The sequence below is a fragment of the Rousettus aegyptiacus genome, unplaced genomic scaffold (assembly GCF_014176215.1).
Source record: "Rousettus aegyptiacus isolate mRouAeg1 unplaced genomic scaffold, mRouAeg1.p scaffold_m13_p_3, whole genome shotgun sequence".
Lineage (NCBI taxonomy): Eukaryota > Metazoa > Chordata > Mammalia > Chiroptera > Pteropodidae > Rousettus > Rousettus aegyptiacus.
Genome location: NW_023416306.1, coordinates 134,312,114 through 134,600,471, shown reverse-complemented (window position 1 = coordinate 134,600,471; position 288,358 = coordinate 134,312,114). Strand labels below are relative to the sequence as shown.

Here is a 288,358-nt window from a genome sequence, read left to right as displayed (position 1 = left end):
TACATATGTAATGGAATATTACTCAGCCATAAAAATGAATGAAATCTTAACATTTGTGACAACATGGACAGACCCAGAGGATGTTATGCTAAGTGAAATAAGTCAGAAAGACAAATGTCATATGCTTTCACTTGTACATGGAATCTAAAAAACGAAATAAACTAAGCAAAAAAAACAAACTCGTAGGCACAGAGAACAAATCGATGTTTGCTAGGTGGGAGGGGGTTTGGGGAGCTGCGTGAAAAAGGGAAAGGGATTAATATCTACAAATTGGCAGTTACAAAATAATCATAAGGATGTAAAGTACAGTTTAGGAAATACAGTCAACAATAACTATTTGTGGTGTCAGGGGGCTATTGGACTTTTGGGGGGTTCACTTTATAGCTTATATAAATGTCTAACCACTACGCTGTGCACCTGAAACTAATGTAATATTGAATGTCGACAGTAATTGAAAACTAAAAAATTTTTAAATAAATAAAGAGTTATACATTAAAATTTAGTTGGTTGTACTTATTTACTTTCCTTATAAAATGACAAGATTTTGAAAAGCCCTTTAAGGGCTGATTTTATCATTCATAGGTTTACAAAATACTTTATAGATATGACAAAAAAAAGTATGAGTGACTATTTATTTTACTTCTTTATAAAATGTTTAATATTCCTCAAAGACAGGTTATGTACATGAGAATGTGGTGTTGTTGGGGTAAAAAAAAAGGTTGAGAAACAAGAAAAATTACCATGTTATCAATAAATTCTAATAAAACTAATAGTAAAATCAGCTGCAATTCAAGGGGTCTCTGAAGGAGAAGGCAGCTGGACTTCTGAGTGACAAATAGTATGTGTGATAAATTTCATATTTTGCATCAAGTCCAAAATCTTTACCACTCTACCCCTGAGCCAAAAAAGGTGGGGATCTGTATCATTTAGAGATGACTTTTTAAAGCACAGATACAAAGAAATATATTTCTTACAAGAACACTGATATTTTGTTAAGCTTTGAATAAGCTTGATAATAAAGATGTGTGGGTCTTTTTGAAATAAATATTTTTAAACATTTAAAATAACCTAGTAAAATTAAAAAATAGAATATCTATCTTCTAAATCACAGCAAGATAAAAGAAAACCAAATACAATCTGCACAATGAAAGACAGGAAAAAGTAATTAGACTCATAAACCAGCATGAATCATAAGCAATATTATCAAATACATAAATTAAATAATACATGTAAATGAGTTAAATCCCCTACTTGAAGACAAAGACTCACAGTTTCTGTTTTTAAAATACCCCAATCATTTGCCTCTTATAAGAGAAATACCAAAACAAAATGAGGTAAAAACGTTCAAAAGAACACATGCTGCAAAAATTGTACCCTAAGTTCATGTGAGTTATGAATGTCACTGTGGTACTTACTTTTCAGTTTTGGGGTGGTAATGGTGGTGAATAACTTCCAGTAGAATGCCAGAATAAAGCGATTCAATATGGACTTGCCTATATTAGCAAACTGTTCATGCTAATTCTCTCACTCCTTCATGGCTGCTTTCTTCTCCTGTATGTGCCCAGGAATTCGATGTGTGTATTTTACATGGATGTGCTGGTAGAGGGGGTGAGTAGGAACCTGCTGCTCACATTTATCTTTTGCATTACAACCAGACCTTGAATATGTACCCTTTGAGGTCAGAGAAGGCCACAAATGCTAATGCAGACTGCTCCAGAATAGATTGGTGGGTGTCCAGGACACCACACCAGGCCAAGAATTATCATAGCCATTAAGAGTGAAGACCATGGGAGGATTGGGTGAGAAAGGTTTTCCAGGAAGGAACAATTCTTGATTTCACTCAGCCCCATTTTATCCTCACTTTGGCAGTTCGCACAGGTCTGATGCAGTCTCACCTTTCAGGAAGGGTGATCTGATCTCCTTAGTGTTATGCTCTGCTCTTCAGAGTCGTGACCATTTCTGATGAGCAGGAAGGCAGAGGAGTGTAGAGTACAGAGCAAGTATTTTTAAGAATATGAAATTGGAAATCGCAAAAAAAAAAAAAAAAAAGAAAAAAGAAATTGCACAGCCACTTCTACTCACCCCCCATTGGTGAGAACTTAATCACATGTAGCAAGTAGCAAGGGCAGGAGCTGAGGGGTCAGTGGAAGGAGGTAGTATTGAGAAACGTAGTTTCTAGCCGAGTTGCCTGGGGCCAAGAAAGAAGGAGAGAAGAGTTTAGTAGTAACCATCAATCTGTCGAAATTATCATCAATCATCTGTGTGAGTCCCCTTTCTTGTTTCCATTTATTCATTCACCTCATCTCTCTTATAGCCTTTCCACATGCCCTCCCATGTATCTTGGCCATCAGTCCTTTGTATTTAAAGTATATATTTTTGTTTATACTTTTAAAAAATAGGTATTTTTAGTTTTTGTGGGCATGTAGGGTTTTTTTTTTTTGAGTCATTTTTATTGAAGTAAAGTATACATTCAGTAACAGTCAATGATCTTTGACAAAGGAGCAAAGTCGATTTAAAAAGATAGTCTTTTCAATAACTGGTGCTGGAATAAACGGATGTTCATAGCAACAACAACAACAAATCTAGACATAAAATGTCCACCTGTCACAAAAATTAACTCAAAATTGGTCTTAGACCTACATGTAAAATGCAAAACCATAAAACTTGTAGCGGAAGACAGGAGAAGTTTTAGGAAAGTTTACATTTAGCAATGAATTTTTAGGCACAACACCGAAAGCCATGATTCATAAAAGAAAAAAATTAGTGGACTTTTTTAAAATTAAAAACTTCTGCTCTGAGAAAGGCACTGTTAAGAGAATGAAAACGTCATAGACTAAGATATTTACAAAACACATATCTGACGAAGGACTTGTATCCAAAATATACAAAGAACTCTTAAAAGTCTACAGTAAAAAACCAAACCACCCAGTTTAAAATTTAAAAAAGGGCAAAAATTTAAGCAGACAGTTCGCCATGAAGATAAACAGATAGCAATAAGCAAACAAAAAGATGCTCAACCTCATTTGTCATTAAGAAACTGCAAATTAAAACAATGAGATGTATTCATAAGCGTATATTTAATTCTGTACAAAATTGCCAAACTGTACTCTAAAGTAATGAACCACTTTGCATTGCATTCCCACCAGCAATGCATAAGAGTGCCTGTTGCTTTGCATCCTTAATGGTAGTTGGTATTAACAGATTTTTTTAACTTGAGACATTTTGTGATGTAGTAGTATCTTATTGTAGTTTTAATTTGCAGTTCCTAATCATATTGAGAATCTTTTTATGTGTTTATCTGCCATCCATATATTTTATTTGGTGAAATGTTTGTTTAAATCTTTTGTTCGTTTTTTAAGTGGGTTCTTTGTTTCATTTATTATTGAGTGTGAGGTTTCTTCAGATATTCTGGAGATAAGTTGGTATCAGTTAGAGTCCCATAAGCAGAATTATTAACAGGAGTTTGGAGTAATGAGGAATTGACTGGTAAGAGTTAAAGACAACTCTGACAAATACAGGAAGAGCAAAGACAGGGACAGCCTCTATTGATAGGGCTGAGATAGAGTGTCTGAGGAGGCACTACAAACCTGATAGGAAGAGCACAATATGACTCACTGGACGGTTAAGACAATGAACCTGCTCACCAGAGGATACTGGAAATCTGCCCTCTGTGGAACTGAAAGTGTTGTCCAGAGGGAGGTGCCATATCATGGAACTCGTTGCACAGTCACCTGAGAGGTGCTGGGAGAAACAGTTCACAGTCAGGTGCTTTGCCAGTGGCACAACACTTTGACAAGGTGCTGAGGGAATCTTCTAGCAGCTGGGGACTGCTGGTTGCTCTGTGCTTCCAGAACTGGGAGCTGGGTGAACTGCCTTCTGCAGGAGCCAGACAATGGAGAAAGCTGCACTTGCAAGAGCCCGGCGCAGTACAACCCATAGTTTGCAGATCACAGGAAACAGGAAAAGAAAATGTCTCTCCAGCACCCTCGACTAATAAAACATCACACCAAATGTCAGAGGTAAAATATTTATCCAGCCCACCTTCATTACCACAGAGCAGGCAAAGAAGGGTGAATTTAGAGATGAGAAGCAAAAAATTGATGACTGGCACAAAATTCTTTGTCATATGTGTGTTTTGCAAATATTTCCTTAGGCTGTGGCTTGCCTTTTCATTTTCTTAAATGTGTCTTTTGAAAAGCAGATGTTTTTAATTTTGATGAGTCTCACTGTATCCATTTTTTCTTTTGCCAGTCATGCTTTTTATATCCTGAAAAGTCTTTGCCTAATCTAAATTCAAAGATTTTCTATTTCTTTTCCTAGAAACTCAATAATTTTAGCTCTTAGATTTAGGTTTAAAATCCATTTCAAGTTGTGTGTATATGCATTCTTTAGATTTTATTTAATTTTTTTTATTTTTGCCTAATTCAAAAATTTTGTTTTTTTCCTAGAAATTCAATAATTTCAGCTCCTAGATTAATGTTTATGATTCATTTCAAGGTCCTGCTGTACTCTGTCATGTGCATCATCCACATTTTATCCAGCTACTCATCTGCAGATGGACAACTGATTGCCTATGATCAGAATTGACACGGCCATGAACAATCTAATCTATAGCCCCTGATGGGCTTGTGTGATCGTTTATGTGATATATCCACACAGGAGTGCATTCTCTGGGTCCCAGGCTATTCATATATCTACTCAGTGTAGTGCCACACTGCTCTTCAGAAAGGCTGACTGTTCTGCATCCCCACCACCAGCACACAAAGAAGCCTATATCTCCACATACCTGCCAGAACTTGGCATTTTCTAGCTTTCCGACTTTTGCCAGTCTAACAGGTGTAAAGTGATTTCATTGTTGTCTTTATTTGAAACTCTCTGATTACCGATGATTTTAATTCTTAATAATTCTCTTCCTATGCCTGATCGGGTTACCATTTTATAAACTGGCAACTAATAACTTTGCTCAATTTTTTTTAGGGCTTGCTACTTTTTGCTTACTTTGGGTTTAATTTGCTCTTCTTTCCTTAGTTTCCTAAGATGGAAGCTTAGATCACTGAATTTAGATCTTTCTTCTTTTCTCACATGTGCATCAATGCTAGAAATTTCTCTCTAAGCATTGTTTTTGCTGCATCACGCAATTTTTCATTAGCTGTATTTTCATTTTCATGTAGTTCTAAATATTTTTAAATTATCTTAAGACTTTTTCTTTGACTCATGTGTCATTTATGAGTGTGCTATTTGATCTCCAAGTGTTTGGGGATTTTCCAGCTATATTTATTATTCATTTCTATTTTAAATCCATTGCCCTCTAAGAGCAGACGCTGTATCAATTCTATTTTTTTTTAAGTTTAATAAGGTGTGTTTTATAACCCAGAATGTGGTCTATCTTGGCAAATATTTTGGATGAGTTTGAGAAAATGTATATTCTTCAGTTGATGGATAAAGTAGACATCAATCATACCCACTTAATTGATGTTGTTGCATTCAACTATGTCCTTATTGATTTTCTGCCTGGTGGATTTGTCCATTTCTGATAGAAGGCTGTTGAAGTTCCCAATTCTCTGACAGGTACAAAAAGAGTCATTTATTTTCAATTTGTTCAGCTTTTTATTTGTGAGGACAGAGTGCAGACTCTCAAGCTCTTTACTTGCTGGACTGAAAAGTGGAAGTCTCTTCTTTACTTATTGGTTTTTCATGAGTCACTTGTATGTTCTATAGATTAATCCCTAATCATTTTTAGCTTTACAAATAACTTGTCCGAGCCTATCACTTATTGTCTGTCCATGGTATTCTTTTGAACAAAACTTCTTAATTTTGACATCATCAAATTAATCTGTTTTTTCCTTCTGGTTTGTGTTTTTGAAGTTTTATATAAGGAGTCCCCCTCCCAACCCAGGGCCCAAAGAAACTTTCTTATATTTTCTTCTATTAACTTTAGAGGTTGTTTTTCACATTGAATTCCTTCATCATGTAGTGTGTATCTTTTTATTTGGTGTCCGGCAGGGATCTTCTTTTATTTTCTTTTTATGGTAAACTGGTTTAATCTGCCCCTTCTGCATTGATCTGTGATCCCTCCTACCCATATAATTATGGTCTGATTTGAGTTTTCTGTTCTCTTCCATAGTCTATTGGTCTTTTTTTGTCCCAGAACAATGTTATTGTTTTGCTTTGTTCAGCTTTTTATGTGTCTTTGTAGTGCGCTGTTCCTTATTCTTCTTTTACCTAAGGTTGACTTAGTCCTGTTCATAAATATTAGAATGAATTTGTCAAGTTCTTGGAACTTTTATTAGGATTTTATTGCCCATATAGATTAATTCATAAAGAATGGACTCCTGTATAATATTAAGTCATTCCATCCAAGAGCTAAAACTTTCCTCCATTTATTCAAGTTAGTTTTTACATCTTTTCTTAGTTTTAAAGTTTTCTCCAAAGATTTGAGTAGGCAATTGAATGAAATAGGTAATTCATTCTTAGACATTATATGTATTTTTTTGTTATTGTGAACAGAAGGTAGTTACTGCTGGTGAAGAAGAATGTTATGGATTTATTTTCTTAGGTTACTCTTCTATATAGTGATTTTACTGAATTCTCATCATAATTTTTAACAGTCTGTTGATTTTTTGTTTTTCAAGGCAAATGAAAATATTATCTTTATATAGTGATAGCTTTATCTCTTCTTTTCTAATCCTATATTTCTTATTCTTTCTTCCCTAATAACTTTGTTTAGAACTTCCGTTATTATATACTGAATGGTAGCAGTGTTGTTGGATTCCTTATTTTTGTTCTAGACTTTAAAGAGAATGCACTTAAAATTTCTTCATTAAGTACAATGCTTGTTTTACGTTTTTGCTATGTAATCTTTACCAAGTTACCATAAATAGCAAAGGATTTTTTTGATAAACTTTAGCAAAGGATTTCTCTTCATCAATTGATATAATAATATGACTTTTGTCCTTTATTAATGAAGTGATTTCTGATGTTGCACCAAGTTGGAATTCTTAGGATAAACCCAAAGTGATCAAAATGTATTTTAAAAAATATATTACTGAGTTAGTTAACTGACATTTTATTTAGGTGGAATGAACATATTCTTTTTATTTGTTACTTTGTCCTTATTGATTTTGTTTTTTTTTTAAATTTTTTGGAAAAACTTACATAAAATGGAAACTAACTGTTCCTTAAAAGTTTGATACAACTCCAGAAATTCATAAACTTTTCACTACTCTGACTCTCCCAGCCCATTATTTTCTGTTTACCACATGTTTTGAAAGATTTGGTTTAAATTAATATGCTCACCTTTTTCTTGCCCCAGGTGGCTACCCACTGTCTAGTAAGTACACACAGCCCTTAAGAATGGTGCCACCACAATGTCAACCACTTCGACCAATTCTCAACCCCCCCTTTTTTTTAGTTTGACCATTTTTATTGTAGTACATATAGTCTGAATATACCATAATTTGTTTATCCATTCCATTATCGATAGATATTTGGGTTGTTTCTGTTTGGACTCTTACAGATAGTGTCGCTGTGAATAAATAGTAAACAGACAAATACATGGTCACTTGAATTATGACAAAGGTCACACTGTAAAAAGTGGGGAACGGGTGGAGTCTGCTCAATAGTGTTGGGTCAGTTAGACCTCCCTTCCCTTCCCCTTCCTTTCCCTCTCCTCCCCTACCTTCTCTTATGTTGATGAGAAAAATAGGCCTATATGATTCCATTCTTATGTCACATTTTAAAAATTTTAATAGACTTTTTTTAAAGCCATTTTATATTTACAGAAAATTGAGCTGAACGTACAGAGTTCTCATAGACCCATTCTCCATGAATACAGTTTTCCCCATTATCATCTCGCATTAGCATGGTATATTTTTACTCTCCTTAAGTAAAGGGTTACATCCCTCTCCACAAATTCTCTCCTTCCATGGCCCTCGCCTTTTACCCTCGAATAGATGACTCAGCCTCCTACTTTCCTGAGAAAAGGGGACCTCTAGGGACTGACCCTCTTAAATCTCGCCTACCCACTTACACTGACTGTATATCCACATCTGATCACATCTCCTTCCACCAGTCCCAGGAAATGAAGTGTCTATTCTCAAGCCCAAGGCAAGCCCTACAAATGGACTCTAAATCCTACTCTCTTTCTCCCAGGCAGCTCACTCCTTTAGACATTCCCCCACTCTCCTGAAATTTCAACTCTCTTTCCCTACAGGATTCCTTCTCCTCAGTCCAACGACACAATCAAATCTCACTCATCCCCCCAAAATCCCTCCTTTGTGTGCTGTGGGACAGGCATTCTCACACACTGCGGGTGGGAGTGCAAATTGGCAAGATCTTTCTGGGAAGCAATTTGGTAACCTGAATCAAAAGCCTGAAAAATATCTGCACTCTTTGTCCCAGTAATCCTACCTCTAGAAATCCATCCAAAGAAGTAATCAGAAATGCTGACAAGGAGAGATGTTGAAGGATGTTAATCTCATTGTTATTTTAACAGCAAAAATTGGAAACAAACTAAAAGTTCAATAGTAAGGAATAGGTTAAATAAGTTGTACTTAAATATGATGAAATTTTGTGCAATCACTAAAAATATAATTTTTAAAGAACAGATGACATGGTCTAAGTGAAAACAGCAGCATATAAATAATATGTACGGTATGGTGCTGATTTTGCTCTATATGAAAATAGCCAACACTTCTGGAATGTTAGCTATTATATACATTCTCTCATCCTTCACAACATTCCTGTACGGTTAATACTGTTATTTACATTTTGTGGGGAAGGAAACCAACTAGAAATAAATAAGGCGATCCCAATGGGGGAAAAACATCGATGATGGATTTTACTTTTTTCATTCTCTTTTGTATTTTCTAATTCTTTAACAGGGTGACATTACTTTTTGTCAAACAGAAATATCAATCATTCTTCTGTCTGGTTTGTGTATGCTAGTAATGCATAATGTGAACAATAAAGAGAAAATGAAAATCCTCTTCCTACTACTACTATTCCAACCACTGGACACAGCCACGTGGACAGTTGGCTTTTCTATTTATATTTTCTTTTGAGATGTGTATATAGACATAAACACTTTAAAAGGCAAACGTATTCATCTTACCATATCAATACATAAAACTCTGCAATCTGAATCCTTTAAGCGGTGCATTTTGGTCTTTGTCCTGAGACATGTCCGGGGTACCTTTCTGCTGGAGTGGCCTCAGGTTAATTTTGCCAAGTAGTGAACCATCTCTGGCTGAGTCATTGACTACCTCAAGGGCTCAGGGTTTGGGGACTGGTGAACTGAGCTCCAGTCCTAATTTTACCATTTACTAGCTGTGTGACCAGAGGCTAATCACTTTTTCTCTAGGAGCCTGTTTTCCCTGTAACAGTTCTCGCCTTGCCCACTTTAAGGGGACATCGTGATGCTCCAAGGGGCTGATGGGTGTGACTGGTTAAGTGCTGTGCGCAAAGCAGTCCTCTTGGGGCTCCTCCCTTCTGCCTCTCCTTTCCATTTCCTGGTTGCCTCAGGAATTCTTCTTGTCTGGAGAAGGAGGCCCGAGGGCCGCAAGAGGGGAAGGGACCTTGTCACCAGATAAGCGCTGGAGGCCCCACCTCGTACACAAGAGTCTTGTGAAGAACATCGGCAGAGGAGGACTATCTGAATGCGGGAGTATGACGGCGGTGCCTGGGGTGCAGCAGAGGGAGCACGGGAAAACAATAGAGGAAGCTAGGAAAAGCCCTGCTGAAAATCCTGCAGGGTGTCCACTTCCAAAGCATATTTTAAAGGCTATGGCAGGAGAGAGCCGGTGCGGAGGCGAAGGCCTTCTTCCGTGGAGCCGCCGCCCTCTGGTGGCAGCGTGCAAAAGCTGCAGCTCCTTGCACCGCCCCGCCTTCCCGCACAGGGGTTGAGCGGCTGTGTTGCCGCTCACACACCCTGTAAGCAAGGGGCTGTTATAGAGCTCTTAAACTACACAAAACCTGCCAGGAAGTGGAAACCAGGCTTGGGTGAGCCAAGAGTGGAACCTGGGACTCTGGATAACTCACCCAATCGATACTTAACAACAAATGATACTTGTGAATGCAAGAGGCACTAGCCAATGAAGAGACGATTTCATTCAGGCTTTGCAATGTGGAGAATGTTAATGAGGAAAGTCTCAAAGAAAAGGAAGAGGACCCAAGGTTTATAGAGACAGGTAAACAAGGGAGTCATCAGCGAGTCTTATGGGAATGGTAAGAAAGAATGGAGAGGGTTTATTTTCTTAGACTATGCAAGAGCAAGGTGGTTTTTTCAGCACTTAAAAATGGAGGAATTTCTTAATCATCTCTGGCTTTTGGGAGCACAGGACTCAGATGAAGTTTAACGTTGTTATAATAAATAGAGAGTGCTGAAGGATGCCCATTTAAGAGATGAGGACAGTGAGGCCTACTTCACCCAATCCTGAGTATCAGTGGCTAAGGCCAGACTCCAATCCGCAGATACCAAGACAGCAAAGAGGCCCCAAGCTGAAGTTTAAAGTTCCCTCTATGAGTAAAATCAGGAAGTCACAGCGCGATGGATTTAGCAATGGAGTGATTTTTCAGAAACAAGTCTTAGGGTTGTTGTGAGGGTTAAATTAGGTACTGCTTAGCACAATTCCTGGGACATTGTATGTGCTCATTATTTCATTATTATTTATATTACTATTATTATATGTCCCCTGTCCCCTTCACTCCCCAGCAGAACTCGCCACTGACCCTAGGGCCTGTGCAGAGGACATGATGTCCCTCTCCGGCCCTTCAAGATCCATAAAATCATCATTATTCTATTAATAAAACAAAGGCTGAGACTTTAGCCTCACTGGACTTCTGTAATAAGTACAATAATTTTAAAATTTTGGGAAAATATAATAAAGAAAAATACCAAGCAGTCTAAACACTTGGGTTTATTTTTCCCAGTCTTCTTTTACATAAGAATGTTACATGTAGTTCTAATCATACTGTACATACATATTTGAATTCTATTATCCATAAGTAGCATTATATCATACCTGCTACATTGTTATAGATAGTGCTGAATACACTGTTTTTCAACTTTTCAAGAAAGAACTGTTAAAGGATAATTTTTTTAAAAAAAGGTAAAATCATGACTCTTACACAGACACAAAAAGAATACATATTAAAGATTTTATTTAACTGAGTATTAACCAGGGACCCAGTAAGATGCTACAACCAGTCCAAAGATGAATGCAAACAGGCACATTTATAAATCAAGAATATCTAAATGAATATGCAAATGGAGACAAAACCAACCTCTTCCATGGTGGGAGTCAATTGAATGTGCACTGTATTGAATTTTTGCAGGTCCCTAAAACATTTCTGCTGTTAGTTGGACTCATCCATTGTATTATGAAAGACTCAAGAATATCCTACACAACTGGTTTGCTATTCAAGGATAAAGGCATCATACAATCTCTGAACAGATCCAGCTGTTCATGCTACTCAAGATTGCCAGGAGGACACACTCATTGATTACTTACAAAAGTGGGTAGAAAGGGAATCACCTCCCCCAACTCTGTTTAAAAACAATATGGATAGTATGATCCCATTTTAGAGTAATATTAGTATATGCTAGGTGGAGCTATGAAGGGCTTTCATTACCTTTGAGGGTTTTGGGGTTTTTTTTGCAATGTTTGAATTATTTTAGATGAACCTATATTATTTTTATGTTTTTTAAAATAAAAAAGACTTTATGGGTGTTTTCAAATATTCACCAATGCAATCTTCCTGAAAGAATTACCTAAATACATACTCCAGCTGCCTGAAATATAAATCAAAACGAAGACTTTATTTAAGGAAATACAATGTGGCAGACTGTATTTTTTAAACATATATGTGTTCATAAACATATACATATATGTGTTTATATATGTTTACATATAAACATACATGTGTATATATATATTATTAAAAATACATAATAAATGGAGTCACTTAAAAATGGAGTTGGAGCTTCCATGCCGGAGGAACTGCCTTGTATGTCTTATGCCTCAAACATTTGGAATGTTAAAACAGGGCGAAATAACCTTTGGACTGGGCCTAAAGCAACCTTGAGTTCTGAAGAACTGTTTGCAGGGCTGACAAGAAAGCAGATATTATGACTACTGGGCTGAACATTAAAAACTTTCTTTAGAATTAGCATCACTATGTTATATTATCTGCACTAATAGAAATGCCTTCCTTCTATTGATGTGATTGTTCCCCTTCCCTTTCTCATAAACACCTATTGCCTTTGTCTCCTAATTGGAATGTTATTTGGGCTTCTGCCTGAATCAATGCTTCTCAAATAGCTATTCTTTTTGATATTAAATAAATGCTTGTTGCCTCCCATTTCGAAAGGCCTTTTATTTTTAGGTTAACAATGTGTACATGTGTGTATTTGGGAGCATCACACCTTTTGATCTTACAGAGTGAAGCTGACATACTTCCACTGAATCTGGGCGGGACTTTGGGTAACTGCCCTACTCAATAGGATGCAACAGAAGTGACACTGAATGGTTTCTGAAGTTAGGACATAAAAGGCAACATGGCTTCTACCTGGCTCTCTCTCTCTCTCTTGGGGGACACTTGCCCTTGGAACTCAGCCTCTACATTGTGAGGCTAGGCTACACAAGAGGTCATATGTGGGAGTTGCAGTTAATAGCCCCAACCAGGCCCCCAATTGGGTGACAGCCAGCACCAACCATAGGTGAACAAACCTTCATATGATTGAAGCCAAGCTAGAGACTCAAGCTTTTGAGTCTTCCCGTTGAGGCCTGAAGACGATGTGGAGGAGAAACAAGCCATCCCTGCTGCACTCTGTCCAAATTCCTGATGCACAGAAACCACGAGAGATAATAAATTATAATTGTTTTAAGCCATTACATTTTGGGTAACTTATGCTATGCAGCCATAGTAACCGGAACATACCATATACATGGAAACCACTTAAACATAGAGAATTCAATGTAAATAATCATAAACATGGTGAAAACTTGAATGTCAAATTCAAAACCAATTTTTGAGAAAAGAAGATCTACATAGTTTTTAAAAAGAGATATGATAACCTAAGCCTTTAATGGAGAGGCATGGAAGTAGAGAGCTGGAAAACTCCTCACCTTACCTTGTAAGGGAGGCAAAAATTATAAATTTATCTGGAATCTGATAGAGAAACATGAGTTCAAAAAAGTATTTTACAATCTTGAAGGTGTCGACAGAATTAAAATAGATTGTACTACTTCCAAATCACATAAGATTTTTTTAAAAACCCTCGTACATATCAAAGAAAGTAAAAAAAACAACAGAAACATAAAAAAGAAAAACCATAGATCAAAACATGAAAATAAACCCCAAACATGAAAATAAGACCAAACATGCCAGAAAAAAATATAAATGTATTGCACTCCCCTACTAAAAGCCAAAGACCCTTTATCTTGGTAAACACAATTTAATTACTATAATGTATCCATGTTACTGTAGTGGATAAGATATAGCTAAATAAAATTCAACTCTTTGCATCTGTAGTATTTGCACATTAAGTGAACACGCCTTCCAGACAGCCCCCTTGCCAGTCCCACTCTGCTCCCTGCTCTGTAAATGTCAAGGACCAGTATTAGTCCATGAAAGTGGACAAACTCAGTCTGATGAAAGGGCTGAGGCCAACAGAAGTGACCACGTCAGATAGCCATCCTTTGGGGTAGGAGGTGCTGCCCCATTTCCTGGCTGAGCAACCCCGAATAGTGAGTGAGAGTGAAATTTTGCTACTATATGCTTCTCGTCTGGAGGTTCTGGGCCAGTTTAGAGGGCAAGGCATGTAGAAGACACCTACTCTGTGACTTTGCCCAGTCCCACAGGCACATCATCAGGGAAAATTTCTCCCAGACTCCTGACAACAATTTATCACTTTTTATGAAAGGTTCTGAGTTTTTGTTTTTTTCTATGTCTTAATTAGCCTTTAAACTGGGAAGCTGGGAAACGGTATATGTCAAGGAAGATTGTTCTAATGTCATCTTAACTCTAAAATCCTGTTATTTGTCATTTTTAATAGGAGATGCTTTTTTTAAATGTGCGTATTAAACATCAGACGCTGTGCTACATGCTAGGAGTATAATAAAGTCTGGCCCCTTGCCCTGGGGAGGTGCTTAGGGTCTGAGCAGGGGGCAGGGGAGGAAAGAAAATAAACAATTTTAATATCAGACAGAAGCAAATAAACACTAAATATAGGTACCAGGTGGCAAGAACAGGGAGGAGGGGGCGATAAATGCTGATGGAGGAATGAGCTTTATGGGCCTCGCCCTGAGCCCAAGGTGTGTGCTGTCAGCATCCAGCGTCTGGGTCATCCCGGGGCAGCTCAGTCACTCTGAGAAGGCCCCTCCTTTGGGGCAGCAAGGTGGTGACTCTTGGTAGGAGTGTGGGGAGGAAGTAGATGACATGCGTCACATTGGGTCCAGGGGAAAGAACAGTGGCCCAGGAAGAGGCGGCATCATGCAGGAGACATCATGAGGACATCAAGGCTTCTGATGTTACCTAAGATGAAATGGTGCTAACGAACAGAGGGGAGAGTGTGGGCATTTTCTCAATGCCAGGTAGGGCAGGTGCTGGTTGGGTCTAGCCCCAGGAAACGTGGGTGGGAGTTTCAGTTACAAGGAGAGGGAAAAACTAGCATTTACTGAGGGCCTTCTCCATGCCAGGCACTCCAGAGAATTCTAATCTTCATAACGCTGAGAATATTTATTGAGCATCTACTATATGCTGAACAGTTTTAGGCACTGGGGATACAGTGGTAAACAAAGCAAAAACCCTGCTTCTTGTGCACAAATAAACAAATATTTGACATAATTTCAATGACAAATACTACCAGTATTAAGTACTATGAAGAAAAACAAAGGGAAAAGGAATGAAAGAAAGTGCTACTGTCAAGAAGTGGTTAGGGAAAGCCTCCTGGAGAAGGTGACATCTGAGCAGAGAAACCTGAATTAGCAAGAGAGAGAACCTTGAAGCATTTTGTGAGGCTTTCCTAGTCTAAAGATAAGAAACAAGCCTCAGAGAAGGGCAGTGGATTTCCCTCAATTCCAAAGTTCCTAAAATGTCTCTAGGAGTCTTCCTCATGAGAGTCTGGGTGCAGGTCGTGTACTCAGAGGCAGCGTCTGCCCCTCAGGCCCTCTGTTTAGACAGTTGTGGTCTCGCAGACCCTTAGACCAACCCACTTGGTACCAGGTCAATGTATTGGTTCCTCCCCTTTCTCTCCCTTTCTTCTCGCCCTCTTCCTCCCTCCTCTCCTTCTCTTTCCTCCCCCACTGCTTTCTCCTTGTTTTTACAACTCTTTATTATAAACAAACATTGGAAAGTTTATTATACATAAATACATAAAGGTTGTTTAATAAATAATTATATGGAGAACACCCGAGTAACCAGTGTGCATGTGAAGAAATGGCATTTTGTGGCCACCCCAGAAGCCTTCACGTGTTCCTTCCCATTTTCTTGTCATTTGTGGCAAACTCTTCCTTGTCTGTCATTTAACTATATATGTGTCCCTAAACAATGTAGTTTAGTTTCGTCTGATATTGAACTTCATATAATTGATATAATTCTGTATATGTTCTTTGTGTCTTTCACTCAACATCATGTTTACAAGATTCATCCATGTTTCTGGTTATATTAGTTTGCACAAGCTGCTATAACAAAGACTGGCTGGCTTAAACAACAGAAATTTATTTTCTCAAAGATCTGGAGGCAGAAAGTCTGAGATCAAGGTGCCAGGAGGGTCAGTTCCTTCTGAAGACCATGAGGAAAGGATCTGTTCCAGGCCTCTCTCCTTGGCTTGTACAGGGCCATCTTCTCCCTGTGTCTTCACATCATCTTTACTCTGTACCTCGCCCAGTACAAATTCCCTCTTTCTGTAAGAATGTCAGTCCTCCTGGATTAAGGCTCACCTGTTTGACCTCATTTTAACTTAATTATCTGTATAAAAACCCTATCTCCAAAAGTGGTCAGACTCCGAAGTATGTAGGGGGTTAGGACTTTAACATTTGGACTGGAGCGGGGTGGGGAGGGGACAGGGGTGGGGGAGGATGAGATACAATTCAACATGTAATACTGGATGTAACTGCAGTTCACTCGTTTTCAGTGCTGCACAGTATTCAGTTGCATGAATACACCACCATGTATTTATCCATTCTCCTGATGGGCACTTGCGTTGTTTCCAGTTTGGGGCCATTACAAATAATGCTGCTTTGAACGTTCTTTTACCTGTAACTCGGCGTACATGTGCATGAGTTTCTCTAGGGTTTGTAACTACAAATGGAACAAATGAGTCGTAGGGTAAGCTTATCTTTGATTTTAAGATATGCAAAGTTTTCCAAAGTGGCTATACCAATTTCTTTTCCCTCCAGCCATACACTCTCATAGCTCCATCACTCTATTTCCTCACCAGCACTTGGAATTATAGACTTCTCAGTGTTAAGTGTGAGGTAGTTTATTTTGCTTTCTCTAATGACTAATGAGGTTGAGCATATTGGCTATCTGGAGCTCCCATTTTGTAAATGCCTGTTCATGTCTTCTGCCCATTTTTCTAATTAGTTATCTTTTTAATTTTTAAATCCCTTCCCTTTCTGCACTCATAGCATTTTTATTTTATTTTATTTTATTTATTTTATTTTATTTTATTTTATTTTATTTTAAGAGCATAGTGTTAACTTTGCCAATGGAATTTGGTCAGTACTGTGTGATCCACCTTGAAAATTTTTAGTAACTTGAATCTCAAAGAACAAGTGTTAGAGGTTTCATTCCTTCATTCCCAAAAGCCCCTGGGCTTCTCATGCAAACATCCCAACTTCCCCTCTCCAACTTCCTACCTCCACATGTGGATAAAGCCTTACCCCCAAGTTACAGCATCCCCTCTTACCTGACCTGCCACTATGCTGCCCACACAGGATTATGACGAATTGAATGAAATAACGTGTAGATGTCCAACTAGTCTCTGGAACCTTGTACGCTATTAGTAAATATTACTTCCCTTCCCCCTTCTTGATGCTCTCCAGAAAAGAAGAGCAATGGCTAAGAGTAACACTGGCCGATTGTTACCTGAGTGCCAGGTGGTATGCCAAGGACCACTCATTCCCCATTTGTTGCCATTTTCTTCTTAGTTACAAATTTTATTCAGCGCAATCATGTGTGCCCTTTGCCTTTGCCACTTCCCTCCGTCCTGATGCCTGGGACTTGGGAGCTCTAACAGCCATCTTGGACCATGAATTATTGCCCTAAAGGATAAAGGAGCCTGGCCCTTTGCCATAGTGAAGCCATCAGATGAGACCTCGAAAGACAACTTGTTTCATGAGAGAAATTAACCTCTGTCATCTTAAAGCCACTGTTATTTAGCTTTCTATTTTATGAGACAGAACCTAATCCTGAAACTTATGGAAAATATATGTTTTCAGTTAAATATAAACAGGTGTTTGCTTTGAAGTAAGTTTTCCTGCTTCCATTAAAATCATTTTTGCAGGTCAGTACATAATAATATATTAAAATCTCCACACTCAAATTTATTTTTTCAAACAGCCCAGTATCAGTATTTTCAAGCTGAGTAATTATGACATGGCATCTTAAATAGCTAAAAAATTAGGATTTCCTATTATAGAAAGTGTTTCTTACCTTTATAAGTTATCTTATTTATGATAGCTACACATAGGTATATGTCAGGATACTCAGTTGGTAATGAATTCATTCTGTTTGAATTCAATTAGCAGCAAATACAAAGAGAATCCCACATAACTCAGCCAGGCTGTGTTCTGTTTAAAGTGAGACTCTCAAGTCATGGTCCCGACTCTCCATGACTAGAATGATTAAAATATAGGTCGTAAGTCACTTGTTAGATAGCAGGTTAATGTGTTTGGTCACTGAATCATTAAAATAGGAAGTGGCGTATATGTACTCACACATTACTGGGGGAGGCCACATGTAAGGGTGAACACTATGGATTCTGATTGTAAAGCCTTGGATGACTCATTTAACCTTTCTGAGCCTCAGTTTCCTCATCTGAAAATGGTGACTTATAACATGGATCTCTTGTGAGGATGAAATAAGAAAATGCATATGAAATGCTTGACGTAAAGGGAGCGCTCAATAAATGTTAAATAAGGTGAGTTTGTTTTTATTTTTAACTTGTCGATAATTTGGGGCAAAGAAGACCAATCTGTCACCAGTAGAAGGCCTTACTCCTTACTCGAGCCATTCGACCCATCCCTTAGCTAGGCCCCAGGGAATAGCAGCTGAAGCCCTAACCCTGACATCTTGTCCTGGGGTGGGTCCCTGGGCCCCCACCTCCCCAAGGCAACAACAGTCCACACCACCAAAACCCTGAAGAACTGTGTGTAAGTACAGATTAAGTTTTGGGTTTTATTTAAAGGTCCTAATTTCTGGATGTTTATTTTGGGGATTACAGTGGTGGCCTGAGCTACTTTAAGACATCATAAGTTGAAGTCTTTCCTTTACTTGCTGCTAAAGTTTAATTCAGTCTAATTATTTCATATGGCATCGACAATAATAGTTTCATAATTTCTAGTATATTAAGCACTTAATATGTTGTGTCATTTGAAATCACATATTAAATTCAGCAAAGTACATTTTAATGAGAGTTAAGTGGTGTGAAAATATTAATACGATGTGATGGTTCATCTTGGTACGCATATTTCATAGGTCTGTTCCTGATGCAAAAATGCCTTGCTCGCCAGGTAAGGGCAGCATTTAACCACCTGAGGCTAAAATGGGTGTTTAACAAGCCAACACTCCTACCCTCTGCCATACGGCACTTCACAGTGGGATTCATCATTGGGTCTCAAGACCCTATAAAGCATGTAGGGAAATTACTTCCATTTTAGAGATGAGGAAACTGAGGCTCATCACTGGGACACAAATATGGCCCTTCTTGGCTCAAAGCCGTTTCAGTATTTCCCTGTACCACAGCTGCTGTCAGTATAACCTGGGGGTGACTGATGACTGGACTCCAGGGCAGTGAGGATTTGGAGGTGTCACACTTCTCCCACACTGTAACCCCATACAGAGAAACTGACAGAGCCACAGAGACCTTGTACTTGTACTTGGACTTGGACTTGGACCCTCTTTCAGACCGTATCTTCCACACCTTAAACCTAAGCATCTTGTGTTCTTAGGCCATCCTGAGATTGTCAGAGTAAAGGGCCTCGAACTAAAATTAGTGAACCCTTAAGATGGCAACAGCTCAAAATAATCATGCAGCACTGGCAGGATTTATGGCAACAGAGAGATTTTAGAGCCTCCCAGAACCCCCAAACTGTACTCTCATATTCCATCTAGGCGCAAAGTTAGCCTTTGGTGTCAGAGAGATCCCAGAGCAAACTCCAGTGTGACTGACTAGCTGTGTCACTTTCTCTCTCTAGATCTAGGTTTTCCCTACCAGTAAAATAGGAATCATACACTCCTCTGTGCTTATCTCTGAAATATTGAAATGAAGAAGAAAAAAAAAATTGTTTTCACTTTTTAAAAAGTTTGTTTCATCCAGGTACTTGAAAAATTAAGATGAAGAGAGTACATTGTTATGTAGTGAGTATTTTTATCCCTACCATGTACTTCCCACATGGCCAGGCCTACTCTAAACATTTCACATGTATCAGATCATCTAATGTACTAGGGCCTTTCACATCCAGTCCTGCATCTAATCTTCAAACAGCCCTGCTTGGCAGGCAGCGGAGTTGCCATCCTACAGGTGGGGAATTGGCCAGATACTTAGGAAGTTCCAGGCACAAAGAAGAGATTTGGGGAATAGTGAAAGGCGTGGCCTGGGCTGTGCACCGCCTCCAAACGCAAGCTGGGGAAGAGGGAGGATTAGCAGGTGCCAGTTTGGTTGGGCACCTGGGATGGATTCAAATTGATGTAACCACAGCAGGGGCCAAGCAGAAGAGCAAGAGCTCCAGGCACGTAGGGGTTAGGACACTGGGAAGGAGGAACTCCAAGAAGTCTGCAGACTACAGCTGACCCTGCCTCTTCCCTGAGGCCACCCTCTGAGCTATGGGCATACAGACCGTGTTTTGCCTGTCCTACCCTCTCTCCCAGCTTTCTTTACAGAGAGGCCAAGGAGGAAACTTTGGAAAGAGTCATTCATACTGAGATGACTGCGGTGAGAAAGTACACTTGAAATGAGATGTTACAAAAACAAGGCTTTAAGACAGTGCATGAGCTGCTCAAAGGGACTTTTGGCAGCCTGAAGTGTCCTCTGTCACACCCAGGTCCCCTCCAGCTATGGTCTATGTCTGGGGCATTTGGAGCTTCTGGGTCAGGCCTGTGAACTCAGCATGTCCCTGTCCCATAATCTAGAGCAACACCTCCTGAAGTCACAAATGCCATTTACTCCCAGAGTGCCCAGAACACAGGTGGCCAAGGCTGCATCTCTCCATATCCTTGCTTCTTCCTCCCTCTGATGAGCTGATAGGAGTCCCTGGACCTTCTCACTTCAAATAAAATGATATATAAAAACCATTCGCTGCTCTCTGGCTGTAGGGGAAATACTACCACTTTAGAGAATCCTAAGATCTCATGTTTCCAATGACATTTTTTCACTATGAAACAGCCCAGTTTTCCATTTTTAGAAATCAAATTTAAGCTGGCTCTGTCCTCTCTCACTCATAGTAGTGGGAAATACTACTTCAGACAAGATTAGGAGAACCACTTCTCATCTCTTGGGGTTCTGCAGCCCAAGACTTTTGGGACTCAGGCCACCTGAGGTCTGTAGAGTGGAGTGAAGCCACAGCCCTGAGGGCTGGCGGGAACGTGGTTTCCACCACAGATCTGAGACTGCTGACCAGTGTCAGTCCTCTCTGGCACCCACACACTCCTTTAGCATCTGTCTCGTCAAGGACTATGAGGGCCTGGACTTCCCCAGAAGTCATGAGCCCCTTAGTTCTCCCTTCCTGAGTCCCTCCATGTGTCTCCTCTGCTTCAACTTCATGCCACATAAGACTCATTTCCTCCCCGCTCCCTTCCTCCACACTGGGCCTTCACTTCAGACTCATGGGCCAAGTGTTACATGGTTAAGCAGGTTCCAGACCCTAGGTCCACAACAGCCACCTTGGACTGTTCCTGGGGTCTTCATGCCCCAAGATAAACAGCATGCCCCGTCTTTCTAAACCTTAAAACAAAAACAGTGTTGAATTTTTTGAGACTAATTACAGTCTCAAAAAAAGTCCTTCAGTTACCCAGTTACGAAAATCACAGCATGTCAAAGCTCAAAGAGATGTTAAAGATCATCTCTGGAGCAGTTTCCTCACTTTGCAGAAAGTGAAATAAAACTAGAGGGGGTAAGGGAGTTTACCAAGGTCACAAAGACAGGTGCAGGGAGGGACAGGAACTACAACTCAGCTCTCTCTCCTGTACCACAAATGCTCAAAAAGAAACAACAACGACAACAAAATCACTTCTGGCTCAAAATAACACACGCTCATGTCCTAGAAATGGTGAACATTCTGGTCCATCTCCTGCTGATTTCCACAATAAAGCAGTTATGAACCCATGAGATGTACCTGTCGCCGTGACACATGTGAGCATCAACTGTGTCGAAAAGGCTCTCCTTCTAAATAAATGAATAAAAATGTGGATGCTAATTGAAGATTAGCATCATCTCCCATCAATGCTAATACACTTTTTCGTTATTTGCAATTCCCTTTTGTAAATCTGAGGGAAAGATCATTGCCCAAATTAGCTCTTTTCGCTCAATAAAGGCCATATTAGCATTTTGAGGTTTGCGTTTGCTTACTGATTATTTAGAAAGAGGTCAGATGAGAAGTTGGGCATCCTGCGCCTGATTTCCATTTCACTCTAGACAAGTTCAGGAATGGGGCTCCAAAGCCCCCAGAAGCCAGACCCACTGCACTCCCTGGCTGTGGCTGAGTAGGTCCCTCCACTCTCACAGTGGCCTCCCCTGAAAAACTGGCCCAAATGGGTAAAATTGACTCAGGTGGCTCCAAAGTCTTCCTCTGCCTAAACTCTCTGATCCTGGCTCCCTATCACCAAGTGACAGCTCAAATACCCCTTCTTCTCCTGTCCAGCCACACAAGTGGCCTTCATGCCCCACTCACTCTCTGTTCCCCATGTTCTTTCTTTCTAGCTGGGCTCAGCACTGACAATGCTCTTCCTGGCTCCATTGCTGGAATGGAAGCCCCATCTCCACGGCCTAGTGCTGATGTCACAGGTGCTGTATTTTTGGTGAAGGAATGAAGGCAGGAAGGAAAGTCTAAGCCGGTAAGACCTTGGGAGTATTGTCTAAGAGGTAAAGGGGAGGAGGTAGTCCTGGTCCCAAATCTTATCACAGTTCCACTGTGAAAAGATCAATCTTTGAAACCAGACTTGCATCCAAATCCCAACCTTCTTCACCAGTGGCAGGATAATTCTGGCCATGATAGTTTAACTTCCCAGAACCTCAATTTTCTAAGCTACAAATTGGGAAATAGGGGGTAGGGGGTACGTGGTTCTGATTGGTTAAGTGCCGAGCCCAGTGCTGGCTCAAAGGGTGGCAATCTTTCCTACACAGCCCCCACCTCTGAGTCACACTATGGAAAGCTTAGGCACCAAAGTGGACACCCACCCTCTTGCCCTTGGCTTCAAGTGCTTGAGAAACCCAGCGGCCCCGGCGACACGCCTTGGCCCATCCACAGGTGGCGTCCAGCCCCGAGCCGCAATTTTCAGCCGCCCATACCCAGGCTCTTCCGAAGGCTCCAGCACTCCCAAGGGTCGTAGGGACCCGCCCGACAAGGGGCTCGCAATCGTTTCGGGGTCCCGGACTGCACTTCTGCGAGGACCTCATAGGCATCACGACCCCTCGCCCCAAATACACATTTGCACCGTGTACAGGCTGCCCCGCGCAGTTTCGAGGTCCACAGCAATGCCACGTTCCAGGTGGAGGCAAAGGACCTACCGCTCCGCACCGGCCTCCCCAGCGCGAGAAAGGAACGCGGCAGCGTGCATCACGTGACGGAGCGCGGCTCCATCCGCTAGCTGCGTGGAGTTTGGGCGGGCAGAGAGCCAATTTCCCATGGTTCCTTCATTTGCATATACGCTGTAAGGGGGGGTCAGAGATGCAATTAAAACTAATGCGGACACGATCGTAAAGATATAATTACGGTATGTGTATTACATAAGGTCATATTTTCTTGAATATTTTGGAATTTAAAGTGGTCGATTTCGTCACCATAACTGTAAAAGTTTTCGTTTTCTTTGCTTTATATACTTTCTGAGACAAGCGTTACACCGTGCTCGCTTCGGCAGCACATATACTAAAATTGGAACGATACAGAGAAGATTAGCATGGCCCCTGCGCAAGGATGACACGCAAATTCGTGAAGCGTTCCATATTTTTGCAAAGGAAGTTTACTCTGGTGCACGGTTTGCATCTCGATGCAAACACTCTTCAGGTACAGGTTCTCTCCTTTTATTGACACAAAGAAAACATACTAGAAGACGGAATAAAAGAAGGTGAGGACAGTAGTCAGATTTATCTGTTGGCTGTGCTTTTTCCATCTGGCCTTTGGGTCCCCAGACTACCATCTTTTCCATCGTACCTCTGCTTCTCTCCGCAGTATCCTGAGTTATATGATACCTTTCACTTAAGGAAATGGCTTTGCCTAACTTAGTCCATTTCGAGTCCAAAACGACAAGAGCTTAGTGCTCTAATAAACATGAAATGATCTATAACATGAATGTGCAACAAGACTGACTCCTCCTGCTGCCTCCGAATCTTAAATAAATTAGCAAATCATGCCCACTCTTTATTGAGTATCTACCACGTCCTAGGGGCTTCACCAATATCTCATTTTAATATTCCTGACAGCCCTGCCCTGTGGGTGTTACTGTCACCATTTTACAAAAGACGCTGAGAAGTAACCTGGGCAAGATTATGTAATTTAGTAAGTGACTGAGGCAAGGCCTGATAAGACGTTTAAAGGCACAGTCCCTGTAAAGATCGAGGCCCTGTTCCCAGGCAATTCAAAAAAAAGAAGAAGAAGAAGAAACACTCCTAACTAGTAAGATAAGAAGCGGGACGGAGGGGTGGAAGTCCAACACAGTTCAGATTTCCTGTGATGACTTTGTCAATGTGTTTTGAAATATCAATTTCTTTCCAGGAGATAATCTGGGTGCGTATGCTTTACTGGTGCCTGAGCATACAGTAGTCCGCCCTGCTGTCCTTGCAGCCTCTGGAAGGCCAGTCCAGTGGTAGCACCGCTCGCAGGCTCTGTGCTGCGGAAGTCGCGGGAGAGAGTCAGAGACTGAGAGCCCCAGCACCGCCCCAGGGCAGCGACTGTTACGCTCCCCGCGGGCGCTGGGAGCTGCAGTGCAGCGTTCCATCAGGGACCCATTTATGTTCTCTTCAGTAGAGGTGAAATGATCCTTTTCAGGTAACAGCCGAGAATAGGAGTCTGTGGGACCACTCGTTGTGCCTTCTCCTTGGCTCACGGTTTCCAATGCATGGAGTTAGAGGACAATATTTGGTTTTCCTTTCTTCTCCCAACGATGCCTGGTTCTTCTTTGGAGGCCACTTCGGCAATTGGGCGAATGGTTTTTTAAATACCTCCTTCTGAGATGCCAAACAAGGAAACTACCAATGCTGGTGTGTCTCCCTCTCCTTCTAAAGAAACTCTTGGCATGACCTTTTATTGCACACCGGAAATTAGGAAAGATAAACAATTCCTACTCTTGGAAAACCCAGAGATCTGGCTGGCTCTCCTGGCTCTGCACATTTCTGTGAATTAGGTACACTTTCCCCACTCATGTTATGGAAGAGGAAGCTGAGGCACAGAGAGATTTAACTATTCGACCAATGTCACACAACTAGTCAGCAGCAGAGAAGAGACTCAGACCTAAGAAATCTGGCTACAGAATTTGTACAGGTAATCAAACACTACGCAAACTTTGAGGGTGAAGAGTAAGAGATAAAGCTGTTTAGAATTAATGGAAAGAGCATTCAGGTCCACTTCTGCCTTTACTGGTGTTCTGACTTCAAGAACAGAGTCTCATTTTTGCAAAGGATCGAGGCTATACTTTAGATCAGGGTGGACAGGTATGTGTTCCAAGACTTGGCAAAATGCAAAGAAGGGGCACCCTCTTTTGCATGAAAGTGGAAGAGGGATAAAGTTTTCCTATTCTAGGCTGGCAATCACTTACCTGACACCTGTCCCCAAAACTAATCTTATTGATGAAGGATTGATTATCTGAGCAGTAACCTTGTGCTTAATTAATGTTAGGAAAATGAGCTGTTGTCCATATAAGCACCTAAGGATTCCTTCCCTCAGACATTTCCAGCACACAGATGAACCACAAAGTTAGAACTCATTCCTCTAGACGACTCTTGAGCACCTGCGATGCACTGGACCTGTGTTGGAGGTCATAAGGGAGAGCAAGATGCTGCCCCTGTTGCCAGTGTACTTAACAGTCCTATGGGAAACAAGACACACACAACCAAGGATAACTCAGAGAGGTGAGTGTCCTACTAACTTCATTGACCAACTGACCAAGTGCTGTGGGGACATAGATATCACTCCCAAGAATCCAGGGGTCTTTCAGGTGTTTTGTTTTGTTTTGTTTTGCCAACAGATTACCCTTATTTACAGAGTAAATGAAGGTTGGGAGCAACCTCCTGGTTTCTCCCAGGGGAGTGAAAAATCTAGCAACCTGATGCTGTCTCCACTAGAACCTGTTTCTCACCCTGGATTTGCTGAGACAGGTGAAGATGGAGACCACCTGTCCCACTGCGGCACCCTATGAGGAAACCAGAGTTCCTCTGTTGAAAAAAGGAGTGGGAGGCTGAAAGCTCATGGTTCACCAGGTTCTTTACCCCAGAGGTTGGACTCCAGAGTCAGACCTCCTGTGGGAACCGCCGGGGGTCAAGGATGCGGAACCAAACACCCGGAAAGAACAGCCGGGAGGACATTCTGTGCCCCACAGCCAGCTCCAGATTCCCCAAGCCTCACTTTTTGTTCTTAAGACAAGGCGACCAAGTTTGGAGCCTTCGGACGCTGGCTGTAATGCCTAAAATGCATCGCAAGGTGGCAACGTTGTGGCGAGAAATTGACTTAAAAAAATCCTGTTTTTCTTTTTTTTCAAAGCATATTTTCCCTATTAATGTTTCATTTAACTTAATTAGAATCTGGTAAACTAATTAAAGTAGCTACGAGCCCTGCAATCAGCAATAATTCGTATAATTATTGATAATTACATCCATACCAATCGTTTGGTTATTAACATTTGGGGGAGAACAAACCACTTCTGAAGGATCGCGGTGCCCAAGAGGGTTTTTGCGACAGAGCTTTCTGGGTCGGATCCGCCTACATCTCCAATCCTCAGAGATTCTGGCCCAGATGGGGCGCCCTTTTCCGCAGGCCCCAGCTGCCTACAGCTTTTTTCTCCACTTGGGGGAATTAGGAAAGGAAAGGTGAAAAGGAATATTCGTGTGGGCCGCAGCCACGGAAATTCCTGTCTGGGTAATAACTATTGCCACATTTTACTAAGAAGGAAAGTGCGGCTTCCAAAGATGCGGTTGTACAAGGGAAGAAAGGCGCGTACACTCTCCAACACCCACGCTGCCCTGCCGGGGCCCAGCTCCGCTCGGCCCCCGCACGCCCTGGGGAGGCAAGTCACTTCTCTCTGGACATCAATTTCACCTTTGGTACAGCCTGCTCGGCCCATAGAAAATATTCCCGCTCCCAGGAGTGTCCCTGCGGAAAGATCTTGCATCTCGAGGTCCCTTCATTCCTCCGCGACCTCGCGGTTCCCCCGGCGCCCTCGGAGCCATTCTCACTCATGTCCCTTCTGTGTCTAGCTTGAGAACTCCGAGGCCCCCGTGCAGGGTGCGCTGGAGACTGGCTTCCGGCCTTGACCGCGTGGTCGGGTCCCGAGCCTGCCCCGCCCTGCTCGCCAGCTCCGTCCCGGTCCCTCTGAACGACCAGCCACCAAACTTCCCGGCCTAAGCTGCTCTTCGGACACCGCGGGACCGCACGCCCGCCTCCACGGTCTATGTGCGTGGGACCCCGCGCAGTCCCGAGACCAACACTTGGGGAAAGCCCAGGTGTATCCGGAGGGCGGGGTCCTCTGGGAGCTGGTTCTAGGCGCGCACTGCTGCTGCCCTGCGCTCTGCTTTCCTCCCAGAGCGCTTCCACACGGCGCGAGGAGAGGGGCCTACAGAGGCCAACGCGGAAGCCTAGGAAGCACAAATGGCGCGACACGGCACTCGGCTACTCAGCCGAGAAGGTGAAACTGGAGACCAGAGCTGCGTGGTTCCGAATATTGTGCACTCTCCCGTTCCATCCACACTTTCCCGCCCCCCAATGCGGGGCAGTTTCTATTCTTTATCTGTAGCTTCCCTAGCAGATGCGTTGTGGAAACTAAGGCTGACCAGAGGCCGGCGGCCAGGTGGGGCCTCAGCAACCGCGGCTCCCGCGCCCCGCCACGCGCTATCTGGGCCTGGCGAGCGCGGCGACTCCGACACCTGCGGCCGGTGGACTTCACCGTCCACCTTGGACTCCTCCATGTCTGCAAACACACTCCAACTAAAATGGACGGAACGTTAAACTTTGCCAGAGCTCCTTCGTGTCGCGGCTGGGCAGGCGAAAGGGCGACAGTGCCCCAGAGTGGAGCCTGGCTCTGCCTTTCCAGGTCTGCCCCGTCCAGGCTCATCCTCTGCACCTTGGCCTGCACCCCGCCCTAGCGCTCCAGGGCCAGGCCCGCGCCGTCTGCGCCTCCTGGCGATTCTGGTTGAACCTGGGATTCTGGGTAGCGCCCCGTCTCTAAGCGCCCTGGAGGTGACTTCTCAGGTGAGATAGGTGTGAAAAATGTCACGAATAAACTTGTCCCCTGCGAGCGCTCGAAGGAAGAGTCAGATACCAGGGTGCCAGGAACCATGCCATCGTAGACCTCTTTACCTGGGTTGCGGTACTAAACGCGGTGGACACGGGGGGTGGCCTGTGGGGCAAGCTGGGTGTGTCTGAAGGACTGGTGGAAAGGTCGGGCGCTCGCTGCTGCACACCTGAGGGGCGCGATTCTCAGCCTTGGCGCCCCGGAACCGTGCTGGGGTCCCTCACACTCCACCTGTTGAGCAGCTCTCAGCCTCCCTCCGTTCCCCTCCCCCTCCAACTCCCGCCTCCACAGCCTCAGGAAGTGACAGATTTTTTTTTTATTATTAAAAACAAAAGTCACGTATACAGGGTGGTCTCCCCAAACAGGCTCAAGGTGGTCTCCATCTCGTGAGTCAATTGTTGCCCTTTTTAAAGTGCTGTTACATCAAGAGGTTACAACAAAAAACAGACAAAGCAAAACCCAAAGGGGACCGCAAAACGGGAAGGGAAGTAGGTTCAGGAAAAGGAAGCAAAATTAACTTATAGCTTAAATAAATTAAAGTGAACCTAATACTGAACCGAGACTCACAGTACACTTATATCCATTGCACATAGCCACTTTGTCATTAGGAACAAGTTTCAGAAGTGGACAGGACAGGGAGCGCAGGGCCAGAGCCAGCGAAGTTGCTACATTTTAATCACAACTAGGGGTCCGAGGCTGAACGGGTTGGGGGAGAGGCCTCCCCCTTCTTATTCCCTCCTGTTCAGTTAACCCCATGAAGTCCCAATGCCCTGGAGTTCAACCGTGGGGCGAAGTGGTATTTACACTTGGAAACGGAGATGGGGCCCCGGACTGGGACGCCCGAAAAGGAACGAGCAAGGCCGAGGCACCCGGGAGGAGGGCGGGCGGGAGGCTGTATTTACATCGGTCCGGTCCAAATGGCTTGTTCCTCGCTCTCGGCCGCCGCGGCCGCGATTATTTACAAGAAGAGAGCAGCATGGCTTGAGGGCGCGTGGGCGCGGACGGGCCGACCCTAGGGCAACAGCGGGGGCTTGAAGGAGCAGTTGCCAGTGCAGTGGCGGGGCGTCAGCATCTTGCAGGAGAAGTGGTGCAGGGCGTCGTGGGCTTCTAGAGAGACAGTCGAGCGGGCCACGTTGGGTGCCTAGCCTGCCTGGCTTCACCGGCGTGGTCCACCCGTTCCCCTCCCCTTCACTTCCAAGTCTCACCCATCCCCTCTGGCTCAGTGGTTCTGAAGCCAGTGAATCAGAAGATGGTAGGAGAGTAGGAGAGAGATCCTGGGGATTCAGAACCACTGCTCTGGTTCAATAGCCCCATTTTACAGAAGAGGAAACTGAGGCACAGAAAGAGGTAGGTCCATCTGCACAAGGCCAGATTTGGACCTTTGGACCCGATGGCAGATTTTCCAATGCCCAGAGCTCAAGGGGCTCTTTCTCCCTAACCCACTCTTCTAGGATCATTTCCCCCATTAAATAATAATAAATAATAAAAATAATAATAAATCCTATTTCCCTCCTCTCAGCTTCTGATCCATGTAGACCTGGCTTTCCTCTCTCACTACCTCTCCCCCATTCATTTATTTATTCAGTCGATCGTTCATTCATTCGCGGACACAGCCCTCGCCTGGAACCCCTCCTATCTTTGTTCCCCGGCTTGCTCACCTTTTAACTTCTGCTGGATGGCATAGCGCGCCTTCCGCTCTTGGTCAAGTTCATTACACAGAGTGTCTGGAAGACATAAGGAGGGGCTGGTGAGGAAATGAGACCACCCCCAGGCTGGCCGGGGTCACATTCCGGGCCTCACCCTCTCCCCAGCTCTCATCATCTAGCAAAAACAAGTTCGGGAACTGAGGGAGGGGGTATCTATGCTCCCAACTGCAGCCTGGTGGAGGGAGGAAATGGCCTGGGATGGCGCTTAAAGGCAGACGGATCTAACCAAAATTAAAGCAAACTTGGGCATTACTTCCCAGGTAATTTTACGCCTCGATTTTTAATTTAGAAACCATGGAAATTGCCGCGATAAGAAGTTCAATCACTCCATGTAATGATGCCTGCAAGCCGTTTGCTGGGCTCGCTTGCCATTCTGAGGCTAATCAGAGTATACAAAGGATATTAAATAAAAAAATAATTGTTAAATTACCTTCAATTTAAATCCAAATGACTGAGCCAACATTGCGGCTCCTGCCAGACGAGAGGCAGTTACGGCCCGTGCACGCGCTCACCTGACTCCCGTCTTACCTCTGACAATTTGCAGCTGTTGCACCATTTCTTCTCGATAAGCCAATTCTCTCTTCATTTGATCCTGAAAATTATCTGTGCAAATTGATTAAGTGAGAGCTGTTATGCACAGCCCCCTCCTCGGCCCCATTTCCCCACTCCTCACCCTCTCCCCACCCTCTCAGTTTTTGGCGTGGCAGGAACCCCCTGGCATGGAGAGTTCAGTGGCTTCGGCAGGGCGCACAGGGCACCTGCCTGACATGGGGTTCTGGAAGGAGGCCGGGAGCGCGGGAAGAAGGTTCAGGCCACGAGGTGGGGAGAGGAGGGGAGAAGTGTGTGAAATGAGGTGGGTCGGGATGGGGGTACCTTTAAGACTCTGAAATTCTCTCTCCAGCTTCTTGCGCAGCTCCATTTGCTCCAGGAGCAGCTTTTGCAATTCGTCTGTGAGAGGGGTGAGAGTGGGAGGTAAAGGAGAGGGGTGTGCAGGAACCAGACAGCCCAGAGTCACCCAGGTTCTGCCCCCGCCAATTACCCTGAGATAAGAATTGGGGCCAGTGGGGTTGGTAGGTAGAAGCTCTTAGCACTCAGTTTTCCCATTTCCTCCCAAAGTATTTGGGTAAGAAAAGGGGTCTGGGAGATAGACTGCCCAAGATAATCAAATTTGGGATGGTAGAATGCATATTGTACTTCTAGGTCCTGGCTCAAGGCATTAAACCAGTGTGACAACTGCTTTAAGTTGTTCCTACTCCCTAACCTTAGAGGTTGGCCCAGGAGGACTGGATTTCCGTTTCAAAAGACAGTCCTAGTCTCTCCTTTCAATGATACAGGACAAGGAGAATCTGGTCAAAGCCTTGGACCCTGATCGTGGAAAAATACATATACTCACAACAATGTGCTTGCAATTTCAGGAGGTACCCAGACCTCAAATTCATGCTAAGAACACTCATATAAAGCACCAGTGATTTTGAAGGTAGTTGCATATCCTGTAAAATCTGTAACTAGGCAGATTAAAAGACTGCCAATGCTTTTCTCTCTCCACATTCCAATTCCCAAGCCCATCCAAGGGCTGGTTTGGGAAGAGGGGAGCAGGAAGGTTTGTAAATCCTGTCAGTGCCCCAGAGACCAGTTCCAGAGAAGTGGGAGGGGGCTGCCCTGACTATGGAGCTATTGGTATCTGGGTCCTCCCTATGGGGAGGCTCTCTGAAAAATCTTTCCCTCGCAGAACACACACACACATACACACACACACACACACAATGGGAGATAGAGGTCAAAAAGTGGGGTTTCCAGCTCCTTTCCTCTGTGCCTCAAGCCCTACTCTCCCCTGTGCAGGCTGAGCAACAACCCCAGGATTCTACTCAGCCAAAAAGTTCCATCCTCACCCCATTTAGGGTAGAGCGAGTGGTTATGCATTAATTCTAGGAAAAATTAACCTCTCAAATATTCCTTAAGTAAATGTCTCTTACAAATCTTGCTATTCAGAAAGTCATGTTTTCCAGTGAGTTTGGGAGACCCAGATTGTCCTGTCTGATTGTCTACATGCATTAAGTTCTGAGGATCATTACCCATTTCTCTTTCTCACTTGGCTGTTCAGACAGGCATGGACTTGGGAACTCAAACTTTCAAGAATGTCTGGGGCTTTAGTTCTCTCTAGCCACCCTCTACCCACATACACACCTGTATCAGGATAATGCAACCTTTTCATTCAGTGAAAACTGATTCTTCAAGAGCTCTGCTTTCTCACTCTTAGACCTACACGAATAACACCCCATCTACAAGAAGGGCCCATCTCCCCCAGGCACATTGTAGTCCCATTTCACAGATTTAACCTCACCTCTGGCCAGGTTCTCGATATCTTTCTCCACTAGCTGAGTTCCCGTGACATCAAGGGTGAGCCCATCTTCGCCTGGGATACAAGGGCAGGTAAGAGGGGTTCTGTCCTGGGAGAGGTCTTGGGAGGGGAGGAGTGAGCTTCCCGGGCACTGCACTAAGTCAGGGACCTACTCCAGGCCCTCTGCCTTTAGAGGAGACAATTGCAGGCATCCAGTACTATCCACCTTCCAAGGCACCATTTTAGGGGTGTGGCCATCATTTTAAAGAGGGACACCTTGTAGGAGAGTGGACCCAAGGAAGACGAGCTATCGTTAGGGCAGGAAGTGTCCTTCGACTTGTTCCATGTTGGTTATGGTGTCCCTCATTTCCTTCTAATATGCCCTCTTCTCTTACCCCAAAGAGCACCAAACTGACCAAGGAGATAAGCAACTCAAAAGTTGGCCTGCATCTTGCCCGCGTTGTTTAAATATTTATCTACCAGTCTCAGGAGGAGACCGGCGGCCGCTTACGCTTGATTGAAAGCCTTCCTCGCAAACCAAAGCCAGTGGGAACCTGGGCAGCCTAGGCCCTAGCCCACGACTGGGGGAGTGCGCGAGGGTCCTACGACTCACCTCGGTCTGTATTTGCAGGACTTGGCTGGGAGATACTCCTTTGGTCTGGATAGGATTTCCTCGTTTCCAAATCGTCGGCGGTCGAGTGATTGTCTTCCTTATCTGGCTCTTAAAGGCAATAAACCGAGTTTCAAGGAGAGGCAAAGAAACCGTGACCCGGATACGGCCAGAGCTGCCGCGGTCGGGGCGCCGGAGCCCTAATTAAAAGCGTCGTGGCTGCGGCTGTTCCCGGCTGTGCGCCTGGGCTCGCACCCTCAGGCTTTGGGCCGGGCACCCCCTCCCCCGCGCACGGTCTGATCTCCTCCGGCTCCATGCCCCCTCCCCAGCCCCTTGAAAAATAGCAATACGAGCAACTGAGCCCACCAGGGACAAGCGACCTACATCGCGCGCTGATACTAGGGCACCACGAGTGCGCGTGGCCGCCGAGTCCGCCTGAGCCGCTCCTGTCGAGAACGCGGCCCAGGCGGTGCCCGTGGGGGTGGTGGCGGCGGGGCAGACGTCTCCTGGACTCTGCCTGCCCGCATTCCCGAGGCTCGAGGCCCCTCCTCTGCGAGCCACTGGGTCCCTCGCGCACCTGTAGGGCTCCCCCACCCTAATGGGGCTGCAGCTACCAAGAAGCATCAGGAGCACCCAAGTGCACAGCCAAGCGCCCCCACCATCCGCTGGACCCGGCCTGAGCACCGGGGACCTTGGGCCAAAATCACTTGCCGAATAAATGAGAGGACTTTAAAGGGGTGCCGGGAGCGATTTTTAAAACATTTTAATCCAGTGTATGAGGTGTACGTGAGCGTGTGTTTGTGTGCTGGCGAGGGAGGCTTGTTGTTGTTAACTAAATGATGGAAGTTGTTGAGAGTTCTCACTTAGCTTCCTCCCCGCCCCCCCCCCCGATTGTTTTTCTTTCCCTCTCCCTCTTTCTCTCCCTTCCTCTGCCTCTTGGCTCCTCTCGTCTTCCCTCGCAGTCTTCCCCTGGCCCCGGCCCTCTGCCTGCTGTCCCCGTGTCACATTGGCCAGCGATCTCCGCAGGGGGGCCTGGGGGCGTTACCATGGGCCTCCGGGGTGCAGAGGTAGGAGGCCGCGGGCCCCAGCGCCGCCGCCGCGCTCTTCACATGCTCGTCCCGCTCTGGCGCGTACACCTGTGCCAGCCAAGAAATGACAGGCGGTTAGAGGGACGCTTGGCGGCGGATGGGAACGGCCTATCCTTGCGCTGCAGCCGGGAGGGAGTGCTGGGGGGTGGCGGAGGTGGCGGAGGTCGGCTCGCGGGTGGGACTGAAGCGCCCCGGGCGGCGGCGACGCACAAGGAGCAGTCTTGCGCCCTCTGAGGCTGCATCACTGTTGTAGACTCGGGGTAATTATTAGCGCCCTAGAGAAAATTATACAACACACAAAGCGGCTCCCAAGCCAAGGGCGGGTCAAAGCAGCCCCTCACCCGCTTCACCCGCCTTCTTTTCCGCATCTTCCCTCTTGCCCGCTCCGGGTTCCCGGCATAAATGACGCCTTTCGCATCTGGCTAACGATTCGTGTTTTAATGGACTGAATGGAAATGTACAAGTGTGCGCACCCACTTTCAAATAGCCAACGATTCGGGCTTAGCTGCACCCCCCCCCCCACCACACACACACACACCCGAACCCGCGACCCCGACAACCCGAGAGCCCCTCTCACGCCTTGCACACGGTCTCGACAGCTTCTCGCCACGAACCCTGTGGTTCTCAAGGTGGGAATTGGAAGAGGCTCGGACAACTACTAGTTGGCGTGGAAGAAGATTCCGGGGCCCGCGTATGGCAGTGGCCCTGCTCGGGGAAGAGGTCGCCCTCTCTTTACCCGTTACTCTTCCCGGAGGCTTTGATCCCTATCCAGGCGATTGTGCTACGGGCCTGGCCTCACGAGCACTTTTCTCTGGTTTTGGGTCCCTTTCTCTCTTCCTCTTTCTCCCTCCAGAACCCTTTTATTTCTCTTTCTGTCTCTGCCTCTCTCCTCATTACTCCCATCACTGAAAAAACCACACGCGTTTCTCAGACCTGCCCCCAGGATCTTCTAAAACCCTCAGCTGGGGGTCCCAGAGAGTACAGCTCCACAGTGCTCCTAAAGCTGGGTCTATCCAGAGAACAGTCGGGGCCTGCTGCTCCAACGCTCGCTCAGATTAAAATTCCCAACCCTCACCCGGCCAGCGCCGGGCTTGCAACCCCGTGGTGCCGAGGGGTAAGCAGGAAGGAGCCACCAACCCGGCGGGCGCGGGGCTCACCTTGGCCGGCGCCGGGCCCCCCAGCGGCCCGCAAGGCTCTCGCAGCTCATAGCCGCCGCTCGGCGGGCTCCTCTCGGGTCTCCGCACCACGTCGTCGGCCGCCAGGTCCCCAAATGCGGACCGGCTGGCTGGGGGCAACACGGGGCGACGCCGGAGGTGAGGACTACCGCCCTCGGGAGAGTCTGTGGGACCGTCGACACCCGAGGAGGTAGTAGACGGGGGCCCGGCGGGCTGCTCGCCATCCGGGCCGCATCCTGCGCTGGGTGCACCCGTCGCGCTGGGCTCGTCCTCGTCCGGGGCGCCCTCGTCGTCGGGGAAGCGGTTGGACTCCACGTCCACCTCGGGCTCATCGGCAGTGTCCACGTCAGGTGAGGCAGAGTGGTAACTGGAGCTGCCTTCGCTCAGAAAGTCCGGACTCACGTAGCCGCCGCTGGCCCCTGCTCCCGGCCCCGGCCCCCGAGCAGGCCCAGAGCCGTATGCGTCACGGGTGCTACCGTAGAGCTTGGCAATGCTCTCTGCGTCCTTGACCACAGGTCGGAAGGCTGACACATAGGAGCCTTTTCGTGCCGCCGGCGGCGGTGGCGGCAGTGGGGCCAGGGGGGGCGGCAGTGCCTCGTCTGCACCTTCCTCGTCCAGCGGCCCGCGGGACAGCACGCTCGGGCAGCGCTCCTCTCCGCCCAGGCCGCCCTCCTTGGCCGGCTCGGCACTGTCCAGGGGTTCCGGGCCGCCGCCTCCTGCAGCCGCCGCCGCCGCCGCCGCTGCCGCTGCTACGGCGGCCGCCACGGCCTTCGCTTGGCTTTGTGCAGCTGGATAGGGCGGCACTGGGAGGCTCCCTGCCGCCGGCCAGAACATGGGAAACGTCGGGTACACGGTGGCTGCGGCGGCCGCTGCAGCCACGGCCGCAGCGTCCTTGGCTGCCCCTGAGGGCTGGTGACCCCAGAACATGGCGCCACCGCCCGGGCCAGCTCCGGCCCCCGGGGGCAGGTGGCCTGTTCCTGGGCCGCCCGCACCTCCTCCAGTGCCCGCGCCCCCGCCGCTCCCGCCTGGGCCGCCTTTGGGTTCGCCTGCGCCTAGCACCGGGTCGTCCTTTTTGGGACAGAGGCCGAAGGCCGTGGGGAAGCCGTAGGGATGAGGGAAAAGAGGCGGGGGTAGCTTCTGCAAGAGACCAAAGCCCTTGCTGGGCACTGGGATCACCGGGTAGCTACGTACGCCGGCGCCGCCACCAGGCCCTCCAGGGCCCGCGGGGCCGCCAGCTCCCGCTGCCAAACCAAGTCCCCGCTGCGGGTGGGGAGGAGGCGGCCCAGGAGGCCCGGCAGCCTCATCTTCGCCACAGCGCAGGCTTTTGTGGGGCGGCGGGCCTGGGGCCATCTCGGCACCGCACCCCGGGCCTCCCCCGCCGCCGCTGCCAGCACCACCTTTCCCTTGCCCACCCGCCCCTCCATTAACGCCACCGCCACCGCCTCCTTGTAGCGAGAAGGTCCGCTTGCGCGTGCCGCCATTGAACATGGCCTTGACGTCCTCCCAAGCGTGGCTCAGTTCGTCTGTGGCCGACTTGTCACTGAGTTTAAGGTGACGGCGCCACGAGTTGAAGTTGGCAGCGTCGGGCTGCGTATACTTGGCGTCAGGTGTGCGGTGCGAGTGGAAAATGAACTTGTTAGGCGAAAAGTACATGCTGCAGTAGCCGCACTTGATGCACTTGGCACGAGAGCTATTGTAACGCGCGGGGATGAAGCTGCCACGCGAGCCCCACGCACACTCATGCACCACATCGAAGGCGAAGTTCTCAGGCAGCTTAGGTGGCTTGTGCTCTCCCAGGAACGACTTGCACAGGCGTTCGGCCTCACGCTTGGTGATCATGCCGCAGCGGCGCGACGAGATGGGCATGGCCCCGGCCCGACGCAGTATCTCCAGCTGCACTGGCGTGCACTGCACACACGTGATGCCCAGGGCCACACGGCGGTTGTGGATCTCATTGTAGCTGTAGTTCTTGAGGAGGGTGTTGGAGATCTGCGCCAGGCACAGGCGCTCCTGGCCGTCGATGACCAGAGACACGATAGGCACTCCGTACAGCGACGTCTCGCCCACCTGATTTGGTTTGAGAGCGCTGGAGCCCGAGTAGGGCTGCAGCTCCTGCTTAGAATTGGGCGAAGAGTTGCCCTCGCGCCCCGGCCCCAGCTGAGTGGTGAGAGCCTCCATGCCGCCGCTCCTGCGAAACAGAGAAATCAGAGAGCAGATGAGCCATTTTCAGCGCCGCCGCGGCTCGGGCCCGCCCAGCGGGGCGCGCCGAGTCGGGCGCGCGGGGGAATCTTGGCAATGGGGAGTCCAAGCTCATTCGCCCCCTGGACGGGCGCCTTTTGTTATTCAGACGCGTGCTGGCGCCGGAACAAAAGCCCCCGGGGTTTGGGGGAGGAGAAGGGGTAATTGAGACCTCAGGAATGCCCCGGCAGCTAGGAACGCAATCCTATTTTCGGAATGGGGTGGAAGTGGAGCCCAGAGACAGAGAGTGACTTGCCCAAGGCCACACAGCAAAGACATTGCTAAAACCAGCCTTCTCGGCGAGGAGATTCCTGCTCCTTCGGCCACCCTCGCAGCCTGCCCTATCCGCCCCGGTCCTGAAGCCCGGACTTTGGGGACCGGCCGCCCCTCTGCTCAGTCGCGCATGCACGCGGGCGGGGGTAGAACTTGAAGGTGTTGGGAGGAGGGGCAGTCACTGCCCAACTCCAGACAGCAGGGGGCGGGGGGGGGGGCGGGAGGGAAAGAGGAGGGTCTCCAGGCTGTGAGGGAGGGTGGAGAGACTGAGGCGACTGCTGTTCGCGGTGCTGAACCCGGCTCTCTCCAAGCAAGCCGTGCGCGCCCAGCTCATCCAGCTTGGTGCAGGGCCGGCTTCCCGGGATAACCGCACTGGTTTCCGCAACCCGAGCTTCTCCTCTCACGCCTGGAGCCCCGCGTTCTTTGAGCAGAGGGATTCCGGCTGGAAATAGAAACCATTTTCTTTCCAGCCATCAGTGAGACCAGGGTCACGCAAGTCCTAAGCACATTTTCCGCATTTTTAGTGGCGTTCCAGACCAAAGCTGGTTTCTATCCAGGTCAGCACGTGAGACGGAGAGGTTATCAAGGAAGTTTCTTAGGAGCCACTTCTCCTTCACTTCTAACTGTCCACTCTCTAAGTTTTCCTCCTTCAGATATTCTGTTTTCGTTCAAGCCAAATGCAGTCTCTCTGGACTTCCTCTTTTTTTGGAGGGGTCTCTTCTCTGAGTACCCGTCATGCCAGGGTGTCCTGCTCATATACTGGCCCGTCTCCGAAGCCACTATAAGGCTCCAGTTCAAAAGTAGCTGCCCGTATCATGCTTTGTTTGCTCGCCGAGGGAGAGAAGTAGCTGGGCCCGTGGACCTCAGCAATGGAAGGACGGGGAGACTGATGCTTGGGGCTCTCTAGGTGGCGGGGCCCAGCCACGTGTCCTCAGACACCGAAGGCTTCCACCAGGCTCATTGCTGCAGGTGCTCCTACGGCCCAGGCAGCCCAAACCTGAGGTCCCCTCCCCTAAACTCGGCAGGAAAAAAAAAAAACAAACCTATTTTCCAGAGGGGATCCAAGTTGAAAAGCCTTCATCAAGAAGACCAGAATCTTCTGTCTGTCTCCCGCTCTCTCTGTCTAGCTGCCCCTCATCTGTCGATCTTATCATCCCTGAGCTGTCTGTCTCTCCCAGCTCTCTCCTCTAGGTTCTTGCATCTGTCTTCATACCTTCTTTAAATATCAAGCTATTTATCTGTTATCTGTCTGTTTCATCTTTATTTCTGCTGATCGAATGGAAACGAGTTGACCCTTCTTTCGCGTTGAAGTCCCTTGTAACAATTTAGGAGCCAAAAACACTGTCCTAACTCCCTGGCGGAAGGGTTAGCAAAACAAGTCCAGCAAACCCCTCAAGGGCTCTCAGGAGGGCTGAAGAGGTGGCTATGGCGGGCGGGAGGGGGGGAGTCGGGGAGGCGGTTGGCTCTGGGGAATAATGTCTTATCGGTTTCCCCAAATCGGCAAGTATGCCCTGCCCGCATACAGTGAAGGGACCACCTCGAACTGAGGGCATTCTCCCCAAGCTAAGAGTCTGCCGTCCCCACAGGGTTTTTCCGAGTGGGAAGAGAGGGCTCCGGGCCCAGGAGCCAGGACAAGGGAGACCCTAGAAAAGGAACCTAATTACGAGGGCCAGAGCGGAAGCCAGGGCAAAGGACTGTACGCAGCGACAAGGACCAGCGGCTAGGACGGCTTGGGGAGCTCTCGCCAGCTCCTGGGGATTGAGGGGTGAGCTTAGAGAGGGCAACGAGGTGGGAGGAGGGCAGCGGTGGGAGTGAGGCGATGGAGTCTTTAATAAGGTATAATAATAAAAACAACAGGCACAAGAACCCACATCCAAACTAAACGAAAGAAGCTGTAGGGGCAGGGCGAAGGGACTGTGGGTGACCGGACGCGGGTACTCACCGTGCGACGGTGGCGGCTGGAGCCGGGCGAGCAGTGAGCGGAGGTGCGCGGCGGGCGGGAGTCCGGGATCCGCCGGGCTCTCCCGGTGACGGCGCGGCCCCTCCCCGCGCGCGCGCACAGCCGCGCTCCCGGGCTCCTGGCGCTCACACCCGCGGCCCCGCCGGCCCCTCCCGCTTGGCGCCCGCTCTTAGCAGGTGCGGGGCGCCAGGGCCCGGGGCGCGGAGACCTGTGCCTTGGGCCGCTGCCCTTGAGGCCCCGGAAGGGCCCGGAGCGGAGGCCGAAGCTTAGAGCGCATGGCGCGGCAACGGGCACGGCGCGGTCACAGCCGGAGTGCGAGGCCCGCGCGGGGCGGGCACGCCTGACAGCTGCGAGCCGGGGCGCCACACCCACCGCCCGCGCAATCGCTTGCACCCTCCCGGGGCCTGCTAGCCCGCGGGCCACACTCCGCGCCCGCTGTCTTCCCACAGCCCCAGGCCTGCGCGCCCCAGGTAAGCGGCCGCACACCTGCGCCCTGTGCCAGGCACCTGCGGCCCGCGCTCGCCAAAGGGGCTAGGAGGGAAGAAGGGCCCAGGGCTGCAAAGTTTGCCCCCAAGAACGAAATGGGGATGTGCTCCCCTCCTAGAGGCCAGGAGTGGTCCAGGCCAAGGCCGGATGGTGAGGCTAAGGACAGATCAGGAGGAAGGGGCGCGGGGAGTGAGTGGTGCCACAGTTTCGGGCCAGAAAGACGGAGCCTGAGAGTGGCCCTAGGGAGCCAGTAAGGTTAGCAGGGCTGGGGCAGAGACCATGCTGGCGGCGAGGTGGGGGTGGGGTGGGGTAGCGGGGCGGGGTGGCAGCTGGGAAGGGGCAGAACCAATTCCCCCACCGCTTCTGACTTGGATGGGAGATGTCAGGACAGCTCCAGCTTGGAAGGAAGCAACCTCCTGCCTCCTCCTCTTAGCAGTGGACTCGGAAACTGGGTTTGGGTCCCCTAAGCCCTCGACCTTGCGCAGGGGCTAAGGCCTCGCTGGGAGATGGCTGGGGGTCAAATGCTTTCTAGTTGACTGCTAGACCACTCTCTAGCTTTCTTGCGAGTTCAGTTTCCTTGCGGTGGGGGTCTAGCCCCTGACGCTGCAGACGCCCCTTGGCATCCTCTTTCTTCCCAAAGCTCCATTTCTCTCCACCCCCGTCCCCTCTCTCTGTCGGTTTCAGTCTTCATCATTCTTTCCCCCCACTTCTCCATTGGGTCCCCGTGTTCTCCCTCTCTCTTAATCTCGGTCTCTACTTCGTTTGCAGTTACCAGTCGCACATCCCTCTTTGCCCGCACCCAGCGCCCCGTCGCAACCCCCCCCCCAAGTGGTATTAAGTGTCCTTAATGGACACGTTAATTAAACTGTAATTAATCATACTGTCCAGCTCAAGTTTGAACAATTACCCTAATCAAACAGAAGTTAATAATGGCAGGGATGGCCCGGGGCGCGGCGGGCGACCCGGGCAGGGGGCGCAGCGGCCACTGCTGCTACTGACGTTGGCAGCAGCAGAGAGCGCAGCCCGTCCTTGGAACCCGGGCGGCGCTATAAATCTTCCGCGGCCAGCGGCGCTAGGTCGCCTTCGCCCCCGCCCCCTCGTTTTCCCTCTTGCTCCAGGTTACAGGCCTTCTTCTCTCCTGCATTCCAGTTCTTCTGGGGTTCGTCTCCCCTTCTCCACCACTTCTCCCTCCTCGCTTTTCTTTTTTCCTCTTGCTCTCAGGGACTTTGGGAAAAGCCTCTAAGGATGCGAGCGGATCACCCGGGCCAACCCCTCAGAGAGAGAGGTGGACAGGACAGGCCCCAGGAATCGTTTGCTACTTCCTTCTCCGCTTGGTTAACGGATTTCTGAGGCCTCGAAAACTACCCCCAAGTTTGAGGGCTCTATCTCTTCTGCAGAGACTCTTCTAGAGTGGGTTCTTGCTTTCGCCTACCTCGGTTTCCGTCCTACTCTCTATTGGGTCTTTCTTCCTATCTCTCTTCTCCCAGAGCCTGCTCAGCTCTTTTCTCTCTCTACCCCTGGCCGCTCGGTCTTCCCCAGGCTCTGACTCTGTCCTGCTCTTACTCTGCCGTTCTCTCTCCCCTGCCACCTTCCCTCTGAGAGAAACAGAAACCTATTTTCCCTCCCAGTCCGAGAGCCGCCCCCAGCCTCCACCTGCTCATCCCCGGCTCCCTCTGCCGGCCTCCCCCACCCCATAATTACAATCCCGTTCGGTAATTATTCTTAGCCTCCTAATGATTTTTTAAAAGGCATCTCAGAATTCGGTGTGGTGGTTGACAACGATCCCGGAGCCAGGACGCCCCTGGGAGTGGTGGGGGGTGGGAGTAGAAAGAGGATGGGAAGGGTTCTGGGAGCAGGGCCTGTCTGTCCTGCTTCTATTTTACTATGAAGGCCAACAACGCCTCCAGGGTCAGTTTCTAGGGCGATCCCAGTAGTTTGGCTGTGGGGCCCCGGAGACTTCCTGAACAAAAGTTCCCTTTCCTGGTTACTGCACCAGGGGCATGCCGGGGCCCCTGAATCTCCGTTCAGCACCAAGCCATGGACAGCTCCCCGCACCCGCCTGCGGCTTCGCGGACCCACTCAACTCTCCGACCCTGGTCTGAGTTGGCTAAGGACTGAAGGCGCGTGGAGAGAGGCGCGGGGCGGGGAGGGGGCGGAGAGCGGATCTTGGGGGTCGGGCCTGGGCTCTGTTCTGGGCCGGCGACTAGTTGATTAGTATCAGCGCGAATGTCGTTTTACAGTTTGCAGAGACGGTTCTCACAATGGCCCTGGCAATAAGTAGGGATCGTTTATTCCCATTTTACAGACAGGAAACTGAAGGTAGTGGAAGCCAACTCAGGTTCCTTGGTCAGTAAAGGACGCAGGCTGGTCTCCCAGACCCCAAATATTGTGCCTTGCACGCTGTCGGGAGGGCTTCGCTTAGTGAAGGAGGGAGAATAAGGAGAAGCTTTTATTACCGCCCTCACAACGCTCCGTGCGGAAGAAACAGGCCTAGCGAAGCCAGACCACTTGCTCAGATTCAGGCAGCCAGCGCCGGGCAGCGCTGGGAATTGAACTCAGGCTCAGACGCGGCAGGGTGGGACCCTTCTTCCTCAGAGGGGACTTTGAGTCTTGCCACTCTGTCCAGCGCCTGGGAAGCCCGTGGACGTCGGTGCCCTTAGCCTTTTCGACCCCTGTTAGCGCGGTTTCTCTTCTATCCACTGCTGGTGGCACTAAGGTCGGAGGGCTGTACTCCGGGTGAGGTGCACCCCCCACCACAGCGGGGTCTGCGGTACCTCCGAGTACCCGGCGCCGCGTCCACACTGTCCCGAGTACCGCGCCCATTCTGGCTCTGGCTTGGGCTGGGGCTGGGCGGCCGCGCCTCCTCCGCAAGCACATATCTTTTACCAGTTGAATTAACGGCAGTTTTCGTCAGTTAATTAGGTTTAATTTACATAATTAGTACAGTATAAAGAGGATTGGGGATAATCATGGGGTACGTAGCACTTACTGTGTAAACACGTATTCTGAATTAAAAATCAGATGTAATTAAGGCGCGCAGGCCCTGTTTAGGCAGGGTTTTAATTGTAATGAATTTCTAATTAACACTCAATGATTGCCAAATGCAAAGGGCTGTAAAATTTTCTTGTAGTTTTGCTAATTTATTGTTTACTTAATATCTGGATATTAATTCAAAGGCCAGATAGACCCGAGGCCCGCGCGGTGGCCGGGCCCAGGAAAGCGAAGACGGCTGGGCGGGGCCTTCTGGGCCGCCCTGAGTAGAGGCGAGTCCTCCACCAAAGGCTCGGAGCTCCTGGCTCACCTCACATCCAGGCCGAGAGGCAGACCAAGGCCCGGAAAGGCTGGAGAGACTCGCCAGGGGCCGCGCACTCCGGTTTCCTGCCAACCAGATGTGCTCTTTGGGATCGGATGTCAAGGCCATGCTCCTCCCAGCGGAGGACTCTCGGTTCCTGGGGACATCAAAAGGAGCAAGTAGAGTCTCGGCCCTGCTCCAGTTCTTCCTTCTACTGACCACCTAAGTGACCATAAACCTTGACTTGGCCTCAGTATCTACATCTGTGGGATGGACACACTGACTGGCATTTTGTGGAGTGAAGAACTGACCTACCCCAAGGCCCAGGAGCACTGCGGATCAACATCTTTCTTCTGGAACACTGAGGGGTGGGGCCTGGTGGGCTCTGGTTGAATGTAGGTCCCTTAAGTTTGGGGAGAGGGGCAGAGTCAGGAGGACTTGGGAGTGGTTTGAAGGCTGTGGGAATTGGCTCTGCCCATTCTAGGGCTCTCTCTCCACTTGGATCTGCAAGTTAGACTGGAAGAGACTGAGGAGGGAGCCCGGGACCATATTTCTCTGCTCCAACCAGACACAGATGCCCCTAAGGCCTGAGCAGAGGTATTTGGGTAAGAGGGTGGGCAAGTAGTTCAGCTGGCCCCAAGACTCCTCCTCCCAGACCTCTAGTTTGGGTCCTTGCCCTATGCCAGATCCACACACTCCACCCTCCCACCCAAAAGCTCCCTTCCTGTTGGGCTCCAGCTTAGCCACAGTCTCTTCTCAAGGTCCTCAGCACAGAGAAGACTTTATGGGCACCTTGAAATTTCCCACCAACTCAAGGAAACACATCAAGAAGATTCAATGCCACCTAGAGGCTTCTGCCCCACAGAGTAAACTGCCTTGACTTCTCTTTCCAGTGCCTGCCTTTCAGAAGCCTCAAAGGCCACTCCTGGACACTACACAGGGCCTCCTCTGGGTCTGCTATTGGCCTGGGCCCCCCATCTCTCTCTGTCTCATGCTGTTTTATTTTCATTATTGGATTGCTCACTGTTTAATGTTTTCTGATTAGTTTTTGTTTTGGAGTGTTCTCTGTCTCTCTCACTGGGATGTGTGGTTTGCTAATGCACAGTAAGTGCTCAACATGTTTGCTGAATGAAGGAGTGAACAACCATTTGAGTGTAAGGGCTGTGAGCTTCAGCCCAGGTCCCAGCTGACTTGCTGGCCATAGTTGTCTTGATATCTAGCATCCAATCTGGTTCTTCAAGAGTAGAAGGTTCTGTCCTTCCCAGCGATGTGTAGGAGGTCTTGGGATTCCTATCTTCCACACAGATTCTGACAAGGCTATTCAGGCAGAGGAACAAAGGCTTATTCTCTTAGGAGCTGGGGATGGGCCCTGGCAGGCTTGCTGAGGTCTCCTTGGTTGCAAGAGCTTCCTTCACAGGGCCTTCTCCCCTCATGGAGAAGGGAAGGGCTGGAAAGAGAACCCACTCTGGAGCCAGCAAGATTTGGGTTAAAATCCCAGTTCAGTTCTGTTTTAGTCTCTAAACCTGCATCGGTAAACTAGTCATATGGGTCTTATCAGGATGTCATAATGAATAAAAAAATGCTGGGTGTACGGCACATAGCCAGGTCTGGGACTAGAGTGAGGTGCCTAGGGTGCAAAACTTAAGGAAATTTTCACTCTCAGGGTCTTGAAAAATTTCCCGCTAGTCAGTCTTGCACAAAGCAGATGGCACGAAGTAGATGCTCAGCATGCGTGAGGTCCCCCTTCCTTGCCAGCCTCAGATCACTTCTGCACAGCTGCCTGAAGATTGGTGGAGTCCAGTCTGCTTGCTGAGAAAGGCTGAGCTTTATTGGGATATAATTCACATACCTCATAATTCATCTATTTAAAGTGTACATTCAGTGGTTTTTTAAAAATTCAAAGAGGTGTACAGCCATCATCACATCACTTTTAGAACATTTTCATTGCCCCAAAGAGACATGCAATACCCATTAGCTATCATCCCCATCTCCCCACCTTCCCCAGAGCTAAGCAACTGCTACCTCTATAGATTCTGCCTCAATAGATTCGCCTATTTTGGACATTTCATATAAATGAAATCATAAAATATGTGGTCTTTTGTGACTGGCTTCTTTCATTCAGCATGTTTTTGAGGTTCATCTATGTTATAGCCTATATTAGTGCCTCATCCCTTTTTTATTGCCACATAATATTCCATTGCATGGGTATCCCACATTTTGCTCATTTGTTCATCCATTGATGTATATTTGGGTTGTATTTACTTTTGGCTATTATGCTGCTATGAACATTTATGTGTAAGTTTTTGTTTGGTTGTATGTTTTAAATTCTCTTGGGTATACAGCTAGGTGTAGAATTGCTGAGTCATATGGGTTATACTTTTAAGGAACTACCAGACTGTTTTCACAAAGCATTGCACCATTTTACATTTTTGCAAGCAATGTATGAGGGTTCCAATTTCTCCATACCCTCAACAACACTTGTTATTATCTGTCTTTTTGATTATAGCCATCATAACGGGTGTGAAATAGTATCTCATTGTGATTTTGTCTTGCATTCTCTGATGACCAATTATTTTGAGCATATTTTCATCTGCTTATTAACAATTTGTACATCTTCTTTGGAGAAGTGGGGTTTTTTTTTTTTTTTTGAAACTCTGCCCACTTTTTCAATTGGGTTATTTGTAGTGTTATTATTGAGTTGAAAGAGTTCTTTACATATTCTAGATAAAAGTTCCTTATCAGATATAGGTTTTGCAAATATGTTCTGTTCTGCAAGTGGTATTTTAATTTTCTTAATAATGTCCTTTGAAGCACAAAAGTTCTTAATTTTGATGACATCCAATTTATCTATTTTTTTGCTGCTTGTGCTTTTGGTGTCATATCAAAGAAGGTTTTGCTGACCCCAAGTCTGTAAGATTTACTCCTATATTTTTTTCTAAGACTTTTATCACTTTAGCTCTTACTTTTAGGTCTGTGATCCATTCTGAGTTAATTTTTGTGCATGATGTGAGATAGGGATTCAGATTCACTCTTCTGTACATGGACATCCAGTTGTCTCAGCAGCATTTGTTGAAAAGATTACTCTCCCAATTAAATTGTCTGGCACCTCACTGTCTTTTCTGGTCTGAATAAATGACCAGCCTCCTTTCCCCAGGAGAGATGGGGATCTCCCTAGAGTAGGGGCACATCTAGCCTCTCCCTCTGCAGATGCAAATGGAAGTTTTCTGTAAGCGCTCGGGAATCTGGAACCAGTCATTCTCTGGCAGATATCATTGAGACTTTTCCCCTTTCATCCTCCCTCAGTGAAAATTCACTTCTCTCTTCTTCCTTTCCAAGTACATGGCACATGCCTCTATTACTATACTAGCCTGGGATGGAGTAACTATGGGATGTTCTGTCTTTCTTACTGGAGTGAGAATCCTAAGAGAACATGGCCTGCATCTTACATGGAGACAGCGGTTGCTAAGGAAACCTTCACTTCAGACAGGTCTGCGTTTGAATCTTAGAGCTACTATTTCCTAGCTGCATGGCTTTGGGTGAATCACTTCACCTCTCTGAACCTCAGCTTCCTTGACCATGAAATGAGAATGCTGGTGTCATAGGACTATTGGGAGAACTAAGATGAGAGATGCCAAGGGCCCAGCACAGCACCTGGCACGTAATGGAGGCTCAAGTTTCCTTAGCTGGTATCAATGGAAATAGGAAAGTGACCCCTCCTCCCAATACCACTGCTGCCACCCCCAGCCCTAATCCTGTTCCTCTCTATCCTTCTACTCTGTTTTATTTTTCACAGCAATTGTCCCCATCTGAAATTACAGTATTCTTTCTTGTCTGTCTCCCCTGCTGGAATATCAGCTCCAGAGCATGGGGACTAGCTTGCCTCAATTGCCACCGTGTCCCCAGCTCCCAGCACATAGGCAGCGCTGAGGAAGTATTTGATGAATAAACAGTGTCTCCAGTGCCTTTGTGGGGCACTGCTGAGGATTTGGAGAGGCTCTGGAAGCATCCCCAGCCCTGGTTGGTATCCAGGGCTGGAGAGGCCCTGTAAGGGCCCAGCCTCCAGGGTTCAAGGAGGCTGAGCTCTGGGGAGGGAGTGGGGAGAGAAGAGAAGCTGGAAGCCAGAGGGAGCCTGACTTTTGAAGAATAGAAATTGTGGTGCTGGGTGCATGGTGCTGGGAGAGAGTGCGTGTGGGTGTGCAGGCTGGTGAGTACGGAGGGCACCTGAGGATGGGGGTCTGGAACATGGGCTTTATAAACTGTAAAGGGATGGACACATGGACGTGTTTGTTCCAAAGGCATTTGAGTAGCCTGGGCTGGGAAATGAAGAGAAAATATTGTTTTAATTGGTTATTGCTACTAAAACAAATTAACACAGTGTTTTAAAACAGCACAAATTTATTATTTGACAATTCTGGAGTCGGAAGTTGGAAACGGGTGTCACTGGGCTAAAATCACGGTGTTAGCAGAGCTGTATTCCTCTTAGAGGCTTTAGGGAGAATGCACTTTATTGTCTTCCAGCTTCTAGAGACTGTCTGCATTCCTTGGCTTCTTCCTTCATCTTCAAAGACGGCAGAGCAGCATCTTCAAATCTCAGACTCTGCCTCTCTTCTCCTGTTTCTCTTTCCCACTTTATGATCCATCTTTGTGATTACACTGGACTGATTTGGGATATCCAGGATAATCTTAAGGTCAGCTGATTAGCAACCTTAATTCCATCTGCAACTATAATTCCCCTTTGCCATGTAACATAATATATTCATACTTTCCGGGTATTAGGATGTGGACATCTTTTTGTCATATTCTGTCTACTACAGCTATCTCTAACAAAAGAGGCCCTTAAAAGCTGGAGTATGTTTGGGGAACTTGATTAAAAGTTTATGGATGAGAGAAGGTGACAGTATCTGCACCCAAATGGAGGGACACTTCGGTCTTGGCCTCCTAAGTCACAGGTGAGTCAGGTGGGGTGTTGAAAAGTCTTCTCCAGAGGGACTGCATTTTAGCTGAGCCTTGGAGGATGAGTAGGAGTTGGGCAGGAGACAAAAGGCTGGTAGGGAAAGGTGTCCCGGGCTAAGGGAACAGCTGGCGCAATGGCTCAGAGGCAGAGAGGACTTGATTTATTCAGGGAGCAGAGCGTCACCCCTGCGATGGGAACGCGGGGTGGGGGACAGAGGTGGGGTAAGCATACCCGCCTTTCGCAGGGGCCTGAGAGGACCAGATGAGACGAGTGTGAAGGGAGTTCTCCATGCCCGGGTACATGATATTGCAAGACAGTGGTATTTCTTTTCTTTCTCAGGTTTAAAGTGGCCTGGACACTGGGACTCTGGGAACCCCCTCTGCTCTTTTTCCATTCTGCTGCCTCACTGCTTTTCCCAGGGTGTGCCCCCATTACTCCTTTCTTCCCCCAAAGAAGGGGGATATAAAAAGCAAATTCTCAGAAAGGACCATAGCAGCATAGCCTGATCTCCTCCAACTCGATGCTTTTAACTAAGTCTGTGAGCAGGAGAGACTTTTTATCCCTTGCAAGTTAATGCAAACTGTTAGGGAGATAAATAAATGACAGAACTGCCGATGGACTGTTGGGCTCAAAGGAGAGAGATTTGTCTCACTTTAGAAGAAGGACCTGGAGGGCTCGGGCCCATCGACTCGTTCATTGTGCTGTTGTCTGCCAGAGAGGTGGCGACACCACAGCAATTAAGACAAACTTTGGTCTCTAAGTTCGCGCCCGCAATCTCGTGGCTTCTGAACGAGACAAATGATACCGCCACGGGAGGAAACAAAGTCTTTTTCAGACTGCCCAAAGTCACAGTGAATATTTGTAGTTGCTCAGCAGAAAATTTGTCATTACAAGGCCTGGGCTCTGCTCCACATTATAATCCATCTCAGTGGCCTGTGCTAGTAGTCCAAGCTGTCTGCAGGGACTCCACCTGGCCTCCCACTGAGGGGTGCCACCCACTGCCAGCCCCACCCGTCTGTGCTCTTGTGGATCAGGGACGCAGTTACTGTCCACCTGAAAGGAGTTAAGACAAGGCTAAGAAGTGCCATTGAAGCCCAGCCCTGCCCTACTGCTCCCCTCACTCACTGCTGGCAGCCGGTGCTCACAAAGGATCAGGCTTGGGGACTTTGTCCTGAGCCATTTAGTGCTTACACCTACCTGGGGGCTCCCTCCACCTCCTCCCCACGTTACCACACCTGCTGGCCTTCGCCACATACCCTTGGGAGCAGATCCGATGCTGGCCTCAGCCTCCCTCATGCCCTTGGATTGAGCTATTTCTGGCTGCTTGAAGTGAAAACACCCTGTCCTCTTGATGCGGAAGTTGGGATCTGGTCAGGTACAGTCTTGGGAGTCCACCTGGCCCCAGTGGAGTCAGAACACTGCCGGCTGCCTGGGCCGTTGTGAGCTGCCAGCACTGCCTCCCTTCTTGCCCCTCTGAAGGCTTGGCCGACCGACACTGCCTCCCTCCCCAACAGCAGGACTCCAGGTCCTGTATTCTCCCTCCCCACCCTCCTTCCACACTGACAGGGAACAGAGGCTCCCATCCTTAGCCAAAAGACGAAGCCTCAGTGGGGAACCTGGGCAGCAGTCAGCTGGGATGGAAGACGTGTTTGAGGCAGAATGGCGGTGTCTCCGGGCTGCCCTGCCCCAGGTGAGGGCAGCTGTCCATCCCCTTCTGACCAAGCGTGTGATGGAGGGGCATGGCCAGCACCAGACTGGGATATCTGAGGTTATACTCTGGCCTTCAGCTCTGAGTGTGCAGGGACCATGAAGCACATGCCTTCCCCAAAAGATGTAGGTCTCTTTGGCTTGAAGCAAGGCCCCAGGTCCTTGGCCTCCAGGCAAGGTACCTGCAGCTTCCCTCAGTCAGGTTACAGCGTTCAGCCCACCCTGCAGACCTGACCACCTCCCCTGACCTGAGCTGGGCCACAAGGACTGTGCTTCTCACCAAGCCTGGGGGAAAGGGGCCCACCTGCCCTCCCTCTGTTCCCATTGCCTTTTAGAAGATCTCCAAAGCTCTGGGATTCTGGAAACTTTTATTTCCCACATGGGAAAACCAAAAGACAGAACCAGGAAGAGACAGTGGCTGAGTGCTGAGGTCCTTCCATACCTCTAAGCCAGGGTGACATCTGATTCTCAATGTGAGCTGGGGGCCCTGTGAGGACACTCCTGTCCCCTCAAAATGCTCCCTTCTAGGCTCCCCTGCAGGTCTGAGACGCCCAAGGCTGTGTGCCATGGGGGTCTGGCCCAGAAGATACATGGGTGTCATTGAGGCTTGGAGTTAGAGATGAGAGCAAGACAGTGACAAGCTCTGGGGAGCGGGGTTTGCCCCAAGAACCTCGGGCCTGAGCGCTCCCTCCTTCCGTCCTGCCAGTGCTTCCATACGTTGGAGCACCTTCCACGTGCCAGTCCAGGCCAGGTCCTGGGGAGAGGAGTGAAACTCTCCCTTGCCTTGGAGTGGCTCACAGTCTGCAGCCAGAGGAGGGAATAAAGCAGTTTTCAAGAGAAAGTGCTGGGAAAGGGGCCTGAAAGGAGGAGTGGGAGTTGGCTGTGTGGATGGGGTGAGGATGGGTGGGGCGGCATTCTGGGCCGAGGGGAGAGCTCATTCCTGCCCCTCGTGTTTCAGGTCTCAGCCTTCCAAAGATGGCTTGGCCTCTGGGCTGCCAAAGGTGATCAAAGGGATGCCCAAGCCTAAACAGGCCAAAGAGGGCCTTGGGCCTACGGCCGGAGGGGGCTTTGCAGACTCTCTGAGGGGTCTCCTAGCTGGCCATCTTCCAAACACTTCAAACAGAAGGAAACGTAGGCTTTGGGGGAGGGCTATCCCAAAGCAGGGGCTCTCAACTTGGGGTCCATGAGTGGGCAGGCTCCATGAACCCTAGTTGAGAACAAACTGTGTGTGCGCATTTGGGTGCACGTCATTCTGGGGCAAGGCTGTTACTTTTGTGGGATGCTAATGGGGGTCCGAGGCCTCCAGGGGTGAGAACTGCTGGGAACATCAGGGCTAAGAGGAGCTCCGGCACTCAGGGAGATCAACCTAGGCTCTGATGGAGACATGCTCTGAGGCCAACCTGGAAGCTAGTCTCTGGGTCCAGGGCTTTGATGCGCTTTCTAGAGCAGTGTTTCACAGTGCTGTTGGAGGGTGCTCACTCTAGGTGTCCCCGGGGGGCTGGTCACAGAGCAGCTCCCTGGGCCCCATTCCCAAAGGTGTATCTTTGCACACCAGGGTTTGTATGCAAACTCCGTGCTAAGTATAGAGGGTGGGACACATGTATGTATGCTTGCATGCACATATGTAGCGTTTGGGGAACTGACTTACGGAGCTGTGGTTAAGGGTGGGCTTCTGAGTTCCAAACCATGCTTTGCTACTGGCTTGCTGGGTGACGTTGGGCAAGTTTCTTGGCCTCTCTGTGCTTCAGTTTGTCCATCTACAAAATGGACAGAATGATATCCCCTTCCTCATGGGATCATTGGGAAGATTAAACAAGTTGATAGCAAGCCCTCAGCACAGTGCTGGCATGGGGTACACGCTTGTTTCCCCGCCTGCCCTGGCTCGCGGTGGGGGGATGACAGGCTTGCTGCATGTCTCTTCTCAAAGCAAGGACGAGCATTAAGTCTGGTTGCTGGCTGGTTCACATTCTGGGGTGGCCAGCCCCTCGGGGGAGCCCCTGAGCATTCCCCACTCACTGGGCGTCTCCTTCAAAAAGCCCACATCTGGGCCCCTCGCAGCTTTCCCCGCCAGAGCGCTGACCCAGGGAGCGGCTGCCTGGATGGCCTGGGCTAAATCCAATTCTGTGGCCTTCCTAGCCCCAGGGGACAGCAGCACTCTGTAAGATGAATGCTCTGTCCAAGGCCCAGGGGCAGCAGGACGCCTTGTACCACCTTGAAAAGTGTTACTGAAATGACTCTGACCCTGCCTGGGGAAACAAAACGATGCCTCACATAGGGTGGCCCCTTCATGGAGGACTGAGCCTGGGCTGGGAATCACAGCTCTGCCACTTCTGGCCACTCAGCCAGCAAAACGTTTATTGGGTGCCTGCTAGGTCAGGCCCTCGGTTCTTGGCACTGGGAATACTGTGTGAAGAAAACAGCAGAATCTCTGCCCTCGTGGGGGTCGGGGTGGAAGCAAGGAAGCTTGGAGACAGAAGATAAAATGTAAAATCAGTGGGTTTGTCACATGGTAACAAATACAATGGAGGAAATGATGCCAAAAAAGGGAGCATGAGTTCCAGGGAGCAGATGTGGGAGGGTTGCCATTTTAAATAGAGTGGTCAGGTCAGAACTCACTGAGGTGCCATCTGAACAAAGATCCGAAGGGTGTAGAAGTGAGCCAGGTAGCTATATGGGGAAGAGTTCTCTCATTCCAGGTTCAAAGGTCTATATTAGTTGGCATAATACAGTTGCCAGTAACACATCAACAAAATGGTTTAGGGTGCGTCATTTACCAGTCCAGTGCAGGTGTTCTCTGGGTGGCCTGTTTCTCCACGTGGTGATTCAAGGACTCAGGCTCCTTCCATTTGCAGCTCGGCCTTTCCACACCTCCTACCACAGGCATTTTATTTAGCAGGAAAATGGAGAAAGGAGTAGTGAAGGAGGCACATCTGCATCTTAAGCTTCTTGGCCAGGAAGCAAGATACCATCTGCTCTCATTTCATTGACAAGCGCTCGTCACATGGCCCCTGTTAAATGCAAGGGGGACTGGGAGATGTCCTGGGCTGGGTCATCCAGGGTTAGGCAGCAGCGTCCCAGTAACAGCCCTGCACTGTGGAGGGAGCACGAACCTTCTGGGGCTGGCTAGCTGCCGCTGCCATGGCCTGACAACAGCGTGCCTGGATTTTCCAGGATGTGAGGAGGCCAGGCGGCTGGATTAGAGTGAGCCAGGGTGATGGGAGTTGCGGTTAGAAATAATGAGGGGAGATTGTCACATAGGCCATTGTTGCGTCTTTGGCTTGTCCTCTGAGTGAGCTGGGAGAACCTAGAGGTTCTGAGGCGGGCAGGGCCATGACCCACCTTGTTTTAACTGGCTTCCTCTAACAGCCCTGTGGAAAACAGGCCTTGTGGAGAAGGGTGGGAGTAGGGCCTGGGGAGCAGTTCCACCGGCCCAGGTGTGGACCCTTTGATGAAGATGGGAAGTGGTGGAATCAATACATTTTGAAGGTAAAGACAAGAGGACTTCCAGGTGGGCTACATGTGTGGGGTGTAAAAGAGAAAAGAATCATGGCTAAATCCCAGTGTGAAGCTCGGGCCCTGGGAGGAAGGAAATGGAAAAGTGGTGGAAATGGTTCTGGTCGTGTTGGGATGACCTCCAAGGGGAAACCTGAGCCTCTCTGAGCTTCAGTTTCTCGCCTGTAAAAGGCAGGTAACCCTGTGGGCAGCTGTTACTTAAGAGGATGGCTGTGAATGGCCAGAGGTGAATGAGGTTTGCTGCATGTGGGGTCAAGGGCAGTGGGGGGCAGCTTGCTGTAAGGAGGAACTGATGGTGGGGAGTGGGGATGCAGGGCAGAAGAAGGACCTCTCAGAACTTCCCAGGCCTTTTTCCAACTCTTGGGCTCCAGCTTCCTCCTCACCCCACTGCCCAGGGACAAATCACTGTATTGGAACTGGTGTTGTATCGAGACAGTCCAACCTTTGCTGTGGGACAAACCCCAGCCCAGCAAGGAGCACAAGACAGGGGGTCTGAAACAGTGCTAGTGCTGGCTCAGCTAACTCCTCACTAAGGAGGAACTTGGTTCGGGGACCTCCTTGCCTTGGTTTCGGGTCTGTCAATGTGCCAGGCTGTTGGCCTCAGGCCAGAATGTCGGGAAGCACTCAGGTGCTTGCGGGCACCTGGGGAAGGGCAGCTCCGGGCCTCGGGGGCTGGTGCCGCCACACACCCCGGCTTAAGCGGGAGCCCCCGCCCCGCCCCAAACCCTGGGTGGGTAACAGGTGCCCTGCACAGCACATCCCTCACGGGGGAGGCAGTCACAAGGCAATAATACTTTTATTCCCATCAGTGATGCTGATGGCGCCTGACCCTTTACAAATGAAAATGTCAGGAAAAAGGAAGAGGGATAGGGGCACAGGAGCCTCCATTCTTGATGCCCCCACGCCTCTCCTCTTCTCCCAGTCGATGCCCCCAGACCGGAGGGGGAGACGACTTGCCCTGGCCGGCGCTGGCCGTCCCTGACGGCTCCCTGGTAAGGCCGTCTGCTAGGAGAGCTGAAGGTGAGGGCAGGGAAGCCCAGGCCAGCAAAGCTCTTGTGGTGCACACAGCAAATGGAAAGGGGGTGCGACAGGTGGGGTCTCCCCTTGGTGACCAGTCTTGGGCTTTCGGCGCCCCACGGAGGCCTCAGGGGGGGCCCTTCTGGCTCCGCCTCTCCTCCAGCGCCCTGCACACCCACATGGACACCACGGCAGCGTTTCCATCGTTGAACTGCATGATGAACGGGTGGCCCTGCGGAGAAGAGGCGCAGGTTGAGACAGGCGCTCCCCGGACTCTGCGCTTCATTACACCTGTGGAGGCCCGTTCTCAGCCCAGATCTTATTTCTTCTCCCCAATAAGCCTGTGAGATAAGGAGGGCGGCGATCAACCCCATTTCACAGCTGGATGACTGAGGCCCACGGCAGGGCAGTGGCAGGCCCGCCTGGAGCACTCACGGCACAACTCAGACTGCCCGGTGCTGGCTACCTTCTCCGGAAAGTCCACCCAGCCTGAACGCTCCCCAAGGCGGAGGGCCTGTCTCAGCTCCACGCTGCCTGCCCCTTCCCCGGCCCTGCATCATTCCAACGCCGGCCGGCCACGGCCCGGCTCTGGGCTGCCAGCGTTCCAGTTCAGTTGCTGCGCAGAAACCAGAGAATCATCTTGTCAGTGGCCACATCAATCCCTTCTAGTTTTCTTTGTCTAAAGCTCACAATCTACGAGTGGAGGGAAGGGAGGAGGGACGTGCTTGTGTGTTCAGGTCTGCTCTGGTTCCTAGTGAGAAGTTGGCGGCTGAATTTTAGAGGGGCTGGGACTGTCTCCGTGGGCCTGTCTCAGGCTCTAACCTACTTAGCTTACAGGCAGGCTGGATTATATTTAGCTAGTCCCCTCCCTCGCTGCCCCGAAGAATCGAGATTCACATTCACAATCTTAGGGCCTCCTGGGAATTCTCCAGGAAGGCTAGAAAAAAGCAGAGGCGGCCATAGGGTCACCCCGGCCATAGGTCAAAGGTGAAAGGAAAATGGAAAAATATTCTCTTGTCATCAAATGGCTTGTCTGCTAAGAAATGAACACCTGCCAGCTCCCTCCCTACCAAAAGGGACAGCCTGAGACTTAGCCACAGTGGGTGAACAGAGAGAAGGGTGCTCCCTCCTGCCTTCCCTTTCCCCAGCTCCTTCTCCCCTCTTCCCAGCCTTCTGGCTCCACTTACCCTGCGCTCTCCTGCTTTCTGCACCCTTCTTGGGCCCCCTCCCTACTCCCAAGCTGGGCTCTCAGGACTGCTTTCTTATACACGCCAGTTGGGGACTACCAACCCCTGGCCACATGCTCAAAGCTCCAAGCTGCCTCCAAATGAGCTTATCATGTGTCTGGGAGGCATGTGGGCCCAGGGCTCAGGTGACCTGGGTACCCAGACCCTAGTGTCTGTGGGAAAAGTTGAGAACTAGGCCAGGAAAGGAAAGGGGCTGCTTGGTCAGACCTGAAATGTCTCTAGCGACAGCAAGGAAGACTGTCCAGGCTTCCTCACCCTAAGCTGATGCTGTGTCCCTTTATCTAGCTTTCCCAATTCAGGCCAGGAAAACTATCCCATGCACATCCTGGATGGTCTAGCTCAGAGGCACACAGAACACATCAGAGGTGCAGAGGGGAGGAAAACCAGCCGAGCAGGTGCTACTAGTCCATGGCAGGGACTCGCGGAGGCCATCATGGAGCTAGTCCTGGAGCCCGGCTGGGCACCTCCTGTGATCTGCATGCAGCACTCTATGGGGGCTCCCAACACACCTGCAGGACCCCAAGGGTGTAGGCTCCTGGTGCAGGCTGCTGCTGAAGAAAGGGAGGTGGAGGCCAGGTTGGGTGGGTGCCCCACGGGCAGCACAGGCCTAGCGGGGGAGCTGAGGCAGGAGAGGCCTAGAAGGAACTCTTACCTTTGCTCCTGTATGTTCTCCCCTCGAATATAAGCCTACCATACACCTGCCTTCCTTACACTGCTGCCTACATAGAGGGAACACTTCCCGAAGTCAGAGAGTGTGCATTTCTTTTTCAGAAGGCTCAGGAGAGGCGACCTTGTGCCCTTGTGAAGAACAAAGGGAGAAGCTGTGCTCAGGAGCTGACAGGCCCCTCCCGCCAAGCCTGGGGTGGCACAGTGTCACTTTCCCAGAATGCCCGATGACTTTGGGGCCCATATGCTCCATCTCTGTTATCATCTGTTCAGGAACAAGCAGAGCAGAACTGCAGGAGGGGAGAGTGGAGGCATTCCTCCAGTTGGGAAGGCTGATGGCCGCACTGCAGGGAAGCATTTTGCCCAAGTGTCCTGGGAGGAGGGAGGAGAGGGTCGGCATCCACTGCTCTGATGGGAGACTTTGCCCTTTTCCTGCTCTCCTCCTCTGGGAGGTGACTCCCATCTCCTGTGTATCCCCGATGCTTTATATCACCTTGCAAGGGAGTGACCTGGACGAGCAGTTCTGTCTTCAGCTAATACTGACTGGTTTGGGAGAGATGGGAAGGGGAATCACATAAGGAGACAGGGAAGAAAGACATGGAGGGGAGGTCCCAGGCTCTCCAGGCATCGGGGGCTGTAACATGCGAATTTCAGAGCTGTTGGCAGTGTGGACCACCACCGAACACACCGAGGAAGCTGGTGTGTGGGGACTGAGGGCACACGGAGCTGCTCAGAGGGAAGCACAGCAGGGCAGAAGGGTGTCAGGACAGCAATCAGACCCCAGGGGCCGTGATACCTGGGCCTGGCAGCATATCTGCCTGCAGGGTCCATGAGCATCTCACAGTCTGGGGTAGGGGCACCAAATTATATAGTCGGGAACTATAATATCCACTTTCCGGATGAGGATGTGGAGGCTGCAGGCTCATGGTTGACCTGACTGGGCTCCCTGAGCTGGGACTGGATCACAAGTTTCTGTAACCCAAACCCACTGCCCGGGGCTCTCCTTGGACTGACCTGGGGTAGACAGACGTGGAAGAATCAACACCCGGATTGCAATCCCTAACCCCCCACCTTGTTTCTATCATGTGATTCAGGCCCGCCTGGTCAGAGGTGGGACTGAGGCTACATACAGGCTTCGAGCCTGACCCATCCCAGGTCCTGACTTCTGTCAGTGAAGTCCCTTGGACGACTAGAAGGGTGCTCTGTCACAGTGGCAGGTCACTTTGACTTAAATCTTGCTCTCCCATCAGCCCATGTGGAAGCAGGGAAAGTATACCATAACCCCACTTTACAGAAGAGGGAAGAGAGGCCTGAGGGGGGGAAGGGACTGGTTAAGTGCTGGGGCTGAACTCAGACCTTCTGGTTTCTACTCTGGTGCATTTCGGACTGGACTGTGTCCCCTGTGACCCTGGCATACGGCTGACACTCCTCCAGCCTTGTCACATGAGATACGGGGATTCCTCATGAGTTTAATGAGCAAATAAAATCTGATGGACAGTTTTGGGGAAAGCATAAAATCCCTCGGCCACCCTGAGAGGCCAGAATTCCGGGTGGCTCCGGAGACGCCTGTGCTGACGCTCGTTCAGCCAGATGCTCTAGGAGTCCTGGCAAGGCCAGATGCCTGGGGATGGAGGAAAATGGCACGGTGAGTAACACACACACTGAGAGCAGCACCACAGGTCGAGTACTGTGGGCCAGGCATTTGCCAGGGGCTTCGTCCTGATTCTTCCACTGAATCCCTATGCTCACTCTGGAAGTGCACATGGCTATGCATCTCCACCCACCAGATGAGGAAACAGACACTCAGGGACCCGTGTGAGGTCAGTGAAGCAAATGGCTGGGCTGGACCCACATCATTGGTCTCCTGACTTGAAATGCTATGCCATGTGTTTTCCTGTACCTGTGACCAGACAGCTGACCTCACAGGCCCCTCTTCAGTGCCTCTGAGGCCCCAGGAGAGCTCTAGCCCCCTGGAGAGCTTGGGTGAAATGCATATCCCTCCAAGAGAGAGGAATCCAGGTGTGGACAAGCTCTTGCAGCCCTGTTGAGCTACAAGAAACAGTGGGAGCATGGCGTGGCCCACCTCCTTGTAGCCAGCACACCCACATACTGCTTATCAAGAGCATCCTCCACCCCAGGTGACTGTATCCAGACACCTAGGCCTCTGTCCTCCATACAGAAAGCATGTTAGGGGACACTCCGCAGAGGCTGGCAGAGTACGTGCTGGGCTAGAGCTGCTGAATGATCTCGCTGGCCTCATCACCAGGCAGTGGGAGCCACTCTCATTTCCTGGATTCTCTCAGGGCCAATTGCAACAATTAAACCGGCACGGGTTGAAGTATTATGGTCCACAAACTTCACCACAGAAGATGAAGACATAATGAAGGGAAAAGGATGGGACTGTAAGAGGCAGGATGGATCCAAAAGTGGGACACGGGGGAGAGTGAGAGAGACAAGTCAACAACCAAAGACGGCTGGCGTCACCCAGTACAGACGCCCCCGCCAGTAAGGGCTGAGAAGCAAATTGTGCTGGTGCAATGAAGAGTGTTAGTGAAAACCCAAGAACTGTAGTTCAATATACTCTCCTTCTGGGCATTAGTGTCCAGTGTTTTGCTAGAGTTTGACTCTCTACTTCTGTCGTATGTCCCTAATTTTTTGCCTACCCATTTCATCTTGACAAGATATCTTCCTGATAACGGACAGCAGGACAATCCCAAGCCCCCTCCACATGGGATTGCTCTACCCTTCTACTGAAGGAGCCGGGGACAGGAGGCGTTAGTGTACCCGCTGTGTGGGCAGGAAATGGGGCTCTGAGCCTGCCCCCGTGGGTAAGCACTGACAGGCTCAGGTATCTAGACTCCTAATCCAGTGCTCATTCACTGACATCTCACTCTATTCTCAGCTGGTTTTCGAGTTTCTTCTCAAATAGGAGTTTACCTGTTTGGGGTCTCTACATTTTCTTCTCTTATATACATTTTAAAGAATATCATGCATTTGAGTCATTTAACAATTTGCTAGTGTGGCTGCAAGGCCTGGCGTGTAGCAGGCCCTCAATTAGTAGTAGGCCTGTGGCATGGCAAAGTGATCTGGATATTCTTCATGTCTACACCTATTACCAAACACCTGCTCTGTGCCTTCTGGCTGTCTTACTTCTGCGCATGGCCTTGAACCCTCCCAGCACCGGTATTTATAGACATAAGAAACTTAGATGCCAAGAAATGTGATATGGGGCAAGTTCCCAGAGCTAAAAAATAGCAATTAGGGTTTGACTACAGAACTCTTTTTCTGCCATGGAAGAACCAGCTACTGTGCTCCCTGAGGTCAGGCATGGTGAATTTTAAATTTCTACTTTTTATAAAGAGTACCCTCTATATTGTAGGTGTTCAGCAAGTACTTTTTAACCAATCAACTAAAGTTAGGGTGGCAAAAAGTTTACATATCTATGCCTTCCCTGTTGAAAGGCGTGTGGCGGGCACTTTAGTAAAATAACTCATTTAATACTCAGCAACTCCATTAAGTATTAACTTTACCCTCATTTTACAGATGAGGAAACTGAAGAACAGAAAGATTACAGAACCTGTCTAAGGCCACAGAGCTTAACCATGCCTAAGCCTCAAGCCACTATGCTGTCCCTTCTCATCAGTGCCTGGACTGGAGGATGGTGGCACCCATCCTACAGGACAGCCTACCCTCGGAGCATAAGCCAGGTGGTCTATCTGATAATCCCAGCACTCCTTCTTCTCCATTCCTACTCTTTGGGTCTAGATGCTAGAGAAACAAGAAAACGGAGGCTCAGGGCCTGGAAGGAACTTTCCAGAGCTACGGAAACCAGAATCTGGAGTGTAGAGCAGAAAGAAGTTAGAAATAGGATGCCCAGCAGCAGACCACACCACAACCTAAAGTCTACCTCTAGGGAGCCTATTCTTTGTTGCCTCCAAACGGAAGCCATCTTTCCCAGATGGAACTGTACAAACACCTTGTCGACCTCCCTAGAGCACACACTTGTTTTACCACATGTCTGTCATTTGAGCCCATCTTATCCTAACTAGACTGGAAGCCACCTGAGGGGTAATTACACAGCAGCTGCCAAGAAAGTTGAGTTAGGCTGACTGGTAAGTGATGGTGCTTCCCCAGAGGCCTGATGTTGGGCTGAGAACCACTGCAGGTTGGAGTGGGCAGGCCTAGGGAGAAAGCTCTACCGGCTGAGGCTGCTCTAGATTCCTGGACAATAGGACCCCCTTCCCTCAGCGCAAGCCCCAGGCCACCAGGCACCTCCTCTCCTACTAAGGACGCTGCAAGGGAGAGAATGGCAAGGACCCAAGAGCCTGTTTAAAGAAGCAGGCCTGGCCCACTTACACCCTGGCCACATCCAAAACAAACAATGAGTCCAACAGGCTGCTCCAGTGAGCTGGTAGGGGTAGTTCTGTAGTTAGGTGGTGACCTAGGAGGCAACCTAAGAGGCGGGAGGGGCCCCAGTGTCAATGCACTGCATGTCACTTAGTGTTTCCATGCGGGCCTGTGAGGCTTTCTGCACGTCCCTTTGAGGCTGTAGCTCTAGTGGCAGAGGTAACGCTTAAGGCCCTTCTCAGAGCCTGGTGGAGCTGGAGGGTGTGAGGTGTGTTTGGGCTTCTACAGATGTTTGATTCAAATAGTTAAGAAATATTTTAAACTATTTATAAAAACCTAATTAAAAAATAATACACACATTTATCTATGTTTAGCTCAAAATGGTGATGTCTCATGGATGACTTTATAAAGAAGTACATGTCTACCATGAATATTAACACATTCATGCTAAAAAAAACCACTTTTTCCTACATTAACATTGAGGTTCTGTATTAATTTACATAATAAAAAGTGTTTCATGGCTAATGGTTTAAAACTACCTATTTAATTCCTACTTATCCAGGAAGTAACGTCAGATTAGAGAAGTTAAATGATTTATGGAAGGATGCACAGATGTCCAATGTCTGCTAAACTGCTGACAAGTGGCAGGGCATTGGGCAGCCCTTACAATATGAATTACACGAACTAATGAGTCAGAATCATACCTGGGGACAACACTTCTTCCAGGTTTGTCATTAAGAGCAGTCCGGAAAGGAGGTGGTTGATGGTTGAGATGGAGGCTGGAGGAAAGTCCCCATGAGTGACTCAGCAGGGAGAAGCTGAGACATCTCAATAAAAACTCTTCTTTCTGCCCCTCTATGGCATGATGCAAGGAGCCAGCAAACCTGCTCTCCCATCCAAGAGTTGGGAAGGCTTGGGGAGGGCCACAACTGCCTCATCTATACAGAGGGAGTCTCCATTCTCTTGGCTTCATCATTCTACATGGAAGAGCTTCTCTTATCACACTCTTGAGTCCTGTCCCCAGTGGGGAAGGACTGAGCAGGCTGGGCTTGGGGGTCACCTGCCCACAAGGAGACCGAGTTCTGCTCTCTAGGAAGGCTCTGAATCTGAGGGGGGCCTGACAGGGACTTGGTGGTAAATCCCTAGCCATTCGGGTCACACAGGTAAGAGCATCCTTCAATCTAGATCTTCATAGAAATGAAGCCGATACTCCCTTTCTGTCATTACCTAAGTCTTCTCTGCTGGTTGTGAACATGCGGAGGCTGTTAGCCTCCTTACCCCCAATGAATATCACTGCTCTCTCTTCTTACTGGGTGGGTCGTGAGGACCAAATGAGGTGCCATCTGCAGACAGTGCTTCACAGACACATGCTGGGCAGTGTGAGGGGTGGTTATCATTCCTTCACACAGAACACATTTGGGGGCATGACAGAAAGGTGAGGGTGGGAGCCTCGTCTCTGTGCAGCTAGTGGGGAATGTGCCTGTCTACCTAGCCCAGCTTACCTGGGCTAGTGTAAAAGCCACAATCACAGAGATTTCCAAGGCAAGATGTCTGTTCTGCCTGTGCTTTCTCAGCCTCTGATTTCTAAGGCTTTTCCATGGCTGGAGGTGGGGTGGGCGGGTCCTTTCCGACCCTTCATTTTCTTTTAAGACTTCAGAAATGGTTTGCAGCTGTGACATGCCATTTCAATCAACCTTCCTGAGTTTATTCTTTACAATTGCTACAGAAATAGATGTTTCTCCCCAAATATTCAATTATTAGCAGCAAATTGCTTACCTCTAGCCATTCTAGACTGTACAGAGGCATCTAAGGGGGTCAAGGAGCTCACCACCTTTCATCTGAGCAGATCTATGTGTTCCTACACAGAGTAATTGGTCAGAAAATGGCTCGCTGAGAGAGCACGATGTTTCCTGAGGTCTCCGAGTCATTCTAGGGCCTGAGCTGACAGGGAAGCCACAGGACCAGTATGGTGTAGTGCAGGAAGGGACACGAGATCACTCCAGTGGGCCATGGTGAGGGGTGTAAACACGTGGATGTTGGCACTCATGAGCTGGTGTCAGAGGGAGCTGGGCCACGTGAGTGGCAGGGTGGTACCTCTGGCCCATTTACCCATTTAAGGGGGGCTGTGGGGACTGCCCTGGCCAGGAACTGAGAAAGTACCAGTAGGATAGCAGGGAAGATGCTGGCTCCCCCAGAAGTCTTCAGCCAGGCAGATGCCCAGAGGATTCAAGATCAGAGGGTCCTGGAGGGAGAGTGGAGGCCTTGCTCTGATGATGTTGGGGGCCTTGCCTAAAAGGCTCAATCTGCAGCACAGTCGAAGCAGTGACTATGGGGCCAGCTACAGGTGTCTGCATGATCAAGGTTTGCCTCTGGGGTGATGGCTTTGTGCTGGTGAGTTTAAAGACACAAAGCTCAGAAGGATAAATTCTCTCCTCTTTTTTCTTCACTTCTTGAGATTTGATGTTTGAGCTCTGAGATCTTGGCTGTGTGTGTGTGTGTGCACGTGCTCACACGTGTGTGCATAAGTGGGCATGGGAGAGCACAGAAGGGCAGCAAAGAGACAATGAGAACCGGCATAAATCCTGGCACACTGTGGGAACTTAGTAAGTTTGTTGAACAGAACAGAATAGAGTGATTCTGACAGGGAGTAAATGAAGTGATGATGAGAGACTAAGATAGCCTAAAAGCCCTCCCTCTACAAAGCCATCACCATGCTAGATAAAATGGAATGTGTTTTTAAAGCATAGCTGAACTAGAAGGGAAATATGCCAGTGCTGATTATTAAGAGAGAACTGAAAACCTGAATTTTAAGCGTGTGAGTTCAAGTCTTGTGGCTCTAAGGAGAACAGAAATGTAGGATCTGGCCAGTATAAAGAACTAAGAACAGGAGACAAGATCCACACGGGGAGTTGACCCTGCGACCCTGAACAAAGCTGGGACTACAGAAGGGGTGAGCTAGAAAAAGTCTGCCCATCAGCAAAGGGGAAGATAAGGGGACTCTAAGGGGAGTCACCCAAGAAATAAAAAAAATGAGGCTGGGCCTTGCGCACCTCTATGGTCTGAGAACCCCAGGCTGATTAACTAATGTATCATTGATCTTGGTCTAGTGATACCCTGCAATGCCTCTCAGAAATGTTAAAAAAAAAAAAAAAAAAAAAAAAAAAAAAAAACCAAACATTCTGGGGCAATACTTCTGAAATTCAAGAATTTCCACAGTAATAAGCCCCACTCAGTATGAGCTCACAGTAAAAATTCTAAAACATGTGAGAAACAATTCACCATGGATAAGAGTCAGCAGACACAACATACAGGAAGATTAGAGGCCTCGAAACTGAGATAATAGAAACAAAATTGGAAAGAATGTAAAAAATGTATATTTGAAAAGATTAAGGACATAAAAGAAGAAACCGAAACACTAAGAACAAGATATTATGAAAAAGAGAACAGATGTGAATAATAAATGTCACATAGAAATAAAACATAGTCACTGGGGGGGGGGGGGGGGAGGAAACTTTGTGGATGAGCCAGGCGGCAGATTGGGCAGAACTGAAGGGAGAGTTAGCTAGCTAGAAGAATGGTCTGAGAAAACTACCCAGATCACAGTAGAGAAAGAAAGAACATGCTTTTTAAATGTTAAAGAGAAAGGCTTGGAGGAAAGACTGAGAAGAGACCACATACAGTGGGGGAGGGGCAATATCCAAAGAGATAATAGCTGGAAATTCTGAGAACCAATGAAAGATGTGAATTCTCAGATTCAAAAATCACAATGATCTCCAAGTTCAATAAATATAATGAAATCTATATTTGGACAAATTTTTGGGAAACTGTAGAATATCAAGACCAAAGATGTTAAAAGCGACCAGAGAGAGAGACATATCGCCTACAAAGAGCAATAATCAAGCACTCGGAAGATCCTTGCCGGTGGGAGTAGAAGCGAGGAAGACAGAACATCTTCCAGGCACTGGGAAAAACTGTCAACCTAAACTTCTAAACCCAGTTAAACTAACAGTCAAGAGTCGGAGCAAAGAGAAAGCAATCACAGAACAAAGACTCAATTTTACCATTCACAGAGTCGCACTGACAGAACTTTTAATGTATGTCTGGAAAAAAAAAGAAACTTCAAAGGAGGAAGTAGGATGCATTAGCAACGAGGAACAAATAACTGACAAACACATGGATAAATCCAAATAAACACTGGTTATAAAAATGACAATAGTGCTAACTAATTTTGGAGATCTGAAAACAAGATGACAATAGAATCCTAGACTATGATGACACATAAGAGCAACGGACTGATCTAGCACGCTTTAGGTCGTCAGACCAGAGGCAGAGGAGCTGTGGCTGAGAAAGTCAGTGCCTCTCAACATGCATTCTCTTCTTCCTTAGTGATACAAATCCTGACTTTATAAAGAAACACTGTCACCTAGCAAAGTAACTGCTTTTCCTGGCTCCCTTGCAGCTACTTTTGGCCAATGCCATGTAAGCATATATGCTGTGCGCCAATTCCTAGAACTGTCTTTAAAAGAAGGGGCAAGCTTTTGCACTTTTTCTCCTTTCTGCTGGCTGGAGCTCAGATGTCCCTTGGCTGGTAAGATAGAAGGAGCTGCCAAACTAGTCCAGGCGCTCTACTTTCTGCTTTCTTTTGCATAACTGGGAAATATCCTGCTGTCTTATTTAAGCTGCTGTTTATTTTTTATCACATGCAGCTGAAGCTAATTCTACCTAATATAAAGGTAAGGGATTGAGCCTAAGGCTGAATATTATTTGGGAGGAGGGTATATTTAGTGATTAAACTTAGGCACTGCTAAATTAAAAATTTAAGTATAATTGATAAGTGGTTGGAATACAATAATTTCTGAACTAATGGAAAGAATAAAAGGGAAGAAAAAAATTAATCTAACAGAGTGAAAAAAAAGTCAAAAGAGTAATGTAGAAAGTATAAAATAGACAGTATAAAAAATATTCAAGTATATCAAAAAGCAATAAATAGGTTTAAACTAATTGATTAAAAGAAAGTCTTAGATAAGATCAACAAAATGCAGAGATTTAAAACGAAAGAACACAGAATGATGATGGCAGAGTGATAGCAAAACACACAGAAGACAAACACTAACCAAAAGAAGATGGCATAGGTATATTAATACCAGAGAAAAATAAAGATTAACATAAAATACGTTGGGGATAAAGAACGTCATCACGTAAAGATAAAAAGAAATGCTCTGAAATAAAGATATGATGTTTCGACACAGGAACCTAATATCACCGCCTTAAAGCTAACGCTGATAGAACTGCAAGGGGAATTCTTTCAACACAGCTCTCGTAGTAATTGATAAATAAAGCAGGCAGAAAATAGGAAGGCCACAAAATACGTGACTAACACAGTTAACACATTTGATCTACGGGATGTAAATGGGACACTGGATTCAACAATTAAGAGAATGCACATTCCTTTCAAGCACAGAAAAAAGAAAAAATCAACTTTGTAGAGTAAGGAACTCTTGACAAATAACAGAGATCTAATATTATGCCAACCATGTTCTCTGACCATGGTGCATGAAAAGTAGACAGCAACCACAAGATAGCAAAAACCTCTAGGTATGCGCAAATAAAAAAATACTTCTAAATAATTCATGGTCAAAAAAGAAATCCTCGCTGAAACTAACAATTACTTAGAATTGAATGACAAGAACACTGCATATAAATATTTGTGGGATGCGGCTAAAGTAATACTAAGAGGTAATTTATAGCTTTGTATAAAATTTTAGGGCAAAAAATAAAATCTGTAAGCTGAGTCAAATTACAAACATAATTATAAACATAACAAAAAGTAAATCCGAAGAAAACATAAGGCAGCAAGTAATAAAGACATACAGTAATTAAACAGATATCAGAGATGATCAATTCGATAAAATGCTTGTTCTTTAAAAAGACTGTAGATTAACGTCCGGCAAAAGTGGTAAAGAGAGGACACAAGAGAACACCATCAGGAATGAAAGAAGAATAGAGAACCGCAAAACCAGTAAAAATAATAAGGACATGCCGTATGAATATGAAGCTAACATACTGGAAAATGCAGTGATGGGGTGGGGATGGGGAGAGGGAGAGGTATATATAGATGGTGGGAGCAGTGAGCAGTGGGAGGGTGATAATGGTCGACTGGGAGGTGCCAAGGAGCACTGACAAAACATCACCGTTGGCAGGCGGGTCACAGGTTTCCAGCTCCAGTATCACACTTTTAACCTTTCAAAGCATTTCATGTCCACTGTCTCATCTTCGAGAAACATGAATTAAGTAAAGGCTGCTACCTCATAAAATCCACCTTCGTAATAGCTTTTCTAGTTCCTTAATAAGGAGAAAGAACCATTCACACAAAGACTGAAGCTAAAGGGGAAATTTTCTGTGGCTATCAAGTCAACAAAAAACAGAGATAAAAAAATTGTTAAAATCTTAAGTTTAAGTGCCATCTTTTTTACTGTTGTGAGCTACGATGTCCTAGTTACGTGAGACTCATTCAGTTCAACGGAATGGGTTACTGCTGGGGTGAGTGTGGCAGGAGGCCAAGAGCCTGGCTGGGACAGCCCTTTTGGAAAATTTGAAACAAGAACATAACCAAGTCCAAAGCTATCCGGCCTACTCTATAAAATACGGGACTGAAAATTACCAGTTACTCTAGAGTTTCTGCTATCAGCAACCAATGTTTTCCATTTGAAGCACCCCTTTCTTCTTCTTCTTTTTTTAAAGAAAATCCTCAAAAAGTAAGTCAACCATTTGGAGATTCTGATCATTTTGTGTCCCAGCAGCAAACAAAAATCATCAACAGAACCCACTTATAGCCTTGAGCAATATTTTCTAAAACAAAACACAAAAATCCTGTGGTATTTAACTATTCTGTTATTGATTCACTGTGGTTTGCAAGGTAATGCTGAATAACATTAAATGTATGGAAGCCTGAAATACGTTTTCTGTGGTGGTGAACGGTGTGTGTGGCCTGTGTTTTTGGAGGCAGTGCTGCTGGTTACATGCACAATGAATAACTAAGGGGGAACATTTCCTGTGGTTACCAATAAGCCGGGCGCCTTACGAAACCAAAGCCCATTTTCCCTGTTCAGGACAGTTATCCAGTTAACAAGCTTGCTTCTTCTGGTGATCATGCTCGGGTTTACAAGGAGGTTTGGAGTCAATCAAATTCAATATCCATACATTGAGAGGCTTCAATGTGCCCAGTTCTATAACTGGGTTTAGAGCCTGAGGACTTCCCTTGGCACATTCATGGCTTATCCCTTCCTCTCAGAAAATAACAAAACTTCAACTTTTTAAAGTCTACCCTAATTATTGATACAAAAGCAAAGTGGTCATACTGTTTCAAACTCGGACATTTATATGCCACATTATCAATCAGTGTACTTAATTAGGGAAACAGCCTGTTTTTAAAACTAGAGGCACTTTACATATCAACAGGTCACTATAATTTCATACCCTTATTTAAGACTAAAAATCTGGAAGTTAAACTAAAACTTGAACACTTTACCCTTAGCTAGTCCCTCAGTTCTTTATTCCAGTCAATTTTCTGGTATTTTAGACTTAATGCTAACAAGCTTAGTATCTGGTTTCCCAATATAAAGCATAAGAGATATGGTCGAATGGAAGAGAAAGAAGGGAGGGCTGTTGGAGAAATAAGGACGGGAGTAAGAAGGGACAGTTATTAGCAAGAGTATACAACAAAAACACAACCAAAAAGCTAGCTTTGGGTCAAGCAGTGTAGGGACAAATAGCCCCACACATATTAGGAGACACTGGTAGAGTGGAATACAGCAAATAGACAATGCTTATGATGAGCTAAAGAAAAGAATTTAAGAAAGCTAAATCCTGATACACATAATCTGTTTACGAGGACAGGGAAGTGTATATAGGAAGACCTCTTGTAATCTTTCTTAAAAAGTTTTGGTTTTAAAAACAATAAATTTCAGTTATCTGAACAATTTCCTTGTATGGAACAGCTCATTCACCGATGACGCTGAATAAAAGGTGTGCTGTCCTGTGAGTTTCAGAATGTTGGTATTAAACAGGGTGAGGGGGTCTCACTCTGCCCAGCTGCCTTTCTGCAGAAAGTGTGATGTCACGGGGGAGACAAACCTTCGGACCCTCTGAATTCAGGAAAGACATATGGGGCCACTTAGGGCCCAAGTTTACCTTGGCTTCCTTTGCAGAGAGTTTGATTACTTCTGAGATTTATGGTCAAAGTAGAAGGAAAAAAGAAATGCTTCACAGAGCAGATTTACAACCTCATCCTGTTTTTTTTTTTTCTTTTCTTTTCTAATAACATTAGGGATGACATCCCATGGCAGAATCTTGGAATGACTGCAGGGCGACTTGGGAACTCAGTGGAAGTTTTATATTTTGGGGTTTGGAGCATTTTGTACTTGCAAAGGTCAGGTAGGAAAGAACCAGGGAAACGAGCCGGGGAGATGGTCAGAGAGTGAGTGTCAGCTGGTTTAATTTTCTGTGTCAACTCTGAAAATTAGATAAACAATGACAAACCTGGCTTTTTAAATGAACTTGTCACTTCTGGTTTTCTTGACACAGGGTAACATTTTTCAAGTCCTCGAAGCCCTTAAAGACAGATTTAACCCCTGAGAGGTTTGCCTTAGTGTTCTAAGTCCCACATCTGAAAACAAAAGATTAAGTCCAACGCTGTAACCCTTAAAAGAATAACCTTTGAAACTCTTTTCCTAACAATGAAGTGGACTTTATCGAGAGCCAAAATGTCCATCCTTTTGCAGGACAGTCACAGCAACTTCCGATTTTTTTCTTTCCATCATCTCGACCGTTCAACATGGTCCCTTATCTTTCAACCACTGTTCTAATCAATATTGCCTGCCTCGAGCAAGTACTGGTTCTCCTCATATCGACTCAGGTGAGCACAGACTCTGTGGTTATGAAGGTGTGGCATGTAACTGCCCTGAATTTTATATGCTTTGTATTATTCTAAGTCTATATTTCGGCTAAGACATGCACTGTGGTGGTGAGGATAACAGATCAATTTTTTAAATAGCTGCCCTAATTGGCTTTGGTATAAGGATATTTATTCAAAGACAACCCTGTTTGAATATGTTGATTTAGAGAGAAACAGATATATTTACAGATATCAGCATTTGAGCAGGGTTTTTCATTCTACAAAGTGCTTTCAAGGTTGATATCTAATTCAAGTGTCGCAACCACCCCCAGAAGTAGCTGGATAGCTTTACTGTTATTACCTCCAATTTGTGGATTTGAAAACTAGGTTAGGAGAACTGATTTGGCTAAGGTAGAGTTGGGATTTAAGCTGGACATCAGCTCCAAAGCCTGTGTCTTTTGTTATGGTAATAACTGATGTAGCGGGCCAACTGAGACCACCTACCCTGTGCTGGGTCCTGATTAGGTGTTTTCATTTACATTATTTCATACAGTCTCTGGCCCTGTCGGAAGTAGACCTCAGCCTATTTCACAAACAAGGACATTGAGCTGCAAGACGGTCAGAGCTGTGCTCAGGCTGACGTCTCAGGGCTGGCTAGAGCCCAGGTTCTTGGACCTCTTTCTTCCCTCTTTTCAGCTGGGAGAGGCAACCCCCTCCCTGCCTGACAAAGCACAGGTACCGTGGTCTGCCCTGGATCAAAGCATGGAAAAGGTGATTTAAAGCCCTCCGATACCATTCTCTGCCACATCCCTAAATTCTGATGCCCCCTTCTCCTTCTTGGTGTAGAGGAGTCTCCTTTTCCAAAGCGTCCCAACCTTCAAAATCAGCTCTCCTGCCAGCAAATTGTTGAGAAGAAAATCTGATTAAACAACTCACAGGAAGGTAGGAGTGACTAATGAGAGCACTGGGGCTGCGTGCATTTGAAAAGTACTTCTCTGATCTCTTCCCAGCTGCATCTCTGATCTCTCAAGTGATCAGAGTTCCTGGTGTGAGGGGCTCCTATGAGCCTGTGGATTTCATGCTCCACAGTGCAGCCTTACCCCCTAGTTCTGTGAACTCTGTCTTCTGCAAAATAAGGAAAACAGCACAAACCTCACAAAAAGGCTGTGTGAGATGTTCCTGGCACAAAGACTATCATGGAAACAGTTCTGTAGTCATAACTATCAATGGCCTAAACTTGGCAGTACTTACGCTCCTTTTCTAAGGGCATTTTTATAAAACCTAATGCATGTTTAGTGCCAAGTGTAGAAGACACTGGACCAGCTCTCCTGACAGCTGCACACTGTGAGGGTGGCTGGGCAGTAGGGAATCAGGGGCTTTGCTCTCCAATGTATTAAGGACCCTCGCCACTCATAGAGCACCCCCTCCCATAAGCCTCAGGCTTAAAGATCCGGCTTGCTTCCCCATTTGAAACAAGAACAGGCAGTCTTCTCTGGGTTCAGAATTCCGTGTAACTAAAACACAAAATAGAAAAAAGGCATCCCAACTGTTGCATTCGTGCACAGCCTATAGACAAGACGTCAGTGCCCTCAGACAGCATTTCAAATACAGTTTATTAGTGTGTGATATGAAAAGGGTATTTTTATTGCATGATATAATGCAATGGGACCTTGGGCGCTCTGTGGAAAGACCTCACACTCAGAAGTGTAATGAACCCATAGTCCCAAAAACATTATACTGTACATTAACCTATCATTAATGGCACATTAGGGCTAGGGGCATTGCACGCTTGCTGGTCAGGGCTCCATCAGGACAGTAGTGAGAAAACCACACAGTCTTCCCAGGCTTAAAACAAATAGAGAAAATAAATATTCCTGATGTCTACAGGCAGCTTTAAAGGAAGTTCAATCCCAGCTCTGCATTGTAATTTCTAAGCCTGTTTTTTTAAGAGAGAGAGGCACAACTAAACAAAAGAAGAAAATGGCCCCCTTGTAGTTTACCCTCTGCTACTGGCTATGCAACCTCAATGCTGTCTCAGCAAGGTCACAAGCAGATGGGCACCCTTGGTAATATAAAACCTGCCACAGGCTAGAGAGGCAGAAAGGGCCTTGGAGATTGTGTGTCTACCTCCCTCGCTTTCTAGGTGGGACAATTAAGGTTCAAAAAGATGGAGAAGGACAACCTGTCCAACAGAAAAATGGGCGAAGTATGTGAAAAATTGCAAAGGACCAATAAACATATAAAAAAAGTATTTGACTTTATCCTTTATAAAAGAATGCAAATTAAAACAACTAGATATCATTTACCACTGATCAAATTGGCAAAAATTAAAGTCTGATAATTTAGCATCAGAAGAGGTGAGTGGATATGGCATTCTCATATCCTGAATACAAAGATGGATATAGATAGAGATGGTCACTGACCATCTTAATAGCAAAGATCTGCAAATGGTCACAATGTTCTATGATAGAATCTTGGTTAATAAATATGTCACATCCATATTATGCAATGCCATACAGCCAATAAAAAGAATGTGGTAGACTTTTATGTGCTACGCAAAGATCTCAAAAATATATTAAGTGAAAAAGCAAGGTGTAGAAAATAACATTTAAAATTCTAGATGGACACACTACTATTAGCAGTGCTTAACTGTGGAGTATGGGGATGGGGCCATTGGGGGGGAGGGGTGAAAGGAGACTAACTTATTGTATCTCCTTTTCTGCTATTTGAATGTTTAACTATAATTTAAAAACTAATTTTAGATAATAAATGATGAGGGCAGGAGCAAACATTTTGGGGGACCTCTTATTTTTCAACTACTGCATGTTAAGTGCTTCCTGTGTATCGTCTTATCCAGAGTGTTAAAAAACAGAAACAGTAAGTTGGACATCATTATCCCCTTTCTACAAAGTGGAAACCGAAGTTTCGAGGGGTGAAATAATTTATTCAAGGTGACCTTCTTACCTATCTACCTTCAGTAATGAAACTGAGTATTTGTAAAATAGAGAAATTCTTTCCAAACTCTGAGGCAGCCCAGAAATACCTTCCTGGGGACAGCTTGCCTAATCCTTCAGGGATAGAGGATGTGGGGGAGAAGGCAAGACAAAAGGCTGAAGGCTGACTATGAGCGAGGTCGAATCAAATTTCTGGAAATATGTCCATACCTCCAATGGGGAGGGGCTTAGGACCCATGGCTACACACTCTTCCAAGTACATAAAGCTTGGTAACCAGGGCTCAAACACATGAAGGGAAGTATTTCCCTAATTAAAAATAAATCAACTTCAAAGGAGACCCAGTTGAGTTCCATGGAGAGGAACTGCTTCACACCAGAATTGCAAGGTGAGAGTGGGGGCCGGAAGCATCTGAGCAGCCCAATGCCTAAGGACCGTCTGTGCCAAATCTCTTGTTGCTGCAGAAAGTTTGCTCTCTTTTTTCCCAATCCTCCATTCTTCTCTATAAGAGTCTTGTGAATTTTGGATAACAGACTTTGCAGTGACATTTTAAAATGCTAGATTTTATTTGTCCTAGGGTCTGCCAGCACATACTGTAATTAAAATGTTGATTAGTAAACAGTTTAAATATATGACAGACAATGCAGTTAAAGCCTACAGTTAGGTCAATATGTGATTTAGATTTGCCATTTAAAAAATCTCATTTAAATTTTGCATACATTAATCACTACCACACTTCAAGGTTCTGATATCCACCTGACTACAATATTAAAATAAAACTTGCTGCCCCAGGGAAATCCTACTTATTCTTAATTGTTTCGAGGCTTTGATGGGCTTTTAATCTAAGATTAATTTATGCAATTTTAAATAACTCTTCTTATGATTAATAAGCTTGAAAATTAAAAGGAGTCTAAAGCAATTATAATGAGCATTTGGTCATAACCTCATTAGAAGAAGGAGTGAAGGATACAGCTCTGGAATTCTTACAAGACTACAATTTAAGGTTACTTTTACAGAAGTCAAACATAGTTCCTGAAATTGCAAAGGCAGGTTAGGAAAGGTCAGTGTTAAAATGACGGCTAGCTAGATTAGCATACTAATGATTTTCCCTGATAGTGACAGAAAGGACACTGAAAAGAAGATGCAGAAGAGAGACAAATGACATGCTGCCAAGAAGCTACAGGCTCTGAATTCAGTTTCCTATTCTTTTGGCTGGAGACTTTCGTGGAATTTCAGAAAGAGCCAGAGGGTTAGGACATCTTTATTCATAGATCGGTTTTGGCCAGAAAGTCTGGTTCACGTAGAGCAGGCAGAGATCAGTCCCTTGTGTCTCCTCTGCCTGTCGTGGTGTACCCTCGTGTAGCCACTGCCCTGCTCAAGGCCCAACAACGGTGCACTGCAGCTGCGGACCTCTCCGGTGCGCAAACCCCTTCTAGGTCCTGGATCTGCCCCACCCAGCTAACTTTACCCCTTTCATTTCCAGGGGTATTCTTTCCTCGCTGTCCCATTTCCTCTGGTCTTGGCTTGTGCTCTTTTCTGGAGCGCCTTCCCTCTTGTTACAGTGATGATGACAATAATGGTTACCATTTATTGAGCACTTATTTATGCCAGACACCATGCTAAATAAGCATGTAACATATCTTTATCTCATTTAAATTACCTACTTAGTGAGACTCCATTTTTATAGGTAAGGAACCTGAGCCTGAAGAGGGTCGATGACATGTTTGAAGATCAGTAGCTAGAAAACAGGGAGTGGAGGAATGGGAGGAACTGGTTCTGCTGAACTATCACTTTGTAATTCACGTATTCAGACAAATTCCAACAATCTTACAGGTCCAGCTGGGGCCGAGCTGCCTCCATGACCACTGAACTCCCCAGCCAGCTATTCCTTGAGCTCTTCCACTGTTCAAGTCAGCAGCACACAGACTTGCCTTCTCTAAATGTGTCTAGTCTGTCCCCTTAGGACCTGGATGTTTCTTGTATTCCTTTTGAAATTATCACAGCACCTCATAGATGCAGACAACAAATAGCAGTCAACTGACTGTTCTACAATAATTCCCTCCAACAAGACACTTGTTACGTTACCAATAACAGAGGACAGACACAAAAAGTTAAGGTTTTCTGGGGAGGAATAACCCAGAGGTCCATCCACCTCTAACAAATTACTAATTCCTTGGACACTAGCCATAAACATCCAACATATAACATATACTTTACTCAAAGTCACATTAAGCTCTACTAAACATATCTGGCTTCTTATGTACGCTACTTATGACCCAAAGATGCTGAATGATTTAGTGTTCCACACATCCAGCTCTTTACAGTTGCAAACACATTTTCAAACATTCTATCTTGTAAAACACAACCATTCAAGGTTGGTATCACCTACTCCCATTTTACAGATGAAAAAGCTGAGGCTCAGATAAGCTAAGTAACTGCTGATTACCCAGTTAAATGCAGAGGATGTATTTGAAATCATGTCTTCTGATACCCAGATCAATGCTCTCTCCAGTTTACCATGTTGTTTCTTGTCTCATTTGCACAACAGAGTCATTTTCAAGTTATAGAGCCTATCTTCAGTCTCCAGACTTCGCGTACAGAGGAGAGAGTATGCCCAGCCACTTGTCTGGACTCAAGCCTTTCACCTCTCCAGTTCTCTCATCATGGTTGCAGAAATGAGCGAGGTCATGGCTTCATGCCTGTGCTCCTACTCTTCCAAGTCCCTGAATGACTATGCTGGCGTGGACACCTGCGGGCTGTCTTCCTGGCCTCAGTCACCCTTCTGGCTGCCTTCCTGACAGATCCTGATCTCTGTCTGGCTCCTCATTCTGTGTGACCCGACTACTGTGTTCACATGTCTCTTAAGGCACTGGCCAATTTGGCTTCTATTCTGCTTATTTTTCCCCTGTTTTATTGAGATACAATTGACATATAGTACAGTTTTAGGTGTACAGCATAATGATTTGACTCAGATATACTGTGAAGTGATTACCACATAAGATTAAAAAAAAAAAAAACAACCTTCCAGGTCATGGAACTCAGGATTTACTCTCAACTTCCAAATATACCACATAGCAGGGTTAACTATGGCCATGGGGTAGGATATATCGCCAGTACTTATTTATAACTTAAAGTTGGTACATTTTGATCAACTTCATCCAATTCCCTCTCCCCTCACGTCTGCCTCTGGTAACTACAAATCTTTTTCTGAGTGGTTTTATTTATTTTTTATAGATTCCACATATAAGTGAGATCACATAGGTGTCGTCTTTCTCTGACTTACTTTACTTAGCATAACGCCCTCAAAGTCCATCCATGCTGTCACTAATGGCGGGATTTCCTTCTTCTTCGGTATGGCTGGATAACAGTTCACTGTGTGTATCTCACGACTTTTTTTATCCATTCATCCCCTGATAGACACTTAGGTTGTTTCACTATCTTGGCTATTATGAATAATGATGTCATGAATGTGGGAGCGCAGGTATCTTTTTAACACAGTGTTTTCATTTCCTTCAGATGTATTCCTAGAAGTGGAATTGCTGGATCATATGGTAGAGTTCTATTTAAAATTAAAATAACTTTTTTATTTAATTTTTTTTTTCTATTTTAATTTTTTTGAGGAAACTCCATACTGTTTTCCATAGTGGCTATATCAGTTTACAACACCACCAACAGTGCATGAGGGTTTCCTTTTCTCCACAACTTCACCAACACTTGTTACTCGATTTTTTGATCATAGGCATTTTGATAGGTGTCAGGCGATATCTCATTGAAGTTTTACTTTGCATTTCCCTTATGATTACTGATGTTGAGCACCTTTTCATACCTGTTGGCCATTCGTATGTTTTCTTTGGGAAAATATTTACTTATGTCCATTACCCATTTTTAAATTAGATTTATTTATTTAATTTTGCTATTGAGTTGTATGAGTTCTTTACATATTTTGGATATTCATCCCTTATCAGATATGTAGTTTGAAAATATTTTTTCCCATTCCATAGGTTGTCTTTCATTTAGTTCTTTTTGATTATACATTCAAAAGAGATTACTGAACAGTTACTTGGTGTCGTGTATCATGACAGCTGCAAGGAGTCAGTGGTTATATGAAGATTTTACTTCCTCACCACACTTGCCCTCCTGGAGGGCGAGACCGGTATCGGATCAGCCTCTGTATTCCCTACAGCTGTGCAACTCAAGAAGTTGGTCCTGGAACTGCTGGCTACTGGTTCGCAATGAGATAAGGAGCTATGCCACAGTGTACATCGGCACACGGCTTCCTTCATTGAGCACGTTTGGCTACAAAAAAAGTCATCTACATTGAAAAGAATGCTTTGAGGCACAACTGATTTATATTCTGGCACAAACTGCTTGTATTCAAGAAACAGTTCAGGTACTACTCCCACTAGTCTATGGTCCATATTTGAGGAGCACTAAACTAAACCACCTAGCAATATACTCTGCACACAGAATGTGCTCAGTAAAGTTTGCTGGGTTAAATTTCTCTCAAACTCAGGAAACAATATCTCTTGGAAATTGCTCATTTCTATAACCACGATGGTAGAATGGGAAAGGAGAAAAGATCTGTGGATAAATGGCATGACATACCGCATCCTCAGTTTTTGCAGAAAGTTGACAAAACCAAAAACCAATAACACTACCAATTCTCACAGCTTCCTCTCAGATAACCAACTAACAGACCAGGTGGAAACTGCTAGTTATTACTTTCTTCTTGTTTGGTTTGTTTGCACCGAGGATCGTAAGGAGTGAGTTGAGCGATCATCCCAGAGGGGCATCTTGGCTTTATAAGCACAAACCACTGAAATACTATTTGTATTAATATTATTTTTGATTGCAAGAAATACTTTGACTTAACTGAAATTCTTGCAACCACAATAATCCCCTGCCCACTATGCACCAATAGGTACAGCTTTGGTATACTACAGAATGGTCCTGTGTTCTTGGCTGTATGACTCCGGGCAAGTCAATTAACCTCTCTGAGCCCCAGATAACACATCAGTAAAATGGGAATAAGAAAAATCCTTGAAGTGATTGTGTGAAGGTCAAATGAGATAACTATTTGAATGAACTCTATAAACTCATGTGTTTAATTTCTTTCTCTATAATAAATCTATTTTTTTTAAAGGTTAAAGAATAGATGCCTTTCTGAATTTATCTGTAGCTCCAAGTTGCAAGCAGTTATTACTCCCAATTTCTTTCAAGTAAGTTCAGAGAAAATAAGTTATAGAATGGATTTTTGGCTAGTGCGAATATTAGAGGGTCTGGTACTTTTCCTTATGATCCAAGCTGTGTTTCGCATTGTGCAGAAAGTAATATACTCACATAAATACCCAAATGTTCTGTGAGGCCTGGCTCACTTATTAACCCATTCACAAAGTCTCTACAGAAAACTCTGGCTGGAAGAAATCTAGAGAAATGAGTTCTCCAGAACTCATTTTACCTGTTAAATTCATATCATTTCAATTTAATAACTATTTCTCGAACATTCTATTTGGGACTAGGGACCAGGCTAGATGCTAAGGCTCCAAAGATAAATGTGATCTCATCTTCTAGGAATTCGCGGTCTTATTTATGGACTGTTACCAGTCACGCAAACAAGTCACTGCCACAAAGTGTGAAACTTGTACTAACAATTTTCTAGGAGGAAAAATGACATACAATAGGAAAACATCAACCCCACTGAAGCGCACCTGGGAAAGCTTCCTCAAGGCTGTGCCAGTGGGTCCTGTAGGCTGAGGAGGAGTTCACCACGTGGATGTGAGGAAAGGGCACTCTTGGCTGAGAAAACAGCACAAGCAAAGACATGACCACGAGAGAATGCCTCACGCGTTTGCGGACTGTTAGAATGGTAGAGCACAGGGTGCGTGTAAAGGGGTGCCACGAAGCAAAGGGGGCAGGTGAAGGTGAGGGACGGTCTTCGCAAGTCTCACGCTCTATCCTGTGCTTGGCTGTTTATATCCTCATCTTCCTTGCTAGACTGTAGATTGGTTGAGGTTGGGACTCAGGGCTTCCTCGGCATCAGGCAGGATGCACAGAGCTCAACAAATAAAAATGGTGAGTGCATATCGAAATGCACATTATGATGTTCAAAGCATGCTCTCTCCTATCTCGCAACATTACAAAAGGCTGAAATAGTAATCTGCATCAGACATGCAGTAGGTTATATAATTCCTCCAGCCCCCTAAAAGCTACCCTTACACCTTACTTTGGTACTTAACCCACTTTCCAGATGATGCGGCATTGCTGTCTGCACAGAGAGCTGGAAAGGGGGCCATTTCCAAAGGCAGGAAGGAGAATGAGCTCAGCCAAAACTCTGCTGACCTCCCTGACAGGTGGAGGAAAAGCTAGTCTTGAAGAAAGTACTTTCCAGCCTCAGGCCCTGCGTACACCAGCATTCCAGGGTGGCCGACCGGCCTTCCTGAGAGTCAGAGCGAGAGTATTCCAGAGGCAAGCTTAAAAAAAAAAAATCATGTTTAATTTAAAAATTAGAAACTGGAGCAGGCTGTGAGCACAGGGGTTGATTGAAACAAAATTTAAATTCCTGTCAAGCCCATTTAAACACGGGGGCCCTTCATAGACAATTAGCTGCTCCCTGTGAATGCTGAATAAACTCAGGCCTGGTCACTGTGAGAAGAGAGGCGCCTACTGTGAGGCACTGAAAAAAAAATTAACTAAAATCAGGCTGTATGAAATATTTAGCCTTCCAGTATATCACAGGGGTTTGAAAGTGTAAACAAGACAAAAATCGATTCCTTGGTGCCCTCGAATCAATCCCCCAAAATGGTTAGGGCATCTGTTTCTGCTAAATTTTGTTTACATCGGCAGATTTGCCTTAATTGCAGTTGTTTATCTCTCATTGTCCCTGGGGCCCTAATCTCCCGATTACTAATACTTAACACTCATTTCACATCTAAAGCTACTTCTAATCCTCAACAGGTTTTGGGGGCTCTTAAAATTATTGAAACCGCAGAGGCGGGAGACACAGCCTCTTTGTGAAAGGAACATTTTCTTATCTACTACCAGCTGGGCCCAATCATCACCAGGGATGGCGACAACAAAGGTGCTAAAAGGCTCTTCCACAATGACTGCTGCTCCACTGGGGATTCAGAGGATAAAAAAGAGCTTTGATGGAAAAATCTGAACAAGAGGCTAAAGCAGTCCAGCCAAATAAAGTTACTGTCATAATCAAATGCTGTCAATCACCATGAAAATCCAATTAAAAACGTTTCAGCACAGCCCTCTTAAGTGGAAAAATGTACCCTATTTATACAAATTTTTGTCAACTCCACACCAATCCCACAATTAGAAAGTCCTGCTATTAATTGAATCCCCCTCCCCCCAAGTTTAAAAAGAGATGCAGGCCATTCAGAAGCCTTTTGAGGGAGCTGAAACACACACACAGGCTATTGGTATACAATTAAGAGTTAATCGGGTTACATTTGAAAATTCCATTTTTATTTGTGCCAAGGGAACCTTTGCACGAATAAATGAATGGTACCTATTCTCCTACTTCAGAATCAGTGACCATTTATATTACGAGAAAAGAGAAACGGTAAACCAGGATACTGGAAAGAACTAGTCCATGCTCTGGCAAATGTCTCTCGGTAGACCAAGGCCTAATGTTTAATTCTAATCTTGAAAATTAAATAGAGAACAGAAGGCCCAAATGTCTCTACTGCCTTTCTGCAGTCTCCAAAAGGCCAAATGAACCTCGAATTATCTGCAGGCAGACCTGGCCCCCCAACTAACTGTGTATCTACAAAAGGCCTCACTGAAACCACAAGACTTGAGATTCCCCAAAGGTCTCTCTCAAAACTGCTACAAATTAAAAAGCAAACAACCCATTAAACAAATCCAGCTGGTTACAACTGTAACTATGAGCCTTCTAAGATTTTTCCAGCCCTTGAAATTCCTGGTTAGACTCATTAATTATTGATAAGAATTGCATCTATTTATTGGCGTGTACTCACAGGAAAACATGTTTGCTGCCTTCAACAGTAATTCCCAAATCAGAGCCCAGCCTTCAAGATCCTTTTCTATTTCCCCCACAAACGGCTAAATGTCTCTGGTCTTCTTCAACCTAATCCTTTATTCCCCAGAGCTGGGGGTGGTGGTGGTGGTGGTGGTGGGGGGGGTGGTGGTATCCATCTGATATGCTGCTAGGATAAAGACCTTGGGGTCCCCTGCCATCAATCTAACCAGAGATGGTGCTGGCCAGGTGGTCCCCTCTAGATCTTGGCTCTCTAATGACTTCCTGATTTGGAATTAACTGTCGGAGGTGAATTCTCCAGTGGTCAGAACCAAAGCCAAAGACCACAGGTGCCGCCGAGCAACACCAGCCTAACACCTTCTTGCTTGTCCTATGTTCTGTTTGGTCAGGCCCATGCTGTACTGATTGATAAATGCTTTAAATATTGTCCCTGCAGACACAGCAACATCCTAGCAATTCCTTTATTTTGGAGCCAAATTATTTTACCCAGATGGCCTTGCCTAGCAGGAAGTCAAACAAAAACATTTAACCATGTACTCTGGGATGGTCGTCCTAACTTAAACTGAATATCACAATGTCCAGAGGTCGCTTCTTCTTTGGTCAGTTTCCTCAATTTTACTCTGTGAGTTCCTGGAGGACAAGGGAGATGTCTTGTTTGTCTTTATCTGTTCAATGTCTAGTATGGTGTTTTTGTTTTTTTATTTGAAATGGATTAGAGAGTGGTACATGGAAAGAGTAATCAATAGTAATTTCTCTTATTTGAATGACAGTAGCACAGGGCCAACTTAGGCACTGAGTTAAAAGATCATGATCCACCTTCATGGACCTTATGATTTAGTTGGAGAAAAAAGGCGTTAAACCAGTGAGTTTTCACCCCTGGCAGTGCCTGGAGAGCTTTCAAGAAAAAAAGGACCAGGTTCCGATTCTTTAATCTGGGTTGGGATCTAGACTCTTTTCCTTTCTTCTTTTTTAAAACCCACTCAGATGGTTCCAATGAGTTGCCCGGGTTAGGAACCACTGTACTACATGAACCCACTTGTGAATGAATATAAGATGAATATGTAATTTATGTAATGAAGTCCTGTTCGAAGTTAGATACAATACGCTCTGGGGGGCTTCAGAGAAGGGAGCAGGCACTGTTGAGGGGAGGGGTGGGGAAAAGCTGCAGGAGGAGCATGGACAACTTCAAAGACAGCCTCCTCTGACTGTGGCCCAACACACTGATTCTCGGTCCAGGAAACATGGTCTTCCAGGTTCCATGTGGCTGGGCGTACCCCTATAACCATGTTTCTGTGCTGTAACTAAGAGGGACCTTTGGACCGGACAGGGACGAATACACCATCAGTCATAGTGGAGGGCATTCTAGGCCTCAATAACAGAAATTGCCGGTGAGCTACTGAGTAGCATCAAATGAGGAACTAATGAACAACACACCTCAAAGACCCAGCTTAGCCTCCTCTGACTGTGGCACAAAACTGAAGAGCAGTCCTATCAATCCATTTTACTGCATTCAAGATAACCAAACTGCTCCTGTGGTCAAGGCTACACAGGCTTACTGTGTCTTGAAACATGATGCTGGTAAGATGACAGTCAGCTCAGAACAACAAGAAAGAAGTATTGCAGGCAGAAGTTCAAAAAACTGCAATCTTAAACAGGCAAATCATCACCATATTAAGAGATCTGACTTGACTGATGGAGGAAAAAAGTTATCCTTAACTGGGAAATTAAAACTGTCAGATCACCATGATCAAGGAATGACAGATTTTATCTATCTGTATATCTCTTGCTATGTGCATGTACATAAATACACACACACACACATTTATCTGCTAAAGTCTCATGAAAAGATTAAGCAGTCACGTCTATGGAAAAACAAAGCTTGTTTTCTGGGGTTATAATCTCTCTGTTCTTGCTGAAGTGCTAACGTGTCATCAAAAATTCAAATTAAAGCTGTCTGATTTAGTGCGATCTCGAGCATCTAGTCAGTGATTCTGCCATTGTAATTATGTGCAATTAAAAAGCTAAAATCAACTTCTTACTAGTAGATTCCTATTTATCAGCAGACATAAACAGATGATTTTAATGGCCTTCAGAACTTGAAAATAATAAAAAATAATCATTACACAATTTTCAACTGGATCCTATGTGCAGCCCCTAGGCTTCTGTGATGCCTTTTGTGCTCTAAGTAAATATTTAGTTGAAGTTACAATCCCAGCCAGGGTTTCTGCCTGCAATTTCTGGGTGCCTTAGCTGATGAGCTGATTTGCATCTCCAAATGAATACCAAAAGCAAAATGTCTTTAAGAGTGGGTGACCAGTCACACACAGGAGTCTGGCCCTAACAGTCTATTTTAAAACATGCTCTATATGACACAGGCAATAGCTAAATGTAGTCAGCTACAACCAAATTAATAATTGCTTATTAAACCATTATTACTACCTTAAAAAGCTTATATTGCAAAGGCAGTGGTCCATGAGCACCAAGCAAGAGACCTGCAGAAATGTGCCTGTCCTCACATTTGTGCTTAGGACACATACAGACCCTGAATTAAAATAAAGTGAAACTCATCTTTGCTCTCTTTAGCAGAATGTGGTGATAATGTTGAACTTTATCTAAGCCCTGTGCTCCCAGAAAACAGTGACAGGTGAGAAATCTCCCCACTTTTTTGTTAACCACAAAGGCTCACCCTGCTCTTACAGAGATAAGACCCTTTTCCTTCCTTCCTCATGACTGGCCGATAACTTCCTTGTTTACCTGCCTCCATAACCTTGGCTCCCACCCTTTTCTCGGAGACATTCCTCATTAATAAATGTTCTCCCTACTGCAATAGCCTGAATAAAATCATTTCCTAATTGTCCAGTTATTTTGTCTTTCACAGTGGTCAAAAGGGTTGGATCTAATAATGATGAACAAAGCCATCTGATGTAAACCCAAGTCACATTGGAATTTGGGTGGAGAGACAAAAATCTAATGTGGCGATTTCTCCAATTTCTAAAAGGGACCATGCAGATGCCCAATTTACCACCAACCAAACTGTCTTAAAATGTAATTATAATCAGTTTTGGATAAGCAGAAAAGCTACCAGTGACAATTTAATTTAGAGGAGTTAAACAAGTTAACATCTCTTTCCAAGTAATTAAACGTTTAAACAGATTTTTCCGGAGCAGTTGGTGTTTATTAGCCCCCAAACAATACCACCTCATATATGTGAAGCCTTCTCTGAGAAATGAGATGCCTTCAAGTTTGCAGCTGCTGGGATTTAGAAAGTAAAAAAACTGAAAAACATTAGTTTGATTGCAACTGACACCCCTCCCCACAAGACCCACACCTGCCTCATGTATTTCCAGCACCACTATTTACTTGCTTTCTAAGTGAAATGTCAAATTTCAACTGCAAACTGCACTGTGTTTCTTCTTAGGGGCCTGAATCGAAAACCAAACTTGAAGAAATGCTAAATGAGGACACCCTGCTCTCGCGTGTACAAGAAAATGCACAAAATAATAGGCATTATTAGAACCTAAGGAGAAAACCCATGTTTTTAAACAATTACTAAAGCAGTATAATAATAGCATAAAGACAATTTCTGCGCCAGCTTGTTTCTCTGAAATTCTCTCTGCCACTGAACAGCTAGAACAGATAATAACTATTAGTAAATCAAACTCCTCTGCAATATCCAGCTGTGCCTCACGCATTTACATACAGATAGAATGGGTATATGTTTTTAATATGTATGTGATACGTACTTTTACCATAGCCAACGTGCATGCTACAAAGGCGGAGGAGAAGGGGAATCGGATCAGCATGAGATAATAAAGTGGCCTAGATAAAGTATTAGCCAGCGATTGATCTCAAACCCGGTGCTGCTTCTTCTGACCTGATTACTTACTATGCATAGATTCCATTAAATAGAGCTTAGACATGGTGAGCTTCTGGAAATACTCTAAATGCATAGGAGGATCTATAGCACTCTGAACCCAAATCGTAACTGCAGAGGTATCATGGCTCACACCCTCCCTGTTGGAGTCAAGGCCCACAGGCTGGGAGGTTAAAGGGCCACCTAACAGCTGGTGGGAAGCCCTACTGAGTCCCGCAGTGTGGGCCTTTCCCTTCCCTTCCCCACATCAAGCAATGGGAAGGGAGTGAATGCCTCCCTCCCAAGCTGCTTGTCTGGTCCTAGCCTCACAACTCTAACTAACAACAGAATGGGAAGGTAGCAAGGGAGCTTAACAATCATTCAGGGTCATGGTCTCCTTTGAAAAACTGATGACAGCCCTGAATCTCTTTTTTCAGAAAAAAAAAAAAAAAATGCAAATCCCCACATGCTTGCACGATTTGGGATGTAATTTCAGGGGCTCTAACAGACTTCTTGAAGTCACAGGCCCGAGGTCAAGGATTGCTGATCTAGCCCAGCCCCTCCGTTTTGCAGATGATGACACGGAAGTGTGGCGGGAACGGGGAGCTGCTAAGGGAAGGGAGGTACCGAGGCTCTCCCTGCTAAGTCACAGCCTGACCTTAGCCGCAAAAAAATCCTAAAGGAAGATTAACTTCGGAGGAGGAATTCTTTGTGGTTTACACAAGCAAACTGCCTATATAATAATGCTTCTCACCACATCTCTCCCCCCGCCCCCCCGCTCCCGCTTTTTAAAAAAGTATTTAAACATATAATTTGAATAGCAAAACCAGACTCACACTTCTCCACCTCCATGCTCCCATCTCAGGCTGTCTCTGTCCCTGAGCTTAGGGGTCTGATTTTTATTATTTTGCTTACCTCAACCTTGTTGACATTTGGGGAAAATTTCTCCACCATCTTTGCATTATTATCCTGCCCTCCCTTGTTATAGTCTCACAGATCTTTTCTGATTGGCTGTTTTTGTTTTTTGTCTTTTCCTTTATATGAGCTGTGATATCTCTGCTTGCTTGTCTGAAGCCTACTGAACATTCTGTCTGTCACCTCCACAGAGAATCTACGGTCTGGAAATTTTTTTTCTAAGTTTGTTGGACCCAGGTCACAGAGCTGGGGCAGCATAGACATAGGTTTTTCCTGCAATGTACATCATGGTGACTTAAAAGTGGGTTGTTTCATAAGGGAATCATCATCACAGGAGCAGAAAGAGGGTGTGTTTGGGGGGCGGGGATGTGTTCCTCTCTGGTTGTACTTGCATGCTGAATGTTCTGCTTGACTGGTTTTCCTTTGCTGGGTTTAAAGCTGACTCCTGATTTGTGCAATAGCTCTTAAAGAAGTGAAAAAAGGTCAGCTCTTCCCAAGGAGGAAGGACTTCTCTATACTTGAATGGGAATCCACTCAAGAAAAAAAGGTATGTGTAGGTGGGTATGCTACTTCTGTGTCAGGTCAAAGTTTTCAGGCCTGGACACTAGGGTTCCTTCTGTAAGTAATGGAATTTCTGAACAGACTGCTCAGCTAATGAATATGGTGCCTATCTGAACTCCTCTGTGGGTATGGGTCTCCACGAGGCCAGTGTCAAAGGGATACCTGTTTCAGCAGGCACCAGAGGCTTGACACACTCATGCTTTGCCTGGCCTGTCTTTTTTTGCTCTTTTCCCCTTGAAACTCTCTACTAAAATTCAATCCCTCCCCCAAAATCCCTTTTCAAATTCTACTTTCTCCATGTAGCTTTTCCCCATTTCTCCAGATGGATCCCCACAGCACTCTGCTGTTCTTTTATACTAGTTATTTTATTCTAGTTATTTGTATACTTGTATCTCCTGCAAGACTGTACGCACCTAGCTTACTCTTTGTATCTTCTGCTGAGTCTAGCACAGGACTTTGCACACAACGGTCCATAAACATCTGCTAAATTCAATTGTTCATCTGGTTCTGAGACCTCCTGAGATGATGTGGATGCTGATGATGAAACTTTTGAGCAAATTCTTTATGTAGCTTAACAGCTACTGCCAGAAAAGGGCACCAGCTCACGTGGACCTTGGCTTCCTCAAAGTGTGAGTGCTGAGGGATTGTCTTGCTCTAGCTTTAAAATACTTCCACTTTGAACATAAAAGCTGATAACCATCTTAGGAACCACACAGTGTAGGTAGAATTAAGTAGTTAAAAAACTAAATAAGTTCCAACACTGGAACTTAATGGCCTCAAGCGTCTGAACTTGAGTTTTACATTTCATCTTTAAGCCTGACATGGTCAAAGATGGCAAAGATAATGATTTTAAGACTTGTGTATTCTGGATATAAGGTGACCTCAACAAATAAAAAGACAAAAACCACCTGAGTGTCCACTTTGTGATGGTCCACTCCTCCCTGCAATTTGGTTTACTTAGGCTGAGACTTGCTGCGTTCACCGGTGGTCAGGGCCATGTCGGAATCCATTTACGAGCTCCCTAGTGGTAAATCTGTAACTCTCAGTATTTCTACCCAACCCATCTCTGACTTTCTTAACTTTGATTTGGAAAATGCAGGCCTGTAGGGAAACCTCGACAATCCTGCAGGCCTCACAGCCAATGCGGCCCAAGCTGGGCAGACCACACTGATACCCTGCTGCTTGGGAGATAAACTGCTCTAGCTGTGAAAGGCAGGCCCCCACCCACAGTGACAAATGCACTCTCCAGTTCGTTTGTGCATTCCAGAGGACGCTTTCAAATAGGTTGTAGGCAGAAAGGAAAAAGGAAAAATTAAGACCATTAATATGCTAGAAAGAATAAAGAGACTGCTTCCTGAAGACTGGGTCTTTGAGATGTGACTCAGGTTCCTCAAGCCAGAGACAATCCGCTTTCTTTCCCATCCCCTACTGGGCCTGATATTTGGCCAAAGGAAGGCAGGGCTCAACTTCTTGGACCACAGGAGCCTTACATGCACTCACTGTTTCCTGCCTCCTCACTGAGCCCTTCCTAAGCCGGGGGGAATCTCATCATTGCTATCAGAGAGAATCCATTCATTTAACTCAAACTGTGAGTAGTACTAGAAAGAATGTTAAATTAAGTATAGGATGGTGCTTCCTGTGACTAAATTTTTCATGTGTTTTACTGATTTATTGATATTTGTTAATTAAAAATGTGAGACAACACTCACCGGGTTATATAGTTATAAACGGATATATCGAAATAGTATTCTTTATCTCTCTCTCTTTACAGACATACACATACAACTTGCTTCCAAGGCACTGAAAACACTCACCTTCACTTTGTTTTTATGACTTGCCACCCTGGAGTAGTGTTCCTTACCAGCACATATGTGTGTGTACTTTTATAGGTGTAGGTACCATCTGTAGATGTTTTATTTTTAAGTGGCCAACTCATTGCAGTATCGAAACATGCATTTACAAACATATCTGCTTTATGAAACCCTACTCCTTTGTTTTAATAGCTGAGCTATCCAGCCATAGCAAAATAATGTACAAGGTAAATGGGTCTCCATCTCTAGAACCTGTTCCAAGTTTTCTCAGACGTGACTAACTGCGAGAATTTCCCAACCATCAAAGAGACACCCCGCCCCCCAATAAAAGGCCAGTTTATTCTAGACATGAAACCTGCACAGCTACAAATCACAGAGGTTTTAGGGGTAAACTTTCTTTAACTTGAAACTATCCCCCAAAATCGAGATTTTGCTCCAGATATATTAAAGAGAAAACTACCTTCCTGAAGGCACTCATGATGCAAAAGGGACAGGAACTGCTATTTTATTTTGAAGATGAAATCTGCATTATACAGAAATTTGAGTGCTTCGAGTGTTTATTAGGATGAAATACAAAGGATGAAAACCTCTGAATGAACCAGTTTCTGTAAAATGCTTATTGTTTTAAAGTGGTAGAAGAAAATTGGTTGGAATTTGCTCTGACTGCAATAATCTAAAGATCGGGAATGGCACGCAAACCATTAGAAAGAGTAGACTATAATTATTATTTACTAATGCTGGATTCTAATGTTATTCTAACAGCTTGTGCGTTGTCAAATCAACAATCTGCACTAAATAAATGACCATTTGGGAATTGTTAGGGAGCGTCTCTGTTCCTCTCCCTGCTTGACTAAAAACTGTCATTTGCAATCAAAGAAAGCGGGCTTGGAGCTGAGAACACAGCACCAGCAGCCTTGTAGTTGTCTCTTTCTGAGGAAAGACCAAAGATTCTCATTAACTTGATCTTTTGCAGCCAATCTAATTTCATTTTACATGAATCCAAGAGGACTCCATGCCACATTCAGAATTTCCTGTAGGATCGCACTAAAAACTTAACATGTGGTCTCCCTTTTTTTGTTACCAATCCTCTGAGTTCTGAGAAGCTGTAATGACAAATAATAACGAGGAGTAGCCTAGATTAACTTGTGACCCTTGAGGGGAAGGCAAAGGAAAAGAGATCTGCATTAAATTTCAAAAACAGTGGCGGGTGTTTAAAAAGTAACAACTATTATTTGAGCATATGAGCTTCAAAAACACCCTCCCAAATTAAGTAAATACTGATGGCTCTCCAGAGCCTGTGAATGTTTTAAATTCCACTGTGGTCCTTTTATCAGAATGTTAAGCATAGATATATAATTGGAGAATTCCCATATAACTTAAAAAATGTTACTTACCATTAATTCCTCAGGTGCTGGCCTTTCTTTTGGCTGTTTGCGCATGCTGCAAGAGAAAAAAGAAACTGCCTGTTACCCACATCGTCTGTAACTTCGTGCGATGATTTCCGCCACTGACTATTTCCCCTGGAACTGGAATGTGTTCAGAACCCGTCCTGTTCAATTCTGCTCCAAGCAAAGGCACAGCTCGTTTCGCTGCACTTCGCTTTATTGCGCTTCGCAGATGTTGCTTTTTTCACAAATTGAAGGCGAGACCCCCCACTAGCCAGAAGGTTATGACTCACTTTATTGCGACGTTTGCTTTATTTGGAGTGGTCTGGAACAAAATCCACAATATCTTTGACGTATGCCTGTATTAGCATATATCCCCTCTTGTTTCATTTGGCTTATAATCGGATTTTGGGAGATCTCACGAATCAGAAACACAAAGACTTTTTTTTTTTTTTTTGGACTTAGTCTTGCAATACAGATAAAGAATGAATTTCAATTTATTCTAATTCTACTTTTGAAACTAATGTGAAAAAAAAAGCAGCAATATTCTCTTCCTGATTCAGTTGTCAATTTATTTCAAACTTAAATTTAGGGAACAATATACTCCTTTTTTGGTGATTGGTATAAGACAATAAAAGGAAACATGACTACCAGATCAAGTGAGAAAACATCTCATTTTTCCATTATTGCTCTGAATAACAATATATGAGATCAGGAATTTAGATAATGCTACAAAATTACAAACAGGTTATTATTACATTATCTTGACTTTCATTTATTTTGGCTTCAAGCTGACAATTCATTAAACAGCTCTGGTAAAATCTAGCGTCTTAAAGAATCAGATTCCTCATGTAAAATAATTTTTGCTTATATGCAAAAGGTGTAATTAATAGCTGTAGCATGTACTCAGGTATGTCACAAAGCACCTACACATGGGACTGAGGTGACTGTATTTGTACGAAACTCAGTGTGGGACGAAGTCATGAAGAGAGAATGCTGCTTTTATTACTTGGAAAATCACACAGATGCTTTTTCTTTACATAAGGTGTCTTCTAACCAGCAAGAAAACTCTTTATATAATCTCTGCATTTACTGACAGTATTTTTTTTTTTAAGTAAGAGAACTTTAATGATCATTTGGTAAACAAGACCCATAGTTATGAACCATTAATAAAATCAAGGACATTTGCCTTCGCTATAAATAACCATATGCACCTCTCAAATACTACATCCATTAGCAAGTAATTCAAGCTGTCTCTCCAGTGGAGTTGGTAACAGTTCTAATCCGACATTCCGAAGTAGCTGTATCTCTTGGGAAAACAAGACTATTACCCACTATCATTTCTGTTTCGGCTTGACATCTGTGGAAATTTCAACGCAGGTTATCCCTCCCGCTGTCTCCATAAAACTTTTATATAACAGCTGCTTAATTTTTTGGACAGGAGGAAGGTAAAACTTTTATCTGCTTTTCTCCATGTCTGCCCAGAAGTAGCCCCACCCCCAGGTTGGTCTCAGGCCACACAGTGAATACGTGTGGTGGTCCAGCACAAATCCAACATCTCTGGAGCCAGTGATGCCCAAAGCAGGTGCTCCAGCAAGCTTAGGAACCACATAGCTTATTTTTCAATTTCCGCATTTTGAAATGGGGCAGTCCCATGATGTGCTTTTGAGCGTTTCTAGGAATTCCACGGAAGGGAAAATTAAGAAGAATTAATACATATTTCTGAATAATGGCTCTAACATTATTAATGCACTCAGGGTTCCCAGGTTTAACCAATATGTATGCTTTTTTCCTAACAGGGGGTGCTTTGGATATAAAATGTTTGCAGAGTGAAAATAGTTTTTAAAAGCTACAAAATATTATGTATTTAAAAGAAAAATAGAGTTAATAAAATTTTAAAAGTCGGGGGAAAAACTTCTCTACATATTTTTCTATGGAATATTAACTGTATGAGACATTTTTATTACGAGGTAACATATCGCACGTAGTCAAAAGGTGCTAAAGCCTGACATTTACATTAAGGAACATCTCTTGGCTTCATTTTAGCATAATCGTCAGATGGATCTAGGGAGAAGAGGGGAAGGGGAGAGTGTACAACCATTTCGCCTTAGCGAGAACTCCTGATCGCACCATTTCATGGCGCCACAGGAATGAAGGGTTTGTTTTCCACCAGTGGACACGACTCTGAAGGGGTGCGATGAAATGAGGAATTCGGCGAAGGAGGGGAAGGTAAGTGAAGGTGGTTATGAAGGAGCTCCAGCATGTACAGAACAGCTTCTAGTTGGTTCTGTCTCCTGTTCTGGGTGGTCGTTCGCCTGCTCCCAATTGCCTTCTCTCTCTCCAAGCTGCAGTGAGGGAGAGGACACAAGGAGGGGGCAGAGCAACTGGGCCTGCCAGGGCCACCCGAGTGCTGCCAAACGAATGGCGGGGAGGTGGATGATGTGAAAGGGCGAATGAAAGAAAAACTCCTTCTACTGGGAGGGAAAATGCAGAAGGCTGAAAAAGAACCCTCGGCAGGAAAATGCCTGTTTCCTCAGGTGTAAAATGACCAGGGTCTGCCTGGGGACTCTGAGGGCCCTGATGATTTAAGTCCTGTGGGTTCTCTCAGTTCTTTAATGGTTAAAGTGGGCCTAACAGAACCATTTCTCCATAGGTCTTTCAAACAACAAAATTCATTGAAATGGGACACCAGTATTGCGCTTAAAATATAACCAAAGATAAAAGTTATTTACTGAAAATCGGATGAATTAATAAACTGTGCTGCGTCCGCTAAGTGACAGACAGTTTTATGGGTAACTTGAGGTTACATTAATAAAAATAAGCTTTGTTTGTTCAATAGGGGCTATAAAATTTGTATTTCTTTAAAAAAATTAGATAGCAACAGTATCTGTGCTCAAAGTAGCCTGATTCTTAGCAGTTTACTAAAACAGGAAAAAGCCTCTAAAGTACATTTATAACCCTTTGTGTAAATAACGTTTACATAATTTAAACAATTTCTTCAGCTTTGCTGCCCCATCTGCCCAAGGCCCTGAAGTCCCTCCTGTCTCCAAAAGGAAGCAGCGAGAGCCATAAGGTCTCACGGAGCCTCCGAGTTAATGGCATGTATCATTTACATTGAGGGCATGGCATGTTTGCAAACGGGCTCACCACTGAGTGATGAAATGTACAAATGGCTCGGAGAACTCTCCAACCGGAAGGACGGGCGAATCCTGGGATGGAGGAAAAACAAGTCACCAAAAGTCACAGTGATTCCTTTTTCTTTCTTCATACCCTTCCTCCCCTGCCAAAGTAACAGTATAAAGATGAATATATAACAAGGATTCATCACCATGTGGAAAGGAAAATAAGGTCTCATTCAATTAGAAAGACTGTCTACACCCTCTTCCACATGTTTACATAAAATGCCAAATTTAAAGCCACACACATTTTCCAACGGTGAGAAACAGAAGAGCAAATAGGGAGGGGAGGTGGAAAAAGGACAATGATAGCCACAGGGTAGGAGAGAAGGTACGGAAGTGTAAATGAGAAATTAATGATTATTTAAGTAACACACAAATGGTCTTGTAATTAACAAAGAGCTGTGAAATTATTCTTGTGTTGACCTTTGTTCTTTTACTGGATTTGTTATTTATTTACACTTTCCTTTTTATTTACATTTATTTGTATATTCAACTGCTCTTAACTATTTGCCCCTAACGGAATCATTTGGGTTAGCTTTTTCTTTCTTTTTTTACGTTAATAGAAAGGCTTATAGAATGAAAACTGTTTCCTGAAAAAGAATTTCAGCCTATTTGTCAGTCTAGGCGACCTTGTCATATGAGGAAGCCAGTGAATTAAGGACACAATGAAAAACTCCCACCTTGACCACCAAACAAAACTGGGCTAGGGGTGGGCGGCACTCTCACGAGCAGAAAACTACACAGCAACAAACGCCAACAACCACCGCATAACACAGGGAGCAAACCCCATTACCATTTGCAAAGGAAGGCTTTAAGAATTTAGGAGTTTTTCCAAGAATGACAGAGAGCGCCACTGTGTTTATAGTGTAACGGCTCAGGATGTAATGAAATTACACTGCAGAGTACTTTAACAGTCATCTCATTAGACCTACAGTTGGAACAAGAGAGCCACATAAAGTAGGCAGCTGCAAATGACTCCATTCTCATCTATTCTCATTTGCTATTAAAAATACCTTTCGGCGGCTTTTTTCCTCCCTGACATCCCTACACAAAGTGCCCTGCAAAGTATGATACATGCACCTATTTAAATTAACAAAGGAATGACTTATTTTAATCTCACTGTGCTTTGGAGTGCTTTGGCCATTTGGATGAGCAATATATCATTACATACAACCTTCCAGCGCTGCAGGCAAGAAACTCAGAGCATGCAGCATTTGGTGGGAGCCAAACAATTTCTCTAGCATACAACTGTGTCAAATGCATGCATGTATTCATTATTGAGAACGAGAGGAAATGGCTTTGATGTAGTGGAAAAAAGAAGATGATAAAAGCACCTCTGCAATATGCGTGTCATTATCAATGGTGGCAGATAGATACAATCGCACAGCCCCCTATGTGATTAGTAAATATACATATAATTGCTGTGGCCAATTATCAGAAAAATGAGATCGGTAATTACAAGAGAGAAAATTAACTAGAACTCTTATTAAGGCTTTGTTTCCAATTCAAACAATTGGAAGCTACTGGAAAACACAATTGATTCAAAAGGAACTGAGGGGGTCAAAACAGCCCCCCCAAAATCTGTAAGAGGTTAAAAGAAAAGGAACGTGAGCAAAATCTTTCTTAGTTTTTGCCTACTTGTCCCCTTCGAACTTACTCTATTTATCCAGGGGAGGGGAAGGTTAGTAATCATAAACTTAAAATTGTCATCAGCAGACACATGCTTCCAAGAGGAAAGGAAAACAAAGGAAAATGGGAGTGAAATAAAATCTTGCCAAGTTCAAAGGATTACATGCAGGCATTATAGAGAGAGGACATGAAAAACGGGGGGCTGATGAAATCGTCTGCTCAAAAGAAACAAGGCACACAATAACATGACAAATCCTCAACGAAGGTACTATAAAATGGTCACAGAAGTCCCATCGGTTTGAAGAGCAAAAATAAAACATGATATCAATTTCAGCCCAGCCTGTTTTAGGAAAGCCATATATATCACCAAGCCTGCAAGGTTCTATAAGGCCCAGTTAAAGAAATGACATTTTACTGTCTCAAAAACGGTTAGTAAAAAGATAGTTCAAAGTCTGAGGTACAAAAATTATGGACTCTGATCAGGCAGTTATTTCTCTAAGTCATTTGTTTCTAAAATTTTTTTGGAGGTTGTAGTACTGTAAGTGTCTGAGTAGCAGTTGTTTTAAAAAGCAATGTTTAGGAAAACAAAAGCCTAGTGTCTTTATGTGGCTGAATATTTACCAAGATGGTTAAAATTCTGGACTGGTTTTCTACAAAGATCCTGGTATAAAACATGATGCTAATGTAGGCCTCATTTCAAAGTATGATATCAAGAGTAAATTAATGAATTATAGACTAGGCAATTTGATGAAGTTGTCATTTTAACATGGATGAGAAAGAAAACGAGGAAATGTGACATCTTTGCATGGATAGTTAATTTTATTTAAGACCTGATATTGTAGCCTGTTAAGTTCCTCATAATATAAAACTAAGGAACACTGGGTGGTACCCATGAATAATTTATTTCACTTGTGAAAATGCCAGCCCAAGTCGACTTTGCAGAACCACAGAGAGTTGATTCTCATCTCAGTGGTGCCTGGAAAGCATCACTCATCAAAGATGCAGGGGGAAATTGTATTCTCACATGCATAATGCCAGATATTTCTTTTCATTTTAAAGTCCATGTCTCTTGCATACCTCAAAGGAGAATTTTCTGAGCTATACAGAAGACTGACTGGCAGGCTGGGGTTGGTGGTGATCAGAGTGCCACACACAAACACAGGGCAAAGGAGTCCTCTGAGAGTCTCCAACCCCACAGAAGCACAAGGCTGTTAACACTCCAGAGGAAATCAAATCAACAGACCAGACAGCGTATATCACACTATAGGATTTTAAAGTGTACTTGCCTCATTTTTAAGTAAAATTAGAAGCTAGCTTAGATCAGGATGTAAAACACCTCCCAGAACCTGTCTATTTTGTGATGTGATTCAAATGCATTTGAAGGAGGGAAGTAGGCTAACTGGAAAGCTGCTCCAGTTTCACTGAGGCTCCCGGGGAGGGGCCGCACCCAGTCACCCCTGGGTGAGGCAGAGACTGAGAACCACGCCACGTGGCTCAGAAGACCAAGTACGAAAGTTGTTGCTACATATCAAAACTGTTCCCAGTGAAATACGGGTTCAAGTCAGATGAAGAAATACATTTCAAACAAACAAACAAACAAACAAACAAACCAAAACAAACAAACAAAAAAAACAACAAAAAAACCAAACACCACCACCACAAACTGGAGAAGCATTTACACTAGTAACACTCAGGACTGGCTGAAACCGACTCTAAATTGTTAATAAAAGTCATTCCCTTTAAGACCTTGGGTACCATTGTTCATCTTAAAGGCTTTTTGGGGGATGCTTTTCAGCTGAGCTTCTAAGCACGGACGTATGGAACGAAGAGTGGACACAACCTTAACCAAAAGCCTTAACCTGAGACTCTAGTCCCAAATCAACTTTAGAGTCCTGCTAAAGGGACATGAGCTGGATCTCGTTATGGAGCAGGCAACTGTTACACAAAAACAGCTGCCATAAACCATTTCAGTAAGCAATTCTGGCCATCAATGAGGACAGTCTCCAAGTCTCAGAGGTTTCAGTAACTACCTGGTCAGCCCCTTTTGCTAAACTGGAACACAAGCAGCCGGCACGCTACAGAACAGCGAAGGACAATGGGAAAAAAGTTTGAGTGATGCCTTTGCCTCGTGAATAATGAACAGTTCAGGAAGGTCAACCCATTACAACTGAAACTGTTTAATTATTAATTATGCACAATCTATGAGCAAAAGGACAAGTTCGGAATGTTTAATGTATGCTAACTTCAACTGGACTCTCTCTGGGTATTTTGTTATTAGCACTTGTCAGCAAGGTACTCAGGCATAAAAAAAGGCAAGTGGCAGAAAATCTGTGCGTGTGTGTGCACGTGTGTACCTGCACACTCAGAGTGGGGAAAGAAGTGAGGGAGGAGGTCCAATTCCAATCACAGGTGCTGCTATTTCACTTGAAGGGTAAGTGTGCCTATAAGTACAATTGTGACCTTGAGAGCAGGCCAGCACACTGGATATTCTAGATACAGAAAGCATAAATGAGAAAAATGCTTTTGAAATGACTTAAAAGGGAGACGACTTTTTTAAAGGCATAGTTTCTTGTTAAACTAAGATGTTTCTTGGCTTTGAAAGGATCTATGTCCTTAACATTAACATATACACGCACGCACACATGGAATCTGTAAGTGCAGTGGGTTGTGTCAATTTCCTGGTTGTGATATTGTACTATACTCGTGAGCTGCTGCCATTGGGGGAAACTGGGTAAAGGATACACAGGATCTCTCAGTATTATTTCTTACAACTGCATGAATCTAAAATGATGTCAAAAAAGAAAGTTTAAAAAAGGTAAGGAGCTAGTTTTAAAATTCTAACGAGGTCCAGATTCTTGGAGAGGCTTGGCTTTGTATTAAGAAGAAAGCTAACATAACTACGCAGCTGGTAAAAGTTAAGAGACCTTTACTTTAAAAACTACACCTGAGATTTAATTTTTGCCTTTAATGCTTAATCAAAGATGACAATGGAACTTGACAATAATGTGGTAATCAATTCAGACACTGATAGGACATAGACAGAAAATACTGTAAAAAATGATACAATCGTCCATTATTTATTTATTGGTTCATTCATTCTACAATTTTCTCAACCACCTACCATGTTAAAGGCACGGAGCCTGGCATTGTGGGGCGACTGATACTTAATTCATATCCTGAAAGAATGTGTATTGCTCAAGGGGACAAGACATGTACCTTAATAAACAGTCCTGCAAGATGGAGGAAATGGCCAAGTAAGAGTGCCAAGGCTGGGCACTCAGGCTGTACTGGGGAGCACTCAGGGTTCCATACAGTTTGGTTGGTACCTGAGTTCAGAGAGGAGACAAAGTCTAAACATCTGGAGGGCTGTAAGACACTTTCCTTGCTTTCCTACTGTCTTCCTTCCTCATTCTAGACGGCACCTGGGGTGTAGGGTCACTGACTACCTTAATCTTGTTCTGTCCCCTTCTCTTTGTGCAAAATGGGCACTCCTTCAAATTAAGATCTCATACTTATTGGCAGTAAAACATAAGGAAGCTAGAAGGGCAACTTCTCAAAATTCTCAAGGTGCCAGTTATACTGGTGAATTCCAAGGTCAGTTGTGCTGTGGTTAGATTAAACCAGCGTGGCAAGTTAAATAATATATGACAAGCCTTCCAACTTAGATTTCTAAGTCTACTTCTAGACTTCATGGTGCCAAAAGGTGGTTACCGTCACAGTCACCTGAAGTCTGACCAGTATTGAGAGTTATGCTCTTAACATTTTAAAAAATAAATCTTTTAATTCAAGCCTCATGTTCCTTTAGCCTGGCCTAACCATTTCTGATCTTACACACTGGGGTTCATACTAACTGGCACAGCTCTCTTATCGCTCTACTTCTATCCACAAAGCTGGGATCAAAGGTCATTTGTGATTCCAGTGGCTTCATGTCAGGCAGAACAGCATTTTGACTGTCAGACTCCAAATTGGCTTTTGATCTTCACTGTTCACTGCCTTAAAGTAATGTCTTTGTGAGACAACTGGCAGAATCCATAGGACAAATCTGCTTTCCACTGGGGAAGAAACCTAGTTTGTTTGGGGGGGGGGGGAAAAGATAAACGTCCCCCCGCCCCCAAAACTGGATCCTCACCTTTAAAGATATACACAGAAATTAATCTATGAACAAAAGTATGATCCAATAGTAGATTCTGGAAAATTAGCTTGGCTTTAATATTCTGAAGGTCCTCAATGTTCATATCTGCATACTTTTGCTGTAAGAGACTACAGTCAGGAAAAATGGCAGACACATCGAGAGAAAGGTGGTCAGTTAGAGAATGAGATAGCTCAGTTTTAGATATGAGTAAAACCAGGATTACACATCAGATTTGTAAAAATTTAGCCAATGCTTATTAAAAACACTTAAAAACGCGGCCACTCTGTGAGGGAACAATCAGTATTTTGACAAATGTGTGTATTTGATTTCACAGTGCAGACAGACCTGACCTAAGCTGTGTGGTGTTATGAGGGGCAGTGCTGGGGCAGGCATAAGGCTTTAAATTTAGGACGGCTTGCAGATGGACATCATCAGAAAAGAAAGCCTCTGACCCTCCTCAGCTGGAGACCAGAAAGCCCTCCTTTTACTCATCCCACTCCACATCAAGCCCTGAGCAGAGAAAGTGAAAGATGATTCAATTTCCGCACTGGGTCACCCATGCTCTGGGTTGCCAGATGTGACAAATTACATATGTGGGCATTTTGGTGTGAAGTTCTATCCACTGGGTCTGGGCTGACAGTAGCAGCTCATTTAACTTGTCTCAGATGGACCTGGAACCAGGGGCAAAGGCCTGAAATTTTCCCCACTGAAACACCCACCTTACTTATAAACTCTTAAATCAAGGGAGAACCAGCTGTTATGCAAGTGAACATCACGACCAGATGGCTTATGAAAAACAAAGTATAAATGAACAGGTCTAAAGGAATCTGTCTCTAGGTAATTGAAATTTGAGATTATAAAGATTTTTCCCATTTTCATTTTTCCCTGAATATGTTTCAGAGGTTCCTCAGTATTGGGATAAGAGGCAAGAGGAACAAACTTTGTCATAATGTCAAAACTAAGCCATCATTTATTCTACTAATTTTTTGTTACTTAAAAGATAAACATTTACTTAGAGATTTTCTAAACATATGGCAAAAGATCTTGGTGTTTTATAAAATTCCTTGAAAATAGATAGGTAGAGAACTGGAAAATACATTAATCTTTCAAACAGTATTGGTAAAATTGCTTCCTTTCTACAGCCAATGAACATCTATTTTTCCCTTTTTATTTTGGGTCTCCTGTCGGTCATAAGCTGGAGTGCACGGTGTGATTTGGAGGTGCCTATGTGAACAGGGCACACACATGCTCACACACGAACTCGCGCGCTGACATCCACACACGTCTCCCTTTTCAGTGGTGCAGGCAGAGCAGCAAAAAAACATGCTTGTCTCATTTACAAAAGTAAAACCCGTTATTGTCCCCTCTCTCTGTAGCCTCCCAATGCATTTCTATTGCTTTTTCATAAAACACTACTGCAAATAATCAAGCATGACCATTGACATCCACGAGATTGAGTTTTAGGAACCATTAAATGAGCTCACCCTCGTGGGAAGCCTCCTGCTCAGGCTGGTCTAAAGGTAATTATTCAGCAATTCCTACCTGTGGTTTTACCTTGTCCCTATATAGCGTTTGAATTTCATACACTGGTAAGGTCAATTTTTTTCCTCAGGAAAAGTCCAGCTACACATGTCTGATCCAGGACCTAAATTATAATGTTAATATACACACGGGTGTTTCACAAGGTTCCATGTGCACGAGTGCTGATTAAAAGCAATCTAGGATTAAAGGCAGATAATAAACTATATTAAAGAAAAATAAAAGAGAAAAACCTGGGAGAGAAAAAAAACCCCTAACAGGTTCCTAAATGAAAGGAATTATTCTTCTTTTCACAGGTAAGGGTTTAACACTGAAACATCTGAACTACATCCACATATACTGTTCAAGGGCAAGAACCTGGCAGGTCCGTGTCCTCAAAAATCAACAAGCCATAACACTATGGAGCCTGACTCTGAAAACTCCCTGAAAGCCCAAGTCCATGTCATCACACTGTACGTCCTCCTGAATGTTCACTCGACTGTTAGTTAAAATAATTACTGCCATTCACCGTTCGCGCTGCGAGCTATGGATTAGGGGAGAAACAACTTCCAGTGGCTGCATGGTATAGAAGTGTTGGTGGTATTTGCTTACACGTTTTTATAAAAAAATTCAAAGGCTATGTCAGCTGCGACTCAAAGACTGAAAATTATATGCGAAATTATGCCCTTACCTGGTCCTCTACAATAAGTGCAGAGAGAAGGGAATTTAAAGCTGGCTAAAGAAGATGTCGAATCAGTTTAAAATTAGTCAATGTGAGAGGAACAAAGAGAGGGAGACAGGGAGGGAGGGAGGGAGAGGAAGTGGAAAAAATAGAACTACATACTGTGAAATGAACAAGTTCAGTTAGAATGTTCATCAGGATTTGGAAAATCATAATGCCATCTGCTACTCTGGACCTCAGAACATCAGGGATCTCATGGGCCCAGACGCTTCCATTTCCAGGAGGAAGGAAGGAACTTACACTCCCTGGAATGCTGCCTCCATTCTGGATGCAGGCAACACCCCAGCCGACCAGTTTGGAATCTCTTTTGAGAACATTCACACTGCTCACAGACGCGTTTTCTCTGGTTTAGGGAAAATTAACGGCAGGCAGAATGATTACAGCAACTAGGCAGTGAGGCAGAGCAGTGCCCCAGCCTGAGCTGCTGGGTAACTGACCCTGGCATCCAACTTGGGCTCAGGGTGTGTAGGTCCCATCATGGTGGATTAAATGAGCATTGTCCTACGGCTGGATGAGACTTCACAATAGAGCAACACATGTTAAATGACAGCAGCCAAAAGTGGCTCCACCAGGCAACTGCCCATTCACAGAATGCTATTCACAGGCCTGCACCACCAAGAAATTAATTCATTAATAATACATCAGGCTTTGTGGACAATTCAAAGAAAACAACACAAAGCTACTTGCTTAACGATTGCCTAAAGATACGGAATTATTCCTGGTTAAAAAAAATTTAACCAAAATCTAATTGACTTACTGAAATCAAAATCATAGGGATGTTTATGTTAATATTTTACTTCTTTTCTTAAAAAAAAAGAAGAAATGGAGAAAACCTATCCACCAAATTCACTCAGTAGCACTAGGAAATAATAGAAATACAGAGTTTTTTCATCAATAGCTAAAAAAAAATCTGATATTATGTAATTGTATTTAAAAATTAGTTTTTCTCACTTTTAAGTCACTTTGTATATCCTTCAGACTTTCAGGATAAATTTTGCTTTTACCTTGTTTCTTCTGTTACATTTTTAAAACTTATTTCTTTCTCCTCCCTCCCAACAACTCATAAATATGAATTAAATATAATTATAAATGAACAGAACATTAACTTTTGGATTACTGCTGTGTTTTGGTAGAATGTTAATGTCATTTCTAAGGAAAGTTATTACCAATAGAAAAAGTAATTACAAAAGGAATCATGGCCTTAATGCTAACCTATTTTCAATCTTCAAACCAGCCAAAGTATGTTAATTTAAACATGCTGAACTTTTTAAAGGAGGTATTACATTTCTAAGGGTTGCCTTACACAAAAGAGGAATATCAGTTTTCCGGCTCCTAGTTATATATTCCCAACACTATGAGACACAGGTCCAGTTAACAATATCACTGGTGGAGAAGACTATTGTGTATCCTCTTGGATTAACTTACCAAATTTCTAATGCCTCAGTCATTAACTCATACAAGTTACAAACATCGTGAAAGCCCACATCATTAATACCTGTTTGTGCAAGTGGTTAGTATTAGTCACTGTGGTCAGAAGCTCTGGGCCTGCACGGGGTGTTGGAGGGCTCAGGCCGGCAAGTCTGGTCTCACTTTAAAACCTGAAGTTGTGTGTCGTGAGAGGAACAGGCTGTCCTTAGGCTGCTAGGAGCTGGAGAGATGGGGACTGTTCCTGTTACTTCATGCTAACTTCAGAAGCCAGAATTATGGCCAAATCCTTAAGGCAAAATATGAGTGACTATTATTTTCTCTGGAGTTGGTTAATACCACTTACTGAATTCCAGGAAAGGTATTATTAGGCAATCATTCTCATGTCCTCACCAGGACCCCGGAGAGCACCTGCTATGTTCACAGCCCAGCAGTTTCTCAGTTAACCAGTTCTCAGTTAAACTGTCTAGGAATGAGTGATTCTGTATGAATTCATTTTTTAAGATAACGGTGGTTTAAGAGCCACATCTTTTGTATATGTAAATTTTTCTAAAGCGAGTCAAGCTCCTCCCTGACAACTTAAACAGAATATGCAGAAGAGAATTTAATTCTTTCTCAAAGACACGAACTCATTCTTATAGACTACAAAACTGAACTGTATTGCAATATACCTATGCCTTTGGGCCATGTCTGCAATGCTTTCTAAGTTGTCTTCTTTTATAGCTTTTAAAATAATCTCTCCCTTTCATGCCAAAATGTTCAGCTGTAACTTTCTGCTTCCATCAAGGTCAATTACAGTACAGCAGACAGAGCCCTACTGTCACAGTTTCCTCATCTGTAAAACGGGGTGTGTGGGAAAGCAACATGACACGGAAAATATCAGGGTAACATTTTTTCCCCCCTAAACATTAAGGTTAAGCCTAGACTTCTGAATTTTGATAAAGGATCATATACCTTTCAAACATGTCAAGACTGTTCTTAATAAAGCCCTCATAATTTCTGATCAGAACTATAGCTTCCTAACTGTCCTTCCTAATAACCCATCTTCCACAAGTCTGTCAGTTATTGTTCTAAAAGATAAATCTGATTTTGTTGATCTCCTGCTTAATACTTTCAGGTACCTCCCCCTCCCCAAAGTGCAAATGCCTTCAGGCACAGTGTATAAAGATCCTTTGAACTATGGCCCTTGCCTCATCTCTAGATACTGTGCCAAGCATTGCAGCCATAGTGAACTTCTAAAGGGGCTTCAAGTATATCTGAGGGTAACTCTTACGGGCCCTTCTGGCTACCCTTCACTGTATAGCCCTCTGGTACATTATCAGCTCTCTTTTCTGTTTCTCCAATACCTTGTCTTTACTTTTATTATAAAATTTACATAGCTGCAAACATCATTAATTAGCTTATCGTAAATAGCCATTTATCTGAGTGGTTAAAATGACAGTCACTGTGCTCCTCTGAGAACTCAGGCCATTAAGTCTCATACCACTTATACAACCTGTAGTTTAGTTTAAAGTGATCTATTTACATATGACCATTTACTGGTCTGCCTCCCAGTCTAGAGTAGAAACTCTTTAATGGTGGCAACTGCATCTTATTCATTCTCTGTCTCCAGTACCTGTTTCTGGGATTAATACATGTTTACAAATGATTATCTGGGCCATAGTCAATGGTTTTTAAACTATAATCTACAGAACTCTAAGGACTTATGTGGGTCCCAGGGGTGGGGTGGGGATAGGGTGGAGATAAGGTGGAGATCTAAGCCTCCTACCCTCTGATCATACTAGAGTGGCTTTAAAGTAAAAAACAAAACAAAGAGACAAACTAAATAACTTGTGTCAAAGGACACCATTAAGAAAATGAATAAAAAAATCCACAGAATGAGAGAAAAAAATTTAGTCTAGTATTCAGAATATATAAAGAATTCTTACAATTGATAAAATAAAAAGACAAATAACCCAGTTTAAAAATGAACAATGGATTCGAATAGATATTTCTCCAAAGAAGATATCCAAACGGCCAATAAAAACATGAAAATATGCTCAACACCATTAATCATAAGGGAAATGTAAATCAAAATCACAAAATCACTACTTCACATCTATTAGGATGGCTATAATCAAATAAACAGAAAATAACAAGTGTTGACAAGAATGCGAAGAGATCCGAACCCTCATAAATTGCTGGTGGAATGTAACATGGTACAGTTGCTGTGCAATAGTTTGGAAGCTAAAAAATTAAACAGAGTTGTCATATGACCCAGCAATTCCACTCCTAGGTATACATCCAAGAGAACTAAAACTATACATTCATATAAAAACTTGTACACAATGTTCATGGCAGCATTATTCATAGTAGTCTAAAACTGGAAACAGCTCACATGTTCATCAACTGATGAGCAGGTAAACAAAATGTGGCATAACTATGTGATGGAATGTTATTCAGCTATAAACAGGAATTAAATTCTAGTAAATGCTATGACATGGAGAAAATTTTAAAGCATTATGCTAAATTAAAGGCACCAAGCACAAAAAGCCAGATGTTGTATGCTCCAATTTATATGAAATGTCCACAACAGGGAAGTCCTTACGAACCAAAAGTAGATTAGTTAATGGTTGTCAGGGATTGACAGAGAGGAATCAGGATTGTTAACAGGTCCTGGGTTTCTTTTTGGAGTGATGGAAATGTTCTGGAACTGAGTTGTGTACTTTAAAAGAGTGAATTTCAGAGTTTTATGAATTATATTTCAATAGAATAATCTCAAAGGGAAAAAAAGGAAACAGAAATGAGTTTCCCTATGATGGCCTCTATACTTAGCTGCTGTGTTACAGGATAGAGGTCCATTTCAGCTGAATGGGATAGGCTGCCATAGAAGAAAAGACAAACTTAGGCCACATTCCATTTGTGGAGGACTAGCCCCGCTAGAAAAATCCACATTTTAATTTACTTGAAGGAGCAATTACTGAGATCCTGCTTGGGCCATAATTGCTACCAGGTGCTGGGATAAATCCCTGTGCTGGATGACTTCATGATCTACTGGAAGACAAACTCACAAACTCAATTTGATTTAGTACGTTAAGAAACTATAATAAAGTTTTGTGAATGATGCTATGCTGAATTCTGCCTAGCAGTGGGTGGGAGTGTGGTTGGATGGGGGAGGTGGAAAGGTAACAGAGACAGCTTCAAAGAGGAGAGTTGGGCCTTAGAGGATGTTTAGGCATTCACAAAGGGAAAAAGGGGAGAAGGTCTTTCCAAGTAGAGGGAGGAACATAACTACAGGTGTTAAAGAGTGGTGAAGCTTTGAAGACTAATGACTGACCCAAAGTGAGGCTGAAAAAAATATGGGTGAGAGTCTCAAACGCCATGCTAAGAAGTTTAGATGTCACCCCATATATAGGGGGATCCCCAGAAGGTTTAATAGCTTGAAATCTATATTTTTAAAAAGATAATTTGGTGGAAGTGGGGAGAAACAAAGCAGAGAGAGAAAAACTTAGAAGCTTTTTAATAATGTGGTCATAACACAGACTCTTCCCTCCTTTTTCTTTTCCTTTTCCCAAACCTCTATTTTTTTCATTCCCTTCTTCATGTGTCATCTTCTTCTAGAATAGAGATGTTAGCCTCCTCCTTGTTTTGCCCAGCTTATGTGGAAGTGTCTAGCTGTGTGATTAACCTCCACCCTTTTCTTCACTGAGCTACCAGGTGGGGCTGGTGCCAAATGCTGCTTCCTTCAAACATGGTATGTTTGTTGGCATTTCTAGGAAACATCAGAGGAACCATGTCAAAGTGAAGAGTCTATTGGAGGTGTCTTGGTGTTGGTTCAGGTGTTTGGTGGGGTAGATGATTGTCTCCATTCATAATGACTCTTTTTAGTACCACTGGAATGATGTGCAGATGCCAGCCAGGCAGATAAGTAAATAGTGAAAACTCTCTTATGTCTTCATTAACCTTTATGATTAAATAGTCATAACTCACAGAAGGCATACACACTTTCATATATTAACTTTTGTAATAAATGGTCTATTAAGTATGTTTTTGGCCAAGAGAGTGTGTTCACATCTTAAGTAAACCTGCTTTACTCGTCTTTGAGGACCCAAGGGCAGGCCCCACAGTAACTCCTCCACCCCACTCCCTCATCTTGCCCATCATCTTTTCCATCGTCTTTCCCCCATCCCTACTGTGGCATTCCTCTCAATCCACTTTTCCAAGCTACAGACACGACAAGGCAGGTCAGCACCTCCCTCACCTCCCACACTGGTTCACAAAGGTCTTTTTAGAGCTGTGGTTTGCATGGCTCTATCCATTGGCCTGGAACACTGGCATTATTACAGTGATTCCACTATTTTGATGGTGTCATATCTAAAAACTGTTACCTAATCTAAGGCCATAAAGATTTATACCTATGTTTCCTTTTAGGAGTTTCATAGCTTTAGTTCTTACATTTAAGTCTCTGATGCATTTTGAGCTAATTTTTGTATATGTGAGGTAGGGCATCCAAATTCATTCTTTTGCCTGTGGATATCCAATTGTCCCAGCATCATTTGTTGAAAAGATTATTCTTTCACCATTGAATGGTCTTGGCATCCTTGTTGAAAAACAACTGACCATGGGTTAGTTTCTGAACTTTCAATTCTATTCCATAAGTCTATCTTTATGTCAGTACCACACTATCTTGATTACTATAACTTTGTAGTGAGTTTTGAAATCAAGAAATTTGAATCTTCCAACTCTGTCCTTTTTTGTTGTTTGTTTTGTTTTCCAAGACTGTTTTCGCTACTCTAAGTCACTTGCGTTTCCATACGAATTTTGGGATCAGCTCATCCGTTTCTGCAAAAAAACCTACTGGGATTTTGACAGGGATTGTCCCAAATCTGTAGATCAGTTTGGGTAGTTCCATTCCATGAACATGAGATGTTTTTTCATTTAATTCTTAAATTTCTTTCAATGATGTTTTATAATTTTCAATGTATAAGTTTTCCGCTTTTGTTAAATTTATTCTTAAGTATTTTATTTTTTTAATGTTGCTGTAACTTGAATTGTTTTTCTTAATTTCACTTCTAGATTGTTCACTTTAGATTACTAGTATATAAAATAAAACTGATTTTTGTGTGTTGACCTTTTATCCTACAATCTTACTGCATCAATAATTTTTTGATGTGGATTTTTCTATGGTTTTGTACATATTATACATCACTTGCAAATACAGTTTTATATCTTCTTCTTTTTCTTGACTAACTGCCCTAGGTAGAACCAGGTAGGTACAATGGTGAGAAGTGGTAAGAGCAAATGTCTTTCTCTTGCTCCTGATCTTAGAGGGAAAGTTATTAATCTTTCACCATTAACAATGATGTTAGCTGTGGATTTTTAGTAGATGTCCTTTATCAAGTTGTGGAAGTCCCCTTCTCTTCCAAGTACATTGAGTGTTTTGACCATGAAAGGGTGTTGAATTCTGTCAAGTGTTTCAGTGTCTACTAAGGTGACCATGGGATTTTTGCCCTTTATTCTATTCTTATGGTGTATTACACTGATTTTCATATGTTGAATCAACCTAATATTTGTGGGATACATAGTACTTGGTCATGATGTATACTTCTTTTATATACTGCTGGATTCAGATTTGCTGGTATTTTCTTGAGGATATTTGCATCTATATTGATAAGGGTAATTGGTCTGTAGCTTTATTTTCTTTTGAAGTCTCTGTCTGGCTTTGGTAATACTAGCCCCATGGAAGAATTTAAAAAGTGATTCCTCTATTTTTTGGAAGAGTTTGAGAAGGATTGGTGTTAAATTTTCTTTGAACATTTGATAGAATTCACTTGCGAAGCCAGATGGTCCTGAACTTTCCTTTGTAGGAATTAAAATTATTTACTTGTTGTAAGTCTACTAAGATTTTACATTTCTTCTTGAGTCAGTATTGCTAGTTTGTGTTTTTCTAGAAAATTTTCCATTTCATTTCGGTTATCTACTTTGTTGGTATACAACTGTTCATAGTATTCTCTTATAATCCTTTTTATTTCTATGTGATTGGTAGTAAGGTGCCTGCTTTCAGTCCTGACTTTAGCCATTTAAGTCTCTCTTTATTTTCTGTCGGTCCAGCTAAAGGCCTGCTAATTTTGTTGACTTTGTCAAAGAACCAACTTTTGGTTTTATTGATTTTCTGTTGTTTCTCTAGTCTCTATTTCGTTTATTTCTGCTTTAATTTTATTATTTCCTTCCTTCTGCTTGCTTTGAGTATAGTTTTTTTTTTCTACTTTAAGGCAGAAGGCTACGTTATTGATTTGAAATCCTTCTTCCTTTTTAATGCAGGCATTTATAGCTAAAAATTTCCCTCTGAGCACTGTTTTTCTGTATCCCATAAGTTTTGTTATGCTGTGTTTTCATTTTTGCTCATCTCAAAAGTATTTCCTAATTTCCCTTGTGATTTCTTCTTTGTTTCATTGGCTCTATGGCAATGAAAATTTGTGAATGTCCCAAATTTCCTTATGTTATTACTTCTGTTTTCTACCTCCTGGACCCTTTGACTCCTTGGCCAGTTGTCCATTCAGTCTACATACTCTGTGTATGCTACTGCCCTCTATCAAAGCCCTGCTCTATGTTCATCTTGCACAGGAGGTTTTCTTAGAGTAAGCAGAAGAGCTAACTCTTCGTCAGATCCACCCAGATGTTCTACAGAGTGCCACGCCGTGCCTATCCTAAGAACATACCCTTCTTCCTTTCTATCCTCATCAGGTAAGAACAATCAGTATAACTTGGAATTATTCAGCTAGCATCTTAAACAATCGAGCCCATGTTTGTCTATACACCTGGTCCAACTGTAGGCCATTACTGATCACTAAAAGTTTGTGCTTATATTTCGGAACCATTGTGGTATTTTACAAATATTATAATTAGTTCTTACTAAGAAATCAAAACTTCCATGTAGAAGATACTTATAATCAGGTATAAAACATGACATATGAAATAAATTTTTACTAGTGAAATGAATAAACAGAAGTATAAATCAGGGATTTGCTAATTGCCTTGCTAAGCACCTACAGATGTTAGACAGAAATTTATTTTTAGCTGTAATATGCTTGAAATATATATATTCAGAGTAATAATCTATTTTTCTGGTTGTCATATTTTAGATAATTTGAATATTCTGAAACACATCTGTGAACTCAAAAATAATTCACAAGAAAGTTTCAAGCCCTTCTTTCTGACACTTACTTTTTTCCTTTCTTGACCTGGTAAACTCTACTCACCCTTTAAGACCTAGCTTAAATGTCACCTCCTCTTAAGGGCATCTCCTAATCCAGCACTAGAACTAACCCTCTCCTGGCAGGACAAACCCTCCTGCCTCAGGATTGTATAGTATACACTCTACAATGAAATAATTACTCATTTTTGTGCCCATATCTTTTCCAAGGCTATGGATTACTTGGGGGTAGGTCAAGGAGGAAGTCCCCACTCAGTCATTCCAATTCCCAGCACCCCGATCCACTGATGGCCCCTACTAGCTGGCTCCAGTCAGCCTGGGATTTGGTGACTTAGTTATCGTTGCTGTATTTCCATCTGCCTTATCACCAGTGTGGCCAGCCCTTTGTTGCCAACCAAACAGGGAGCCCAGACCCTGGAGAGAGTGTTAGATAGCTACATAGCTTCCTGAGTCCTAACACATTATGTTGGCCAAGGATTTGAGACTGTACTTCTGCCTTCCTACCTTGACAAACAGGCCTAGTCTGCAGTTGGCCTGGGTACCTTGCCTAGAAGCCCAGTTCTCTCGAGGCTTGGAGGCTGTCCTGACTGTGGCCTTGTTCAACTTGGGCTAGCATATAGTGAGTGGTTTTGATAACCATCTGCTGACTCAACGAACACAAGTCCACCCATTCTACTTCATTAAATAGGGGGTTCATGCACAATCTCTCTTTTCAGATGAGTGTGTTTGACCTTATACATACCTCTTGGATAACCGATTTCATTTGTCACTTTTAGTTTTGCTAGGATCACTATTAGTGCAAAGACTGAAGACAGATGGTCAGATTGCTGGGGCAGCAGGGAATCACTGACAAGAATGAGGAGTGACCATAGAAAACAGAGGCAATCACAAAAGAGAACACAGGAAAAACACCAAGCAGAACAGCACAGCCATGTAGGGCCATTTAGCCTGGGAGCAAATGGCTCTATACACCTCAAGAGGTCCAAGCGCATCATTGAGTGCCAAGACCAAACACACGGGCAAAATGGTTGATAAAATTCAATGAAAGAACAAGGGAAGCCCCATACAATTCTAAAGCCCTAGAGGGCATCAATATATCAAAGTTAAGTTTGGTACGATGTTCAAAACAAGGACCTGAGTCATCAAGAAAAGGTTAAATGATACTCTCTATACTCTATCAACAGGCTGCCAAGAGCAGATACATTTAGAAAAATTTCTTTCCAGAAATTCAAATTTTCTCATTGATGTCAGAGCTTAAAGCAGTGAATCTCAGTTATCTAGACATAAGGGCTACCTTATTCCCCAAAGATTTCAGATGGCTAAGTCATCACGGCACACACACACATCACTTACAGTGAACCAAAGTACTTTACAACACAGGTATTCGTGGACTTGGAGAGGGTCTGATTAAAACCTGAGGGTTTTAAAGTAAGAAGTTCTTTTGAGAAGCAATTCTGAGGCACCTGATGGTGTCTTTAAGACAACACTCATATTCTGAGTTAGCCAGGTCCAAGCCAGATTGAACTTCATCCAAAATTAAACCAGATTGCTCAGATTTCTGATTGGAGTTTGCTTATCCTGTTGCCTTGGCTACCCTTCCAGTTCTTGTCCTGTGGTCCAAGTTTCATATTTATGATTCTGACTCCTCTGCTTAACTTTTGGTGTCGTCTAGTTAGACCTCTGGTGTCTGGCTCTGGCTTTGTTCCACAACTCCACCTCCTGTCTCCCAGACAGGTTCCCGCATTCACTTTTGGCCACTCCAGGGCTGGCTCCGGCCCCTTACTCTTGTTATACTTTGTCTTCATACTTTGCCAGGCCATGCCAGGAGGTCAAGCTGCATGCACATTATAATAAAGTATGTTACATTGGGTTTTGCCTGACTATTTTGTACACGACTCCAAATATGTTCATCTTGTTTGAATTAGGCTCCCTTAGAGGTGTTACTTTTAAATCTGACTTTTCTCTCTAACAGAAACACAGTACATAGCATCATTGAAAGCCATTTCACAATGGAGTATATCCAACACCCAAGGAGTAAAATGGCTCAAATCTTGTCTGGTTATATTCACTCAGGAATAAGAATGCTAGAAGTCAGGTGTAATGAAGACAGATAGTAAATCACTCTCTGGGATCTGAAAGGGCAGTCCTAAAAAGCTATTATAAAAGAGGTTCCCACACCTTAAAGTGCAAAGAATTACCTGGGAAACTAGTAAAAATGTACATTCCTGGGTTCCACCCCTAGAAATTCTAATTCGATGATCTGGGTGCAAGAATTTGCATTTTTAGTAAGAACTTTAAGTAAATCTGTTGCAGTTAATCCTTGGATTACCGTCTGAGAAAAACCGTATCACAGCAATGAGAAATCTGATAAAAATGGGACAAGTATAGTAATTAAAGGACCCCACCAATCCTTTCTTTCTTAGAAGCTATGAATTGGCACCTTGCCTACGGCAGGTCACCTGACCAATTCTTTCCTAATATTCTTATTACTGAACATTAGATCAGTTCCAAGACCAACTTATATTTGTTTTGGTAATGATGATGTGAATCTCCCAAGTTTTTGTAAAGAAGATACTTTAGTATGTTTTTAGAGTAAATGAGAATAGGTGTCTAAGTTATATATTTCTCTCGACTAAGGAAGAAATGCTATAAAGAAATACATGTGATTTAAGTTACATGCTATTGTCCTTCATCACACAGACCCTCCCTCCTTAGAACATCTCTCTTTGATCATTTCAAGAGGCTCAGGATTTTGCCCAAATCAAAAAAGTATTTTAAATTTAATATCAATCACTGATACTTAAAATAAGGAATGAAAATATCCATTTGATCTAGAAAACTTTCAAATTAGCTCTCCAGCAATACATACATTATTGGTGAAAAATATCTGTACCTGACCGTTCTGAGGCCCGGGAGCCCAGCGAGCATGGCAGGCTGTGTACTTGGGTAGCCCAAGTTTCCCTAGGCACGTCCCTGGGCAATCCTGGAGGGGAACTTCAGGAAAATCAGCTTATTTGGGAGGATTCTGATGGGGATAGGATGCTTTTTGAATCTAAGATGACAGAAGATATTGTTGAGCTATTAGATCCAGGAGGCCTGTCTGATATTTGAGGTAATAGGGCCTCCATTTGTTTCAGGACGATGCCTTCGGTTTTGTACCAACATGGTTTATGGCTTGCAGGGGATATATGGACTGACCGATGCAACCATTAAGGATGTTAGAGCCCCAGTCTTACTATTATTGGGATATGTGCACGCGTTTATTTTTTTCCTAGGAGGATCTTTATTTTTTCCTCCCAAATCTCATAACTGGTTATACAGATGTTTAATTGAGAGGAATAACTATGAATTACAATTTTTTTCTTTCAAACTTTCCTATCTGACTCATTTATAGCCTTCATTATAAGTGTTTTAAATATTGTAAAATTAAAGTTAAAAAAATAAACATTGCTAGTAGGCAAGCAGCCCAACTCCAAAAAAACTCACTTTAAAAAAAAATGTTAATGTTTCTTAAATTGAGAGCTTTGTGTACTATAAGACTGCTATATACAGAAAAAAGAAATTTAAAGTTAGAATAAGAAGTAGAAAAAGTTGATTGAGAGAAAAATGCAGGCGGAATAGCTCTGCAAAGGCAAAGGGACAGTGGAACTCAATGGCTAAGGATGATCAGAGGTAGGATGACGTAAACTTTGAGAATACTAGTTAAAAGCACATGAAGTTAGGAGTAAATTCTGAGAACACGCCTAATTAGGAAATTGAAGCTGAACTGTTAACCTGGAGCTTTTGAACACTTTTATCACTTTGATATGCTTTAGGTAAATATAGCAAGGAAGATCAATTTTATCCAGCTTATGTTTGCTGTTCAACTCTGACCCTTGCCTTACTGAATGACTTTAAATATCTGCTATGGGAAAAAATGATACCACTTTAATTTCCAGCTCCATCCCCATCTGGCCAGGGAGAGGATAAATTAATATTATCGTGTTTTGTCTTCAGGGCTTCTGATACCCCCGAGGACCAGCCTGTGGGGCAGTCTGTTTTGGCAGGGATTCTCGGGCAGAATCAGAAGAGCAGGAATCAGGACAAGGCCAGTTCACGTAACACAGCTCAGAGCCATACAACACAACTTGCTCTGAGGATGTTGGGCATTGTGCTTCATTAGGAAACAAAATATAAGCTTTCCACACCATTAGGAATGACTTTAGGAGTGAAAGCACATAAGACGATGCCTCACCTCATCAACAATGCACTGCAGAAGCTGGAGAGGCTGCAACGGGAAAGAAGAGAGGAAAAAAGTATTAGCCTCTATGCAATATCTTTACAGTGGAGTGGAAAGAAAAAATCATTAATGCAATAAAATATAGCAAGATTAATCAACAACAGCAAACTCTTATAAAAACACTGATGCTCAGGATGTTCTATTATTTCTAATGGTACCTAATCTAATACAGGCAGTTAAAGGTTTGCATTTTCTTCAAAATGCAATTTGCTAAGTTTAAAACAAGGCATTCAAGCATGCAAAGGAAGCAGCCATCAGGAAAAAGAAAAGTGAATTTTTTTCTGAACTCATAAAGCTTACCATTAAAGATCCCTGGTTTTTCTGAATCTGAAAAAAGGCAATATGTAATTAGCATGTCATAATCAAAATGACTCACTTGGACACATTATGATCACTGAGAGAAAATTATTGCATTGCTGGTGGCAATTTGTGGGCATGTGTTAACACAATTTACATAATGAAAATACACAAATGTTAATAGCTCGCTTCTCATTTATAGGCGAAAGTCAGCAGAATGTTAATTTCACACAACACTTTTTAGTACCCTCCAGGTTGTATTAGAATAGGGAGAAAAACCATAATCCATTTCAAAAGGCTGTTTACGATTCAGATATAAATAATGTTTTATATTGCTAGATTGTGAACACTGGGCTTAATGTTGCAATCATTGCTAATGTTATGAAGCTCACTCTTTTTAAATTAAAAACCGATTTATTTAAAATTGAAATTAAATCATAGTCAGAAATTAGAATTTTGGATTCCTGCCAGTGTCTGCTCACAATCCCCTATTTGTGAAGAAAACTTTAATTATGCGGTTGAAGTATTTGCCTTTAACTCAAGAGTAGGGTAAAGACTTCACCTTCTCCAAAGTTCCTTCAGCCCGTTTCCAGGGCAGCAATGCTCTCTGGGAAAATCAAATTCATGCAAGTTTTATACTGTTTTTCAGGGGCTAAAAGCAGAGTGAAGTAAGAAATGCCTGTTCCTGATCAACATTCTATAGGCAGGCTGCTCACATGACTAACACCAATAAACGTCTCTCTTAGAAAGTTACTAAAATGTGACACCAAATTAATAAAACATCTACTTAGTAATTAAAGTATTAAACACTTCGATGTGCACCCTTCCCTCCACCCCCCCCCCCCCCCCGCCCAATGCCTGCAGTTATTATAAACTCAATGGAGTTCCCGGCACTAAATTTCCTAAGAAGGAAATTTTCAGGAACCAAATACGATGATTTGAAGGGTCAGTTGGTTGCTGGGATAACTGGGCTCCAACCAGCTGGTAAAATGTAGGGAAAATAGTCATAGTCTCCAGTATATTTTTAATGGTATTTTTTAAAGTTCTTTCACATACATGTTCTCATTTGATCTGCATAACCACCCTGAGTTTGGCAGGGATGATCATCTCTGTTCTGTGATGAGCAAATGGGCCTCCCAGAGGATGGGGGCAGGCAGAAGTCCACAGGAACAGACTGTGGTTGTGCTGGGGCTTCTTCGACTTTTTCTCTCAAGCATCTCTGTACTCTATCTGCCTACAGTCATAACATTACTTAAAAACAATCAGATTTGCATATATACTGGGAAAGTTGATAAATTATCACTTTTGATATAAGGGTACTTCTGGAATAGACTGTAAGCTTCTCAAGGGCAGAAGTATGTTGTTGCATTCCTTTTGTATCCATATGGCTGATGAGCAGACCCTTCTACCTAGTGCTTGAGCTTTGCCATGTATTACCTCAACTGAATATGGTGCCCACTCATCACTGCTCTTGGCTCCTCAGCACCACCTCCCCAAACACCACTCTCTAAAACCTCTGTCCCAGGCTGAATGGCTTTGAGGCTACTTTGATAGATTCCAGTTAATGTTTTCCTGAGTGACTGCTTCTAGTTCCTACAGTCTTGGGGGCATCTGGATAAGCCTTTGCAGGTAAAGATTTACATTAAAAAAGAAGACAGAGCTGCTAACTACCACTCCGGAGGGGTTAAGGATTTTATTGATAAGCCATACCACCTTTAAAAGATCTTGAAAAGTCCAGGTAACTTTTCCTATGAGATACCTTTGTTAGTGCACATGGATACGCTACAGCCCCTTCCACTCTTAGTAAGATATATCTACTTCATTCAACAGGAGAGTTACTTGTAATGAACAAAAAATCAGAAACCCATTTTTGACATCCAAGAGAGTATTTTTTCACCATTTTCCAACAGTCCATAGAGATTACAACATTCTGAGGAAAACATGCAGCAAAATTCTAAGTGAGATGTTTTAAATAAATAAAGGAATGGATTGTAACACTATTCCTAGTAACATGAGTGATGTGAACCAAATGAGGTGATGGGAGGGCATTTCTTTAGGAATTGAGATCTTAGAGAATATCTACACTTTGCCTTATTTTGCGGGCTAAAAGCATGGTTTAAGATAAGTTAAAATGATACTATTTTAACGCTGGCTCTTTACTACAAGAAAGGGAGAAACAGCAACATGCAAGTCTCTTTTTTTTATGATCTTATAACTATACGGTTTTGCCCAGGTTTTTAAAGAGAGTCATTGTTGATAGCAACATACTATATAAAATTATCTTCATGAATTTTGTATTAATGTAGCAGTGCCAGTACCTGAAATTGATTCAAAATCCTTAAGATACTCAATTACTTTTTAACACTGTTACACAATGTGGTGACTTATATCTTCTATTTTCACACGAATCTGATGATGCAACATCATTGTAATTGATTCATTTTCTCAATTAAATAAAGCTACTGTGCTTTTCTTTATATGAATGCCACATAGGCCATAGAGTTAGATGTATTATCTCCTTTCTCTGTGTCAGATATATGGCTTTAAAGGCTATATTCTGCTCCTCTGTTAATTCCACCAGAAAATTTAATGCCACAGTCATATTTTTCAAATTCTGAACTGCCATGTACTCGACTGTATTTATATTAGGCATATTTTTCACTGCTAAACTCTTTGTTGCTTACCTTTTTCAAGACCACATTACTGCAGCAACCATAAAACAGATCCAAACAAAGTCAACCTCTAGTCACTGCCTCTGCTTTTGCACACAGTTCATGAAAAAGTGAAACCCCTAGTTTTATAGCACATTAAAAGTGGTACTCAGGGTACTCAATATAACATGTTAGCTTTGTGAATGCCTCTCTTTATTCTGGGTCTGCTTTCCAAATGCTTAGCTGTGAGAGCAGAGTTCAGAGGAACACAATAATATTGTTAGGGGTGATGTATTGCCTGTACCTCACAATGTATGAAATGCTGTTTATAACTAACTTGTCCAAGTCCACATTCCTGCTTGTACATTTTGCTTGTGTTGGGTTTTCTATGTCTAACTAGTACTTTGGGACAATGAACAGAACAATAATTGCTCCAGTTATATACTTTGCTAATCAGTCTCTAGAACTAGTAGCTTTTTGATACACTCATTAGATGAACCTCTTCTCTTTTCTGAACATAGCTTTTGTCTTTTTCCAGCCCTTAGCTCCAAGACTTTAAGCTATACTAATAAGGAATAGATAGATATGTCTCATTCTGATATAAGACAGATCCTTATGTGTTTAAATGAGGAAGAATGACTTCATAACAGACAAGCATAAGTATCAGGTCTTACTGTATTACAGCAATAACATTTATCATATATTTCCTTGCAAGGACTATATAGCTGGTAATTCAAAAAGCTCCTATAACACGACTTAAGACTTTGGAAAATGATCCTGGAAAGGAAATTGCCAATGCAAAAGTTTGCTTGTAGGGCTTCAACTATTTAGTCAATGACTCTGGTAATAAAGAGCAACACTGGAAGTTTCACATTATGCTTCTACGTCTGTAGAGGTACTTTTTACATACAGTGGTAAAACTGACTTGGTTACCAGTGCCCTTTTATGCAGAAGCACAATCGGAACACTAAAATGAACCCACCTACGTAACTTAGAGAAGACACCAGCTACAGCTTTCATTTTCTCTTTTACTCTCTGAAATTATGGCTTGCCCTGCAGCTCTTGTCTGAGAAATTTATGTGTGACCTAGGTCAGATCTTCCAATATCAGTTGACAAATTTTCTCTCTACATATTTACTGTTTTTCAAGCTTGTGTTATTTTCCTCTTAAACAGAGAAAAGAAATATAAAATTAAATCAGATGGTTGGAAGTTTTAAAGAATATCATTTTCATTTGTTGTGCTACTGGCATCACATTCTAGCTTTTGGTGTTGAATTCTTCTTTATTCTTTTATTAAACTTCAAATTCCAGGAAGTTTAGCAATTTTATAAAGACTCTCCTTTCAAATCAGATGCATTAAGCTAAATATAAACAGGGATTACAATAAAACAAGAATTTCATACTCTAAATGAAGAATGACCTAAAGAATTTTTGAAATGGAAGGGACTTTAGAGATGATCTATTTCAATCTACTCATTTTGCCGTTAGTGAAATTGAGGCTCAGAGCGGAACACTGCCCAAGGTCACAGACAGAACCTGGCCTAGAACTGCTGACTCAGGAGGTGGCCTCGTATGGGGAAAATGTATAAACTTTGGAGTCAGAAAGACCTCCTGGAATTCCAGTCAGGTCCCCATGGCCTCAGAAGCTCCCTCCCTTCACTGGGCTCAGGGTTCTTGTCTATGAAGTGAAGGGTAAATTAGAGGGGGCCCAAAGATTCCTCAAAGGCAGCTCTTCCCATTCAAGCACCATGATTTTTTTCCCTACCTGAGGGAAAACTGGTACAGGCATTCAATCTAATTTTATCTGGCTCTGTGCTGGGTGCTAAAACTCAGGGATACACAAACTCCAATCCATTATAACTTGGAAAAAAAAGTTCCTGAATCTCAAAAGACTTCAATGATAGAGAAAACAAAACAAAACAAAACAAAAAACACTTCCACAAATCCACAAGCTGAATATACAATATTGCTTAGTACCACTAATTTAAAGAGCTCTCAAAAAAAAGGAGTTTTTTTTTTTAAAAAAATAACAAAATTTACACTAGTTAACTACAAATTTTTGCAAACGGACATTTTTAGATATGATTATAAAACAAAATAAATGAATACTATATATTTATTATTTCTAATATAAAGTGAACAAGCATAATTCAGTTGTGCCATCCTACCTCCCATTCATCATCGACTATCAGATTAAACTCATTTTTTCCTTTGTGTATTTAAAACTGACACAGCTCATGTCCTACTCCACATACGTGTACAGGAGCCATGATAAATCATCCTCTGGGCAAATACAAGTTTTAGTACTTAGAACATAAATTTTGTGAGAAAAGCAGGAGCTTAGAACCACAATTCAAAATGATCAATGTGAATTTACAAAATCAACATTTCCCCTAATGGTACAAGGTCTGGCCAAGGAGTCTATTAAGCACTTTTCTTTGGAAGATTTTACACTTTTTGCTTTATCAAATTCTTCTCTTTTCTTTGTTCTCCAAAATGGTGGTCTTATTTCAGAATCTAGTTTAAGAGGGTGATGGTTGGGGGAGGAGGTGTTGTTTCTTCTGCTGACCATTCCACTCCCCATGGTCAAATAAGTCTACACTAGCAAAAGTTTTTCTTTTCTTTCTTTTTTTTTCAATGTGTCAAAATGTTTGAAAGGGTTTTTCTGGAGTTATTTGGTTTGCATCTCTATTGGCTTAAATCCTCCACAGCCCACAGAATCCAGAATGATGCTAGTGATCACCTAGTCCAATTCCTTGCCCCATAAGGAAATCTGCTTTATAATATTCCTGACCGACAGGCATCCTGTCTTTTCCTAGAAGATACTAGAAGACATCCAATGATGAGATTCCAATGATACTATGTTGCATAGCTTAAATTTTTTTTAAAAAAGTTCTTTCTTATTCTGAGTCTAAACATGTCTCCCTGTAAGACAGAGCAGTAGTGATTAAGCCTAATGACAGTTCTTCACATATTTGAAGATAGTTGTCATATCTCCACAATGTTTTCTTTCCCGAAAGAACATCCCATTTTCTTTCTATGATCATTTGCTATGTTTGATTGCCTTCTATCCTACACCCTCATATTAGTAATGACACCCTAACAACATTCCTCTGCTCCCAAGCAGCCCATGTGCTTCATGGGAAGATGGCTTCACTTCCAGCTTTAGGGGTTGGGTATGTGGTTCAGGGTTAACTATTCAGCATTATCTAAGTCCCCTGGGCTCAGGGAGTTAAACGGGTCCAATCAAACATCAGTCTAGGGTCCTCGATCACTTGTGGGAAAGAGATCTGCTCTTTTCCACTAAACTAGGAAGCAGGTAGCACTGAAACCCCAACAGCCATTCTTGGTCTGTGAAGGGAGCAGCCTACTAAGAATATAGTCAAAAGTGACTTGTTGAATCAAGCTCTATGAAAAATCAGCAATTCTTGGGCTTTTCCGTCACACAATTCAATAAATTCCCTCTTTTGTTGAGGTAGCTCTGAGTTAGGTTTTTTGCTCCCTGAACTAGAAAACTGCCTAGAAGGGCCCAGGCATGATTTCATTTTCTCTACCACTGTGGTCATCTTTCTCTAAATGTGGTGCCATATGTTCATGGTCCTCATAAATGATGACACCCACACCTGAACACACCGTGGACTGACTGGTTTAGATCACCTTGTTCTGGACACTATACACTACTTAGCAGAAAGTTGTGGAGGCTGCTAGTACATTCACATTTTTGATAGGCATATCACATAGTTGGCTCAGCTGAGAGAAAGAGAAGTCCATAAGTCTTAGACTGAAAAGAATCACTTCTTTCTTGTACTCTTCTATTTCTTATGGGTTTCTTACTGACGGTATGTGGGAGTCAAAGTAAGTGAATGATTAAACCAATTACAGAATCTAGACAAGTCTAATGAAATTTCCACCTGTTGCCTCTCCCTTGCAACAGAAACTGCATCAGCCCTTTACTTGTCTGGCTGAGAGGCCTGCCCAACACCGAATCAGAATCATACTCTTGGGGCCTGGAAGGACCTTAAAGGTTTAAAATCTAACCTAGCTCTCTGCCCTGGTCTGATCCTTGAGTCCCCTCATTACAACCCTGATGACAGGGTCTCCTGCTTGAATGCATCAGTGATGAGGAGCTTAAGTCTTATGAATGTCCATTCTACCTCTTGTTCCAGTTCTACCTTCCCGACAGTATGAGTCCGTGTCTTTTCTTCAATGGGAACCCTCAAATATCTGAAGACAACTATTATATCTCCTTGGAAGCTTTTATCCTTCAGGTATTAATGCTGGCAGGGTAAAGCGGGAATATGAACGTGGAAGAAAAGAAAGGGGACTAAATAATGAAAGTCTAAGGATGTGTACTGATTCTTAGTTTCTCCTGATTCTAAAATCTGCTGTGCCAACAACATGCAAACATAAGTAAAGTTAGACCAAACCATTAATTAATTGACACATATATGTTTATCAAGTACTTACTCTATGCCAGGACCTGTACCAGACTCTAGGACCCAGAAGATGAATAAGATACAATAGTTGTTCTGCAAAAACTATGTAACTTATTTAAGGTCACTGAAACTTAATGTCAGAGCTAAGACTTAAGCACAGGGCTGCACTCTCCTCTAAATGCCACTCAATATATGGATCAAATACAATTCCCTGGATTCAGGGCACTGTATTTCTGACAGTTTCCCCCAACAGGTGACGTTTCTGGGCATTGCTAGGAAGATTTTCTTTTTTTCTTTCAGAGCTAAGACTCCACATATCACTGCATTTATTATTATTATTGTTATTATTATTATTTACCATGTTGTGTTTGACAACATTGTTTGGCCTGAGATTTTGAGATAAACTGCAATTGCAGCCAATATGTGGTTCGTCTGGGACCAGGATGGAAAGGATCGTGAAATACATCACATGTAACCATGTTAATTAACAAGTCTTACTAGCTGGACTGTAAATGAAATTCAAAACAGATTTAAAGAAGTCATGGGTCTAAAATAACCTGAATAAAGTTTGACTTCTGTTTCAGAGTTTTAGTTCATATCTCTAATATTTTGATACAGGTAAAATTAGGTTTTAGTACACCCCAATTGGTGACAAGAAAGGTGGGTGAATGTATGGAAAAGAGGAAGAAATTGCTCAAATAAGATGAAAGGAGACCACAGAAATATCTGGTCCAGCATTTTCAGACTCCACTTACCAAACAACTCTTAGTTCCTAGAAGGTATTACTTAGATATATTTTTAAAATTAACAGATAAAAGCAGAAATACTCCTATGTTTGTGTGTGTATGCACGTATGCATGTGTTGAGGAAGTGGTTTCCCACCTACTCTATGTCCTATCTTTCCATGATTTTGCAAGTTACTGACCTAGAACACCTCCATCATTTTCCGGATGAGGAAACTGATGTCTGAAAAAAACATAAGGTCAAACAACTAGAAATGCCAGGGCGAGAACTTGGGTTAGCTCTATATGTCTGTTTGGGGCAGAAGCCATATATTGACAATATTTTAACTTGTGACTTGTTGAGCGTGCCATTTGCTGCCTCCTGGTCCCCTCTTCCCTGAGCCATTGACTGTTTCCCACTGCCTGGCTATAAAGAAGGCATAGGGTTGTCCAAAGAGCAGGGGCTGGACTGAGGCCTTTGGCTGGAAGTCTTCTTTTGTTTACTGTATTTTACCAAACTAGAAGTAAGACCACAGCAAAAGTCTTTTCATGCCCATAATGGTGCTCTCTATGACCTGTTTCTAAATAGAAAACAAGAGATTATTCTATCCCTCAGCTTTTCTTGCCTTCTCTCCATGGCGGCCACCGTCTGTAGACCTGACAGTATACAGCACAAGAGTCCACACTTGGTTCTTCTAATTGGTTGCTTTAGTTTCCTACAATTCCTTGGAGATGACACTTTTGGCTCTGTGCATAAATGGACAACTGCCTCTTTTCTTAGCTCCTTCCTAGTTAAACATCTAAAAAGCAATCTGTGTTCAAATAAAGCTTGGCCAGGTCTGCCCCTTTTTAACTTAGATGCCAATGAGCTCCTAGCCCTAAATCTATCCAAGTTTTCTATACTGAATGGTGATAAGTGAAACACTGGAATACAATAAAAGTCTATTGCTGCTGCTACTACCACTGTTGACTACTTCAAAATTGTAAAAGAATCATGGTCCCCAGTTACTGGACTGAAAATGACTAGATTCTGTATATAATTCTATATACTATGATTGTGATTGTGAATGATAAATTATAATTCAAAAAAGAAAGGCTGTAAAGGAAGGCTCTTATGGGATTAGAAAAGTAATTTATTTCAGTCCTATCCTGTGTGAGACACGGTCATATATTTTCAGAGTTACAATGGTAAATCCCTAAAGTACTTTACGGAAATATAAATACTAATATTACCTTGCTCTTGTTTACCACCTTATATTTTTCAAAGTGCTTTCTTAGGCATTATCTTATTTGATCATGACAATTCCGCCCTTTCCCTCACCCCTAAGTAGTCTAGAAAATGTCCTGTAAAGTGCCAAGTCAAATTCAGAGCATAACAGGGAACCTCTCAAAGGTTTCTCTTTTACCTGATGATTCTCCTTTGGATTAAAATGCCTGGAAAGTTCTTTCCCATGCTTCTAGCCTCCGAGCCTTAGCTCAAGCATCACCTACTCTGTGAGACCTTCATGACTTCTTGAAGTGAGCTGACCTCTTCCTCTTAAGGGCAGAGCATAACACCTCTTGAAGGGTTCCTTTCACACTGACTGCCGTTTGTCTAGGGTTTTCTTCCCACTGGATTAAACTCTTTGAGAGCAAGGGCATCTGTTTCATTTCTGTACTCCCAGTGTCAGGCACAGAGTACATGCTCAATGAAAAATATATGTTAAATTAAACTGAAATGTATGTCATACAATAGTTCAGAAGGTGATATAAAATCAAGCCCTTGGGGTTATCCTTTGAAGAAAAAAACAAAACAAAAAACAAAAAGAAAAGATAGGAATCGCTAACACTTAGCTAGCTAACTAAATATACCTCAATTGGGGTATTAACAAGTAACTAACCTTTAATAGAAAATTCCACATTTCTAAGCTACCCACACTTTGAGGATGATTTCTCTTCTATTTCTGCTCTATTTTAAAGATATACTAGGTACAAACAAACAGAGACTCATGGACATGGACAATAGACTAGTGGTTACCAAAGGGTGGTGGTGTGGGGAGGAGGGATGTAGATGGGGTAAAAGAGGTCGAATATGTGGTGACAGAATGAAATTTAACTATGGGTGATGAACACACAATGCAATATATATATGCCTTACTGTTGAATTGTACACCTGAAAATTATTGGATTTTGTTAATCAATGTCATCCTATCTTTGGCATAGGCTAAGCAAATACATTTATGAGACCTTTTGACAAGTATGACATAGATACTGGGAGAAGAATTTGACACAGGCAATTAAAAACTCCCTAGTAAGATGCAAATGTGTGTAAGTAAACATCTTCGTATCACTTAAATTTCACCTTTGCACATTATATAACATAAAATCTGATTTTATGGCTTGAAATATCAGTATATTTTAAACATTTACATCCTAAATAATGAAGAGAAAAATAAATAATGAATTAAAACATGTAGGCCAGAAATCTGTTCAGGGAAAAAACTGCCTGCATATTGCTTTTTTGGTGTTTTATCAAGTAAAGATGAGCATCTGAAGTTTGGGGTAATTACCCATTGCTGTTTTTATTCTTTGATTAGAGAAATTACACAAAAAATTGGATACTTAGAATTTACTAAAATCCTTGATGTTCTGAATTGCAAAAAGTTCATGCAACAAAGAATAGATTCCAAACACCTCTTTACAAAGAAGGCAAACTTTTTAGGAATTACTGAGCAATCTATTGTCTAAATTTAATAAAATAGAAAATTATGTTAAACTATCAAAATTAGAATTAGTAACAATGTAGTCAAAGGTTTTTACAACATGAATAAAATTAGGTGTAAAAATTCTATAATTAAAAAAAATTCTAGAATTTGACACCAGCTTTTAAAAAGTGTTTAATATTTTAAAAAGGTTCTCAGAACATATGTTTTCTACTCTATTATGGGACAAATACTCTATCCAGAGCACAATTTATTACTACAAAATAAATGAATGTTTAAAAGACAGTCTGTCAATTAAAAAAAACCCCACACATTAAAATAGCAGGTTTCTAAGCCAAGTTAAACAAAATATTTTCTCCTTGACAAGCTGCTTACATTTAAATGAAAACAGGGTAAATTTGGTCAATAATATGGATTGCATATAATAAAAAGAACCTTAGATCATGTTAATACAAGGATCAGAAAGCAGTAACTTCAATTAAAACCACCCAATTATTTAGCAAACTTTCAGATACAGCAAATAAATTAATCTGTTTTAAATGAAAGTGCTCAGATAAGTAGCTTGTTGACCTATGAGTCTCACTAGTAGCAATCACAGCAAAGTGAGAATCTGCTGAAGCAAGGCAAAGCCCTCAAATCAAACAAATGATATTAGTAATCAAAAAGCATCTGCAAAACATACTTCCTTGGTTAGTGGCAGAGGATTCTGACCAAATGCCACCTACAGCTTCCCTCAGATTTTGATGTATAGTGTGAAGGGGGTAAACATATTTCTCTTACGAACGACTGGGGTATTTTGCTTTTAACAGGATATTTTTATTTCAGTACTATCTTGTGAAAAAGACCAGTCGTTATACTATTAAGAATGCTCGTCTTTCACTTAAAATCCTCTATTATCCACTTACGTTTAACTTGTATTGGGATTTACGAATGCCTCTTTGAGACAAGTAATATGTCATCATTTTGTTCAGCTAACAGGCCTGACAGACTCTGTCTCCTTGAGTTAAGAACAGTAGATCTCTATTTCGTACATTGGTGGCAAAAGCTGGCTGAATAAATGAGAATTAGCCAATTGGTAGTAAAGGTTTTTAATTCTAAAGATCCAGACTTTCCTTTTACCTTAGCCTTAATTATTCTATTTTCCCAGATGATAGTATATTTTTTCAATAAAAGTGATCTCTATGTATTGTAATAATTTGAATGTCATTCTTATGTATTTTAATAAATAACATCACTATTCACTATATGTCTTGTTTTTGATCCTTCTTACTACTTATCATCTTCTTTATTTGAAACAGATTTTTAACAGATAATCTTGATCTTACAACAATATCTTGCTTGCATTTTATTCAAATAATTCTTAAAAACAGCTTAAAAAGCCGTTTGGAATAACATCAAGCTTGCCATCAATCAAACGAAAAAATTCCGCTGGCGGTTGTATAAACATCAGATCAAGTCTGATGTCTTCAAGGATTTCAGAGTGAACCATAAAAAACTCCATTAACTTCTGACAAAGAATGCAAATTAATCACAACATGGGGTGAAATGAAATTAAAGGCTCTTTTCTAATCAATGACAAGGCAGGATGAAATATTTGTTACTCTCTCTGCACTCAGACTGCCTAGGATGTTTGCACTTCCCTTGCAAAGCCCCAAATGTAAGGTGTGAGTACAGATTCACCCACAGTCACTGTTTAGCCCTCCCATCACCTACCCCCCAACCCCCAGAGCTATCTGCTTACAAGTCGTGGAGATTCACAAAACACACTAATCATCTGAATCTCAGGTGCATCCAATTTGTTATTCACACTCTCCCATGCCAGTGAAAAGCCTGGCGCAGACAGATGCACCAGGAACCCTAAATGACAGTTTTGGCCTCCGGAAGTACGATCACTACAGCAAAATCTAGTACAGCCTCCAGGTGAAATGTCTGGAGCTCCATATGGAGCAGGGAAAATTAACAACAAGATGAAAATCACTGCAGCAGCAGGGAGCCGGAATTTTTGAAAAAAAAAAAAAATGAAATTTAAAGATGAAGAAAGAGAAGTAATAAATTAATGGAGTGTGAAAACATTCAAAGCTTTACAATACCAGGGGCACTATTTGCTCAGATTTTTTTTCCTTTTTTTTTTAACTTCAGGTCATTTTGATGTAATTTATTAACCAAGATCAGGAAATGTAGCCAAAAGAAGAACAGCATTTTTATACATGCAAAAGTATTTTAAATACATTTGTGTCTGCATTATCTTCACTTTCCTGTGGCGTCCTGCTTTTACCAAATTTCCAAACGCCAGAGCTGGTGCATCCCGAGAAGTCGCCCTAATGGATTTACTATCATCCTAATGCAAGGCACTACTGTAAAGTTTGAATGAAGGATGACAATTTTTACGAGGCAATCTTTTTCATTTCTCCTAAATTGTGGTGTCATTAAACAAACCATTGCCCACCATCATGTTTTTAAGTCAACTAAATTTAGATGTACATGATTAACTATACACAGCTCCAGTCCTTGTCCAGACCTGCACATCTTTTCAGATTACTATTAAAGCTAAATTGTTCAAGAAATTGAGATACTATCTGTTTGTAAAATATTTAAAAACACAAATTCTCATTATCCTATCACAGAATATGCTTCATAGGCACCCAGAATTTAATGGCACTGATGTCAGTGAGAGCTCTGCGGCCCTGCAGATCCCCCTGTCACTTTGCTAAACACATAGTAAGAACAGCAAAAGGGCTCTAGGGAATGGTCCTGTCACCATCTACAATGGCACAGCCCTCCTATGTTGAGCATTTTTCATTTACACAGAGGCCTCCCTGGGGCAAACAAGGCAAACCAAGAGAAGTGCTTGGTTGGGCTAACTGGGAACAGCGGTGGTATGAACAGCCAACTGATTTGAAGTACACGGAGCCAGTCATTGAGTTTAGTTGTCTCCAAGGCCTAGATCTAACTGTCCCCATTCTTCCCTAAGGCAAGGTGCCTCGCCTCTCTGAGACTCGGTCTGCTCATCTGGAGGCTGGGAATAATAGTCCCGGGGGGATGTACTGCCTGAGTCAGATAACAGAAAGTGCTCTGGAACTCAAAGTCGGAAAAGTGCTAGATGAATCCAAGACATCATTGTTCTTCCTATTATTAAGTTACAGTAATAAGGCTCTGCATTTTTAGTGGCTTCCCGCCTGAACAGCATGGCAATGAGGCTCTGCAATTTTTAAGGCCTCAAGGAAACTAAAATAGGTAGTACTTTCAAATACCAAATAAAAACCCAACCCACAAAACAATGAAATTCATATGAAATGATTATTTCAACAAAAATCCAGTGCTTTAACCTTTATGTTGGTCCCAGGCCACTGACTCTGATATCTTCCCAACATCCCTCCCTCATCTGCATCCCCATGGGGTACACACTGTGTCATGAGCAGGAAGAGGTGCTGCTAACGATGCTGTCAGCAGCACTGATGCTAGGTTGGGGGAAGGACGAGTCTTGAAGCTAGCCTTTCCTCTCACTTTCCCCTCTGCTCATTTTATTCTGTTCCAGTTCCAGCTGGAAGGTTGCTGAGAACATCTTTTTGCAATCTTTGTTGACAACTGGAAATTTTGTTTTGTGCTACACCGCAACATCAAGGCCAGTGGGGTGGCCCCTTGTACTTTTCCGAGTGGTTTCATATCCATCTCATTTCATCTGCATACTTCCTCTAATCAGGTAGGAGAGGTTAAGTATCAGGACCTTCACTTTAGAGATAAGAAAACAGGTCTCCAAGGGGTCCAGAGCAAGAATTAAGGCCTGTGGTGACCACAGTTTATGGTAGAGTTCGTTCTAATTCTCATCTCTTGGCTCCTGATTTAGATCTCTTTCCACTAGGCCACTCTTCTTCTCAACTTGCCATTAGTGAAGAGGGCTCAGATCTGGTGCCCTGACTCTGAGTTTAGAGCAGCAATGCCCTGGCACCGTCCCCAGCCATGGGTATAGAAGGGATTCAAAGCTGTAATCTTAAGGATAGATGAAAGGTTTTCATGTTTTCAGGGACCAAACCAGTGACTGTGACAACTGGGATGAGGCAGTCCTCAGCGTGATAATAGGACACTGCTTTGACTCTATGGCTGCTTTGTAAGGTGGCGAGTTTCTTATCACCAGGGGTGTTCAAGCAGCACGTGGATGTTTGGTTTCCAGATACTGTAGAGGCTTGATTCAATGACGTCTAAGATCCCATCTAATCCTGAGAGTTCATGATTCATTCCTGACTACTCCACTTGGGGTTCAGTGGCATCAAACCAGCTGTAGTTCAATAGTGAGCAAATCGGCCATTCTGTTTGCCTAATTTATGAGGGGAGGCTATCTTACTGAAGCAATACGGGCTAAAGAGAAGGTATTATTTCATAATCCACTCTCTGTTATACTATAAACATTTTTCTTCATGTGCTTTATTTGAGGGCAAAAGGGAAGGGGCAAGAAAGGAATTTATAAAGTATTCTTTTCCGATCTTCAGCCTTTAGTACACAGCCTGTAAAATAAATGCCAACTCTACTAAAAGTCATTATTGATTTGCGACAAAGCTCACAAATTTCTGTTGAAAAACCTAGGAAATAGACTTGATGGCAGCAAAGCTGCTTCTACTTGAGGAAAAGTCCTAATTTGGTAAGAGTATTCCATCATAATGCAAGGAGTACAGTTTCCCCCCAACTCTATCATTAAGGAGGAAGTTTGGCATTAGAATTCTCCAACTTCCACTAGACTGACCAAGTAAACATATATTCAGTCAAAACAACAACACTGCAAAGTTATAAAGTCTCTTCCCAAATCTGAGTAGAGCCTTCAAATGCTTTATCTGTCAAATGCAATGGCAATCCATTTCTTAGACTTAATCACTTACCCGATCTCACTGATTAACTACCCCACACATTAGGAATCTCAAGAATATAGCTATATTCTCAATCTCTGGCATTTTTATTAGATGGTTTACAAGTGTTTTTTTTTTCTTTTTACCACAACTTGTTTGAGAGATATAGTATATAGGGCTTCTTCTCTTCATTTAAAAAATTCTAGGGGACTGCATAAATTGGTTAAACAATGAATTGTTTAAAAATTACTGACAGAATAAGATCTTACTGAGATAAATATTCTAATAAGCTATAAATCCTGAAAATGTGATTTTAATTTGATAGGCTACCTAGAGCTAAGCAGTCAGGCTATGTACACTAAAATCTCACTAAATGTTAGCATGTATGCCAAGCAATATATTACATTTTAGATTTTCTCTTTAAAAAAAGATTATGTTTAAACAAAGAAAGCTACGAATTTAAAAAGACTAATACTCTTGAACCTAACAACTTGGACAATTTCTCTTCCACTTATCTGATGGCTTTAACTGTAAAAGAAAAAGGATACAAAAGAGACATTTCAATGAATGAAGTATCTTTAAATGTCCACATGGGTACCAGGAGGATTTGCTTAAAACTGCTTATAAATATGGTAGAGAGAATGAGCTCCGTCCTATTATTCAATAACCATGTTTGTGATGCATCTGCATAATCTAACCATGCATAAATTAGTATGTGTAATACAACACTTATTTGCATAATAATAGCAAGTTAATAGATGCTTAAAGAGCAGAGACCAACACCACCTTTAAATCAGACATGCCTCCAGGCACTTTGGCCTGTACAGACCAAGATGCCAGAAAAACAGTGAGCATCAAACCAGAGGAAAACAGTCAAACCATTCATTTTTTATCCCTCTAGACATTTCACTTATTTCCCCACACACACTGGGGAATCATTTTCAAACTACAAAACAGCTTTACATTTTAAGTGCTAGCACTCATCTATAACAAACACCTTAAAGAAATTATAAAGATTATCATCAATAATGTAATATAATGGATAGTTTGTTTTCTTAGAAATGTAAATAGGAAGGGACAAATTTTTTAAAAAGAGTATATTCGAAATCATACATAAAATTGGTGGCCAGTTTATTTGCTTAGCAAAAATAATGACTTATTTAGATATTTTTACCCTTCATCTCAATCCTTTAGTTCGAATAATTTTAATGAATCCAAAGCTCAAACAGTGTACCAAGGAAAGGCTGTGCCTCTCCCTCGGTCTCAATATGAGCACATGGTACTGGGCTAGGATAAGGGAAACCATCACCAATGTCACACAAAGGAAGAGCGCGATGATGGGCTTTCAACCTTTAACAAAGAGGAAAAAAATCTGGAGTTTAAAAAAATCAAAAATCAATAGAGACTTCTAAATGACTCCTTTAAGATATCACTTTTCAATTTAACAGGACAGATTTATTTGTATGTGGCTCAAATGTTCACAATTGCTCCCTGCACCTTCATACATAGGAATGAATGTCACAGTGGCAAACGGAGGTAATGAACAATCTTACCTGAGGATATGGAAACCTCCCAAGAGCAAGCTGGGAAAGGAAATAATATTTGTCTAGTTATAGATTTGCATGCAGGGCAGATCTCCTTAAGACAGACAAGTACTAAATTTCAGAACTGCATCCAGCAAATATAAAAAGCTCACAACCTCGAAAGCACAAATTAAATGATTACTGTAATTACATTAAGAGTTGTATTTAGAATGGACATTTTCAGTGGACAATGTTACATCCCCAATAAAATATTCTAATTTCAACAACTAAACATTATCCTTATGTGATTTCTCTTAGGAATATTCTCAGCTCTATGGGCATTATTCACATTTACACGTGTGTGAGTTTCTTCTAGACAGAGATGTAAACTATAGATGGAAACCGCTGGCTTTTCCTCTTGTCAAATGGGAACACCTAATTGTTTCTAGCCCACAGCTCTGTAAAGTTTTAATTACAAGTATATAGGAAGGGCTGTAGGAAATGGGGAATGAAACAGATGAAATAAAAAATTTTGCCATTATTTCCATGTATTTGTTTGTTTTTTTTTCATTCATTTTCTATCCATAGCTAGAAGAAAAGAGCTACTACTGAGAAAATGGCGATTTCATAACTGTGAAGTTAGAATTGTAGGTCTAAGTCTGAAACTGTGAAAGCAAATCCTTAGAGCTTCCAATTTTGCTTGATTTGTAAACTGCTATGTGTTTTCCAGATCAGTCACTTAATTTTGGTCTTTGGATCCTCACCTGTAAAAACAAAATGATCTGATCAGGAATAGTACTGATATAAAGTAATAAGACCAAATTTACCAAACATAACATAACTTATTAAAAGAAAATAGTGGCAAAATTTTGCAACTGCATAATGTGGTCCATCCTTAGGCATAAAATTCTTTAATGTATTTGTAACTATTTTCGAAGTAAAGTTGCTATATCAGGGAACTCTGAGCTAGAATGGATGCTAGAGATCATCAATCCATTTTACAGATTAGAACCCCAGAGTCCCACTGAAGAAGTTCCCACACAGTTCATGAAAGCCTAGGGACTAACCCCAAAATGTGCAACTCAGTCCAGTATTCTTTCCAAAGAGTTACACTGCTTTCTAGATCTTGAGAAATTGTGCATTTACTTCAAAGACAATGATACTGCTAAACATTTGTGAAGTCTTCTTTTTGGAATTATGTTTAAAATCACTTTAATGGGAGAATACCTACTTTATTTTATTAGAATTGCATCTTATCTTGGACTCACAATTATACTCTGTGGCTTTTTGATTGTGTAAATTATTTGTTGATTCAGGTTTAAACAGCCTATGGGTTACCCAAACCCACCGCCACTTTCAAAGAATATTGTTCCTTACTAAGGATAGACATGAAAATGCTGAGGTTAATTTTCTAAGTTCTAAAACTAGTTTTGAGCAAAAGCAATACACCATATAACCATGTAAGGTGACTGCTCTGAAAGGGCCGACACTCATTTGGATGTATATATATATATATATGTTTGGAATACCTGGTTAAGTTTCATTACCTGGTCCTCATTTTTGTATATTCAGAGTTCGTTGATTTTCAAGATATAAAGTTGTATTATCACAGTTTCATTTGGTGGATATTGTTAAATCCTTTGAGTATAAATAGCAAAAACATCACATGATGCAGTGAAAGAAAGAATGTGAATGCTAATCAAACTCCCTTTCAGTTTTGTGTGATTGTGTTTGTTGTCCATATAACCACTAATAATTAGGAAGGAGAGAGACTCAGTTCTCATGGCCCTCACTCTACCCCCACCCAATATAGGCCTTTGATTTGCCTTACATTCTGTAAATACAGTACATCTCTGGCTAGTGAGAGTGTGCACATGGTTTCAGGAGGAGTCACCATGCTCTACTGTGGTGGTAATAGGTGAACTGGGTGTTGGCACTATTCTGTATTGAACTGACATGCAGTGGCAGCTCACTAAAAGCTGTCAGCTATTATCACACTGATTTGTGGATTAAGAGTTTTGCATATTCTTCCATTTAGACTTAGACAACTACCAAAAAGAGGGTCCCTCATCTAAAAAGGTTAACAGCTTCATAACTACTAGAAAACATTTAGAACATTCTATCTCAAGCCCTTCTATGGGTACTGTGCCATTTACTTGGGTACATGTTGAACATGTCCTTAGGGTCTACAGAAGAATTCTGCCTACATGGCTTACCAGCAGAACAAACTTGCCCACCATATATACAGTTAAAATCTAAACCAGTTTGCAGGTGCCAACACTGACCATTGGTTCCTGCAGATTAAAGAACTAAATAAGCTATGATAACTGAATGGCTTAAAAAAAGTGGGATAAGGTGAGATATGTAAATTCTTCCCACTTCAATATAAAACCTCAAATTCTTAAGTCATCACTGTTGGACTTAAGTCTCACTGCTGGAGAGGCCAGGCTACCGCTGACTTGGAAACATGCTCTCATCTACTTGGACTCCCCTGTCATGACTGGTGCAAGGTAATGAGCATAGCTGTTGTCATTCATTTACTCTGTGATATACTATCATGCAGAAGAACACAGAGAAAATTCAGTACAGGCTGGCCAGCTGGGAGCCTCTGTGCCAGTCTTCTTGGGAACAGGTGGCAGTCCTTGAACTAGTGAACTCATGATTCTTGGGACTGGCTTTGCTTTGTGCGTACTTTCGTGACATCCTGTGGAATCTCAGTACTACCTGTGAGCTACATTCCTGAGAGAACTGCTTCTAAACATCTTGCAGGTCTGACTTCTTTTAAGTCAGAAGAGAGAGAATGGTTCCTCATCCTTGACCAGAGCATCTCAACAATCACTTCCTCTCTCACACAGTGTCACCACTGGGTTGCTCCAGCAGCAGAACAAGGATTCCAATTCTGCACCAGTGAAAACTGGCAGTGCCACTTTTAGGTTGGCACCAAAAGTGGTCATTTTAAGGCCCCAGGAGAGGGAGCTGCCTTCCATGCATGTCCCTGTCCTTCCAGGTTTCATGCAGCTGCAGTGTTTATGTTCCACACCATTTGTCCTGTGGCAAAATAGGAAGAAATATATAGCTAGGTCCTAGAATCCTTTTACCAAATTCAATTAGAAGGTGAAAAAGGAAAAGGCTCTTACCAGATATGGCTGCATGAAGAACAGATTCTTTATGAGGCTGCCGAAAGTTAAAATAAACATGGAACCCTCATGGGGAAAAGGGAGCACATATGCTATGAGTGAATATTTCAGAGACAGGCAAACTGGGGGCCATTCTGTCTTTTACCCCTACTGGTCTATTAATCTACTTGTATTTCCTCAGTTTTTATTGTCAAGGTATTATAAATTAGGAAACTTACAAAAGAGAGTATGTAATCTTCTCTGAAATGGCCTGCAGATATGTCACTGTACTAAATGTGTTTCAGATTTAATGAAGCTTTAATGTCCTTTTTAATTTTGCCTGTTTCTGTATCACCAGGGGTCGGGCAAGGCAATCAGCACTCAAGAGGGTGGTTTGGTTTAAAACTAGGAAAAAACTCATTTGCTTATGAGTTGCACTGTATTTTCTTAATTAAATTTACTGAGTAAAATGGTTTAAGTTCAGCCAACCAATGACCTCTGTATGTAGATTTAGATTTATAAATAGGTTAACAGTTAAAGGAAAAAAAAAAAAAAGAATCACAACAAAGCAAACAGATTAGGGCTAAGCCAATAGAAATCTTTGCTCTCTTTATCATCTTTACAAAAGAAGCATTTAAATATAGGCAGCTTAAGTCCAGTTAAAAAAAAAAAGTATATTGAAAAATTGGACTCACATAAGCGCCAGCAATTCATCAAATGACTCTCATATCCTTGTCATTCCCAGGAGGAGATTGGCTCACTTCTAAAAGATTTGGAAAAGTTTTATTATTTTTTTTTTTGGGGGGGGGGCGGGGAGGGTTAGAGGTAGGGCTATGGGAGGGAAAGAATTCTGTTTAATGTTAAATAAAAAAGTGCATTTTAATTTCAAATACTTAAGATTCAGCAAACTGCTAAATACTCTGTTGTGGGAGATTTACTATGTAAAAGGAAGAAAAGCCTGCTCTGAAAACATTTACCAGTTGGGAATACATTTAAATAACAGTAAACCACTAACATTACACTGTAAACTAGGACTGTTCCTAAGTGTCATTTTATTGATCTTTGATTTGTCCAAGCATAATCTATGAAATACTCTTGGGTTAGTAGCATTTGAGTACGTTGGGTTTTCTAATTTAAATAACAAATGTAAGTGTATGTGAGTATGATCATAATATTTGCCAAATATATAACAACTGCATGATAGAAACCTTAGTATATTAATAAAAAGTTAGAAGATATTTATTTACAAAGCAATAAAAATGGCTTCTGTTGGTGATAAGAATAATTATCACCATGAAGTCAAAAATCATAAAGAGGGAAAAAAAAAAACCATACACTCTAGCCAGAAAGTAAATTCAGGACACAAATTCAGGATATGTTTTTGGTGATCAAGTCTCCCACTTAGAATATCAACAATGTGGGAGTAGTTTCAAATTTACAGTTATGCCGAAGAGCACAGGATTTTTTTTACTCTTAATTTAGGCATATCGTATGTTTCTCGGCATAACTGCAAATTGAAAATAAGCATTTTCAATATAGCCAGTCATCTAGCCGAAGGAGGACTTTATAGTCTGAAATGTTCCAAAATTTGTTCTTAATTACCTTGTATACATTTTACACAATTAAACTGCCATCTACGGATTTTGCATTTAGACTGTGCACTGCAGTTAAACCTTCATTTTCTAGAAATGCAGTAGCCACTTTGGAACATTCAGACACAGGGAAACTTTAAAAAATCAGACTTAACTACCAGATTACATAAAATTCCCTAGGTGAGACTTCATCCCAAGACCAATTTACACAGTCCTAGAGAGAGAGTTTAAATCATGTGAAACTATGCTGGTGAAGAACCATAATAAATATTAAATACCTCAAAATCTACCCTAAGATTTTACTTTTCTTTCCATGTATCAATTTCACTGTCCTCTTACTGAAAGGTTTAAAAACAATCCAAAGGATATAACAGCAATTTACCAGTGTTAAAGTGCTTCGGAGGTTAAACTGACAACAAAGAACACAGAAACACAAAGCGTCTTGAAGTAGGGTTTCAATTAAATGTGGAGGATTTAGTAACGCAGGACCCAAAAAAAAAAAAAAGAGTTACAAATTAATTTAATCTTCTGCCTATAGTTTGCAGCTGCACTCCAAAGTGTCTAGGGCTTAAGAACAAAGCCTTGAAAGGCCTCGGAGTGAGGAAAGCTTCAATTTTTAATGTATAACGCCATTAGCTGATAACTTGTGGAATCTGCAACCCCTGTGGAGGGGCATAAGTGCGAGTAACAGAGACTGATGAAGTGACATATTTGTTCATGTCTAGAACTATGAGGAAGAGGGTTATTACTAACACCATCAGGCCCAACAGAAATATGCCCTAATAACCTTTGGGACCTTCCACGTTATCAGTCCTCACTACATCAAATATATTAAAGTCAAAACCTAATTCGCTTTAATTAAAGACAATTAGTTTGTTTTACTATTATTGTTTTAACTTGTATGATATTATAATACGTTGCAAATTAAAGATGGGATAATAAATATAACAAAAGCATCAAACTGTGTACACCTTTCCACCCATGCTTGGTGAAATTAGCTTATTACTGGTTTCTATTTTAAAAAAATCAAGGACATCATCATAAAAAGCGGTGTAGAAACATTTCACTCTGAAAAGAACACAGTGAAACCATGCATGTCCTTCTCTTATTCAATTTATACTTCTTTTCACATAACACTTTCCTATAAGCTCTCAGGATTTCTTTAACACAAACAGAATTATGGCCCAGTGGAGGCACCAGAAGCTTAATTAATTTGCCCAAGGTCATACTACAGGTTGGTGGCAAAGCTTGTTAAATTACTAGGAACTCTGGGCTCTACAGATATTTTGGCAATGGCAAAGGACCCTGGCCACAAAGGCCCCAGAGACTTCTAGTGCAGTGGGTGCAAAAAGCACCAAGTGCTCCCGAGAGCTCGCAAATAACTTTTTCTTTGAGTGGAAGGAGCCTAAATGTGAGGTTCCAATCAGGAGTGCTTCTTAGCATGTGCTAATATTTAAAAAAGAACTACTTGTCCTCACCAGAGTCCACTGACAAAAAGAAAATTTATTTAACTTAAGGACCCTAAACACAGTGGCATAATGAAATAAATCAAGTAATTCTCCATCATTTAGAAGGTCCTGCATTCTATCTCACAGATTACAAATAATAACAGTGAAAAGACAGCATTACAAATAAATGTTTCTAATAGTTTTTTTTTTTTTTTTAAATCAGCAATGGGCTTATTACAGTGGACACTTAAATGGGGGAGAGGGCAACAGTAATTCACACATACAATATCCTAAGCTGTTCCTTTAATTGCTTTATTTGTTTCACTGTTAAAAATGATTGCTTGCTATAGCCTAACCATGAATGCTGAAAAGCATGATACATTGAGGTCTCAACCTGGGCAAACTGTACCTAAACTTACACTTTATTGCAGCTTAGTTCACAATCTTCACCTAATATAGGGTTATATCCCAGTGCAGCAGGAGGATAAATCATCCTGGAATATTACTCTGGCAAAGTTTAGCTGTGACTGGAGCATATGTGCTTTCGAGCCACTGAAGCAAAGGCCCATAAAATACACTAATTACTGGAAGTTATGGTCACTGAGTGATTGATAGCGCTCTGCACGGCAACTTCCTCATTTTCAGCTCTTCTGACGGGGCTCATCCGCCACACAGCAATTATTAATTCATGACCCACCCCTCAGGCACTGGTACCTTTACTTCTAATTCTCCTGCTACCAAACTACTGCTACAGCTGGACACTGTCTTTCTTCATTCTGATGGCTGGGTAAGGATGATAAAAAGTAGATTTCATGCTAAATGCTATTGTTTGAATCTTTAAACATTGCTTGGTCTAATCCTGCTGTCCCCAAACACAATTCTCCTTCCTCTCCTATTTCATTTGCATTGTTTTCTTTTTTTCCTTTAAAAACAGCTACATATGTATATGTATATACATGCATATGTGTATATATGTATATGTGTGTTTGTATGTATGTGTGTGTATATCACTCTATATACTACATTAGACCAAAAACTCTGACTGAATAATTTTTGGTTCAATACTATGGTTTAAATGCGATATATAATTTCAACTAGGTGATAGTAAATATGAAGTGGCTAATTAATTTTTAAAAAAAGAAAGAAAAAAACCCCTCCATTTAAAGAGGCCCACTTTGTCAAAAGCTTTGAAGACACTCTAATCATTCTGAGTTGATTTCCATTAGTGGCTCTACTCCGAGCAATACTAATTAAAATATTTGCTTATAAAACTAAAAGTCTAAAAGTCACTTAAAAACAACTACAAAGGTCCCTTTTTCATGGTGTTCTGTGCATTTAGAAGAAATTCAGTAAGAAGCTCTGAATTAAAATGAGACAAAGTTCAGTCATGACAGATAAAAACATCCTACTTTTCTAACAGAAAAAAAATTAAAATTCTTCAAATTTTTGCACAACTCAAAATACAATACTGAGGGTAGTCTTCCTATCTGGAATCTGAGATGGTGTAACAGATGAATAAATGGGACTCCAAGCTACCTATCTTTTCAGGACTTAGTTCAAATTGTTCCTCTTCTGTTGGGAATCAGTCCCAGAAGATGATTTTGAAGACAATTCACACCACTCCCTGTCTATACCATTCACTGAACAGTGTATGACATCCTACACCTGGTGACAGTTCCTAGTGTTTTACATCTTCCTGTGTCTCTAACTTGTTGAAGGGCAAGCTCTTAAGTCATAAACTTTTATATATTCTCCATGACAGCAGAAATAGTATTCTGCAGTAGGTTGACACCAAGAATTTGTTGATTATGATAACTCCCTGATGATGATGTCTCCTAGAGCATGGAGGTGCACGGTTTGACTGTTTCTAAGCTGCAATAATTTAATGAACATACTATACAAAACTCTTCAGTATAAGTGGTTGATAGGCTGTCTTAACTGGCAAGACCCTCACTGTCAGATATTTAGGCATTATGATTAATTTAGGAGGCTTATTTCTTATTAAAGACTAAAGGGTTGCAAGAAGGAAAAAGATTAGTGTTAACCATCCCCAAATCCATCTCATGTGCTTAATAACCATTTTGATCTTTATCGTAAGAATTGATACCCTTTCAATGTTTATGTGATGCTGACCTGTGTCTTGACAGTGGATAACTTTAATCATAACAGTCCCTAGATACCTGGCTTGAGGGGGTAGAGGAAAGATGTCTCCACAGCGTAACCCAGTCTACGCTTCTTTTTCTAGACATTTCAAAATCAAGGGAGTATAATCAGGTAATGTTCTCATACTTCTGGTGCGTGCGCGCACGCGTGAGAGAGAGAGAGAAGAAAGACACTGATGTCAGCCCTCCCTCTCATCTGCCCAGTCCTATGCATTTCCATTGCATGTTTCCTTTCCTTTCTCCCTAGTCAAGGAGCTCCCGAGGGCAACGTTTATATCTTTACTGCCAGCACAGGGTAGCACTACATAATGTTTACTGATTAGATGTGTTTTTATGTACCCGTTTCCTATTACAGCAGAAGTACTAGAGATTAGGTTGATTTTTGTGTTTTTTTCTTTTTTTTTTTTTTTTAAATAAACTAGGCCTTAGTTTCTGAAAAACAATGGCGATTCTACATTTCAAAATATGGTAAACTGAACCAGCTATAGGGATAGTATAGGTAGTAATCCTGTGAAAAGCAGTCTTGACTAATGAGCAGAGTCACAATAAACTAGTCTTTTCCTTTCTCTAACTTCCTGCTCATTTATATTTATCATTCATCTTTTTTTTTTTTTTTCAAACTACTTGATCTACTTTTCTATAACATAATGGAAGAAGTAGACTTTAATCCAAAGTGAGGATGCATGACTTCTGCTATCTGGTCTAGTCACTTAGACTTTCCTGAAAAAGTCCTTTAATTTCTCTGGATCTCAGTTTCCTTATCTGCCATATGAGAACACTGATGTTATACAGTGGAGCAATCCTGGGTGCCTTAAATTACTGACTTTTCAGTCATGTCCCATCATTGCGGGGAGAAGCTTACATGAGATAACGAATATCAAATGGCTTTAAGTGTTATGTATACATAATGTGTTATGTTATTGCCCTTCTTGTCAGAATGGTACTGAGCAAGATGTTAACAGCTGGGAATAAGAGGAAAGAGCGCTAGACTTCATGTGAGAAGTCCCAGATTCCAGGCTCCCCTGCACAGTGCTGGCTCTGTGCTGTGGGCACATTCCCTCCTGCCTCCGGACTGGGCTTCTTCATTGGTAAGAGGAGGAATCTGATTAACAAGTTCTAAAGTCTCTCTTCTAGTTAAGAAATATTTTGGTCTCTAAATACAATATAAGGTGTGTAAAAGAGTTTCTAAATAAATGCTATGGAAATGGTAAAGTTATTATTATTCAGTTCAGAACCAAAGTATGTAATATGGTCTGTAAGATCTTTGAGAGGATTTTTAAAGCCAATATAGGTCGATAGATTTGAGTATTGACAGAATTCTAGGAGCAGTGGTTTTTATCACTAGATATCTCAAAGATAGGAGCAGTGCTTCCCTAAATTATCACACTCAAACAAGAGTTGACAGGTATCACTAGCAGACTGGCCCCTTCTTATCTTTTAGATCCCGATTCAAAAGTAACTTCACACTGCTCAGTTACCATGATGATATAACACTGTTTATTTCTAACAAGTACCCTTCTTTAAAATGTAGGCTCCATGAAAGCAGGGATTTTGTCAGATTCATTCCCCAAGTGACCGGCAATGTCCCCCAGTGACTAGCACAGTGCTGCCACATAACAGGCACTTGACAAAAATTTTCTGAGTGACTAATGGAAAAAAAAATGTATCTTGTCAAACCTTACACCTGTCTCTTCTAAAAAGCACTTTTTTTTCTTTCCATGAAAACAAAACAAAAAGCTCCAGGACAAGTGGTTATTCAGTCACTACTTAAATGCTCCCAAGAGTTGGGGCACTTTACTCTTAAAGGCAATGATTCCACTGTTGAAGAGGAAGGGTGTAGGGGTCTATCCACTGGAAAGTTTGTCTTTATACTGAATAGAAAACCATGAGATTTTTTTTTGTTAGCTTCACAAAGTTCAGCCTGCCAGTCATAAGGCAGCAGCTTGCCTCTTCTCTGCTGACAATCCTTCAAACATCTGAATATGGGTTGTCAAATGCTTGCTTTGTCTTCTCTTTACTTCTTTATTCTTCATATCAAGACTTTGCCGATTTAATGGTTTTTTTTTTTAAAAGACCAAATTATGTGTGTTTGTGTGCATACACAATTTGGACATGTGCTGCTGTTGGAAAAACTTTAAAAATCGGTCTGAAATCCATCAAAATAATAAAATGGTTAGCTGGGACTGCTAGCACCTGTTCCATCTTGTTTTGTCCATCTCATGGTTGTTCACGACAGTTCTGAACACAAAGCAAGCTCGACAATGCCTCATTCAGTGGGAAACGCTTCACTTTGTCCGCCAGTTTCACATTCACTACAATCACTGACAACCTTGGAAAATGCACATTTAAGCATGGTAATCTGAGACAGCTGGATCCCTTCACAAACCTTGCAAAGGGCTGAACTAGTCAATCCATCATATGCCAAAGGTCATTTAAACAGCTCCCTCTTGCAATAAGTTACAAAAAATTTTAGACCAAAAAAAAAAAAAAGGACAATGGAAAAAATCAAGTTAATTACAGAAAGGGGCGTAAGAACAGAGGAATGAATGGCAGCAACTGTTACATGTTCTTTCCTAAACATTCTTCAACGACGAGGAGGCCCATGACCAGGACTCTAGAATCACACTCCTGCTCACTTTCCTATGCACCCTTCCACTGTAATTTCCTTGGTGTTTGGGTGCTTTCAACTCTGATCCTTTTGCTTCTGATGGTTTTCAGTATAAACTTCGGATCAACAGGTAAGATGTTTCACTAGATGGAGCAGCAGACTAATAATAAGATCCAACTTCCACTCATGTGCGTGACAATAATTGTAAAAAGGAAGAGGAGAAAAGTATCAGTATTTAAGTGGATCATACCAAATGCCAAGTTTTTATGGTCTAGACAGTCTGATAGCAGCTGCTCATAGGGCATCCAAAGCCATCCGTCACCCCTCAGCCCAGGTTCACAATCACCAAGGGCTAGAAAGGCAAACAAAGCCGCAGCTGTAGACCACTAGAGACAGCTGTGTCTCTGGGTGTGTTGTGTGTGTATGTATGTGGTGTGTATGGGGGGGGGTATCGGTTGGGGAATGGGTTCTCCTGTATATTTAGAAGCAGGAACCAAGTCTAGGTAATGTTTCATAATTCTTGTCATCTGGTAACACCCAATACATAAATGAGGGTGTTATTTCAAAGAGAAGCTTACTTCTCAAAGTAACTTCATGGGGTTGTTAATGTTAAATGAAAGGGTTTATAAAAGAGCTGAGAATATTGAAAGTGCCTACTTTCAAAAAAATATGTGTTTACTATTATTATCATCTACCTCCTTCATTGCTATTATCATCATCTACCGCCTTCATTATATTCTTGTAGGTTCAACAAGAAAAGGAAACATGCCTATTTTATTTATCACTGTATCCTCAGGACTTAAAGTGTTTGGCACAAAAAAGGTGCCCAATAAGTATTGAAGAAATGAATGAATTCTAATGTTATCTTCATTTTACAGGTAAGAAACTGACAGTTGGGAGTGGCCAAACGACTTGGCCAAGATCACACTGATTGTTAGGTGGTGGTGCCAACGTATGTGGCTAATCCAAAGTCTGAGCGCTTTAACAGTTCAAGAATTAAAATGACAGCCCTTGAATATGGAAATGATATCATCGAAAGATTTATATACTCTTCATCAAAATTCTTCAGAAGATTCTGTCACGTGTACTGGGCTGGGTGATCCCTGCTACTTTTAATACCTTTATTTTCATTTCACACCTCTTTGTTTGCTTGTAAATGTAGAAGATCACACTTCATTTTCTTGGTATCTAATGAGTCTTATCTGGCACCTATTAAACAACATATGTAAAGGCAAATAGAAAAAGAAGAGATATATTCACGGCTTTTAATATTTCCATAAGATAAGGTAGTTATATTCAACTATGTACTTTTTATGCTAAATTTTCCTTAGGAAAAATTCTATTATAAATATCTATAGAAAAATTTTAAAAAATTACTATTCTCCAATAAAATCTCACTTTTTCTGGGCCAAACCATTAATATAGGTCATTTAGGAAAAAAATAGGTTTTGTTTTTTGTTTTTGCTGAAGGAATACTATGATAGCAATCTCAAATGACATGTAAATATTTCTCGTTATAAAATTAAAACAAAAAGATTTTTCTTGGTGGTTTCCTCTCCTCTGTTTTCTCTATTCTTGTTTTCCATATGTTAGAATTCCTGACCTAGGTCCCTAATTTTCATTTCTCTATTTGGTATTGCTCTTTGAAAATTCCTTTGTTATAGCAGCCTGTTCTTGTTTCCCGGATGCAATATTTTCTCTTACCTCTCTGAGAGTAGTTCATTTGAATTTGTCTCCCCAAGGCCCTCCAAGTTACTTTTTTTTTTTTTTTTTTTTACTTTATTTTAGGTCTCGGTTCTCACCATAAAGGCCTTCCTCAAATATCTTAAGAGTAAGGCACTAAAAATCTGACTGGAAGCATTGTGCTCATTGTGGAGCCTGCTGACTGAGATAACATGATCTGAGTGGGCTGTTTCCTTGGGGAACCCCCAATGCCTGGATCTTTAAGCCTTATTGGTCAGATTTCCCTAGAGAAAGTCTCTTCCAATCTCTTGCCTGAGAGGCTTTCTTGGTTGTCAGTGTCCTAGGAAGCCTGGGAGGTCTCAACATTCAAAATCCGAACTTTCACTCAATGCCTCTGGACTCAGTAATGAGACGCGGTCTTCTACAGTGCCAGGTATCACGTGCTTTATTCTTTCCAAAAACTCTCTACCCAGTCTTGTATTAGGGTTAGGGAGGGCAACTGTCTGCTGTGCTGAGTTAGGGAAAGAATCTGTGAGTCAATTAGCTTAACTGCTTGTCAAACAGACTTTAAAATAATTCTCTTCTCTTTGGTCCCACTTTCGCTCCTAGGTCCAGGTATCTGGTACCACCATTTCCTTAGCCTTTTGGGTGTTTTGCAGTAAATCAGGGTGCTTCTTACTTTCTTTACTGCTGGCTTAAGATTTCAGCGTTCTCAGCTCTAAGTTGGCTGTTCATTGTTGTCCATTTGCTTTCCCACCTTCAAAATTTGGTTGCTCTTATCTCCTTTCCCTTTCATGTTTCTATCTTATGCCTTAAGAAAATCCTTTTACGGTTATTCTTAGTGGAGTCTGAGGTGAGAGTAGCAGCTAAAGTACATATTCCATGCTGTCACCAAATTACTAGCCTTTTTGAACCAAGTAAAAACATTTCAAAAGATAATAACTTTTAAAAGGAGGAGATAATAGCTTAATTTTCTCATTGTGACCTTTGTCCAGAAGCTCTGAAGCAGAGCTTCCATCTAAAGATAAGGAAACAGGCCCGGAGAGATTAAATGACTTATCTAAGAATGTATGGTTTATACTGGTAGAGGTGACATTTGAATCTAGTTCTGATACTCTGGCAAACAGAAAGTCCTTCAAATGCAAAAAATTTGTGATCTATTCAGCAAACATTTACAAGCACTTATGTTAAGGGCTCCATTTGAACTTTAAACTCTGATCTTTATTTTCAGAATCTACTTTAAATCCATTGTAAAAGTATGAAAAAACTGAGCAAAAAGATTTCTTGAATACCCGATAGAGCAGTGGAATTGTGCTAGAGAGAGTAGGGGAATCAACTTGAATCCTATCATAAGGAACCTATGACATTATAATACAAAGTGGAAAATCCACATGCCACAATCAAGATGTAGATGAAGGTCAGAAGAAGTTATTACTTTCCAGCTGGAGAAATCAGAATCAGAGTAATGAAGGACAGATATTTAAATCTTGGGGCAATGAAGAAAAATGAAAGTCCATGTAGAGCAAACAGCATAGTATTTATCCTATGTATTTGTTTTTAACTTGGTAAAGGTAATTCTAAAACTCACAAGAAAAACTCTCTTTGTTAAAACAATAGCACCCATAAAAATCTTCAGAAGATGGTGTTACTTTGATGACGCTGACCTTGTGCGGCTCTCTGAATATGTTCTTCACCTATCTAGAGACATTTTTTCTAAGTCATGGACTTTACTTTCATCATTTAACACATCATTCAAACCACTTCAATAAAACAGTGATCGTGCTGAAGAGGGGTCTCTGAGGACCAGATGACACTCCAATTACCCAACACATTGAGCCAGATTGTTCTATGCCTCGGACTCAAGAGACTGGCAGAGAGAGGAGGCAAACAAAGGCAGAAAGAGTAAGGACCCAAGTGAAAAGAGCAAAATGCATGCGCTAAACATGGGGCTTTCAGTAAGACTCCTGCAGAAAAGCCTGTCAGAAGATTATTTACCACAACCTTACTAAGATTAATAACCCACCAGATAGAACCACAAACTAGAACCTATACTTGTAGTGCAAACTCTGTGAGAATAAGAATATTACAAGACTGGCCTGGTGCCTTTTTAAATGCATATGCATCGTCGTGGGTACTGCAAATGCAAGGAGGAGGGTGTATGTGGACTTATCTTGACCCAAGAAGGGCCAACTGAAAATCCAGCTTTTGCAAATATGACTGTTTACCTCTCACCTACAGTTTTATATTGTGACTCAAATGACACAAAAATATAAATGGAGTAACTAATTAGTGAAAAACAACAGTGGGACTTTCTCTTCAAGCTATTATGTGGGAGAAGAGATAAGCACTGAGCAGCCTGTGAAATTAAGAAATTGTGCCCTACAATGTTTTAGTTACTCCCCACCCTTAAGGATGAAATAAAATCATCAAACTTGGTAAGAAAAAAAAAAAAAAGAAAAGAAAAGCCCTTATTATGTACCACACTCTTTTTAATTTTAAAGTTTCACTCTGACGTCTTGAATAGCAACCACCAGAGGGAACAGACCCAGCCAACTGAACCATTACAAGCTTTCTAGAAGAGTTCAAACAAATATTCTGAGGGCAGGATTATTATTCCCAGTTTATCCTAGTTTAGGAAATTTGTACCCTTATTAATGAGTCTTGCTTTTTTCTTTTCTTTGCTTTTTCCTACTGATTTCTGTTATGAAGGCTCAATGGGGAAGTGCATTTTCATATGGGTTGGTTTCCTCATTATGAAGTGAGCCCACTCAATGCCTACATATGGCAGTGATCTTTATTTGGTTCCATACTAATCCATATAAGAACAAGACATTTAAAGATATGAATTGAAAACCATAAACCAAAAACACAGAAAGGGGACAAATGCTTTCCATTTAGTAAAATTGCTGTGTTCTAGTCAAGCTGAATAATCTCATTTTTTCCCTTAAGGGATATTTCCACCTTTATATTACTTCTGCCACCTCCAAATATTATAGGCAGCTGACAAGATTCTGGAAGAGACCCACTTTATCCCACAGAGGGATGCTGAACTGAGAAGGGGGCAGTTTTGTCCCTAGATAAAAGGTAGTCTGATATTAAAGATTCTTTGCTTAAGGCACAAATGTACCTGTCTATGACTTTTTAAATGGCACATTTTAGTGGCATGTCGCATCATCTTTCATGAAAGAATGTGGCGAGAGGCCTCTTATGACTCCCCATGGGGACAGTGACAGCACATTAACAAGGGAAGGGGCAGCATGCAGCAGGCAAGCAAGGGTGAGATAAGCACATTATTTTAGGAGTTAAAAACAATGATGGCAACCGCATGATTCCTGCATCACCAAACCTCAGGGATGAATCAGGAGTTTACGGGGCAGGGGGTGCTAGGAGGAGGTAGAAAATTCTAGTTCCCATTTTGTCTCTATTTGATTTTTGTGTAATTTCAGGACTTCCTTTGCTCAGTTACCTAAATTTTATCTCATTTGTTTCTTTACCCCTAGCATCCTAGGGGAATAAACTGGTTGAGTCACAACCTTGGAGGAAGGTATTCACACAAACAGGTAGTGAAATGGCCTAGCTGAGAGTTTTCATATTTTGATATATAATCTCTCCTGAAGGGTTTACAGAGATCCACTTTAGAGTGTGCTAGGGGATGGGAAGGGGCTCCTCTATTTTTTCCTCCTTTCACCCAGCAGCAAACTCCCTTCAAGACCAACCCAGCTTAATTGTCAACTCTTGAGAATGGCCCTACCTACCCACACTGTGGTTCAGAGTCCTTCAAAAACATTTTACTAAAGATTTCATGACACTGTTCCAGGCTTTATGGGTCTGTCTTCTCTATCAGAGGCAGGCTTTTCACAGCTTTGAATGCCCTGCTCTCCAAGGCCTAGCACATGATATGTGCTAAAATAATAATTACTGAATGGATGAAAGTTTCGACTCCTCAGAGCACACAACTAGAAAGGGAGTCTTGTTTTGAAAAGTAAAGATAAACAGAAGAGAAGTAATTCTTAAAAGACATTGACTATGTTTCAGAACACAATTCATTACTCAGAATTTAAAAATGTTATTGAGATTCACATTTATATATATATAGTGATTTTAAACAGCATTTATCACATCTACTCCAAGCTTACTGTGGTGAAAAAAAAAAAGAATCTTCACTTTCAGGTGCTTATTTTGCACTAACTTCCCAAACTCTCCAGGTAATATTCTCATTATATCTACCCTCCGGAAGAACCTTCAGTTCTCTTTATTACTGAAACACTCTCAATTTCTCATCCATGGACTCAAGATCTCTCACTCTCCTCCTCTATCACGTATTTTTTGTTATCTTGTACCCGAAGCGAATTTGGTATAAAACACAGGACTTATCACAACCTGACAAGTTATCTGTTTAGTTATCCTTCTGTTTTCTGTCTTTCTCCTCACATTCCACCCCTCACCAAATGCAACTCCATGAGAGTCAAGACTAGAGTGTCCTTTCACTACTATATCCCCACTGTCTACCTAGCAGGCACAGCAGGACCTCAATTTATGAATAAAAAATAAATGTGGAAGAAATGAATGAGGAATATTTATATGTGCTCTAAATCTTAAACTTATCAGTTATGCTCTCTCACAATTTGCTATACCTCTGCCATGCTAGGGAATATCACTGTCTAAGTCACACAACTCTAGAGTTGCTGCAGAAAATTAAGGACAATAACAGACTGTTTAGAGCCATTGACTATTAAGTCTGGAAAAGAGCTTAGAGATCATTATTTTACAGATGAGGAAGCTGAGGCCCAAGGTGAGAGACAGCAGCTCACACAGGGATGCCCAGAAAACCAGTGGCAAATCTAGGTCTTTCGCTTCTAATCTAGGATTCTTAGCTCTACATCATGTAACTTATCAAATGTTCTACACTCTATTGGGTCATTTATTAAATATATCCAATAACAATGATTTGAAACATGCAAAGGGAAATCATATAACAGCAAAGCCTGAACCCTACAAATCAAAAGCACTAGTTCCCCCTCAAACAGGCTAACTCGAAAATCCTTCAGGATTTTGTTGGGAGCATGTGTCTACTACCATTATGGCTAACCTCTCAGCTGATGCACACATATCGTATTTCCTCTTAGATTTCCTTTTATGAAGAAACAGAAGAATATGGTTTAATAAACACTGACTACTTTATTGTTGCTTTCTTTCCAAAGTATGGGTGAATGAAGTCTGAAGATAGTTCCTAACAAATTCAAATGCAGTCATGCATTACAAGCATCACAGAAAAAGTATTTGACCAAAAAAAAAAAGGTTATAAAATTTTGATTGCAACTCTATCTATGAGCTCCTTTCTACTTTTTAAAAAGTCCTCCTTTATCTGAATCAATGTATGTGAAAAACAATTCTTGAAGCACTGATGAGTAACCAGAATATAATATGGTAATTCACATTGATCCAAATGGCCTTCTAATATAAATCGTATGCATTTTTTTTTTATAGATCATGGGTCACTATATAGAAACTGTAGTGCAGAGTTCTATGGGGCTACAGTTAGCATACTAAGATAAAGTCCATGCTATATATAGCTATAAAGAGTAAAGACATTATGTTAAATACATAATTTTACATAATATCCCTTGTCCTCCCCTAGATCATCACACCTTTTCCCCTGACATGTGATATGAGTATATTGGAACAAGGTGGCTGTTTTTTTCCGAAACAAACATATAGAACTTATACATCCAAATGAGTAGGGCTGTACTCTTTAAAGTAATCACCTTTGGAAGTTATATAGGCATTCCAACCTGGCTACCATCACGCAAAATTTTTCTGAAATCTCTCTTTTAGAGCATAGGTTCTCCAGATTCGTGTACATAAGGATCACCCAGGGAACATGTTAATAATACAGATTCTTAGAGATATGAACTTAATTGGTCTTGGATGGAGTTGGGAACCTGTATTTTTAAGAAGCACTCTAGGTTAAGTTTTATACAGGTGATGTGTGAGAAATAGCATTTTAGAATAGTTGGTTCACAAGCCATGTAAGGATGTCAAAGTAATGATTTTAGACTCTGTGTACACATACACATAACACACTGGAGGTTTAATTTTTTCAAAATATTCATTCTTCCTGACAGAACATATTATTGCAGATATGCATAGAAGTACCTATTTACAAAAGACAACATACCTCCATGAAAGAGATTCCTAAGCTCCAGACATCAGAGTGGATTCCATACTGCTCTCCTGAAATTCTTTCAGGCTGTAAGAAAACAGAAGGCTGCTTGTGAGCTGGTGTGAGCTACCCTGGGAAACATATACACTAAGATGAGCTCAGCTAAGGCAAAGAAAAGGAACTGGCAATATCTGCATAGCCCTTTATGAAGAACAAAGCAATTTTTTATGTATATGTGTGTGTATTATGTTGATAATACACAGAAATTATACAGGTAATATTGATATATGTAACCTCGTTGAATCCTTACAAAGTTCCTGTGAAGAAAACTTTATCTTTATTTTACAGATGAAGAAAATGCAGACTCAGATTAGTGAAATAATTTAGATAAAGTCCTACACTGACAAACGAATTGAGACTTGAACCTGGGTCTTCCCTTTACAAATCTAGTGATCTTAGTCGTGGAGTGACAAATTACACAACATTATATGTTATCACTTATTCATACTTTGGGTTCCAGATCACTAGAGATTCTTTCATTTTTAATCTATCTTTTCATTTGGAAATAATTTCAAACTTTAGGGAAGTTGAAAGATTAAGACAAGTACAAAGAACATCCATATTTCCGTTGCCCAGATTCGCCTGCTATTCAATATATTATTCCACTTATCAGAATTTCTGTTGATATGAACCGAGGAACAATTTGAAAGGTCCACTTGGTTCTATTAGTCCTTCAGTCAAAATGTGTGGCAAATACTTAGTCTAAAGAGCTAGTACATGCATATTCTCTACTTCGACAGAATGACTTCATACTGAAGTGGTGCTGCCTGGTCTCTCTGTGCCCCCAGGATCTGGCATTCAGTAGGGTACTCCCTAGAGGTCTTTTGAATGCACACAGGACCAAATGGATAAGAGGTCTCACAGAAGTTTAGAATGGTTGCTCAGTGTTTCAGAGCTAGTCAGGGCAGGGCTGACCTCATAAGCGATCCCTCTTTGCCCCCAGGACACATTCTTTGTATCATCCCTGGAGTTCTGGCAACCGCCATGATCATCATCCTTCAGGAGTTCCCGTGTAAGTCCTTGAGAGCAACCGGGGTCAGGGCCAACCTGGCCCACTGCAGATGGAGTAAGTGGGTATCCATTGTTCACCAGCAAGAGATACACCAGTGGAAGGTGTGGGCCAGATACCCTCAGGTGAGTTGACTCCAGTCCTACATCTTGGGGATTTAGCTTAGCAGAGACCCAGAACTTTGTAACCTCCTTCCTGTTCCCACAAAGCTATCCCAATGTACTTGCTGCCTTCTCCTGGGACTATTTTCCATAAAATTACAGAAAGCCCTGCCCTGAGATAGAAGGATGGACTGTCTTATTTTCCTTCCTTTATTTATTTTTTTAATTTGTAAAACCCCATTCCTACCAAGAATAATTCTTCCCAAGGGCCAAGTGTCATGTGACCATTGCTCCCAGATGCTAACAGACATGGTCATTCCAATCTTCTAATACTTTTTATGTTCTAATCCTTCACACCATTATTTCTCAAATTTCTTGTTCATACATGAATAAACCCATTATCCAACTCTTGCTAGTTCTATAGGTACTAGGATGGATTCATAAAGAACTTGTCAGCTAGTTAGAGGAGTAATGCCATCATCATCATTAACAACATTACTGTGTGCATTTACTGGAGAATTTCTATGTGCCAGGCTTTGTTTTAAGTGCTTTTCATGTATGCCTTATTTTAGATTCATAAATACCCATATTAGATTGGTACAATTATCATCCCCATTTAACAGATGAGGAAAATGAGGCACAGAGAGGTTTAGTTTGCAGCCATTATACAAGGATAGTAACAGCTATCATTTAATGATCACCTAGGATGTGCCAGACATGGCTGGATACTTTACATACTCTATATTTCATAACAATCTTGCAAAATTAGATAAACTGCCCTTGTTTTACAGATGTAAAAACTGAGTTAGTAAGATTAAGTAACTAGTTGAAGTCTAGAGCTATGAATTAGCATTAAGTGTACTGTTCAGCAACTCAGCCTGAATTCAAACCCAGGCATGCCTGCCTACAAAATCAGGGTTCTTCCCGGTGTGTCAAACTGCCCCTAGAATTAGGAGTCAGAAGAGCCAAAATCCAGTATGGATCTAGTCAGTATTTCTTAAAATGCAGTCCTCAGACTAGCCATCACAGACCTGCCCGAGGTGCTTATTACAAATGAAACTCCTGAATCAGAATCTCTGGGGTGGCTCTGGGGATCTTCATTTTAAAAAATAATTTCTCTGGGTGATTCCCTGGCACACTCAGCCCCAGTCACTAAACATGTCCATGTTCCCTACAGAGGCAATGACCTACCTTCCTCCTGTTTAGTGAATGTTTCTTTTAGAGACCCTGTTCAAGGGCCACTTTTTTTTTTTTTTTGGTGAGATCTTCCTTTACTTCTCAGGGAGAACTACTAATTCCTGCCTCTGTATTTCATTAAAATGTTGTTTATAACTTTCATATTAATTTATTGCACTGTGTTGTAATAATCCATTTGCTGGTCTGTATCTCCTAGAGGCAAAGAGAGCATCTTATTCATCTTATACCTAGCACCATGCCTGGCACATAGCTGATATGCAGTCAATGTGTGCTCAATGAAAGCATTGAAAACATGCTTACTGCACGTTGGGTTTAAGCATGAACTAATTATTTAGTTCCCTGGAGCGTTATACTAATATAATTTCCCCACCTATTGCCATTCACATCCATTAAGAACTTCCAGCAAACATGAAAATCCTAAAATCCTCTAGAACTATTAAAGAAATAACCAAATGTTGCCTTCCTCCCTGTCTCTTCTCCCCTGCCTCTCTCCTTCCTTCATTCCACTACCCGACAGTTATCAATATACAACACTTCACATAGAGTGCAGACAAAACAAATAAAAGTGGAACCCACATGCACAATATTTTGGCAGGACCAACAATAAGATTAAATACATTCATAACATTTGCCCACTAAACTACCAAAACAAATGCAAACTGTAAGCTGAAAACAAAGCATAAAAAATTAAATTAAAAAAGAAAAAAATAGAAAAAGTGATAATGGTCACAGATATCAGGTGGCAAATAAGAGAACTCCTTAAGGACAAGATTCTGACAGCCTCTCACTGGAGAAATTATTCTTGCAATAAGCTAACAAAACGAGATTACTGTTGTGATGTAGTGCTTAAGCATGAATGCGCAGCAAAATCAGGTAGCCAGCTCTGTGGGTCTATCCTAAAGAATTCATGTGGTAGATATGTTGTAGTGTATTGTTCAGGAACAATGTACCCAGACCCCTAAATCTGACAGAAGCACAAGATAAGCCCCAATTCATTCTGGATTTGTGGAGCCAGGACTTGATGGCCTGGGGCTGGAAAATTCAAAGCTGTTCTCACAGTGGAAGCCAAGGTGGCCTGCTCTGTCCTCTCCCCTTTGAAACAAAACAAAATCAACCATCAAATACTACACTACTAACAGAATATCTGTGATGGACATTCTGCAGTTAAAAAGCTAAAGCCAGGTTACTTTCTGACATGACAGCTGTCACTACTTATAGAAAGCTAAAAAATAGGGAAAACACAGCTCTCATCTTGTACTGAAGTATAAGTGTAAGGAGAAAAAGCGCTGGTCTGTTCTTAACAATAACAGTAGGGCATGGGGATGATATAAAAAGCAAAGTTTATAGAAGATCTTAAAGGGCATACTCCATTCCTTCCAGCTACCCTCTGTGACTTGGCACTTACGCATGATCCACATTTAGTTAACTCATTCCAGAATTATCTTTATTTATTACATAATACCCTAGGGTTTACTTGTCAAAACCAGGAAGATACCAAGGTATGTCCCTTCTCTCTTCTGATATGAAATTTCTGTTCCAATAGGCTACTCAAAAAACAGAGAAAGTATGCATGAATACTTTAGGTTACTATGTAATCAAAATATATATCACAAACAATGGAGCTTTTCATTTTTTTAGTAGGCAAGATTCTTATGTGGGTAACAGGGCACACTGGTTAGACAAGGGTTCTGGAGTCAGACTGTTCTAATTCAATCTATCTACCAGTTCACTAATTCTCTCTTCTGCTATGTCCAATATGCACCCAAACATTAACTTTTTAATTTTAATCTAGTAGTTTTGTTTGGGATTTTCTCAGACCTACTATGCTACTTTTAATTTGAGATATGACATCTGTGTGCAGCTGTTTCTGCTGCCTCCTGCTCCTGCTTTGTTTTCATGCATGCCTGGTTTTCTTTGACTAATTGCTAGTGTTTGCTCTTGAAAAAAAATATTGAAGAGGTTCTCTGAGGCCTAAGGTTGATGTGCCCACATCAAATTAGTTTTTAACATGAAGCTCCTTTTCTAATTCAGGTCATGTATACAAATACCCAGGGTACAAATCCATGCCAGAGTTCGTCTAAGGCCACAACTTTCCCTATTTGCTTTTACTACTGCTTCTCTAGCTCCAAGAAGCCTTCTGCTCTATTCTCTGGGACTGAGGGAGGAGAAGAAGCTTTAGCTCTTGTTTGCTCTTAAACTGAGAGTTAGCCTCTCAGACTTCCAGCATGATATGAGAAAGACCTCCTCTGAGACCGTTGCCTTAAAGGTACAGCTGCGGTATGGGCAAATGCCTCAGGAATAAGCAGCTTTGGTGTTCCGACATTCTGCTTTCCCCTCTGTTGTGAGATTCTATCTGAAAATTGTCCTGAGAGCTCATCTTTTTAGCTCTTCAGTGCATTTGAGGTGGTTTAAAAAATATTTTAACTAGTGTTTTTCAGCAGGAGAGTTGTCCTAAATAACTTAACCTGCTATTACCAGAAACTAGAAGCTGGTATTCTAATCAAATTTTGACTCTTACTACTTCCTGCTCTGAGACTCTGGGCTAGTTTAAGTTACTTCGCCTTTGGTTTCCACATTTGCAAAATGAAGACAGTTATAATAATACGCATATTTCATGGAGTTATGTGAAGATTAAATGAATCCGTGTGCTTGATTCAGTACATGCCACATGGAAATGCTCAATAAAGGTTAGCCTCCTTCCCATCATCACCACCACAATTACCATCACTGCATGAGCATGGCTAATTAAATTGCATCATGTAGTCTGTATAGGTTTTATTTACGTAAAGATAATTTCCAAGGATAGGAATAGCTTGGGTACAAAAAAATGTCCAGGAGGTAAAAAAAAAAAAAAAAAAAAAAAAAAAAAAAACGTAATTTAGATTGACTTTCTGATCCCAAGGGTCAAGTATTTGAGTAAGAATTTTTCAAAACTTCAGTTAAGCATAATAATCATGTCAAATTTTTATATTTGATCTAAAAAAATACTATAAACAAACCACAATAACAACTGAACAATGGGTTAAAGTTTTAGGGACTTGTATTTTAAAACAGAGTAACATTTTTAGTAAGTAGAATTTTTGAGAAATGGTTTCCTATAAGCCCCCTAAGTCTTCTGAACCCCATTTGTAATCCTTCTGGATAAAATCCTTTCAAAATATAGTTGAAAATCTTTCTTGCTTTGGATTAAAATGTCTGTTGAACTTAATTACCTTTTCCTAAAATGTAATGTGTCCTTGAACATGCCACTTCACTCTCCAGGTCTATCTCCTCATAAGTCCATGATGAGATTTGACAAGATGACTTTCCAAGTATGCTTCCTACATGCTCTATGGCTTAGTGTGCCATTAAGTTGCTATTATTTTTTAATGGCTTAGGGTCTTGGAAGAGCCTTCCTGTCTTTTTCTTAATTATCATTTGCTTGTACCTTACACTTGTTATAGGAGACTGAAGTAAGATTATTTGCATATGCAAGACTATTTCTTTGATTTATTTTCTTTTCAAAATTTGAGCAGCCTGGCTAACTGTATCTGAGTAATCTGGAGGTCTTCTATACCCTACAATAAAATTAAGATACTTAGTATGAAAAAAAATGCTCTCTTATAATTAGTGAATAAATCACATTTGGAATGTGGTTTTTATGAATTCATTCATTTATTTAATACTGCATGAGAAGCGAGATAGACAGAATAAGCAGAATAAACCTTGCCCTGTGAGGTTCACCATCTAGATCTGGAGCAACACAGAACTAATCTGGATATAGTGAGAGGCACAGCAGGAAAGAGTTTAGTCTCTGGAGACAGATTATTTAGGTTTGAATAATGACTTTGGCACTTACTAGCTTTATGAACTTGGGTAAGTCACATAACTTCTCTATCCCACCATTTCCTCACCTGTAAAGTGAGAACATTACCTACCTCATAGGGTTGTTGTGAGAATTTAAAGAGTTAACATGGGTAAGTTTTTATAAGAGTAACTGGCACATAGTGTAAACTGTTAGCTATTATTCTTGTTATCACTGTACAGAAGTATGTATGAATATAAAATGAAGGAAATGGATGTAAAAGGAGGGTGTCACATAATATGACCTTTAATTACATATTCCCACTATTATTTGCCCTCTACCTCACCCCTCCACCACTACCCATGTCACGTAACCTTCTATTTCTAAATTGCTGCTCATCTTTCCACAGTGATATCTCACTTTTAAGTGACCTTTTCACATACTGTTTGAATCATCAAATTCATACATGGTAAGCCTTCTTATTCTCTAAATATATGTTTGGTACAACTTACGTCTTCATTATGTCACACATAATATGGCCATATAAAACATCATGCTTCCTACTTTGCCCATCTCTTATGAAGATTACAGAGTGGTTACACTGTACCTGGTTAACAGCATGGAACATGCTCAGTAAACACTGGTTGATTAATTGAAGGTACTCAGTTTCGGATATAGCTTTCACTGGAATAGATCAGAGGTTGGCATTTTTTTTTCTCTAAAGGGCCAGATACTAAATATTTGTCACTTTGTGGGCCATATGGTCTCTGCTGCAACTGTCATGACTACTCCGCTCTGGCACTGTGGTGCTAAAGCTACCACAGACAATATGTGAACAAGTGGGTATGGCCATGTCCAATAAAACTTTCTTTTTTTAAATTAATTTTTTGTTTTAAAATACTTATTGATTCACAAGAAGTCAAAAAAATTACATATATACTGGGAGGTTTTGTGCATCTTTCATCCAGTTCCCCCCAAGGGTTGCACTACGACACAGTATCATCACCAGGAAACTGACACTGCTACAATCTACAGTTTATTCAGATTTCGGCTTTACATGTACTTGTTCGTACGTGTTTGTATACCACTATGTCATTTTAAAACTTCTTTACAAACAAAGGCAGTAAGTTGAATTTGCCCGGAGAGCTGTAAGTCACTGACGCTTGGCACAGATCCTCACGTAGAACTCAGAGTTACAAAATAGACCAGCTAAAATGAGAAACAACTGCGGTTAACAAAAACAAAACGCCAGACTCAGCAGATAGAAGTCAGGGATGAATACTTATAACGGAATAATAATTTTATTTCCATCTTCCCTCTTTCAACCTCTGACCTCACACGAGTTAGGTAAGGAACATGGCCAATGACAGCCTGCTGAATTGAGCAAAGCTCACTATCAAGGTTGTCACTCTTCGCTTCCTAGGTAACTTAGGCTTTTTACATCCTGAACTATAAAGTTGATGACTAGAAGTCACTCACCCAAGAAATAAAGCAAATTTACCTTTGCTAAATTTCTGAGCTAACATTTTATTATTTTAATCCTCACATTTTCAATTAACAGATGGACGCATCACATTCATCTATAAACAAAAAGGAAAAAAGTAATTTCTTTAATGTACACCTGGGAAAGACAATTGTAATCTGGATTTGTACATTCAGACATAATGCAATTTAATTATTAGAGCAATTTAAAGCTACTAAGAACATGATGGGTAATTGAGAAATTGTTTTATTTATGATTTTTTTTTTTTTTAATCCCAGTGTTCCATATTCTTTCTAAGACTGAAATTATGGCATTTGGCTCACCAATCTTAGCTAACTTTGTAGGACCATGATGATGATTAAGTTTTATAAAAACAGATATGATAACTTCAGAGGTGTGTGTGTGTGTGTGTGTGTGTGCGCGCGCGCGCGTGCATGCACACGCGTATAACATTACCTAGAAAAATGAGAAAGAATGATTTTCTTTAAAAACAATATAAGACCAAAATTATCTATTCTGGTATCTCAATTAAAAAAAATGCTTTGCACTGTTCTGAGAATAAGATACAGGGTTCCACACACAGTAGCATTGTTTAACTTCACGCTATATAAAGACTACTGGAAATGAAATGTACCACCTGAATAAATCTAAAACTCCCAATAAAAAAATCAACTTTAGGATGTTAAAACAAAACTTTGCTCCAAAAATGATACTAGATAAGCTTCATGCTTGTCTCCTTCTCTCCCCAACTCTTGAAGTGACTATGGAAACCAATAAACAAAACGTTTTTATGAACACAATAAATTCTCTTACCTAAAAGGTAGGAAAAGAAAAGGTTAAAGCTAAGTCCATGTTGGTCTTTGAAATAGTTCCATGCTTCTGCTTTTTATTCTTGGTAAATTTATTTCAGTGGAACTAAATAAGTTATCTTACAATAGGCATGATCTAACGAGTAAACAGAATATAGATGTACAAATTTTAAAGAGAATTGCCTGCTAAATCCTTACACTCAGAGATCCATTAGTAAGAGCTGGTCACATAAATAATTTAATTTTGATCTGGTGACAAACCACGTTTGTAGTCCTAGGAAAAAATGACCAATTTTATTGACTGACAATTTGGTATACTTGAGGGGTAATTAAATAAACAATGTAGCAAAGTAACCAATATGCTATAAGTGCAATTTTTCTGTTGGATTAAACTTCAAAACTCAGAATTTCACACTTGAGCCAACCAGTTAGATCAACAAAGTCGTATAAGCTGGTAGCTCCTGTGTAAACCCTAATGTCTTTTAGAAAGATTTAAGAATTGAATCATGACTGAATTGACTTTGTAATTTATGATCTGTTAGGCTAAAGCTTTTGGAATTAATTCAAGAATTATACATTACCAAGTACATAAAGATGTCGGTTTTAAATGTTATTTTTGCATAAGTTTACTTACCGCCATATAAGCATTTGTTCCAACATACGTCTTGGCTATAGAATTCACCAGCTATGAGACAAAACAGTCTGTTAGAACAATATAAAGATAATGTGGAAATAAAATGGGCAATTATTCCTCATTTAACCTACAATCATCATTTCTATAAATCAACTAAAAATTATGTAAAAGGGAACAAATTTATCTACAAAGGCATTAAAAATGATTAAATCTCTTTTCTTTTGAATGTGATTTCTAATTTAAACAAGCACAGCACTACAGTTTATAGCAGATAACCTTAAACAAATTCACTTAAGCAGGATGCTTATCTCTTTAGTATCCCAAACCCGCCTGATATAAAAAGTCAATTTGAAGTAGAATTTGAACATACTCATTTTTTAGTCAAATGGCTGAAGATGTGAATGAAGCCCCATGCGTTACTAGAATGAAACGAACACTAAATACGCTGGAGGGATAACAGACTTTGACAACTCTTAATACAACGATGACCTTCGCTTTGGTCTTCGTGTTTGGCTGGGAGTAAAGGTGGCTGCAATTCAAATCAACATCACAGCATGCTCATAGGTCACTATCACCGGGGTTCTCAGGGGAGGCCCAAAATGGAAATTAATTAAAATTTGTGCTGCACATTGTAATGGCCCTCCACCATTGTTGCTCCCAATATTAATTTTTATTGTGGGCCAGTTGGGCTCCCCAGGCACAGCTCCCACTTTGCCCTCCCTTTTGTCTGGCCAAAACGCTTTCATATCAAAGCTGCATATCAATGAAGTTTGCTATTCGTAAGTAGTAATTACAATATCAGCAGTTTTTACTGTCATTAAACAATGAACAATCATATTCTGATGAAGGAAACTCTCTCGGAGATTAAAAATGAATAACACGCTCCCAGCCGAGGAGAGGATGCAGAGTTCTGTTTGTCTGGCAGCTAGGTGATTTTTCAATCCAGAGAGCAAATTGAAAATAAAAAGATGTTGCAGAGAGGAAAGCAGGCAGAGAGGTAAAAAGAGACCTACCTGAGTGCTAACTCCAAAATCACATAGCTTGACTTGTCCTCTTGTGTTTACCAGCATATTGGAGGGCTTCACATCTAAAAAGGAATGAGAAAAGTCCACGTAACTATTCCATATTTTACAGTGCTTGTTCTAAAATAAAGCGCGCACACACATACCATACCATATTGCAGAAATGACATCATCTGTTCAACCTGGAGGTCTAATCACAGATTTAATGCAAAGAATTTTATCTGGAGGTAAATGTAAGGTCCTAACTCCTTCACTTCCAACCATTCTGATTTCTATAGAAGCAAGAGTTTATTTCGAGCAAAAGTCAAGTAAAACCTTGGCTTCCAACAATCGTAAATACACCTATCATCCTATCCCCAGCTGCTGAGGAAAAGTAGGTAGAAAAGAAAGTGTAATTTTGCAAAGAATTTGCATAAAAGGTTTAGTTTTGCTCTTAGTATGAAACTACTACTCCCAACTAATAAACAGTAAGGCCAAAATGAAGCAAACAAAAAAATTATTCATATGTTGCTGGTTACCGGTCACATCTGAATAAAACAATGAGGAAATGAATGCTGTAATGCTTTTTCTTGATTTTATGTGACAAATGCTACTTTAGATGATACTCAGAAATTGATCTAACAGATGTGTATGTGTGTGTGCATGCATGCACATATCAGTCTTTGTTTCATTTATCCTTCTCTTCCCTCACATCATTTTTGACTGTGTTATAGTTAACAAAAGAATTGACATAGCTTTTGCCAAGGCAGTCAGTCGCTAAATAATGACACAAAGGGTTCCTGTGAAGCATCATCAGTGACAACAATGAGCCTTTCAGGAATTCAGGGAGCCCACAGAAAACACCCAAGCAGGAAGAAAGCACACCATTTTAGATGGTACAGACCAGCACCTGCTTCAGCGTTGCATCATCAATGGTAAAAGTGGTCTGGAATACATAACTTGTTGTACTTAATATAGCATATAATCTTAATTACCCCCAAACTGAACAAGGGACTCTTAATTTTTTATGTAACTTAAAAAGTATATAAATGAATTCATCTTCCCCTTTCCTTTCACTCTGTGAAAGGCTACCCCAACAAAGTATCTTGCACAAGAGTAGGTACTTAATCAAACTTCAAGTTCAAACTTAACAATTATTGAACCCTATGTACTAGATAGGCAACATGCTCAGCACTTTCTCATACGCTAGCTGTTTAGTGTTGCCTGACTGACAGTAGAGTGTAAACTCCATGAAGGGACTTTGTCTCTTCCCAGCCCCTGGAAGAGTGCCGGGTATATCATAAATGCTTAATAATTATTTTTTGAATGGACGAGAAAATGAATGGAAACCATGAACAAACAGTATGATTTCACGTTGATGATTCTGTTTCAGTGATCAAGGGGTAGCTGTAGAACATGTTTCTGGAGCACACTCTTCAGATAACACACATTCCTTTGAACGGGAGCAGGGGGGTGTCTCTTTTTGAATACAAGTTTGTAGGCCTAAGCAGGTGTAAGGTCTTATACCAACTCATCTCTTTGCCTTCAGTTTCCCCAATTTCAATACAAATCTTACACTACCAACATATTAAATGTAGCACTTTCACTAAACCATGTCTCTTCTTGAGGAGGAAGTTAAATATTCTCTGACACCTCCCCTTACCACCAAAATATGAACTCCTTTAGAGTTGTGCTTTCAAATGTGCCCCAGTATTTAGTACAATACATACACATCATAGATAGATGCAGGAGACAGACACTCAATGTTTGCTGAACTGAAAGAAATATTAGACTCTACATAGCCTGGTCTAATTATAGGACCTCAACTTTGAATGTTTGTCTTTTCAATGATCTGCTTTTATGTACTGACACCCTTAAACCACTTTTAAGCTACCACATCAGATGGAGAAGTTAATGAACAAATATTTTGAGCTCCTAAAGGAGCTGCCTGGAAATCACAAGGCGTGTTAAATTGAACAAATTTTTAGCTTTAATCAGACATGCATTTGATTAAGTGGATCAATAGAGAGAAAAAATAAAACCACAAAATTGCTAGATTATATTCTAAAAGTCAAGGTATAAGAACTTTACTGAATTTTTCAGCTCTCTAATAATACCTCTAACTTACGTGTAAGCCTACTGTGAGATTTATGCACATTTACCTTTCAGTCTAATTTTCAGTAATACTTTATGCATGAAAATAGTAGTCTTTCAGTCATCTTAAAACCAACCTTTGTATTCAAACTAGACTGTTTTAATTATTGTCTTGTGGGGAAAAAAACCCAACCCAAACAACCCCATCACTAAGCCTTTGTTCAGGCTATATGTTCTCTTCTCCCTCCTCACCGCAGGCTATAAACCTTTCCTTAGTATTCTGACTGAATCCTGCCCATTTTCAGCTCAGGTACCCTGCCTCCCTATTGCCCTAACTACTCAGGCCATCAAAGTCACTGCTCTCTTCGAAATGCTAAATCATTTACTATTTATTATCTGTACTATTTGTTTGAAACTGAGCATATAACATTTTTCTACTAGTAGTTACTTACTGTTATAGGTATCACCACCCCAACTAATAAGTTTACAGGGTAGGAATATGCTTTATACATCTTTGAATGTACTCCTTCCGAGCACAGTATCTTGCTCACTAGGTGGTTTTTTAAATAACATACTAAATTTGCGATTAAGTACCCCTTTCCCTATCAACATATAGAGACATCATTTGAACATAACAGATCCCTTTAAATAAAACCAGTAGAATGAGGTTAGGAGACAAGAGATCTGAGTTTTAGTCGTTTTTGTCCTGCCACAAACTTGGTATGTGATTTTTAAGTTTCCACCTCTGTAGAGAAATAATAGTAGCCACTGTGTTGACCTTAAAGAACTGTGAGTATTAGATGATATAATGAATACAAATTCACTTTTTTAAACTGTCAAACACTCTAATTATAAAGTGTTATTATTATCAATTTTGTGTAGCTTGAAAATCAACCAAGTTACAAAAAATGGTATATTTTATTATATACCACTATTGCAGAGGGAATTATTTCTATCACTATTATACAAATTTAAGTTGAATTTGAGAAAATACTAGCTGAAAGAAAATAATTTCCAAAGCTCAATAATTAGAACTAGAAAACCAATTTGGAGGCATTTTTGCCAGACCATATGGCCTCATTCCTCAACAAAGCTACTGAACTGGTCTTATTTTTATGTTTGCTCTGCTATTGTCTGTGTTGAACACAGCAGCTAATGTGATCCTTTTAAAACTTAAATCAGACTATGTCACTTCTCTCCCTAAAACCTCCATGGGCTTCCCAACTCAGTGAAAAATACGAAGTCCTCATAATAATCTTTACGACCTTCTACGAGCTGGCCCCCTACTACCTTGTGCTCTCCTTCCTACCCCGCTCTCTGCCCATTCTGTTTCATCTTATATCCCAGGAATGCTCCTGCTTTGGAGCCTCATATCTCTGGAACACTCTGCTCTGATATATGTGCATGGCTTGCTCCTTGACTTCTTTTAGGCTTCTGCTTAAATATTACCTTCTTAAGAGAAGCCTTCCCAACCACCCAGTATGAACAGTAGTACCTTCTCATCCCAGCTATCTCTTCCTTCTGCCTTGTTTCAATGTTCTTAACATTTAGCACCACCAACATACTGTATCTGCGAAAGTAAATCTGTTCCCTCACAGTTCTCCCCACGTGAAGGGAAGCTCCGTGACGCAGAGACTTTGTTTTGTTATAAAATGGCTTTCTAGGATTTACAATATATTTCTTTAATTTCTTAAAGCCTAATTTCAAATAATAATTAGGATTTTCATTTATAATTTAAGAACCTTACAATAGCGTAGTTTTCCTCCAATCCTTTGTGCTACTGTTTATTATATCTTACCTCTACATGTCTTTTAAGTTCCACAATACACTGTCATTATTTCTGCTTTAAATAATTATCTTTTCGAGAAATTTAAAAGTAAGAAAAAAAGCCTTTTATATGTCAATATGTTTACCATTGCTGGTGCTATTGTGCAGGTCTAACCATCTATCTGGTTATCAATTTCTTTCTGCTCTAAATAATTTTCTTTAATATTTTTTATAATGTTCGTCTATTAATAATTCACTCTGCTTTGGTTGCCTGAAAAAGTCTTTATTTAGTGGTTATTTTTGAAAAACATATTTACTAAATATAGGAATCTGGGTTGACAGGATTTTCCCCCAATATTTCAAAGATGTCTTTCTTGTATCTCCTGGCATGTATAGCTTTTTGTTATTTGTATTTTTGTTTCTTTTTCTGTATTGTTTTCTTTATTAAAAATGTTTTAAATCACTTGCTTTCAAATTTTTTATTTTGATATGCTTTGGCATGGTTTTGCGTTTATCCTGGTTAGGGTTTGTGGACCTTCTTAGATCTATGGGTTTTGGTTTCATCAAATTTGAAAAGTTGGGGGCCATTGTTCCTTAAAATTATTTTTTGTTCCCTTTTCTCACTCAATTTCTTCCAAGACTCTAGTTACACATATACCTAGACTTCTTGATACTGTCTCAAAGGTCCCTGAGGCTTTGCTCATTTTTTTAGTCTCTTTTTTCCTTTGTAGTAATTTTGGATAATTTGTTATTTCTAAAATCAACATTATTGATCATTTCTTCTGTAGTATCTAATCTATTGTTAATTTTATTAAGTGATATTTTAATTTCAGATGTTTACATCTCTAGATATTTCTTTTTTTTATGTCTTCCATTTCTCTCCTCATGATACTCATGTTTTCCTTAAAATCCTTGAGTATACATATGTTATATATAATAACTACTTTAAAATCCTTGTCTGCTAAGTCCATTATCTCGGGGTGGGAGGTCCTATTTCTACTGACTGATTTCACTCCTAACTCCTAGTAATAAATTTTCATCTGTCTTAGAACAATAATTCTCTGTTCACCTACTAATTTTTATTTGGATGCCAAATATAAATCTTATGTTTGCTGGGTGCTGAATTTTGTTATCGTCCTTTAATGAGGATTTGATACTGACAGGTAGTTAACTTACTTGCAGATAACCAGATTATTTTGAGGCTTAGAGTTTTTATTTATAGAGAGCCTAGAGTAACCCTCTTCTCTAGGGTTTAGTGCCATTATTAAAGAATGGCCTTTCTAAAGTCTCAATGAATGCTCCAATGTATTCGACGAGGTCCCTCTACTCTGGCTGGTTGGAATTTTTAAATTCCCAACCTGTGTAAACTTTGGGAATTGTTTAGCTTATAGCTCTCCAGAAATTTTCTTTCCCAGTGGTTCGTTGTCTAGCTTTATAAGATGTCACCCTCTGAATGTGGACGTTGATACCTGGCGAAACACTCAAGGAGGTTCTTATACAATTTCTCGAGTCCTTTTCCTGCAGAGTTTCTGCCTCTCTAGGACTCTGCCCTATACATTCTAGCCATTTTGGCCTTCTTTATCTCCAAACTCTGTCTCTTCACTTCAGGTCAGTAAGAACTTTGGGGTCCTGTACTGCTTATCTAACATCTGAAAACAGATGGTTCATAAAAATTCATTGTTTTCCAGTAGTTTTAAATGAAGGGTAAGTCTCATAGCAGTGATTCCTTTCTAGGCAGAAGTGGAAATAGCCCTTTATTTTAAAATTCTTGTTTTTTTGTCATTTGTTCATTGTTTTGATTTTATACCATAAGCTGCCTCAAATTCTTTTTTGATATTAAGGTTTTATTTAGTTAGGCTAAATGTGAATTCATGTGGCACAATTTTAAGCAAATGAAATTTCTTTAAACATTGGAATGAGGAAAGCTCCTGTGATTCGTTTCACTTCATCTGAATAAAATACTCCAGTTATGTGAGGTATAAACAATCTTAGTACACACTGTACTTAGTACTTTCAAGTCTTCATTTAAAACATGTAAACACTACAACTCTCAAGAATAGCTCCAGGAATACTAAAATTATTTCATTTCTTTTCTTTTCTTTTTGGTTTGTTTTCAGTGTCACTAAAGCCATAAACAATAGTGCAATAGATTAGGGAGAAAAATTACTTTTAAGTAGATAGTTATATTTGTGCTTATTTTAATGCAAAATCACGTTATAGAAAACAAGCAACAACTGAAGGCATACAGCTTTTCATTCAGCTCACTTAAAAATGTTATAGCCTTTCTTCTGTAAGCAAAGCACAGAAAAGATGAGTCATTAAAGTGACTGATTATAAATGGCAATCATCAGGGCAGATGTAAGTCATTTTGGTTTAATCAGGCCATTAATTATTAGGGTTTATCAATTAGTTTTATTGAAGGCAAGGGAGCTTAAATGAATACTAGGGCATTGATTTTAACTAAGACATTTTCTTAAAGAAAATACAAATGAGGTGTGCAGAATCCTGAAATTACAGATTCTTTTCAGACCACTGAAAAGAAATAAGCTTTGTCTAATGTAAAACATAAGTCTATAATGAAAAACCAAATTAACTCTAATTCCCTTTGTATTACATATAAATATCATGTTTTGGTGTTTCCTAATTTGAAGTTTGGTTTTAATCTATTTTGTCCGAGAGGTCGATATCACATTGGAGAAAGTGAGATAAAGGTACAATGCAAAGTGATCCATTTTTAATATCAGAATATCAGATATCTCTTATCTTCTGTTATTTTAGGGAAAAAAAAATCAGTCATTTTATGTAGAGAGACTTTTATAAGAGTTAGAATAGATTCTTGGTCTGATCCTTTTCAGAGGAAGCAGTAGAAACGATGTGAGAAGCGAGAGAGAGAGAGAGAGAGAGAGAGAGAGAGAGAGAGAGAGAGAGAGAGAGAGAGAGAGATAGATACAAGATCGAGGGTGATATCTAATCTTCCTACACTGATAAGGTTGTCATGAGAATTAAGTGAAACTGTGTGCTTAGCAGTGCCTGTCACAGAGCTGGAACTCAATGAATTGTTGAATGAATAAAATTAATGGGAGAAACATTTTGTAAACTTAGATGTACTATACATATTGGAAGCTACTGCTTTGTTGAACTGGAAATGACAAGGACTCTCACCCTAGAAAATCAAGATGTGGATAATCTAACATACTGGACCAGACCCAAATGCTAAATAAAGTTCACTTTCATTCTATGAGTTCCAGTGTGAAGGCAGGCTTCTTCTAGAATGTTACATACTATTCAAAGAAGAGTGAACAATTACCCATTCCCAACATGTGTCTCCTGTTACAATATTTTGCCACTCCTTCAGTGAGATTTCAGAGTAAGCTGGGTTTATTAATGATGATGTAATGAATATCTGAGTTGTAGAGTAAGAGCCCATATAGATAATAGGTAGTTATGATGCAGTTCTCTTTAATGATTTGAGATGCTTAGAAGGTTAGAAAAATATCAGAGTGGGAAAAATGAAGGAACTTACAAATAGGGTCTTACGTAATACAGAAGATAATAGGTTTTCTACAGGAGCCTGTAACTGAATAAAAATCAGCCTTAAAGTGCCTTTAAACTTATCATATAAACTTTGTCATCAGTTTCCTATTCTATCTTTAACAAAATATGAAATATCGGGTAATTATGCTGATCATATACTATGTATCAATGGTAAATGGTTATTTCTTCTCAAACTGATGTGTACTTAATGACCTGATTCACTGTGGTTACAAATAATTAAAGGAAGATGTCAACAACCCCCAGTTATCTACTCAAGAGAAATGAAAATGTAGAACCAAATAAAGACTTGTTCATGAACAGCAGCATTATTAATAATAGCTCCAAACTGGATATGATCTAAATGTCCCTCTATTAAAATGAATGGACAAAATGTGACATATCCATAGAATAGACTATTATTTCACAATAAAGAGGAATGGAAAGACTGTAATAAAGACAAAAAATGCCATTACGTATTAATAAATGGGTCAATCCAACAAGAAGGTATAAGATTTAAAAATATTTATGCACTCAAAATAGGAACACTTAAATAAAGGAAATATTAATAGACCTAAAGGGAAAAATAGACACCACTACAATAAAAGTAGGAAACTTTACTATCCCACTTACACCAATAAATAGATAATCCAGAAAGAAAATCAGTAAAGTAAAAATAGCTTTAAATGACACATTAGAGCAAGTGGACTTAACAGGTATATATATATACAGAACATCCCATCCAAAAGCAACATTATACATTCTACAAAACAAGTCTTAACAAATTTAAAAAGACTGAAATCATAATAAGCATTTTTTCTGAGCAATGGTATGAAACTATACACCGGATACAAGAAAACTGGAAAATTCACAAATATGTGGAGACTAAACAACATGCTACTAACAACCAATAAGTTCATGAAGAAATCAAAAGAGAAATAAAAAAAATACCTTGAGACAAATTAAAATGGAAATACAAAATACCAAAACTTACGGGATGTAGCAAAAGCAGCTCTCAGAGGGAAGTTCATAGCACAAATGCCTACTTCAAGAAACAAATAAACAAAAATCTCAAATAACCTAATTTTATTCCTTAAGTAACTAGAAAAAGAACAAAGTCAAAAGTTAGTAGAAAGGAGGTAATAACAAAGATCAGAGCAGAAATAAATAAAATAGAAACTAAAAAGACAACAGAAAAGATCAGTGAAACCAAGAGCTGGTTCTTTAAAAAAATAAACAAAATTGAAAAACCTTTAGCAAGACTTACCCATAAAAAAGAAAGGGGGCTCAAGTAAATAAAATCAGAAATGAAAGAGATGTTAAAACTGATACACAGAAATACAAAAGATCATAAGAGACTATTACAAACAATTAAATGACAATGAAACAGACAATATATTACAAATGGATAAATTCCTAGAAACCTACAATCTTCCAAGAATGAAACATGAAGAAACAGAAAATTTAAACTCAACAATTACTAGTAGCATGATTGAATCAGTAATTTAAAAACTCTACAAACAAAAGTCCAGGATCTGACAGCTTTAGATAGTGAATTCTACTAAACATTCAAAGAAAATATCAATCCATTTCAAACTCTTTCAAAAAACAGAAGAGGAGGAAACACTTCCAAACTCATTTCATTAAGGTAGGATTACCTTGATACCAAAACCAGACAAGGATGCTGAGAAAAGAAAATTACAGCCAAATGTCATCGATGAACATAGATACAAAAATCCTCAACAAAATATTAACAAACCTAATTCAACAATACATTAAAAAGATCATACACTATGATCAAGTGGGATTTATTCCAGGGGTGCAGGGATGGTTCAACATCCATAAATCAGCCAATATGAAACACAACAGTCATAAAATGAAAGATAAAAATCCTATGATCATATCAATAGATGCAGGAAAAGCATTTGACAAAATTAGACATCCATTTATGATTGAAAAAAACTCTCAACAAAGTGGGTACAGAGGGGACAGGCCTCGACATAATAAAGATTATATATAAGTCTACAAGTAACATCATACTTAATGGTGAAACACTGAAAGTTTTGCCCTAAGATCAGAAAGAATACCAGGATGCCCACTTTCACCACTTTTATTCAACGCAGTATTGGAAATCGTAGGCAGAGTAATTAAGGAAGGAAAAAAAAAAAAAAGAACCAAATTGAAAATGAGTAAGTAAAACTGTTACCATTTGCAGATAACATGATACTATGAAGAGAAAACCCTAAAGACCAAAAAACTGTAGAACTTAATAAATGAATTCAGTAAAGTTGCAAAATAAGAAATCACTATACAGAATCTCCCGCATTTCTAAACACTAAACACAAACTATCGGAAAGAGAAATTTTTAAAAATTTTCAATTGTATCAAAAAAAAAAAAAAAACCTAGGAGTCAATTTAACCAAGGTAGTGAAAGACCTATACCATAAAAACTGTAAGCCACTGATAGAATAAACTGAAGAACACAAATAAATGGAAAGATATTCTGTGCTCATGGACTGAAAGAATTAATACTGTTAAAATGTCCTTACTACTTAAAGTAACCTACAGATTCAATGTAATCCTTACCAAAATTCCAATGTCATTTTTCACAGAAATAAAACAAATACTAAAACGTGTATGAAACCACAAACAGCCAAAGTAATATCAAGAAAGAAAAACAAATCTGAAGGCATCATGCTCCCTGATTTCAAACTATATTAAAAATTAGTAATATAAACAGTAGAGTATTGGCATAAAAACAGATGCATAGATAGATCAAAGGAACAGAATAGAGAGCCCAAATATAAACCCATGCATATATGGTCAATTAATTTGTGACAAAGAAGCCAAGAATACGCAGTGAGGAAGAAGAGTCTCTTCAAAAATGGTGTTGCGAAAACTGGACAGCCACATGCAAAAGAATGAAATTGGAGCACTATCTTACCATACACAAAAATTAACTCAAAATAGATTAAAGACTTGAAAGCAAGACCTTAAAGTATAAAATTCCTAGAAGAAAACGTAGGCAGTAATAAGTTCCTTGATAGGAGGTCTTGGCAATAGTATTTTGGATTCGACACTAAAAGCAAAGGCAACAAAAGCAAAAATAAAAAAATGAGACTACATCAAACTAAGGTTTCTGCACAGCAAAGGAAACCATCAACAAAATGGAAAGGGAATCTACTGAAGGGGAGAAAATATTTGCAGAATGTATATCTAACAAGTGCTTAATATCTAAAATATATAAAGAACTCAGACAACTTAATAGTAAAAACAAACAAACAATCCCAAGCAGTCCAATTAAAAAATGGGCAGAGGATCGATCTGAATAAGATATTTTTCTAAAGAAGACATACAGATAGCCAACAGGTACATGGAAAGATGCTCACTATCACTAATTATCAGGGAAATACAAATAAAATCCACATTGAGATATCACTTCAGACCTGTTAGAATGGCTATTATATATATAAAAGAAAAGAAATAACAAGTGTTGGCGAAGATGTGAAGAAAAGAATCTTTGTGCACTGGTGGGAATATAAATTGGTGCAGCCACCATAGGCAAGAGTGTGAAGTTTCCACAAAAAAATTAAAAATACAAGTGCCACATGATCCAGTAATCTCACTTTTGGGTATTTAGCCAAAGAAAGTGAAAACCTTAACTCAAAAGATATATGCACCCCCAAGTTCACTGCAGCATTATTTATAATATCCAAGATATGGAAACAACCTTACATGTCCATTGAGAGATGAATGAACAAAGAAGATGCAGTATATACACACACAAGAATATTATTCAGCTATAAAAAAGAATGAAGTCTTGTCGTTTAAGACAACATTGATGGACCAACCTAGAAGGTTTTATGCTAAGTGAAATAAGTCAACCAGAGAAAGACAAATAACTATATGTAAACTCCCCCATAAAAAACCAAACCAAACCAAAAAAAAATACACCATCAAGCTCATAGACAGAGAGAGCAGACTGGTGGTTGCCAGAGGTGAGAGGTTGAAGTGTGTGAGTGTGTGTGTGTGTGTGTGTGTGTGTGTGTGTGTGTGTAAAACTTCTAGTATAAGATAAATTAAGTCACAGGGATGTAATGTACAGCATGGTGACTATAGTTATCACCTGTCTGAAAGTTTCTAAGGGGGTAAATCTTAAAATTTCTCATCACAGTAAAAACATTCTGTACCTATATATGGCAAACTAGATTTATTGTGGTGATCATTTTGCAATATGTACAAATATCAAATCACCATGGTGCACACCTGAAACCAATATAATATGTATCAATTATATCTCAATAAAAAAATAGATATTTGAAAAATAAGGAATCGACTGCTGAGACTTGCTATAACATGGGTGAAACTCAAAGACATGCTAAATGAAAGAAGTAAAATAGAGAAGGCAAATCTATAAAGTCAGGAAATAGATTAGCAGTCCCTGGGGATAGGGCTGGGAACAGGAACTGACTGCAAATGGGCATGAGGACATTTTTCGGGGGTGATGGAAATGTTCTAAAATGGATTATGATGATGGTTGTACAAATCTTTAACTAAAATTCTTTGAATCACAAACTTAAAATGAGTTTTAAGATGTTAGTTACATATTAATAAAGCTATTTAAAAAAATCTGCCTCAAACGCAATTTGACTTATTAATTTGTCCATAATTTTTCAGGTGCTTTATGGTCACTGAGGGGCCACCTTCTCACTCTATTTATAACAAAATGCGAAAAATCAATTAATTACATTGATCACATATATCAATGGTAAATTAGTTATTCCCTCTCAAAAATGATATACACTAGGAAGCCTGATTATGCTATTTAAAGAAATACTGATTTTTAGATGTCACTTTTGTGTTTTTAAATGTTTTCCCCAAAATGACTAAGGCGATGTATATAAAATGCAAAAGCAACTGATTCAAACATGAAAAATCTGGTCAAGCAACCACAGTTGTCTCAATAACCTCTGGTAACTGTTCTAACTGATTTTCAGGCTGGACTGACTTTTTTTTTTCACTGAATTGACCAAATTGACTGTGGAAATTGGTATCATGTTGAGACAACCCATGTTGCCACCCATAACTGCCTCATGCCGGAAACTGTATCTTCACGCATGCTGCATCAATTAGCCATTAAACAATCCACATAAACAGCATCAAGCTGAAGCTTGCTAATAAAGGCCAGAGCCCACCAGAGCATGTGGTTTCTGCTGCTCTTCACAAAAGGGGCCTCCGCCCACTGCCCAAGCCCCACCCCCGACACAATCCGGGTCAGAGTGGGAAGCTATCCTCTGTTAGGCTGGGTGCCCAGGAGGCCTTTCTAAATAGACAAATAAAAGCTCTTTCACAAAACTACAGTTGGAGTTACCCAACGTGCTTTGCATAGGGACCTATACATCAATTTCCTGGTAAGATTAGTTCTAAAGAAAATTGTGACTTTGTAAGGCATGCTTCTGCTTGTCAGAAAAGGAAAAACAGGCAAATTGAAGATTCCCTTTTTATTGTGATCTATTCATATTAGGTGTTGGTAGTATCTCCCCCTTCTCCCTTTTGGTCTGTCTTGTTTTATACTTAAAATATTTAATTTGCTCTGTGCTTCCATGTGTTAAGCCTCTGAATGCTTTTAGAAATAGGCATAGTACAGTTCTTAAGGAAACATGAGTTCAGTTTTAAAATATGGCATGCGCCTCTGTTGTGAGAGGATCACAGAAGCAGAAATAAACTTCTCTTCAACTCCTTCCCTAAACAAAGCAATCACACTGTTTTGCTTGAATGTCGGAAGCCACTCACTCAGATTACCAGGAGCCAGAGGACACATTATCAGGTTTCCATTCTTAGCAACCTCTCCTAACACTGTGCCAGGGTGCTTCAGCAACCTTCTTTCATTATGCTTAATTGTCTTATGAAAAGACAATAACTAATATATCTATCTAGTTATTTCTTGGGGACTGCATTCTAATGAATGAGAACAGCAGGTACAATTAAATATAGACTATGCTGACATTCTGCATTACGAATTCATCTGTGCACAACAGGAACACACTTAAGAGAAAACCACAATGCAATATAAAAGTTATTCTAATCATTTCATCACATAATAAAGGGTAGGTCATCCAAATATTCTTGCAAAAGCCTTAAATAAAATTAAGTAGCATAATTAGCCATCCTAAATAGCAGCAATTGTTTACAGTCTCATGATTCTGCTGAGAATGGAGGTATCAAACATGTATGATAAAGGCAGGAGACATGCACATTTTGAAGGCTAACCCCAAGGGCAAAAAGGCCTGGGTTTCTTAATTCTGCCTTTCCTCAATCTTTTCACTGTAAATAAAGGAGATTCTCTTCTAATGTGGGGGATCTTAAGAGTCCTACTTGGCAACATGTACATATTCTGGTCTGTGTATGGAAAACTCCAGGTATGAAGAAACACATTCCTGGGAGTCAGAAGGAATCTGTACTCTGCCCCAGTTCTAAAATAACCTACTTTCTAAATATCACCAATTTAAGACTCTTACTGACTACAAAAGCCTTTCAAAGAGAAAGACAAAAAAAGTGGACTACTACATTAAATGCATGAAAAAGTTTAAGATACATTTAAGATACATTTTGATTGTAGACTTGATTTGGAGCCATAGGTGCAGAAGACCAACTCTGGTAAATTGTTCTAAACAAACAAAAATTATAGCAGATAACCTTTCTTTGGCACTTGCTACAGGCCAAGCACCAGGCTAGATGCCTTACTGTCTCATTTAATTTTCATTATAACCCTTGAGTTAGGTACTGTTATTAAATCCATTTTACAGATGAATAAGTCGAGGTGCAAATTAATAAAAGTAGCTGTCCAAAGCCACACGACTAGAGTCTACATTATTAACTCTTAAGCCTTAACAAACTGCATTATATTTATGAGATAAAGCTCATCTGAATTAATGGGCTGGATTATTATCCTAGCTTTAGCATTGAAGCTGGCTGAGGAGTATATTTTTCTGCTTCTCACAGAAAAATAGATATAGGAGGGAAGTTTGGGGAAGGTTCTAACAATTCTCTCAATCTCTTGCTGTTTCTCTTGAGAAGCACGTATTTAAACTATAATAACAGCTATTATGTGCCAGCTACAGTACTCTGACCTCAGAGGTTAAGGAACTCACACAAGGTCATAAAGTTGAGTTGAATAAAGAGGCAGAAGCAGGACTTAAGCCTGGGTCTGACCGTAAAACTAGAGCTCTTCCATTAGACTACCAACAACTTACTGCCTTTCTTATCACTAGGTTTTTTAGCTTTTTTCCAATTAGAGTTGACGTTCAATATTATTTTAATTAGTTTCAGGTGTACAGTATAGTGGTTACACATTTATATCATTTACAAAGTGACCCTCCCCCTCGCTCCCGGATTAGTCTAGTACCCGTCTGGCATTCTACAAAGTTATTACAATATTATTGACTATATTTCCTATTCTGTACTTCACATCCCATGACTATTTTGTAACTACCAATTTGTATTTCTTAATCCCTACACCTTTTTCACCCAGCCCTCCAACTCCTCCCATCTGGAAACCATCAGTCTGTTCTCTGTATCTATGAGTATGTTTTGTTTTTTTTGTTGTTTATTTTGTTCTTTAGATTTCATAGTTAAGTGAGATCATATGGTATTTGTCTTTCTCTGTCTAACTTATTTCACTTAGCATAACCCTCTCAGTCCATCCATGTTGTTGTAAATGGTAAGATTCATTGATTTTATGGTATTTCATTGGCATCACCTCACACCTCTCAGAATGGCTATCATCAATACATCCAGAAACAGGTGTTGGCGAGGATCTGGAGAAAAGAGAACACGTGCACACTGTCGGTGGCACTGCAAATTGATATAGCCACTAAGGAAAACAGTTTGAAGGTTCCGCAAAAAAATTATGACCCAGCAATTCACTTCTGGGTACTTATCCAAAGACATCCAAAACACTAATTTAAAAAGATATATGCACTCCTATGCTTTTTTGCCTTTTTGAACCTTAGTTTTCTCATCTAAAATGGGAATACAATGATACTTTCTTTGCAAGGTTATCATGAAGCTTAAATAATATACAAAAAAGATCTAATGCAGTGGTACAGAGGAGGCACTTAATGACTGATAAGAACAATTATTATTGCACCCAATATAGAACTTGAACTTCCAACAGCAAAAGAATGGATTTGATTTCCATGGTGCTCACCACCTTAAACCTTGCCTTTGAATAAGGGGACAGATGTGGAGAAGTCTTCTAACTGCTAAACATTCTTGGTAGAGTGCTCTATCTGAGGATAAATATTTTACTTTACTACCAAGAAAGGAGAACAAAGGATAATTTTCAATTAAGACACATTACAAAAAAAATATGCATTTGGCCTACAATCAGTGTCATAAACTAACTGTGGCCTCCAACCTCTACCAACAGAAATGACTCATCATATAGCTATTCTCCCTCTTCCTCTGATGAGCTCCCACACTGCATGATCTGCTTAAGAGACAAAGCCATAATCAGAGCTATCTGTGGGGCCTGGTGAATGAAACATTCATCAGATCACATGCAGAGTGCATCTTGCTGGGTGGTTGGACAGGGGGTCACCATAAAGGTAAGAGGCTCACTTTAGGGTACCATAAAGACCTGTGAGTCAAACACACAGTGATCACATGATCTGCTTTAATCCCAATACCCAGCAAGGCAGAGGATCTTAGGGGAGGTTATAGAGGGACTAACTACCCTCTCCCATTTGTATTCCTTCCCTGGATGGCACATGACCTCTTTTTTTCTCCTTCCTCTACGGCTTCCACTGACACTCATTTTCAGAATGGGAAAAGGAGGTGGCCTGCAGAGTAATTCTCCTGGGTTCCTCTTCTTCTTAGAGATTTCCTAAAAGGGGTGACTCTGTCTATGACAAACCCTATCAGGGATTCATGGGAGAAGGAAAAACTAAGTCCAGGACAACCCTCCCTAATTAAGTCATCACCAAATACAGATAATTATAGAAAGATCGCATATTCTTTTTAAATTAAGCTTTCTATTTTGAGATAACTGTAGACTCACATGCAGCTGCAAGAAATAATATAGACACTCCGTATATCCTCTATCCATTTTCTCCCAGTGGTAACTAACATCCTGTAATCCTATAGTACAATATCACAAACAGCACATTGACACTAATACAGTCGACAGAGTTTGTGGCTATCACCAGACCTTTTTATAGCCACATCCACTTCCCTCCTGCTCCCACAACCTCTCATTAGCCCCTGGAAACCACTAATTTGCTCTACATTTCTATAGTTACTAATTCAAGAATGTTATAAAAATAGAATCATATAGTATGTAACCTTTTTGATTGGCTTTTTTCACTCAGCATAATTCTCTAGAGATGCATCCAGGTTATGATTATCAACAGTTCATTCCTTTTTATTGATGAGTAATATTATATGGCATAAATGTACCACAGCTTATTTAACCATTTACTCATTAAGGACATCTGGGTCATTTCTAGTTTTTGGACATTATGAATAAAGCCATAAACATTTGTGTACAAATTTTGTGTGACCCTAAGTCTTTATTTCTTTAGGATAAATGCCCAGGTGTGCAAATGCTGAGTTTTATGATAGATGCATATTTAGATTTCTAAGAAATGCCAAACTGTTTTCCAGTGAGGCTGTATCACTGTATCACTAATATATGATATTAGTGACCTAATTTCTCTGTATCCTCACCATCATTTGGGGTGGTCACTTTTTTTTTTTTTTTTTAGCCATTCTGATAGGTGTATAGTAATACCTCGTTGTGGTTTTAATTTCCATTTCCTTAATGGTTAATGATACTGAACATCTTTTCATGTGCTTATCTGCCATTTGTATGTATTTTCAATGGAATGTGTCTACATGTTTTTTGCTTGTTTTCTGATTGGATTTTTTGTTTGTTTGTTTACTGTTGAGTTTTGAGAGTTTTTATTTCTAGACACATAATCCTTAAAAGAACAATAGTAAAGTAATGCCATACGGGATTTCTTGTCTTTTGAAAATCATTACTACAAACACAGAAATCTCCAGTGATTACCCGAGGCAAAGAGAATGAATGACCAACATGAAGAAGGAGGCTTAATTTCTAGAGATGTTCATTTGTGTGGATAGTCAGAGCTGGAGAAAAACCAACAACTCAGAGTCATTAAACGAGTTTGTTTATTTCAGTTAATGGGCTAAGTCTATTTTTTTTTTTTTTCAAAAACACAATGTTCGTGAGATCTACTATAGCATTGGCATGCGATTAACACTTACATTTAAAGAATAATATTTAAAGAATGCAAAACAGGAGCTAAGGTGTAATTGTGCTCCTATCACTAGCATCTACTTAACCTAAGTGCCCCACTTCTGACACATTTGACTAAGCAGTCACACAGCTCTGGGAAGGAGCTCCCACACCTCAGCTCTCTTGTGCTGCAACATAAAACCAACTGGGGATGTTTCCTTTTAAAATGACTTCGGTTGCTCAAACACTAACCAGTTCTATTTAAAAAAAAAACTGTGTCTGGTACTCCAGATAGCAAAAATATGGCTTAGGTTATTTCAAAAATCACTATAACCTATGAATAAGCATAAACTGTGTAAATCTCTGCAGAATATACTGTTATGAAAGTTTTGTGCAAATTACATTTCTTCATAAGTTACTTAAAATTAATCATATTACTATTGAGAGCAATGCTTTCCAACAATGCTCTCCCTAAAAAATCACTTTATCCAGCAAATAATTTTTCCCTAATTTACTTTTGCCACAAACTGAACTTTTATATACACTAAGGCATTTTTTTAAACACTATTACCTTGACATCAAAATTTCCTTCTTAAGTAATTCAAAGGTTTTACTTCTACCATCACATTCCTCTTCTCTCATTTAATAAATATAACATAATATTTTGGGAAGTAATACAAATGTTCTTGTAACATTTTTTAAATCTTAAAATCTCCGCTGACCTCATTTAAAAGGTATTAACAAATATATATATATATATATATGACATTTATCTGCCTATTGTCTTTTGGATTATCAGCCTCCAATTTTCTTCCAAATTCTTGTCTTAAAAAGGATGTCCTTGCATGGGGCCTTCTTGTACCTTTTTTTGGCAACTTCCTATGGATCTACAATCGTTTCGAAATAAAAAGATTTTTTAAAAACAATGCTTTTGCTTTCCATCTAAGTTGTGACTCTACACATCCTTTTAAAAATTCTTTGTTAATGATAATACTTTACTTTCAGTATACTTTAAAGTTTAAAACCCTTTACCCTTAAACATGTCTTTTGATTTGATTACATGAGATTTCTGGCTTAGAAAGCAATCATCATCTTAGCTAAATCACATTGCTTCAATTCTCAATTATTTGTTTGCATTTCAATCTCTTATCTCCAGTTCTAAAATATTTCATATTTCCTATAATTCCCCAATTTGAAGGAACACAAAATAGTTTATACATGTTAGACATTTAGAGCAGTGCCTGGTATAGAGTAAATGCTTAATAAATATTATTATTACTGTTATTATTTTCATACTAAAATCTACTTTCAGGATTCTCAATCTCTTTTTCTTCTTCCATATTCCTCTCTGATTTGTTTTGTTCGCCATACCTTGCCAACACGTCATACTTCCTTTACTCATGAATCACATGATCCAGAATCCTGGTGCTTGAGGGAATGTGTGACTATTTAGCCATCCCTTCACTGTATATGAGGAAACCGAGGCACAGAGAGAAGGAATGACCTGCTCTTCCAGGGTCACACATGAGGCTGTCAGTGGGACTGAATTGGAAATTCAGGTAAAGCTTTATTCCTTCTTAGAAACAGAGCTTTTTAAGTTGTCCAAGTCAGGACAAGTCACTGCTGTGCCTCTCTGTAGCTCTTTAATAATATCTGAGGGGAAAAAAAGCTTAACTAAGAAAATTTTGTGTAATTTCCAGATGCTCCAATTTGGTGGCCAATGACAACAGCAACTTTTAAGGTTCTTTTCCCCTCACTTACCTCTTTCTCTTTTTGGCTTTGCAAATGTCCTTTAAATCATGTACGATTTTTTTTTTTTTCAAACTACCGAGTTGCTACACCAAACCTATATAAGATTTTTCAGGACTGTGAAATATGGTAGTAATGATAGAAACACCAAAACCCTTTGAAAGAACAGTCTTTTTGGCAAGAAAATTTTCTAAAGCACAGTTTCTACCATACTGCTAAGAAGTAAAAGAATGGCTTCTTTCTCTTCCTTTTTTTTTTTTAAGCCCGATTTGCTGAGGAATAATAAACAGTAAAATTCACCCTTTCTAGGTGCTCAGGTCTATGTGGTCTAACAAATGTGAACAGTGGTGTAACCATCACCAAAATCAAAATATAGAATATTTCCAACATCCTCCAAATTCTCTCTGCTCTACAGTCAACCTTTCCTCTACCCTTTGGCAGCCACTGATGTATTTTCCATTCTTATAGTTTTGCCTTTTCCAGAATGTCATGTAAGTGGAATGACACAAGAAGTAGCCCTTTGAGCCTAGCTTCTTTCGCTTAGCATAAACTATTTGATATTCATCCATGTTGTATGTATCAGTACTTTTTGTTTCCTATCACTGCTGAGTAGTATTCGTTGTACAAATGTACTACCCTGGGTTGTTTCCTTTTGGATTACGATGAACAAAGCCACTATGAGTGGGATTCCTGGATCATATTGCAGAAAAAGCACCAACTATTTTCCAAAATGGCTCTACCAGCTTGTAGTCCTACCAGCAATGGATGAGAGTTTCAGCTGCTCTGTATTCATGTCAGCACTTAACACTGAGTTATTTCTTTCATTAAAAGACCTTTAGTAAAGGTCTCTCTTTTAACAGAAAAAAGGTAGCAAGAAACATTTTTTAGCACACTGAACTACTACTGAAAGTTTAAGTAAACTTGTCTCTTCTCTTCCTCTTAAAACTCACAAGCAATCCATCAGGAAATCCTATTGATTCTACATTAAGAATACATCTAGAATCTGACCACTTCTCCCCAACTTCATGACTGTCTCTATAACTTACCTGGATTTACTGACTGCAACAGTTCCTCATAGCTGACTCTACCCTCACCCCTACTCTTGGCCACAGGTACACTGGCCTCCTTGCTGTTCCATGAACATTCCAGGTACATCCCCACCTGATGTCTTCTGCTTTCCAACTGGACCCCAAATACCTACTTGACTAGCAACTCTGCTCCTGCGAGCCTTTGCTCCAATCTCGCATTCTTTGAGGCCTACCTAATGAACAATGTAATCTATACTGTGCCTCTCTGAAGCCTTATCTACTTTTTCTTTTCTCCACATTACCGACAACCTTCTAACACATTCTGTATTTACTTTGTTATTATGTTTATTATTTATGGATTGTTTCCCAACCCTGCCTCGCCCTGCTATAAGATAATTTCCATGAGTGTAGGAATCTTTTGTTTTGTATACTGATGTATTCCAAGTATTGAGATCAGTGTTTGGGACAGAGTAGGTATACAATAAATAACTGCTGAATGAACTAAGAATATTGGCTTTGGCATTTAACTTAGCACCAATTGGAAGATCTGAGGCCAGATTTATAAAAAATAAAGCCAAGAGTAGAAAATAAAATTTCAAACATTCATGTTGAAATCACAGGACTTAGTTTCTCTAAACACAAATCTATTTGGGCTCTTTTGCCTTCAGAATAATATAAAAATTTAAAATATATATATAAAAAAACATTAAAAAGCTCTCTTATTAGAGAAAATAAGTAAAACTAACCAGGTTCAAAAATACAAAAAATGTGCTGGGACACCAACTATGTAGGTTGTTTCTTTCTATACACTCCATCTGAGTAAGACTGCCCCAGCCTGATTGCCAATTTTATTTTCTTAATCTAAGTTCTATTCTCATTACCCTTCAATTTCTATTTTTTATCCTCAGGGAAAGAGAGAGCAGTTACTGCCAGGGCATTCTCACATCTTCCAAAGAAATGGCATAGGTGTTAATCTTGTATTTATGTTTGATGTGGGTAATGATGGCTATGACTGGAGCTGTAGGTTTATTAATATGCAGGGCTCTCACCTCATTAGTGGCGATGTATGTTTTGAAGTTAAGCTGCAATGTTTGCTGTAATGTCAGATATGGCCTAACAGACTTTCTCACTGTTCATTTTCTTTGTTTTTACTCAGTCAGTACATGCTATGCTTATAGGGCTCACACACATGCTTTTTAATAAAGATAATTTTCCCACAGTAGTTAATCTTGGTAGAAGTTTCAAACATTTTTAATAATTATGTCCTTATCTGATATCACATATTTATCTTAGAGAAAAGATTTTCATAATTTTTGACCCAGTAATACAAGTATAATAAACTCTCTCCCTGGTTTGATTTGGGAGTAAGGTATGCTTACTAAGTAGATAAAGGGGCTATTTCATAGTTATTAGATAATAAAAATGTACCTAAGTATTAGCATTTGATAGTTTATAAAGTACTTTCACATATACCATCTCAACCAATTCTTAAAAAGAACAAAATAAGCAACACTAAAATTTGACTGAATATAATATCTGATGATACATTATGAATGGCAACTGTTGTGCTTCAATTTCAAAAAAAATTTCCAGTTGCCATAATATGCTACCAAATAAACTAACCTGTACCAGATTAACAAGTCACATGGAACGAGTGGTTTTCCACTGCTTGGTGCTCAGATTTCATTCTATTCTACAGTCCTCACTGAATATGCACTATAGAAAAGATTTGATTTTCAGCAGCTTGTTTAGAAGTCAGTAACAATGTTTTATAAATCCCACAATATGCTATATATGTTACATATTAAAATATGTCATATCCATATTTTAAACAACTAAAAGTACAGGAACACTGTACTCCAAGAAGCTACTTAAAGGTGAGCAATAGGTTGTACTCTTTTTTCATTAACTGAATACATCTCCATTTCTTAATATTTTAAAATTTGTGTTCATAAAGTACAAGGCCCTGGTTTTTAGGGGCAGTATTTGGTAGAGAAGAAAATGATGATCAGAGGAGAACACAGGTACTTAGAGACAAAGGAGAAAGAAAATTAATCATTCATTAGTGATTCTCTTTACTATCTTCCTTTCACTCCCTATCTTCTCATGGCATCTGTACCAGGCTCCCCTTTCTACACAGGGACATTTGTCTTTGATTTGACAATGTGACACATATTCAGCTATAATTCCCATCATCATTCATTTACAGAAAGCAAAAATGAGTATATGGGCTTTTAAGAAGGTACAGCAATGAGCTTATACAGCAAAAGTGTATAAACAAGTATATTACCTATTTAATTGCCTTAGCTGAACTTAAAAGCTCTGATCTTTAATTGCCTGATTGAACTGATCTAAAAAGCTACAATTTTTTTAATCAAGGAGAAAATTAAATAGCTTTTTGGTAAATAAAAAGGCATCTTTAATCTTATTTTCATGGAATCCAAGTTATTAAATATGGATAAAACCTCTAAAATATTAAGTTAACAACTACTCAATCTAGAGTAAATTTCTCATTACAAAAGCCTTTAGGGACACCTGGCTTCTTCCACTCTTCAATAAAAACTTGTGCTTTTAAATCCAGAAGGTAAAAGTGTCCAAGAATAACTAAGGAAACTGAAAAGCTAAATGTAAAAATGCATTCAATGAGGCGTATTACCACCATATATTTCTATAGTTGAGTACCCATAATTACTGGGGAATAACTGTTCATCTGCACTGTAATTTACTGGTCTTTCCATCTATACCAATGCAACTGCACATCCCTTGAAAGAGTTTGTATGGCCCACTACCACTGCCTCCACTCAGCCCCTCGCATATAACCTCTTCCCAGGACTAGTGATACTTTATCGTGGGTCACTCTCTGTGGGAAGCACAGACTGATAGAAGTACACCCTCAGGATTCCTTTTTCATATTTCTATGCCCTCAATCAGTCAAATCATTAAGGCCCTCATAAGTCACTGATCAAAGAACCTTTCTTAGCCCAAGCTGTATCCAGAACTAGGAAGAAGGACCCACCTGCCTCTGAGAGGCTCTGGCCAACAACACTTGCCCACAGTGACCATAGGATGGTTGTACTGGGAATCTGACCAACACCTTAAATTTTACTTTTAGATCCAGACATAAATCCATCTGAAACGTGTCTATCACGACATCATTTCAAATGAAAAATTCAATTATTTCTCTGAAACAGAGTAAAACTAAAACCAAATAATTTAGATACAGGAACTCCTAGAGGTATATCTATTTATCCGCATGATTTTTGATTTTAAAAGAAAAATAAAGATAACTGCAGAATAACTAAGTAGTATTTCCCTGTCCACCATACTTCTCAATGCTACCAAGATCCCTCATGAAAGTTATGGCTAGTAAGAATTCATTATAAGTCAGAATTATGCTCTATGCCCAGAGTATAGGATGATCCTAAGTATCACTTTAATAGTAACACTTGCATTTCCCTGGCAAGGTCCCTTTAATGAGGCTTTGTTATTGAGAATTGATGACTTCCTTGAGTTCCTTTGTCAAAATGAAGACCAGATGTCCATAAAAATCAATAAAATGACAAGAATCGACCACTGTGTTAATTCCTATCAAAATGGCGATAAACAGTATGCGTTGGTGAGTGTGTGGATGTGGGAGTACAGGGAATAGAAGCAACACAAATCATATCGTGTTAAATACCATGTCTCTCATTCCTGGTAATGAAAAACGCTCCATTTCTGTCTCACCCACCAGAGGTGTTTACATGCTTATTTATACCCAGTAAGAGAAATACTAACGCTCCCTATATTTACATTTTGCACAAACTACAATCTAGAAATAGAGTGGGTTAGTTTTAAAGAAAATTTTGGTTTATGATCCATTTAATCAGCATAAATACCTTCAAGAATTGAACTGATATTTTACTTGACAAAATCTACATACCCTACTCAAAAAAGGAAGGAGGATATAAAAAAAAATTGGAATCACTAGGACATGAAAACCATAACAAAAAACAACCCTTAGTGACAGATGTGCTACCACAACTGAAGACATCAGTTGTTTCTCTCATAGTTTATACCTTTTTCTTAAAACAAAAAAACAAAAAACAAAAAAAAACCCTTTCCTTTAATCACATCTAATGTGTATGCTGTTGCATTCCCCAAATATACATAAAGCTAGGCTGAGCAGATGTGGAAAATTAAACAGTACTGTTAGTAACATTAGGCCCTGAAGTTGCTTTGTTATAGTCTGTTTCTCACTTAATAATTTGTTTCAAATGAATTCAGACATTTTGGGAACTTTAAAAAATGGAAAGGGAGGTTCTTTTTGCAACATTCAATAGTTAATCTGATTATTCTTCTCATGTGTTCTGTTAATAGACTAGGAGACTAATTTCTGATGCTTTCACCAATTCCTTATTTAAAGTTTTACTTTCAATGTATGTGAAGCAATCTCTTAAGAAACAGTGTATGATAATATCTGAAATATTTTAATATAAAGAGGTACAATTATATAGAAGTGAAGGTTTTGCATTAACTAAAGTAAGAAAAAATCAGATCCTCTCATTTTCAAATACTTATGAAATACCTTTTTACATACTTAGTAAATATTTTTCACAAAATATAATACCAAGTTTATAATCTAAATCAGAGCAGTTGTGAGGGGAGGGAAAAGGCAGAAAAGGGTAAAGGAAATCAAATATATGGTGACAGAAGGATATCTGACTTTGGGTGGTGAATATGCAATGCAATATAAAGATAATGTTATAGAATTGTACCCTTGAAAACCTATATAATTTTATTAACCAATGTCACCCCGATAAATTTAATAAAAAAACTATGAGCAGTTGAGGGAGAGAATAAGAAAACAAAAATTATAAAGCGGCCACTGTTTTAACTACCAAATATATCAGCTGGCTTAATTATCACATCACTCATTACTTTAAAAATCAAGTGATCTGGACAGCTCCCCACCCCGCCCCAAATTAAATCAGAGCTTGTAAGCTTAGTACGTACCTCTATGTAAAATCTTTAAACTCCACAAATAGGTAAGGCCTTTAACAACCTAAATTTAAAAAAGAGAAAACAGTACAATGATGGTTTTTATATGAAACTTTCCACATTTAAACATATAATCATATCAACCATAATTCTTCCTTTAAAACTCTCAATCAATAAACATCTCCCATTTCTGGACCAGGCTCTGTGGGGATGCCAAGTGTATAAGCTTCAGGTTCCCTCCTTTAATGGACCAAAAATGTTCTGAAGATAAGGTATGAAAGATGAAAGAACTAAGTGTATGCACATAAAATGACCTTTGTGGTGGTGTGAACAGGGAGAAGGACAGGAAAAAGGGACAAAGGTCTTCAATTTTTGTTTTTCTATACTCTCTTATGTGAAAATTTTTAAAAAGTCATGACATTAATGACCAAGTAGAAATGTTTTTAAAAAGTTAGCTAATAAAGGCAATGGGTGGAAAAGAGAACTTTTCCTGCCAGTAGTCAGGCAGGCTTTACCAAAGTGCTGGGCCGGATTCAACTACGTGAAAAAAAGAGAAGAAAGCATTTAGGCCAAGGTAAGAATATGTCAGCAAAGTGTTGGGGCAGTGTACTCTTCAAAAAGACAAACACTGAGACACACTGTTCCAGATTAAGGGAGACTAAAAAGACATCACAACTAAATGCAATGCATAAGGCTAGACTGAACCAGAAATTTTTTTTCTTTTGGTCTATAGGGTATTATTGGACAATTGGCAAAATCTGAATAAGAACTGTTGATTAAATAGTAATCTATCAATTCTAATTTCCTGATTTTGATCAGTACACAGTGGTAACATAAGAGACTGTCCTTGTTCTTAGGAAATATGCACTTGAAATAAAGGTAAAAGGTCATGATGTCCACAATTTATTCTCAAATGTTTCAGGAAAAAAGTATGTAGTATTTTCGACATGCAGTTGGGAATCCATGTACACGAAGGGCCAAATTATACACAGATTTTCGACTATGCAGGTGGTTGGTGCCCCAACTCCCCGAATTGTTCAGGGGTCAACTATATATATAAATTTTAACAAAATGTAGTTAACTGTTAACAGATGTGGAATCTGGGTGAAGCATCTGTGTGAATTCTTTGCATTATCCTTCTCACAACTTTTCTGTTAGTATAAAATAATTTCAAAATGGAGTAAGAAAGAATGAAGTATATAAAGATAATGATCCTCTCAGGCTCGTCTGGCTAGTACAAATGTAAGTGTGGAGTCGTGTAAATAATACTGAAAGGGCAAGTCAAGGAAATAAAGTAAGAAGATACGAACATCTGAACTAGATTTGGATTTCAGCATTCCACAGCTGAGTCAAGAATGGTCAAATAAGATACTGAAAAAAGGATATTTCTAAAACCCTGAGTACATGGACTACAAGTGCTACCTTCTACGTTGAAAATTTAATCATTAAAAGCTTTAAAAATCTTTATATACAAATTGTTGTAAAAGGAGATGCACATATTTTTACACTCATTGACTCTATGCACTGAGTGTGGACTGAACCAATTTCAGGGTTGATTATTCATAATTAGATATCAGATAATATGAATGAACCCCTATCACTCAAATTTACTATAAGAATTTAAAAGTACCCACATTATAGAAAATTTTAGTTGGCATAGGACTATAAGAACGAGAAAAGCTACCATTATGAGAAGTAACCGAGTGAGTTACATATTTTGAAAATGATGAAAAGAGGATTAGGGGCTAAACAGGCAAAGACTTTAGTTGATCAAGAAAGACTACGAGTAATATTAACAGAAATGCAAAGAAAGAAACCCAATTTCCAAATACTAAAGATAAAGAAGATAAAATCTAAATTAATGCTGAGCAGAGGTTAACACATCTTAATTATTCTCATAAAATGGAATGTACTCCTGATAGATTTGCTAACATAGTATAATCAATTACATAATATATGTGTCTATTTTAAGGAAACGGAATGCATTTTTAAGCAAATGATTTCTTCCAGGGTTTGGAATAAGTGGCATTACAATAAAACACACATTTTCTGGATAGCAAGATAGTAACGAAAAGAAAGAAAATATTAAAATAGTGATAATGATAACTTTAACATAAAAAGAGGAAATGGGACAAAAATATCTCCTTAAATGCTTATAAAAAATAATATCAATAATGAAAACGATTTTCTCTTTGAATAGTAGGACAAAGTCATCTTATTTAGCATGGAGTAATCATCTTCTGAGTTCTGGAAATAAGGCCAAATTTCTCAATGTATAAGCTTAGTTGCATATTATAAAACCTTCACATTAAAAAGGAACATGCCACTAAAAACTGGCCCTTTAGAAAATGAATAATCAGAAAACACACAGGGGAAGGCAATTCATCATATTCAGATTATCAGGCAGAAAAAAATAAAATGAACACTAATTTTATGATACTAAAATTATAAAACTTATTTAAGAGATTCAAAAAATTATTACTCTTCCAATTTTGTCAAAATAGACTACATTTTCCTTTATAAGCATATAAGAATCAATGTAGATAGAGCTAGAAATCTGTCGGTTGAAAATCTACCAGGTATTATTGGTATTCAGAAGGCTAAGTTTCACTATGACTCGACAAAGCCTTGACACTAAAAGTACTTATATCTATCTGCTATCAATCACTCACTCCCTGACAGGTCAAGTACACATCCTTTCAGGGACAACTTCAATCAACATTAGCACTCAAAATACAGTACGCAGTGTCACTGCTTCAGAAATGAGAGGAAAAATGTGTTAAATGGCAGGGAAAGGCAGAAAGGCACTCCTCTTTATAGGAGACCAGATTCAAATGGAAAGTAGATAAATATCATTGAGCAAGTTGGAAGGCTGAAATCAGGCAGTTTACATGAATTTCTTTTTCGGGGACAGATATTCTCTTCCCATACATCCTACAAGAGAGACTTTGAACAACATTATCATAAAGTCGGACAGGGATCCATCCTCTAATGAACCTTGGATCTTTGGACCTGCACTGCATGCCAGATTATTAGAACCCAGAAGGTAAAGTTAATATAGGGAGGGAGAGATGCTTACATGTGGTTCTAAGAGATGAAAAGAATCTGAAGTGATCATATGTGCTACTCCATTATTCTGATTCATATGTCTATTTTTTTCTTTTTAACTTGTTCTCCCTTTCACTTTTTCTTCCTTTCTTCTAATTCTCTCAGGAAAGCAGAGTTAAAGATCATGGGGGCTGGAGTCAAACAACTCTGGGTTCAAATTATTACTGACTAGTTATATGATAACTATAGGCAGGTTATTTAACTTTTCTAAACCTCATCTTGCACATGTATAAAATATGTACGATAATCTATACTTTACAGAGTTGCTGTAAAGACTAAATGGCAATATCTGTACATAAAACATTTAGCAATGATTGGCACAAGAAAGTATTCACTATACATCTATTTTTCTCCACTCTCCTGATTCTGTTGTTTCTGATTTAGCCGTAGTTCTTTTATGCTTTCTTGGTCTCACTGAAAGAACTCAAGGGAATGATGCTGATGTTGTCTTCAGAACACCAGAGGAGAGACAATCAAGGATACTGGGAATCCGGTCAGGCTGTGAGAACATGTACTATAAAAACCATGACATACAACCCATTAATTTGCTAGTCTTATTTTGACGGGTAGAATCCTTCCACTGTGTTTGTCAGCTGCAACAAAGATTATCCAAGTTTGTAGCTTACTCAAATTACATTAAAAAAATACACTTTGGAAGCATTACACAAGCTTAGGACCTAGCAGAGTTTATGAAAAGTGGCAGATGAAGGGCAAAATTATCAAAAGCCTTTCTTCTACTCTAGCCACAGGCAGTTTTCATTACTATGACCTGATGAGCCATAAAAGCTGGAGAAATTGGACACATTCCAGAAAAAAAAAAACCCAAATTTTTAAAAATGTAAGAGCAAATGTAAACAATGCTTTGGGCTAGCACTTATTTTAAATGCTTTTCACTAAAATAATTTTTGTCATATTTTCAATAACTCAATAGGTTAGCCCTGTATTTGAAGCTGGGTTATGGTTATTACTATTTTTTTTGCTGACTCCATTCACTTCACAAGCTTCCCACTCCAGCAGAATTGAAAAGACCAGTGGCCTTGTGTGGATGCCCTACACAAGAGAGAGGTAAGATTTATGAAGTCCATGCTTCTCTACTGAAGAAGGCGGATTCCTATTTTAGTCAAGTTCAATAGATAACATTGAGTATATAAAACTCATATACTTTTTTCTTTTTCATTTGATATCCTTGCCTTTTTTTTTGCCCTTTATAATACATGTTATTAAACTTTAGAGCCAAGAACTGCCAAAAGCCACAAAGCATTCATTCCCCCAAGATTAAAAAAGGAAATGAAACATTTTTATTTTCATCTAAAATAGTGATTTAAGTACTCAAATTTCATACTAATCTACCTAAATATGTAGATTAGAAGCTACTTAACAGCAATAGCATCAGAAAAGAAAGTTCTCATCACCCTGGGCTGTTCACACTAATAATTAGAAAGAAAAAAAGGAAAGCTGTGAATTACAATGAACTAAAACTAAATAAGTGTCCATGTCGGATTAAAGGATTTGAGTTGTCAGTTTGATGTATAATGAATGTGAAAAACAGCCATTTAATTAAATGGTACATGGTATACTCTCTTTGTTCTGCATTAAACTGCTTAAGTTATCAGAATGCCTTTAGTTTAGCAATTGTTTAGTATTATACCACCCTGTGACTTCTCCTAGACACTATTTAACCTATGTTATTCCAAATTTGAAATCTGGGGCTTAAAAAGTAGCTTGGCTTATTTGATATATTTCATTAGTTTATAAGTGAATATAGGAAATAGGAAAATTGCTTTTAATCACGAAGGGAATAAATCCTAGATGTAGTAGGTGAAAAAAATTAAAACTCAAGAATGTAAAAAGTCCGCAAAAATCTTGAAGAATATTTAGTAGTGTTTTCTTATAGGCTATTTTATTTCAATAATTTAGACCTTAAAAATATTTTCTAATATGTCTATAATTACAAAATGCCCCCAAACCAGCTTTCTTTTTGAAGAAACTAGAAATTTTACTGGTAAACAAGAGCATTAAGTTCCCTGCAAACACATGAAACTAGAACAAGTCAGAGTACCCATAGCCTGAAAGATGTCATGTGACTATGTAGTCATTGTGGGTTGGTCTATGAAAAGAAGAGAGCACAAAAATGATAAGAAAGTTAAGAAAGCCCTGGTCAATAGGGATCGAAGAAAAGAAAAAAATCAGCCTGAGGATATAAGAAGAATATGGCTTGACTAGAGGTAAAAACCACTCAGATTTCATAAAGTTGAAGCCATATACTCACTGCTACTGCAATCCTTCCAAGGACATGCTCTGGAATTTTTCTATATACATCCAAAGACCCCCCTGTAGAGACAAACGTGTTGTGTTACTACAAATAAAACTACTAGCCGTGAACACGCAATGCAATATATATATACCTTACTGTTGAATTGTACACCTGAAACTTACTGGATTTCATTAACCAATGTCACTATCATAAAAATAATTTTAAAAATATATAAATAAAACTACTAGAACAGTGTACTGTGCTCCCCACTGCCCTGGCTATTCACTGTGAGAAAATTTTTTTTTCTCCTATCATTCATAAACTGCTAGGGTAAAATTTTAGTTCAATTTTATTTGACATGATACTTCCAGATAAACCATAATTAGATACTTACATTTTATTCCCAAATGTGCAATCACATATACATAAAAAATGAAGAAAACTAGTCAAGGGCAGGTTAAGAAGATGTATGTAAACTTAATACATACACAAAACTGAGGAGCCAAAGGACAATCACATTTAGGTATCTGCTCTGTGTAGCAGTTTTCTCAAATGTAAGTTAGGAGGACCCCATCTTATAAGTTTTGTTTTCTTAAAATTATTTTAAATAAAATATAGCTAACATACAATATATAATAGTTTCAGGTGTACAGCACAGTTATTCAACATTTATATACCTGAAGAAGTGATCACCATGTTAAACCTAGTAACCACTGACACTACACCTTTCAAAAACATTATTGACTATATTTTTTAAGCTGTCAGTACATCTCCAAGACTTATTTACTTTATAACTGGAAATTTGAACTTCTTGTTGAGATTCAATAAAAATATGAAACACATCACGAATTTGCATGTCATCCTTGCACAGAGGCCATGCCAATCTTTGTATCATTCCAAGTTTAGTATATGTGCTGCCGAAGTGAGCACTTACAATTTCCATGTTAACCAAACAAAGCTCGTAAATATAAGGTCCAAAATACACACAAAAACTAATAAAGTAAAACAGCAGTGTTAACATCTCTCTAAACAAATGTTACTCTTCCATTTAGGTAACAACAAAGCAATCGTTCTATTCCAAAGATACTTAGTTCAAAATGTTTTGTTTTTAATTCTTTTTGATAACACTTTGAAAATCATTTTATGGGGGTAAAAAGGAAAATCAACCTCCTATACCATAACATTTTTCACTAAAATGCTATTCATTAACTCCCTTCACCTTTACCAGTTCAGCTTTCAGCAGTTTCTAAAAGCCAAAAACACTAGACTGTGAACATAATCAAAGCATGACCATGTTGTTGGTTTGTTTTTAATTTTCATCAACCTAGAAGTTAGCACAGCTAGCAGATAGTAGATATTCAATAAATATGTCATATGAATAAATAGATGAATTAAAATCACCATGAATATCATCAGAGACGTATAGTTCTCTGAAAGCCGTTTCAAAAGAAGGGACTTTAAACCATTTACAGCACCAATAACATTGTTGAATAACTGTATAGCTTTCCTAGGTAACTATTTCAAGGAACTAGAATTTACTTAGAAGTATAAATTTGGGTATGCTTATTAAAATTTTAATCTCATACAAGTGGTATAAGAATTTCTGAAAGACTGAATGTCAAATGTAATTAAAAAATAAAAAAATAATAAAATAATGGAAAGGAGAAAAGAAAATGAAACACACAACCAAAAAAAAGTCAGAAAGATATGCAAAGAACTACTACTTTATTCATATTAATGATATGATTATGTGAGAACTGTTTGAACAATATGTAATAAACTTTCTTTGAATCAAGTTGAGGTGTACAGTCTATCAGTTCTACAATGGAATTATTCAGGATATTTGAGAAATAGAGGCTAAAATTCATATTTAACCACTTTACTACTAGATGATTTATAAGTATACTTCATAAGAGATTAACATGGTGCATGCTATTCTTCTGAAATGCAATGAAGTCTATTTTGCAAAAAGAAAATTTTTATGTCAGGTTTTCTTAAAGTTGAACATCGAAGAAAAACATTAAATAATTCTTCCTGTAAAAAACTGGATTACAGCATAGGAAATGTAGTCAGTAGTATTATAATGACTATGCGTAGAGCCAAATGGTTGATAATTGGGGGGATCATTTTGTGTAAAACATATAAATGTCTAATCAATGTACTGTATACCTGAAACTAATAATAAATTTTCTTTTTTTATAAAGCAACTCGTTGTATATTTATACTGTTTAAAGCAGGAAAATGATCACTTCTTTAGCTAACTTTGCCTTGCAGTTTTTAGATTCTGACAAGAAGCTTGGAAACTATGGCGTGACTAAAACTTATGTTTTGGCTCTGGGTGGTACTGGGAAGATTATGAAAAAAAGAAACACTTCTGAAGTGAGCTGAACCATCTTTATTTACTAAAACAGAATTTTTATTATAGATGCAATAAAAGTAAATGTATGGTAGAAAACATTTTACGTTCTCATTGATCTTGCAGATGAACTGGCAGTTAGAAGGATGATCAGTCTCAAGATCAAGCTTCATACGGAATGCTGATAAATGCAGGTTATTGCACCAATCCTTTATGATGTGAACAGCTTGAGTGATTCAAAACCAGGAGGTGCAAATTCAGTCACATATACGAATAAGAAGTCCTAAGACAAGATTTAGTTTTACATAGGATATATATCGGGGCTTAATTTGTGGAATGGATAATAGTCTATGAGCTAAATCAAAAAGACAAAGATTTTATTACTACAATTATCAGTAAAAGAAGCCAAAAAAGAATCCCATTTTGAGGTAGTTCACTAGTTTTTATAAATATCCATTTAATCTTGGTTATATCTCACTTTCCTTAGCCATCCATAGGAGTAAATCTTTACATAGTTGGCTTTGTGTCATCAGATTCATCCTGTCCTTGACACAGTCATTAAAGGTAATTGTCAGAGACACACACGCATACACACACAAAAAGATGTGACCACTCAGAATCAAGAGTTCCTATTAAGCCTGATGAGTTCCCTTTGTGCAGTTAAATAATTCTTATTAGGCTAAAAATGGCAAATTGTTTTCAGTTTAATTTTTACTAAGTTTATTCTCATTTCTATTCTATAAGCTCATCCCCAAAAGGCAATTTTTAGACCATCAAATCATCAGACATTAGTGCTAGAGAGACATTAAAGATTAATGCAATGACTTTATTTGACAGATGGGGGAAACTAAGTCCCAGAGAAATGAGTGTTCTTTATGACCACGAGTCAGTTAAAGGCAGAGCTCAGAAAAGATCTGAGCCTTTGATCTCCAAGAACTGCAAAGGTCTAAAAGGTTTCCCTGTAACATCACATAGTCGAAAATCACATGTGATCTTTTTACAGTTTAAAAAGTCTCACACAACGTGATATTACTATGACACATACTCAGCGAGATGATTTAATCTTAGCTAAAATGTTGGCATTCTAGGCATTTAAAAACCTCTTTATCTGTCCATGGTTAGTCTGAACTGTTTGCTAATGATTCCAAGGTCACTGGTTTGCTCTCTGTGACCTCGCTTCCCTATGTTCCCTAGCCTCAGATCATTCCTAGCCATTTTATTGCATACCACTACCCACCAGAAAGAAAAGTGTTAAGAGATTAGCAAAAACCCATATCAGCTGCCAAACAACTATATATTTCTATTGATGAATCAGAGCTGTCATCTTCATGTCACTAGGACAAAAGGACTCATGGGGTAAGGCGTGTTCTAATCCTAATTACAGGGTCTAAAAAGAAAGCAGTATCTTGCATGTAGAATAAAAACAAATATGTAGTAATGAAATAAGAAGCAATATTACTGTCATATCCATTTCAACATTTTCCTTAAAATGACCATGATTATTATTAACAAAACTGAAGTCCTGGAGTCATAAGCAAAAACTTAAGGAACTCTCTCAGCCTCTGCTAGGTGAAAAAGTAAAAAGCCCTTTCTTTCTTTCTTTGCAACATGGGCTTTTGGGAAAACAGTTTATTCCCATGATAGTAATCCAAATACATCTGGATATATTCTGAGATGCATCTGGGTGTTTCTTAGCAGACTTAATTTTGACTTAATAAGACGGCACGTCACATCATTCCCCTGGAAGATCCCGCTTGCAATGCTGTCTTTACTCAACCTGACTTGGAGCTTGCCTAGTACAAAAAGCCTTTTTCTTAGGGGCATTCGTTGAAACTAATTAGAAGCAACTGAGTAGCTTTGTAACTGACTAAGGTGGTAGATAACAGGTAAGGTAAATGATAAGCTAACCATAAGCACTGAAAGGAAACACTGGGGAATGAGATGTCCATAGAGGCTTCGAAAAGCTCCGACATAGTCTTGGCGATCTGGGACATATACATGCATAAGGCTGTGTGCATGCTCAGGAAGGCCCTGAGGAGGCTTTAAGCAGTTACCTCGGGCTGAACATGAGGATCAGCACAAGCAGGAAGCAAAGACTAAGGCAGAGTTATCAACTGCCTGGGTGACTGCTGAAGGTGCCCCAACACACACACACAGCTCCTGAGCTAAGACTGGGGATTTATCTGGTCCAAGCACTTAAGAAAAACCCTGTCTAATCTTTAGCTAATCAATAAGCTAACTAAAAAGAGGCTTCAGTGGCCATACACTAAAAAGGAAAGCATTACAGAATAGTTCAGAAAAGTCACTAAACAAACGTATAACAACAATAACAAATATCATCACCAACAAACCCTGGGGAGAAGGAGGAGGCAGATTTCCAGAGTTAACATATTATATTATTAAAAATGCACAGCATTCAACAACAACAAAAAAATGAGACATGTGAAGAAACAAAAAGGTATGATCCATACAGGAATAAAAGCAATCAATAGAAAGTGTCCTTAAAAAAGCTCGGATGTTGGACTTAATGATAAAAAAAAAAAAAAAAATTAATCCAAATAACTAATAAAAACCATGTGTAAGGAACTAAAGTAAAATATGAGAATGTCTATCCAATAGAGGATATCAATAAAGAGACAGAAATTACACACAGACACATATATACACATACATACATATATAAATTCTAAAGTTGAAAGGAAAATAACTGAAATAAAAAATTCACCAGAGCATATTTGCGTATGCAGAAGAAAGAATCAGGGAATGTAAAGACTAGTGAAATGAGATTATCTAGTCTGAGGAACAGAAAGTAGAGAATGAAGAAAATGAACACATTCTTAGAGACCTGTAAGACACTATCAAGCACACCAACATAAGTATAATGGAGGACCTGAAAGAGGAGACGGAAAAAGGCAGAAAGAATATTTAAAGAAATAATGAGCAACAATTCCCCAAATTGCTGAAAATCATTAATCTACACATCTAAGAGGCTCAATAAACTTCAGGTAGAATAAATTTAAAAAGACCTACACTATCAAACTATCCACAGACAAAGACGAAAAGAGAATCTTGAAAGCAGCAAAAGAAGCAATGCATCAAGTACAAGGAATTATCAAAAAGATTAACTGCAAAGAGTGTAGAGGCTTTGTTCATCTCCTCTTGTGACTACACCAAAACTGTGATGAAACTATGGAGCAAAAAGCAGCAGAGTCACCTGGGGTCTGGATGAACAGGAGCCCTACAACTAGGGAAAGAATTAAGAAATCACCTTGGAATGAAAGGAAGAGGCAGACACACAGGGCCACCTGGTCGCACACAGGCTGAGCGAAACAGAGGCTATGGCAGCTGCAACCAGCAGGTACAGACGTTTCTCTTGAAGGGATCCACCACCGCAACCAGATTTTTGTGGGAATGGACTTGCTCACCTTGAGCTCCAGTGCTAGGGTGGCTACTGGGGGTACCACCAGGGACATACGGGAGTATACTGAGTTGCGGGGCTTTGGGGCAAGGACCAGAGGGGCTTTTTTTCCCAGTCAGAAGTGCTGGTGGTATCCACTGATCTTTGGTTGAGCCCTCCCCTCCCCCCACTCAGCATGCAGACTCAGGCACCAACATAGGTAAGATGTCATCGAACTGGATAACAGAGGTTGCTCTGCCCAGAAGATTCCCTGAAACTCCGCCTCTCCCAACTTATAGCCCTACCCAAGCCATATCCAGGGGTGTGCGCACTGTGCCCTGTGCCACTTGCTGAGCAGCTACAAGCCCCACACTGGCGGCAGCCAGCCTTGGTTTCTGGCATGGCCTCTTGAAGCAACTTTAAGCACAGCACAGCTGGCAGCCATCTGTGGATTGCTTGCTGACTCTTACCAGTGGCCCAGAGGGGCACAGGCTGAAGCTGAACTTGGCCTGCAGCTGGAACCCTCTCAGGACTGTGCCACTGGGCTCCACAAAGCCATGCTACTAAGACCAGGAAACTTAGCAGCTTTACATAGAAGTATGTAGAAACAGGCACAGAAAGGCAGCCAAAGGGGGGAGAAAAGGAAGCATGTCCCACATGAAAAAACTGAGTAGAGGTCCAGAAAAAAATCTAAGCAAAGTTGAGTCAAACATTTTAACAGATGCAGAGTTCAAAACACTGGTTGTAAGGATGCTCAATGAACTTAGGGGAAGAGTAGATGAACTGAGTGAGAACTTTAACAAAGAGACAGAAAACATAAAAATGGAGATGGAAATTATAATAGAGAACCAGTCAGAAATGAAGAATACAATACCTGAGCTGAAGAGCACATATAGGGAATCGACAGGGTGAATGAAGAGGAGGACTGAATCACTGATATAGAGGATGGGGCAGCAGAGGACACCAAATCAGAATGGTAATGAGAACAAAGAACCCTCCAAAATGAAGATAATTTAAGGAGTCTATTGGACAATATCAAGCGTAATACCATTCACATCACAGGGATACTAGAAGGAGAAGAGAGAGAACAAGAAGTTGAAAACCTATTCAAAGAAATAATAATGGAAAACTTCCCTAATCTGGCGAAGGAAATAAACATACAAACCCAGGAAACTCAGAGTCTCAAAAAAGATGAATCCACAGAGGTATATGCCAAGATAAAACATAATTAAAATGCTGAAGGTTAAATACAAAGAGAGAATCTTAAAAGTAGCAAGAGAAAAGCAGTTTGTTACCTACAAGGGAGCTCCCATAATATTGGCAGCCAATTTCTCAATAGAAACTTTGCAGGACTGAAGAGCTTGCACAAAATAATCAAAGTAATGAAAACCCAGAATCTACTACTAAGATTACTTATCCAGCAAAACTATCATTCAGAGTCGAAGGACAAGAAAAAGCTAAAAGAATTCATTACCACCAAGCTTGTATTATAGGAAATGCTGAAGGGACTTCTTAAAGAAGAAAAAAATATGTATCAAAAATATGAATAAAGAATGGCAATAACTACATATCTATCAACAAATTCTTTAAATGAAAAAGAATTAAGTGCTCCAATCAAAAGACAGGGTGAATAAATGGATAAGAAAACAAGATCCTTACATATGCTGCTTACGAGAGACTCACTGCAGATTAATAGACATACACAGACTAAAAGTAAAGGGATGGAAAAAGATACTGCACAATGGACCTAGAATGCACTGTGCTGAATGGAGTAAGTCAGATAGAGAACAACAAATGCCATATTTCATGTACATCTGGAATCTAAACAAAAAACAGACAACAAAAAAACTAGAAACAAATTCATAGGTACAGAGAACATTTTGAGGGTCACCAGATGAGAAAGAGATTGGAGGGGTCACTGAAAAAGGGGAAAGAGATTAAGGACAAGTGGGTAGTTACAAAACAATCATGGAGATACAAAGTATAGCATAAGGAATACAGTCAATAATATGTAATAAATATGTGTGGGGCAGAGTGGTACTAGGTTTATTGAGTTGATCACTTTGTGAGTTATATAGATCTCTAATCACTATGCTGTACACCTAAAACTAATATAATATTGTATCTAACTATAACTGAAAAATAAAAATTTTATTACAAAAAGATTAACTGCTAATTAGTCATCAGAAACTATGGTGATCAGAGGCAGCTGGATGGCATATTCAAATAGCTGAGAGAAAAAGACTGTCAACCCAAAATTCTATATCCAGCAAAACTATCCTACAAAAAACCCGAAGAGAAATTAAGACATCCTCAAATAAGTAAAAACCAAGGGATCATCACTAGCTGAGGGACCATACAAGAAATAAAAGGGAGTCCTTCAGATTGAAGAAACTTCAGATTGAAGTTACTAGCCAGTAATTCAAATCCACATGAAGAAATAAAGAGCACTGGTAAAGGTAACTTACTATATTGGTAAATATAAAAGACAGAATAACTGTATTTTTTTGTTTGCAAATCTTCTGTTCTATCTGATTTAAAAGATGACTACATAAAGCAATATATGAGCACAAATCATATAAGGATGTAACTTATATGACAATAACAGCACAGAGGAGGGGGAAGGAATGAAGCTACTTAGGAAAAAAGTTTTTGTACACTATTGAAAGGAAGTTGGTATTAACCTGAACTATGTTGTTACAAGTTAAGATGTTAACAGCAATCTCTAGAAAACCCTAGAACATAGCTCAAAAAAACATAGTAAAAGAAAACACCAAAGGATTTAAATGGCACACTAGAAATATCTATTTAACATAAAAGAGGGCAGTAACGGGGAACTAGAGGAACATAAAAGACCTAAGACTTACAGAAAACACTCTAATTTGAATTAAATGCTCTAATTAAATGAGATTGTAGAATGGATAAAAAATGATACAACTATACACATAAAATGATACGACTCTTGCAGACGCAGAGATGCACTTTAGATTCAAAGACCCAAATAGGTAAGCACACAGTAATCAATGAGGAGCAGGAATGACTACAGACAAAACAGACTTTTAGATAAATATTTTGACAAAGAAACACATTTTTAATAATAAAAGCCAATCTATCAAGAAGGTATAACAATTATAAACATTTAAGCACCTAACAACAGAATGCCAAAATATATAAAGCATAATCAATCAAAAAATGTTAGTTGAAGATTTCGATGCCCCATTTCAATAATGAACAGTTATAACAAAAATTAACACAGAAAATAGTTAAATGACACTATAAACCAGTTAGACCTAACAAATGTCTAAAAAACGTTCTACCCAACAATAGCAGAATACATTCTTCTTAGGTGCATATGAAACATTCTGCAGAAAAGATAATATATTAGGGCATAAAACAAATCTCAATACATTTAAAGACTGAAAGCATACAAAGTATGTTCACTGACCTCAAAGCAATATCAGAAATCAACAACAGAAGGACAATTCAATGTGGAAAATGATATATTCCTAAATAAAAATGGATCAAAAAAGAAATCACAAGAGATTTCCCTTGTGGGGAATTAGGAAATATTTTGATGAATGAAAAAAATTCACAACATAGCAAAACGTTTAGGATGCAGCTAAAGCAGTGCTTAGAGAGAAATGTATAGCTGCAAATGCTTACATTAAAGAAGATCTCAAATTGATATCTTGTTTCCACCTTAAAAAAAAAGAAGAGCAAACTAAACCCAATGGTTGAAGAAATTACTATATACTAGAACAGTGGTGAATGAATAAGGATAGAAAAACTATAGAGAAAATCAAAGAAACAAAAAGTTGATTTTTTTTGAAAAAGCAAAGAAACTGACTAACCTTTAGGTACACTGATCTAGAAAAAAGAAAAAAGGAAGCATTAATACTGACTTCACAGAAATAAAAATGATTATGAAGGAATACTATGAACTACTGGACACCAACAATTATCTAGATGAAATATACAAATTCCTAGAAAGCCATGAACCACTAAAATTGACTCAAGAAGAAACAGAAATTCTGAAAAATACTACTTATAATTATAGAGAGACTGACTGGTAATCCTCATCCCGATAACTCCCCCCAAAAAAGGAAGAAATTTTCAGCCTTAAAAGGGAAGGAAATTCTGACACATGCCACAACATGAATGAACCTTGAGGACATTACACAAAGTGAAATAAGGCAGTCCCCAAAATCTGTATGATCCCACTTAAATGAGGTACTGAGGGTAGTCTAATTTGTAAAGACAGAAAGTAGAATGGTAATTGACAGAGGCTGGGCATAGGAGGCAATGGGGAGTTATTGTTTAATGGGTATAGAGTTTTAGTTTTGCAAGATGAAAAGAGTTCTAGAGATAAATGGTGGTGGCAGGTACACAGCAATGAGAATGTATTTAATGCTGCTGAACTTCCACTTAAAAATGGCTAATGTGGTAAATTATATGTTATGAAAGACAGTTTTTCAAACCCTAACAGGCCACATAAGAATGAGCCTTGGGCCTGGAGCACTTGCTTACCAAGAGATAAAGAGCCCATACAGCCTGTGCTGAGCTTATCTCCTTGTTTGGGAACATCTTTCCCTGTTTTGGGTCAATGTGTACTGCTTTGTCCTGCTTAAGTATATATGTCAATGATCCTCAGGCATGCCTCCACCTTTTAGCATTTCTTACTCCACAGTAGTAGGGTGGGAAATAAATGGGGGCAGCAGGTCTTTTTGCTGAAGCACAAAAAGGGTATGGAAAGGCCCATTGCCCTGCATAGGCTATCAGGAAGGACTAGCTGCTGGCCATGGGGAAGTGACTCCCACTACTGAAGCTCATCTTCCTCTATCTATCTCCTTCTTTTATGTGAGGAAAGCACTGTTCAATCAAGTGCTTGATTGTGTTGTGTTTTCCTTGGTGACTCTGATACCAAGATGCAGTGAGAAAAAGTGGGCTTGGACTTTTCCTGTTAATAGGCAACAGATGTCACTTGACTACAAAAACTACCCACAAAAACAAAACAAAACAAAACAAACAAAAAAAACAAAACAAAACCCCAGAACCAGATGGCTTCACTGGTAAATTGTACCAATAATTAACATCAATCCTTCAAAAACTCTTTCAAAAAATAGAAGAGGAAACACTTTTCAACTCACACTTTGAAGATGGTATTATCTTGATACCAAAACCAGACAATGACATTACAAAAAAAAGAAAATTACAGACCAATATCCCTTAACAATACGAATGTAAAAATCCCCAACAACGTATTAACAAATCTAATCCAGCAGTACATAAAAAGGATTATATATCATGACCAAGTAAAATTATCCTAGGAAGGCAAGACTGATTCCACATGCAAAAAGTAATTAATAGAATACACCATAATTATGGAATAGAGGACAAAAAAATACATGTTCATTTGAAAATTCTAATACCCTTTCATAATAAAAATACTCAATGAAGTTGGAAGACCAGCAGAGACTTCCACAACCTGGTAAACATCTACCAAAAACCCACATTATACTTAACGGTGAAAGACTAAAAGTTTTCCTTCTAAGATCAGGAATGAGGGAAGGATGGCTGCTCTCATGAACTGTATGCAACACTGTCCTGAAGATTCTGGACAGGGTAATAAGAAAAAGAAATAAAAGGCATCCAGATTGGAAAGAAAGAAGTAAAACTAACTCTATTTACATGCTCTTCTACATAGAAAACCCTAAGAATCCTCAAAAAACTACTAGCTCTATGAATCCACTTTTTCTAGTTAGTCTTTTTGAATGGTAATTGTCATACTACCCATTATGATTGTAAGACTTAATTCTTAGCATCTACTATAACTAATTTAGAACACATTATATCCTTTATCATATCAAGGTATCAGTGTTGGCTCATTAAGAAGTCTTGCAGTGCATGAACTAATTGCTTCAGTTCTATACTATGAACTACCAGAATGAACTAAGTATATTTTAAAATATTGAATTTGAATGGGTTAAACACTGTAAAACTGAATATGTAATATTTAAAGACTGCTTTGATTTTAAATGGGTAAACAATAACAATGATGACATAATTCCGCTGATATGTAATATTTAAAGACTGCTTTGATTTTAAATGGGTAAACAATAACAATGATGACATAATTCCGCTGATAAAGTATCAAGAAATCTGAATTTTGCCATAATATTCAGATCAAGAAAGAGTTACTAAAATGGAAATGAATGAAAAATAAAGAAGAGAAAGAGCTAGAATCCAAAGAAAACTTAACACATCTTAGCTAAACAACTGTGTTGAAAACAATTTCTTATCTGGCAATTAAGAACCATTTTCTTTCTAAAAGAAACAGGACATTGGGTTAATAGAAAATCTGTTTTGGCTATTGAAACATTAAAAGAACAGAACATCTGTTTTGCAAGTAAAGACAGATTGTATGGAATCAAATATCAAACCACTGATCAGACTAGCATTTAATTTGTTCCATTTAAATTTTCAATAAAAGTAAATGAAATTACATTCTTGAAATTACAGGTCAGCTACAAATATTTAACACCAAGAACTCCCAACACTAAGATATTTTAGAGTATAAAGAAAGTAAATATTATTATATTTTAATTATTTTTTATTCTACTTGACATCTATATCAAAACCAGGTTATAAAGTGCTCTCCCACAAAAAGCATTTTCAAGTATTATAAAAGGGAAAACTCACCATCCATGAATTCTGTACATATTGAAATCCTGTTTTCTACGAAAAATGCACCATAAAACCCTATGATATATGATGAATCACACTGAAACAAAAATAAGACAAAAGTAGTTAAAAACCTGCAAGCCAAGACCATAGTCAAGCTTTATACAGAAAAATGACCAAGAAAAAATTACCTTATAAAGAATCTCTAATTCAGACATAATTTGCTTCTGAAGTTCCAGTGTAATATCTAGTAGTATGACCTAAATATGAAAAAAAATCAACATTCATACATTTATTCACCTTTAAAATAAATACAGCTATACTCACTATGAAATATAAAAATCAAAAATATGGTGTTTCCTCTATTCACTCCCCCTTTCTCCTCCCCACCATTATAACCCCCAGTCATACAAACTGTATCCGCATCTATCTATCCCTTTGTATTGGGGGAGGTGGTACAGAAGTGATTGATGGGACCAGGAAAAAAGCCAGGTCTCAAAGGTCAGTATTAATGGCTTTAAAAGTCAGTTAAGTTATAACGCCCTTAATTTATACACCCTATTTTGGCCACATTGGTTATTTTCAGGAGAGGAAGATAGGAATGACCCTGAAACCATTAAAAAGAATTGCCTTGTAATTCAGATACTAGGCGATAAGAGGAAGAGGGTGATGAGTAAAACTGACATTTAAAGCAGGGTTTTTAGTTATAAGAGAGATAAGGAGTTTTTAAAATATATTATCTTTTTTAAATTCTTCTAGCTGCATAATGCTTCTCTGCTAATAATTTCATAAAGTGTTGGAGCTTGATGAAACCTCAGAAATTATTTCATCTAATTCTCTTCTTTTAGAGGAGGAAACCAAGGTTCTGAGGAACCGCTCAGCCTAGCAATATCAGGGCCCCTCCCTGACTCCAAAGACCATGTACTTCCCAGTATATACTGATGCTTTATGGTTTTCTTAACAATATCAACCACTGATTCAGATTTGTAATGTATAAATGTAAAATATTTGTAAAGTTACCTAAAATAAACTCTACTTTATTTCAAACACTATTTTTTAAAAAAAAGAATATCAAATATTCAAATTTATTTAGCACTTCAGTAAAGCCAACTGAAGAGAAATTATTTTTTACTTAAAAAAGACAGTGATGAGAATAAAATAATTGGAAGACATTTTTCTTTTTAAAGATTTGTGGCAGAGTTTCTGACTTTAGACATTTCTAGATTAAAAACTTAACATTCAGGATTACCATGTAGTGTAGTTATATACCATCCAACAATGAACTACATTTTGTATTAAAACTGCAGAATATAATTAGACTGGAGGAAAAACTCTATAAATTATGAATTGCAAACTGCTGATGGAGCAAGGAAAGAAAAGGATAATTCTAAAACACATTTTACAGTAATGACATCCATTTGGGGGAAGGGAAAGTGAGGGAGGAAAAGGGACAGCCAGTTTATCGTGAATTTGTTTTAGAGTTATTTATAAAAGCTCTCACTAAATTAGACTTTAAATATAATACAAAACTGCCAAGAAACATTCAAACATTTCTCACAATCAGTAATCATTTTGCCAACAATATTCACTTGTATTTTTGTTCCTATATAAAACTTAGCAACACAATAAGTTCATCTAGTGTTGTTTCAATTCTATGCCCTAAAATATTAGAGCTATCCACAATCCATGTCAAACACAGAGAATCTTTCATCCTAAAAAATCTACTACAAGGAATGAAGTCATTATTTACCTTTAAGCAATGGTTCTCGACCTTGGCCTCATATTATAATTACCTTTATATAAAGGTATTTATATAAATATATCAGGACACTTTTAAACAAATCCTGATGCATGAGACTTACCTTAAAATAATGGAATCAGAATCTCTGAGATTGGGCCTACCTCTTAAAAAACTTGTCAGCTGATTTACCCACAGTAAAGTTAGAACCACTTATTTAAGATTTCAAGAATACATTTACTCAGTGCTTAGTATGACTAAGCTATACTGTATATCCAGACCCATAATCTAGAAATGACATGATCTCACATGGTTAGTCAACACATTGGAATTAATCCCAAACTACCAGGTATAAACATATCATTCCCTTGATCAAGAACCTTAAGTGGGTTCCTACGGCCTAACATAAAGTTAAAACTCTATTGTGACAATCAAGGAATTCTTCACAATTTAGCTCTAACCCACTATTCTAGCTCCCCTCGCTATTCCCCACCCACCCAAAGCCAATCCTCATGTGAAACCAGATGATTTTTACTGATCCATACAAATGTCCTGTGCTTTCCCCTACTTCCAGTCTTTGCTCCTGCTGTTACCTCCCATTGAGTTGTCTTTCCCCTCTCCACTCCACCATCATTGACCATAAAACCTTTTCTATTTTTTTAGACCCAGCTTGAATGCTACCACTACCTTCAGAATGCCAGCCCCAAAGCCCTTCATCAGAATTTATCCCTAGCTCTGGCCCTTTATCTTTCTCCCTTTCAAACTGCCTTTAGCATCCATGCCTCACCTCTGAAAAACAGAAGGCTAAAGAGTAAAGAGTGGTTGTGAGCACCTCAAGGACAAGGGCAAGTCTTGCGCATCTTTCTCCAGCCCCCTTCCCCAACCCACACACACACCCAGCACTCAGCATAGGGGCTTACTCACAGTAGTGCCCATTAAGTGATGTGGAATTTAATTAAAGTGTTCCTTACAATCACAATCCTTTAAATAAGAAGCTGATTCTAGACAGGGTGGAAATGGATTGCTTGATTTCTACAACTGAATTAAAAACCAAAGATACGAACACTAAAATAAATAGAAGTGTAGCAAATAATACTGTATGTATGGAGCCAATCAGCTGCACTCTAACAGGCCTTGATCATTTTGGTATTTGCTATAGTCCAGAACAGTAGAGATTCCATAATGGTAGAAAAATGAATAAAGTAATTTCCGGGAACTTGAGAGAGAAAGTAAAATCCACCTGAAAATAACTCTACTGAAATGCTCTTCTATTTTCTGGGAGACCTGGCACTCTAGGTGGAAGGTTAATTCTCTTTCCCTTGGGCATTCCTGTGAGTGAGCTTTAAAACTGCTAAAAATAAACAAGTCCGATTTCTTATTTGAAGGTAATGAAAAAAAGCATGGCAAATACTAATTTTCTTTTCGAAGTACAGGAAAGTACGGACTCCCTGGGTCTTCATTATTATTGTTGCTGTTATTACTATTATTATTAAGAAGAGCTAAATTTTTCACACTGAAGAGAATCTGAACATGAAGCATTTCATGGAGAAAGGGTTAAGTGAGAAACTGAAATACCTGAGTGCATTTCCGCTGCTCTCTGCTACACCTCCAGGACAAATAAGGATGAGTTGTCAGGTTAAATATAAGCAGTCAAGTGACTGAATTATAATTTACTTTGTGCTCAATTTAAATTAGTGTGAGGCTATTAAAATATACAGTATAAATACGGCAATTCATCACAACCTGTCATGGATGACTTCATTTATTTGCTGGAGTGGCACGCGCTCCACTAAAGGGAAGGAGAGCAAAATCACAGGTCAAATTAAGCCGCTATTCTGTTTTAATTCGCGTATTTAATCTGTGGCAACATAATTGTCTTTTACAGTATGTACAACTCAGAAAGGAAATTTGGGAGGATTACAGTCAGTATACAAATGATTAATCAAATGGTCCATTTAAATGCTAGTTTAAAAGCAGCAGAAACCCCAAACAGTCAAAGAATGATAATCAGCACATGTTGTATACAACGCTAAGAAATTTCCTGTTAGGTGGATTTTTCCCAATTAAAAATTAAATAATACTGGGAAATTTATTAAGCTGAAAGGTTGATAGATTTGAAGGGTTTAATAGAATACATTAATGGTTATAAAAAGGTTCTGTTTGCAAGATGGCTATTTTTGTTTTTTTTGCTTTATTTGTTAGCAATTGTCTTGTTTACCTATACCACTCCCTGACAAAAAAAGCTAGTTAGAAACACATTTCATGAGTTTACAGTCATCATCAAATAGTTATCATTAAAATGTGATTAGTATCATTTTTAAAGTGCTTTGAGGGAGAAATTTTTCTAAATTCATTAGTATAAGATAAAAATTCAAAGTACTTCTTCTCAAAATTCATCTTGCTTTTAAAAACATCTGAAGTGATATTTTCCCCCCTTTGAAGTCTGAAAAAAGAAACATTAGAATGATTGTCTAAAATAAAAATGTTTAGAAGTATAAAAATTAAAAATACTTTGAGTGGGAAGAGAAAAGTAACAGATTTTCAAGGACGTTCATCTAATTGCTCCCACAGACATTCAAGTGGGTCCAACTGACCACTTGACTTGGGAAATTAAATTTTCCTCATCATTCTATGCAGGCATTAGAGGCCTTTAGGTGATTCTGTTTAGACAAGGACTGTGATTTGCTGCTCTTTGCAATCCCTCTGTGACACCAGGCAGCCCCGTTTCACAGCTGAGGTCACTGAGAGGTTCAAGTGACATGCTTGAAGTCACACAAAGTCAGGAGAGGGTCAGGAAAAGATCAAATGTGCTTCTAACTCTTAACCTTTCATTTCACCCTTTACTATATAAAAAAGCTAAGAAATACTCTGGCTGAGAGCAATGGTCCATACAAAGAACACTATGGGATATTTTGTATGTGAGCTGAACCTGCTTTTAAGATGTTACCTCAAACGATGAATGAGTAAACTGAAAAAAGAAAGAACACAATTTATTTATTCAGTCAGTCATTCAAAAAATTATGTGTTGAACATCTAGTCATTACACAGTGACATGCACTAGGCCTTCCACGCAAGGCACTGCATGAATCAATGAGTAAAACAAGAAGATAAGTAAAATCTGTTCCCCACTTAAAGAGAGATTTCAAAATAATAGGGGAAACATACACATACACTAAAAGCAAACTACAAGGAAGTATGTGATAACACTCAAAAGAGACACAGAATTCTAGAGAGGTTTAAAGAAGAAAGTGAGTGAGTGACAGATATACCACATCTGACAGTAAGTTCAGCTTTGGAGCTGACTCTTGAAGGGTGTTAGAGATTTTGATAGGTGGAGATACGGGTGAAGGCATTTTAATTAGAGAGAAATATGTGAATCAAAGTTTTGAAGAAAGTACCTGGGTGGGATCAGATAAGGCAACAAGTTCAACTTACAAAGCAGCACAGGATTCAGTCATATAAGATAATGCTATAAAGGTAGGCTGACAACATATTGTGGAAGATCTTGAGTTCCAATCCACAGAGTTTTTAGTTTATTGAGAAGTAATGTGGAAACTTTGAAGACTTTTGAGTGGGAAAGAAATGTTACCAGAACTATACTTTAGGAAGCCAAATCCAAGGGTAGTGAGGGGCAACACAGAGGTTAAGAGCATAGAATTGGGGCAAGACTTGCCTAGGTTCAAATCCTGATTCCGTTAATTATTAGTTGTGGGACCTGAGGCAAGCTATTTAACTTTTCTGTGTCTCAGCGTCTACATTTGTAAAATGGGGATCAATAATGGTAACAACAATAAAAGATTGTTGTGAGTATTAAATGAGGAAAATGTATGTAAAGTGCTTAGCACTGTATAAATGGTCAATAAATGGTAGCTTCTGTTTCTGAATGAAAAGTTTAAAAGCTGGTCAACATTTCTGACAAGAGACCAAACAAAGCATCTGGATTAGAGTGGTGATAACAAAGGAAGATACACTAAAAACAAAAGCAGAAAAATCAACATTTGACATTAGCCAAAACAGGACAGCGATCGATCCTTGAGAGATGGGAAATAAAAGAGATAAGCCCTATGATGGTCCAGCTGACTGACTAGAGAGTTTCTAGGCCCCAGTGCGGGGAGGAGAGCACAGGTAGAGCTCAGCCACCTCCCTAAGTTGAAGAAACACATCTGGGAGTCTGAGGAGGCCAATGCAGCTAGAGGTTAGTAGCAGAGCATCAAAGGGAGAGAACTCCAGAGATCTGGAAAGGGGTCCTAGAGTCCAGATGAGTAATGATCAGCACATGGATGTCAGGAAACTGAGATCAGGGAAAGAATGGACCAGAGGAAACAATCCCCAGACCTCACACTAAGCAGAGAGAATTTGTGTTCCTACCAGCCAGGGTGGAAAACCCTGTCATTGCCAGGACACTGGGTAGAGTATCCAAAAGGCTACTGCCTCAGCTGAGTGGGGAAAATTAGTTATAGACTAACCACTGGGCTGGTCCCATCTCATAAAGCTTAAAAGCAAGTCCTGAAGGGATCAAGCTGTTTCAAAGGCACTAAACAGCATCTCAGAATAAAGGTCTAGAATATTTATAGGAAAGCAAAAATATCTAGCACCTATGCCATATGACTGGTATCCAATAAAAAATTATAAGTTATTTTAAAAAAAGAAAATACAACCCAAAATGAAGAGAAAAAGCAATCAGTCAAAACTTACCCCAAATGACACATATGATAGGATAGACAAGAACGTTAATTCAGTTATCCTAACTGTATTTCATATATTCAAGAAGGTAAAAGGAAGGTTGAACATATTAAATAGAGACATGAAAGATGTAAAAATGGTCCACATAAACTACTACAAATAAAAAGTACAGTATCTGAAAGGAAAAATATACTGAACATGATTAATCGCAGATTAGACTATGCAGATGAAAAGATGAAACTTGATTATCTAACAACAGATACTATCCAAAAATGAAACATTAGAGAGAAAAAAAAAGACTAAAATAAATAACAGGGCATCATTTTGCTGTGAGACAACTTCAAGTGATCCAATACATGCAATTTAACTTACCAAAGTAGGGGGAGGGAATATTTGAAGAAATAATGACTAAAATTTTTCCAAATTTGATAAGAGCTAAAAGTACACAGATCCAACAATCTCAACAAATCCTAAGTACAATCATGAAGAAAATTTCATAAAAGCTCATCATAATCAAATTGCGTAAGACTACATACAATGAAATACTACTCATCCATAAAAAAAAAAAATAAACCTGAAATCTTAGTATTTGCAACAGCATGGACGAACCCTTGGAGGGTATTATGCTAAATGAAATAAATAAGACAGAAAAAGACAAATACCATATGATCTCACTTACCTATGGAATCTAAAGAACAAAATAAATTAACAAACCAAACAGAAACAGACTCATAAACACAGAGAATAAACTGATGGGTGCCAGACGGGAGGGAGGCTGGGGAGATAGTTGAAAAAGGTGAAAGATAAAGAAGTACAAATTGATAGTTACAAAACAGTCACCTGGATGTGAAATGTAGCATAGGGAAGATAGTCACTTTGAAATTAGATAAATGTCTAACCACTGTGCTGTACACCTGAAACTAATATAATACTGAATGTCAACTCTAATTGAAAAACAAAAATTTTTTAAAATTGCATAAAACAAGTGATAATGAAAACAGTCCTAAAAGCAGCTAGAGAAGTCAGTTCTAATGCACAGAAGAATAAAGATTTAAATGACGGTAAGCTTTTCATTTGAAAGAATGCAAGCCAGAAGACAGTAAAATAATATCTTTAAAATATTGAAAGAAAAGAGCAACCCTATGGGCTTATATGTATATACATACGTATATATACACATATTACATACATACACATATATGTGCATGTAAATAATTTGCCTTACTGTTGAATTATATACCTAAAACTTACAAAAGAAAGAAAGAAAGAAAGAAAGAAAGAAAGAAAGAAAGAAAGAAAGAAAGAAAGAAAGAAAGAAAGAAAGAAAGAAAGAAAGAAAAAGAAAGGAGGGAGGGAGGGAGGGAGGGAAGGAAAGAGGGAGGAAGGAAGGAAGGAAGGAAGGAAGGAAGGGAGGGAGGGAGGGAGGGAGGGAGGGAGGAAGGAAAGAACCTAGAATTCTCATAAGTGGTGAAAATACTTTCCAAAAATGAAAGTCAAATATACACTTTTCAGACATGCAAAGGCTGAAAGAATTCATTACCAGAAGACTCATGCACCATAAGAAATGTAAAAGAAATAAGTCCTTCAGACAGAAAGGAAATGATACCATATGGAAATGTGGACCTACACAAAGGAATGAAGGGCACTGTAATTGGTGAAAATGTGAGTAAACATAAATCTTTTCCTTTTCGATGTCTTCAAAAGACAACTCTCTAAAGCAAAATAGTAACGTTTTAGGATTTATAACATGAGTAAGTAAAATGCATAAATAATAACAACAAAGTCAGGATGAAGGAAATGAAAGTATACTATGTAAACTGTGTTAAGTTTTCATTCTCATGCTATAAAGTAGTACCACATTACTTGAATGTAATATAAGTACGTTTAAGTTCTTTTAAGTTAAAGATGTACACTATAAACTCTAAAATAACTGCTAAGGACAGACAGAATAGATAAGAGCAAAATGATAGATTTGAAGCCAACCATATCAATAATCACATGAAATGTAAATGATCTAAATACCCCAAATAAAAAGCAGAGATTTTCAGACTGGATTAAAATAAATGACCCAACTACAGGCTGTCTATAAGAAATCCGTCTCAAATATAAAGACACTGAAGGTTAAAAGTAAAAGCATATCATGCTAACACTATTCAAAGCACTATATGATTATCAGACACTGTAGATTTCAGAGTGGAGAACAATACCATGGATAAAGAAGGTGACTCTGTAACCATAAAGGGACCAATTCATCAGGAGCACATAATAATTCCAAATGCACCTGATAGATCTTCAAAAAATAGTAAATAAAAAAAAAATGCTAGAACTACAAGTAAAAAAACAGACAAATCCACAATTATTGCTGGAGACTTCAAAATCCCTCTTTTAATGATTGATAAATAAGTAGATAAAAATCAGTAAGGATACAAAAATTTTGAACACTATCAGCTGACTTGATCTAACTGACATTTATACGATACCCTATACAACAGACTGTATATGCTTTTCACATGCACAGGAAACATCAAGATTAATTCATATTCTGGGCCATTAAACAAATCTCAATAAATTTAAAATAATTCCAATTACACAAAGTATGTTCTCAGATCACAACTGATTTAAACTAGAAATCAATAACAGAAAGGTATCTGGAAAATCCCCACATATTTGGAAACTAATACACTTCTAAGATTTAATGAAAAACTGCCTCTTTGATGAAATAGTACAATTCTTTCTCTTAGATTATGACTAATATATAAGCCACATGGTTTTTGCCTTCACTGACAAGAAGCTCGGGGCTAAACAAAAAGTTTAAACATAATAATCATATCTACTCTTAAATCATTCATTCATTCAACTCAGTTTGAGCATCTAGTATGTTATTTTATACAATTTAGGGATGCAAAGTGAATATAATACAGTCCTTGCTCTAAAGCTCAGTTTTATGGTCAGGTCTAATGAACAGTATATTTGTAAACCTCTACTGTTTTCATTTATTGAAAGTCTCTGCTTTAACAGATTCTCTTAAGTGTTTTCTTTAAAATTGCTTTTAATCCTTTCCAGAAACAACTATTAGCCCCTTACCATAAGCAACTAAATAGTCATGCACAAGAATTTTAATATCAGCCTAGGTTAAACATAATTCAAAATGGATGAAATTATGAAAAATTATAATGCACTTGCGAGGCCAAATAATAAGTTTTTGGATGATTTATAGCAGTACTCATCTCTCTTGGAGTGAATAACCTAAGGTTGACTGTCTTTAAATATATCACTGGCAGAAATCTAAGAGTTTTGACATTAAAGGAACAAATAACTAACTTGATAGGAAAGAAAATAGTGCTTAATTTGGTGAAGGTTTCCTCTGAGTGGAGGGGGAGCTCAGGAGGTATAGAAAAGACAACTCAGTGCCAAGGTGGTATGACACAGCTATACTCACTGAACCTGGGAAGAGTGGAATGGGGAATAGCTCTGAAGTACCTATGCTGGGAACTCTCTGGACCTCAGGTTCCTCCCCTGTAAAATGCTGGGCTTCAGAGATGATCTCTAAAGCCTCTTTTAGTTCTACAATTCTGTGAACCTAGTTTAGCTAGAATACAACAGGGAGCTCTGTTTTATCTCCTCGCCAAAAGCTATTTATTAAAATTAGACTTGATATTGTTACATAACACATTCTAGGTGCTGTATTAGTTGTGGACTATACACCAGTTAGAAGACCTGAGTCTTAGCTTTGGTTTAACCTTACTAAAAGGCATAACCAACTGCAATTTATTTAGATTTTTAGATTCCTAGATAAAAGATATAGAAATGTATACTATTCAAGTGTTATGGAAGAAGACTGAATTCTCACTGGGGATAGCTAAGAAAGCATCTTGGAAATGAACCTTGAAAGGATAGATAGAAATTAGAAAGAGGAGCAATGATAATAATTTGTAAGAAAGGCTGCATGGTAAGGCAGAGGACATGCACTTTGGAGTCAGATGGATTTTGTTTTAAATCTTGGCTCTGGCTCTTCCAATTGTGTGACCTTGGACAATTCAGCTTTCTGAGTCTCGGTTTCCTCAAATCTAAAACACATACGCTTGCTTTGTAGTTTTAAATATTAAAGATAATATTTATATGACATCTAGCATAATACTCGGCATATAGGAGTCACTCAGAAAATAAAAGCTCTCAATATTAAGGGCCCAGATGGCATGATGGAAAGTAAGAGACAAGTAAAGCAGAGGATGTGGCTGTAAAGGTAGGTACGGGCCAATCCATCGAGAGTCTGACCAATTTGTAGAGAGGGTGAAGAACGAAGCAGCCTGACAAGTTTGTTAGCTAAGAACCCAGAATTGAAAGTGGGGTTCTGTGGGGTTGGACTTGAGACAGCCTCAGGTTCAGTCAGAGGTACAATTCAAGAGAGCCCATTAGGGAAATCTGAGGCAAAATGATGGGAAGATCAAACACCAATAGCCAATGCCGGAGATTAAACCCAAAGTCCCATGGCAGGACTGGCACCTTGGAATATGGAAGGGATGAGGTATGGATTCCAAACAGGATGGCCAACAAGTGAGGAGTGTCTTAGGTAACTGTCTAGAACACCCAAGAGTTAATGCGCAGTTTGACTATTGGTGGGTGTGGTTCTGGGGTATTTCAGAATGCCCTATGTAAAGGGCCAGAAGCAAGGCAGACAACTTAGGCTTTATGTTGTACATTATGTAGTACACTACTGGGATTGGCAAATGAGGGAATGCCAAGACAGTGATGTGGTCGGATCTGAATTTAACTTCTCAACTCTGGGGATAGAGTTAGGGACATGGGAGAAGAAGAAGATTCAAGGTACAGTGATGAAGTTATTACAAAAAGTCCAGGTAGGAGGTATGTGAGTCTGATGGGAGGGCAAGGCAATAAGGATGAGAAAGTGACAAATGGATCCATTTCAAGGAAAATTTCTGACAGTGTCTGGTGACTTACAGGATGTCAGAGATAGGGGCAGGACGGGGTGTGGGGAGGAGGAATGACTAACTGCTAAGGTTTTGAGCTGAAAGACCAGGGAGATAGTGATGCCACTTAAGCAGAGATCACAGACAGAAGTGGAGATAACAGTGACGAGAAGAATCACAACGCAAGGAAAGAGCTTACACCTGACCATTCTAAGGCATACTTCAAATACCTTCAGAAGCCTTAACGCCAAAGTGCCACAGTTTCCACCACCTACCATCCAAACCGTAAACCATTTCCTTTCCTCTTTGACAATGCCTGTGACTCAAGCTAACAGGTGGAAGAAAAAGTGGCGAACATCAAGAATTTCATGAATTTTATAAAATTTATCTAGCACTTACCTTTACAGCTAGTATTTTCCCACTTGGGACATGATATGCTCTATGGGAAAAAGAAAAATAAAATCATTTGGGATCACTGAACAACCTACAGAATGTTTAAGGACATGAATGTAAATCTGAACACAAATGCAGCAATGGGATATATCATACTTTCAAAGAACACTAATGAAAGTAGTAATTTACATTTCTATTGAGCTTAATGACTTACAAAATGATTCACTATACATATCTTAAAATGACTGTATGAGGTAATGCCGGCATTATCCTTTTATAGACAAGAACTTCCGAAGCACAGAGAAGTTAAGTAGTTTGCATAATAGCACGAAGTCAGTAAGTGGCATAACTAGACCTCAAACTCAGGTCTTCTATCTCCAGATCCCTAACGATATACTGTCAGTGTGTGGGGGAAGGTCTTCTACTGCTCTCCGCTGGGCACTAAACAGAGCCATATAAAACAGGTTTTCCTTTTATTTCAATTATGTATACAGATATTAACTATATCCCTACATTTCATCAAAATAATCTCAAAAAAAATGGAATTAACTATGGTTAAGTCATATAAGAAGTCATAGGCTTATAAGATTCAGCTAAGCAGTTCATCTTTTCCTAAAGCTGGCATCTTTCAATATTAAATAAGCTTCAAAAAAGAGACAAGTTCAAATGACCAGATATAGTGAAACAACTACAAATCAAGTCAAGGAAAATGAATACATTCATTTACGAAAAAGAGTAAGAATAAAGTTTGCAGAAATAATATATCATTATCTCATCAAGACTTTTTGTGGGCCAAGGTTAAGACATGAATGGGGTAGGGAGGATGTGGAGGAATGGAATTGAGCTTCTCAGGAATTCCTTGCCCTCACCTGACAAGTTGCAAAATTGACCAGGCTCCCAATTCTTACCTGGGAATGACCTACTAATAAAGATTGTTCATTAATTTTATTTTTATTTTTTGAGATATCACTGACATGTAACTACATTAATTTCAGGTATATAACATGGTGATTTGATATTTATATATATTGCAAAAGGAACACCCCAGTAAAACTCGTTAACATCCATCACCACATAGTTACAAAAACTGCTCATTTCTTAAAACAAAAATAAAATATGCATTCTACTACTATCAAATGAGAACATCATTTTCTGTTGTTTTGGCAGAAATATTTGTGTGGTTGGTCTGAAAAAATTTTTTAACAGCTTTATTAAGGTGTAATTATACATGAAAAAATTCATTTGCTTTAAGTGTATGAAAAAATTCATTTGCTTTAACTGTACAATTCAATGATTTTTAGTAAATTTACAGAGCTGTGCAATTGCTTATAAGTGTTTTTAAAGAGATGAATTTATAGATACAATTTAGTTAAGAACCTACAAGTATTGGTCATAACTTGTCACATATAAAAAGTTACAAAATCAGGTAAGATTAGGAAAAAAATACATGTAAATGTATTTATATATCCATGCATATGAGTGTTATAAGAAATTCATTCTGCTTTTTCTACTAGAGTAAACAAAGGTTGAGCCACTTATGGAAGGTAAACAGCCTTTATTTTATTGATTACAGAGAAATTCAGGTATATCTCATTTAAAGAACAGGCAAGATTAACAGAATTGGCAGTTGTTCACTTCAACAAAGAGTTCTTTAATTTGTAGTGTCTAAAGGCTTCTCTAAATATCAACCTCCTAAATATATATAAATAGTATTAAGTTTATAAAACTTAAATTATTTTAAAATGTTTTATACTTTCTTATTTTCTTTGTATATAGTGATATACATTTTATAATCCTATATCATACTGGTTTTAAAACAAATTACCACTTACTTTACTATATATGTCACTATAAGACTTTTACAATGTGAAATTACATTTCAGGTCACGATATGATTCATGATATATCTTAACTCATGGGTAAATTGATATATAAAGACTCACACTGTATTTTCCTCAATGCCTAACAGAGTTGTTAGACTAAGCTAACCTGAAATGTGATTTGAAGGGATTTAGTAACTTTATTCCATGTAAATACAGGTAATATAATTGTAAAATGTAATAATGATATATTATTTTTCTTCTTGTATGCCACAGGTTCTTTTAATTTCAACTTTCAAAAATACTGTATATTAGAATCACTAACTAAAGACTAAAATGTGAGAACAGTTGAATGTATATATAAGGATTCAAAAATTATAAAAAGAATAGTGCTGATACTTTGGACAACAAGCAGCACCTGGACTTTTGAGACCAACAGCAGCGATAAAGAAATGATTAGCAGATAGTCTAACATATATACCATATCGGACGGTTTGGCAACTTAATTAGCTTGTAAAGAAAGCCGATCTATTTTCCAAAGGAAAGGTTTCCTATTTCCAAGTGAATTAAAAGGGGGAGGCTTGATGATTTAATTATGACATTCATCCATGGAAGTTTGGGTTCGATTTCGAGCAATAAAGATGCTGTGTGGTTTGGTTTACAATGCAATGACAGGACCAATTTAACATTTAATCATCAAGGAGAAGTGGATGACAAAGGTAATGCCAGGTATGAGTGGAGTGTGCCCCTTAACTTTGCAAATGGCATTCTACCCAGAGAAAAGGAACTTGTTTACTTTCAGCGGATACTGCATCTCAATTGTCTTGACCTTCCTCAACACATTAACTGTAAAGTGATTAATGAAGTTTGAATGGAGGCTCTGGTTACACCAAAAGATAACTGTACAGCTCTGCAGCGTTTTAATTAACAGCTAACACTTCAAATTAGTTTGTTGTTGCCACAGTAATTACCTATTCCAATGAGTATGTGGAGGAAGGACTTTTATGAGATATTTTTAGTGCTTAGTCTTGAGTGTTCCATTTTGTTTGTGTCCAGCATAGACCTTCAGGGACTATTCTTACCCCTTAAAACTGAGCACACAACAGATACACTTTAAGATGGCAAAAGCTAGCACCCCGGCATAAATTTTTTGGAGTATTTAAAATAACAAAGAGCCCAGCAAAGGAGAACACTTACTAACCATACTTTCTTATTTTCTTTTTTTCATTTGGAACAATAGGTTCTAGACGATTGGACAAAAAAGTTGATATCAATCTTTAATTCTGGTACAGCACAGAATCAGATAAGTTATTGAGCTAGTAGAGAATACAGGGAATTGTTTAGTCTAACCCTTTCCTTTTACAGTGGACACACCCAAAACCCAGGTTAAAAAGCTTATCCAAGTTCACACAGTAGTCAAGGGCAAAGCCAAAACTGGAACTATGGCAGAATGTACACATTTTTGGACCTAAGGCAATATGTGACGTTTAAATATTCTTCACTGCATTCTAAAATAGGGAAACTCATAATTCAAAATTTACAAAGGTGGTGACCTATTCCAATCAGGCTAAGGACCACTGCGTCTGAATCTCTCCAGATAAGGAAGCATTCTGCAATCACCGCTAATCTATCTTGGCAGGCAGAGAGTGAGGGTGAAGGCTCTGAAGTTGGGTTCTGATCCCAGGTCCAGTTCTGTCACTTAACAACAGTATGAACCTGGACTGTTAGTAAACCTCACTGTGTCTCAGCTGTCTCAAGTTTGGAATGGAGAAATTGGTCCCTACCTTATAGAGTCGTGAAGATTCAATGAGAAAACATAGGTAAAGCACTGAGGACAGGGCCTGGCATGCATTACATCTAGAAAACTAGGAAGTTTTCAGAGTAGCTAGGTGTTTTGAGAGTGGAACCTGCTAAAATAGACTAAAATAGCAAGAGTTAGCTTTAACAATGAAGACTGGCAAAAGGTTGCAATACATCATTTATTAAGAAAAACAAGAAGCATTACAATGAACCAACTTTGACAATATAGAATTTAAAAAGCCACCTGAAATGCTATGGCTATACTGTGATTCAAATTCTAGACTTCTCTTTTTTAAAAAATTTATCTCTCACCCACTACTGTAACTTAATTATACTACAGATAGATATGGTAAGTGCCACATTCAGGTATTCATCTCAGCAGAAGCACCATTTGACAATCACCATGGTTAAATGAGAAGCCTACTTTTAAAATTCTTCTTGGGTTAATAAATAGAAAAATAAAAGCCACTCTAAAAAGAACACTTGGGGGTCACGGGTGCTTATTCATAGTGCAATTGAAAATCCACATACAATTTTGACTCTCGAAAATTTATCTACCCTCAGTATCCGAGGAAGACTGATTCCAGGACCCCCCTGTGGACACTGAAGTCGTGGACGCTCAAATTCCCTATATAAAATGGTGAAGATCAATGCATACAGTCAGTCCTCCACATCTGCAGACTCCCAATTAAGGATCAAAAACAGTAGAGGTGTTTATTGGGAAAAAATCTATATACAAGTGGACCCGCACAGTTCAAACCTGAGTTGTTCAAGGTTTAGGTGTACATGCTCATAGACTATAAAATGCTGAGGCTTCTCCTAGTCTTCAGACTTTGGTAGCTGTTATAGCTCCTAGAGACAGTGCAGAAAAATTGTTTATATGTCTGTTTCCCATACCAGGCGGTGAACACTACCATGTCTTTAATCATCTTTGCATTGTTTACACTTTGTACAAATGCTGGCACATGGAAGGTTCTCTATATTTAACAAATGTTCAATGAATTGATTATTACTTCTGGATGACACAAAAATCTATTACTTGGATGGCGTTTTACAAAAAAAAAAATTCTATATACATTTAATTCATTCCATAATCTTATCATCACCATCACTCCCCATTTGGGTATATTTCTAACTGCTGAATCAAAAGTCCTTACAAAGATTTCACAATCTGGACCTTGGTCACCTCACCAACCCCTGCTTCTGCCAATGCCCTTTGCGCACGATATTCACTCCACTTCACCAGACATGCTCCTGCCTCAGGTCCTTTACACCTACTCCTCAGGTCTGGCCCACTATCCCGCCAACATCTACTTGGCTTGCTCTGTCATTTATTCAGGTCCGATGTTACTTCTTTGACTATCCTATACAAAACACCCCATTCTTCCTTTCTTTATTCTTCAATAAAATTCATCAATTCCTAATTTATTAATTTATTATCTCTCTCCCACCACTAGAAAGCAAGCTCCGTGAAACAGAGATTTGTTTTCTTTGTTGTTGTTGTTTACTACTGAATCTCCAGTGCCTAAAATTGTGCTGGGCACATTTTATAAATATTTATGGAATTAATAATTTTTTAAAATTGCTATGGTGTGTTTGACATTTCTGTGGAAGTGGAATAAGCAAGAGGGCTAGTTGTGGGAGATGGGGTCAGAAAGGTAGTAAGAAGACAGATTGTGTAGTACCATTTAGACCGTGGTGAGGAATCTGACTATTATTCTGCATGATATGAGAAGGCATGGTGGGAGGGGAGAGCGCTTGCATTTTAGAAAGATCCTTTTGGCTGCTAGGTAGAGAGAACACATTGCAGGATAGAACATAGGAGACTAGTTGGAAAGCTAATAATCCTAGCAAAAGCTAATGGCTTGGAATAGCAAGGTAGAAAAGGGGTGGTGAGATGAGGCTGGTTTCTTAAAATAGCTTTGAGGAAGGGCCGACAGATTTGAAGGTAAATCTAGTGGATGGTCTGAGAGAAAAAGAAGGATTAAGGATGACTACAAAGTTTCTGTCACGATCGACTTGTAGAACAGAGTTTCCATTTACTGACACTGGAAAAACTAAAGAAGGAGCAGGTTTCAGAGGAAATCAAGGGTTCAGTTTTGGGTAAGTTGGAAATGCCTTGAAGACATCCAATCAGATATGACAGGACAAGGCTGAAAATACAGATTTAGGCTTCATCAACACAAGATGGTATGTAAAGCCACAGAACTACACACATTGTCAGGAATTCAAATTAAACAGAGACAAAGTCTGAGAATTGGCCCCAACGCACTCAAAATTCAAAGTCAAAAAGATGAGAAGAAACCAGTAAAGGAGATGAGAAGGTGCAGACAATAACCTAGCAATGGAACCTAGAGAATCATGTCCCTGAGGCCTTGAATGTTGGTGTTACAGCTCCCACACTAAGTGCAATACCCTGCCCAGAAAAGGTATTCAAAAAAACATGTGACTGATTTCAAAAGTAATACTTGGGGACAAATGCAATTAATTCTAATATCTGTTCTCTAAAATGTCAAAGATGGGTGTAGTACAATACATACATGGCTAGAGGTATGCTCACCTTCATCTAAATCCTAATGAGAATTTATTAAAAGATACATCAGTCCAAAGAACAAACTGAATTTCTCTAAGAAACTTTAAAATTGAGAAAGGAAGGAAAAGAAACTGTTGAAAACAAAATGTTAAAAGTCCTATATTCACACAGGACATAAGGGAGAAAAAAACCTGTCTGTGTTCACATTCCAACATCTGGACTCCCACACAAGTTTGTCATGCGTAAATCAAATGCATCTTTATTTTACAATGTTTACTGAAATTATTTATGCTTAGAATTTCAAATTCTAGGAGAACCAAAAAATTATGAATCATCCCAGCTGACTCCTGTTCACAAAATAAATAACCTAGAGCTGATCATATATTTTCTGATAAAACTTGTACAATCTCATACAATTAAAGTAGGCATCTAATTTCTATGACACTATTCTGCATGTTAATTTCTAAACACACTCTATCTAATCAAATTATTTTAAATTATGAGCAGAAAGAATTTATAATAGGGAGTACCTATGCTTCACTATATAATTTAAGAATGGAGGGGCTGACCAATGATCCAGCTATAAATATTTCATATTTTAGCATAACTGATACTGTTATAAATGTCAATTTGTTAGCAAAATGGCCAACAAAATGAGTAGGAACGCCCCCCTTTTTTTGCCTCTAGGGGTAAGGATCTCAAGAACAACTGTATATATGATGACTTTTAATTGCAATGGCAAAACAAGAACACTAAAATGACAGTACTGCCACTGTCCTGTGAAGGGGGAGAGCAATTCTTTCATACAACATGTGGAATAAATGCCACTGACTTCGGTTCTACTTCTCACATAACATACTTCAGAGAAGCTTAGTGAAAAGAGGGACACAATTACTCTGTGAATTATTTACAGAGCGCTATCAATTGCTGGAAATTTCTCTAAATGGATGGGAAACCTAAGAAAATAATCCAGTCACTAAAATGGTGAAAGCAATAGTTAGGAGTTGGCTTAAGAAATAACCAGTAGTTTGAAGGGAATGCCCTTATTCTAAGTAAACAGGAAAGAATGGGATCTTTATTTATTTTGCTCCCTGGGTCTCTTGAAGGATAGGTAGGAAGCAAGAAAGAAGGAGAGCAAAAGCTATTTAAAAATAAAGTAAGTTACAAATGCATTTGTGTTATTAGCTCATTTCAGACGTAGTTAATGACTTTTCTAAATGATAAAATTGGTTGTTTTTCAAGCAAAGATTTAACAGTTTGTAGGATTATAATGGATTCTCTGTTCTTTGAATGCCATTCCAAGATGTCCATCGGAGGCAGAGCAAAGGAAAGGAGACCAGGTGAAAGACAAATCATTCTGAGATTCGATTTGTTAAGACAAAAAGTTTGATTGGGAGAAGACAAACCATTGTCTAAAATAAGATTTTTGATTAGTTATCCATTTTAATTATCTATGTAATGCTTAATTCTTGTTAGCATAGAAAGTTGAGTTGGCCATACTGAGACCTAATTAAATATACTTCCTTATCAAAAACAAAACAAAATACATGGTAATCCACCTAGATAATCCAAGATAATCATCCCTTCTTAGACTGCACCTGAGAAATCCCTTTTGTAAGGTTAACACTCACAGATTCCAGAAGAAAAATACATGGTATCTGTTAAAGCCAATATGATGTAAGATCACTGGTTTCCATAGTTACAGATGCTATTTTCTTGCTCTTTAGATAACATTTTATTTATTGACCACCTCCCCCAAAAAACAAAGTAACTCTGATTTTGTGTAAACTTAGAATAACAAATAGAAGTTTTCTCACACTTAGAAGTTTTTCTATTCCAAGACTTTGTAGCTCTGGCACAAAAGATAATTAAAACAGAAAGGAGATGATGGAAATTAAAAGGTTAAATGCACCACTAGGAAATAGATAACTCAGCTTGAGGTGATATACTTTGAGTCTATTTAAAATAAGGAACATGAGAGTTTGTTGCATTACATCATGCCAAAAAAGCAGAAGGCCAAAAAATTTTGAAGCCAACACCAAACAAGTAGACTCCTTCCTTGCCTTAAAAAAGTCAAGTGCAGAAATGCATGTGAGTATATACATACATACAGAAACAAAATAAAAATCTTTTGTTATCTTGTGAGACTGATTTAAAACCCTCTGGATGTCATCTTTTAATGCAACAATACGTTTTCAGCCACCAAATGTAAACTAGCTGTGGTTCAGTTAACGAAAAACTTGCTTTATTGCTTGATCTTTTCAGAGATTTGTCCTCTTGGCAGGTTTCTTTGGGGGTGGATGTTACCAATATGTCACATACTAAAATAGCCATCCACAGAAAAAAATTCAAATAGTTTCAGGGAAATCAACACTGACAGTTGTTGCCTTCCATAATAGATAAGCACATTAGGCAGGCTCTAGCTGTTAAAATAGAAAATCCAAAGTAAACAGCAGTTGTAAAAAGAAGCTTTTTATGTAAGCTGTACTAGTTCAATAACGGTCTATGCCAACCTTCCTTCTGCCTAAAAACCCATTACAGATGCTTAACTATTGATTGCAAAATAATTTGTACTTAAGCAATAGCCTCTCTTCGCGGATTGTTTAAGTCAAATCAAACATGGTATCAGGTTACAGATTTTAACAACTCTTTCAAGATGGTGATCACACACAGGGCTCACAAACCAACTTAACATATATAAGATAGGGAATCTGGTTGAGTTAGAAAGATTTCCAGAGAAAAACAATAACTATATATTTTATCATGTCTTCTTTCTATTTACTCTGGTTACATACCATTTTTTTACTCCTATACCTGCCTCAAAGTTAATGTGGTCATCACTGCCTCCATATTTCTTCCATAAGTTGATGAGGCCTGACTCAAGCCTTTAACACTCCCCCATCAACTAGAGTAATGTCTTTTAACATATGGCTTAAATACCTTTGAGATGAAAGAAGCTACTATCATAGCGGTCTCTTGATCAAAGGTTCTGAAAGAATATAATGGGCAAAACAGAAGGGGGCAAGAGAAATAAAGCCTAATATTAAGAATGAAATAAAGAAATGGAGTAGCTTGGCAATACATATGGGGTAAATAGGAATACCTTGAGGATTAACTAGCTAGGCACCTTCTCTCCTGAAATGGTTTCATTACGGTATAATCTCTGCTCACAGTTTTTTGGTGGAAAGCTAATAATAAATCACTTTCCAAAATCAGATACAAAAATGGCTATTTCAGAAAACTTCCTTCTGCTAATAATATTCTATTGTGCTTTACAGTTTATAAAAAGTTTTTATATAGAGAAGCTACTTGATTTGCACAAACATCCGTAAGGTAGGTATTATTATTCCTGCTTTATAGATAGGGGAAAAAAGGTTTGGTGAGGTTGACAACTCCTTCACGATTCTTATCTGGTAAGCACTGGAATGGGGAGTGGAGTCAAGTTCTCTGAAGCCAAACCCAATGCTTGCCCCAACAAACCTGTGTGAACATAAACTGGCTGCCTCTAGACCCTCTAACTCCAGTTGTCTCCAAGGTTCTCTGGATATGGTCAGTGTTGATTTTTTAAAAAGCAATAGGGAAAATCGATTGAATGACTCACTTTTCAGAGGTGCATTAACTTTTTCAGGCCACTAGAGTACAATTTACTAAATTACCTCTCCTAGAACACTAAATAGGACCCTAGTGGGTCAAAGAGTAAATGCACCTCTGAAAAGCGAGCCATTTATTCCCATCTTCTCTGTAGTACCAGATGTAATATGTCCCCTATGACAGAAATATTAACCCGTTTCCATTAAAAACTCAAGAAATTGTTCCACACTAGAGAAAATGAGTATGGGGAAACTTCCCTGGGCGGGCGGTGGGGGAAGGGGCGGGGAGGGAAAAGAATCTCTCTTCTATAACCTAACCACAATATTGTTGAAAAGTTAACATGTACTTATAAGAAAATATTTTTCATTCATTGGAGATTGATTTTAAATCAGGCCTCAATACATAATAAAATTATAAATTCAAAGCTGATGAGAGAGGCACAAGATATCACAATGGCCAGTTTCATCCTGTACTGCAGTATTTAAAAAATAAGCTCAAGGATTCATCTTGCTCATGAAATAAGACATATATCACAAATAGCGTTCTTTCATATATCTCATTATACTACAGGTTATCCCTTTGCCTAAAAAAAAAAAATTCCTTGGCTAGCAAGCAAGTATATTATTACTTTTAATCTCTATAAAGGTAAAATACTCTGAATACATTTCTGAGCTGCCTTTGGAATAGCTATGGAGGTAACATTTGTGAGATACCTTAACAAAGCCACACTAAGTTTTCAGCATTGTTAGTCCCTTACTCTTCTGGAAGATGGCTATGCAATGAAAATAAGACAACTTTAATTTAAGAATCATCCAGCTTCTAATTAAACTGCCATAGGCAGCTGGTTGGATAAGTTTTAATCAGTTTCAATCACCTATTGATTGGTATACTGAAGCCTAAAAAATTAAAAGTAAAAGATGATTGGGGAATTGTCCCATCTCAGAACAACAGTAGAGGCCTCTGTAAATAACTCCTCTTTTAACCATCAGCTAAATGAACACTTCAATACTGCAGTACAAAGTCTTCTGCAAAATTACTTTAACTAACAAGCAGAAATTTATCAGCTTCAGCCAAAATCAATGTTGAAATCAATTTGAACACTGGTTGTGTCTAAAGGGGCTCATTGGCAATTTAGGGAAATTACACCATGTAAATGCCTGTGCTTTAATTGAACAGTTTCATCAACTAGGCTGTGATTGCTGTCCATTCATTTATTTACTTTCACTGCAGCTACCATTCTGCAAAGGAATAGCTTTTGTCAGGCTGAAGAGAGGCACTTTATCTTCATTTTGTGCACTTTTGTGCATAACGGACTTCATGAAATGGGAGTATCATGACTAGGGTCAAAACAAACCAGGAAGGACTATTTTTTTTACCATAAAAACTGAACACCATTCAAACTACCATCATGCCTTCCACCATTTGGGAACAGTCATATTTAAACACCCAAACGAGATGAAATTTGAGTGGCACCATGCCTCTATGTTGAGGTGCTATGTTTTAGACAACAGAAGGAAAGTCTTTGGATTCTAAACTCAATTCCATAATGTTTTTGGATTTTTTTTTTTTTTGGAGATATCTTTAGTTCCAAAGATATATAAACTGTACTATCTTCAAAAATTAAGCAACGTTTTGTTTTATAACCTCTGAGATCAGTCAAGAAAAGGTGCTATTCGCCAATCTATTTATGAGATTAAGGCTTAAAGATGTCATATATGTTGTTAAAGATTAATAGAAGGAGAGAGGAAGCAGGTTCTGTGTGGGAGGAGGAAAACTAACTTCCTTATAAAGACCAGTGGCCAAAATACCAACAAGATTTCAAAGATGATTTAAATACAGACAAAAATGCACTCACAAAATCAGGGGCAATGATAAAACCCAAAAATATAATTTCTGGAGAATCATGCTGAAAGTGACTGAAGTTAACATTCTGGACACTAGATTGATCAGTTACTTCAAAGATTACAAGTCACAGGGAAGGAGGAAGACAGGTCTTTGTTCATATGGGTCATCTGCAAGGTATGTGTCTGATACAAAAAATAAAAAAATACCACTATAGTGTATTTGCTAAAAAATGCCAGCAGAAATCCCTAGGCTTGCACACAGTCTGCTTACTTTAGCTCTTCATAGAAACAAAATGTAATTATTTATTAGAAAAGGGCACTGGGAAGGGACTAAGAAATAAGAAAGTATGAGTTTCAGTGGTGACACCCACTCTACCCAGCGACATTCCGATGCTGCTGGGGGGGTAATCCTGGATGTGTAATGGTGGCCCAGTTGGGAAATGGAAATGCAGCCATGATTCTGAGCACCTCTTGCATTTTTGGTGTATGCAGAAAGGCAGGGCCTTAAAACATTTGATGTGGCCTCCCAGGGAAGCGGGGAAACTTCTCATTTGCCCCTTCAGTTACCCTAGCTCTTATATCTGCAACACTGAGAGTTACCTTCAAAAAAGTTAAAAGGGAGAATAAATAAATACTGTACAGAAACTTAACTCAGTATATGTGTTTATGGTGAAAATTCATTGTGTAATTCCATCCTATATATCATTTTTTCTACCATTATAAAGTTTCATTAGCTATATATTTTGTTGCTGAAACAATGTACAGATATATTTTATTCTTATATTTTAGATAACTTTTCTGAAAACTCAATTATGGTTTAATTAGAGCTTTACATTTATTAAGTAGATTGTTACATTTTGCTGCTACAGTGAGCTGCTGTAATAAAATCAGTATGTTTGAAAATCTTACACAATACATATTTTCCAAATACACTAAGCTTGTTAAAATGCTATATTGATTATGCCCTAAAGGAAGTTCTAATTTTGTCTTAACATTTTTCATTTCATTATTTGAATTTAAAAAACAAAAACCACGAACTCTGCTTTTAGCAATAATACTGTAGATTCTTTTTCTTTCTTTTGTAATATAAACAAGGGAAAGTATGGAAATTTTAAAGTCCAGAGGATAACATAATACAGTCACACTTAAAAACCAAATTGTTTAAAAAAATTTTATGATTAATATCCATAGTCTAAGTCTCTATTGCCATTTCCTCTCTAATTTTGTGATCTGCTCCTCCAATTCAGCATTAGTGCACAAATCAGAACCTAAACATATATCACTCCAGTAAGGCAGCAATTTAACGGAAACATGGTCTCTTATATCAAAGTAACCAACAACAGAGCAATAAAAAAAAAACTGTGGCAGAAAGTTATACACAGTAAATGCCTTTTGGACTTTCCAGTGAATTATTTTCCAAAAAAGCAATTTAAGTAAATACCCTAGATGCTATGGTATACAAATATTTGCTTGTGTTATATGCCAACCAAGAGACTACAATTTTCTAACACATCAGATACTGTAAAACAGCTGAAAAAAAAATTAATGTATCTTATAAATCAAGAAATGCACGACTTCCACTAGCATAACCATACAATTAATCTAGGGATTTAATTATTAAATTCTAAGTTTTTGATAAGTAAAGAGACCAAAAGGATAAACCAAATAAGTTATGTTACAATAATTCTGTCAGCCATGGAAAGCTTGTTTTAACATGTACTAAAAAGGTTCTAAAATTAACAACTAGAGAGTGTACGTTCTGACTTTCTGAATTATATATTTATATCTTACATCCAAAATAATTTGGATTAAAAATTAGGAAACTCAAGAGAGTGACTGGCAAACAGAAAAACCCAAGTATTGATCTAGGTGTCAGCAGATCTAAGTCCTAGTATTATTTTTTTCCTCCAGTTTTTATATTCGGGTATGACTGACAAATAAAAATTGTATATATTTAAGGGGTACAACTTGATGTTCGCTACTGAGTTCTAGTCTTGATTTGACGTTGGGGGTGCCATTTAACCCTTCCAAGCTTTATTTTCTCACTGGTAAAAAAAAAAAAAAGGTGTGTGGGGTTGGTAACTATACTGACCATGCCTTCTTATCATGGACTTAGCAAGATCTAAAAGATCCAGGGTGACTGGGCTGTCCCCACCTTTCTACTTGCCCCTGAGCTCACACTACTCCAATCACAGTGGCCTAGACCCAGCACGTTTACATCCATCTAAGGGCTTTTGCCAGGAATGGTTCCTTCTGCCTGGAAGGTTCTTCTCCCAGACTTCCCTGAGACTGGGTCCTTCTTGTCTTTCAGGTCTCACTCAGTTCAAATACCACCTCCTCAGATAAGCCTTACTAAGCACCTATTTTAGTCTTACAGCACTTGCAAAGCCTGATATCATCTTAGTTTGGTATTCCTGTCCTTATTGCCTGTTTGCCCCACTAGTGTGAGTACAGAAGCACAGGGAACTTATCTATCTTGTTCACTTCTGGGTCGCATGTGCTTAGAACAGTCCTTGGCACAGAGTAACCCACATTAAGTTTTGTTCAATAACTGAATGACTCTACAATAAGTCAAAATTTAAAAGAACAAAACCAAGTAATACGTGACATATTTTTATGGTAACTGATGCTGAATTTAGTTCTGGAACTCCAGACTTGGGAGTAACTTCTGCAGTCGTATCATGTACAGGTCTAAGTGGGAATTCTTAGGGGTTCTGAACAACAGCCATGTCGTTCTGACAAAGTAAGGTAGGAGAGTTCACATCTCCCAGAATCACTTGGCAGTGGACAATACTTTGTGTCCATCCCTAAATTGTGAAGAATCTGCCTCTGCAGATTAATTGCTAAAAATACGAACCTAAAGTGGCTACAGTAGAAAAGGCACGGTGCTGGGCCTGTGAGGATGCCCACCCAGATTACCTGGACATGACCCATACTTACCTGTGCACAGATCTTCTCCATCCCTCTGGACACAGGCCCAACGAGAGCCAGGCTGTCCCCGACAAACAGCACACTGTACTCCACACAGCACACGCTCAGAAACACAACTGTTCAACAAATGATTGAAGGAGGATTGGACAGGCACAATTCCCAGACCCTTTATTATTCTCTCCATGCTCCTTTGGGTGACTGCCTCTGAACTATCCACATTTCTCTGTAAACTTAATACCCAGAATCAGACACTTTTGAATCCAAAAGTGGCAAACAGTAAGATGAAGTCAAACCCAGATGTTATACACTCCTAATGTAGCCAGATAACAGATTTCAAAAGAAAACTAGATCTCTTCCACCCTTTTAAAAACAGAAGTGTGCTAATGTTTATCTGCTCCCAACCACTTCTGCTGGAGACTTTAAATTTCTTTATAAAGAAAGTATTTTTAATGAAATAAAATATTTGAAAGAAGTCTTGCCACTTTAAAACTATTTTTCCCTGAAAGGAGATGGTACTGAAATACTTAGATTCAGCAAATTCTTACTTGAAATATTACCATAATGTATTGATTTTTACTAGACTCAATTGACTGAAAAGTTGTTTGTATAGCAATACTGGCCAAACCAATATACTAGAACAATTTTGTTACCCATAGTAATCAAGTGCATTTCTGAAGTATAATTATACTGTCATAAAAATAAAGTCAAGATACACTTTTCCAAGCAATAAAACAATAGAGGCTATAAAATAGAATAGGAAAAGGCTAAATAAATGAGATTTTTAAAAATAAAATTTAGTGTCTTTCAGAAACATCCCACCTCCTCTTTCTTCCCTTAAGCCAAGGTTAGCAGAAAATGATCAATACTTCAATCTCAATAAACTATTTCAATAATAGTTAATTCGGGTGGAAACAGGGTCTGAAAATCTCTGCTCAGCGACCTGTGACATTCTGTCATGTTGGTTGGATGCCAATAATCCATCATTGCCATAATGGATATGAGCATGTGTGAAGTTACAGGAATGTGGAGGGGGGAAGCAAAGGTGGGAAAGGTATAGAGAACCACAAGCTCAGGTTCATTCTTTAGATTCTAATCAATACAATACACATTACTGTATGAAACAAACCTATAACGGTGAATGCTGAAAGAGGAGGAAACATACATAATTAATTTTATTTGACAAATACTTATTGATTTTTCTGAAAATATTAATATCCTTGCTTTTCACATACTATAATGCAATCCAGCCATATACAAGTATTTAAGTTTGCATTAAGATCATGTCTTGTTTCCTTGTTAAAAATATGATCTTGGCTACAAGGAAAATGCTCCAGATTGGTTTAGAAATTTAAAGTTAAAATAAATCAAACCATCATCCTACTCCTGGGTCAATATCAAAACCATTTAAAAACTACTCTTAATTTACAAGATGCACTTTAAGGAAAACATATAAAAGAATGGGGTTCTGATGCAGTTAGGAGAGAAGCTGCTGTTCAGGTTTGGCACCTTCATGTCAGCTGGTGAAAGAGGTACGAGTTCTCTGGGTGCTGTGTGCATACCAATATTTTCATCAAGGATTCTTTATTATATTTTTTCCTCAGGAATTCCATGATTTGAAATATTTTGTTTACTAAACAGTATTTTAATTAGCCAGTTTACATACTTTCTCATTTTATATAACTGACCACCAAAGCTTCTAATTTTCATGAAATAAATCATAACTATAATGAGCTGATATAATTCCAGTTCCAAAACACAAATGTAATGTTTTAGTCGGCCTGTACAGCCATATCACAAGGGCTGAATATAACTTAATTGTTCATGTGATCTCAGTTACCATCTCCAAGGACCATCCTCTCACCCTGCTGCCCAACAAATAACCATAAAATAGGTAAGACAACATAAAACTGGAGAGATCAACACCTTTGAGAATTATTACTCCTTCCCTCTTCTTGTTGTCTCCAGATATGGTCAAATTAATTCTTAAATAATGGTATATATCCAATTTTCAAAACACCATGTAGGCAGCATATATGCTACTGATTACATCACTGTGAAAATTCTACCCCAAATCCAAGTTAGACCCATACTGCACTGTAGGAAGCAGCTGGAGGTAGAAAATTCGCTACTATTTTCAAGAGACTAGAATACATGACCAAAAAGCCGACAACTTGTTTTAGCTTGAATAATTTGTATTAAGAAAAAATAATGTAAAAGATGATCCTTAAGATCTTGTTAGCTAACTGACTTACTATGACTTAAGTCTAAAGAGTTAAATATTACTTCATCTTTGGTAATGAAGTTAGCCTAAAGCTTAAGTGACTCCATCAAACTGAGGAAGAAACAAGGAACCTGAGTGACTGGCCTTCATTATAAGAATGTTTCCAAAGTAACCGGGGTTATTTATTACCTTCATTTCAATGTGACGTACTATCCAAGAAAAGAGGACAGTAACTAGTCTGTTGGGTTAATGGATGCTAAGCACTCAAAGTTTTAACATTTGAAAGAAATTAATCATTCAAATATATACCTTTAGTTTAGCGATTCCTATTCTTCTAGGTTAATATTCTAAAACAATCATGCAGCCTCTAAATTACGCGGGCTCTAAAATTAGCTAGATTTGGGAAGGACCCAATTAAAGAGCCCTACTAAAACCTGCCTGGAAAAAACAAAAAACAAAAAACCTCCACTTGCCTTATTCTCATTTCAGCCAACGTGTATAATGCATCTATTCTATCCTAGGACTCTATTGGGTACACCAGAAAATACAAGAAAGCCAAGGGACTCTGCTTGACCTTGAAAAACAGCACTTGCTGGGGAAAAACACACAGTGAAAGGAAGAGGTGCTGTGCAGAGTTCTGGCTTTGCCACTAAATGGCCACAGGACTGCGAGCCCTAGCTTTCTCCAGTGGTAAAATGGATTTAACATTATACCAGCAATTACAAAATAAACTATGATAAAAGATACTTTGAAGCTTTAAAAAAATCATTGTGTGAGATAATATATTGTATTCATGAGAAAACTAAAGGATAGGAGGAAACAGATGTATACTGTAGATCATTTTATAATGTGGAATTTCTCAAATTCAATGCAATTCTAATTCTGCAAGATGTTTACAGGTGTATCTAAATACAAACAAACAAACAAAAGAATCCAATGGCCAAATAAGCACAGGAAGCACAGGGCTTGAGTTAATTTATCTATACTACCATTACCAGTAGCTAACATTTAGTGTCAGCCACAGTGGTAAGCCACTTCTATGGAACATCCTGTTTAACCTCACAACAACTTTATGAGACAGATATTATTATTATTCCCATTTTACACATGTGGAAACGGAGGCAGAAGACATTATATAACTCTCCCAAGGTCACACAGCTATTTAGCAGCAGATACAGGATTCAAACTCAGAGCAACTCCTACACTTACCTGCAACATATACTGTTTCTCTGTTTTCTCAAAGGTTTTGAAATTCATTGTAAATCTCTCAGAGGGGAACAGAATATCTATCTTTCCCAAATAAACTTTTTTGGAGCAATGTGCACTTTGGGAAATGGAGCAATAATGAAAGTGCATGCATTACATCCTACAACATGCACATTGAGCCCAAGCAATGGTAGCTAAATGAATTCTTAAGATAAGCTGTAACGTCATTTCAGCATTCCAGCAAATTAAAGAACTTGTGCTAAGAACATGTGGGATATTCCCTTGGATATTGCGGCCCTAATAAAAAAGTTCTAGTCATGCTTCTTGCTAAAAACATCAACCGGGCAAATGGGAAATTATTATATAATGGGTACAGGGTTTCAGGTTTGCAAGATGAAAAGAGTTATGGAGATGAATGTTGTTGATGGTTGCACAACAATGTGAATACACTGAGTAACACTAAATTGTAGACTTAAAATGATTGAGATAGTAAATTTTATGTTATATATATTTTATTATAATTAAAATATTTTAAAAAATACTAACGTAATTTCGTTGTAACTTTTCCTTGCAGGATGGGCATGTTACTTCCATTTCCCTGTATTCCCCTCTTCCTTTAACAAACCTACACTTTAAAATAATAGATCAAAATGTTAACATCTAGGGTATTATTTCTACTAAAAATTATCTGCTGAGATTTGGTGGTCTATATTTTCCCCCTTCTGGAATAAACCTGAATTAAAAAATACAAACATGCTTGAGAGTTACACATTTGGTGAAATAGCACAATAAGAAAGGGGTTAGGAGTCCAAAGAAATGTTTTTGGATTCCATTTGAAGCCAATAAAAGGAATCCAGAGTTGCTAGAAATCTTTCCCATATTAGTATATCTGGCTATCAGCATAAAAGCATAAAGAAGAAAGGCTGAGGCTTTGAAAACTGCTCCTCCAAGGAACTCAAGAGAAGCAAATTGGAGTGTACATGTTCCTTCTTCTTTCCTTTCTAAGGGTACCTGACCCAAAAACCTTCAGAAGAGGGCAAAAATTCAAGTCACGCAAGAGTAAGGAGAAGACTAAAATGAAGAGATGCTATTTATATAGTACTGGGAGCTGCATGGGAAGGAATGCTAGTATGCTCCAGGGAAGGCCAATAGTAGCCTTAAACTCATTAGACATACAAGGCATCAAACATTTTAAGGGCAAGACCCAAGGATTGTGTAAGAAATATGTCATTACTTAATTCTCTCAATTATCAGAGTAGAAGCACTTAACACTCAGATCAACTATGCGAATGTGTAAACACAAGTTCTTAAAGGAGAGAAGAGTCACACCCTGGCTCTGCCTGCTGAGAAGATTGAAGCTGTGGGCTAGGGGGCTGGAGTGATAACTCTGAAGGAGCTTCTAACCCGAGAAATCTAATTCTATGCCAAGGCTGCAACTAAGCATGGAGGTTGTTCTGGGGTTTTAAAATGTGACCTTTCATGATCATAGGGCAACAGGGCAATTTTTATCTGTATTTATGTGGTTAGTTAAAACTTAAAATTCTAAGAACATTAGTAACATTAGTAAAACAAATTATTTTACAACTTTGAAAATATATATTAATATCAATGTTAAAATATCTAAGGTGAAAACACAATTATACTGTGATGCAGGGTTAGCGTATGTATGGAAAACAGCTCTCCGGAGGAAAGCTTTATTGCTCCCTCAGGGCTTTCTTACAGAGTATGGATTTTTTAATTCCTAGTGGAATATTTTTCATACACCATTGCAGACTATTAAGTACCAGATATTACATTATGTAGTTTAAACTTTGCACTACTGCATGAGAAAGACTTTCCTGTCAAGAGAACTATTTTTTATAGTTAGCATTTTTTAATATGAAAATGAACACTCCTTTAGGGTAAGATCACTGCAACTGGAATTTGGGGGAATTTTATAACTTAACATATTCATCAATGTGTAGAAATTCTCTCAGGGGAGTAGGGTGAGGAGAGAAGGAAATACAACAGGAAGAAGGCATTTTAATAACTTATAGTATCAACAATGGGCAAAGTAATGTATTTATACAGTTTGTCTTCCACTGGGCATAGCTGTAAACAGGCAGGGGACTAGCACAGGGTGCTAGAAAGTTAAAAAAAAAAAAAATCATGGTGTTAAAGAGCAAAGGAAAAAAAATGCATTAAACTTCAGGCCCACTAAAGGTACCCTTGCTAATGGTGGACTATTAATGGCTCGCCCAGGAGAGGTACATACTCAGAAATATTAAAAAGGCTATATAAATGCACTTTTCCAAGCAATTCCTGAGAAAAATAGATGCCTAGCAGAATTTTGTCAAATGTAGAAATAAAATCTAAGCATTGACGATCATTTAAAAATCTTTGCCACGGAGATCAGGGATACCAACATGTGGCAAAAGTGAATAGAAAGTTTAAACAAAATTGACTACTCACTTGTAGACTGTACCTCCGTTGCCATGACCAAGAGTGTCTCGATACCGTATGTCTTGTTCATTCATCTCCACAAGAAAGAAAGAAAAACAAAAAGGGTGTCATGCTGTGGATGGAAATGTCAAGGAAAAGCAACTCTGGGCCATAAACAACAAGCAGTCTGGGTCATTTCAAGTTCAGCTGCAAGAACGAGAAGATCAATACAACATTTGCTGTCCAATTTATAAAAGACGATACCAAGGGACAAAGTGATGGAAAGTTTAATGACAATTTGTTTGCCTGGGTCATTTCATTAAAGTTTGATAAAAGGTGTCAAAATGGAATGATATAACATAGCTCAAAAGGGTCAGGTCAGAGATACCGATAAGAACACAGTTTCTAGCACTACAGATAACCAATGCCAAATAGGACTGCACATAACCAAAGTCAAACTTGCGAAGACAGACAGACACACACACACACACACACACACACACACACACACACACACACACACATTCATGGTCTGTAAATAAATCAGCCCCCGAAACCTCCTCAGGTGACCCTATAATTAACATTAAACAAACTGAATAATGTTAATGATTTTCCTAGAGTAAATATACCTTTTCTTTAGAAATTACAAATTAGTACAGAGCAATAACTGGGTAGAAATCATATTATGTTGATGGAAAAGTGCCATATCGATGCACTTTAAAATGCACATATAGTCAAATATTACAATACATAAAAGGAAAACACAAAATTGTGTAATTCTTATAGTTATTTTTATAATTTAATATATAAAACAATATATACATTTTCCCAGGTTTCGTAAAACTATTATACTACAAATACTAGTCTCATTTGTATCATAAATAGTACTGATTTTAGTGCCCACAAAATAATGTTTTAGAGTTTTAAAGAACTCCCTAAATAATTATTTATCAAATGACTTTAAGACTAGTCAGACTATATTTGATACACTCAGTAATTTTCTACACACTGGTCCAGCTGCTTAAATATTAACTGCCAACTTTGTTCACTAAGTGGCTTCAATAAAGGTGTTATTTTTCATATAGCTAAAGCTTGAGAAAAGCCATACTAAGCCCTGAAAAAAAATCAATTTCCGGGGAATTGCACTGCCTTGCATGCACAGAAAATGGATGAAGTTTTTAATTCAATATCACCTGGAAATAAAATAGTTTACTTTCAGACCATTATAGGAAAGCTTTAAGTATTTTGCTCTACTCTAAACTTCTACCAATTGAATAAAGCAAGCCTTCATTTATCAAGGGAAATATTTTCTTCTACACATTTCTGAAGCTGAAGCTTCAGAGAGCTGTGATAATTAGGAGTACAGTGCAGGTAACAGAAACAGCTTCCTTTCCAACCTGTTTTGCCAGTCTCTAAAAGAGTATTGACAGATTAATGTGTAAAGGCCAATTCCGCACACAACGTAACTACAGTACAACCTGATTGATGCAATGTGCAATTAGCTAATTACTATATTTACGGTCAGTGGAGAAATGAGAGACAGGTCAGAAAAACTGGCAACTATTTCCCTTTACATTACTAATACAGAAAAAAAAAAAAACCCTTATATTTTAACCTATATAAAATATGTGGTATGAAGAAAAGAAAACCTCATTATTCTGGACCAAATGATAAATTTTAAGACAGCATGAAAAAAAAAAAAAAGGAACACATAAAGTAACTTGAGATGCTAAACTGGCATAGTTGCCATTGGGTTTACTTTGATCGATGGGTATGAAGGATACATACGTAAATAGCGGTATCTAGTGGCAGGTACAAATAGGCTAATTCCTTTAAAATACTTCTTTAGGTAGTCTAAACATAACTTTAACAACCTAATTTGTACCATTTACTTTTCTAACAAGCTGTACCCTCATCATGGCTTGAAGTAAATTTCTAGAAGAGAGCTATTTCACTCAAGTCCACAAATTAGTGGCATTGAGATTTAAGGGTAAGCAAGAAGTAGTTATGGAGTATATTGGAGCTGGGCCCTGGAGGGGCACAATCTGTAATCGAATCCCCCTCCACCTCCACCACTATGTCAGGGCCTTCAAAGTAACAGGACCAGAAGTTTCCTCTTAGAAAAATATACACGCCAAGACATATTGATATTATATATTCCAAGAATACACTGGGACAGACCTAGGACTTTGGAGGGACCTTGATTTTGTCGTATTTTGTTGGAGGAAAAGAAGGTAAAGGGCTAAGTATGGCATGTCTCCAAGTAGCTTTAACCATTCTAATTCCAACATCACAGTCTTTTTACCTCTACTGCCCGCTAGGTTGAAAAGAGAAGTGGAGCAGCCATCCACCCGGCATTCCCAGCACTTCAACCTAAGCAGGCGTGATGGGCATATTAAATAGTCAGAAGATAAGAAATGTGTGTGTGCGCACACGCATGTACACGTGTGAGCACCTACGTGTGTGAGAGCAACTGCATACACACTAAGCATTATGCAAACAGATTCAAGAACGGAAATTTGGAATCCCTCAGATGATAAGGAAGATTTTAAGTGTCTCATAAAGATAAAAATGGTTTTGAAGAATAAGTTCTAGAACCGTGTCCTTAAAAAGACAGTATCCATTACAAAATGGCTAAAGTATTTGTACGGTGATTTAAAGTTTTATAGACCTTTGCTTAGCTTAGCATATAAGCTCATTGAGAAATTTTTATGATTACAAATTCAGATTCTTTTTTTTAAGTGTATTTTCTCATCTGTATGTGGTGTATAAATATAATTCATGTAAAAAATGTTTTACAAAGGAAAATTATTAGAGCTAATCTCATGAATTGATTAAAAACAAAATTTTCATAATTTCATATCTCTGATCAAAATGTGTTACTTTAGTTGATCTCAACTATGAAAAAAAAATCATTAAGAGGATCAACAATAACCTTTTTGCCTTTTTAGTTTACATAAGCATATTAATCCAACTTTTCAAAATGAAGCACAGAGAGAGTGCTCATTATGACACAAAAGTGAGGTTTGAAAGCCACAGAGTACAACACTTAAATATTATAGTTAGGATCAGGTATCATAAAAGTCACAAAATTTTAAGCATTTGGCCCAATTCATTTAGGTCACATAACTAGTCAATAACAACTAGACAAGGCTAGAACTCAGTCTTGCAGTATACTCCACTCGATGCTATATATCTCAGCACCTGACCTCATGTGTACGTATGAAGGGGCATCTTCTCCATCCATGGTTACCAGCCCACAGTAAGGAAAGGAAAACAATCAACTGAAGGGCACTCGAAAGTGAAAAGCAATTTCATGAGCTATGGTATTGGTTTTTAAGAAGAGAATTATTTTTAAAATCCTATAGCTCTTTCTATAGAAAAGAGGTAAAAAGGTTTTTATTCAATAAAGATACCAAAATAAATTTTAAATATAACTTAAGTTCCTTGTTTGGACTAAAAAAAAAAAAAAAAAAAAAAAAAGCAAATAAAAGGCAAGACAACAGACGAGAGGGTGGAGAAAGAAAAAGCCATGAGAGTTACAATTACGTGTCAACTGCCAAGACAGCAAATGATCTGGGAGAAATGACTGGCACTGGGCTCAGCACCTACTGAGAGGCAGGGGCTGTGAAAGAAATGTAGACAGGACAATCCAGGGCAGAAGGTTGTGTTTGTGAAGGTAGAGGAGGGTGTCATGTAGTCTGCACTTACATACACAGTCTCATTTATGTTTCAGTCTTCATATGGGATCTAAGATGAATCGTAAGAATATAAGAGTTTTATATACTGGTGATAATACAGTCCTTAAAGCTAATTTTACAGGAGAATACCTATTTCCCTAAACATGCCTACTTAGGTTGAAGTTCTCAAAATACTAGCCAAATATGCATCAGGATCAGAATTAGTTATAGATCTGTGACTTCTCAAGACATTTATACTTGATTTATTTTTAAGAAAATACTGTTACAGAATCTCCTATAAAATCTAAACTACAGAAAAAGGAGAAACATCTTTAGAGATGCAAAGGTCAAAGTTACACATCCTTGGAGTAACTGTGTAGTTTTTAAATCCTATAAATTGACCCAGTGGACCATTTTTAATCAGTTTCAAATCAAGGGCCAATGTTAAACAGATGATACCGCACTCTAAAACTGAATTGAGAAAAAACAGAACCAGAAAACACATCAGTGCTACTGATTTATAGTTATAAATAAAACATGTCCCAAACACCTTATAATTCTTTTAAGATGGAAAAGAATCTTCCATCATAAAGCAATAACAGAAAAACAATGTCTCCATTCCGAAGACTAAATGTTAAATTTTTTAAAAAGTGCTTGATTTACTATAATATTAATGAAATTAATGGGAAAAATGAAATGGAATTCAATTATGGATCAGCAAAAAAAACCATTCTTTATTATCTGCCTATGTTAAGAAGAATCAGTACCTATCGTTTATAAATCATTAAAATAAAAATGCTCAATTAATCCTTATTTTATATGTAAAGGTCTGACAGAAACTATTCCTATCACTAGACCTTTGCTTTACAAATCGAAGCAATAATGGTTTCAGAAAGCAGTCACACTCTATGAGCAGACAATTGGAGAGATTTAGTAAATCCCACTTTATAGAGCAGAGACTAATCGGAAAACACAAGCCAGTCAAATGTTTCTTATGAACTGTTGACATTATATCAATGCTGAATCAATTGGTGGCATTTACTCTGAGTGACAGAAAAGAAATAAATATTTATATCACATAACCTATATCAATGAACCCAGGCAGAAAGCTATTTCTAACCTGTCAATATTTGATTATCTTGAAGAATCATGTCCCTTTCTTTTAATGATTAATATGAATTCCTTATTAAATCTAAGTGGAGGCTAGTGGAAAGGCAAATCATTATTAATGCTTGAGAGCATAAACCACTAAAATAAAAAACTACGTTCAAGTGTTAAAGTATCGTTAAATGTGACTTACATCTTCCATATCAAGTGGTGTCAGTATTCAGCTCAGAAATTTATTGATGCCACAACGGAGCACATTACCTTACTGCAATGCAATCTCCCTCACTCTTTAGTTACCCTATGGCACCAAGCAATTGAGGAATTAGTAGAAGGAAGAATTTTGAAGACTTCCAAAGGTGGTTGGTTTCTTATGAATGAAAGTAAATATAAAAAAGGCCAATCCCTAAGAGAAAGAAAATGCCATATTGTTTTAATGTGAGGTTATCACATTCTCAAGGGAAAGCAATAAACAATCTTTAGGTGTCAAAAACCATTGCTATGACAATCTTCCACCACAGAGAAACTCATAACTGAGACTGCTAAGATATTTATGGTACTAGGTTTGTTGTCAAAACATTAGGAACATTTCAGAATGTTTATTTTTGCAGTAGAAATAAACTGTTTTTCATTTTTGAAAGATAAATCTATGACAGGTTATTTTCTATTGCCTGGATTGAACAAATGTAGTTAAAGCTTCTTAATTTATGTCAATTTTGAAATATATTTTCCAGATGAAGAATGTAAGTGACTCATACATAAATTACAACTAGATGTTGAACATAAATATCGTAGGCCTAATATTGCTGCTTTTAGTCAGGTTTTATTTCATAATGGTTCTGAACGTATACAGGGCACTAGAGGGACATATGTGTGGACCTCAATCGAAACAAACCTTGGCTGCTTAAAGTTAAAAGTATGAGATAACTATGGTCTAAAATTCTGAGACCATCAAGATTATATAGATAACAACAAATTCTCTTTGGCTGTATATATTTTTAAAGACTAGGATTCACATACTCTGGATGACAATGAGATGTCAGAACCAGATCAACTTTTTTCTAACTGTATTCAAGGGATTGTATAATAAATGAGTAAGGCTTCCAGAAGCACCACCATACAGGCACCGTTTTAAGGCATACACATTTATTAAGCCACAAAGTTACAGGTGATATTAAAGGACAAGCACGAGGACCTAGCTTTGTCTTCCTGACATGCTCCACTACAAGTACTTGATTCATGAAATGCCAACGAGGCTTGGAGAGGTCAGCATGTGAAGGCACTGAATAAGCATCTGAGATAATTAAGATTTCAGCCTTCGAAACATGGACGGGAAGTGAACAGCAGTTAAGAAAATCAATAAGAGTCTTTTATTTGCAGTGACACAGATGTCTCAGTCAATAGAGCCTAATAGGCAGGCTTAATCGCAATGGACAGGCGCCTGCCTCCAAGGCTATCAAAGGGCTTCCTCTATAACAAACATTAAAACACATTTATGTTGCTATTGAAGAATCGAGGACCCTGTAGGTAGCTTAATTTACCAGTGTATGTTTAAAAGCACTATACTATTTCAGATGTGTCCATTTACTTGAATCAAAATTAGTGAGAAATAACTGGCCTGCAGGCCCGTTTGTCCCTCTCTGTGGCTGGATTAGGTCATGCAGCTTTTAGATGGCTAGGCAACCAGGCAAACCAGGGCTCCTAAAGCCCAGGAATTTTAAATGCCAAAGATCTGCTGTTACCTTTTCCCTGAAAAGACAGTGTTAGTTTCAGTACAAAAGAACGTGCTAAGGTGAGAAAGTAAGTTTTTTTATTTTTTTTCCTCACCGAAGATAATGAAAGAAATAGTCACCTCAGGATATAGGGCCATTTCGACAACCTATGGGTTGACACACTTGTTCAGAACTGATTAACTTTTTTTAAACTGAGATGGCAGCAGGGTGTGTGCATGGTACTTCAATCTACTGGGAGTGAAACCCATTAGCACAGTTTGAAAAACGTGCTGCAAATTGTTCTGCCAATCAAATTAAGCCATGTAATTCATTTATGACAAGAAGACACGCACAGACTCTTTATCTGCTTATTAAGTTTATAGACACAAAAACTAGACAGTAATAAGTTACTACTATCTGAAAACATTAATATGTAGACACCTACCTGGCCATTGGCTAATATTTTTTTCAGTTCAGCAGAAGACTTCTTTAAGCTGAAAAGGGAAGACATAATTTTGAATGGCAAGATCACTAACACCTTTGAACACCATTGAAAATTCCAGACCAAAACACACCTTTGTTTTGGGTAGAGATATGGACTACACACATTTTACGACCTTCTCCCTACATATTTTTTCAAAAGTAACTGGCCAAATGGCAAAGGTATTAATAAAGAGATTAAAACCCATTAGTAATTTAAACAATAATGAAGCCTATAGTCAAAATGAAGCTAGACTATTGTATGGACTACTTCAGTGACTTTTTTGGGGAGTAATTAGTTCTGCTGCCTTTGGGTGGCCTTTCAGTGGCTATTTTATGTGGACTCTTCATCTGCTAAATACAAAGTACTTAACGATACACTCTTAGAATGTTCATAGCAAACAAAGATTATGAAACTTCAAAAGATAAAATGGTTTAAATCCTGATCTCTTACTGTACTTGAGTTACAATTTGGCTTCCTAGGAAGCAAATGTACAGTAGAAATAAAGCCTGGTACTCACTAGCTGTGTGCTCTGGGGCAAGTTACTTATCCTCTCTGAATTTCAATTATTCTCTTTCTATAAAATGTGGGAAATAACTTTGTAGGGTAACCAAGAAAATTAAATATTATAAATAGTCCTTGTTTTTCTGTAGGGCTACTATATGTCTTGCACATAATAGGTGTTAAATAAATGTCAGCTGCCTTTTCTTTCCTTTCCTGTAGGTATGAGACCTAGAGTTATTTAAGGAATATGAAAATGTTATTTTCTGCACACATGATTATGTAAACATCTATGTATGTGAGTTTAGTGGCCAAGGGTCATGCTGAAGTCCTTCTAGCTTCAAAATGAGTTATATCTGTATATAACCAACCAGTTAGTAGAGTGGCATATAAAATAGTACCTCCTCCTGTCGATGTTCTAATTTTAAATTTAAAGCTTGTTAATTCTATTCTTTATTCTGACCCTTTACATCCACCAAATTAACTCTCCTCCCTGTGTTAGTCATCTGTGTAGATGTCTTTCATGCCACCACACCCTTCCCCAGAACCAAAAGCTTCCTAAGAACACAGATCACATCTTACCTATCTACATATTCCATTACCTTCCCACCCAGTGCCCTAGCATGTAAACCTAGCCCAGTGCCCTTGGCATGTGCTAAGTGTTCGATAAATGGTAATCATTGTTCTAGTTGTTACTACATGGTGGTTACACACACACACATTTATTTGGTACCTTTAATAAGTTATATTTGAAAAAATCTCAGACTTTAAGTTTGTTCACAATCATCATTCCAAGTTATAATTACTCTTTGTTCTAAATACTTCTTAAATTTACACTTAGGCCAAATACAGACTACTGAGCCTTAGTCCTTACTTTCTCCAGATTTTATAAAACCAAGGGTTCTAAACTTTAATCGTGTCCTCCCAAGTCTAAGAATTCATGTACTAAAGTGGCAGTTAAGAATTCTGTAGAATGGAGCTAAAGCTGGAACGCACAATGTCACAATACATCAAAAAATAAACTGCTCAAAATCAGTCCAGTTAAAAAAATAGTAATAGCAGTGACCATTTACTAAGTGACGAGCATGTGCCAACCACTGTGCTAAATGCTATTACTTATTACCTTGATTTAATCCTCAAAGTAACTATACCCTGTGGTGGTTTACTTATTTCTAATTTACAAAGGAAACTAAAGTACAGACCTTGCTCAAAGTCAGAGTCTCTCTCTCTCAACATACACACATACTTTTTTTTTCCCTGAGAAACATTTAGATCCTTCTATTGCCATAGATGACTCCCAATTGAATAGTTGCAATTATTATAAAAACAGAAATTACCAAACAATGACCAGGCAATGTTTCTCCACAGATATTCCATTATGTCATACAACTTGAAATAATAACATTTTGATTCATTGCATTTACAAAACACCTTTCTTCCAAGAAACGAAACGTGATTCCTTAATACAGCTTCATCAATCTTCTAACACCAGAGGAAGAGAGATGGAAAGTTTAATTATCCTAATTTTACAGAAACAGAAAGCTAAGATGTTTAGAAAAGGCCTTGCCTTGGCAGTGGGACTTGAATTCAGTAATTATGGCCAAGGAACACTATATGGATTAGTAAACTCAGTTTAATAAATGGTCATTCACCTAAGGCAATGCTTGGAGTAACAGAAAAAAAGTAGATTCATTATGCCAATATCTAACTACCAATTTGGTCTGGTAAAAAAACATATATCTACGCATTCTGGCATTTTCTTTGTGCCCCAGTTTACTCAATATTTGTTTATCTGCATGGTCACAGTGACTTGAGCGATCCAAAAATCACTTTTAAAACTTTTAAAAAATTTAAATGATACAATCGTAACCTGGGTATGACACTTCAAGAGGGACATTGTAACATCTAAAGAAGAGCAAAAGGGTGAGAGGACTAGAAATAATGTTATATCAGAAAAACTAAATGAATTGAAAAAATTTAATCCAGAGATCAGACTTAAAGGGAATATAAGTTCATTCGTTCATTCATTCATTCGAGCATTACTATCTCCAATGTACTAAGCATCATACTGGGAATTGGAAATTCAACAATGTACATACTATAGTCACTGCTCTCACAGAGCACAGAACCTACTGGGGACAGAAGTGATTATAATAAAACTTACAACTGCTACAGTAAGGCAAGCCCAGGGGGAGTTTATAAGAATTCATAGAAGGGGCACCTGGTGTAGACTGGGAAGTAGGTAATAATCAGGGGTGGGGTTTATTTATTTTATTATTTATTATAATTTATGCCAACAGCATCTGGTCTTAAGTGGTCTCCCATCCAAGTACTAACCAGGCCCAACCCTGCTTAGCTTCAGAGATCAGACATCAGGCTTGTTAAGGGTGGCATGGCCACAGACCATGGTCTGTGGCTCCACTGGGGCATGAACCCAGGACCTTCTGCATGTAAAGCAGACGTGCTAACCACTACACTATGGAACCACATCCAGGGGTGGGGTTAGAAGAAAATAATAGCTTTGTTCCTCAAAGATCAGGCAGACTAAACACAGAAGAAGGGATTAAAAGAGGAGGAAAGCAGGAAAGAGGCGGCAGCAGATGCGAAGGCCCAGTAGTGAAAGGAAATGTGATCCATTAAGAGCACCACGTGTTCATCAGCAGACCCTGAAGGTCAGGCAGGAAAGGGTGCAGTGACAGACCAGAGGCCTGGAGTGGGCAGAGGACCCACGAGTGAAAGACCATTGCTTACCTGCTGTGGAGGGTACACTCTGCCCAGGGTTGTGAGAAGCAGTAAAGGGGGAATGATGGGAAGATCATGCTGGTTGCAGTATGGAGGAGAGACTGCAGAGGGGCAAGACTGGAAGGAGGAAACAATTAGGAAACTATGGCAGTGATTCAGAGCTTGAATGACCTTTGCATTAACAGAGGTGCTGGGAAGCAGACAGACTCAAGAGTGATTTGAAAGGCAGAACCTACAAATGTAGGCACTGACTGGATATGTAGTTGAGGAAGGCCCAGGAGGTACGGTAGGATGACTGGCTGGTCATGTGGAATAAGCAACTGGGTGGATATGGGAGAATTTACTGAGACAGGAAATGTAGGAGAAGGAGTATGTTTGGAGGAAAGACGATTAGAAGAGAGAACATCCCTGCTCTAAGGGCTAAACCAAATCTTCATGAGCAGGTGCTAAAGGGAGACAAATCGCAGCTCACGAAAAAGAACCAGTATTTAGCTACATGAAAATGGAAGGGGCTGCCTTAACTGATAAAATGCATTCCTGCCACAGAGATGTTCAGGGAGAGCAAGGATGGCCGTTTGGCAAGGAGTGGGGATGTCAAGCATCTAAGGAGAGCATGGTTAGATTAGTGCTTCTGCTTCTCATTCTCCACACCACAGGCCAAACCTTTTATAAACACAGAGCTGGCCCTGGCACTTTCCTGCTCAAAGTTATCTAATGCCTTGCCAATACACTAAAAGAAAAATTCAAACACAAGGCCCTGCATGATCTGGCTCCTGTCCGTCTCCTTTTCTCATATCGCTCTCCTCCCCTCTCTCCATACATTCCCCTAACTCAGCACCCCACCTTGTGCTCCAGCCAAACTGGTCTTCTTACAAGTATGCTGAGCTCCTTCTCCACAGCAGGGCCTTCACATATGCCACCCCTACCCCCCCGCCCCCGAAATGGCTTTCTCTGACTCTTGATGTAGCTGGGTCCTTCTCAACCTTCAGGCCTAGTGGAATGTCACCCTCCCCCAAAGAGTCTTCCCTAAGCACCCAGTCTAAATCTAAACATTCCTGCCTAGTGTGCTCTCTCTTTATAACCTGCTTATTTCCTTTATAACATTAACAATAAAATAATTACTTATACATTTTGTTTTTTCATCTGTGTGCTCCAAAGGATAGGGACCATATTGTATTCCTAGTGCGCAGCACAGCACAGCACCTAGTAAATAGGAGGCACTCAATAAATACTCTTGATTAATTATCAATATGGGGCACAGAACAGGCCAACCCAGGGTAGCGTATTAAAATTATCTGTCATTCTTTTTCAAATTGTATTCCTCTCATAACAGAAATCACTACTGGAGCAAACCACCATTATTATTTGAGAAGCTGTCACACACTAAGAATGGATGCTGTAACAAAAGGCCGAGAACCACTAAATCAGACAGTTTCAGTCTAGTCATAAGATTTTACAGCAGTCTGTGAGTGTAATTAATTTTTTTAAATCCAAGTTAATTCATTCATATTGTTAAACCCAAATCTGAGAGAACTGAAAAGATATCCTGCTTCTTTTCTGTCTTACCATTTTTTTCATCTCTATTCTCTTTTTATACCATGATAAAAATTTGACCTAAAACACCAGGGAAAGTCCTTGTTTTTCCTCAAGGCTCATGGTCAGTCTGTCTGAACAACATCTGTTTTGGAAGCAGTAATAACTAAATGCCCAGCCTTCTTTGAACTGAGAGTAACAAGTGACCTTCAGTCTCCATGCCTCCACTCAGTTGACTCATGGCTCACAGGTCCAATGAGCAGGAAGAGAGAAGCTACAAAGCATTGCCTGGCAGGACCAAGCCCTTGGATGAGAACTAAAAGACTTGAACCTCTCTCTCGTGACCACGAGACAGATGATCCACTGGTAAATAACCAGGCTGCATTTTAAGGCAGAATAAATTGTTTAAGAAGGAGACACATTTTAAGAGTAATGCGTTCATAACAGGAAAGCTGGTGGGTAGATATACTGACACTACTATAAAGCAATCAAGGAAGTGACTTTTGGGGAGGAGACAGGATACAAGTAGAGATTTTAAATTACAGAAAAATCCTCTGGCAAAAGAGCCAAGATTCAGGGTTAAGAGGGGAAGAAGAGGTATGAAAGGGAAAGTAGAAGCCTAAACTGATAAAGAGCTGTGCAAATACTGGCTACAGTCCTAAAGCCAAATAAAACTGGGCATAGAATGGAAGGGTTTTCTGGGATGATGTTGGTTTTCCAGTCACTAATGTGAATACATACATGCAGAATGATCATCTTCACAGGTCACCTTCAACTACAGGCATACTTTGTTTGATTGTGCTTTGCTTTATTGCACTTGGCAGATATTCTGTTTTTCACAAAGTGAAGTTTGTGGCAACCCTGAGTTAAGCAAATCTATTGGTGCCATTTTTCCAACAGTATTTGCTCACTGAGTGTCTCTGTGTCACATTTTGTTAATTCTCGAAATATTTCAAACTTTTTCATTACTATTGTATTTGTTATAGTGATCTGTGATCAGTGATCTTTGTGTTACTTTTGGAACTGGTTTGGGGTGCCACATAAGATGCCCATGTAAGACAGCAAACCTAATCGATAAATGCTGTATGTGTTCTGACTGCTCCATTGACTAGTCATTCCCACCTCTCTCCCTCTCCCCCAGTCTCCCTATTCCCTGACATACAACAATGTTGAATTTAGACCAATTAATAACTCTACAAGTTTTCAAGAGATAGATAGAGAGGAGAAGTCAATGACTGGCTTTAAAGCTTCAAAGGTTAGGCTGCCTCTCTTGTTAGGGGCTAATGCAGTTGGTGACTTTAACTGAATCCAGTGCTCATTTATCACTCCAAAAATCCTAGCGCCCTTAAGAATTAGGCTAAATCTATTTTGCCTGTGCTCCACAAATAGAACAACAAAGCCTGAGGGGCAGCACATCTATTTACAGCATGGTTTACTTAACACTTTAAGCCCACTGTTGAGACCTATTACTCAGAAAAAAAGATTTCTTTCCAAATATTACTGCTCATTGACAATGAGCCTGGTCACCCAAGAGCTCTGATGAAGATGTACAATGAGATTAATGTTGTTTTCATGCTGCTAACACAAGAACCTTTCTGCAGCTCATAGATCAAGGAGAAATTTCAACTTTCAAGTCTTATTACTTAAGAAATACATTTTATAAGGCTACAGCTGCCAAAGATACTGATCCCTTGATGGATTTGGGCAAAGTAAATTGAAAAGCTTCCAGAAAAAATTCATCATTACAGATGCCATTAAGAACATTCATGTTCATGGGAAGAGATCAAAATACCAACATTAACAGAAGTTTGAAAGATGTTGAATCCAACCCTCATGGGTAATTTTTAGGAGTTCAAGACTTCAGTGGAATAAGTAACTGCAGATGTGATGGAAACAGCAAAAGAATTAGAACTAGAATTAGAACTTGAGCCTGAAGAAGTGACTGAAATGCTGCATGACAAAATTTCAACAGATAAGGAGTTGTTTCTTATGGATGAGCAAAGGGAGTAGTTTCTTGAGATGGAATCTACTCCTGGTGAAGATAGATAATGTGAATACTGTTGAAATTACAACATAGGATTTACAATATTACATAAACATAGTTGATAAAGCAGAAGCATGGTTTGAGAGGACTACCTCCAACTCTGAAAGTTCTACTGTGAGTAAAATGCTGTCAAGCAGCATTGCATGCTACAGAGAAATTATTCATGAGAGGAAGAGTCCATCGATGCGGCAAATTTCATTGTTGTCTTATTTTTAAAAATTGCCAGTCAACCCAACCTTCAGCAACTACCACTCTGATCAGTCAGCAGCCATCAACATGGAGGCAAGACTCTCTATTTGCAAAAAGATTATGACTTGCTTAAGGCTCAGATGATGGTTAGCATTTTTTAGCAATGAAATATTTTTTAATAAAGGTATGTACATTTTTTTGACATAATACTACTGCACACTCAAGCAACTACCATATAGTGTAAACATAACTTTTATATGCACTGGGGAACCAAAAAATTTGTATGGCTCACTTTATTGTGATGTTTGCTTTATTGTGGGGGTCTGGAACTGAACCTTCAATATCTCCAAGGTATGCATGTACAGTAATATGATGCTTACTAGCTGAATACCTGAATGTCTAACCAAGATGACCTAGAATTCTATTAGCTTAAGCAGGTTGCTCCTTGCACTTGAGCGCTGTGATAGTATGGAAGTAAGCTCACAAGCCCGTCAGAAAAAAGACCTTGAAAAGGCTCAAGTCTCTAGAATCTAACTCAGTGTGGGGCAATGTTAGAGTGAACTAATGGAAATTATCTTCCTTCTGTAATAGCTTCATTCTCCTGTGAAACCAAAGATACAAAAATGAGCAACATGGCTGGTCAGTTTCAATTTTACCACTTTACTCTTTCCTCGCATCTTTCTGGTAAAGATGTCAGTATATGGACACGCAAGAAAAAAATTATACTGCTAAAGATGGACAAGCAAGAAAAAAATAATAAGCATCAAACAATTTACAAACCAGGTAATTAAGGCATTAAATAATCAAAGGCACTGAATTTTCTGTATAATTTCGAGATGAAAAGAAAACGATTCCACGAACTAAAATTAATACTTTAACATGTCAAATTTCATCTTTCTCTATAAGGTCCTTTCTCTTTAGTCAGTCAATAAATAGCTAGGGTTACCTAACTGGTCAAATTTCTTCTTAGCCACATACAGTTTTTTTGGTTTTACAGAAAAGAGGTGTCATCCCACGCACCTCTCCTCCACTCCCAACTTTGTAGATAATTATGCTTATGGGCACACTTCACTTGCTCTCACCTACTGCTTGGAAGTGAATCCGAGACTGCTGGGCTGCTGTGTTGAGAGGGTCCGGCCCGGGTATTCACCTATAAATAAAGAATCTTGATCAGTCTTGTGTTCTGAGGACACAGTTCTAATTAACCTATAATTTGCCACAAATTTCTCATTTCACTATGAAGGTTAATTAGTTTGTTGTTAGACTCATGGTTGGAGTCTATTCAGTATATAGGTTACAGAGCTATACAACCTGTATATTATATAATACTCTGTTACTGTCATTATTCAAATACTTAAACAGTGCTGAAAACAGAGAGAAACATAGAGGAAATTTTTCGTTCATTGTCTACTTTAGAGAAAAATTCTATTCATGCCAATACACTATATTGGTATATTTTGTATACCAATATACAAAAATGGTATTTTCAAAAAAGTACATTAAGAATACACCCAGGGGTCTGCAGCGAACCTCAAGTTGTCATATCCTTCCAGCTCTAATACTGAGAACATTGCAGAATGTTTCTTATTCACTGAAAAATGAGGTCCAACTAATTATAAAATGCTTGAATCTAATACAATACCCAGCTTTCCTTTCAAACATAAAGCCTTGAGCAGACATGCAGAAATCAAAATAGAACAATGAAAAGACATTAAATAGATATATGTTTCTAGCATAAATATGTCAAAAGAAGAGGCAGGTACTCTGTATACAATATGCTTATGTGCTTAATTAACCACTGAAATGAAGTCTATATTTTCACTCAAATAAATCTCTGTGGAGACCACTACTCACGATCATCCTGAAAAAACGGACCAACAAAACAATTCCAAATAAATAAATGGCACCAAAACCCTGTATCCAAATATATATACATATTTAGCAAATACTACAGATTACTCCCCTCTACCTCCCATTTTTTAAAAAAGAAAAAAAAAAAAGTATCGCTTGTCAGAGCTTGAGAAAGTGCAGTTTTATTTGACATTTCAATAAGTGGAACACAGCATTACAAATCCATCTAACTTTACTGAAACAATTATTGAAATTCGTACCTTCAGGCCATGTATGTTCCGTTCCCCAGGAGGCTTGCAGGCTGAAACAGTAATTGACTAAATTGTAGAACACATCAGGGCCATTTACAAATTTGCTCAAAATGAATCGTTTAAAAAGAAATGAGGGTGACACCAAAATTAGCAGAGAGAAATGATTGAAAAGTGGCTCCCAAGACCCAAAGTGGGAATTATGAACCAGGGTTTTTAACGTGCAGGAGTGAGCATTTATAAATGCAAAGAGCTTTCCTGACACCACCTCATATAAATTCCAATTTCTGCTTAAAACATAAAAATCAAGTTAACTGAGCTAAAATGATTAGATTCCTTTCATAATTCAAATTTCTGCAATCTTTTCTCACTCTATTACATTGTGTATCTGTTGTCACTTAAACTACTTTGAAAATAGCTAGGTTTTTAGGGGAGTTGGGGGTGGGGGTGGGTTGGAGGAGTGGGAGAAAGGTCTTTTAATGCCAAAAAAGACTGTTAGAGTCTAAGAAGGAATATTTAAGTTTGAATAGTACTAGTGCACAGCAATAAGCAAATTTATTAAAATACAGAAATATCACTAATTTTATTACATTTCTTGCAAATCTTGACATCTACTAATATCTAAGTCTAAAGATAAACCAGTGACAGGAAAAATAATATTAATTTCCTGACACCATCCTGAGATAGAGGTTAGTATTTTTCCAATTCAGTAAATGCTTCTCCATCAAATGTTAAAAATACAAAAGCTTTCTGACAATGTTATAGGCTGTTTCCATCTGAAAACTACAGTGCCCTACATATTATATGTTAAGGGTCTGTCAATTTTGATTGATTGTTTAGGGTGGGATGAATTTGATTTTTTTTTTTTTTTTGCCCTTCTCTCAGATGTACATGTATTTTTCCTCTGTTTCTGACAACAAGAAATTGAGCTGTTTAGTAATAGAAAGATGTGAGTCATAATTACAAAACACAGCAGTTGCTTTAATTTTGTATATTTGAAGTATATTCAGATATATTATGTTTTTTCTTAGAAAATATATCTAAACCATAATAAAGGATTTTTATTTGTTTTTCTAAAATACATTAAAATTAAGACTCCAAATCTTCTTTCCTTAAAATGAAAATTAACTTTTTGAACAAAACAACAGTCACATACATTTGATGTCTGGTCCTTGAGGGACCATTAATACTTCCTAAGACATTTCAGAGTATTTCTACCTAAGTACCCAGTGCATTCATAAACTTCATTTAATAAGAAAGTAGCTAATCAAGGAATTAAAAACTGGCATCAATTCTTAACTCTTAACATTTGTGTCATTCCTCAATTGGCTTCTCAAACCTTTATGACTGAAAATCTACACAGTATTCAAAAAACCTACTAACCTCATATTTCCTAAAATTACGGAGTTAGAAGTTATAATAAAGCTAGTAAATTTTCATGTGTATTAACATTTAACACAGCTTTTAACAACACAGAGGACTTAGCCATGAGCTGAGAGTCACGTTCCAATCAATTGTCCTAATTGGAATGAGAACACCTGGTATTAGAAAAGAATAGTTTTCTCCTGTTTTTCTCACTTGGGCCTGACCACAGAATCTAAGTCTGTGAGCCTCTAACCAACTAGGTAGACTCGGTTAATATACTCAATATATCTATATTCTAATCGTACAAGTTAGCATAATTTCACTTACCTACACGTGTAGATATATAAGTAAAAAGCAAAAGACTACAAAAACTAAAAAGTTGTTTAATAGCATGCAAAAAAAAAAAAAACCTATAAGGGTAAGGAGACTAAGTCTCAACTTTTAAAAACTTTAAATTTGGCTTGGAAGAGCTTTATTTAATAATTTATTGGAGCCTAGTAAGTTCTATGCTAGAACTGCATGTGACACATTTCACTGATTCTTCTAAGTATTTTCTTCGTACATCATATTCTTCTCCATACTTCTACCAATCCCTCCAAACTACGCCATGCACACTCCAATAATATTTTAATTTATATATCCTTTTAAGTAAATTATAAATTAAACAAAATTCTTACTCGAACGGTATATTAACCACTTATAAGCTGTGTGACACTAAAAAATTATCTAACCTTTCTGAACCCCAATATTCTCATCTATACCATGAAAGCAATAATACCTAGTAGGTAAAACGATTGGGAGAATTATAAATGATAATATTTAAAGCAATATTAGCGCCTGTACAGAGCAGATATCTAAAAATAATTATTACTGTGGGAGGGCGCACACTGATGTGGACAGTAAGACGACAGGGACTGTTCACAAAATAAAGCAAACAAAACTTGAAAGGATTTTGAATGAGAAGAAGTAAATAGTACATTAAAAACATACACACACACAAAGGCTCACAGTATTGGAAATATAATCATCCAGGATAGTATACTAGGATTTGCTACAACAGAGCTATAATGTCATCAAATGGAGAAGTAATTAATAGAAATTTTTAGCTGGTAAATAAATATTCCTTATGGAGAAACAACTCTGAAACGTGACCAAATCCTTGACCAAATTCTCCGCTCATTGAAAATATTAAGAAACAATCTGCATCCTTGCAACTAGCATAATACACGGAAATAGCAACATTTGTTCTTGTTTTTTTTTTTTTCTGTTTTAGTTTTTAGTCTTCAAGTGCAACAGAGTTGAATTAAATCATAATCTTTCTTTCAGATACACACTTCTTTCAAATGGCCTGATTTTATTTACTTAGCCTTTTAAAAAGTTATTAATAATGTACTAGGTACTCCTGATCCCTCCCACTGCCTATATTACTTTTGAACCCAGATCTTCTCATGGGGTGACTGAGCCGAGTCAGTTATCTTTGGAGACTTTATCAGTGCAAATAAGAGTCTACTGGTTAATTGAGCCATTCAAACTTCAGAGAGTTACAGGTAATAAAAGTCTATAATGTTTAATTGGAAAACTCATACCATGATTATTTGTACAGTACCAGTTAACGAAGCTAAGTTTAACTTTTAATTATTTCAATTAAATTATTTCTAAAAGAGGTCTCTGAATTCTCTTAGAAAATTTCTGTATCTGTTCCATCCGTTAGAAAACATGGATTCCAAAAGGGAAAAGGTATAATGGGTGAAAGACTTAATGGTTTATATAATTAAACTGTTCTTTTTCTCCATTATTCAAAATTTGAGGGAATGTTTATATACAACTGAACAATCATATCTGCTATAAGGCTAGTGGGTGCCAGGCCTTCAAAAGAAAAACAAATTATTTGACCAGATAATTTACCAAGACTTACCCTCATCAGATTATATTTTTTGGAGACTTAACAATCAATTTCTCATTTATGAGGACGTCCCATTATTTAGAAAATGCCACTCCAAAAAGTCAAGCACCAAACATTTCACCAAAATTTCTCTCCTAAAACCCCTCGGTAAACCTAAGCTTCTGTACTAGCTGAAAGCTTCCTTTTCAACAGTAACTTTGGCTACCATCATGAGCCACAATTTATAAATATCCAAAATTAAAGTCATTCATTTGCCTTGGTTTAGAAATCATGTGGACCCCCAAAGAGTTCTTTAAGCAAATGTAAGTATGTACTTCAAAAACAAAAAACAATCTAGTTAGTTTAATTTACTCTAGTAAATTAGATATTTTATCTGCCATAACTATAATATAGCTTACAATCCCCACGATAATGAATACTTCTTTTGCTTTTTTCAAATTAAGAGCTAAACATCATATTATGTGCATCTAAACCTTTGGAAAACATAACTGTTGATGAAACCGTTTACTGAAATAATTACTGTTGATTAGAATTTGTTCAACATTACCTCTTGGAAATATCTGCAGAGGTTCTATTAACTGTCCATTTACTTGCTGTTCCATTACTGTGGAATAATACTGCAAAGAGATTATAAAAAGAGATTACTCAGTAATGTATGAACACTGGAACAGACACTTATGGGTTGTTTAATTCATAGTACTTTTGTAAATTGCTGGTATATACATATCAGCCTCAAGAATACTTTTTCCCCATTTGCACATTAAAATGACATACTGACTACTCAGGATTGAAAGTCCACTATAGTGTTATCCTCCACACTGTCATTTATCTGTAAAAGTAAAATTGTTAATTAAGACTTTAGCTTAGTATTTGATCTGTAGAAATATTTTTTAAATGATTTTAGAAGAAATTTTAGAGGAAATTTCTCAACTGGCTTTTTGTTCTTTCCCCCTGAACTACGCAAAGCAAAATGACAATACCCTCACATTTATCCTGGACCTCTATGCCAGTTAATCAAACATTATTAATATTTGAGTATAAAAATGCACAGATTACGGAAATCTAAATCATAGAGACTGTGGAATGAGCAAATAAGATATGATCCATCCAAAGACGACAGGATTAATATGATAAAAAGGCAACTCAGTTTCAAGCAAACATATCTTTTATGCTTTAGTATTAAGAACACTTCAATATAGATCAAATTTCACTTTAAAATTCTGAGCACAAAAAGTAAAGTTTCGAGTAAAAAAGCATTCGCACTCCTTTAGAAACACAGATTCATTCAGTAGGCTGTATGATGGTCTGATTGCTATTTTCCTTAGTATGCTAATCGATGATCCTATGTCCACCTGACTTAGGGATGGCTTCTGTGCCCTCAATTCCTTAACACTTAACAACACAAAGTGATGTTCTTGGTGGCAAAATAGCAATGATGAAAACTGCTGATTTTGTGTCTTAAGGGGCTTTCACAGAGCAGCCCTTTTATCTTTGCTGTTTCTATGTGAAAAACACACATATGTTATTTAACTACCACGTTTTCAGGAAATTCTTCCTTGACAATCATTATTTGCTGACATTCTTAAGAGGTTTCTTTTTAGAAGATACACATATATATCTTCTTGTTTTAATGTACATTATATTATTACAAAATCAAATGGTTCTTTTGCCCTTAGAAATAAAGGGAGCTATGAAATTCTACATCATCTTGGGAATCACAAGTTAAAAGTCTAAGCCTTTTTGCCCTAAAACCAAAATGAAGGTGGATTTTGATAGCTATAGACTGATAAAAGTGTACCCTTCTCTCCAAGGCTTTCAAACTGTAAAAGTAACTCTCCTATGTACCTAAAAACTTATATACATACAGCATAAACATGTGTGACACATTCTCTGGAATACATACTAAGGCAAATGTCTTTCAGGAGAATATATTCCTTAAAACCACAGAAATACGGTGCTTGCCATTACTCAAACAGTGATGACAAGTAAATGAAATATCAATCATGTAGGCTGTCAACCTTTTGGGACAGCAATAACTGTTAACAAGTAGTCTGGAAAAATTGTCCGAAAATGACTTGTCCTCAGCACACAAGTATTTGAGGTTTCTACGGAAAATTAAGATGCCAGTGGCTATTTGGAACATTGCTCAGGTATTCTTTTTAATGGGAAATTTGCCGGTTATTGATCCACAGCATGTACCCCCTTGCTTCTGGAAGGTTGCAAGCAACTTTCCAATCAGTGGCTGTCAAAAAAATTACTGCCTTTTTATACTGATACAAGACAACAGCAGTGGTTGTGTTCTCCTATGGTTAATGCTTTTCTTTAATTAACTGGTATGTACAATAGGTAATTTGTTACTACTTCACCGCAGTCCTAGAAATCAAAATAAATAAAACATCCTTATGCTTTATCTAACAAATTAATTATGGAGTTGTCTGAAACTGGTACTTGGGGTCAAGTTTGAAAACAAATATAACCTCAAAAGTAAAGGGTCAGAACAGGTGCAATGCATTTTTTTTCCTACTATAAAACCTTGCATGCATGAAATTGACCTGTTTTCTAACTTTATTTATTTACTTCACAAAATAAATAAATAAAAATGATTTCCCTTCCATTTCAGATTTGTGCCAAGTCAACTGGTAAACTATATATCCTTTTATAATCATTGTTAAGAATTTTTTAGCAAGCTATAAGCATCTCCTTGTACTATGATTAACATAGTCACAACAATGACATTAAGTATGTTACTTGCCAGTTTCTCTAAAGCAAGTAGTATTTTTTTTGTTTTCTACAATTCTTCCAAACCCAGGGAACATTTTCTACTGCTGAAATACTGGGTTTGATCTGTGTTTGTATTAACAGGGAATCTGTGTTCCACACAACAAAGTAATTCACCACCAAGGAAAACTATAAAGGGCGGTAATTAAATCCGTGGTGTGGGCCCACTCTAGGCAACTGACCTCTGAGGAACAGGCCTGGTAAGGGCCAAGGGGCTACCAATAAGGTACCAGGCCTAGGAGCCTAGGCCACTGCTTACATGGCATTCCCGAAGACAGGGGTCCCTAATCCTTGGACCATAGACCAGTGACCAATACTGGTCCATGGTCTGTTAGGAACAGGACTGCACAGCAGGAGGTAAGTGGAGACTGAGTGAGCAAAGGTTCATCTGTGTTTGCAGCCACTCCCTAGCACTGGCATCACCGCCTCAGCTCCGCCCCAGATCATCAGGCATTAGATTATCATAGGAGCACCGGTCCCTGGTGTCAAAAAGATTGGGGACCGCTGCCCTAAAAATAAAATGCAGGGCCACACATAGTCTCTTCTGGCACAGAGCAGTCCTGATGGGTCGGTCACAAGGCCTATGCTGCCCTGTGAGATGAGCAAGGCACCTGAAGGAGTTAAAGGACTCAAACCCAGGAGTCTCAATACTGGCCATTTCTTAGCACAGGACCTCAGTGAGGATTAATGAGACACTCACATAAGAAAATGTAAGATAGCACTTAATAAACTAACTGCGAAGCAAGTTGTTTTTAGATCTTGATGCTCTCTAAGTATTTTTATATATTTTCCCTGTAAAAGGGATTCTTTTCAATTTTATTCCAAATAGCGATAAAATAAATGATGACAAAGATTTCTACTAGACAAAACTAATTAAGAAATAAACCAAACAAAATCCTAAATCTTGTATGCCAAATTTAACATAGTTTGTACAGAAAAGTAACAAAGCAACCGTTATAACATTAATAGAGCTGTAATCTGAAGTTATCCAAATAACCTCCTGAGCTTAATCTCTATAATCCTATCCTGGCTTTCGTCACTACTAACATAAAGCCCTGCACATAGTAGATGTTAGATAAATATGTACTGACTGAAATGGGATACAATTCTGATTCTGCCACTTATTAACTTGTGTATTCTTCAGGAAGTCATTTAACCTCACTGAACCTTAGTTTCCTTCAAATGGAAATAAAGAGATCTACTCTATGATACAGACTACTGTGAAGCTCAAAATTAAATTGCAGCAACAGAATTAGTGAAGGCACTTTGTAAACTGTAAGGCTTTATTAGTAGTTGGAAAATTAAAAAGTGAACCTCCTAATATTTAAACCACATTAAGCACATTACTTACTGAGTAGAAATGTTCCAGCAATTAAAAATACAAAACAGTTATGTATAAAAAGTACAAAATATTGTGGTCAAACTGAATACCTCAGCAGCAGTTATAAAATGTGTTTTCTGCTGGTATACCTTGAAGAATCTGTTACACGCTGTAATTGCAGCAATAATCAATAAGCTAACAGAGTAAAAGATTAATCAGTTTTGTGATTGCTAATGGAATCTCCAGTACCAGACTCAGATTAGTTTCAGAGTCCCTCTGAGATGTTCTTCAAAATCCTTAAACAATTTTAATAAGGATGTGACAAAGTTTAGCATAGTTATCCAAAAATCTAATTAATTTGAAACAGAGGGCCAGATTCAACAAGGGGATAGCAAGTACAATTTTTGGCTTTGTTTTCCTTGCGAGTTTATCAAACAGTGTCCTATTTGTTATGAACCTAATTCTAATTCTAACAGCACAATTCAATCAATAATTACAACATTTTTTTTTCTTCATGGAACTCTGCCATATAAAAAAACCTGAGTTCCAAAACAGCGCGGTTTAATTTTACAAGGCACAAGTTCTCTATTAAAAGAGAGAGAAGAGGACAGAGACAGAGAGAGAGTGAGATAAACACACAGAAGCGACTAGCACTCACTGAACACCTAGTGTATGTTGGGCCCAGTACTACGTCTTTATATTCCTTCATTTAATTTCTCGTAATTCTGTGTCATCGCCCCTATTTCACAGATGAAGCAAATGGTTTATCACTGAATCAAAAAATACTTCATTCCAATCCATGCACTCAGATCATAAAATGTATGCTTACTATTTAAGAGTCAAAAGGTAAGTTATCTCATCATATTTCTCACATCTCAAAACATTTAACTACACAAACTGGGCTACTTGGGTAGAGCGCCGAGCTGATGTAGAGCTTGGCTTCTTCATTCATACCCTGTGTGGGTTAGGCCATGTCACCTAATCTTTCAGAGACTGGAGAAGTGTGAGGCAGCATGGTACAGTGCAAAGATTCCTGTATTAAAGAGTGACCTCTCCCTCTTTCTTTAGTAACCCCCTCTGGTTTTCCTCCTACCTCTCTAACCACTCTATTCAGGTTCCTGTAAGAGGTTCTTTCCTTATCACTCCTTTAAATGCTGGAGTCCCCCCTGGTTTTTCATCAACCTTGTCTTCTTATTTTATAATCTCCTTGAGTTAACTTCAGCCACTTCAAAGATTTCAATTACCAGAGGAGTCATTGAGACTAATTAGGAGCTGATGAATCACAAATCTTTACTTCCAGCCCAAATTTCTCTCCTAAGATTCGGAGTATACCCAATTGGTTGTCCACAGGCTCCTCAAATTCAACAGGTCCTTTACCTCTCCCACACCTCTCTCCCTCATGCCCTAGACCTGTCTTCTGCCACCTGGGTTCACTATCTCAATGGGTGACATCACGATGACCTAGTTTCCCAAACCAGATACCTGGAAGTAATCCAAAGCATCTCTCTTTCCTTCTTCTCCACACTCAATCAACCAGTCTTAGTAACTCTGCATCTTCTCCTCATGTCAAATCTCTTAAGCTAGAACCCTCCATGATCTAGTCCACTTTCCTTCCCAACCTCATCTCATACCCTGCTCCCCACTCCCTCCCTGTCCATACCACACTGAATGACAGGTAGCTCCTTCTGAATGCACCAGATATCCTTTCACTGAGCCTTTAAACACATTTTCTCTCTGCCCCAACACCCTTCCCAGTCCCCTTGTCCTAGCTTATTTCATCTAGACATCATCCTCTTCAGGAAGCCTTCTCTATCCCCAAAGCTGGATGAGGTGCTCCTTCTTTATGCTCACAGAGCACCCAATGCTCAAGCATATTATAGCATTTATCACTCTGCCTGGTAATTATGAGTTTTTCTTGTCCTTCCACACTGAATACTGTTTCCTTTTCTGTTAATCTCCCTGACTTGACCAAGAGTTCCTTGAATTCCTTTAAGGAATAAACTATACGTTCACTGTACCTCCACTACCTAGCACTGCACTTGGCCAGATAGCTACTATTCATAAATATTTAGTGTATGAAAAACTGGCTACATGAATAAGTGAACAAATCAGTGAGTAAGTGATCTCAGGTCCCAGCTCTACATTTACTAGCTGTGTGACCTTGAGAAAGGCATGCAATTCATTTGTGCCTCAGTATCCTCAGCTTTATAAATGGGGAAAATATCAGCCTTGCTCACTTCACAGTGTTAAGGAAGATCAAAATCAAAGGAGCTGGTATATGGGGAACCTTATAAAGTACTTGAAAAAAAATCTTGAAACAGGGCACAGTGCTGTGAATCTCCCACTTCCAAGTACACAGTACATAGAATAACATTTATAATAATAGGGTGACACAGAAACCATTAAACGAGATCACTGAAATTTTTAGACCAAGTACAGATGTAGAATTTAACTAATTGGTTTATCAAGGCTGAGTCAGTATCCCCTTCCCTTTCCTCAATTACTACAGTACTCTAATAATAAGTAAAAGGGTATTAGAAGGAACACTGTGTTTCTCTTCTGGAAGTTCGTCAAGGACAGGGACCATGTCTTGTGTGTTTTATTATCTCTTAATGCAGAGGTATTAACCTGGGGTCTATCTATATAGGCCTTAGGATATCCTTGAAGTTCCTGAAATTATATGTGAACTGTCACACTGTGTGCATTTTCTGGGAAAAGAATAAACAACTTTCTCAGATTTTCAAAAAGGTCTGTGCCCCCCAAAACCTAAGAAGCTGCTGCCATACAATGCCTAGCACTGTGCCTTACACCTAACAGGTGCTCCACAAATACTTAAAGGAAGGAGGCAGACAGGAGCTAATACAGACATGGCAACTACTCTCGTTGGTTGTACCTTTTAACTTACTCCTGGCAAGTCTTATACATCAAATGAGGTTTATTTATTATTCTTCTATACGTTTATAACAGAGCAGTTTCCTAAATCTCTCCTTAGCATGCCATCTAACAGACAACATAACTGGTACAGTATTTCAACTTATAAAGAATAGCGTGCTGGTTTTTTCCTACTAATGATAAAATTTTCAAATTCCTGTTTTGTCAATACTGCAAGCATACCCCATTATATGTAGCTCAGTCAGTAATTACAGCAATAATCAATAAACTAACCAGCTATCTGCAGTCCACAGTCAATTTATTAGTTTTCTCAGTGAAGAATCCAACAATCTTAACTCTGTCAAATGACTACAAATTCAATTACAACATTACTCAGGTGTGTCATCTATTATACCTTCTTTCAATTATTTCTCATACTTTAAGAGGCTTTCCCTCTGTGACACTGACCTATTAGGAAGTACAAAACTGCTTCAGCAGTCAAAAATAACATGAAGTCAATCTACTTTGGATACCAAATTAAGAGCTACATTTACTTACCTGGCTTCCAGTCCCCCCGCTACTCCCCATTCACCTCACTGCCCTTGCCTTACGGTGACTACAATGCGCACATGCTCTTCCTTAAATGACTCTGGACTAAGGGTCCATGTATAGTGATGGATTGATTAGATGATGAGAAAGAACACAATGAAAAGTGTTCCAGTGAAAGGTCAACAGCAAACAACTCTGGGGCCTGTTTATAGGCTAATGTTATTGGATAGATGTACTTATTAATGATTTGGAAGTGAAAAAGACAGTACGTTGGCCAAGTTTAATGATAACACTATTTGTTTTGGATAGTAAAACCGTAAAGGATGTTAGGGAGCTCCAGATGGTCTTAATAGAGGTTTGGGCAGCCAATAGCAGATGAAATGCAACTTAGCCAAGTTTAAGGTAATGTGCGTTGGCATGGGTTTAAATTTGTATTCAGCGATGGTTCCAAAACCTGTATGATCCTTTCGGCTGAAGCTTTCAGAGTCTTTACTATGGTTAGCTTGAGGCAGTGACTATACAAACCTTTTACTTGATTTCTAGGCTGCAGCAATTCTGCTATACTTCTAAAGGAGGAGATGTTTCAATAGTAGCTTCAGGGAACCTGCCATTTAAATAAAACAGGCCCATCGGCCCATGCAGATAGCAAGCCAAATGGGACATTCTTTTATAAATAGACTGCTTTATTTGACCAGTTCCCATAGTGCTTTGATAAAGATCCGGCCTGCTGTTCAACTGCTATTAAAAACTAAATAAATCAAACAAAAAATGTTGGCAAGGATGTGGAGGAAAAAAAAAACACATGCAATGTTGGTAGGACTGTAAACTGGTACAGCCACTATAGAAAACAGAATGAAAATTCTTAAAAAAAAATAAAATAAAAAATATAGCTACCATACAACCCTCCAATTCCACTTGTGGGTATTCATCTGAAGAAAATGAAAACACTAATTTGAAAGATATATGCACCCCTATATTCGCTGCGGCACTATTTACAATAGCCAATATATGGAAGCAACCTAGGTGTCCATCGATAGATGAAGAATGGATGAGAAGATGTGGTATATCTATACACAATGGAATCTTGCTCAAAAGAATGAAATCTTGCCAATTGTGACAACATGGATGGACCTAAAGAGTATTATACTAAGTGAAATAAGTCAGAGAAACACAAATACCATATTATTTCACTTATATGTGGAATCTAAAAAACAAAGTAAATGAACAAACAAAAATAGAAACAGACTCATAGATACAGAGAACAAACTAATGGTTGCCAGAGGGGAGTGGGGTGTTGAAATTACAGAAAAGGTAAAGGAGTTTAAGAGGTACAAATCTCCAGATATAAAATATATAAGTCACAGGGATGGAATGTACAGCACAGGGAATACAGTCAATAATACCATAATAACTTTATACAATGACAGACGGTTACTAGACTTATAGTGGTAAACACATCATAAGTTATACAAATGTTGAATCACTATGTTATACATCTGAAACTAATATAATATTGTATGTTGACTATACTTAAATAAATGGCAGTAGAAAAGAAGGAACATATATAATAGAGAAACATTTAGAGAGCAACAACTTGTTTTGAAATTTTTAGTTACCTCAATTTATACCTTTTTTGGACAAATTTCCTAGTTCTTCTAACTTTATTGTAGCAAAGTTACATTCACCTTTCAGATATATGTGAAAACTACCCCTCCTGTTTCAAATAAAACTGGCCCTGAGAGCACAGAGGTTCATTAGGAGCTGCCAAAAAGAGGGGTAACACCTTAGTATGTGCCACAGCAATCCTACTGCTAGAGGTCCATCATTTCCTTTGAAGAGAAGCTCCTAGCCATAGCTCCTAAAGGGGCTAATTGACATAATATGGTTCTGCCCCCTCGTGCCAGCTATCACAACACAGGACCCAAGAGGAACCAATCTACAGGCTACACTGAGCCCTCCACAGAGATGGAGCTGAACTGTGAGCAGAGCCACATTAATGAAAAAATACAGGTGGTGGAAAGCTCCTGTGCCCATGGTCCCCAGAGTGCTCTGCCCTGGCGCCACTCTGGCTGAGGCCTGCTTGTGCTCATTTTTTCCTTTGCTACCATGAGCCACATAATAAACTCCTGGTTTGGATGTAAATTTGAGACCGCTTCTGGTCCTTGCAAGCAAAGATGTCTCAAGATATTTCACAATAGGGGCTAAATAAGGGACCACTACATTTTTTATTACTATTTCATGGTCATCCAAATGTCCCAGATGAAATAGACAAGGGAGTTAAAATAATCTGCCTCTGAAAAAAATGCTTTATTCATTGACTAGAATGAGAAAACAAGAGAAAAACTTTACTTACAACTTAGGGTATGATATTATTTGAGAAAAAAATAGAATATTTCTATAACAACTCATTTATTTCATTCAATTTTTCACCATTTCCCTACCCCACCAGGAGAATATACTGTATTATGCATTGTTTGGATGAATTGCTTTGAATTAGAGGATTAACCACTTATCGAAGATGGAGCTGATTTTGACTGAGCTAATTTTCCATATATAAAGTATGTTCAAAGTAGGACCTACTTAACATGGAGAATATCTGAAAGCACCGTGTGCAAAAATGAGCTTCCAATCTCTTCGCTCTTTGAAGGCAACTTCCTAACAGCAAAGTCCCTGAGGCTATTAAATGTTCAACTCCTAACAAGGCAAGAAACTTTGTGGTAACATTCAGCCTTATAGATAAGGACAAAATCTTTAAAACTTCAAAAGCCCACAAAGTATTTTTTATATTCAATGGTATTAATAATATTACCTCAACAGATGTCAAAACAAAAACATCACTTAAATCACCAGGAGTGAAGAGACTGGGAGTCAAAAGACCTGGGTCTGTGTCCACGCCTTCCCATTCATTAGCAATGTGACCGTCAACTGAATCCGACCTCACTGGGTCTCAGTTTCCTTCTCTATAAAATGAAAGTGTTGGACATGACCTATAAGCCTCCTTTCTAACTCTACTTGAGTAACTGGTTTTAGAGGCAATCTCCACGTTATGCATACTAGTATAAAGCTAATCATATTGCAATTTACAAGATGCTACAGAAGTCAGAAAGTATTTTCCCTCATAGTACCCAACATCTAACAAGGTATACTATAGTCAAGTATACTAAAGGTAATACTTACACTCTACTGAAACACAAAGCCTTGGCCATAATGGGAGGCATTACAGTTAAACTCATCCCATACTTTAATGGCAGTGTGGGGGAAAAAAAGGTATAAAAAAAAAGAGAATGGGCAAAATGAAGAAATTCTTGTTACTATTGTGCTGTACTCCTACAAGTGCCTGAATATCAAGAGAACCAGGTGTAATAAATCCTTTACTAGACACGGGATTTAGCAAAACAAATATGAATCCATTTATACAAGCAAGATGTACTGCTGAGTTTCTTAATGAAAGGTCACACAAAAGCAGAGGTTAACATTTAAATAACCACCTCCTATCAGTGGGTCTCTATGATAAAGTTTATGATAAATCAATAAACAAGGCCCAGCACTGTTTGATGTTGTAAGGAAATGAAGCCCTACCAGACAACAAATACAAAAAGATAGAAGGAGAAAAGCAACATGCTATCTTCAATCTTTCTAGAAAATGAGAGGAAAAACAAAGCAGAAAGATTTCAACTACATTAAAGGAATATTTAACAAGGTTCTTTAAATAATTAGCAATGATCAGGTAGTTTTCAGAATACATAGGGTGAGTGTATTTTTTATTCTAATAAAGCATTTCAAATTCTAATTAAAAAAATACTTTATGGAGGAATTAAAAAGATACAATAGTGTCAAAGAAAAAGCCATGATCCCAGAAGTAGAATATTCTAACAACATAACTTACAAGAAACTATGCCATAAAAACAGATTGTTGATTAACACAAACTCATAACGAAAACGCAGAGAGCTATCACAATGGTGCTGTAATAACACTTGGCTGCTGAATTCTCTCAATACATTAAATATCTCCTTGGAGACCAAATTACTTTACATTTTCTTAAAAGACAATTTATTATAGCTTTGTTTTCTCCTCATTATCTCTTAAAAATATATCTAATGGAAAAAAGAATACAACTTCTAAATAAACAAAACAGTACTAATGTATGACAACAGACATTGGTTTAATATGTTGGTTATTATTTAACAGCACACAACAACCTATTGTCATGACAAATCCTTACCACCATGTGATATTGCCCTGAGAAATCCTTATCACAATGTGTCATATATATCAAAAAACACTGTATGCCATTATTATGGCACACATAAAATTAACAGCCTAAGGCTGCTAGCAATTTAAATAATTGATAAATTTTCAATTAAAAAGGCAACATTTTCAGGTCTAATACAAAAATCTATTTAAATTACTGATAAAAACATGCTTCTGTTGGCCCAAAGCCAGAAAATGCTTGCATCTAAGGGATTAAAAAATAATAATTCTGCAAGTCACACCTCGATGTTGAAAATTTTTTTATAACTTTATGCAGAGATTTAGGCCATTTAATCATTTAACCTTTGTAATCAATGGAAAAGAATAATTAAAGAATTTATGGTAAAATTTGTCTCTATTTTTGCTTTCCCTATATGGCTTTTAAAGAAATACTAAGGTGACTGCAAATTCATTGAATTCCATATGAAAAACTAAGTTGTTTTTTTTTTTTTTAACAACAATATGTGGTTATCTGTTAGTATCTTCCTTATATCACCACCCAAATGCTGGAATCAACATTTTTCAGAGCCAAACTGAACCTAAAACGTAAAGACCAATGCAGATTTTTAATAACAGGTTGGCAACTGAAGACAATCAACCAAAAGCTCCTGTGAAATTAGGTCCAAATGATTCTTTATGGCAAAACTGGAATGCAAAGGAATTGTAACCATAAGAACCGACGCAGATCAAAATGACAGTCAACCAATTTTGTTAGCACTTTTAGAAAAAGAATTCCTTACTCCGCTTTTTAAAATGTTTATTTGGTGACTGACCCTCCATAAACAAAGAGTATGTGATGGTAGAGGCTACTGCAACAAATAAGAGGAAAAGGAAATCCATTTAGGTTTTAAATGACTTAAAACTTTCTCTCTCAGGGATATTTCCATTTTAAAATATTCTGCTTAAGCAATGAGAATCAGAAAAGTGGAACTCTACCTTAAGTTAAAATTCCTTGGAGGCTTCAGGTTCCCATCTAATTGTTAAATGAATTAATGAGAAAATCTAGACCTGATCAGCCTGACCACAATCCATGGACCATGGCCAATTCATAAAAAAAGTTTTCAACATCCACAGCAAATTTTAAAAAATGCGAAAAATATAATGACTTTTAACATTAAAACTAATTTACTCACTTTAATGGCCATCTTTACTTTGAGATTATTTACTGCTCAATGTTTTAATCTTTAAATGACTCCCATTATTTTCTTAATAAAATGATGGTTAACGGTAGATAACTTTATTAATTTACATATTAATGTTTTTATTTGACAAAATTAAATGTTACCATCCTATTTCTGTCCTCTAATCTAAAAATGAAAAATCGATTAGTTCATGAAATCCAAATAATTGGGGATCAATGAGGTAGATGACTTCTTTTCAGGCTAAGAAGTAGCTCTCAAGAAATTTCAGGAACTTTTAAATTTAAAGACAATTACATAACTAATATTTTCCTACACAAAATAAACAATGCATTTGAGAAAATAAGCAAGCACAAATCATAAGGGATATATGATTTGTGCTTATCTCAACTATGGTATTTATATAAACACGAATCATTCAGAATTTAATAGTGATGACAACATAAAAAGACCCCAAACCTAATGTGCAAGGAGATAGAGAGGAGAGAAACAATATAAAACAGTAAAGGAGCCCGGGCTTTGGCATTAGGAGAAAGTGAACTTAAATTCCACATTCACGTTCATACTAGCTCGAAGACCTTGGGCATGTCATGTCTCTTAAGTATAGCTTCCTCATCTAAAAAACAGGGATGATAATATCTACCTCAAGGAGTGATTATTAAAGCCAAAGAAATTTAATACCATAAGCATCTAGTACATAGAGTAGGTACTTAAAAAACAGCAATGATTATTATCATTATGATCACACGCAGCAACATTCTTAAAAGGCACAATCTGTCAGATCTTCTCTAAAGAACATTTTTGAAAGCACACCTTTGTGTATGGTTATGTCACAGACTGAATGACAGTACACTGATGTCAGTAATGTACTCTCTGCAATAGATGTATGTGAAAATACTAGAACCCATCTGTGTTTGTGTTTTCTAAAAATAAGCATGTCACATTCTCAGGAGAGTTAGCCAATCAATCAATACTAGTGCTAGACCTTTCAGCAGACCATCCTATTCTTCCTTTCAAGGTGATGATGGGCTCTGCTCTAAATTCTCAGTGCACAAAGACTCTCAAATAAGTTAATGGGAAGTCAATGGGAAATTGACTTTTCCTACTCTGTGCAGCTCTGCATGCGACGCTCTGTTAATCATGCCATCCTTCTTGTTCTCTTTCCTCCTACTCTAAATTAAAACTATTGGCAGAAACCCATACAGATATTTTACAGTTTTCATTACAATTAAACAGTATCCTGGGTTAAAGTTGAGGTCTATCAAAAACCTACAACCTAACTGTTGGCTAAATATTAGTTTCACTGAAAAGCAAGGACCCTGATGCCATCTTTTCCACCAAAATACCACTTTGCATTTGTATAGAACTTTCAAGTTTTTAAAGGGCTCTCCCTGTCTATTCTCCCATTTGATCATTACAATGACCCTGTGCAGTAAAAAGGACAAGTATTATTATCTACAATTGACAGATGAGGCAACTACAGCACGGAAAGGTTAAGTGATTTCTGCCCAAGGCCAGGAAGCCAGAGGAGAGCAGTGGTCTCTGGACTTCGAGTCCAGTGCTCTTTCTACCGGGCCACTAGAGAAGGTTTTGTAAACAGATTACAAACTCAATTAAAATAAAATAAAATAAATAAGAGGAAACAAAACAAAATAAGAGGAAAGCACAAAGCAGGGCTCAGGAAAACTGTATCTCTTCATCATGGTTGAATTTTTCAAGTTTAGTATTAAAATTTTAGAAATATACTCGTCTCTTATTTATCTATTTTAGCTTTGAGACAAACATTAATGCAAATTTTTACTGAAATTTGAAACACAAAAAGAAAGTCATTTCAGGATATATTCAAATCACTTTGATTCAGTAAGTAACCCTGCAGTTCATCTTGGGATGGGGGTAGGGGGGTGCTTAGTGCATAAAATAATAGAGTACATCTTTAAATTGTGTATCCATATTAAGCCTGCAGCTACATTATAACTGTAGTCTGTTTGGAAGGGTGAAGAGATCTCCAGTTGAAAGTAGATTTTGAAAAATTTTTTAGAGCCCAGGGGTTCATTTTTAATGAGCCGTTACTTTAAGTACTGCATAAAAAATACAGGAAATTGATAGTCCATTTAGTCTGCACCATACCTAATGCAAAAGTCATTAAGATGCATTATTCTTAATGTTCATGATATGATTAGTAAGTGTCTTTTGAAAAGAATGCCCTTAACTTTCATATAAGGAAATCTTTGAAAACCTTATACACTATACAGGAAAATGTTAATGGCAACTAATTTACATCTTCACTATGCCAAACAACAGCATCCTCAATTACAGTAACATTTTAAACATAGCCCTCATTTGTAATACACTTACATATGACAGCATTGCCTTCATTTCTTCATCACTCCTCACTGTAATTCGATCACCATCTTCATCTTCATCTGTTTAAAAAGCAACATAATGTAAGTGGTAAGTTTTGCATTTTTTAATGTACAAAAAGCACATCAGCTGGGGATACAATACAACTGGTTTTTACGACTTGATATCCAAATCGTCAACGCTTTATTTTTGGAGGTGTTGAGGATTGTTGTTTTTTCATTCAGAATACAACCAGAATATCAACAAAGAATTAAAAATTTTAGGGACAGCTGAAAATTAAAATATTGCTCATGCCATTCATGACATGTATCTTGTTTAAAATAAGTATACCAGGAATATGACTAAACAGGTTTGGTTTAGAGAACTTAAAAACCAAAGACAGATCAGTCCTGTTCTACTATTGGTACTTTTTTTCTGTCCCACACAAAACCCTATCCCTCTATATTTCCACTCTTCCAGGCAACCCATCATGTCACAACAGCATGATAAAAATGGCTAACGTTATTGAACACCACTATACACAAGGCACCATGATTTGTGCTTCACATGTGGTACCCGCTTGAAAACCTCACAGCAACCTACAATATGGAGTGTGACTTGATTATTATTAGTCTTTCCTTTCTTACAAAAAAAAAAAATTACAAAAAACATACAAACAAAACTGGGAACCTAGTGTAAGGTTACCTTGCAAAGCAACTTTAACACAATTCTCCCCACACCCCTCCTATCTAGTAGTAACCTTTCTTTCTGAAAGTTTTCATTTGTGTTGGGAACTCTCTGACTATAGTAAGCTTCAAATAGTGATTCATGCTATTTTGAAATATGGTCTTAAAATTAGAAGGTAATAAGACTACAAAATGCATAACCAGAATGTATACATTTGACTATCATCAAAGTGGCCACAACTAGAAACAATGTATTTATTTCAACTATGTTTCTCTTATGCAAAATAGTTTTGAAATATCTCTTCACAAACTGCTTTAAGAACCTGAAGACAGACCATGTGAAACAAGGTCTCATTTTTAAACCCAAATGGAATTGTCCATCAGATCACTCACCTACGCTACCTGCCAAGCAGAACTCAGAATTATTTTTGGCTATTTCTAAATACTTAGTTAGCTACTTCATCTTTCTAAAAATTAATCTGTCAACACCCTATATGGTAGACTCTAAGTGTACAGTTGAAAGAAAAATGCCAAAAACATTTTGAGCAAGAGCAGCATTGCTGAAGGAAGTACAAAGGTTCCCAGGAGAAAAACTGGAAAGGGGCCTGCTCTCCCTCATTTGGATATCTTGGCTCTGGTGCATTTATTAAACAATCAGTGGTGTTATTTAATTTTATTTTTTGGTCACTCCTGGGCAACTAACTGTTGATTTGATCAGATATGGAGAACCTGATCCCAGCCCTGGGGAAACAGACACATCTTCTGTCATGAAGAGAATAAGCTTACATGACACGCTCTGGGGACTCTTACTGAAAATACAGGACGAGTTCAGATCATCATATGGATCTTTGCCCACCGCCCTCTCTCCTGTCCAGATGCAGTTTTGAAGATATACCCCTGCTCGGTGACCAGACCATGGGAACCCTAGGAGAGAGCTTGTGTTGTCTCCCAATTAGCCTATTTCAGAGCAAAACGCTACTATCTTTTTCTCCTCACTAGCCAGTAGTAATGTGACATCATGATGGAAACCAGCACTTGAGCCAGCCTGGCTCTGTGATCAAGCCAACAGCTCTCACTGGGGTTCTCTCTCTAAAGCATTTTTTCCCCGATCCTGGTTCATTCCCAAAGAGTTCTCCAATCTGATGGAAATCAGTATCATCAAGTCTCACTGTTTAAATATCTATGTAGCTAGGAGTTGTCTAAAGTTACTATTGGTATTATGCTTTCAAGAGCTGCCTGTTTTTTGTATAAAAGACATACAGTGGTCTCTTTCAGTGACAAAGAAGGTGCATTCATAGAGATGTTACATATATAAAGGACTGTATAGGAATCTAACACTTTGATTCTTTCTCTTTTTTTAATTCTAGCTACAGAATCTATAAAGATGAATTGGGGGGAGAAATGCCATTCTATTTTTGGAAACAAGGAATTTCTACATAGGTTCTAGAAACTAATATTTTCAAGGTTAAGTAAAAAGATTTTCTTACAAATGAAGGAAACAAAGGAGAAAAAAAACAGATATAATATAAAGGAATATAATGTTGTACATTATCACACATGAAAGCACTTTATATTTTTGTTTTAAAACCAAGTCAAATTCTCTGTTTAGATGTCGACTAAACTGATTTGTTCTCAATAAAAGTCCCAAACTTGGTAAAATTTCCAGCCTGAACAGAGTGGCTTTTTGTAAATCTTGGTTCTACACCACAGCTTGCTACAGAGATAGGAATTACAAAGGGGCTGCTTATATTCAAACTTTAATCTACACAAGACCTCAAAAAATACTATTCGCGTGGGATGAAAAAGTGCTTGGAGTTTTGTGAACAGGTAAAAAACCTTTTTATAATTTGTAAAAAGAGGACACAGATTCCAGAAAAGTCCTTTACATCACAGTCTCTCTAAATCAGTAACAACAACAAGAGTTCTCTAAACTCTCAAAACCAGAGCTTGAACCTTTATAGGTATAGAACAAGAGGTTCTGGAATTCTAGAATTCTATGAAATCTCTTAGGGATTATTTCAGCAAAAAACTGTGAGGGAAGTCAGCCACCAGAATAATTTCTTGTTTGACAGTTCCACAAAAAGCAGCTATGAAACACAAGGATACTTTGCTTTAAGTGGGCCATAAAACTGAGACCAAAAGGCCAGAAGAGCCAACTTAGTGGTAGTGTGTTAAGCAGTGTCCCATAAAAGGTCTGTCTCCAAGAGAAAGATTTCAGATAAGTTGAAAGAGGCATTCTAATAAAGCCTGAGGATTAAATCAGGCTTACATGGCAGTGATTAACAGTTCTTACAGATTAATAAGTGACCCCATTATGTGTACATATTGGTTTTCTTTACAAATTGCACTTTGGATACTATCTGATTCACCCTAAATATTGACTGGTAGTTTTAATGACTTCTTGTTATTGTCAAAAAAAGAGACAGTTGGAAAAGTGTGTGTGTGTATGTAATGGGATATTACAGCCATGAAAAATAAAGCTATCCTGCCATTTGTGACAACTTGGATGAAACTTTAGGGCATTATGTTAAGAGAATAAGTTGAACAGAGAAAGATAAATACAGTATGATATCACTTATATGTGGAATCTAAAAAAGTCAAACTTAGAGAAACAGGGTAGAGTGATTACCAGGGGCTGGGGAGTGGGGGAAATGGAGAGATACTTATCGAAAGGTACAAACTTTCAGTTATAAGTATAATGAGGTCTGGAGGTTTAATGTACAGCATGGATTATAGCTAATAATACTGTATCATATACTTGAATTCTGCTAAGAGAGTAAATTTTAAATGTTCTCATCAGAAAAAAGAGGAAATATGTGACAGGATAGAGATGGTAGCTAATGCTATAGTAGTAAGCATCCTGCAACTTACAAGTGTATCAAATCAGAACACTGTACACCTTAAACTTACACGATGTTATATGTCAATTATATCTCAATAAAGCTAGGAAAAAAACGAAAAAATAATTATAATGCACTGACAGGTGTGATAAATTAATTAAGTATAAGACAGTAGAAACAGATTTAGTATGACATACCAAGCAATTTAGTATGACAATAACTTAAAACACTTTTCTCAACAAAAAGTTGAACTTATACAGACCATCTAGCAAAGACTGTGGCTATCTACCTATCAAAATGGACTATAAATCATACAAATTTACTAAAATGCCACAAAGAGTTTGAAAAGTATAAATATGTTGGTGAAGAACACTAGAAAATAGTGTAAGTAGAGAGAAGTGGAAAAAATAAGTCAAACTCTTGTCTCATATGTGGAGGCTCTTTGCCATCTGACCAAAAATACATTACTAGATATGACCAAGAGGGGGGTGGGTGCAATAGATCTGATACACTGATTCACAATGAGAATTCCAGGCTTCTCTAGTTGCCTGGAGCATAGTAATATGATTTTCCAGCACATTAGGGAAGCAAAAGTAGAACTAGAAAGTCTATGTACTGGCTGGATTTTGTTAATGTCACTTAAAATGGAGGCAAAAATCCTAGCAAGATACCAAATAGAGTGCAGCAGATGGTAAACAAATATTATGAAGCAATCTTCACAAAATCTGCAGTGTGTCACAAATATACAAAATGGCAGAGTTTGGGAAAAGAGAATCATAACAGGCCATATGTTGTTAGCAATTTTATTTGAGGCAACATGCAATCCAGAAACCAAGAGAAGGAACATAAAGGCCCAATAGAAGAAGAGAGGCAGCCTCAGGTAAGGGCGGTCAGAATGGCAAGCACAGTGCCTACCAAGTAAACAGCAGAAAAACAGCAGACGCTGGGGAGGCCTCAGCCAAACAGCACCCACTGCAGTGACAGGACACAAGTGGGCTTTCAAGAGAAGCAATCTAGCTTCTACAGAGAGCAACGGAAAGTTAGAGCAATATATTATATGTCATTTGTCACAGTCCTTCAGTGCCAAGTGAGTCAATTAGAACTACAGCAAAAGCATTTTTCCAAGGCAAGAGGAAAGAAATGAAAACATAATTGCAGAGGTTAGAAAGACATCAACAGGAAATTACCAGAAAAGTTGTCGAGTTCAGAGCCCTTTTCAGGTATGGAATCTAAGATCTGCACAGGACTAAAGGCCACAGTTTCTATGGCCAAATCTTCATAGCCACGAGTGAGTTTTAATTTAGCTCCATGCCTCCCACTTCCTGATTACTTTTTTACTTCCTTTCTCTCTTCCTTCCAACAAATATGTAAGTGCCTACTATGTAGCTGGCAATTTCCTAAGCACCGGGAATAGTAACAGTTGAAAAAGAAAAAAAAAAAAAACCTGCTCTCACAGAGCTTACTTACACTCTCGGTGAGAAACTATAGGGAATACAGGAGTTTGGGCTAATGGGTATCTGGGAAAAGAGTGTTCCAGGCAGAGGCAAGAGCTAATACAAAGGCCCTGAGGCAGAAGAATACCTGGCATATTTGAGAGACTGAAAGCCACAGAGGCTAGAATAAAAAGAGAGGAGAGAAATAGATGAGTTCAGAGAAGTAATGGTGGAGCAGGGTTGGGTGCGGATGAGAAAATATAGGGTCCTATAGGACATTTTAAGGACTTGGCCTTTACTCCTGAGTAAGATGAGATCACTGGAAGGTTTTGAGTGTTATAATTTCACTTACCTTCTAAAAGGATCATTTTGGCTGCTGTGCGGAGGCAAAAGCAGAAACAAGAAGGCCATTCAGGAGACCACTGTCCTAGTTCAGGTGAGATTTAATGGTGGCCTACAGCACGCTGAGACTTTGAGCTGTCGTCAAACGCTGAATATATTTTAAAGATATAGCTAGTAGGATCTGCTGATGGATGAGATTTAAAGGCTTGTCCTTATTACTTCATTCCTTCAACCATCCATGCATTCCAGAAATACATAGAGTTTGTACTATGTGCCAGGTGCTATGCTAGGCTTTCCAGGGATACAAAATGAGCAGTACTGTCTGTTGCCTTTAAGGTGTTAGGGTAAAGGACTTAAGCTTCTTAATTCTCATGCAAAATAGCAAGACTACTAATAAGCAACTACTCTCAGAAAACTAACAAAAATTTGGACTTTTTGTATCAATGATATTTGGAACCAAAATTCCAATAAATTAAAGCTCTCTTCCAATCTTTTCAAATTCTAAGATGCACAATTAACTGTTACCTGTTAAATAATTTTAGACTCAGTGTAGGTCTGTTGGGAATTACAATTTTTCATTAACCTACCTAGTTTTATTTATAAGCAACCACTTATCTTTTACATATATTATAGTTTTAAAAATAAACTTTTTTCCAACTATTTTATCATTTCCGCATATTTTATGACTTAAACTTTTCTCCAAAGCAAAAAGGGGTTTCCATTCAACTATTCTTAATGATACTGCCTTTGCTGTTTGGACATGAAAAGTGTTTTTCCAGTAACGAGCTATAGCTGTTTTCTTTACTCTAAGAATTTACAACTTATATAACTGCAATTTTGCTTTAAATCATCACATTATGCCAAATTTAAAATGAGATATGATGGACTGGTTTTAAAATTTCTACCGCAAATAATCTTCCAGAAATTCATAAAACAACTAAAAAATATCCTATTCAATGAGAAGTGAGTATAAAATGATCATAGTTGAAGAAAAACATAAGTACAGATTTAGAAAAATAATCATATTTTCTGAACCAAAACTCAGATGTATGGTTTGACAAGTTTGAAATATTTATGAGGGTTGCAGACCAAGATATGTGAAGTCAGAGTGTCATGGAAAAGTGGTGCCATAGGGTATTTATAGGTAAAAGTCAGCATATGCCAACATATGCAAACATATAAGATTTTTTACAGTTATGAAATTTAGCTTCATCTCAGAAGTGTTCTCATTTTTTGGAAAAGGCAAATTATTCAATAGCTGGGATGGAATCAACAGTTTATCTGCTTAAAAAATAAAATTGGATCCCCATCTGACTCCTTCTTTCGTCAAAATAAATGGGAGATGGTACAAAAAACAACACCTCTGTAATAAAAATGCACAGTTTTACAAAAAGAAGAAACACACCAAAACACATAGGAACGTACGTGTGTATGTGTTTAGCCCCATTAAAGTAGAGGAAAATACTAATATGAAATGTTTTTTCAATATCCTGGAATGTAGTAGACCTTTCTAAGCTTTATATAAATCCAGATGTCACAATGAAAATTATGATAAATCTGACCATCTAAAAATGTAAACTTCTCCATGGAAAAAAAAGAAGACAAAAAAAATGACCAAAACCAGTTGAAACCAATAAATTAAACAAAATATTTGTAATGTATAAGACAAAGGGTCAATCTTCTTAGTATTTGAATACTTTAAATCAATTTAAAAAATGACAAATAATCTAATAGAAAAATGAGCAAAGTTGACAAACATCTCAAAGAAATTAAACACATATTACCAAAATACATATGAAAAGATGCTCAAGCTCATTTACAATTGAGGAAATACAAAATAAAACAATAATACAGTAATCTTTTCTATCTATCAAATTGACATTGATTAAAAGTTTGCTAATACCAAGAGTTGGTGAGGATAGAGAGAAATAGACATTCTCAAACATTGTTGGTGGGAAAATAAATTGGTTCTACCTTTTGGACAGCAACATGGTAATAGCTATTAATATGTAAAATATGGGTACTCTTTCTCTCAGTAGTACCAACTCCTATGAATTTAGCCTACAAACATATGTCCACAATGTGGGAAGATATAAGACAATATTGCTGACTGTAGCATTTTTTCTAATACTAAAAACTTAAAACTAGTCCATCAATAAGTAAAATAAATTAAGCCACACTCATAAAATTAAGTATAATGTAGTTATCCAAAAGAATGAAGTTGATCTGTATACAATGGTGTTGGAAAGAGACCAAGTGCAAGATACTAGTTCTGGTATAGTATATAACATGTACAGAGAGAATTTCTGTAAGGATAAAGAAGAAACTGTTAACTAGTGACTTAGGGAAAATAGAGACTTTTACATTTTGCTTTATTCTATGCTGCTTGAATGCTTTTTAAAGGTCATCTATACCTTCATTTTAATAATTTATTTTTAATTTTTACTTTTCAACTAGAGTTGACATTCAATATCATTTTATTTTAGTTTCAGATGTATAGCGTAATGGTTAGACATTTACATAATTTACAATGTGATCCCCCAGAAAAGTCTAGTACCCACCTGGCACTACACATAGTTATTACAATGTTATTGACTATATATCCTATGTTGTACTTTACATCCCCGTGACTATTTTTTCAGCTACTAATTTGTACTTCTTAATCCCTTCACCTTTTTCATCTATCCCATCCTCCCTTCTATCTGACAATCACCAGTTTGTTCTCTGTATCTATGAGTCTGTTTTCATTTTGTTTGTTCATTTTTGTTCCTTAGATTCCACATATAAGTGAAATCATATGGTATTTGCTTTCTCTGTCTATCCATATTGTTGCAAATGGTAAGATTTCTTTTCTTATGGCTAAGTAATATTCCATTGTATAAATGTACAACTTCTTTATCCAATCGTCTATTTTGATGGGCGCTTAGGTTGCTTCTATAGTTTGGCTATTGTAAATAGTGCTGCAGTAAACACAGGGTTGCATATATATTTTCAAATTAAGTGTTCTGGTTTCCTCTGGATATACCTTTTTAATTAAAAAAAAAAAGTCAAACATTAGCTATTGAAAAGTACTTTCATTTGTTTTCTTGTAAGGAAGAAAGGACCTTGAAAGAGTGAGGAAAAAAAGAGGTTGAGGGCAGTGGTCCCCAACCTTTTTGGCACCAGGGACCGGTTCTCCTATGAGAATCTAATCCCTGATGATATAAGGTGGAGCTGAGGCAGTGATGCTAGTGCTGGAGAGTGGCTGCAAATACAGATGAAGCTTTTCTAGTGAGCCTGCCTACTGCTCACCTCCTGCTGTGCAGCCAGGTCCTTATAGGCCAGGACCATTACCTATCCATGGCCCAGGGGTTAGAAATCCCTGGTTTAGGCCCATCAGTCCAAGAGGTGAATTCAGCACAAATGGGCCTCCTTCTCCTCATCCAGCTCTAATGCCCCTCAAAAACACCATCCCTAGGGACAGAAGTCAGAAACAATATGGCCACTGCAGACCCTCTACCTCCTCACATCATCGGGCCCAGTCAAGTGTAAGAATTTGAATCTGGAGTCTGAACAGTCCACCACCAATCAATTATATCTTGTGCCTGGGCAATAGCACAAATAATCCAAAAAAGCTTTAGGTTAATGCATTTTATAATTTCCATTTGAATATGGACACAAGTAACACTCCATTTTATTCAACAAGGGTGTTTCTTCAAGGCACTAAGCTACATACTAAGAAGAGAGCAAGAATGAAATAAATCATGGTCTCTGTCACCGACTTATTCAAAATCGAGTAAGGAAGGAAAACACATACAACCAACCAGAAGGCAGGCCCAAAATGTCACCTGCTCCTGTAAAGCTACACAGGGAGATTAACCACATCTAGGGAGACTAGAGATTCAGTAAAGAGAAGGCATTTCTCAAAAATGAGGACTCTAAGATTACCTGACCTTTCTTCTCTTTTCCACTTACTGAAATCCTTTTCTCTACATTTATGTAAAACAGGTAAATATGATGGTACTCATTCATATCACTAAATATAATACCATCTTTTTTGTATAAGAAATCAATTGGTGTTTAGGTATACTTTCTAGTATTAAATATATTACCATAAATATCTTTGATTGAAGTTTTATGTATTCAAGAGTTGTTCTATTATACCCATAAACCACTGAAACTGCTCAAAAATATCAGTAAATTAGCTTACAAACTATATCTTTCCAACTGTTTCTTATATATAAATTCTATTTATTAGTTCAGACCTTTGGTTCTGAACATAAGGTCACCTTAGGACAATCGTGAAAAAAAACTAAACTAAGAGTTTGTTTATAACAGAAAGTACACAATAATCTAAACATAAAAACTATAATTATTTTGTCTGTGTGTGTTTCACCTAAAACTTGTCCAGATGCAGTTGGATGTAGAGCTACTGCCCTTATTGGGGAAAGAAGGAATGAGATGTCTAAGAACTTAATCTAGAAGTTTAAACTTTTTTCCTGTGTTAGGTATACTTTTCAGTATTAAATATATAACATAAATGTTTGATCAAAATTTAATTTTTCAAGAGCTGTTCCATCATACCTGTAAAGCATAAAATCATAAACCACATAAAACATACTTAACACATTTCAAAGGCTTTCAACATGCTTCGTTAAAAGAGTGCAAGTTTTACACCCAAAAGGCCTGTGTTTGAATCAGGGCTCCACCACTTCCAAGTTATCACCTTTGGCAATTATTTCATATCTCTGAGCTTCAGTTTCCTCAAAGGTATAATGTTCCTACATCGGAGAGTTGTGGTAAATATTAGCAACACTCTAATACCAGCTAGATATTAGAGCAGACCACCAATAAATGATAGTGAAAGTGATCAGTATTTATACTATGAACCTAACTCTGGAAGCCTGAGGAACACAGGTACATTGAACCACTTCGGGGAATCTAGAAAGCAAAAAGTAGGAAGTACAAAGCTTCTTTTCTGCACACTTAAGAACAATCAGAATATATGATTTCAAGAATTATGGCATCTCTCAGAACAAATCTCAGCAGTGGTTGAAAAAATACATATGCTCTGGAGTCTATTCCATAAATTCCACTGCACCACTTACTAGCTATAAGACTGAACAGGTTGCTTAGAGGAGATGTCCTTTCCTCGACGAAAGCAGAGCTAATAACAACAGTCTGTCAAAGCACTTCATGGGAATCTCGTGAAGGTTAAATTAAATGAGATAACCCATGGAATGCTCTTAGCACAGTAACTGGCAATAGTTAAGTACTCCAAATGTTAACTATCAGACTGTCCACGAACTCCCTGGCACCCCCAAGGAGTTACTGCAAGGGGCCCGAAGAGCTTGCAACACTAATATGTATTTCAGATATGTACTGTTTTTCAGTAGCATATAGAGTCCAGTGTGGCTAATAAAATACTAATTGTTTTAAGTGTTCTATTCAAGTAGTTTTTAGAAACATGTAATGATTGTTGAAAAATATTCAAATGCTAGAGAAATATATAAAGTAAAAAGTGTGCTCATTCGGCCAACCCTTCCCCCACTCCGGCCTCAAGTCCTCTTTCCAGGGGAGACCACTGGAAAGCACTGTTGTGGATACCTTCGTAACCTTGCCTCTCAATACATACATGAAATTGGGAGGAGGCGAGATCTGCTTTTTAACCAAAAAAAAAAAAAAAAAAGGAAGAATCATACCATATATATTATTTGTTTTTTCAATAATATATCATATCTTTACACATCAAAGCACGAAATCCTAACTCATTTCGTACAGCCACTGCTTAATGCTTCAGATTATGAATAATTTATTAATCTATTATCCTAGGCATTTAGCTTACTTCTAACTTTTTGTTATTAAAAATAATTCCACAACGAACACTTCATTTGAAGGGCATTCAAAACACATGTAGGTATTTCTGTTGGACAGCTTCCTAAAAGTAGATCTGCTGAGTCAAAAGTTTTGCACATTTTATATTTTGGTAAGTATTGCCAAATTGTCCTCCAAAGTAAATATAAATAAAAGAGAGGTCATTGTACACTGTCATTAACCATCTACTTAAAAGACAAGAACAAAAAGGATACTATCATACTATCATGCAAAGAAACCATACATTTTTCTACATGGAAGCAAGGCCCTCATCTTCACAACAAGATGAGAACGACAATTACAAATGCTTTATCCTTCTCAATGCCAGAGCCCCAGTGCTACTGACTAAACTCTCATCTTAACATTACGCAGTCACTGACCTCTCCTGCAATGACCTGACTCATGTCAAACCCAGTTTTATAGTATACCCTGCCCCTGTCCCCAGTCCCTAAGCCATTTGGTTTGGTGTGGGGGCAGCAGAGGGAAGGATGCAAGACCTGAAGTGTTGCTGTCATCATCTAGCGGCCATGCCAAGCCCCACTAAAACAGAAATATTCCATTCAATGTTCACTTAAAAGCTCTACTCTGCTGTTGTTTTAAAGCAACAATGGATTAAAAGCTCTTAATAAATAATCATTGGTCTATAGGTAGTTTACACGTTTCATTTTATCCCACAATATTATTACTGTGAGGAGCAAGAGCAGATAAAGGTCATGCTGGTAATTAAAGCTATATTATAGAAATATGCACACCCAAGATATGATTAAATAAGAAAATATTACTTGGTTAAGTATGATCATTAAACTTGCATTAATTTATAAATATTTAAGTGTACTATATGATGATCATAAATAATCTGTTTTTGTCAGTTTCTAAAGTAATATAACCCATAAACCCTTTGAAAAATTACTGCAGAAAGAAATAGTCAAGAAAGTATACAAGCCAGACTTACATTCAAATGCTGTGGTTGTTGCTTCAGGCAGAACCTGGCCTATCACATCCTGAACAAAGAAAGAATAAAGAAACACAATTAGCCATCTTCTTTATTGCTAACATGTGGCAAATCCTAGAGGAAATATGAGAACCTAGAAAAGATTTTTGAAATGTGGGCATAAACTATAAAAACATTTGCTCATAATCACACTTAGCCCAGTAATGTAAGCCCAGAGTTTAAATCTCTATTTAGGAAGTGGAGTGAGGATCGGCTGGAATTGTTACAAAATCGTTTCTACTTTATATTAGTAATTTAACCTTTCACTCTTGATTCAACAGTGTATACAAATACACTGTTGTGTATTTACAAATAAAATTGGTTTCTTCTATGGGAAGCTGTGGAATGTACCGTAGCAGAAAAAGTAAGGGGTTTAGAAGCCAAACTGGTCTAGGCTTGAATCTCAGCTCTGTACTTATTAGCTGTGTGACTGGGAACAAATTATTTAAGCTCTCTGAGCCTCAATTTGATTATCCTCCAATACTGGTCTAGTAATACCTATATAGGTAATGTAAAAATTAAACAATGTCATAAACATACACTAGACATTCAACAAATGTACTTCCTGATTTGTAACAAGTAGCACCTTGCCTTGCATAGTGGGAAAAATTCAGAAAACAAGTTTCCGTGATGATATTAACCTATAAGCTACATTTAATACAAACAATTCTTATCAACCTTTACTCTTAAGCAACTGAAAGACATATTTAATGATACTGATATAAAGTTAATCTAGCCTACAAAAAAATTTTAAGTGTATATAATCTGATATCAATGTTTAAAGTTGAAAACACTTGAAAATTAAGTCTACAGAAACAGCTTAATTAAAGAGGCACAGAACACCTTATAGAAATAGTCAGTTCTGGGAAAAGTCACCCTTTCTTACGTACAGTCCAAACCAAATGGCCTGCAAAATTTCACTGCTCTCAGGGAACTCTGTCACAATGTCCCTCCTGGGCTGTGACAAAACTGGTACCAGGTAGCAGGCTGACAAGACTCTGGAAGTATTTCTCAGTAGGGGGCCCACAATTCTTCCAAGCAGGGCACTTAACAGAGTTGGGGCTGCAACTTCCTTCTAAAGGCAGTTCTTTAAAAGCTTTTACTGCAGGGGTAATTTGCATAATAGCCTTGCTTCCACAGTGCCTTTTTTTTTTTTTTTCCAAAAATAAATCTGTGCATATAGAATTGATCAAAGGGAACTACCTTAGGCAGCCCTCACTCGTTAGGGCCAAAGGAGATTATTTTTCCCTCTGACTCATCTTAGCAAGGGAAATATCAATTTTTCAAGGAAACATTTGTCAAAGTTTGTAGTGCTAAAAAAAAATTCTTTCTACACACTTGTAGGTAGAAAGTATTTATTGACAGGTATATAGAAACTGTAGACTGAGCATGAAAGAAACTATACAGGCAGCCAGTGCAAAGCCTGAGAGCGTGGACTGAAGCCAAACTGCTAAGGTTGGACCTTGGTTCTGCCACTCACTAGCTGAATGACTAAGCCTCAGTTTCCTTCTGTGTCAAATGAAATCATAACTGTAGCTACCTTGTCAAACTAAATAAGTTAATATTTTTAAAGTGCTTGGAAGTGTGTCTAGCACGTGCTCATACTAGTGTCTGTTAAATAAACGAGTCTGATGACTGATGACTGGAACATTACTTCACAATGAAACTTTAACTTTCAGCACACAATTGGTGGAGGATGGTCATTTGTTCACTTACTTCATCGTTCCACAGTATTTATTGAGGACCTTTTCTAGCCAGTATTGGTTTTTTCAAAAAAGGGCAAGGGACTCCATCCCCAACCCTCCATGTCTAGGTTATCACAGGTTACTTCCAGGAACTACAATCATTCAAACAACCTATATTGACATATGAACTCTATAGTATTAGCAAACTCATTTAGGATATTTTCTATTTATGAACAGCAGACCCTACCAAACAGCACATTTCTAATAACCAGCTGAAAACCCTTTAGGGCACGACAGCATCCTTTGCTCATCAACATAAACATGGAGCCACACATGCTTTACATCTATAGTGAGTAAAAAGGAGAAAGAAAAAAGCAAAGTTGCCTGAGAGAGTTATGTGCACACACTGGCCATCATGTTTGACTAAAGCAATTATGGGGGAGGGACTATCATAATTACAAAAGGGTAAAAAGTCTGAAAATTAGTCAATATTGACCAGCCATTTCTAAGCAAGGTGCATTTAATAATTTCATGTATATTTTCCAGTTATATTTTAAGTGACTTATTTCAAAGAGACCCAGTCTTCTCAACATAATATTTACCTAACATAAATAAGGTTTCAAAAGAAAACCTAAGTCTAAATATCCTGATGTTGATCATTTCTTCATCCCTTTCTTTCAATAAATCAGTCAAAAATCTGACAAGCCAAAAAATATAATCGAGCATCTACAATGTGCCAGAAGCATAAAGATCACAAAGCTATACCTCATAGAATAAGATTTAGAAAGGTTATAATCTAGTCACAGAGATAAAGGTCAATCTAAAAGACTAACAATACAGAGCACTTATAATATGATAAAAGCCAAACAAAAAATATAAGTATAAAGTGGTATTTGCTAATTCAGGAGGCAGGAAAAATCACAGCCTTGTATAAACAAAAATTTCACAGATGAAGAGAAATCTGAGCTAGGACTTGGGAGATAGGATTCAAACAGTAAGGTGAAAGGAGGAACATTCTTTCCGACCACTCACTAATTCAGGAGATTTAGATCTCTTGCACAATGGTCCCAAAACTGGGGACTATGTCTCCAAGGAAAAAGAGAAACGCAGAAAGCTGAAAAACAGATAACACGAATGTCTCTGCCCTAGAGCACCAGCTAGGCCTGTTTCACACTGCAATAAGTCCCTAATTAATTCAGACAAAGGACATAGGCCCAAAAAGGCTAAGTGACTTGTCCAGGGTCTCCCAGTTATTTGATAGAGCTGTGACTAGCTCCAAAATATTCTGTTTCAGTGGACTCAGTGACTACAAACTGTTCTGACTTCTGTGCCTGGTTCCACGAATATCTAGCTATGTGGCTTCAGCATTTTCCCTCTAGGGTTCATCTTTCTTCATTTAAAAACTGAGGTGAAGAGAGTTATGTTAGATGGAGATACTTCCAGGTTTCATTTGACTTTAATTTTTAAGAATCAATTTTTAAGATTTTAAGCCAGAGATGCTGATGTATCTGTTGGCATTTTGCCAATTTCTTGATGAAGAGATGAGAAGAAGCTGGAAGAGATTGCAGGAGTTCTCCAGGTTCTGGGCTTCCAGTTCTAAGAACTTTAAGGTGCACTAGAAGAGAGTGCACCCTTTGCTACAAGCCCTTCATTAGGCCTTCCCAACAAAACATGCTGCGCCTGGGCTTATCTGTGCAAGCATGTGTGAGGACACATGGCACTCTGCACTCTAGATGGTGGGATCATTTGTGCTAAGTTTACTTTTAGGCCTGTAAGCCTTGAGCCACGGTACGACTGAGAGATGTTTAAAAAGCAGAAGACCCAGGCCCTATCCCTTATGCAGTAACACCACCACCACTATTTGTATAGAGTACTTACTATGTTCCAGATTGTTCTAAGTGCTTCATATGTATCAACTCCAGTAGTCCTCAAAATTGTGAGCTAGGCACTGTTTTTGTCCGTACCCCCTCCCCCTTTTTAAACAGAAGAAGAAACAGACACAAAAGACACCTTCCCAAGTGAGTCTCGTGGGGCCTGCAATACAAACCCAGGCAGTATGGCTATAGAGTTTAATATTGTACTAGTCTACTTAAAGTAATATCTTCTGTTATCTCAAACAAGTAAAGTGAAAGAAAGCTTATTATCTCCCTCATCATCATAGGCTCATGTAATCTTCACAAGTCTTTGAGGTAGGTATCCTTATCCCTATTTTATACATAAGGAAACTGAGGCTTAAAGAGGTAGAGTGATTTTTCCTAGTTAGTGAGACTGCTTGCCATTAAACTCATGTTGCTTGATTCAAAACCTAGTACACTGCCCATAAAACCATAATTGCATGCATCCTCTTTGAAGCTCCCTTCATTAAACAGGGTCCTATGAAGCACCAGAAACAGGGGAAACAGAGATGGCTATCTCCTCCAGAAGTTTACCATCTAGTGGAAGGCACAGACAAATTTATGACCAAAACTCATGTAATTTGCCTAAACAAAGCCATGAGAACCCAGAGGAGGGCAAGTAACCAAGATTAATGTCGAGGAAAAGTGAAGGTGGGCTTCGAGGGACAGCTGAAGAAGGGCTGAGTGGGCATGTGGGAGAACTTGAGGTTAATTCTATATACCTGAGCACAGGATGCTCACTGAGGTGTGGTGAGAGATGAAGCTGGTGACAGATAGGCATAAGCCAACTGACATGGGCCCAGTGGCCCACGGTAGGGAGTTTAGGCCTTATCATGTGACTGTGTGGAGAACTCCAGATGCAAAAAGAAGGATAATATTTGGTGTACAAGACTGGAGGCTGCTGGTTTACTCCAGTCTCTGCACTCCTAGCCTGGACATTTGAAAATCTACATGGCCTGAATGGTCGGTAACATCCAGAACTCAAAACAAAAGTATGGGAATCAAATTTTGATTGAGTAACCCATGACAACCAAAAACCACATCACAGATCCTCTTCCTCCCAAGCCCCATCTTCGCTTGCAGGAAAGTTCCACTATAGAACTGGTACCTGCAATGTGCTTCTTGGAATGTCAGCTCTGCCTTTGATATGTTATTCAATATATAAAATGGGCACAATGCATTCTGTCTACCTCAAATAAATGCTTCAAGATAAGAAGTGGCACTGTAGTATGTGGAAATGAATAATAAGTAAAAGTAAGGAAATCTGAGTTCTGGTACCGAACTCCCCCACTCACAAATGGCTTTGGAAAACTCATTTCACCTCACTGCTCCTCAGTAACTACCTGCAAAAAAGATAAGAGGGCTCAAACAGGCCAACTCCTAGCAGGTTACACTGTGCTCTCACATTCCATGATTTTATTTCATATACATTCGGAATACTTATTATGAAAGTAAAAATACATCACTGATTCTAAGTGCATTTTCCTATTTTAACAAATCAAGCTGTTTTTGTACAATGTGTGGCGTGTCAGTTTAATGGGCATTTTTTCTTAGTGGTACATAAAATAATATCTTAACACCAATGACACTTTAGGTTTGCTGAAACATGATAGTTTACAGTTGCCTTGTTGCCCTTTCCCACTGGTCACCAAGTTCAGGGAACTCAGTGGGAAAACTTAGTTGGAATCTGGCCAGGGACATTCCACGAAACACTTGAGAAAAAAACTCTTCTAGACTCAGCTTTTTGCATCCCAGTTGGTTACTTCTATGCCTGTCTCCCCGTCCCAGGCGTGAGCTCCTCGAGGGCAGGGTTCAATCTGATCATCTCAGTTTTCCCAGGGTTCTGCACATTTGCCAGATTTCGGTCCATGCAATTAATCAGTGGTTGTGGTTGAAGCAATAAAACTCTCCCTACACGAGGCCAGCAGTGGCCACCGCCACTAGCTCAGGCCACCAGAGTTAAGATTCAGTGGTCAGGTGCTGACTACCCCCACAAATCCCTGTGCCCCCTCGCTGGGATTTGGACACAGATTAGCACTCACCAGCACATCCCTGAAGAGTAACTGCGGCACGGAGTGCACTGTCCAGTCCACCGCGCCACTATTTGGAATCTTGATGCGAATCACCAGCACCTGGCTCTCCATGGCATAGAAGGGGCCAATGGCCAGCCACAGCATTACAGGTTAAAGGGGCTCACATCCTGGGGTAGGGAGTATCCACTGGCCCCTGGTTGGGTGCGGGCGCCAAGGGGACCGAAGGGAAGAGGACAAGTGAGGGGTATCAGAGAGGAGGGGTGATCAGAGCCCGCGGGCACTGACCCAGGCCCAGGCTGTATGGGGTTGAGGGATGTCCCCCTGAGAGCGTGGACGGGGCAAGTGGTGGGGTCCAGTAGAAACTAGCGGAGATCGGAAGGTTCTAGAGTTGGAAGAGGGCAAAAAGGGATCGCGCAGCTGTCGACCGTCTGTGTGGCTGTAAGACGGCGGAGAGAAGCCCCTATTTTAGAAAATACAGAGGCAAGTGTCCATTCCTCCTTAGAGGACATGGGGAGAGTCTCAGACTAGAGAGAATTCAGTCCGGAGCCGTTTGGAAGGAGTCCAGGGACCACCAGACCACGAGAAAGCCAAGGGGGCCCTCCGCAGAAGGTCAGGGGGCGAGTCCTCTGCCCCACCCCAAGCTGGAGGGCGTGGCGCACGCAGGCTCAGGCCCTGCCGCCCGAGGTCCTGCGTCCCGGCGGCGGCGGCAGTAGCGGCGGGAGGAGAAGGAGGAAGGCGGCGACGAGGATACAGTTACTCCGGAACCAAAATGCACGGCGCCGGAACAACGGGAGCCGGCAAGCGGGACCCGCCTCCCGGGGCGCCATGTTGGAAGAGGGCAGATTGCGGACGGCCCCGCCCCCGAGCCCCGGAGGGCGGGACCCGAAGAGGGAGTGAGCGGTGCTGCGGCGATGGGGGCCGGACTGGTCGTCCCGCCCACTCGCGTGACCCCAGTCGCCGGGGGACTTCCCGCGGCTACTGAATGACGGCCTTTCCTTTCCCGACCCTCGTTAAAGGCAGCGAAGTAAAAACCTCTAACAAACGAAGGAGGAAACTGAACCAGCGCTGGAGTCCGCCAAAAGCCAACGAGACGGAGAAAACTGATTGCCTTTACAGACGCCTCAGAAAAACCAGGACTGCAGCTTTCTTTTCTTTGTCAAGCCGTGTACCTAAACATTCGTGGAGGGGTCGGCACCAAATCAGGAAGAGCAAGGCAAGAACTTTAAAAACCAAAGTCTTTTTCTTTCCCTTCTTTCCAGTCACAGATCCAGAAGCTCTTCATGTTTCTCCCACATTAGCAAAACGTATACGACTTTTCGAATGAAGTTGTTTACCCCACGATTGACGGGAAATAACAAATAGACCCCTGTTCAAAAGCAACAGAGAAGAAATTAAGTGAAGAGTTTTAACTTCTTAGGGACAGCTGCAGTAGTGGCATCATCTTCTCTTTTAAAACCATTGCCAAAAGATACCCGGTTTAGTCCATAAAATTTCAGCTAGGTAGGAATGTTTACGCAATCGGTGATGTCAGAAGCAGTAGCAATAGCACTCGGTTATTTTAAAATGCCTGTTAACCTCAGATTTTGAAGTGCATGATTTTGTTGATCTGTGGTGCCTGTTCAAACGTTTGTTTACAAATTGCAGCGTGTGGGTTTGCCCTTTATCTCTTTCTAATGAAGTTACACATATCGCTTTA

At 39.5% G+C, this 288,358-nt stretch overlaps 2 protein-coding genes and 3 non-coding genes across 8 annotated transcripts; 1 reads left to right on the top strand and 4 right to left on the bottom strand.

The window, feature by feature from the left end:
* The first annotated feature begins 23,282 nt into the window (after window positions 1-23,282).
* Window positions 23,283-23,389, top strand: LOC118601045. Its single transcript, XR_004950150.1, has one exon. It is a non-coding gene; the product is annotated as a U6 spliceosomal RNA (small nuclear RNA).
* Window positions 23,390-28,168: 4,779 nt separating this feature from the next.
* SKOR1 (SKI family transcriptional corepressor 1) lies at window positions 28,169-37,399 on the bottom strand. Its single transcript, XM_036218038.1, has 9 exons — window positions 37,207-37,399; window positions 34,779-36,984; window positions 33,579-33,669; window positions 32,537-32,644; window positions 31,927-31,998; window positions 30,459-30,533; window positions 30,114-30,188; window positions 29,538-29,603; window positions 28,169-28,986 (listed from the first exon to the last, which is right to left on the bottom strand). Exons 1-9 carry the CDS (start codon window positions 37,311-37,313, stop codon window positions 28,892-28,894), a joined length of 2,895 nt encoding a protein of 964 aa, XP_036073931.1. The 5' UTR covers window positions 37,314-37,399; the 3' UTR covers window positions 28,169-28,891.
* A 16,592-nt stretch (window positions 37,400-53,991) lies between these two features.
* Window positions 53,992-287,469, bottom strand: MAP2K5 (mitogen-activated protein kinase kinase 5). Of its 4 annotated transcripts, none has more exons than XM_016140980.2 (22): window positions 286,672-287,467; window positions 281,011-281,059; window positions 268,920-268,987; window positions 254,202-254,271; window positions 250,399-250,439; window positions 249,370-249,437; window positions 241,243-241,291; window positions 234,332-234,396; window positions 213,941-213,980; window positions 202,384-202,452; window positions 202,211-202,292; window positions 189,774-189,835; window positions 184,412-184,460; window positions 158,999-159,072; window positions 157,986-158,036; window positions 148,924-148,995; window positions 130,167-130,196; window positions 113,271-113,297; window positions 112,926-112,958; window positions 92,022-92,083; window positions 88,884-88,929; window positions 53,992-54,468 (listed from the first exon to the last, which is right to left on the bottom strand). In XM_016140980.2, exons 1-22 carry the CDS (start codon window positions 286,804-286,806, stop codon window positions 54,364-54,366), a joined length of 1,347 nt encoding a protein of 448 aa, XP_015996466.1. In that variant the 5' UTR covers window positions 286,807-287,467; the 3' UTR covers window positions 53,992-54,363. The 4 variants fall into 4 exon arrangements, with proteins under 4 accessions (XP_015996466.1, XP_015996468.1, XP_015996470.2 ...); XM_036218037.1 differs by lacking the exon at window positions 53,992-54,468 and adding an exon at window positions 65,475-69,106 and having other exon boundaries at window positions 286,672-287,469; XM_016140982.2 differs by lacking the exon at window positions 130,167-130,196 and having other exon boundaries at window positions 286,672-287,468.
* On the bottom strand, window positions 190,585-190,688 carry LOC118601062. Its single transcript, XR_004950164.1, has one exon. It is a non-coding gene; the product is annotated as a U6 spliceosomal RNA (small nuclear RNA).
* Window positions 244,193-244,265, bottom strand: TRNAV-UAC. Its single transcript has one exon. It is a non-coding gene; the product is annotated as a tRNA-Val (tRNA).
* Window positions 287,470-288,358: the final 889 nt, after the last annotated feature.

Excerpts from the sequence above, each read along its gene's own strand:
- SKOR1 (XM_036218038.1), bottom strand. The coding sequence starts at position 37,313 with ATGTCTTTGCTGTGTGGCCTTGGGCAAGTCACTCTCTGTCTCTGGGCT. Across the intron at positions 36,985-37,206 it reads GCTGCCGGGGCATTCCTGAG|GAGCGGCGGCATGGAGGCTC; the intron begins GTCTCAATTACC and ends TCTGTTTCGCAG. Across the intron at positions 28,987-29,537 it reads CATCCAGCAGAAGTTAAAAG|AAGCCCACGACGCCCTGCAC; the intron begins GTGAGCAAGCCG and ends CTGTCTCTCTAG.
- MAP2K5 (XM_016140980.2), bottom strand. The coding sequence starts at position 286,806 with ATGCTGTGGCTGGCCATTGGCCCCTTCTATGCCATGGAGAGCCAGGTG. Across the intron at positions 158,037-158,998 it reads ATTTTGGAGTTAGCACTCAG|CTGGTGAATTCTATAGCCAA; the intron begins GTAGGTCTCTTT and ends TTTGTCTCATAG. Across the intron at positions 92,084-112,925 it reads TGCAGTGCATTGTTGATGAG|GATTCGCCCGTCCTTCCGGT; the intron begins GTGAGGCATCGT and ends CCTCCATCCCAG.